Raw genomic sequence first — 272,500 nt, 5'->3', positions numbered from 1 at the left:
ATCATCAATGGCGCGACATCTTGTGTTTGGAAGGTTTTTGTTATCCAACCTGTTGTTCTGACGGCAAATTTGTTGTGTTCTTTAACAGTAAGGTCTTCCAATATGTCTTATCCTCAATCTTTTACATATGCTTTTTCAGTCCATAGTGTGGAGTGACTGTGTTATATATGTGGCTTCTGCTTTGATGTTTTTGCTTTTCCACAGCGCAGTAACTGGAACTTATCCTCATTAACATCATGTTATTTTCTGTGACCCATTGACTTTATTAACATGGGGTTTGAGGTCTGCCGTGTCCTCTCTACTGTCTCTACTATACAATGTTACACCTAATGCTCTATAATTTTTGCATCAGCTTTGCTACCTCCTTTGTGAAGTGGCGCCATCTACGCTGTTGTATGTCAGGGAGGACGCCAGTATCTAGGATCTGTCTCCAGATTATGTTTAGGACTTATGATAGCAGGTTTTTTGTAATTCTTGATCAATATAGAATTCCAGGAGTGTGGGCCTGGGGCAGAGTGCATGGGTATGCTGTCAATGGCTACTTCTAAGGCCAGTGGGGTTAGGGTGACATCAGATGGGGTTTCATGCTGATGTCACATTCATGAAGACTGCATTTGGATCATTGATCTTCAATATGTTGAGAGTTTCAGTGAAGACAGAATGGTACTGAAGACTCGGTATTGCCGTCATTTATTTGTTTTCATCTGTGAAGGTTTCATCGTCCTTGTGCAAGGGCCCGATGCTGGATGACAGTTTTTGTTGTTGTTTTTGCATACGAGAAAAAGTATTTCGGGTTCCTCTCTCACTTATGGCCTTCTGCTCTCTTTGCTTCTCTTGGAGTTTATATGATTCTTGTAACGTTAGCTGATAGTGCTCTTACTATGACTATTTGCCTTCCTCCTGATAGGTACTCCTTCACCCACTTTAGTAACCTCCCCAACACACCACCAGCCTCCTCTTAGAGTTTACACAGGAGTCGCTTGTGAGAAATATTGTCGAAAGCATTCTGGCAATCTAGGAAAATACAGTCGGTCCAGGCTTATGTATCCTTAGTGTATGTGTCGGGGGGGGAGGAGGGGTTGGTACCTCCCCTCCCCCTGCACACCCCGCCTCGCCCACCCCACAACCTCTCAAGAAGTGATAGTGGGGTGACACTGAGGCCCCGGCCGCCCCACCCTCAACCCTTCTCTACCCGGCTGGCCGTTCACCCTCATAATTAAGGATTATTCTCACAGAAAAGGGAGGAGATTTATCTTGTGGAGCTTTACATAATATGTGGTGAGGATTTACATAATATTAAGCAGCATGAGGAGGTGGAGTAGTGAGGGAGAGTGCTCGCTAAGACACGTGTGTAGGGTAATAGTCAGAGGTCAAGGCCGGCACACTGAAAAATATCTCCGTAAATAAATAGGCCTACTAGAGTCTTCCTTTCATCTTGTGTTACATGGTGTGTTTGGAGCACCTGAGGGGTAATGTTCTCTGCGTCAGTGATCATTATCAGTTGTTATTAATCATGTTATACTTGTGGTTATAATCATTAAGTTGTTGAGAGTGTTTCTGTAGCTAAGTTATTATCAGGGAGCCGGTCGGCCGAGTGGACAGCACGCTGGACTTATGATCCTGTGGTCCTGGGTTCAATCCCAGGCGCCGGCGAGAAACAATGGGCAGATATTCTTTCACCCTATGCCCCTGTTACCTAGCAGTAAAATAGGTACCTGGGTGTTAGTCAGCTGTCACGGGCTGCTTCCTGGGGGTGGAGGCCTGGTGGAGGACCGGGCCGCGGGGACACTAAAGCCCCGAAATCATCTCAAGATAACCTCAAGGAGAGCGCTAGTGGTGTGTGACCACATAGTGCCAGCAAGACATGTCAGGACAAGGAGCTGGGATATGAGCCCGGAGGCCAGGAACGGTGCATAACCACTTGCACCCCTGGGGATCGAACGTCGACCTTGCTAGAAGCGATGGCTATGGGTTATGCTTGCAGTGGGGTCGCTGGCGCCTTCGTGTTGGAGTAAGAAGGTCTAGAATGTGTTAGAGAAATGTTGATCTTTAGTGTTGGTCACATGTTTACACTTTGCTAATGTTGGGTTTGTTTACCAGTTCTTCCCCAAAAGGTTCTCCTTCACCCACTTTGGTACACTTCCCGACACTCGAGCCTCTTTGTCGAGTTTACACACGAGTCGCTTGTGAGGAACACTGTCAAAACCTCTCTGGCACTCCAGGAAAATGCAGCCTGCCCAGCCCTCTCTATACTGTTTAACTTTTGTTATCTTGTCATACCTAATAAGTTGATCAAGTAAGATTTTCCTTCGGTAAATCCATGTTGATTATTGGAAACACTCACGCGCGCTCGCGCACGCTCGTGTGTGTGGTTATCATTCTCTTAATGGGCCGCGGGGCGGCGCTGATGACACGAGGTGCCGCCCGTAGGCCGCCCACTGAGCTACGACCACGCACAATAAGGGCGCCTCCAGAGACACCCACTGGTATCACCACTGGGACTTGACCCCCGAGGGCACCACTTGACCCCCGAGGGCACCACTTGACCCCCGTGGGCACCACTTGACCCCCGAGGGCACCACTTGACCCCCGTGGGCACCACTTGACCCCCGGGGGCACAACTTGACCCCCGGGGGCACCACTTGACCCCAGGGGCACCACCTGACCCCCGGGGGCACCACCTGACCCCAGGGGGCACCACCTGACCCCAGGGGGCACCACCTGACCCCAGGGGGCACCACCTGACCCCAGGGGAGCACCACCTGACCCCAGGGGGGCACCACCTGACCCCAGGGGGGCACCACCTGACCCCAGGGGGCACCACCTGACCCCAGGGGGCACCACCTGACCCCAGGGGGCACCACCTGACCCCAGGGGGGCAGCACCTGACCCCAGGGGGCACCACCTGACCCCAGGGGGGCACCACCTGACCCCAGGGGGCACCACCTGACCCCCGGGGGCACCACCTGACCCCAGGGGGCACCACCTGACCCCAGGGGGCACCACCTGACCCCAGGGGAGCACCACCTGACCCCAGGGGGCACCACCTGACCCCAGGGGAGCACCACCTGACCCCAGGGGGCACCACCTGACCCCAGGGGGCACCACCTGACCCCAGGGGGCACCACCTGACCCCAGGGGGGCACCACCTGACCCCAGGGGGGCACCACCTGACCCCAGGGGGGCACCACCTGACCCCAGGGGGGCACCACCTGACCCCAGGGGGCACCACCTGACCCCAGGGGGCACCACCTGACCCCAGGGGGGCACCACCTGACCCCAGGGGGGCACCACCTGACCCCAGGGGGGCACCACCTGACCCCAGGGGGGCACCACCTGACCCCAGGGGGGCACCACCTGACCCCAGGGGGCACCACCTGACCCCAGGGGGGCACCACCTGACCCCAGGGGGGCACCACCTGACCCCAGGGGGGCACCACCTGACCCCAGGGGGCACCACCTGACCCCAGGGGGCACCACCTGACCCCAGGGGGGCACCACCTGACCCCAGGGGGCACCACCTGACCCCAGGGGGGCACCACCTGACCCCAGGGGGCACCACCTGACCCCAGGGGGCACCACCTGACCCCAGGGGGGCACCACCTGACCCCAGGGGGCACCACCTGACCCCAGGGGGGCACCACCTGACCCCAGGGGGCACCACCTGACCCCAGGGGGCACCACCTGACCCCAGGGGGGCACCACCTGACCCCAGGGGGCACCACCTGACCCCAGGGGGGCACCACCTGACCCCAGGGGGCACCACCTGACCCCAGGGGGCACCACCTGACCCTAGGGGGGCACCACCTGACCCCAGGGGGGCACCACCTGACCCCAGGGGGCACCACCTGACCCCAGGGGGGCACCACCTGACCCCAGGGGGCACCACCTGACCCCAGGGGGGCACCACCTGACCCCAGGGGGCACCACCTGACCCCAGGGGGCACCACCTGACCCCCGGGGGCACCACCTGACCCCAGGGAGCACCACCTGACCCCAGGGGGCACCACCTGACCCCAGGGGGCACCACTGCTCACTCATATAAATAACAAACCGCAATGTTGTGGATAATAACGAATCCTAATCAAATAACAACTTGTTATTATCCAGGATCTTATAGCTGGCAGTTTATGTGTATATATATTCATGTAGGTGTGTCACGTATATATATACATAGTGCCAGCACCAACAGCTCCCCCTCACCCCGCCTCCATATCCCGAGCAAGTCTGCCAGAAAATAGTCATGATGAGGTGGATAAATTACATATTACCGAGGGAGGGGGGGGGGCAGGGAGGGAGAGACGCCCCCCCGCCCCCCACCTCACACATAAAATATTCAGCAAGCTCCACCAATATGTTTAAAATGTGACGTATTAGTCAAAGTTGGAGCAGCGTAACACTGACGCTATTTATAGCATGGGTTTTCATGGAGGGGGGTGGGGGGGGGCGGGGGATGTTCACTTTCACTGCTTTTCATGTGTGGGGTTGTGTTAGGGTTGGTGAACATGTGTGGAGGAGGAGAAGGGTAAACATGCGTTGGTGTCATGTTCGCCAGCAGTATAGTGCGTTGGTGTCATGTTCGCTAGCAGTATAGTGCGTTGGTGTCATGTTCGCTAGCAGTATAGTGCGTTGGTGTCATGTTCGCTAGCAGTATAGTGCGTTGGTGTCATGTTCACCAGCAGTATAGTGCGTTGGTGTCATGTTCGCTAGCAGTATAGTGCGTTGGTGTCATGTTCGCTAGCAGTATAGTGCGTTGGTGTCATGTTCGCTAGCAGTATAGTGCGTTGGTGTCATGTTCACCAGCAGTATAGTGCGTTGGTGTCATGTTCGCTAGCAGTATAGTGCGTTGGTGTCATGTTCGCTAGCAGTATAGTGCGTTGGTGTCATGTTCACCAGCAGTATAGTGCGTTGGTGTCATGTTCGCTAGCAGTATAGTGCGTTGGTGTCATGTTCGCTAGCAGTATAGTGCGTTGGTGTCATGTTCGCTAGCAGTATAGTGCGTTGGTGTCATGTTCACCAGCAGTATAGTGCGTTGGTGTCATGTTCGCTAGCAGTATAGTGCGTTGGTGTCATGTTCGCTAGCAGTATAGTGCGTTGGTGTCATGTTCACCAGCAGTATAGTGCGTTGGTGTCATGTTCACCAGCAGTATAGTGCGTTGGTGTCATGTTCACCAGCAGTATAGTGCGTTGGTGTCATGTTCACCAGCAGTATAGTGCGTTGGTGGTCATGTTCACCAGCAGTATAGTGTGTTGGTGTCATGTTCTCTAGCAGTATAGTGCGTTAGTGTCATGTTCACCAGCAGTATAGTGCGTTGATGTCATGTTCACCAGCAGTATAGTGCGTTGGTGTCATGTTCGCTAGCAGTATAGTGCGTTGGTGTCATGTTCACCAGCAGTATAGTGCGTTGGTGTCATGTTCACCAGCAGTATAGTGCGTTGGTGTCATGTTCGCTAGCAGTATAGTGCGTTGGTGTCATGTTCGCCAGCAGTATAGTGCGTTGGTGTCATGTTCGCTAGCAGTATAGTGCGTTGGTGTCATGTTCGCTAGCAGATGAACGGTGCTTCACCGTGCTTCACTATCACGGTGAAGCAGGTTGGGAAGCTGTGGGCCAGACAGATACTGTGAGGGGCCTCAATAATGTGTCCAGTGTGGAGACATGAGATGTGAAGAGAGACGGAGGCCGGTGCTGGTGAGGGCAGCGGCCTGCCTCACATCCTCACGGTAACACCTTAACATTTCATAACATCAGAGTGGAGAGTTATATGGGTAAGAGAGAGGGGGGGGGATTTAAAAGGGACTCGCCTAGTGTGGGCCAACAGGCCTGCCTTCGGTACTAATATAGATGGGGCTTAGGAGCTGAAGCCCAGCCTGTAAACACACAAGGCAAGGTCTCCAACACAAACCTTAGCAAGGTAACCGTCAGAACAATTACCAGCAAGCGCTCTACCTCTACGAGCGACGGTCTGGCGTCATGCAGGTCGGCGTTCAATCCCCGACCGTCCAAGTGGTTGGACACCATTCCTTTCCCCCCGTCCCATCCCAAGTCCTTATCCTGATCCCTTCCAAGTGCTATATAGTCGTAATGGCTTGGCGCTTTCTCCCTGATAGTTAACAACAACATTGACTGATCTTACAAAATAATAACATCAGATGATTAGGCAAAACAGCAATAATATCAGACTATCAATAGTCAATTGATAGTCAATAAATTGATTATTGTTAATGTCTTGGTCAATAATATATAGTTATCAGCTGGTTATCTTAACTGATTGTCTCCACGAGTTCATCATCAGCTGATGGTCCCAATAACCAAGTTAGTATCATCTTAATTCAATTTATATTACCGGCGCTTAATGGGTTGCTCACTTAATTGGTCATTACAGTGAGCAACTACCCAACCATTAGTCTATTACACCTAATAGCCAATCAGCCCCCTCGGACCAGTAGTGTTCGTGTCAGGTCTCGACCAATTGATCTGGAGGTCACCATGTTGACCCCAGCAGCTGACCCCTGAGAGGTCAACGACCGTAATTAGCCCATTTACCTCGCTAATGGGAACGTTGGCAGATGATAAGATAATAGAGCGGCTTGACCACCTTATATACCTTGTATATACATAAAACAGATTGCCCGTCTATCTGTCTGTCTGTTCGAGGTTAGAGGCCAGATGCTTACGGCTAGTCGCACTAAACTTTGGACAGGATTATTGATGAGTTTACCAAGAGTGTCATATGGGGGTCGAGGTCGCCCCAGTGTCCCTCTGATGGGCGGTCACGAACATCGAGGTTCGTGGATGTGAAATGTTCAGCTCCAGGTCCATAGACTTTAGCATTAGTCTAATGAATTCAGATATTAATTTTCAAACATATTCAAATGAGAGATTTGCACTCTGAGCACAAAGTTATGGTTGCGGCGAGCGGGGGGACGGAAGCGTGTTGGGAGGGAGAACAGAGATGGGGGCAGAGCATGTGTGGGCAGGGAGGGAGGGAGGGAGGGAGGAGACAAGGAGGGAGAGGCCAGCTGTGTAATGGGAAGGAGAAGATGTAGGAGAACATGGCGAGGGTTGGCGGAGTGATATGGAGAAGTTATGTTGTGGGACGCTCAGGGTGTCTTGTGATGTGTTGTGATGGGTGTGTTGTGATGTGTTGTGATGGGTGTGTTGTGATGTGTTGTGATGGGTGTGTTGTGATGTGTTGTGATGGGTGTGTTGTGATGTGTTGTGATGGGTGTGTTGTGATGTGTTGTGATGGGTGTGCGGTGTAGATGGTGTGAACATGTTTACATTGATGAAGATGCCACTGAAGATTGTTACAGCAAGGTGGGAAGGATGGGGCAGGTGTGAGTGAATGTGAAGATGAGGAGGATGTGTGGGGGAGCCCTCACTACCATGTCTACCCGGGCACCGCTGGCTACCCCCATCTAGTATATATGTACACACACACACACACACACACACACACACACACACACACACACACACACACACACACACACACACACACACACACACACACACACACATCTCCCGGAGGGTACAGATTCATCCCAAAATTATGAGAAGGATTAGGACAGAGGAGGACTGCTTGAGACTTCAAGAAGACCTAGACAAGCTGAAGGAATGGTCAAACAAATGGTTGTTAGAATTTAACCCAAGCAAATGTAATGTAATGAAGATAGGTGTAGGGAGCAGAAGACCAGATACAAGGTATCATCTGGGAGATGAAATACTTCAAGAGACAGAGAAGGAAAAAGACTTGGGGGTTGATATCACGCCAGACCTGTCTCCTGCAGCACATATCAAGAGGATAACATCAGCGGTATATGCCAGGCTGGCCAACATAAGAACGGCATTCAGAAACTTGTGTAAGGAATCATTCAGAACTTTGTATACCACATATGTCAGGCCAATCCTGGAGTATGCAGCCCCAGCATGGAGTCCATATCTAGTCAAGGATAAGACTAAACTGGAAAAGGCTCAAAGGTTTGCCACCAGACTAGTACCCGAGCTGAGAGGTATGAGCTACGAGGAGAGACTATGGGAATTAAACCTCACTTCGCTGGAAGACAGAAGAGTTAGGGGGGACATGATCACCACATTCAAGATTCTCAAGGGAATTGATAGGGTAGATAAAGACAGTCTATTTAACACAAGGGGCACACGCACTAGGGGACACAGGTGGAAACTGAGTGTCCAAATGAGCCACAGAGATATTAGAAAGAACTTTTTTTTAGTGTCAGAGTGGTTGACAAATGGAATGCATTAGGCAGTGATGTGGTGGAGGCTGACTCCATACACAGCTTCAAGTGTAGATATGATAGAGCCCAATAGGCTCAGGAATCTGTACACCTGTTGATTGACGGTTGAGAGGCGGGACCAAAGAGCCAGAGCTCAACCCCATATACTCAACCCATAGCTCATATATATATATATATATATATATATATATATATATATATATATATATATATATATATATATATATATATATATATATATATATATATATATATGAAGAATGCAAATCTTCAATAAACAGTGAAGACACAACTGGCTACCTCACACTGCCAGTGTTGCCAACCTCAGAGGCCGCCACAAGACACCCCCCCCCCCCCCCCCGCCTTCACTAGACACGAGGGCAGGTCGCCCCATCACGAGCACCTTACACCTTAATGCAACAAGTGCGCAGACAAACATGTGTATGGACACACCTGTTGATACCTGCACACACAAGTGAGTTACCTTCATAACTTAATCTTGAGGCACGCGAACTTGCACCTCTAATTCAAAGCCCACACTTGCCCTAAACGCTGTGTGTTAGTGGCTCTCCACGAATGTAAAAATACCTATTTTATGTAATCTTACTAACCCATTGTACCTTCTTGTGAATAACTTATTATTATTATTACATAAGTACATACGCCCCCTCATTTTACCTATTAAATGCTCCATACATGACTACCTCACGACCCCACATGTCTACCTCACGACCCTCCTTCCCCATGTCCACCTCAGGCCTACCTCACAAACCCCATCATCATTCCCTTCAAGCAGGGCGCCAAAGGGTGATACTTTGATATCTGACTAAATTATCATTCTTTGGCGTCCGGCTTGGAGAATGGATGTGAGCTGCGCCCGGCTTGGAGAGTGGCTCTGAGGTGCGTCAGGCGGGCAGTGTGGATGTGAGCTGAGTCTGGAGGGAAGAGTGGATGTGAGCTGTGTCCGGCGGGGAGAGTGGATGTGAGCCGTGTCCGGCGGGGAGAGTGGATGTGAGCTATGTCTGGCGGGGAGAGTGGATGTGAGCTGTGTCCGGCAGGGAGAGTGGATGTGAGCTGCGTCCGGCGGGGAGAGTGGATGTGAGCTGTGTCTGGCGGGGAGAGTGGATGTGAGCTGTGTCCGGCGGGGAGAGTGGATGTGAGCTGTGTCTGGCGGGGAGAGTGGATGTGAGCTGCGTCCGGCGGGGAGAGTGGATGTGAGCTGTGTCTGGCGGGGAGAGTGGATGTGAGCTGCGTCCGGCGGGGAGAGTGGATGTGAGCTGTGTCTGGCGGGGAGAGTGGATGTGAGCTGTGTCTGGCGGGGAGAGTGGATGTGAGCTGTGTCTGGCGGGGAGAGTGGATGTGAGCTGCGTCCGGCGGGGAGAGTGGATGTGAGCTGTGTCCGGCGGGGAGAGTGGATGTGAGCTGTGTCTGGCGGGGAGAGTGGATGTGAGCTGCGTCCGGCGGGGAGAGTGGATGTGAGCTGCGTCCGGCGGGGAGAGTGGATGTGAGCTGTGTCTGGCGGGGAGAGTGGATGTGAGCCGTGTCCGGCGGGGAGAGTGGATGTGAGCTGTGTCTGGCGGGGAGAGTGGATGTGAGATGTGTCTGGCGGGGAGAGTGGATGTGAGCTGCGTCCGGCGGGGAGAGTGGATGTGAGCTGTGTCCGGCGGGGAGAGTGGATGTGAGCTGTGTCTGGCGGGGAGAGTGGATGTGAGCTGTGTCTGGCGGGGAGAGTGGATGTGAGCTGTGTCTGGCGGGGAGAGTGGATGTGAGCTGCGTCCGGCGGGGAGAGTGGGTGTGAGCTGCGTCCGGCGGGGAGAGTGGATGTGAGCTGTGTCTGGCGGGGAGAGTGGATGTGAGCTGCGTCCGGCGGGGAGAGTGGGTGTGAGCTGCGTCCGGCGGGGAGAGTGGATGTGAGCTGCGTCCGGCGGGGAGAGTGGATGTGAGCTGCGTCCGGCGGGGAGAGTGGATGTGAGCTGCGTCCGGTGGGGAGAGTGGATGTGAGCTGCGTCCGGCGGGGAGAGTGGATGTGAGCTGCGTCCGGCGGGGAGAGTGGATGTGAGCTGTGTCTGGCGGGGAGAGTGGATGTGAGCTGTGTCTGGCGGGGAGAGTGGATGTGAGCTGCGTCCGGCGGGGAGAGTGGATGTGAGCTGTGTCTGGCGGGGAGAGTGGATGTGAGCTGTGTCTGGCGGGGAGAGTGGATGTGAGCTGTGTCCGGCGGGGAGAGTGGATGTGAGCTGTGTCCGGCGGGGAGAGTGGATGTGAGCTGTGTCCGGCGGGGAGAGTGGAGTCATTATCTTGCTTTACCACAACATTCAAAATAGGGGGTACTAAAATACGTTAGTACTTTGGATACTAAAGTAACCTAACTACTCACAGAACCTAACTAACATATGCATAGGAAATGTGGATATTTGAGCCACTGCTTTGATAGTGCACCTCATTTTGTACGTCTGGGACAATAGCATACAAAATGAGTTGCATACAATAGCATACAATTATTGGGTAGTTTATTAAGACAACCGGCGCCATTACCAGTGTGGCCGCACCACTGTGGCGGGGAGGTGCTCTTTCCACTCATATATTGGTACAGTGTGCTATACGTAGCTTAGGATCTTATGGAATTACAAACACGTACGCGCGCGCGCATACACACACACACGCACAAAAGGTACCATTTGGGAGATGAAATTCTTCAAGAGTCGGAGAGAGAGAAAGACTTGGGGTTGATATCACGCCAGACCTGTCCCCTGCAGCCCACAGTATCCTACTACAACAAGGTGAGTACAGAGACATGTCCTCGCGGCCGAGTGGACGGCGCTCACAGTTGGTAGTCCTAAATGGCTGGGTTCAGAGCTGATGCCCCTGTTCACCTAGCAGCAAATGGGTACCTGGGAGTTAGACAGCCGGTACGGGCATCTTCCTGCTGATGTGTATAAATGTGACAGAAAAATATGTAGTAGACGTGAAAATTAGGTCCGAAGTCATTATACCAGACAGCCGATTGTTAGTAAGGCGGGGCCCAAGAGCTAACAGCTCCACTCTGCAGGCACAAATAGTACATACACATAGTGAAACAAATAATAAATACAAACACAGAGCTCGGTGTCTTGCTCTATGACAATAGGGAGGTCAAAGTTAGGTGGTGGAGAGAGGCGCCTCGGCCACCATCCCTCACTGTGTGTGTGTGTGTGTGTGTGTGTGTGTGTGTGTGTGTGTGTGTGTGTGTGTGTGTGTGTGTGTGTGCGTGCTCCCAGCGTGGACACCCGCCGTCTGAGTGCCTGCACTCACCTAGTGCCACTCGGCTAGTTGTGCTGCACGCTTCACCATGTGCTCTCAAGCCTCGCCTTTCCACCATCATTACTTCAACCCAGTGGCTCTTTTCACACTTTATTTTTCACATTATTTTTATTTATTTTATTCATTTTTGTATTTATTATTATATATGTCGTACCTAGTAGCCAGAACGCACTTTTTGGACTACTATACAAGGCCCGATTTGCCTAATAAGCCAAGTTTTCCTGAATTAATATGTTTTCTCTAATTTTTTTCTTATGAAATGATAAAGCTAACCATTTCATTATGTATGAGGTCAATTTTTTTTTATTGGAGTTAAAATTAACGTAGATATATGACCGAACCTAACCAACCCTACCTAACCTAACCTAACCTATCTTTATAGGTTAGGTTAGGTTAGGTAGCCAAAAAAGTTAGGTTAGGTTAGGTTAGGTAGGTTAGGTCGTCGAAAAACAATTAATTTATGAAAAGTTGGCTTATTAGGCAAATCGGGCCTTGCATAGTAGGCTGAGAAGTGCGTTCTGGCTACTAGGTACGACATATATATATATATATATATATATATATATATATATATATATATATATATATATATATATATATATATATATATATATATATATGTGCGGAAAATCCACAGAGAAATATGAAATGAGGTGAACGTTTCGGCTTTGTTAAAGCCTTTGTCAACACCAGACTGACTCACAGACTGACTGACTGACTGACTGATATATATATATATATATATATATATATATATATATATATATATATATATATATATATATATATATATATATATATATATATATATATATATTATATTTATTTATTTATTTTACTTTTTGTACAATTTACTTACAATAAAACTTGTGTATGGAATTGGCTTCGACAACTTGCCCAACCGTTCCTCATATTTATGACTCTTAGACTGAAAAGTTCTTTCTGGCATCACTGTGACTCATCTGTGTCTCCAGTTTTCAATCGTGTTCTCTCGTTCCTTAATTTGGACATTGTTTTTATATCTGCTTTGTCAATCCTCCTTTAATATCTTATATGTCGTTATCATGTCTGCTCTATTTCATTCTTTCTTCCAGTGTAGCGAGGTCCAGTTTCCTCGGTCTTTCCTCATAGCTCAGTCCCCTCACCTCAGGGACGAGTCCGGTGCAGCATACCCTGGTTGATAGCTGGTTGACCCGATAACAGCTCTGACAAAGGCTGTATACAGCGCTCGGAAGGGAACTGTCTCCAAGTTGGTGAAGGATAACAGGACGTTAGTCAGTATGGCATTTACCGCCCTCGTTATCCTGCTGATGTCTGCCTCTGGTGTTATCCTGCTGATGTGTGCCGCTGGTGTTATCCTGCTGATGTCTGCCGCTGGAGTTATCCTGCTGATGTGTGCCGCTGGTGTTATCCTGCTGATGTCTGCCACTGGTGTTATCCTGCTGATGTCTGCCGCTGGTGTTATCCTGCTGATGTCTGCCTCTGGTGTTATCCTGCTGATGTCTGCCACTGGTGTTATCCTGCTGATGTCTGCCACTGGTGTTATCCTGCTGATGTCTGCCACTGGTGTTATCCTGCTGATGTCTGCCACTGGTGTTATCCTGCTGATGTCTGTCGCTGATATTATCCTGCTGATGTCTGCCACTGGTGTTATCCTGCTGATGTCTGCCTCTGGTGTTATCCTGCTGATGTCTGCCGCTGGTGTTATCCTGCTGATGTGTGCCGCTGGTGTTATCCTGCTGATGTCTGCCACTGGTGTTATCCTGCTGATGTCTGCCGCTGGTGTTATCCTGCTGATGTCTGCCTCTGGTGTTATCCTGCTGATGTCTGCCACTGGTGTTATCCTGCTGATGTCTGCCACTGGTGTTATCCTGCTGATGTCTGCCACTGGTGTTATCCTGCTGATGTGTGCCGCTGATGTTATCCTGCTGATGTCTGCCGCTGGTGTTATCCTGCTGATGTCTGCCTCTGGTGTTATCCTGCTGATGTCTGCCACTGGTGTTATCCTGCTGATGTCTGCCACTGGTGTTATCCTGCTGATGTCTGCCACTGGTGTTATCCTGCTGATGTCTGCCTCTGGTGTTATCCTGCTGATGTCTGCCGCTGGTGTTATCCTGCTGATGTCTGCCTCTGGTGTTATCCTGCTGATGTCTGCCACTGGTGTTATCCTGCTGATGTCTGCCGCTGGTGTTATCCAGCTGATGTCTGCCTCTGGTGTTATCCTGCTGATGTGTGCCGCTGGTGTTATCCTGCTGATGTCTGCCGCTGGTGTTATCCAGCTGATGTCTGCCTCTGGTGTTATCCTGCTGATGTCTGCCGCTGATGTTATCCTGCTGATGTCTGCCGCTGGTGTTATCCTGCTGATGTCTGCCGCTGATGTTATCCTGATGTCTGCCGCTGGTGTTATCCTGCTGATGTCTGCCACTGGTGTTATCCTGCTGATGTCTGCCGCTGGTGTTATCCTGCTGATGTCTGCCTCTGGTGTTATCCTGCTGATGTCTGCCTCTGGTGTTATCCTGCTGATGTCTGCCTCTGGTGTTATCCTGCTGATGTCTGCCGCTGGTGTTATCCTGATGTCTGCCGCTGATGTTATCCTGATGTCTGCCACTGGTGTTATCCTGCTGATGTCTGCCACTGGTGTTATCCTGCTGATGTCTGCCGCTGGTGTTATCCTGCTGATGTCTGCCTCTGGTGTTATCCTGCTGATGTCTGCCGCTGATGTTATCCTGATGTCTGCCGCTGGTGTTATCCTGCTGATGTCTGCCGCTGGTGTTATCCTGCTGATGTCTGCCTCTGGTGTTATCCTGCTGATGTCTGCCGCTGATGTTATCCTGATGTCTGCCACTGGTGTTATCCTGCTGATGTCTGCCACTGGTGTTATCCTGCTGATGTCTGCCTCTGGTGTTATCCTGCTGATGTCTGCCGCTGGTGTTATCCTGCTGATGTCTGCCTCTGGTGTTATCCTGCTGATGTCTGCCACTGGTGTTATCCTGCTGATGTCTGCCGCTGGTGTTATCCAGCTGATGTCTGCCTCTGGTGTTATCCTGCTGATGTGTGCCGCTGGTGTTATCCTGCTGATGTCTGCCGCTGGTGTTATCCAGCTGATGTCTGCCTCTGGTGTTATCCTGCTGATGTCTGCCGCTGATGTTATCCTGCTGATGTCTGCCGCTGGTGTTATCCTGCTGATGTCTGCCGCTGATGTTATCCTGATGTCTGCCGCTGGTGTTATCCTGCTGATGTCTGCCACTGGTGTTATCCTGCTGATGTCTGCCGCTGGTGTTATCCTGCTGATGTCTGCCTCTGGTGTTATCCTGCTGATGTCTGCCCCTGGTGTTATCCTGCTGATGTCTGCCTCTGGTGTTATCCTGCTGATGTCTGCCGCTGGTGTTATCCTGATGTCTGCCGCTGATGTTATCCTGATGTCTGCCACTGGTGTTATCCTGCTGATGTCTGCCACTGGTGTTATCCTGCTGATGTCTGCCGCTGGTGTTATCCTGCTGATGTCTGCCTCTGGTGTTATCCTGCTGATGTCTGCCGCTGATGTTATCCTGATGTCTGCCGCTGGTGTTATCCTGCTGATGTCTGCCGCTGGTGTTATCCTGCTGATGTCTGCCTCTGGTGTTATCCTGCAGATGTCTGCCGCTGATGTTATCCTGATGTCTGTCACTGGTGTTATCCTGCTGATGTCTGCCGCTGATGTTATCCTGATGTCTGCCACTGGTGTTATCCTGCTGATGTCTGCCGCTGATGTTATCCTGATGTCTGCCACTGGTGTTATCCTGCTGATGTCTGCCGCTGATGTTATCCTGATGTCTGCCGCTGGTGTTATCCTGCTGATGTCTGCCTCTGGTGTTATCCTGCTGATGTCTGCCTCTGGTGTTATCCTGCTGATGTCTGCCGCTGGTGTTATCCTGCTGATGTCTGCCGCTGGTGTTATCCTGCTGATGTCTGCCGCTGGTGTTATCCTGCTGATGTCTGCCTCTGGTGTTATCCTGCTGATGTCTGCCGCTGATGTTATCCTGATGTCTGCCACTGGTGTTATCCTGCTGATGTCTGCCGCTGGTGTTATCCTGCTGATGTCTGCCGCTGGTGTTATCCTGCTGATGTCTGCCTCTGGTGTTATCCTGCTGATGTCTGCCGCTGATGTTATCCTGATGTCTGCCACTGGTGTTATCCTGCTGATGTCTGCCGCTGGTGTTATCCTGCTGATGTCTGCCGCTGGTGTTATCCTGCTGATGTCTGCCTCTGGTGTTATCCTGCTGATGTCTGCCGCTGGTGTTATCCTGCTGATGTCTGCCTCTGGTGTTAGGTCTCCAGTTATGTCCACTCATAAGTCTTCCTGTTTTTCACAAGTTGTAAGTTATCTTCCCTTCATTCTGTACTGTATTTGAAGTCTTCTTGCCCCAACGCCTATCCTTATAACCTTGCATTTGTCAGAGTTAAAGTCTAGAAGCCATTTTTTCAGAACATCTCTGGCGATTGTCTAGTTCATCTTGTAATATATTTCAGTCTTCCTCAGTTGTGATTCGCCAGATTAGTTTAACTTCGTCAGCAAACATGGAAAAGAGTGAGCTTCCGTCCTCTATTGTATCGTTTATATATATATTAGGAGCATACTTGTAGCGACCCTTGAGGTACTCCACTCGTTACCTCTCTCCATCCTGATAGTTAGCTTGTTACTATGACTATTGGGCTTCCCCCTGATGGGTACTCCTCCACCCGCTGTAGTGCTGCTCCCAACACGCCTCCACCAGCCTCCTCTTTGACATAGAGGAGGCTGTAACTTTTTAAAGTTACAGGAGGCTTTTACTCCCGTAACAGCTGGCTAACTCCCAGATACCTATTTACTACTAGGTAACAGGGACAGCAGGGTGAAAGAAACTCTGCCCATTTGTTTCCGCCATCGCTGGGGATCAATCCCCGGTCGAGAGGACTACGTATCCCGAGTGCTGTCCACTCAGCCATCAGGCGCCCAGGTGTGTCACAATAACATCGGGAAGCAGAAGGTTTTCAGGGAAAACTAAATATGAGGAACATTAACAAAGCGGAGATAGATGAAGGAGGAGGAGGAGGGAGAGGGAAGGAGAGGCAGGTGGAGGAAGGGAGGTAAGAAGGGAGGGAGGGCACATTGTGCTGTGTGGGGGAACAACAAGGAGCCAGGCTAACACTATTCCCTTAGGCACGGACAGTGTAGACACTGTAGACAGACAGTGTAGACAGTGTAGAGAGTGTAGACAGACAGTGTAGAGAGGTTAGGGTACATGAGCGCCAACAAGTGGAGGAAGAGAGCCGGCACTGAGGAAGGAGTAGCGAGGGTGCCACACTACCCACCACAGTCACCCTGGCCGCCGTGGCCGCACACACACAACAGGACATCCGCAGTGCGACGGTTTAGTATGACTGTTGCTTTATTACCTCCCGTGTTGTTGAGGCTATCATCATAACGCTCCCAGAGTGTGTCAGTCCTCACTACTGATCACGTGGCCCTGGGTGTCTCACCCTCCCCTCTGGTGGCGACATGAGCATCACGTAGATAGTTCTTGACACACTCTGTACTCCCTTCATATTGTCCAGGGTAGATAGTTCTTGACACACTCTGTACTTCCTTCATATTGTCCAGGGTAGATAGTTCTTGACACACACTGTACTTCCTTCATATGGTCCAGGGTAGATAGTTCTTGACACACTCTGTACTTCCTTCATATGGTCCAGGGTAGATAGTTCTTGACACACACTGTACTTCCTTCATATGGTCCAGGGTAGATAGTTCTTGACACACTCTGTACTTCCTTCATATGGTCCAGGGTAGATAGTTCTTGACACACACTGTACTTCCTTCATATGATCCAGGGTAGATAGTTCTTGACACACTCTATACTTCCTTCATATGGTCCTGGGTAGATAGTTCTTGACACACTCTGTACTCCCTTCATATGGTCCAGGGAGGCTGAACAATGTACATGTACCTAAATGTGCTAAAAGCTGCATAATGTCCTCATGTTTTCACCACCGTCACCACCACCACCACCAGCACCCACCAACACCACCACCACCCCCAACACCACCACCAGCCCCCACCACCACCACCACCACCACCAGCCCCCACCACCACCACCACCACCACCCAGGGTCCACCCTCCATCAGCAGGCATGACAGCCACCACCACCACCACCACCAGCCCCCAACACCACCACCAGCCCCCAACACCACCACCAGCCCCCAACACCACCAGCCACCACCAACCACCACCAGCCCCCAACACCACCACCACCCCCACCACCAACCACCACCAGCCCCCAACACCACCACCACCCCCACCACCAACCACCACCACCACCCCCAACACCACCACCACCACCACCACCACCACCACCCCCAACACCACCACCACCACCACCACCACCACCACCACCACCACCCAGGGTCCACCCTCCATCACCGAGCATGACAGCCACCACCCTCGCTGACAGCAAGATATACAACATTCACCGTCTTTCTAACACATTTCCAGGTTGCTATTGCAAAACGATATTGCACAGCAGAGCATCAAAGACGGTTTGGATTTACATATTCAGTGGGCTCTTGTATCATGTGTGTACTTCATAGCTGCCTTGGCTCTTGTATCAGGTGTGTACTTCATAGCTGCCTTGGCTCTTGTATCATGTGTGTACTTCATAGCTGCCTTGGCTCTTGTATCAGGTGTGTACTTCATAGCTGCCTTGGCTCTTGTATCAGGTGTGTACTTCATAGCTGCCTTGGCTCTTGTATCAGGTGTGTACTTCATAGCTGCCTTGGCTCTTGTATCAGGTGTGTACTTCATAGCTGCCTTGGCTCTTGTATCAGGTGTGTACTTCATAGCTGCCTTGGCTCTTGTATCAGGTGTGTACTTCATAGCTGCCTTGGCTCTTGTATCATGTGTGTGCTTCATAGCTGCCATGGCGCTTGTATCAGGTGTATACTTCATAGCTGCCATGGCTCTTGTATCATGTGTGTACTTCATAGCTGCCTTGGCTCTTGTATCATGTGTGTACTTCATAGCTGCCATGGCTCTTGTATCATGTGTGTACTTCATAGCTGCCTTGGCTCTTGTATCATGTGTGTGCTTCATAGCTGCCATGGCGCTTGTATCAGGTGTATACTTCATAGCTGCCTTGGTTCTTGTATCAGGTGTGTACTTCATCGCTGACATAGTTCTTGTATCAGGTGTGTACTTCATCGCTGACATAGTTCTTGTATCAGGTGTGTACTTCATCGCTGACATAGTTCTTGTATCAGGTGTGTAGTTCATAGCTGTGTTTCTCTTATCAACGACTGTTGGACTAAAGAAGTTCTTACTGACATCTCTGTGGTCCATCTGTGTTACCTGGCACAGATATAATGAAAGAAACAGCCCCGCTCCTGTGCCAGGTAAGTCCACTACGGGCTCACCATAGCCCGTGCTACTTGCCCCGCTCCTGTGCCAGGTAAGTCCACTACGGGCTCACCATAGCCCGTGCTACTTGCCCCCGCTCCTGTGCCAGGTAAGTCCACTACGGGCTCACCATAGCCCGTGCTACTTGCAACTTTTCTTCCGTGTAGCTGAATCTAAAACAACAACAACTAGCGAAGGAAGTATCGATGGGATCAACTCCTGTGGATTCCTTCCCATATTGGTCTCCGAAGGCATGACAGGACTGACGAGTTGGCCATTTGCTCGTAAAGATTGTATTTATGTCTTTGAGCAGCGTGAGGGAGCAGCAATGTTCCGGTAATAGCAACAAAATCTAGTAAACTTCAGCTAATTGAAAATCACGCCACTCTATCATCATTCTTTAATGCAGGAAGAACCGCGCGTCTATGGGTGCTTCAGCAGGGGTTAGCAGACTTGTAGATGTTACCACTGCTGGGCTCAGACTCGGCTACAAGTACCTCTGGGAGTCTGCACCACCTGCTGGCCTACAGCAGACTAAATGTTACCTCCGTCAACACAACTAGTCATACACTTCGCATCACTATGTACTTGAATGCGAAAAAAAATGGCTGAATTCAGAGCTAATTCTATCGATGGTTTTCACGAAATGTGTATAAGTACTTCATGATAATGTACTACCAGAGATCTTAGCGAAGTACCCATGTAATGGCACCATCTTAGGCCTACTCGTCCTTGCTAAAGGAGGGGGAGGGGGGGGGGCAAATAATATAGCCTCACAAAACAAAGGTAAACTCTGAGGCTCCACTTATATATACTTTAATCTGGTACACTTGAAGAGTATTCTTACTGGCTCTAGTCCACACTTATCTCTGCCTTACACTAGTAATTATACAGCGTGAATGAACAACATTTAAGAAGCCATGTGACCCAGAATGCCAAAGATAAGGTCAAGACAGTCAACACAACCACTGAGAATCACACAACTGTCAGCCGCCGCCGCCACCTCTGGCACATATAACTAAACAATCCTATACCTAATTAGTCCATATGACAGCACCACCACAAATACAATACGTTCGTCACTGCCTTAGTTACCACGTGGGATAATCCTCCAACCTGAGCTAACGTGTGGGATGAACATCGGAAGGGTTGGCCAGCCTACAGTGGTGGCCGAGCGCTCTGTTTACACTCCTTCACTTGGCGTTCCAATGTTTTCTGCTTCCACATCTTATTACTTTTCATTTCTCATTTTGTCTAAACTGGTTTTCAACATTTAACAGTTATATTTTTCAACATGCTTTCCAGCTACAGAACATACTTGGAATAGTCTCTTTTATCGATATTAAGTAGTTGTTTACATCTTTTGAGAGAGGTTCGTTCTCCCACTGTAGTTATGCCCCTGCACATGTGCAGAAGAGCTGCTGAAGTGGCGGGAATTTTGAAATTTAACTTTTCCCACCCCCAACAATTATTACATATATTCACCATAAAACATTCCCAGAGGTCCCTTCCTACCATCCAGTGTGTTGACTGTGGGTAATGTATACTTATGAGTGTAAAGCTGCCGTCCAGTTGGGTGGGGTGCGGAGCTCGGTTACCAACTGTTTAACTGACAACCGCCAGATGTAAATTGTCTTTTATAGCGAATAATGTGGAACACTTTTTGAACCACTTTTGATATATTAAAACAAAAGGCTGTTGATTTCTGTATATATATTTGTGTATATATGTAAGTATGTGTGTACTCACCTAGTTGTGCTTGTGGGGGCTGAGCTCTGGCTCTTTGGTCCCGCCTCGTAACTGTCAATCAACTGATGTACAGGTTCCTGAGCCTACTGGGCTCTATCATATATATATGTTTAAAACTGTTTATGGAGTCAGCCTCCACCATAACACTGCCTAGTTCATTCCATTTACTAACTACTCTGATACTGAAAAAGTTATTTCTAATGGCTCATTTGGGTACTCTGCTTCCACCTGTGTCCCCTTGTTCGTGTGCCACCCGTGTTAAATAATAAATTCTTGTCTTCCCTCCCAATTCCCTCGAGAATTTTGTATGTGGTGATCATGTCTCCCCTAGCTCTACTGTCTTCCAGCGACGTGAGGTGCGTATGTGTAAGCATGTAAGAATAGGGAGCAATAGCGCACTAAACAGTGAAATAATGACCTACTATTTTGAAAAAGCAAGAAAAGTAGATTGAATATTTCTGTCCCAAATTTGGACCCTCTTCAGCAGTGAGCGAGAATTACAGCTGAAGCTGCTTTCATGGCGTCACGTTATTTGTCATAGGAGGAAGTGTACCACCTGTGTCCCCTCTCTCTGGGTCCTGTGATGGCACCTGCCCTTCCTCGTGTCTCTCCTTCTATTCATACCTTGTACTCGTACTTTGGCTGAGTGGACAGCGCTCGGGATTCGTAGTCCTAAGGTCCCGGGTTCGATCCCCGGCAGAGGCAGAAACAATTGGGCATAGTTTCTTTCACCCTGATGTCCCTGTTCACCTAGCAGTAAATAGGTACTTGGTAGTTAGACAGCTGCTACGGGCTGCTTCCTGGGGGTGTGTAACAAAAAGGCCTGGTCGAGGACCGGGCCGCGGGAAAGCTAAGCCCCGAAATCATCTCAAGATAAGAAGATATACCGTGCGGGTATGTCTTTCAACCCTTCCAACTTTTGCTAGCTTCTTTATGCGTTGCACATGCATACATTAGTCTGACATACGTGATGTCCAGAGTTCTTATTGGATACTTGATCAAATTCCTTAAGACAATGTGTAACTCATGCCAAGAGTGATCAGTGTTCCTCGTATCTCTCTCACTCTGATCCTAACTTGTCCAGTAACTCCCCTCTAAGACTTTATTATAGAAAACTGTTTTAACTAAATAACGTCTTCTGGATTTCCCCAAATAATAAGTATGTACTCACCTAATTGTGGTTGCAAGGTTTGAGCTCTGGCTCTTTGGTCCCGCCTCTCAACCGTCAATGAACAGGTGTACAGGTTCCTGAGCCTACTGGGCTCTATCATATCTACACTTGAAACTGTGTATGGAGTCAGCCTCCACCACATCACTTCCTAATGCATTCCATTTGTCAACCACTCTGACACTAAAAAAGTTCTTTCTAATATCTCTGTGGCTCATTTGGGCACTCAGTTTCCACCTGTGTCCCCTAGTGCGTGTGCCCCTTGTGTTAAATAGCCCGTCTTTATCTACCCTGTCGAGACAGGCTATTTAACACAAGGGGCACACGCACAAGGGGACACAGGTGGAAACTGAGCGCCCAAATGAGCCACAGAGATATTAGAAAGAACTTTTTTAGTGTCAGAGTGGTTGACAAATGTGTGTGTGTGTGTGTGTGTGTGTGTGTGTGTGTGTGTGTGTGTGTGTGTGTGTGTGTGTGTGTGTGTGTGTGTGTGTGTGTGTGTGTGTTTGTTTTACAGGAATCTGATAGATTAACATTTGTATGTATATGTGTGTCGGCGTGCTTGGTAGGGCTTATCTAACTTATCTTATCTTAGTTGCTAGTTATATGGATACACACACACACGTTATCTGCGTATATGGTTATATAAACTTGTCGAAAAGTGACATTATTGAAATGTTTATTCTTTCTTTACAGAAGCGGCCGCGGTGGGGGTGCGGTACGACACCTCCCTCACCTGGAGCATGGATGCCACAACTTCCCAGACGTAGGAGGTGAGAAATAAACCATTTGCCTGAATTTACCTGAAGCCCACTATCTAGTAGCCTCGATGGGGACAGGAAACCAACGGCTTGTCAAAGGTCCCACCATTCTTGTACAGCCATTAGGACGCACAGCGTATCCCACAAGACTAATTACACACACCCCAGGAAGCAGCCCGTAGCAGCTGTCTAACTCCCAGGTACCTATTTACTGCTAGGTGTACGTTTCCCTTCACCTGATGACACTGTTCACCTAGCAGTTGTTGCCCTCGGGGGGGTGGGGGGGGAGGCCTCGGTACAAGCCTAACGTATATACATACATATGCCGTATATATATATATATTATATATATATTATATATATATATATATATATATATATATATATATATATATATATATATATATATATATATATATATATATGTCGTACCTAGTAGCCAGAACGCACTTCTCAGCCTACTATGCAAGGCCCGATTTGCCAAATAAGCCTAGTTTTCATGAATTAATGTTTTTTCGACTACCTAACCTACCTAACCTAACCTAACCTAACGTTTTCGGCTACCTAACCTAACCTAACCTATAAAGATAGGTTAGGTTAGGTTAGGTAGGGTTGGTTAGGTTCGGTCACATATCTACGTTAATTTTAACTCCAATAAAAAAAAATTGACCTCATACATAATGAAATGGGTAGCTTTATCATTCCATAAGAAAAAAATTAGAGAAAATATATTAATTCAGTAAAACTTGGCTTATTAGGCAAATCGGGCCTTGAATAGTAGGCTGAGAAGTGAGTTCTGGCTACTAGGTACGACATATATATATATATATATATATATATATATATATATATATATATATATATATATATATATATATGAGGCGTGTGTGTGGGTCCCGCACACTGAGTGTTGACTGTCGGCTCCTCCTCCCCCCAGCCCCCCCCCCCCGGCACTTAGGCTTATCCAGGCCCCCTACGTCAACAACTGGCCCTCTCCTGCATGCCACCCACAACAGTTGTCTACCTCCCGGCCACCTTTTTACTGCTGGGTGAACAGAGGCGTTAGGTGATAGCAAGTGAGCCACTTTGATATACCTATATAAGGCTCTAGTTGGGCCGCATCTAGAGTATCCCCCAGTACCACTACACACCATAAAGAAACTAACATGCAGAAACTGCAAGCAGTACAAAATAAGGCGCTAAGGAGAGCAGCAAAACACCGTCCACCATATGATCAGACAGTCCAGGAGCTCCAGGAACTCCTGAACACACAGTCACTAAACATCAGACTACAGCACCAAGCCTCCAGGGTGTGGAACACCATCCCAATGTTAGAAAGATTACTCCAAGATGAGACGCCCCACTCCCACAGTTGGTGACCCAAGATGAGACGCCCCACTCCCACAGCTGGTGGCCCAAGATGAGACGCCCCACTCCCACAGCTGGTGGCCCAAGATGAGACGCCCCACTCCCACAGCTGGTGGCCCAAGATGAGACGCCCCACTCCCACAGCTGGTGACCCAAGATGAGACGCCCCCACTCCCACAGCTGGTGGCCCAAGATGAGACGCCCCACTCCCACAGCTGGTGGCCCAAGATGAGACGCCCCACTCCCACAGCTGGTGGTCCAAGATGAGACGCCCCACTCCCACAGCTGGTGGCACAAGATGAGACGCCCCACTCCCACAGCTGGTGGTCCAAGATGAGACGCCCCCACTCCCACAGCTGGTGGCCCAAGATGAGACGCCCCACTCCCACAGCTGGTGGCCCAAGATGAGACGCCCCACTCTTACAGCTGGTGGCCCAAGATGAGACGCCCCACTCCCACAGCTGGTGGTCCAAGATGAGACGCCCCACTCCCACAGCTGGTGGCCCAAGATGAGACGCCCCACTCCCACAGCTGGTGGCCCAAGATGAGACGCCCCACTCCCACAGCTGGTGGTCCAAGATGAGACGCCCCACTCCCACAGCTGGTGGCCCAAGATGAGACGCCCCACTCCCACAGCTGGTGGCCCAAGATGAGACGCCCCACTCCCACAGCTGGTGGCCCAAGATGAGACGCCCCACTCCCACAGCTGGTGGTCCAAGATGAGACGCCCCACTCCCACAGCTGGTGGTCCAAGATGAGACGCCCCACTCCCACAGCTGGTGGTCCAAGATGAGACGCCCCCACTCCCACAGCTGGTGGCCCAAGATGAGACGCCCCACTCCCACAGCTGGTGGCCCAAGATGAGACGCCCCACTCCCACAGCTGGTGACCCAAGATGAGACGCCCCACTCCCACAGCTGGTGGCCCAAGATGAGACGCCCCACTCCCACAGCTGGTGGCCCAAGATGAGACGCCCCACTCCCACAGCTGGTGGCCCAAGATGAGACGCCCCACTCCCTCAGCTGGTGGCCCAAGATGAGACGCCCCACTGCCACAGCTGGTGGCCCAAGATGAGACGCCCCACTCCCACAGCTGGTGGCCCAAGATAAGACGCCCCACTCCCACAGCTGGTGGCCCAAGATGAGACGCCCCACTCCCACAGCTGGTGGCCCAAGATGAGACGCCCCACTCCCTCAGCTGGTGGCCCAAGATGAGACGCCCCACTCCCACAGCTGGTGGCCCAAGATGAGACGCCCCACTCCCACAGCTGGTGGCCCAAGATGAGACGCCCCACTCCCTCAGCTGGTGGCCCAAGATGAGACGCCCCACTCCCTCAGCTGGTGGCCCAAGATGAGACGCCCCACTCCCACAGCTGGTGGCCCAAGATGAGACGCCCCACTCCCACAGCTGGTGACCCAAGATGAGACGCCCCACTCCCACAGCTGGTGGTCCAAGATGAGACGCCCCACTGCCACAGCTGGTGGTCCAAGATGAGACGCCCCCACTCCCACAGCTGGTGGTCCAAGATGAGACGCCCCACTGCCACAGCTGGTGACCCAAGATGAGACGCCCCACTGCCACAGCTGGTGACCCAAGATGAGACGCCCCACTCCCACAGCTGGTGGCCCAAGATGAGACGCCCCACTCCCTCAGCTGGTGGCCCAAGATGAGACGCCCCGCTCCCACAGCTGGTGACCCAAGATGAGACGCCCCACTCCCACAGCTGGTGGCCCAAGATGAGACGCCCCACTGCCACAGCTGGTGGCCCAAGATGAGACGCCCCACTCCCACAGCTGGTGGCCCAAGATGAGACGCCCCACTCCCACAGCTGGTGGCCCAAGATGAGACGCCCCACTCCCACAGCTGGTGGCCCAAGATGAGACGCCCCACTGCCACAGCTGGTGGCCCAAGATGAGACGCCCCACTCCCACAGCTGGTGGCCCAAGATGAGACGCCCCACTGCCACAGCTGGTGGCCCAAGATGAGACGCCCCACTGCCACAGCTGGTGGCCCAAGATGAGACGCCCCACTCCCACAGCTGGTGGCCCAAGATGAGACGCCCCACTCCCACAGCTGGTGGCCCAAGATGAGACGCCCCGCTCCCACAGCTGGTGGCCCAAGATGAGACGCACCGCTCCCACAGCTGGTGACCCAAGATGAGACGCCCCACTCCCACAGCTGGTGGCCCAAGATGAGACGCCCCACTGCCACAGCTGGTGGCCCAAGATGAGACGCCCCACTGCCACAGCTGGTGGCCCAAGATGAGACGCCCCACTCCCACAGCTGGTGGCCCAAGATGAGACGCCCCACTGCCACAGCTGGTGGCCCAAGATGAGACGCCCCACTCCCACAGCTGGTGGCCCAAGATGAGACGCCCCACTCCCACAGCTGGTGGCCCAAGATGAGACGCCCCACTGCCACAGCTGGTGGCCCAAGATGAGACGCCCCGCTCCCACAGCTGGTGGCCCAAGATGAGACGCCCCACTCCCACAGCTGGTGGCCCAAGATGAGACGCCCCACTCCCACAGCTGGTGGCCCAAGATGAGACGCCCCACTCCCACAGCTGGTAGCCCAAGATGAGACGCCCCACTCCCACAGCTGGTGGCCCAAGATGAGACGCCCCACTGCCACAGCTGGTGGCCCAAGATGAGACGCCCCACTGCCACAGCTGGTGGCCCAAGATGAGACGCCCCACTCCCACAGCTGGTGGCCCAAGATGAGACGCCCCACTGCCACAGCTGGTGGCCCAAGATGAGACGCCCCACTCCCACAGCTGGTGGCCCAAGATGAGACGCCCCACTTCCACAGCTGGTGGCCCAAGATGAGACGCCCCACTCCCACAGCTGGTGGCCCAAGATGAGACGCCCCACTCCCACAGCTGGTGGCCCAAGATGAGACGCCCCACTTCCACAGCTGGTGGCCCAAGATGAGACGCCCCACTGCCACAGCTGGTGGTCCAAGATGAGACGCCCCACTGCCACAGCTGGTGGCCCAAGATGAGACGCCCCACTCCCACAGCTGGTGGCCCAAGATGAGACGCCCCACTTCCACAGCTGGTGGCCCAAGATGAGACGCCCCACTCCCACAGCTGGTGGCCCAAGATGAGACGCCCCACTGCCACAGCTGGTGGCCCAAGATGAGACGCCCCACTCCCACAGCTGGTGGCCCAAGATGAGACGCCCCACTGCCACAGCTGGTGGCCCAAGATGAGACGCCCCACTGCCACAGCTGGTGGCCCAAGATGAGACGCCCCCACTGCCACAGCTGGTGGCCCAAGATGAGACGCCCCACTGCCACAGCTGGTGGCCCAAGATGAGACGCCCCACTGCCACAGCTGGTGGCCCAAGATGAGACGCCCCCACTGCCACAGCTGGTGGCCCAAGATGAGACGCCCCACTGCCACAGCTGGTGGCCCAAGATGAGACGCCCCACTGCCACAGCTGGTGGCCCAAGATGAGACGCCCCACTGCCACAGCTGGTGGCCCAAGATGAGACGCCCCACTGCCACAGCTGGTGGCCCAAGATGAGACGCCCCACTGCCACAGCTGGTGGCCCAAGATGAGACGCCCCACTCCCACAGCTGGTGGCCCAAGATGAGACGCCCCACTCCCACAGCTGGTGGCCCAAGATGAGACGCCCCACTGCCACAGCTGGTGACCCAAGATGAGACGCCCCACTGCCACAGCTGGTGGTCCAAGATGAGACGCCCCACTGCCACAGCTGGTGGTCCAAGATGAGACGCCCCACTGCCACAGCTGGTGGCCCAAGATGAGACGCCCCACTCCCACAGCTGGTGGCCCAAGATGAGACGCCCCACTGCCACAGCTGGTGACCCAAGATGAGACGCCCCACTGCCACAGCTGGTGGTCCAAGATGAGACGCCCCACTCCCACAGCTGGTGGCCCAAGATGAGACGCCCCACTGCCACAGCTGGTGGCCCAAGATGAGACGCCCCACTCCCACAGCTGGTGACACAAGATGAGACGCCCCACTCCCACAGCTGGTGACACAAGATGAGACGCCCCACTGCCACAGCTGGTGACCCAAGATGAGACGCCCCACTGCCACAGCTGGTGGTACAAGATGAGACGCCCCACTGCCACAGCTGGTGGCCCAAGATGAGACGCCCCACTCCCACAGCTGGTGGCCCAAGATGAGACGCCCCACTGCCACAGCTGGTGACCCAAGATGAGACGCCCCACTGCCACAGCTGGTGGTCCAAGATGAGACGCCCCACTGCCACAGCTGGTGGTCCAAGATGAGACGCCCCACTCCCACAGCTGGTGGTCCAAGATGAGACGCCCCACTGCCACAGCTGGTGGTCCAAGATGAGACGCCCCACTCCCACAGCTGGTGGTCCAAGATGAGACGCCCCACTGCCACAGCTGGTGGTCCAAGATGAGACGCCCCACTGCCACAGCTGGTGGTCCAAGATGAGACGCCCCACTCCCACAGCTGGTGGCCCAAGATGAGACGCCCCACTCCCACAGCTGGTGGCCCAAGATGAGACGCCCCACTCCCACAGCTGGTGGCCCAAGATGAGACGCCGCACTGCCACAGCTGGTGGTCCAAGATGAGACGCCCCACTGCCACAGCTGGTGGTCCAAGATGAGACGCCCCACTGCCACAGCTGGTGGTCCAAGATGAGACGCCCCACTCCCACAGCTGGTGGCCCAAGATGAGACGCCCCACTCCCACAGCTGGTGGCCCAAGATGAGACGCCCCACTCCCACAGCTGGTGGTCCAAGATGAGACGCCCCACTGCCACAGCTGGTGGCCCAAGATGAGACGCCCCACTGCCACAGCTGGTGGCCCAAGATGAGACGCCCCACTCCCACAGCTGGTGACACAAGATGAGACGCCCCACTCCCACAGCTGGTGACACAAGATGAGACGCCCCACTGCCACAGCTGGTGACCCAAGATGAGACGCCCCACTGCCACAGCTGGTGGTCCAAGATGAGACGCCCCACTGCCACAGCTGGTGGCCCAAGATGAGACGCCCCACTCCCACAGCTGGTGGCCCAAGATGAGACGCCCCACTGCCACAGCTGGTGACCCAAGATGAGACGCGCCACTGCCACAGCTGGTGGTCCAAGATGAGACGCCCCACTCCCACAGCTGGTGGTCCAAGATGAGACGCCCCACTGCCACAGCTGGTGGTCCAAGATGAGACGCCCCACTCCCACAGCTCGTGGTCCAAGATGAGACGCCCCACTGCCACAGCTGGTGGTCCAAGATGAGACGCCCCACTGCCACAGCTGGTGGTCCAAGATGAGACGCCCCACTCCCACAGCTGGTGGCCCAAGATGAGACGCCCCACTCCCACAGCTGGTGGCCCAAGATGAGACGCCCCACTCCCACAGCTGGTGGTCCAAGATGAGACGCCCCACTGCCACAGCTGGTGACCCAAGATGAGACGCCCCACTGCCACAGCTGGTGGTCCAAGATGAGACGCCCCACTGCCACAGCTGGTGGTCCAAGATGAGACGCCCCACTGCCACAGCTGGTGGCCCAAGATGAGACGCCCCACTGCCACAGCTGGTGGTCCAAGATGAGACGCCCCACTGCCACAGCTGGTGGTCCAAGATGAGACGCCCCACTCCCACAGCTGGTGGTCCAAGATGAGACGCCCCACTCCCACAGCTGGTGGTCCAAGATGAGACGCCCCACTGCCACAGCTGGTGGTCCAAGATGAGACGCCCCACTCCCACAGCTGGTGGTCCAAGATGAGACGCCCCACTCCCACAGCTGGTGGTCCAAGATGAGACGCCCCACTCCCACAGCTGGTGGTCCAAGATGAGACGCCCCACTCCCACAGCTGGTGGGAGCCCCACAGCCCCACAGAACATAATTCCTAGATGAAATACTGATCATAAATTCCTCCCCCAATAATGAATTAATAAACAAAATATATAGACAAATAATACTAAAATAAAGAGCCTTAAAGAGAACAACATAACATGTGTGGAAGCATCAGGGAGTGTGTATATATGAATGCTACACACTATTCATCTATACACATCCATATGTGGTGAAACACATGTGAAGAACCTCTCACACTCTCACAGCTCCCTGACACGAGGGAGCCAGCTTAGCTTACCTGCCAACACCCACACATCGTGTCAGCAAGGCGGACAGTCCGCCTGCTTTCATACCTCTCACTGTATTTCCCATTTCTAAACTTTCCCTCCACCTGTGCCTCTCCATCCTCATTACTCCCCAAAAATGTTCTCTGTCTATCCCATTCTCCAGAGTGGTGTGTCCTGAGACAGGGAGCAGCGTGGAGCGAGGACAGGCGGGGGACGCAGGAGAGGCAGGCCACACCCCCCCCCCCCCCCTGGATGGAACTGTGGGCAGGTTGCTTCTCTCCCTCAGCCTCTCACCTCAGCGGGAGCCATGAAGGCCAGACACTTCGGCAGGCGCTTCTCCCTCCAGGTATGTGGGCACCTGGGGGGGGGGGAGGGGGAGGGAGGGAGGGAGGGAGGGAGGGAGGAAGAGAACCTAGGCAATTATGATAAAAAATGTATGACATTGCATATCAGACAGACTAATAAATGTTTAGCCTAACCCTATATAGTGCCTTGTGATAGTCGACATATTGGGAACGAAGTCTGACCCTTCAGTGAGCATGAAAAGCCACTGATTCACCCAAGGCAGCCAGGAAACCTACGGCACAATGCACACCTTCTTGACAGCAGTAGCTGCAACACCTTACATGAAGCACAAGTCCACTCCCATCTTGAGCATGCACCCTCTCCTGCACTCTCTCGCCCCTCATCACTCATCACAATTTTATACAAAATCGAGAATCGAGCATGAAGGCTCATCTCTAGTCTTGACCAAGTCTGGTGGGAACGGTCTGAACATCAGAGCCTGCAACACCGTCGTGACGTTGGTGGTCTTACTGTTATGTACAAGGCCAACATTCTCAAAGTTCCGCACCTGGCCAAACTCCGTGGACATCCAGTAGTTCTCACTTGTAGTACTAGGCTCTCAACCTTAAACAGTCTCCGAGGCTGACTGGCATCAGGAACTTGTTGGCCCAACAGGTTGATACACGGGAGATCAGGTCAAGTGATCACATGAAGGCTCTGGCACACAGTTGGCTACACGCTCATCCTCTTCCTTATATCATTGATACTTAACATTACAATTAGTTTATTCTTGAAATCAATAATAAACTCATCAGGTGAGCTGTTGCAGTATTTGAGAGAGAGAGAGAAAGAGAGAAAGAGAGAGAGAGAGAGGGAGAGAGAGAGAGAGAGAGAGAGAGAGAGAGAGAGAGAGAGAGAGAGAGAGAGAGAGAGAGAGAGAGAGAGAGAGAGAGAGAGAGAGAGAAAGAGAGAGAGAGAGAGAGAATGTGTATTTTGTTTACTCACCTATTTGTGCCTGCAGGGTCGAGCATTGACTCTTGGATCCCGCCTTTCGAGCATCGGTTGTTTACAGCAATGACTCCTGTCCCATTTTCCTATCATATCTAGTCTTAAAATTATGAATAGTATTTGCTTCCGCAACCTGTTCCTTGAGTGCATTCCATTTTCCCACTACTCTCACGCTAAAAGAAAACTTCCTAACATCTCTGTGACTCATCTGAGTTTTCAGTTCCCACCCATGTCCCCTCGTTCTGTTATTATTACGTGTGAACATTTCATCTATTTCCACTCTGTCAATCCCTCTGAGTATTTTATACGTTCCTATCATATCCCCCTCTCTCTCTTTTTTTTCTACTGTCGTCAGGTTCAATTCCTTCAGGCGATCTTTGTACCCCATCCCTCGTAATTTTCCGACAAGCCTCGTCGCAAACTTCTGAACCTTTTCCAGTTTCCTTATGTGCTTCTTCAGGTGGGGGCTCCATGATGGCGCGGCATACTCTAAGACTGGCCTCACATAGGCAGTGTAAAGCGCCCTAAATGCCTCCTTACTTTGGTTTCTGAATGTTGTTCTAACTTTCGCCAGTGTAGAGTACGCTGCTGTCGTTATCCTATTTATATGTGCCTCAGGAGTTAGATTAGGTGTCACATCCACTCCCAGGTCTCTTTCTCGAGTCGTCACAGGTAGGCAGTTCCCCTTCATTGTGTACTGTCCTTTTGGTCTCCTATCTCCTAGTCCCATTTCATTAACTTTACATTTGCTGGTGTTGAACTCCAGTAGCCATTTCTCTGACCATCTCTACAACCTGTCGAAGTCCTCTTGGAGGATCCTACAATCCTCATCTGTCACAACTCTTCTCATTAATTTCGCGTCATCCGCGAACATCAACATGTAGGACCCGACTCCTGTAGACATGTCGTTAACGTATATTAGAAATAGAGCTGGTCCCAGCCCAGATCCTTGAGGTACTCCACTCGTTACTGTCTCGCCCTTGACTGTTACTCTCTGGCTCCTGCCTGTTAGGTAGTTCCTTACACAAGGTAAGGCCTTTCCGCTTACTTCCGCCTGCCTCTCAAGTGTGAATAGCAGTCTCATGTGCGGCACTGTGTCAAAGGCTAGATACAGTACCACACAGGAGACTGTGTGTACTCACCTAATTGTGCTTGCTGGGGTTGAGCTCTGGCTCTTTGGTCCCGCCTCTTAACCATCAATCAACTGGTGTACAGGTTCCTGAGCCTACTAAACTCTATCATATCTACACTTGAAACTGTGTATGGAGTCAGCCTCCACCACATTACTTCCTTATGCATTCCATTTGTCAACCACTCTGACACTAAAAAAGTTCTTTCTAATATCTCTGTGACTCATTTGGGCACTCAGTTTCCACCTGTGTCCCCTAGTGCGTGTGCCCCTTGTGTTAAATAGACTGTCTTTATCTACCCTATCAATTCCCTTGAGAATCTTGAATGTGGTGATCATGTCCCCCTAACTGTTCTTTCTTCCAGAGAAGTGAGGTTTAATTCCCGTAGTCTCTCCTCGTAGCTCATACCTCTCAGCTCGGGTACTAGTCTGGTGGCAAACCTTTGAACCTTTTCCAGTTTAGTCTTATCCTTGCCTAGATATGGACTCCATGCTGGGGCTGCATACTCCAGGATTGGCCTGACATATGTGGTATACAAAGTTCTGAATGATTCCTCACACAAGTTTCTGAATGCCGTTCTTATGTTGGCCAGCCTGGCATATGCCGCTGATGTTATCCTCTTGATATGGGCTGCAGGAGACAGGTCTGGCGTGATGTCAACCCCCAAGTCTTTTTCTCTCTCTGACTCTTGAAGAATTTCATCTCCCAGATGATACCTTGTGTCTGGTCCCCTGCTCCCTACACCTATCTTCATTACATTACATTTGGTTGGGTTAAACTCTAACAACCATTTTTTCGACCATTCCTGCAGCTTGTCTAGGTCTTCTTGAAGCCTCAAGCAGTCCTTCTCTGTCTTAATCCTTCTCATAATTTTGGCATCGTCAGCAAACATTGAGAGGAATGAGTCTATACCCTTTGGGAGATCATCCACTGCACACCCTGGACCCTGATAAACACACATAGAACGTGTGTGTGTGTGTGGGTGTGTGTGTGTGTGTGTGTGTGTGTGTGTGTGTGTGTGTGTGTGTGTGTGTGTGTGTGTGTGTGTGTGTGTGTGTGTGTGTGTATTCACCCTAGTTGTATTCACCTAGTTGTGTTTGCGGGGGTTGAGCTTTGCTCTTTCGGCTCGCCTCTCAACTGTCAATCAACTGTTTACTCTTTTGTTTATCCACGTGACAGCTGACTAACTCCCAGGTACCTATTTACTGCTAGGTAACAGGGGCATTCAGGGTGAAAGAAACTTTGCCCATTTGTTTCTGCCTTGTGCGGGAATCGAACCCACGCCGCAGAATTACGAGTCCTGCGCGCTATCCACCAGGCTATCAGGGGCCCCAGTGTGTGTGTGCGTGCGTGCGTGCGCGTGTGTGTGAGTGCCTATATATTGAGAAACAATCAGTTCCCCCCCTCCCCTCCCCCCCCCCAGGGATCCAAGACATTCCAACAACAACCCGCAGCCTTAACTGCCCCTAATTACCCAGATAGATTCAAACGACCCCAACTCTCATAAGCAACAATCTACCCCCTGCAAGTCCTAATTACCACACTACTGCCAATTTAATGCACCAAATAACCAATTACGTCTGCCAGTTACAGACGTATGTGACCCCGTGACATTACCACCTGTTGGTGAGGTGACCACCTGTTGGTGAGGTGACCACCTGTTGGTGAGGTGACCACCTGTTGGTGAGGTGACCACCTGTTGGTGAGGTGACCACCTGTTGGTGAGGTGACCACCTGTTGGTGAGGTGACCACCTGTTGGTGAGGTGACCACCTGTTGGTGAAGTGACCACCTGTTACTTTATTATTTATGGTGTATTTCGTTTGATTAAATAATCAGAATGTTTACTATATATAAATCATGCTCTCTGAGTGGCCAGGAAGACATGCTCTCTGAGTGGCCAGGAAGTCATGCTCTCTGAGTGGTCAGGAAGACATGCTCTCTGAGTGGTCAGGAAGACATGCTGTCTGAGTGGACAGGAAGACATGCTCTCTGAGTGGTCAGGAAGACATGCTCTCTGAGTGGTCAGGAAGACATGCTCTCTGAGTGGTCAGGAAGACATGCTCTCTGAGTGGCCAGGAAGACATGCTCTCTGAGTGGTCAGGAAGTCATGCTCTCTGAGTGGCCAGGAAGACATGCTCTCTGAGTGGCCAGGAAGACCTGCTGTCTGAGTGGTCAGGAAGACATGCTCTCTGAGTGGCCAGGAAGACCTGCTGTCTGAATGGCCAGGAAGACATGCTCTCTGAGTGGCCAGGAAGACATGCTCTCTGAATGGTCAGGAAGTCATGCTCTCTGAGTGGCCAGGAAGACATGCTCTCTGAGTGGCCAGGAAGTCATGCTCTCTGAGTGGTCAGGAAGACATGCTCTCTGAGTGGTCAGGAAGACATGCTGTCTGAGTGGACAGGAAGACATGCTCTCTGAGTGGTCAGGAAGACATGCTCTCTGAGTGGTCAGGAAGTCATGCTCTCTGAGTGGCCAGGAAGACCTGCTGTCTGAGTGGTCAGGAAGACATGCTCTCTGAGTGGCCAGGAAGACATGCTCTCTGAGTGGTCAGGAAGTCATGCTCTCTGAGTGGCCAGGAAGACATGCTCTCTGAGTGGCCAGGAAGACCTGCTGTCTGAGTGGTCAGGAAGACATGCTCTCTGAGTGGCCAGGAAGACCTGCTGTCTGAATGGCCAGGAAGACATGCTCTCTGAGTGGCCAGGAAGACATGCTCTCTGAGTGGTCAGGAAGTCATGCTCTCTGAGTGGCCAGGAAGACATGCTCTCTGAGTGGCCAGGAAGTCATGCTCTCTGAGTGGTCAGGAAGACATGCTCTCTGAGTGGTCAGGAAGACATGCTCTCTGAGTGGTCAGGAAGTCATGCTCTCTGAGTGGCCAGGAAGACATGCTCTCTGAGTGGCCAGGAAGTCATGCTCTCTGAGTGGCCAGGAAGACATGCTCTCTGAGTGGCCAGGAAGTCATGCTCTCTGAGTGGTCAGGAAGACATGCTCTCTGAGTGGTCAGGAAGACATGCTGTCTGAGTGGTCAGGAAGACATGCTCTCTGAGTGGCCAGGAAGACCTGCTCTCTGAGTGGCCAGGAAGACATGCTCTCTGAGTGGTCAGGAAGACATGCTCTCTGAGTGGTCAGGAAGACATGCTCTCTGAGTGGTCAGGAAGACATGCTCTCTGAGTGGTCAGGAAGACATGCTCTCTGAGTGGCCAGGAAGACCTGCTCTCTGAGTGGCCAGGAAGACATGCTCTCTGAGTGGCCAGGAAGACATGCTCTCTGAGTGGCCAGGAAGACATGCTCTCTGAGTGGTCAGGAAGTCATGCTCTCTGAGTGGTCAGGAAGTCATGCTCTCTGAGTGGCCAGGAAGACATGCTCTCTGAGTGGCCAGGAAGACATGCTCTCTGAGTGGCCAGGAAGTCATGCTCTCTGAGTGGTCAGGAAATCATGCTCTCTGAGTGGCTTTAGACACGACTATACCCACTCAGGTGAGGTACTATGGAAGACTACTCAGAGATCACCATTTCTTAATTAAAATAGGTAGTGACTTTTGAGAAGCCAAAAACAGACTTCATTTATGTTATTCCATAAGTAAATCTTATTTATAATATAATCACTTAGAATATATGAATATTAAATTAGATTACAAAATTAATAACAGAGTTAAGAATGACAAAACTGTGTGGATTGTTTACTGAAAATATGAAATATATAATTAATGAGTTCGTCATTTTTCTCTTGTGCCTGCGACACTTGCCGCCAGCCGGCGCTGTATGAGGAGGACCCGGTGAGTCAATACTCATGCTCTGTGTACTCTCCTAGTGGTCCTGGCCGCGGTTGAGTCTCGGCTCTTGGGTCCCGCCTCTCAACTGTCAATCAACTGATGTATAGATTCCTGAGCCTACTGGGCTCTATCATATCTACACTTGAAACTGTGTATGGAGTCAGCCTCCACCACATCACTGCCTAATGCATTCCATCCGTTAACTATTCTGACACTGAAAAAGTTCTTTCTAACGTCTCTGTGGCTCATGTGGGTACTCAGTTTCCACCTGTGTCCCCGTATTCGCGTCCCACCAGTGTTAAATAGTCCATCCCTGTCCATCCCTGTCCATCCTTGTCTACCCTGTCAATTTCCCTGAGTATTTTGTAGGTGGTGATCATGTCTCCCCTTACTCTTCTGTCTTCCAGTGTCGTAAGGTGCATTTCCCGCAGCCTTTCCTCGTAACTCATGCCTCATAGTTCTGGGACTAGTCTAGTGGCATACCTCATAACTTTTTCCAGCTTCGTCTTGTGCTTGACAAGGTACGGGCTCCATGCTGGGGCTGCATACTCCAGGATTGGTCTTACATATGTAGTATAAAAGATTCTCAATGATTCCTTACACAGGTTCCTGAACGCTGTTCTGATGTTAGCCAGCCTCGCATATGCCGCAGACGTTGTTCTTTTTATGAGGGCTTCAGGAGACAGGTTTGGTGTGGTATCAACTCCTAGATCTTTCTCTCAGTCCGTTTTTTTTTATTTATTTATTTTTATTTATTTATTTATATACAAGAAGGTACATTGGGTTTGTGAGAATACATAGCATAATATTTACAATCTTGTAAAGCCACTAGTACGCGCAGCGTTTCGGGCAGGTCCTTAACCTAACAGATAATTTTAAGTACGTAAATTCTAGCAGAATTAATAAAATAGTAACAGATACATTGCAAGAAAAAAATGAGATTAGAGAGATTAGTAAGTATATTAAAGCACATTGGTATATTAAAGCTCTAATTGATTACATTGACAGCTTGATTGGTAATTTAAACAAGATTAATAGACACCATACAGCAGATTGATAGCACATATAAGAAGACAGCAATGATCACAATGGTAAAGATGTTCGGATTGGGTACATAAAGATTGGGTGATTGGGTTTCATGAAGTACTTCATCTCCTATTCTGTATCGTGTGTCTGGCCTCCTGTTTCCACCGCCTAGTTTCATTACTTTACATTTACTCAGGTTAAACTTCAGCAGCCATTTGTTGGACCATTCATTCAGTCTATCTAGGTCGTCTTGTAGCCTCTTACTATCATCCTCTGTTTCAATCCTCCTCATAATTTTTGCGTCATCAGCAAACATTGAGAGAAACGAGTCTATACCCTCTGGGAGATCATTTACATATATCAGAAACAGAATAGGTCCAAGGACTGACCCCTGCGGGACTCCAATTGTGACGTCACGCCAATCTGAGACCTCACCCCTCACAGTGACTCACTGTCTTCTGTTGCTTAGGTACTCCCTTATCCAGTGGAGTACCTTCCCTGTCACTCCAGCCTGCATCTCGAGCTTTTTCTCTAGCCTCTTGGGTGGTACTGTATCAAAAGCTTTCTGGGAATTCAAAAATATGCAGTCTGCCCACCCTTCTCTTTCTTGCCTGATTTTTGTTGCCTGGTCGTAGAATTCAAGTAACCCTGTGAGGCAGGACTGTGTGTGTGTATATACTCACCTAATTGTGCTTATGGGGGTTGAGCTTTGTCTCTTTGGTCCCGCCTCTCAACTGTCAATCAACTGGTGTACAGATTCCTGAGCCTACTGGGCTCTATTATATCTACATTTGAAACTGTGTATGGAGTCAGCCTCCACCACATCACTGCCTAATGCATTCCATTTTTTAACTACTCTGACACTGAAAAAAATTTTCTGGCGTCTCTGTGGCTCATCTGGGTACTAAGTTTGCACCTGTGTCCCCTTGTTCGTGTCCCTCCCGTGCTGAAGAGTTTGTCTTTGTCCACCCTGTCAATTCCCCTGAGAATTTTGTAGGTGGTTATCATGTCTCCCCTTACTCTTCTGCTTTACAGGAATGTGAGGTTCAGCTCCTTTAGCCTTTCCTCGTAGCTCATTCCTCGTGTGTGTGTGTGTGTGTGTGTGTGTGTGTGTGTGTGTGTGTGTGTGTGTGTGTGTGTGTGTGTGTGTGTGTGTGTGTTCACTGTCAACATTTACCGAGGCAGAAGTGTAGTGATACAAATGGTGGCGTTACTCCGTCTCTGTGAGTGTTACACCCGGGGCTCCCCACTGCACCTCTGTCTTCCTCAACCCTCACACAAGCCGCCACTCACCTCACCTCACCTCACCTCACCTCACGCTCACATCAGCTTAACATCATATAATACTGTGCCACGAACACTCTCACATTACGTTTACGGGCTATTCACGCCCGTACCACCTCTTGGGTGGCTTAATCTTTATCAATCAATCACTTTCACATGTTCATTATGAAATGAACATGTGAAACTGTATGAAAGAAGTTTAGGAATTAACTGTAGAGTTAACTTTTAAACTTCTTTCATGCATTTATAGAAAGTGATATTCAAGTGGTTTTTGTACTTGAGAAAACATTATTTTGTGCATGTTAAACAAAACATAATAATGTTTTTTGTGCATGTTAAACAATATATATATTGGGCTGTCGGCGGCCAAAAACATTACTAAAGAAACTAATTCGCTCATTCAGACCAAAATAATGACAAAACTGACATAACTAAATATTCTCACAACAAAAAAATTAAATAATGATAAAAATTGTTAATAAGTGCTCTCTCTTCCCCCCCCCCCCCCCCCCGGGGCGTGAAGCCATCAGCCAGGAGCAGCCAGCATGACCCGCCGGCAGCAGCAGCAGCAGGCAGACGAGCAACAGCAGCAGTAGCAGCAGCAGGAGGAGCGGGGCCCTCAGGGGCGTGCCCGGGCGTGGGGGCGGCCACTCCTGAGGGCTGTGAGGGCCAGACCAGGAGGTACAGAGTGGTGGTGATGGGCGCCGCCAAGGTTGGTAAGACCGCCATCATCAACCAGTTCCTTTACGACTCCTTCACGCCCAAGTACACCAGGACGGTGGAGGAGATGCATCATGGCGAGTACGAGGTGGGTACCAGGTAGATGGACAGGGGTAGGGGGTAGATGGGCAGGGGGTAGGGGTAGATGGGCAGGGGTAAGCCATGGGGGGGGGTTAAGAGAGATTAAGAAAAGGGACATTTAGGAGTGAGAGAGAGCGCGAGGGAGCCTTCAACACCACGGAGATGTCTCTAGACTTACTATTCTGTACAAGACAAATGTTCTCAAGATTCCCTATTTGTCCCAACTCTGTGGACAACCAGTAGATGGCACCCGTGACACAAGACGCTCAGCCATCAACAGCCAGACGCTGACTGGACCTTTCTCAATAACCTCACTCCATCAGCGATCATTCATTCCTAACCTCACTGCCATCTGGAAGACGTTTACTGAACATGTCAATACTTCCCCAACACTTTCCACCAACTCTAAGAAAGCTTCAACTCACAGCTGGCTCCTGACTCTTCCTGTTTCCTACTTCATAATTACTTAGTATTACGTTTGAGTTTACTGGTAATTGTTACAATAATAAGCTTATAAAATGCGTGTTTCTAGGGTTAGGGTTGAGATGAGCTGACGCAAGATAACAGCTCTAAGCTTACAGTTGAGCTGGTATCGTCACCATAATGTGTAGATAGTTGCAGACTCTCAAACCGGTGTTCAACTTTACAAACAGAGATGCTAGCCATTCAAAAGGCTTTGGAACATGTTCTTGATGAACACCGACAACATGTTATCATACATATAGATTCGAGAACCGCCATTGAAACCTTGCAACAAGAACACATACGTGATAACATACATCTGATCACAAATGTCATATCATTAATGCAAACACTCAAACGAAAAGGCCGACGGGTACTTATCAACTGGGTGCCAAGTCACGTGGGAATAATAGGAAATGACATTGCAGACGAAGCTGCAAAACTTGCAACTAAGAGAAGAAATGTAGACATTTACATACCACAGAGTCTATCACAGATTAAGAAAGTAATTAGAAACAGAACAATGCAGGAGATGTACAGTGACCACAACACAGCAGTTGCAACATCAGGATCTGCGGGTTGGTACAAGAATTCAACCAACTACGAACCACTTAGTTTGATGAAAGGGAGCAGTAGAGCAACAGAAGTACACTTACATCGCATCAGGCTTGGATACCCATGTGCATGGGAAGTAGTCTTAAAGGTTCCGGAAGATGAGAGGAAATGTCAGCACTGTGGAGAAATGCCCGACAGACCACTGGAACATTATCTAACACAGTGCACAGCTACAAATTCAGCAACATGTCACCTAAGATTCAACAGAGCAGAAGAAGTTGTTAAACACACGGGGCAATATCTTACTGAAGCGACCATACGAGTCATCAATACTCATACTCCGCCCAAGTAAAACAGAAACAAGCAACACTTAGTGGGCCAGCCAGAGGCTTAGGGCCCGCACAGTGGGCCAGCCAGAGGCTTAGGGCCCGCGCAGTGGGCCAGCCAGAGGCTTAGGGCCCGCGCAGTGGGCCAGCCAGAGGCTTAGGGCCCGCGCAGTGGGCCAGCCAGAGGCTTAGGGCCCGCGCAGTGGGCCAGCCAGAGGCTTAGGGCCCGCGCAGGAATATCACTGCAAAAAAAAAATCACTATACTTCCTAGAGAAGCCCAGTGTGTGTGTGTGTGTGTGTGTGTGTGAGAGAGAGAGAGAGAGAGAGAGAGAGAGAGAGAGAGAGAGAGAGAGAGAGAGAGAGAGAGAGAGAGAGAGAGAGAGAGAGAGAGAGAGAGAGGGAGAGAGAGAGGGAGAGAGAGAGAGAGAGAGAGAGAGAGAGAGAGAGAGAGAGAGAGAGAGAGAGAGAGAGAGAGAGAGAGAGAGAGAGAGAGAGAGAGAGAGAGAGAGAGAGAGAGAGAGAGAGAGAGAGAGAGAGAGAGAGAGGGAGAGAGAGAGGGAGAGAGAGAGAGAGAGAGAGAGAGGGAAAGAGAGAGAGAGAGAGAGAGAGACAGAGAGAGAGAGAGAGAGAGAGAGAGAGAGAGAGAGAGAGAGGGAGAGAGAGAGAGAGAGAGAGAGAGAGAGAGAGAGAGAGAGAGAGAGAGAGAGAGAGAGAATACACTACACTCATATAGCCTATATAGCCTCAGTAACTCCAGGCGTGATATCCACGGTGCATGTCCTAAGGTTACCGTGTCCCCGTGTCCCCAGGTCTCGGGCATGTCCCTCACGCTGGACATCCTGGACACGTCTGGCTCCTACGAGTTCCCGGCGATGAGGGAACTCTCTGTCAACACGGCCGACGCCTTCATCCTCGTCTACTCCATCACTGATGATGAGTCCTTCCAGGAGGTACGTGTCCTTACCCGTGTCCCAGTGTCCTCACCCGTGTCCCAGTGTCCTCACCCGTGCCCCAGTGTCCTCACTCGTGTCCCAGTGTCCTCACCCGTGTCCCAAAGTCCTCACCCGTGTCCCAGTGTCCTCACCCGTGTCCCAAAGTCCTCACCCGTGTCCCAGTGTCCTCACCCGTGTCCCAGTGTCCTCACCCGTGTCCCAGTGTCCTCACCCGTGTCCCAGTGTCCTCACCCGTGTCCCAGTGTCCTCACTCGTGTCCCAGTGTCCTCACCCGTGTCCCAAAGTCCTCACCCGTGTCCCAGTGTCCTCACCCGTGTCCCAGTGTCCTCACCCGTGTCCCAGTGTCCTCACCCGTGTCCCAGTGTCCTCACCCGTGTCCCAAAGTCCTCACCCGTGTCCCAGTGTCCTCACCCGTGTCCCAGTGTCCTCACCCGTGTCCCTGTGTCCTCACCCGTGTCCCAGTGTCCTCACCCGTGTCCCAGTGTCCTCACTCGTGTCCCAGTGTCCTCACCCGTGTCCCAGTGTCCTCACCCGTGTCCCTGTGTCCTCACCCGTGTCCCAGTGTCCTCACTCGTGTCCCAGTGTCCTCACCCGTGACCCAGTGTCCTCACCCGTGTCCCAAAGTCCTCACCCGTGTCCCAGTGTCCTCACCCGTGTCCCAGTGTCCTCACCCGTGTCCCAAAGTCCTCACCCGTGTCCCAAAGTCCTCACCCGTGTCACAGTGTCCTCACCCGTGTCACAGTGTCCTCACCCGTGTCCAAAAGTCCTCACCCGTGTCCCAGTGTCCTCACCCGTGTCCCAGTGTCCTCACCCGTGTCCCAGTGTCCTCACCCGTGTCCCAGTGTCCTCACCCGTGACCCAGGCCGCAGGTGGCCGCAGGTGAGAGTAGCGTTAGTGTGCGGGGGTGTGAGAGTAATGGTCCCAACTAACCTCCGCCTCCTGCCACAGGTGCGACACCTTCGGGACTTCATCCTGCAGACGAAGAAGGAGACGGTGCCCATCGTGGTGGTGGGGAACAAGGCAGACCTGGAGGAGCAGCGAGCGGTGCCTCAGGAGACGGCAGAAACCATCGTTTTGGTCAAATGGGAAAATGGTTTCCTGGAAGCCAGCGCTAAGGACAATCTTAATGTCCTCCACATCTTCAAGGAGCTCTTGAACCAGGCCAAGATTAGGTTTGTGCAGAGAATTAACCACAAGAGCTTGGCTGAACACAAGTAACCCAACCTGACAGGACATGAGAGGGGCGACGTCCCGGCGGGCCTTCCTGGAGGCCTTGTCACGTGGTGCAGTAGCCAGAGTGGGAGTGAGCAGCTCACCTTGCCGGGCGCCGGGTACCCTCGCTCTCTCCCACTCTGGCTTAGTCCCACCTCACAAGGCTGTACAACCCGCCCACACGTCCTCACCCGCACTCCATTACACGCGCGCGTGTCTGTGTGTGTGTGTGTGTGTGTGTGTGTGTGTGTGTGTGTGTGTGTGTGTGTGTGTGTGTGTGTGTGTGTGTGTGTGTGTGTACTCACCTAGTTGTGTCTGCAGGATCGAGCATTGATTCTTGGATCCCGCCTTTCGAGCATCGGTTGTTTACAGCAATGACTCCTGTCCCATTTCCCTTTCATACCTGGTTTTCAAATTATGAATAGTATTTGCTTCCACAACCTGTTCCCCAAGTGCATTCCATTTTCCCACTACTCTCACGCTAAAAGAAAACTTCCTAACATCTCTGTGACTCATCTGAGTTTCAAGCTTCCATCCATGTCCTCTCGTTCTGTTACTATTCCGTGTGAACATTTCGTCTATGTCCACTCTGTCAATCCCTCTGAGTATCTTATACGTTCCTATCATGTCCCCCCTCTCCCTTCTTCTTTCTAGTGTCGTAAGGCACAGTTCCCTCAGGCGCTCCTCATACCCCAACCCTCGTAGCTCTGGGACGAGTCTCGTTGCAAACCTCTGAACCTTTTCCAGTTTCATTATATGCTTCTTCAGATGGGGACTCCATGATGAGGCGGCATACTCTAAGACTGGCCTCACGTAGGCAGTGTAAAGCGCCCTAAATGCCTCCTTACTTAGGTTTCTGAATGATGTTCTAACTTTTGCCAGTGTAGAGTACGCTGCTGTCGTTATCCTATTTATATGTGCCTCAGGAGATAGATTAGGTGTTACGTCCACGCCCAGGTCTCTTTCGCGCGTCGTCACAGGTAGGCTGTTCCCCTTCATTGTGTACTGTCCCTTTGGTCTCCTATCTCCTAGTCCCATTTCCATAACTTTACATTTGCTCGTGTTGAATTCTAGTAGCCATTTCTCTGACCATCTCTGCAACCTGTTCAGGTCCTCTTGGAGGATCCTGCAATCCTCATCTGTCACAACTCTTCTCATCAACTTTGCATCATCCGCAAACATCGACATGTAGGACTCTACGCCTGTAAACACGTCGTTAACATATACAAGAAATAGTGGTCCCAGCACCGATCCTTGTGGTACTCCACTTGTTACTGTTCGCCAGTCCGACTTCTCGCCCCTTACCGTAACTCTTTGGCTCCTTCCTGTTAGGTAGTTCCTTATCCATTCTAGGACCTTTCCCCCCACCCCCGCCTGCCTCTCGAGCTTGAACAGCAGTCTCATGTGCGGTACTGCATCAAAGGCTTTTTGGCAGTCCAGAAATATGCAGTCTGCCCAACCATCTGTGTCCTGTCTTATCCTCGTTATTTTATCATAGAATTCCAGAAGGTTTGTTAGGCACGATTTCCCTGTCCAGAACCCATGTTGATGTTTGTTCACAAACCTAATGTTCTCCAGGTGTGCAACCAGTCGTAGCCTAATTGTTCTTTCCAGTATTTTACAGGGGATGCTTGTCAGTGATACAGGTCTATAGTTAAGTGCCTCCTCCCTATCACCTTTATTGAAGATCGGCACGACATTTGCCTTCTTCCAGCAACTGGGCAATTCTCCTGACATAAGTGACTCATTAAAGATCATTGCCAGAGGCACACTGAGGGCCTGTGCTGCTTCTTTTAGTATCCACGGTGCTACTTTGTCTGGTCCAACTGCTTTAGTTGCCTCCAGTCTTGTCAACTGTTTCATTACCTCCTCTGCTGTCACCTCTATATCTGATAGTCTTTCATCTAGGGTAATCTCTTCCAACAATGGGAGCTGCTCAGGCTCGGTAGTGAACACTCCATGGAAACTGGCATTCAGTGCCTCGCAGATTTCCTTGTCACTTTCAGTATATGCCCCCTCTGTCTTCCTTAGTCTTGTCACTTGGTCGTTCACCGACATTTTTCTTCTTATATGACTGTGTAGTAACTTAGGTTGTTTTTTCGCTTTGATTGCAATATCGTTCTCATAGTCCCTTTCCGATGTTCGTCTTATGTTAATGTAATCTATGTAATGTAATATAATAATGCAGTGTGTGTGTGTGTGTGTGTGTGTGTGTGTGTGTGTGTGTGTGTGTGTGTGTGTGTGTGTGTGTGTGTGTGTGTGTGTGCTCACCTAGTTGTGCTTGCGGGGGTTGAGCTCTGGCTCTTTGGTCCCGCCTCTCAACCGTCAATCAACAGGTGTACAGATTCCTGAGCCTACTGGGCTCTATCATATCTACATTTGAAACTGTGTATGGAGTCAGCCTCCACCACATCACTTCCTAATGCATTCCATTTAGTAACTACTCTGACACTGAAAAAGTTCTTTCTAACGTCTCTGTGGCTCATTTGGGTACTCAGTTTCCACCTGTGTCCCCTTGTTCGCGTCCCACCAGTGTTGAATAGTTCATCCTTGTTTACCCGGTCGATTCCCTGTGTGTGTGTGTGTGTGTGTGTGTGTGTGTGTGTGTGTGTGTGTGTGTGTGTGTGTGTGTGTGTGTGTGTGTGTGTGTGTGTGAGAGCCAGTGGTTGTCCGCCTCTGACTGACACTCAAGCACTTAAACATCAAAACATTCTACATATTCCTTTCATGAAAGTAGTTTTAGAGTTGAAGAGGAATGAATATTAAGTTATGTGTTATTTTAGGCATAATGCTGCATCTGCCGCCTTGCTCTGAGTGCCTCTGGACTCCATGTTTGCAAATGTTGATTAAATCAAAGACAATGTTTCCTTTGGCCTTTTACAAATTGATGTTTACGTCTGCCAAAAGACATCCCCCAGTAGTTCCCTCTAGTTAATACCTGTGTCTGTTACGGTTGTTAACTATTACTAGATGCTGGCGAGTGGCGGACGTTAACTTACGGACTGATAACAGGGAAATATTAATGTGTTAGATAGGTGATTAACCCAAGCCGTCGTGTATGCTGTATGCTGATTGGTGATTAACCCAAGCCGTCGTGTATGCTGTATGCTGATTGGTGATTAACCCAAGCCGTCGTGTATGCTGTATGCTGATTGGTGATTAACCCAAGCCGTCGTGTATGCTGTATGCTGATTGGTGATTAACCCAAGCCGTCGTGTATGCTGTATGCTGATTGGTGATTAACCCAAGCCATCCTGTATGCTGACGGCCAGGTGGTTGGCGGCGTGTGGGGGCCAGTCTTGTCTTGACTGTTGACCACCCCCCCCCCCCACGAGGTCACTGGTCAATGTGGAGCAACACGACATGCAACATGTCCTCGGGAACGAAATCCACTCGTGGGAATGGACTCAGAACGACTACATAATTAGTGCTGTTATCTACTCTCTATCTATGGTTAGAGGGGCCTGATGGCTGAGTGGACAGCGCTCGGGATTCGTAGTCTTAAAGTTTCGGGTTTGATCCTCGGCGGAGGCAGAAACAAATGTGCAGAGTTTCTTCCACCCTGATGCCCCTGTTCACCTAGCAGTAAATAGGTAACTGGGAGTTAGACAGTTGCTACGGGCTGCTTCCTGGGTGTGTATATCAAAAAGGAAGCCTGGTCGAGGACCGGGCCGCAGGGACGGTAAGTCCCGAAATCATCTCAACATAACCTCAAGAAGGTCAGATTAAGGTTACTTTAGGTTAAGGTTAGGCTAAGTTAAGTTAGGTTCGATTTCGTTTGATTACATTAATATGGTTAATACGGTGTATTATTGCCGATGTGAAATATGTAATTCAAAAACTATTTGAGTGTACCCAAGAATTCTTTTTACAGAAATCCAAATTCTTCAAACAAACCGTTTTGAGCATATATGTTTTATATTTTAAATCATCGATTTATAATACAATAAAGTTATAACTTGAGAATAATCTGTGTTTAAGACAAAGGTTCACTTCCCAGTTTACATGAAGACTATTAGTGGACCCACAATAATCTTTCTGATCATCACACACATAACTAGTTAACGATTCAGGTGGTTTGAAGTGGAGTGTGGTATCTGTTGGTAATTTAGTTAGGTTATTGTTAGTTAGGTCATGTAGTTAATGTAGTTAGGTAATGTTAGTTAGGTCAGCATCTAGTTATTGTAGGACGGCCTCTGCCAGGAGGCCAGTGTTGCCTGGCCTCCTGGGTGCTAGGTGTTACACCCTAATGTACTGAAGATGATGTTCTCGTACACAGGTATGCTCTGAGTCCCGCCGTGAAGAGGAGGAGACAGTCCATGCCGAACGTGGGCATGCAGATCACCCCGGCCCAGCTCTCCCACCTCCACCACATCAGGCAGAAGAGCAGCGGCAAGCGCAACTCCTGCGTCATCTCCTAAGCCATGTTGGATATATTCTTGTTGGGGGGGAGGGGAGAGAGAGAGAGGTTCTATTTTTTAAATGGTAAGATAGAATTTTACCACATTATAAGAGGTTAAACATGACTGAATGACCTGTAGATGTATCCAACACGGTCGACTCGATAAGATGTCGCTTTAGCTTATACAAAGTCTTAACAGGAATCTTGTGATTGTATTTGTTATATATATATATATATATATATATATATATATATATATATATATATATATATATATATATATATATATATATATATATATTTAGTTTGTGAGGAAACACGAAAATGGACGATGAAAAAATTATTTGTTCAGCATTGTTAAAAGGCGAATATAAAATGTAATGTTAATATGAGAGCTAACAGGTGGAACACGTGCTGACAGGTTCACCACACACCTGTGGCAGGACTCATGACAGGTGTGGCAGCTATGGAACAATGCTGGATGCAGTAACTACAGACAATGAACATTGATGTGACACTCTCAGAAAATGGATATAAACATTGCACAGAAAATGGACACCTTGGAAAATGGACATTTATGTGACACTTTTGGCCAATATCGCCTCAATATAAAGCCTTTGATTACCGGAGCGTTACGGGCGCAGTGGCCACACCGCCAGTCAGTCGAGGGTGTAGGTGTTACTGTGTAGTGCTGGGTGTTACTGGGAGGGTGTAGGTGTTACTGTGTGTGGTGCTGGGTGTTACTGGGAGGGTGTAGGTGTTACTGTGTGGTGCTGGGTGTTACTGGGAGGGTGTAGGTGTTACTGTGGGAGCGGCGACGGTCAGTGAGCGCAGCCTACTCACGTCCAAGCCCCTCGAGGTAAACAAACACCCGCCCTCAACACATTCATGATGGTTCCCCATTCATCGTCCAGGAAATAAATTTTGGTACAGTCCTTGTGTTCACTTGTCAGCCTCACCATCCCACAAGCACAAGTATCTGACGTATAAATGATATAACACGAACAAAACTAACCATGTTTACATTTCTATTAAGCATGTAGGAATAAAGGTGGATGCAATGTAGCTTTGTTAAAGTATTTCTGCCAGATTTGTTTTAAAGCTATTAATAATTCTTAACCTTCACTGTAATTCTATATAGTCCTTGTTAGTAGTAAGTAAGAGCGCTCTCGAAAGGCCAAACCAAAAATACCCAACTCCCCGAAGGCAAACAGCCAGTGTATATATATCATCGGTGAAGGAGCTTATCCCAATTGGGGCAATATTGGAGGACTACAGTGGGAGGGAAGTGAGACCCGTCGCCTCCCCCACACTCCTACACCACCGTGTCTGGGCAGAAGTTTGTGAGCTCTTTACCAATATATTACTCCAAAAGGTTTGCTTGATGCGTCACACCAGTATGGGTGAGGGTTGCCTGCTGCACCAGTACCCACCGCAGGCCCGGGCACACCACCCCACACACCACAATACACTCCTTCTTGCTGTTGTTTTAGATTCAGCTACTGGGAAGAAAAAGTTGCAAGTAGCACGGACTATGGTGAGCCCGTAGTGGACCTACCTGGCACAGGAGCGGGGCTGTAACTTGAGAACGTACTCTTAATGCACTCTATATTCTCCACAAAGTAATACTGAAATTGCCTCCTCTATTCATTTTAATCACTCCTTTAATAAGGCTTTTCAGTGGCTGTAAATGTACTTATCCAGGCTTTACGGTGGCTCAAGTCGCTCTCAGGTTTCCAGCCACTTTATCAAATCCTTTTCCAGGGTTTCCAATAGCTTGAATAAGTCCTTATCCAGGCTTTCCAGCGACTAGTAAGTCCTTATCCAGGCTTTCCGGTGGCTTTTTATTCAGTCAATATCCAGGCTTTCCAATGGCTTCAACAATCCCTAATCAGCATTCTCCAATCCATTTAATAAGTCTATATGTCTAATCTCCGGTGGCTATTAAGTCTTCGTCTTGTCTTGTGAGTAAGTTAATTTAATATAAGTTTTTATATTGGAGTAGAGGACACAGTAGAGGGGCAGGGAGGTCATGGCAGCCGGCGACACCTAGCACAGTCCAGGGACGACGGTTCGATCCCATTGTATGGCCTTAATATTTTCTCACAGATATATAACGTTTTCTGTTCTCACTCTGCGCATACTTTTCATACTGAAGTGAGTATGCGTCAAGGTTCGTATGACGTTTAGTGCTAGAGTTAACCATAATTTAATACATTTATCTTCTCAACTTGGTACTTTCTGAAATGCAAGTTGCACCAACGTGATGCAGTGTACAGTAATTATTTATTTATTATAGTTATTATATAGTTATTATTATAGTTATAGTTATTCGCAAACAATGAGAATTTTTACAAGAGTCGCCAGTGGAATGCACACACTCCCTTGCCTACACCTTCATGTTGGCATCAGTGTGGTCGCTCCCACCACACACACATGACTCTTGAGTCACCCCACAGGTGGCACGGGCATGAATAGCCCGTAAGTGGTAGATTTCTTTGAGTGAATGTGACCTATGATGGAGAAAACACACAGAGAGAGTGCCTCTTTAGTATATATGTGCTCTGAGGTCATGACCTAGTTCTCATTCACCTGCTTTTCCACCTTCCGATATTCCCGCTTCGTAAGTTCCCGCTTCGTAAGTTTCCGCTTCTAAAGTTCCCGCTTCTAAAGTTCCCGCTTTTAAAGTTCCCGCTTCTAAAGTTCCCGCTTCTAAAGTTTCCGCTTCTAAAGTTCCCGCTTCTAAAGTTCCCGCTTCTAAAGTTTCCGCTTCTAAAGTTCCCGCTTCTAAAGTTCCCGTTTCTAAAGTTTCCGCTTCTAAAGTTCCCGCTTCTAAAGTTCCCGCTTCTAAAGTTTCCGCTTCTAAAGTTTCCGCTTCTAAAGTTTCCGCTTCTAAAGTTCCCGTTTTTAAAGTTCCCGCTTCTAAAGTTTCCGCTTCTAAAGTTCCCGCTTCTAAAGTTCCCGTTTCTAAAGTTTCCGCTTCTAAAGTTCCCGCTTCTAAAGTTCCCGCTTCTAAAGTTTCCGCTTCTAAAGTTTCCGCTTCTAAAGTTTCCGCTTCTAAAGTTCCCGCTTCTAAAGTTCCCGTTTCTAAAGTTTCCGCTTCTAAAGTTCCCGCTTCTAAAGTTCCCGCTTCTGAAGTTCCCGCTTCTAAAGTTCCCGCTTCTAAAGTTCCCGCTTCTAAAGTTCCCGCTTCTGAAGTTCCCGCTTCTAAAGTTCCCGCTTCTAAAGTTCCCGCTTCTAAAGTTCCCGCTTCCAGTGTTGCCGGGCAAGTCATGTCACTGTTACCAATCCTCACTTCTGTCTTTAGCTTTGAACTTAAAATGCTTATACAGAAAAATATATATAGTATTTCTCTCTCTCACATTTATACATCTTGTCAGCCCATCTCACCATCAAGTACTGGTGATGTTGACTAAATGATAAAACACACACACACACACACGGCACACATGTTATGGTAATCAAATAGAGCTCCTCCCGTTCCTCCCACAACCAATCACAATCCAGAAATGAAAATAAACACACTTTGATTCGCTGAAGCGGAGGCCTTTTTGACACTCCCGGCGCCTGCAGACCTTCGCGCCATTTATTGAGCGAAGAAAACGGAGATGTTATGCATATTCAGTGCGCGGATTTCCCGCGTAAACTGGACCTTCCGCGCCAAGTCTTGTGTAAACACAATAAAAAACTATTGTATAAGAACCCAATAAAAGCTTATTAACACTTATTTAGAGTTTTAATTGTATATTTGTGATAAATATTTAAAACTTTATGTTTCAGTGGATTTGTGTCCATATCTTCCAAGTCTCAAGAGCCACAATTGTTTATCCCCTTCACCCCCACAACCACAACCATACCTCTCCACGACCCCCCCACAACCCCACCTCACCACGACCCTCCACAACCACAACCATACCTCTCCACGACCCCCCCACAACCCCACCTCACCACGACCCTCCACAACCACAACCATACCTCTCCACGACCCCCCCACAACCACAACCATACCTCACCACGACCCGCACCCCCACAACCCCTACTTCCACAACACCTGCCCTTCACCACAACACAACATAGAGCTACACCAACAGTTCAATGATACTAAGGTTTCCAACTCAGTTTTTAGTTTTATATAAAAAAAAACATTGAACATTTTAAAAACATCTTGATCTTGCAGATATACATCTAAAAAAAAAATAATTTTAAAAACATTTATGCGTATTACTAATCCTCTAGCACAGTTTATGGAAAATAAATAATAACACTAAAAGTTAATGAAATAATTAAGTCAAATAATGCAAGTTACCTTGCTATTTCTATATTAAGTAAAACCAAACTCATACTCTTCACCTCAATCACTAGAAGGTCGTGCTCGAGAAGAAACTTACAAATATGTTCAGTGTGCAGTAATTGTTGCCAGGTCGTTCAAGACCTTGAGCGGTAAGTTCGTAAGAGTTGAAACATTTCTCTAATCTGCAAGAACTGAATTACACCATAAAAAAATGGCATATAGCAGCTATATTTCATTTCATTTCTCACTTTGGATATATGTAGTTCATATAAGCTGAAAACTCATATAAGCTGAAACTCTCTATTTCAGCATTTGAATTTGAATGTATTAACGCAGAGACGGCGACACATGAGCTAATTTATTCCAACGGATGTGAACCGCCACCATCTTAATACTGAAGGACATATTAGCAGGAGTCTGTTTCTCTTTTATTATTCTAATCAACTAAACTTATCGTTGGTAAATGGAAGTTCAGCCTTGGTCATTGTTTGACGTGAAGCCCGCCAGCACCTGGTGGCCGCCAGCACCTGGTGGCCGCCAGCACCTGGTGGTCGCCAGCACCTGGTGGCCGCCAGCACCTGGTGGCCGCCAGCACCTGGTGGCCGCCAGCACCTGGTGGCCGCCAGCACCTGGTGGTCTCTCACACGCTGGGGACACGGCCATGTCTGGCCCCAACCTTACTGCTGAGAAGAGAGAGGTTGTCATAACGATTATAGCTTCAGGCAGCCAATACTTCAGGCAGCCTATACTTCAGGCAGCCTATACTTCAGGCAGCCTATACTTCAGGCAGTCTATACTTCAGGCAGCCAATACTTCAGGCAGCCTATACTTCAGGCAGCCTATACTTCAGGCAGCCTATACTTCAGGCAGTCTATACTTCAGGCAGCCAATACTTCAGGCAGCCTATACTTCAGGCAGTCTATACTTCAGGCAGCCTATACTTCAGGCAGTCTATACTTCAGGCAGTCTATACTTCAGGCAGTCTATACTTCAGGCAGCCTATACTTCAGGCAGTCTATACTTCAGGCAGTCTATACTTCAGGCAGCCTATACTTCAGGCAGCCTATACTTCAGGCAGCCTATACTTCAGGCAGTCTATACTTCAGGCAGCCTATACTTCAGGCAGCCTATACTTCAGGCAGCCTATACTTCAGGCAGCCTATACTTCAGGCAGCCTATACTTCAGGCAGCCTATACTTCAGGCAGCCTATACTTCAGGCAGTCTATACTTCAGGCAGCCAATACTTCAGGCAGCCTATACTTCAGGCAGTCTATACTTCAGGCAGTCTATACTTCAGGCAGCCTATACTTCAGGCAGTCTATACTTCAGGCAGCCAATACTTCAGGCAGCCTATACTTCAGGCAGCCTATACTTCAGGCAGTCTATACTTCAGGCAGCCTATACTTCAGGCAGCCTATACTTCAGGCAGCCTATACTTCAGGCAGCCTATACTTCAGGCAGTCTATACTTCAGGCAGCCTATACTTCAGGCAGCCTATACTTCAGGCAGCCTATACTTCAGGCAGTCTATACTTCAGGCAGCCTATACTTCAGGCAGTCTATACTTCAGGCAGCCTATACTTCAGGCAGCCTCTGCTTCAGGCAGCCTATACTTCAGGCAGCCTATACTTCAGGCAGCCTATACTTCAGGCAGCCTATACTTCAGGCAGTCTATACTTCAGGCAGCCTATACTTCAGGCAGCCTATACTTCAGGCAGCCTATACTTCAGGCAGTCTATACTTCAGGCAGTCTATACTTCAGGCAGCCTATACTTCAGGCAGCCTATACTTCAGGCAGCCTCTGCTTCAGGCAGCCTCTGCTTCAGGCAGCCTATACTTCAGGCAGCCTCTGCTTCAGGCAGCCTATACTTCAGGCAGCCTCTGCTTCAGGCAGCCTCTGCTTCAGGCAGCCTCTGCTTCAGGCAGCCTCTGCTTCAGGCAGCCTATACTTCAGGCAGCCTATACTTCAGGCAGCCTCTGCTTCAGGCAGCCTCTGCTTCAGGCAGCCTATACTTCAGGCAGCCTATACTTCAGGCAGCCTATACTTCAGGCAGCCTATACTTCAGGCAGCCTCTGCTTCAGGCAGCCTATACTTCAGGCAGCCTCTGCTTCAGGCAGCCTCTGCTTCAGGCAGCCTCTGCTTCAGGCAGCCTCTGCTTCAGGCAGCCTATACTTCAGGCAGCCTCTACTTCAGGCAGCCTCTGCTTCAGGCAGCCTCTGCTTCAGGCAGCCTATACTTCAGGCAGCCTATACTTCAGGCAGCCTCTGCTTCAGGCAGCCTCTGCTTCAGGCAGCCTATACTTCAGGCAGCCTATACTTCAGGCAGCCTCTGCTTCAGGCAGCCTCTGCTTCAGGCAGCCTCTGCTTCAGGCAGCCTCTACTTCAGGCAGCCTCTGCTTCAGGCAGCCTCTGCTTCAGGCAGCCTCTGCTTCAGGCAGCCTCTGCTTCAGGCAGCCTATACTTCAGGCAGCCTCTACTTCAGGCAGCCTCTGCTTCAGGCAGCCTCTGCTTCAGGCAGCCTCTGCTTCAGGCAGCCTATACTTCAGGCAGCCTCTGCTTCAGGCAGCCTCTGCTTCAGGCAGCCTCTGCTTCAGGCAGCCTATACTTCAGGCAGCCTATACTTCAGGCAGCCTCTGCTTCAGGCAGCCTCTGCTTCAGGCAGCCTATACTTCAGGCAGCCTATACTTCAGGCAGCCTATACTTCAGGCAGCCTATACTTCAGGCAGCCTCTGCTTCAGGCAGCCTATACTTCAGGCAGCCTCTGCTTCAGGCAGCCTCTGCTTCAGGCAGCCTCTGCTTCAGGCAGCCTCTGCTTCAGGCAGCCTATACTTCAGGCAGCCTCTACTTCAGGCAGCCTCTGCTTCAGGCAGCCTCTGCTTCAGGCAGCCTATACTTCAGGCAGCCTATACTTCAGGCAGCCTCTGCTTCAGGCAGCCTCTGCTTCAGGCAGCCTATACTTCAGGCAGCCTATACTTCAGGCAGCCTCTGCTTCAGGCAGCCTCTGCTTCAGGCAGCCTCTGCTTCAGGCAGCCTCTACTTCAGGCAGCCTCTGCTTCAGGCAGCCTCTGCTTCAGGCAGCCTCTGCTTCAGGCAGCCTCTGCTTCAGGCAGCCTATACTTCAGGCAGCCTCTACTTCAGGCAGCCTCTGCTTCAGGCAGCCTCTGCTTCAGGCAGCCTCTGCTTCAGGCAGCCTATACTTCAGGCAGCCTCTGCTTCAGGCAGCCTCTGCTTCAGGCAGCCTCTACTTCAGGCAGCCTATACTTCAGGCAGCCTATACTTCAGGCAGCCTATACTTCAGGCAGCCTATACTTCAGGCAGCCTATACTTCAGGCAGCCTATACTTCAGGCAGCCTCTGCTTCAGGCAGCCTATACTTCAGGCAGCCTATGCTTCAGGCAGCCTATACTTCAGGCAGCCTATACTTCAGGCAGCCTATACTTCAGGCAGTCTATACTTCAGGCAGCCTATACTTCAGGCAGCCTCTGCTTCAGGCAGCCTCTGCTTCAGGCAGCCTCTGCTTCAGGCAGCCTATACTTCAGGCAGCCTCTGCTTCAGGCAGCCTCTGCTTCAGGCAGCCTCTGCTTCAGGCAGCCTATACTTCAGGCAGTCTATACTTCAGGCAGCCTATACTTCAGGCAGTCTATACTTCAGGCAGCCTATACTTCATGCAGCCTATACTTCAGGCAGCCTATACTTCAGGCAGCCTATACTTCAGGCAGCCTATACTTCAGGCAGCCTATACTTCAGGCAGCCTCTGCTTCAGGCAGCCTATACTTCAGGCAGCCTCTGCTTCAGGCAGCCTCTGCTTCAGGCAGCCTCTGCTTCAGGCAGCCTCTGCTTCAGGCAGCCTCTGCTTCAGGCAGCCTATACTTCAGGCAGCCTCTACTTCAGGCAGCCTCTGCTTCAGGCAGCCTATACTTCAGGCAGCCTCTGCTTCAGGCAGCCTCTGCTTCAGGCAGCCTATACTTCAGGCAGCCTCTGCTTCAGGCAGCCTCTGCTTCAGGCAGCCTCTGCTTCAGGCAGCCTCTGCTTCAGGCAGCCTATACTTCAGGCAGCCTCTGCTTCAGGCAGCCTCTGCTTCAGGCAGCCTCTGCTTCAGGCAGCCTCTGCTTCAGGCAGCCTCTGCTTCAGCCGTTGAAAAACACACAAGATAAAAAAAATTCATGTGTGTTTCATAATATATTCTTCATTTCTTGTAATTTACTGAGTCTTAATTCTTCGACAAGTGTTTCAAGGCGGGAGCCTGGGTATGGATTTGTGGTCAAATATTCCTTAATACTGCAAGTGAGCGGGTCAAGTTCAAGTACGTGTATTGAGACAATAAGATACATCTCAAGAGGATAGAACAGCTTAGGCAATTTCTGCCCTCAAGTGAGAAGGTCAACATTTATTGGAGTAAACACAACCTTCTTTACAATTGGTCTAACTAAAGTTGCATCAAGCAACTTTACTTTATCAATTATTTGGAGTCAAATAATTTGTTGACTCTATGTTCTTCACTAAGTATGGGTGGCATAACAAGCAGACATACATTTCTTTTTTATCGGAATACATGTCAAAAAATATGTGGGGCGTGGAGCACCTCTCACGTTGTTAGAGCAGCCTTCACGTCTGACCATAGTTGAGGTGTTGACCAGACCACACACTAGAAGGTGAAGGGACGACGACGTTTCGGTCCGTTCTGGACCATTCTCAAGTCGATTGTGAGAATGGTCCAGGACGGACCGAAACGTCGTCGTCCCTTCACTTTCTAGTGTGTGGTTTGGTCAACATATTTCAGCCACGTTATTGTGACTCCTCGTCTGCATTGTTGAGGTAGTTGACCCACAGCTGGTTAAGAGATAACTATCTTGTTTTACAGTCAAGAGGTATTTGTAGTGGACTTGTGCCTTCACTGAAAGTTATATATAACATTTATATTCAACTTGTTTAACAGAGGAGATAGAGAACCATGTATGGGTTTCTGCAATGAGAAACTCCACATTTCAAGGTCGCCCTTCAGACGATGTGCAAGATACTGTCAGTTGTATGGCGTGACACACAGTACACATCTTAACGACAGGGGTGACAGAACTTCCTCTTTTTAATCTTGCGTAAACTCCATTATTATTTCCTATCATAACAATCATATTATCTGGTCCTATTCCAACGAGGTTCTTCAAGTCCAACTTTATATTCGAAAATAATGATTTTATTTCCTCTACATACTCTCGGCATCACAGTGTCAGACAGAACCAGTCCAAGATGTGTTGACACAAACTTATAACGGAGTTTACTAAAGTACAAAAAGGACACTGATGACACCTCCTGAACGTCACTGTCATCAGACACATCAAACACCACACTCTACTGACTATACTTATGTCATATGAACAAACTCCTGCTCAGAATGGCTGCACAAAACATTATAAAAATGACTGCACTTTGTGTGATACATCTTCAACTGTGACACAATATTACTGTCATCAACATTGTTCTTGCACACATCACCAAGATGGTCGCAGTTCCTTGAAGCAGAGTGACAACACAAGAGTATCGTAATTGCTCCTTCCAGCTTTGATCAATTATGTTCAGCAGTTGTAAACACTGAAGTGAGAGAGTGAGGTACAACACGAGGTATTGGAGACTGCGCCCCGTCCCAGGGAGGAGTGAGCACACTCTGGGGCTGGTGGCTCAGTGGACAGCCCTCTAGACTCGTCAACCTAGGGACCGGGGTTCGGGCAAAGTTTCCTTCACTCTGATGTACCTATTACCTAACAGTAAATAGGTACCTGGGAGTTAGACAGCTGCTATGCTCCTGGGTGTATGTGTGTGAAAAAAGTTAGTTGGTACTTAGTAACAGTTGATTGATTGAGAGTTGAGAGGCGGGCCGAAAGAGCCGAGCTCAACCCTTTCAAGTACAACTAGGTGAGTACATTGATGGTGGTAGTGGAGGCAGGAGGCTCGCTCCTGCACCTTCATGTGCTGCTGGTGGTCGTATACCCCAGCGTCCGGTGAGTCTTGGGTCTCCCTCCCTCTCTTACACTCTCCATCCCTCCCTCCCTCCCTTCCCTGCCTCCCTCTCTCCCTTCCCTCCCTCCGTACATATATGTTGTTTGTTGTTTGACATTATGCTACTCAGAACGAGATATCCATGTAGCAGGGGCTATAATGAGCCCATAACCTTTACATATAGATTGAGTGATAAAGATTAAGCCACCCAAGAGGTGACACGGGCATGAATAGCCCGTAAGTGGTACAATTTTTTTTCAGTAATTCTTTTCAGTATTCTGAGGTTGCATTTAACCATCAAGCTGTTATCGCGGGGGAGGATACTGCTTCACAGTCTTTATGAGGGTGTCCAGCTGCTGGACACCTTTGTTGACCAGGAGAGTGGCTGTGTTGATGGCTTCAGGGAGGCCACTGCAAGATTCAGGAACTCTTAAAGCTCTTCTAAGGTCATTGGTTGCTTTACATTCCAAAAGATAGTGAAGTAATGGCTTTTCTGTGACAGTTTGGCAGAAGATGCACTCTCTCTGTCGGGGTTCACCAATCTCCCAGTTGCATCTGTAACCTAGACGTAGTCTATATAACCTAACTGCTATTTCTCTGTGGATTCCTTTTGGGATATTTAACCTTTCTAATTTGGTTGCCTGAAGATACCATGTTGCAGATGGGGAGCTACTCTCTGGTGTAGGTAGGCTCTTACATATACCCTTCCTTCTCTTTATATTCCAATCCTTCCTTCCTTCGCCTCACTGTCTGCTATCCTCATAATGTAGCATTTACTGACGTTGAATGGGAGGTCCGGAGCTAATGTGGACGGATCTTGTTACTTGTTACTGACGTTGAACTCTATACAACGTTGCGGTACACGTTGTGCGTGTACCACCTGTCTTAAATACTCTGTCTTTAACCTATCAATTCTTCTTAGAATCTTGTATGTTGTGATCATGTCTCCCCTAACTTTTCTCTTCCAGGGACGTGAGGTTCCCGTAGTCTTTCTTCTTAACTCATACCTCTCAGCTTGGGTACTCACCCTGCTCCACACACCTATCTTCATTACTTTACATTTGCTCGAGTTAAACTCTAGTAGCCATTTGTTGGGCCATTCTTCGAGTTTGTACAGATCATCTTTTTGTCCCCCACCGCGTTATTGTTTTACATTCAGCTACTGGGAACACAAAGTTGCAAGCAGCACGGGGTATGGCGAGCCCGTAGTGGACTTACCTGGTACAGCAGATGTGCCCATCCCCACTCCTCGCTCAGAATTTTGGGCTAAGGACTGTGTGTGTGCGTGTATCTAATGTGTGTATGAGAGAGAGAGAGAGAGAGAGAGAGAGAGAGAGAGAGAGAGAGAGAGAGAGAGAGAAAGAGAGAGAGAGAGAGAGAGAGAGAGAGGGGGGGGGAACGTCCGGCCAGCAGACGGATAGTACACCACCACAGGCACCACCGGTGCAGTAGTCCCCGTGGAGTGAGTGGCCGAGACAGGTGTTGTTGTGGTACTTGCCGCCACAGTGAGACACCTGTTGCCACACCTTGTTATCGCCACACCTTCCTACGCCCCGAGCGCAGCGCTCTTAACACCTGAGCCACCAGCTGCGTCACCCACACACAGTTTCCAACATCTGTAAACCTCATACCTGCCTTGTCGAGCAAGAACACCCGAGTAAACCTTTGCAACAGCACCTGTCTTCACACACAGCTTCACCTGCACCCGTGCACAACTCGTGGACCTGCACAGGACCAGGTAAGGTGCGAATCTTTTATTTGTTAGGCTATATTAGGTCTATCGAGGTCCCTCTAGGATACGGGCCCCTCACAACAGGCCCGCAAACCTATATGCGGTCCGTGGGCCACATGCGACCAGTGGGCCACATGCGGCCCGTGGGCCACATGCAGCCCGTGGGCCACATGCAGCCCGTGGGCCACATGCGGCCCGTGGGCCACATGCGGCCCGTGGGCCACATGCGGCCCGTGGGCCACATGCGGCCCGTGGGCCACATGCGGCCCGTGGGCCACATGCGACCAGTGGGCCACATGCAGCCCGTGGGCCACATGCAGCCCGTGGGCCACATGCGACCAATGGGCCACATGCAGCCCGTGGGCCACATGCAGCCCGTGGGCCACATGCAGCCCGTGGGCCACATGCAGCCCGTGGGCCACATGCGGCCCGTTACTCTTCTAAATGTGGCCCACCACCCTTTCATATGCGGCCCGCGAGCCGCTCGCTGATTCAATCTCACAGTTTAAATTAAAGTAATCTATATTTTTACATATTTGTGTCTGTGTGTCCATGGAGAGAAACTAGATTGTTTCCTTCAAGGAGTGCCGGACCAACCGGGCTGTGGTGGGTATGTGGGCCTGCGGGCCGCTCCAAGCAACAGCCTGGTGGACCAAACTCTCACAAGTCGAGCCTGGCCTCGGGCCGGGCTTGGGGAGTAGAAGAACTGCCAGAACCCCATCAACCAGGTAACAACCAGGAGAGAGAGAGTAAGGTGGAGCAACTGCCACACTGAAGGCTGTCCTCAGGAAGACTACACCAGCACACAGTGTTGACCACAGTGTTGACCCTCACCGACTCCCTCTCACACCCACGGTCCAGGCTCAGGTCACACACCTGGCTGTCCAACTGTAATAAACTGTTCGCTCATATAGGACTTTTATGAATCTGAAGTGAAGCAATATGTACGAACTGAAAGATCATTTCTTCAGCTAGAAATCATTTAATGACACTGTGAGTTTGCTCTGAATAAAGAGTTGTTGAGTGTTTGTGTTAGGAGAGTTGACGAGTGTGTGGGAGTATGTGCATTTGTGGAGGTACACACCTGACTCTTAACACCTTTGATCTGTGATGAACACCAGCCTGTGGTGCACACACCTTAGTCCATTACGGACATTGGTGAGCCCGTAATGGACTTACCTGACACAGGACCAGGGCTGTAACTTGCATTTACCTCAGTAATCCCTTATTAACATCCCTTATCTCATTAAAGACATTGCTTCTCACCTCACCTCATTCCTGCCATATATATATACATATCCACACCACTGAACTGGACAAACCCTAGTTACAGCCCCGCTCCTGTGTAAGGTAAGACCACTATGGGCTCGCCATAGCCCGTGCTACTTGGAACGTTTTGTTCCCAGTAGCTGAATCTTAAACAACAACAACAACACTGAACTGTAAGTCACGGGAGACATCTCCCGTCACGCAGGGTGCAGTCGCACCTCCACAGATCTCCAGTATCAGCTCTTGATACTGGTAATGGCTCAAAAGGTCCACCACTTACGGGCTATTCATGCCCGTGCCACCTTTAGGATGGCTTAATCTTTATCGATCTGTAAATCCCAGGATACTAAGAGACATTGCAGTAGGCATAAACAGACTCAGACTTGGTTACAAGTGCTGCTGGGAGGTAATAAACCCAATAGTTAAAGTGTCACATCTGTGGAACAGAAGCAGAGGCGCCACTATTGCATTACTTACTTACTGGACTGTGAACCACTGAGGCCCTATACATCATACTCAACATTAATTTAACGACAGCAGCTGCATTAGAGGCACATTCCACAGCGACTACAATGATTAGAAAAGCCGTTGAAGGGACGACGACGTTTCGGTCCGTCCTGGACCATTCTCAAGTCGATTGTGAGAATGTCTCACAATCGACTTGAGGATGGTCCAGGACGGACCGAAACGTCGTCGTCCCTTCACCTTCTAGTGTGTGGTCTGGTCAACATACTTCAGCCACGTTATTGTGACTCATCTCCTGCAAGCCGTTGAAGAATGGGACTCACTTGTGAACATCCGCCACCAAGATAATGTTATTAAAACAAGACTAAAACCAGTGTACTAAAACAGAAGTGAAAAAGAAACGGGTAAAAAGGAGTAAACGCTCCACCTCCATTTGAAACTTTGATCCACATATCCCAGTAACAAGGTTATCGTGAATAACCGAACTCAATTACGGGCTCACCATAGCCCGTGCTACATGGAACTTTTTGTTCTGAGTAACGGAATCTATACACAACAACAAAAACTGTAAATCCATCCTTCTGAAGATGTATTATTAAATACGAAACTACTTAAGGAAATTCCTGTCTTAATCTCTCCTTCGTGGTCTGACATTGTTCATCACCTGTTAATTTCTTCATAATTTACACACACACACACACACACACACACACACACACACACACGCACGCACGCACGCACACACACACGCACGCACGCACGCACGCACGCACGCACACACACACACACACACACACACACACACATATGAATATATACTTAGTATAGTATAGGGGATATTAGCACCTGGGGGGAGCCCTTCCCCCGGGTGCTCATATAGTATATATATATATATATATATATATATATATATATATATATATATATATATATATATATATATATATATATATATCACCTATTTGTGCTTGCAGGGGTTGAACTCTGGCTCTTTGGTCCCGCCAGAATCGCCTTGGTGTGTGTGTGTGTGTGTATGTCTGTATAACTGTTTCATTTGAAAATTTATTACACAAAAATGGTTATAATATTGGTTACATACAAGGTACAAAGATGGTTGTCACAGACTGTCCAGCTCCTCAGATGACAGGCAGGAACCATGAATGCCGTGTGCATTTCCCCTTTGTATCGTCACGCTGAGGCGCAGGAAAAGGAATCTGGCAGCTCTAGGGTCTCTTGTTCTGATTAGCTTAGAATCCTTCATAAAACCAGATCTTTTATAAAGTTAGTAGCACTGTTATGCCAGGCGCCAAGTGTCTCGGAAGCAATGGGGACAAAATAGAGGTGGGTGATCCAGATCTCTGTACTTACAAGACTTGACTGATTCCCTGTGGGTGGCAGCACCAGCCACAGGCAACACCCAAGTCAATATAGGTGTGTGCCAGGGTTGATACACACGTGTAGTCCCACACCGAGTCCTAACGCTCTTCCAGTTGACTGTGATCCCAGCTGGGCGACCAACAGGCTGACCATTGTTAAGGACATTAGGTTACATTAGGACATTGTTAAGGACATTAGGTTGATGGCAACCAGGAGGCCTGGTCGACGACCGGGCCGCGGGGACGCTAAGCCCCGGAAGCACCTCAAGGTAACCTCAAGGTAAGGTACAGGGTGTCTCTCTCTCTCTCTCTCTCCTGGACATTGGGCTGTGGTCAGACTCCTCTTAAAGATGTCACAAGGGATAAGGTATGATAATAAGGTGGCGGAGCGGGGGATTACCACAAGAACCGTCACCAACACACCAGGGGAAGCTGACAACCACAATACCGGATGTTCTTTAACCCACAATACAGTGGTCGCCTGAGGTAGCTACTCTGTTCTCGGCATCTTCACTACCACCAGAGTAAGCGTGGACGTCTGGCTCATGTGTGTCCACTTATGGCTAGGACTAGGAGACCAGAACCCCTCTACAGTCTGTACCTGTACACACCTGTGCTCATAACTACTGTAAAGTAGTAGCGTCTGTAGTAGCAGCAGTATCAGCAGTAGCAGTAGTAGTAGTAGCAACAGCAGTAGCAGGAGCATCAGTAGCAGTAGCAGCAGTAGCAGGAGCAGCAGTAGTAGTAGTACATACTATGGGCGTGAACACCATGACAGGATCTAAAGTAGTATTCAGGTGAAGGTAAAGACAAGGTAACTTCGTCTCCTATTTGATATAAAATCTACTATACTAAAAAATTTATGTACATAAGCTAATGGTCTATTAAAGTGCTATATAGTCGTAATGGCTTGGCACTCTCTCCTGATACTTCTCTTCCTGGTCTATTAAAAGCAATTCTTTCATCCAGACCACCTCCATATATGACACCAGGGAGCTGATCCATTGGGCACTGGTGAGCTGACCCGCTGGGCACCAGAGAGCTGACCCACTGGGTACCGGGGAACTGTCCCGCTGGGCACCGGAGAGCTGACCCGCTGGGCACCGGGGAGCTGTCCCGCTGGGCACCAGAGAGCTGACCCGCTGGGCACCGGGAAACTGTCCCGCTGGGCACCAGAGAGCTGACCCGCTGGGCACCGGGGAACTGTCCCGCTGGGCACCGGAGAGCTGACCCGCTGGGCACCGGGGAACTGTCCCGCTGGGCACCGGAGAGCTGACCCGCTGGGCACCGGAGAGCTGACCCGCTGGGCACCGGAGAGCTGACCCGCTGGGCACCGGAGAGCTGACCCGCTGGGCACCGGAGAGCTGACCCGCTGGGCACCGGAGAGCTGACCCGCTGGGCACCGGAGAGCTGACCCGCTGGGCACCGGGGAACTGTCCCGCTGGGCACCGGAGAGCTGACCCGCTGGGCACCGGGGAACTGTCCCGCTGGGCACTGGAGAGCTGACCCGCTGGGCACCGGGGAACTGTCCCGCTGGGCACCGAAGAGCTGACCCGCTGGGCACCGGGGAACTGTCCCGCTGGGCACCGGAGAGCTGACCCGCTGGGCACCGGGGAGCTGTCCCGCTGGGCACCAGAGAGCTGACCCGCTGGGCACCGTGGAGCTGTCCCGCTGGGCACCAGAGAGCTGACCCGCTGGGCACCGGGGAACTGTCCCGCTGGGCACCGGAGAGCTGACCCGCTGGGCACCGGGAATCTGTCCCGCTGGGCACCAGAGAGCTGACCCGCTGGGCACCGGGGAGCTGTTCCGCTGGGCACCGGGGAGCCGTCCCGCTGGGCACCGGGGAGCTGTCCGTTGGGCACCAGAGAGCTGACCCGCTGGGCACCAGAGAACTGATCCACTGGACGCCAGGAAGCCAAGCGGGGGTGGCTTGACTCACTCCACCAATGGTCACCAGGGGAGGTGACCGCTTGCTGAATCACCAGGCAGGGGGTGGTGACTTCACTCGCTCCACCACCGGTCAGTAGGTGGGGTGACTGCTGGTGCCGCCACCGTCAAGAGGGTATCATTAGCGTTATCGGGACCAGAGGTCGCAAAAGTGCTAGAGTACAAGGGAGCATGAGGCCAGGTACCTTCCGTACTATGGTATAGGCACATGAACGTCCTGCTCTGAAGCTTTGAACTACCCATGATGTGATGGCATGGTATGTGCGTATATCTGCTGGTATTGAAGAGGACGTCAATAGTGTTCAAGGCTACGATTGCGTATGCCGGTAAAGTTGCAGGTGATGTTCATTGGGTATGTCAAAGCGATGTCAGTGTATCTTAGTGATGTAAATATTATCCTGGATTGCAATGGTCGCATTAACGAAGTCTAGGATTCAAAGATGTTAAACGTGGCCATTTACTGGGCTCTATCCTTCAGCATCACGTATGACATAACCAAGCACGCCACTCGCAGCAAACTCCTGGGAATCAATCACCTTCTAAGACTACAACGAGGACATGGATAGGGCTCTTCATCTCAACCGAGCTCCAGTCATCGAGGACGCCACAGAAAACAGCAGGAGACTCTCAGATTCCACCAGGACCGCCCGAGAAGGCCCTCACATGATAAACATCAGCGGTGCTTTAGACTTCGACTCGCTGGTCATAGGAGCTGCCAAGGAAGACGACATGTCCTGGGTACAGATTGTGTCGTACGAGGTGCTGCTTCCCATACTGTTGCTGCTGGGGCTGGTCATCAACGGCTTCGGTATCTTCCTCCTCACAAGGCGCAAGCTCAGAACAAAACCTTCAAATCCGTGAGATAAATAATTTGTTTACACAATTAAAATTGCAATGTCGTGATAAATCTAGGAATAAAAATTGGAGCTGTATGACAGACTGGAACCCTTCGTCTGTGATTACCTCAGGCAAACGTAGTATCCATAGTGGGTGTGCCTAAGGTGACCAGGGTCGAGGGTTTGATTCCCCTCATGCAGCCTCAATATTTATTTAGCATTTGTTGATTTTGTCTGATTCAGTACACAGCAATAGGACAGGTCAGGATTTTAATGCACTGTTTAAATTATTAAAACCATCCAAATGACTGGATCAATTCTCTCTATATTGATATTATTAAATAAAGTCTTGAAATATTTTTGAATCATGAATTAAAAGTATTGAGCAACGAAAATTAAATATCAACTGAGGACTATAAATTTGACAGCTATATTTCTTTCAACCTGCTCAAGGCAGGTTCATATATGTTGATCGTCACGTTTTACCGAGTAGACATTCCTTTTCTTTCCCTATGATTAGTCTCTCACGTGTGAGCTTGTGATGGGTACACTTAATGCCGTCTGTCGTCTCCTCCCGCAGTTACTACCTGCTGCTGCTCTCCTCAGACGTGGTCATCCTGGTTGTCAGTGTTTCCACCGTCATCACGCTCAACGGATGCCGCCTTTTCTCCTACTCCGCTGCCATCTACTTCGCCCATTTTTTCTTCACTCTCTTCTACATCCTGCAGACCTTCACACTCTACATCATCCTCTGGATCTCCTACGACAGGTTCCTCGCACTCTGGAACTTCAAGAGGTTCCACGATGTTCAGAATCGTCGAGTGTTTCGCATTAGAGTTATAGTCACGGCACTCTTGTGTGTTGTTATCCACCTGAAGCACCTGTTCGAAGTGCAGGTGACGTGTTCGGAATCCCGGGAGTGGAATGGCGGGACCGAGGACCCTAGTGAGGGGTGTGAGGGGGGGATTTGGGTCATCAACGACGACCTCCACTACCTGAGTAGGAAGAGTTCGTGGCGGGTGGTGTTATGGGTACTTCGAGGACTGTTGGTGTTGGTAGCGCCTATCATCCTGGTGCTGGTGTTCAACGGCGGCATCGTGGCCGGGCTGGTGCACCGCCGCCTTCACAACGCTGCCTCCACCATCAGGACCCGCGGCCAGGCCTACTCCAGCATCTACATCGCCCTCGCCATCTCCGCCACCTTCATCCTCTGTACCGTACCTGCTACCGTCCACGCCACCTTCTACGCTGATAACATTAATAACTGCAGGGGTCCCTACTCCGAGGAGGTGTTTCGTGCAGTGGCAAACCTTCTCCTGATAGGGGAGCACCTCACACACTTTTTATTCCTCTCATTCAACGAAACTTTCCGCATCGAACTCAGGACTCTCCTCCGAGCGATGCGGCTCAGTATCTTGAAGGTCTATAGACAGTCTCGATGTTGCAGTTGCTACGGTCTGCCCCGACGGAAGTCTCCCCCAGCCCCAGCAGCGCTTCCTTCACAACACTCGCCCCCCGTGTTCATCATCTCCTCTCCAGATGCCATCCTCCAGGGCCCAGAGGGAGGCTCCAGCATCGCTCTCGAAGTCATATCCTCCAGCGACTCCTCACTCCCACCAGCGTCTTCCATCCATCTAAATGATGACCTTATACCAGTCTCTTCCATCAATCCCACCCACTCCCAAAACCTTCCATCTAGTGTATCTATTCATCTCTCAGATTCATTAGTTCTACCCTCCAGTTACACCCTTTTTCCTGACTCCGAGGACCCTCCCTCAAGGTCCTCCTTGTCAACAATTGAGGAGGTCATCTGAGCCCTACAGGACTAGTCTGGCTGAGACCTGCTGCTGGGAGTGGAAGCTGCATCTCCCGCACATTAATAATAATAATTTATTTGCAAGAAGGTACAATGGGTTGGTGAGCTTACATATGATTGGTATTTTCACATTCATGTACAGCTACTAACACGCATAGCGTTTCGGGCACAGCATTATATGTGTGTTACACATTATATGTGTTACACATTATGTGTGTTACACATCTATGTTACACATTGTGTTACACATGTGTGTTACACATTGTTACACATGTGTGTTACTCATTGTGTTACACATTGTTACACATTGTGTTACACATTGTGTGTGTTACACATTATGTGTGTAATTTGGACATTCTGTGCACCGACAATTTGGACAATTTGTAAACTATGAATAAATATTGAGGCCATACAATGGGATCGAACCTGCATCCATGGGACTCCCCAGGCACATTTATTAGTGAGATTCGTTACGTTCTTGTGATTGAATTATGCACTTTGTAAACTGTTTAAATACTGAAGGATTGTGATTGATATATATATATATATAATTTTAATTTTAAACTATACATAATGTGAGCATCCTGCGCTTGCTTTAAATATTTTGTACCAGATCTGAACAGTCTAAATGAAATTTTGAAAATTTATCGACATTTCATACACATGTATTCTGAAAAAGGGTTAAAATGTTGTTCTGATTGAATTCATTTAAGACGGGATCACCATAGCCCGTGCTACTTGGAACTTTTTCTTCCAGGTAGCTAATCTTTAACAACAAAAACTACAACAATTCATTTAATTTGTAATTGTAAACATTAATAAACAGTACCAGACAAACTTCTCAGCATGTGAGAAAATATTAAGGGAATACAAGGGATCGAACCCGCGTCCCTGCACTCCCCGGGCACAATAATAATTCCAGAGAACACCATGGAGCACAGACGAGTCTAAAGACGAAGTGTAAAAAATGCTCAAGGAGCAAAGTAAGAATACAGCAGTTGATCCAGATGGAGTTTCACCATAGGTTCTGTGCACCTGAGCTCAGCATTCCACTTCAACTGATTTTTCAGGCATCCCTGTGTACAGGAGGTTCCACACACACGTTATTATTTGTCCACACATAGCTGATGTGTGGAAAAAGGCTAACATAGTTTCAATCAACAAACCTAGTAGCAGGGAAGACCCCCTCAATTATAGACCTGTATCGTTGACAAGTGTAATAGTAAAAATATTGGAAAATAAAACTAAATGGGTAGAACACCTGGAGAAAAATTATATAACAGAATGGTTTTCGATCTGGAAGATCCTGTGTAACGAATTTACTGTTTCTATGATAGAGCCACAGGGAATTTACAAGAAAGAGATGGTTGGGTTGACTGCATCTATCTGGACCTAAAAAAAAGGGCTTTCGACAGAGTTCCACATAAGAGGTTGTTCTGGAAACTATAACATACTGGAGGAGTGACAGAGAGGATTCTAACAAGGATGAATTTTTTTCTGACAGAAAAATTAGTGCAGTAATCAGAGGCAATGTTTCGGACTGGATAAATGTCACGAGTGGAGTGCCACATGGTTCAGTTCTTGCACCGGTAATGTTCATTGTTTACATAAATGATCTACTAGATGGAATACACAATTATACCAGTAGTCCCCGTGGTGCAGTGGTAAAACAGTTACAGCCCCGCTCCTGTGCCAGGTAAGTCCACTACGGGCTCACCATAGCCCGTGCTACTTGGAACTTTTGTTCCGAGTAGCTGAATCTAAAACAACAACAACAGTGGTAAAACACTCGCCCGGGATTTCGTGAGCGCTTTGGCCTGGGTTCCTGACCGGGAAGGATTGACTGGGCGCCAATCCTTAACTGTAACTTAACTCTGTTCACGCAGCAGTGAATGGGTACCTTCTTGTTAAACGATTTGGCGGGTCGTATTCCGGGGAAAATTAGGATAAATGACCTGCCCGAAACACTACGCGTGTTAGTGGCTGTGCAAGAATGTAAGAACAAATTCAACAGGAGCCTTGATGAGGGTTCGAACCTATGCGCTGCGTGTTCTCAGGCGCGTGCTAGTCGACTGCACCAGGGCATGGTAAACATCCCGGGTAAATACACACGGTAAACACACGAACAAATCCACAAGGGCAGTGACGAGAATTCGAATCTGCGTCTGGGAGCATCCCAGACGCTGCCTTAATCGACTGAGCTACGACATGGTCAAAAAGAGTTGAAACCGAAGTTCTACTGAACTTACTGGATCCTGCAGCCTCTCCGAGGCACAAACCAGGGTTTTACACAACTCCCCCCATGCACTCGAGCTATGTCAATAGGCCGTTCTCCCTCTTCGCCCTTACTTCATTACACAAAGAAATCACAATAACGTGATGCATCAAATGAACAAATCCACAAGGGCTGTGACGAGGATTCGAACCTGCGTCCGGGAGCATCCCAGACGCTGCCTTAATCGACTGAGCTGAACAAATCCACGACCTTGTGGATTTGTTCATTTGATGCATCACGTTATTGTGATTTCTGTGTGTAATGTAAGAACTCTTGTATATATAAATTTACAAATAAAAAAATATGAACATGTTTGCTAATGATGCTAAGATACTTGGGAAGCTAAGAAACATTCGTCACACTCTTCAAGAAGACAAAATAAGTATATGGAGCAACACTTGGCAAATTAAATTTAATGTGAATAAATGCCATGTTATGGAACGTAAAATAGGAGAACATAGACCCCACACAATCTGCAAATTATGTGAAAAATCTTAAAAAAAAATATGATAAAGAAAGAAATCTAGGGGTGGTTCTAGATAGAAAACTATCACCTGAGGACCACATAAAGAACATCGCGTGAGGACCTTACGATGATTTCGGGGCTCAACGTCCCCGCGGCCCGGTCCTTGACCAGGCCTCCTGGTTGCTGGACTGGTCAACCAGGTCAACCTATGATACACTTTCCAATTTCAGAATTGCTTTTAAATACATTGATAGTGAAATGCTTAAGAAATTGTTCACGACTTTTGTTAGGCCAAAGCTAGAATATGCAGTGGTTCTGTGGACTCCATATCTTAAGAAGCACATCAACAAACTAGAAAAGGTGCAAAGACATGCTACTAAGTGGCTCCCAGAACTGAAGGATAAGAGCTACGAGGATGATTGATTGATGAAGATTAAGCCACCCAAAAGGTAGCACGGGCATGAATAGCCCGTAAGTGGTGGACCTTTTGAGCCATTACCAGTATCAAGAGCTGATACTGGAGATCTGTGGAGGTGCGACTGCACCCTGCGTGACGGGAGATGTCTCCCGTGAGCTACGAGGAGAGGTTAGAGACATTAAATATGCCAAAAAGTAGAAGACAGAAGGAAGAGAGGTGATATGATCACTACGTACAAAATAGTAACGGGAATTGATAAAATTGATAGGAAAGAATTCCTAAGACCCGGAACTTCAAGAATAAAGAGATCGCAGATTTAAACTAAACAAAACTATCGAAGAAATATAAGAACACTGTTTTTCCCAAAAACGGTGGGTTTTCTGAGGGAAGAGAACGTATGTCTGGAAGCTGACTTTAACCGCCCCAAGCTGCGCGCGCAACGAGCCGAGGTTATATAAACCCGGCCTGCAGACTGCGTGGCCCCTCTTCCCGACAAGCCAGCAGCTGCTCTCTTACAAAACGCCCACCCTCCTCCCGGGATCCTTTGCATCCTCTGTTTTATTTTTGAAAGGGAGGGCCCACAGACGTGCTCAAGGGGCACTTGTTCTAGCATGCTAAGCATTTGCTGTATCTTTGGGGGTGCTCCGCCGGAACCCCCAAAGTGATAAGCCTGCAGATAGCTAAGAAATATTCCCATGAATTGTAATTAGTGTAATTAAATTAATGCAACTTTCATTTACTACCTATGGATGTAGTTATTAATTGTAATTGATTTCTACTTTATCATTAAGGATTATTCATTATAATTATTCCTTAATACTTTATTGTTATGCACTAGTCAATAATTATTTATCATTCATCCTAATTAGCTATTTGATTCATTAAAAATAATTGCTTATCATTATACTATTTGTTATTATTATTTATTATATAATAATAATTATTAATTTATTATTTATTAATTTATTATTTACTAATTTATTATATATTAATTTATTATTTACCATTATAAAATAAACAAGTCCCCAATCTGAGCACGTTTTCTTCCAACCTCAGAAAAAGAAAATTCACTTTCGCAAACAGAGTGGTAGACGGTTGGAACAAGTTAAGTGAGAAGGTGGTGGAGGCCAAGACCGTCAGTAGTTTCAAAGCGTTATATGACAAAGAGTGCTGGGAAGACGGGACACCACGCAGCCCGTCCTCCTAAGGTCCCCAACGTCAAGAAACTGTCGTACTAGTGTTCTTATCCATAACCTACCAGAGGACCCAAAACAGAAAACGGGACAATATGTCAATTTCTCGAGCTGCTTCCATTTTCTAGTACGACAATTTTTGGCCTCAGGTAAAGTATTGGTCAAAACGTGAGGCTCTAATATGAGGACGGGTTGTGCCCCAGGCACAGTTCTCATCCTTAACTACACGTAGGTAATTACAGTATATGGCACTCTATCATACACAAATATATTCCCAAGTATAATAATTATCTCTATAATCTATAAAGGAAGTCCTCCTGCAGCCCGTTCTCTATATTTACCTCTTCGTAAATAATGCAACTGTTTTGCCTAGCCAGAGACGTACGAACCTACACAACCCACCTAACCTATCGCGACCCGTCCATATACAACACACAGACGTTTCTTACAGATTGGTCCATTCTGAGACAAACTAATTCACTTACCTTTGGTGTAGAGGTAAAGGTGGGCGTCGCCATAGTTCCTCCCGTACACGGGGTTCACCTGCAGTGTTGCACTCTGGCGATATTCCTTTATCTGTTCCATTGATCACTTTGTAAAATAAAGTTTAGCAAGGCGTGTATTAGCGGCACAAATATAAGGGAGGTGGAGGCGCGGGTGGCCAGCGTGGCCATGTTGTGGTCGCTCACTTGCCGACTGAACTCACTTGCCTCCTAATATTGGCTCACTTTCCCAAGTCTTCACTTAAACCTTAAATAAACCAAATATTAATTATATTATTCGGTTCTGAACAAATTGTTAGTTGTAAATTTCCATTGTGTTTTAATTATATAAATTTACGGGTTGTAGTCAAAAAATTAATTTAATATGACCAAAACTTCTCTATTTTCCTTACATTTTCTTCACTTGAGAAGGAAATTAAAAAATTAACTCTCCAAAGTTAATTTTTACAGTTTTATTTGACCTTACTCTAAGAGTCGCGTTTTGTTAACTCTTGTTAACATTGTCAAAGGCAGAGTTCTAATAATTATAAAGTTTCTTGTTGCAAGATATGTACCGAGGATGAGATATCCTCACAAATAACACCAAAATAATCGACAATAGAAGACTGGACATGGGCGAGGCACTATACAACAAGTAAACCAAGCCATGCATCAATAGCCAACCACCACCATATTACACACTGCCAGCCTCCACAACACACTGCACCAGCCATTATGGTGACAGGAGTTGTTGTTATAGATTCAGCTACTCGGAACACGTTCCAAGTAGCACGGGCTATGGTGAGCCCGTAACTTACCTGGCACAGGAGCGGGGCAAGAAGCACGGGCTATGGTTAGCCTCTGTGGTGTGTGTGGTGACAGGAGTGTGACAATGGACCTATAAGTGAAATGCCTTGCCTTCACCTCATACTTGGATACATATTATGCTGCAAGAAATTTTGTAATCTCTATTGATACTGGTAATGGCTCAAAAGGGCCACCACTTACGGGCTATTCATGCATGTGCCACCTTTTGTGTGGCTTAATCTTTATCAATCAATCAATCACTTTGTAATCAAGTTACAGCCCTGCTGCACCTGTGCCACGTAAGTGCACCACGGGCTCACCGTAGCCAGTGCTACTTGAAACTTTTTTTGTTCCCCGTAACTGATTCTAAAACAACTTTGTAATCTTACAGGATATTTGTGCCCGTGCCACCTCTTGGGTGGCTTAATGTTCATGAATCAATCATCACATTGTAATCATTCGGACTTGTCTGAACAAGAGTTTACGAAACACTTGTCTTAGCATCAAACCAAATAAAACTAAAAATGAACTTTGGTGAGAAATTTTTTAAATTTCCTTCTCAAGTGAAGAATAGTGTAAAGAAAATATAAATATGTTGTACCTAATAGGCCAAGTTGCCTAACAAGCCGAATTTTCCTGAAATATTATATTTTCCACTTTTTTATTATTATGGAATGATAAAACTTTCCATTGCATTACATATCACATGATTTTTTTAGTTAAAACAGAAATTTCATCTAATCTAACTTACTTGGTCAACTATGCAGGCCTCGATTTGCTTAATAAGCCAAGTTTTCCCTAAATTATATATTTTTCAAATCTTTTCTTATGGTGTTATTTTTTTATAAAGCGCTCCACTACATTATATATGAGTTCAGTTTCTTAAAGTTAGTTAAAACTAACGTTGAAATATGATCAAACCTACCTAACCTAACCTAACCTAAACTAACATAATTTAGTCAGTAATTCATGTTCTTAATAAAATATTAATTCAAATAAATAAATTTTATTTTTATATTTTTTAAATAACAAAAATCCCTTTGCTTATTAGGCAAATTGGGCCCTGCATACTAGTGTGTTCTGGCTATTAGGTACAACATATACTGTGTGTGTACAGGTATGTATGTATGTATGTATGTATGTATGTATGTATGTATGTATATATTATATATATATATATATATATATATATGTCGTACCTAGTAGCCAGAACTCACTTTTCAGCCTACTATTCAAGGCCCGATTTGCCTAATAAGCCAAGTTTTCCTGAATTAATATATTTACTATAATTTTTTTCTTATGAAATGATAAAGCAACCCTTTTCTCTATGTATGAGGTCAATTTTTTTTTATTGGAGTTAAAATTAACGTAGATATATGACCGAACCTAACCAACCCTACCTAACCTAACCTAACCTATATTTATAGGTAAGGTTAGGTTAGGTAGCCAAAAAAAGCTAGGTTAGGTTAGGTTAGGTAGGTTAGGTAGACGAAAAAACATTAATTCATGAAAACTTGGCTTATTAGGCAAATCGGGCCTTGAATAGTAGGCTGAGAAGTGCGTTCTGGCTATTAGGTACGACATATATATATATATATATATATATATATATATATATATATATATATATATATATATATATATATATATATATATATATATATATATATATATATATATATATATATATATATATATATATATATATATATATATATATATATAATATAATATATATATATATATATATATATATCTATCTCTCACTTTTACACACTAACTGCAAACATGATAAAAAAAAGATCTGCCATGTAGAAGTGCTTATAAATCAAACTCAATGGCACCTCACACACTAGACACACATTCATGCAAATTTTGTTTGTGCTTGTACTCCAAAACATTAATTTTCAAACAATAATACTAAAATCAATGCTTTAAGTCTATAGAGTTTCATGCCAAAAACAAGTATAACCATTTTAAATGTTTCCAATTGACTGACTTAAAAAGATTGTCAGCTCTGCACTGAATTTACCCAGGTTTTATAATGTAGGTCTCCTCATTGCTCGATTGTTTCGGTTTTTGCAGCCAACCATAAATTTTTGATAATCAGGAGTAAACATATTAAGAACATCCTTATAGAGCACAACATAGAACAATGTATTATCGTTACCCTACTTGGAGGACTATATCAGTTTCTATTGCTGGATATTCAAAACAGGTTCTAAATATCACTAAAGGTGCCAATATTAGAGCAAAACAACAGAAGACAGGCAACGAAAAAGGCATCGGGTTCACAGAGGATCATATCGAGGAACGAGTTTCTCAAAAGGGACAACGGAAAATGTCTTACATAAATTACAGAGGCTTCTGAAAGAAAAAGAAAAATAGCAGTTCTTATAAAGCACTAACAAAAATTGCTTCCTTACTATTGATACTCCTATAGTCACATAAAAACAAAAATTAACTAAAGTGATTTTACCCAACCCTACAGGAGTAAAATGTATTTTCTATACGGTAGTTTTGTTTCAACAAAATTCAATAAAACAGTTGCAGTCATTAGGAGAATCATACAACACGGTTATGTATTTAAATTCTTTTTTTCTTTTTTATTTGTTTTATGACCTTATAATTGACTTAGGTTACAGTAGTAAGCTATGGGACAGGAAAGATGATCATAGCGAATATCCTACACTCAAATTGCCAGGATTCCAATGAGAAACACAATGACCCAAAAATGTAACAAAGTGCTATCCCTAAACCTTATGATACATGAGCGTTAATAGATTACAATGAACAAATAAATGTAATGCATCTAACGACACACACACAAACTCTGGGATTTAATTTGGGTGTCAAGTAATTTAATTAAAAACTTTTTTGTACTTTTTTATGGGCCAATCAAAATCAAAATAACATATAATATTAAATGCAACCATATATTAAAATTAGCCAACAGAAGTGGTAAGAAGCTACACCATTTTACGTAACTAAATCAAATTAAATTATCAAAAATTTAACACAGAATATAACCACTATAGTTCCTTTAATGTCAATTATAAATTATTTAAATGAATTCACAAGCAGACAATTTATTAGCTGAATAACATAGCAAAACACTTGATACCAGTGCATTTTAAGTAATTTTTACATTTACTAGCTTATGAAATTTCCAGTAAATGGTGGCACCATTTGAATATTATCACATACCACAAAGCTGCAATATATACACCTGGCACATCCACAAAAATGGTGCATCCTCTATACACACAAGCCCTTGTCCCCCTCCCCCCTGCCAAAAGCATTTCTTAACTGTAGATTGCATAGCAACCTCATTGCTACCTGACAGATAATTACCAAACAACTATGTACAACTGGGAAGGAAAACATTCGACCACTTCCCACACAAGAGACCACAGCCAAAAATAACAACTATGGCATCAGAAGCATTATGTATCATGAAGAACCACTGCAGATAAAAAGGCAAATCAAATCTATTAGAAAATTTGCCAAATAGACACATAACGCCTACAAACATTAGAAAAATAAACCTAGGAAGTAATCAACCTCTTGGAACATGATGGAAAACATTCCATACCATACAAATGTCACTTGTGATATCTGGTGAAAAATGAGCACCTGTCATCATTACTTCTCAGTACATCATGATGAATTGGGTTAAATACACCAATGCATTAGCCTCCAGGCAACACACTCGCATGCAGGAGATACAGATACGTAGACAAGCCCAAACAGTTTAGAATTGGATCAGGAATTGTGCTCCTAAGAAAGTACTTCAATAAGGCTGATTTTGCTTTAAAAACTAAACAGAAAACTGAGCTTTGCTGAGGTACTAATTAAGGCACAAACCATCTCACAGTCAAATTATCCAAATTTCCAGCAAAGGAACTGCCCCTACAACTGTCAAATGGATCTTAAAATATCTTCAAGATGCAATTGTAACTATTGTAAGGGAACATGAAGGCATTAAAAAGCTGCAAATCATTGACCATGGTGGTCCCAGCTGTAATGAATAAAGTCAATACCTGCTGGCAACATCTAATACAATATTCAACTATATCAACAAAAAGTATGCCACTAAGCCTTCTGAAAATTAAGGGTACTGCTTGTCCAATTTACCTAGTCAACCTTTAGTACAATGATATTGTACAGCATTCCTTACCAGGTTCCTACAGGCGATCTTGAGAAATCTCATTTTGTTGGACTGTTATCTGTTGAGTTGTTGAGCTGCACATTTTGTAGTGAATGGTGGCAACTTTAATTTACTGGTGAAAATGTGTATACTGTATTTTATATATATAATATATACATAATCAAAGAAATCTGATGTATAACTTACCCAGTTAATTCATACTTCTTAAATATCTGGTGCAATAATCAATACTGATTATGAGTAAACAATCCACTATTTACAAATATATATATATGTATATATATATGTGTGTGTATATATACTGTATATACATATACATACATACTTCATCTTTTCTTAGTCTAAGTTTTAAACATCTCTCTCTTTAAGTGCAAAGAGAAGAAGAGAGGCAAGTCATGTAGTTACTGATAAGTTTGATAAGAGTGAGCAGAACCTCCTCAAATACACAACAGAATCATTCAACATTTAGCAAAACAGTTGGCATCACTGATTTGGAATTATACTTAAAAAGTACATTTTTCTACTCCTTAAACCACTAAAAAAATAAACATTTACTAAGTTTGTGAAATATTATCTTGAAGTCAAAGCCAATAGACTAAACGAACACTATTAACAAATATTAACCCTTCTCATGCAAACATAAGAAGTTCCTAACATACAGTATCTCACTTTGTGTCGCAACAATGAGCCTTTGCATACATGCATTTTATAGTTTACATACATTCCTTGACACAGGAACCTGAGGTGACTCATCATCCTTAAATACAAACATGTCTTTCAGCTATTAAACCCTAACTAGATGTGCTTGGCGATTGTGGAACAGGAACTGGAGCCGTTTTGGGAATTGTCTTTGGGGTAGCAACGGTCCCCGATGATTTTGTCACTCCTGACGGCACTTTTGATACACTAACTGATTTAACTGTTTCCAACTTTATGTTATGATTTACTTTGTTGATTTTAGATACGTTTGGTTTTGAGGACTCAGTCTTTATTGCGATCTCCAGTTTTTGAGCTTCTGACTTCATCTTTGTGTGGCTGTTGGTTTTACTGTTGTCTATGGTTTCCTGTTGTTTCTGGGCCTCTACTTTACTTTTTGCTTGACTGAAAGTTTTACTGTTTTCTGTCGTCTTCTGCTGAGATTGTGCTTGCTGGGTCTTGGCTGCAGAAGGGTTTGTCTTATATTGCACTGACTTTGGTTTCCTGTAACTACTACTATTGTCTGCTCTTTGCCACTGCATCTGCCCACTTGAGTGCCGACTTCTGGACCCACTTCCCTATAAATGGATAGAAAAAGTAATGTACATAAGTGCATGGTGAGTTTAAATAGACAAGATAATAATGGGAACCAAGAACAGGAAAGAAAATGGCTGAAGCATAAAGTGTGTAGTAACTTATCACACAAAGTCCCTGAGTGGTGAATACACTCCCAAATATACATGATATGATATCATACAAACCACATCTATAGGATGTAAAACATTAAACCAATAATTGGTTTAATGGTGTCAGTGATGGGCTGTTTTATACAACAGCATTTGAAAATGTGTATTGTTGGTATCATTTATTATATAGTATATTCTATAAACTCACGTATTAAAAATACAGTACTCACTAAAATGCATACCTATTGATTTATATTCAAAAATTCTAACCCGGAAATATATTTTCTTATAGAAAATGAAACAGCATTCATAAAGGAGCCTGAATCCAGATTCACAAAGAAGTTATGCAAAGTACATCTTTTCTCAATCTTTTGTGGCTCTCTTTACAATTATTAAACAGTTAATGAGCTTCAAAGCACCAGGAGGCTGTTTATAACAATAACAACAGTTGAGTGGGAAGTTTTCATGTTTGTAAACTGTTTAATAAATGTAACCAAAGCCATCAAAGATAGAGGAAAGATGTACACATTCGTAAGTACTTGAGTAACTGCTTCGTGAATCTGGCCCCTGGACAACCTATCCTCCTGTTTAGATAGAACTTTTTGTACCTATGTTCACTATAGTACAAGCATTGACATACTAAGCAATTAGATGGCAGAATTTTGTCCAAAAATCCCCCCCCCCCCCAAAATAAAGCTAAAAAACTAAATTATTCCTAGGCCTAGTATAGCACACATATGTACTATATTAGGCCTCAGATGGCATGTATTAGGCCTAGGAAGGCTGGGTTAAGTTTGTCTTTGTTTAGTTGTCTTTGCAACACAAGTAGAAAATCATTTTCCCGGTTTGTCCAAATTCAATAGTGCCACTTCTACTTTCTAATTGCACTGTACTTCGGACTATGTACTATGGTCCTCCTCGTTACTTTAAGTACTATCAGAGAAGGAGGATGGGCTGGCCTGGAAGACTTCTGTTTCAAAGCTGCCATCCAATCATAATGCATTAGCAGGTCCAATACCCTCATATGTCTTCAATATTCTCTCATAAGATATATCATACTCGTGTGATTTCAAGGTGCAAGCATTAGCGGTGTTTTAAGCTGATACGGGCACTCAATGATAACCATATTGCATTCACTGACATTGTGTAAATGTTTCATACATAAAGCCTCCCAAACATCAAATTTAGATGGCAACAGGCTGGTAACACACAACCACATCTAATACCTAGGTTAAGCTGGCACATACCAAGAAGGGTGAGAGCAACTCCGTCTTTGCTAGCCCGCTCCACTTCTGCTGTCAATACCACCAATATACATAAACAAGCAATTAGGAAGACCATAACTTAGTATTAGTACAAGAATGTGAACTTAGTACAAGAATGTAACAACTCTTGTATATATCTATAAAAAAAGAAAAAGAAAAAAAGAAAAGTTAAATGGTGGGTTGATGCACCGATGACTATGTTACAAACAGGAAACCTAAACATACTGTTGCTCTATGTTGCAAGCAGTACACACAACACCCAGAATCTTTCTAGACAAAATTGGTATAAACAAACCATAAAATTAAATTTGAATTTATATACTAAACAGCATGCATTTTTTCATTAATAAGCCTTAAAATTTGACTGTACAGCATAAGTAATGGATTACTACATTACACACAGAGATCACACTAATGTGATGCATCAAATGAACAAATCCACAAGGGCCGTGACGAGGATTCGAACCTGCGTCTGGGAGCATCCCAGACACTGCCTTAATCGACTGAGCTATGACAGGGTTAACAGAGTTGAAACCGAAGTTCTACTGAACTTACTGGATCCCATAGCCTCTCCGAGGCACAAACCAGGGTTTTACACAACTCCCCCTGCACCTGAGCTATGTCAATAGGCCATTCTCCCTCTTCGCCCTTACATCATTACACACAGAGATCACACTAACGTGATGCATCAAATGAACAAATTTGTTCATAGCACCCAATAGCACCCGAGCTATTGACATAGCTCGGATGCAGGGGGGAGTTGTGTAAAACCCTGGTTTGTGCCTCGGAGAGGCTACGGGATCCAGTAAGTTCAGTAGAACTTCGGTTTCAATTCTTTTAACCCTGTCATAGCTCAGTCGATTAAGGCAGTGTCTGAGATGCTCCCGGACGCAGGTTCGAATCCTCGTCACGGCCCTTGTGTATTTGTTCATTTAATGGATTACTATTTGATAAATGTTTCAACCAGCCAAATTTAAATTAACCAAGTAATAATTTGCTAAAGCAAAAGACAATCACTATTTAAAGAAATTTAATATCATCAAGAAAATGCAAATATAATCTTATTTACAACTAACCCTCGTATAGAAATATTCTCCGGAGCTATTCCGTACTCTGGTGTGGTGGTGTGGATAGTAGTCCACCTGGCTTGGGGTTCCATCACCCTCAGAAGCACGGCGCTGACGTCGCTTAGGCCCGGAGCAGTTGTAGCCATACCTCTGATAACCCTCGTGGCCTGCCACCATCATGCCCTCGTTCTCTGATCTGGTGCGAATGCGAGCTTTTCTGGCCTCTCGTGCTGCATCATATTCTTCGGGCTGAGAAAACAGAAGAAGCATGTTTTAATTACATGCTATTAAAATTCTTGAATCATAATAAATTCAATCATTTATGCAAAAATGAGAAATGCTAAAAATGGCTGCCATTTTTGTTTAGTCTGTGCTGTCTCATTCCATTAATACAATTACAGTGTAACCTTGATAGAAAGGACTAATTGGGTCTGAACCATTCACAACTTGTAAGGTTTCCACTCTATCAAGAATTTTGCTAGATTATAATACTGTACTTATTGTTATTTATGGTTCTTATTGCTAATGATAAATCCCAGATTTGCACATATTTACACACATAAATAACATATATGAACAAGAACTTTAAAATATACTATACCCTACAGGAAGCAAAATGTTACTTCTATTTGCTTATTAAAAAAGCAGCCCCTTTATTTTAAACAAAATTGGGTACAGTAAATTACAACTTCCGACTCTATTCATAGACTTAGTGACCTCCTGTCCCACTGAACTACAGGCCAGTGTCCCTTAACTTGTATACCTTGCAAGGTGATGGAAAATATCGCTCAAAATAAGCTAGTAGTACATCTGGAGAGAAAGAACTTTGTAATACAACACCATCACAGGTTCAGGGAAGGTTATCTGGAGATGATTTCAGGGCTTTTAGTGTCCCCGCGGCCCGGTCCTCGACCAGGCCTCCACCCCCAGGAAGCAGCCAGTGACAGCTGACTAACACCCAGGTACCTATTTTATTGCTAGGTAACAGGGGCATAGGGTGAAAGAAACTCTGCCCATTGTTTCTCGCCGGCACCTGGGATCGAACCCAGGACCACAGGATCACAAGTCCAGCGTGCTGTCCGCTCGGCCGACCAGCTCCAGGAAAGTAACTTGTGCCTCACAGGTTTAATAAAATTCAATGACCAGGTGAGAAAACACCAGCGTTGAATGTAATGAAACGCCATTTTCTGGGTGAAACCAGGCTTCCCGGAGCTATCCAGGCTGATATGAATGTATTAGACCCTGGCATCAAAGTGAATGGAGTTCTAGGTCTACCAGGGACCACGAGTTACAACCTGGACCCCTCAGAAAGGCGCAAGGAGCAATGGCCTATAGAAACCCCCATGTGGTTAGAAGCATTCTATATCTGCCATCGACCTGGACAGGCACCCAGAAAGGTAGGCACCCCAAAACAAACCCTATATGGTTAAAAAAAAACTTGTCTGCCTTGTGGTGTGGTCCTGTCCTAGTGGTGGTGTGCGAGCTAGGAGAAGTTTCACCTGTACTTGGGCTACATGCGCCTAGTTACCTTCCCTAGGTGCCTCCTACCCAGAGAGGCACATTTTTGTTTGCACCTCGGGAAGGTAATTCTAGGTGCATGCAGCCCGAGTACAGGTGAAACTACTACTGGCTCGGACACCACCACTAGGACAGGACCACACCAAAAGGTCATAGCACTGGAACAAATTCAGAGCCAGAGTCCACGATCGCCAGGTCTTATCACATTTAACCATTTAACGGTTACTATGTTGAGGGGTAGTGGCTAGGTGGACAGCGCTCTAGACTTGTGGATTTAGGACCTGGGATTCGATGCCCTAGCACTGCTGGAAAAACAAATGGGCAGTTTCCTTCACCCTGATGCTTCTGTTACCTAGCAGTAAATAGGTATCTGGAAGTTAGATAGCTGCTATGGGCTGCTTCCTGGGGAGGGGGGGGGGGGAATAATAGTAGTTAGTAACAGTTGATTAAGTTGAGAGGTGGGCCGAAAGAGCAGAGCTCAACCCCCGAAAACACAACTAGGTGAATACATCAGCCACAGAACAAGGGATGAGGATAGCCAACACTGGGGTCTTGGGCTCTCCCTTCCCCTTCTCAGGGAGGGGGAAGCTGCGTAGACGACAGTGCAATAAAAGTTATGACATCATGCTCGTTTGCTCGTTTTTCGTTTGGGGAGTTCTGTCCAACAGTTCAGCTTTCTGTAGCAATTTTTTTTTAACCAGATAAGGTTTGTTTTGGGGTGCCTACCTTTCTGGGTGCCTGACCTGGTCGATGGTAGAAATAGAATGCTTCCAACAACACGGGAGTTTCTATAGGCAAATGCTCCTCGTCTCTCTAAGGGGGGCCAGGTTCTGGCTCGTGGTCCCCGGTAGACCTAGAACTTCATTCACTTTGACCGATGCCAGGATCTACATTCATATTAGACAAGATAGCTCTGGGGAACCGAAGGGGCTCCCCCCAGAAAATAGGCAAGAAAGAGAAGGGTGCGCAGACTGCATTTTCCTGGACCTCTGACAGTCTCCCTTAAGAGGCTAGTACAAAAGTTGGGGCATCAGGTAAGGTATGCCAGTGGATAAAAAGAGTATCAAAGCAACAGAAAACAGCAAGTTACTGTGCAAGTTAAAACAGCAAGCAATAAATTGCAAGATGACCTGGATAAACTGAAGGAATGGTCCAACAAATGATTACAACTGTTTAACTTAGCCACCTCACGCCCGAGTCTAATTTCTTTCCATTAGTTTTAGCCCTTTCTTTCATATTAACACATTCCCGTCCACACCACGCTCTCCCTAGACTACCTCAAGGTGTGTTGAGCATTGGCTGTGAGTGCGTGGCCAGACTCAAATATGTATATTCTTTTAAGTTTTCTCAACTCAATTTTCATCTTATGGCGTTAATTTTAGTAACTTTTTGTTCGCAATAGGGATATATATATATGTATATGTATGAAGTCCAAAAGCACGTCGATCGGATAAAAAATGTAATTTTAACAAACATATTAATACTATCACGCGCGCCACGTGAGCACCACAGACTGACGTCATGGGGCTAATGGTGCAAGCGAGCATGCGGCGATGCCTAAATGTGTATACTCGTTTCAGTTTTCTCACCTTAATTCTCGTGCTACGTCGTTCATTTTGGTATCATTGTGTTCGCAATTAAATTCCCTGCAGATGTATATGCATATAATATCCAAAAGCCTGGTGAGAGTCCATGCAGCAAAGCCTAAAATTACCCGTGAACGAGCACCAATTTGCCCACCACAACCTAATATGTATACTCGTTCAGTTTGATAACATCAATTTTCATGTTACATCGCTCGTTTTGGTATAAAATTGTTGGCAATAAAAAGACGCACATTTTAAAACTAGTCCCATAATAATAGCAAAGTAAATATAATTTTAACAAATATTTTAAAATTTCAAATTTAGACCCAAATTTTGTTTATAATCTTTCAAGTGTTTTGACATCAAGTTTCGTGTTACATCTTTCATTTTGGTATCAAATTGTGCGCATTCTAAAGGCGCTTATTTTGAAACTATCCTGAGGTTGATCGGATAAAGAAATGCATTTTATACAAATATTTTTGTAGTGGACGCGAGTCCTGTCCACGGCTAGAACTCAAGAGAAAAAAAAAATGGATGTGATCGGTGTCCAAAGCGAGCGATACTGTTAAAATCTGATGTAACAGACGTCCCTCCCGAACATCCGCAGAATTAATTATGGATGTCGTATACGTCCCTTCCGAACAACAGTGTTAAGATGTCGTGGATGTAAATCATGATGAAATGTACCAAGTAGAAGAGGCAAGCAACAAATATTTTTCCAAAGCACCGTAGAAATTTAAAATGTTTGTACACTTTCATTGTCAAATGTTGCTGTATTCAAATATGAAAACCAAAGGGTCTTATTGTGAAGAAATATGTTGCTACGTGCTAGGTAATTATCCAAAAAATGCACCAAGCAAAAAAAAAAAAAAGACATTTTAGTACCTTTTATGTGGGGTTTTCAAAAGGTACAAAATAATTTGGGAAGAGGTGACTACTAATTAGTGATTGGGTGGCACTGGTGGTAGAGGTCTAAGGTCTAGACCCTGTGTAAAACTTTTCATGAGCTTTCCATGCTACTGTTAGTTGCATCACGAATTTAATAACAAGAATTACTTGATAAGAATTAAACACTTTATAGCTGGTAAGGTCGGTTCAGCAAACATATAATGCATTTATTTATAAACCATGCATCAGAATATATAAGCAAAAAATGTTGCAACTTTTGATATCATTACCACAGACCTAGTTGCAGATAAATCTTTTATTCATCTCTAAACCCCAAAAATGATACTGTAATAACTACCACAGTTATGCAAAAAGAAGTTTGTGCAAGAAATGTGAGCGTACCGGTGTTGGGTGGCGATGCTGCAAGTACTCAGCATAATGAATTTACGTATCCTATCACAAGACATAATTCACTTAATTGTATCAAACTAACATGTAAATACTATCTAAATATGCTATTGTACAAAAGTTAAATGAAAAAACACCTACCATTTCTACTCTAAAATCCTCAATGCTTTTATACTTTGCAAGACGCTCTTTGAGTTTATCTTGCACTGCAAGATTGACACTATTTTTATAATACTTCCTAAATGCCCAGAATTTCTCGAGTCCATACAGCTGACCACAGTCAATATCTCGTAAAGTCTCTTCTTGGAAGTCATTGTAAATTTCATCTCGGAAATGTTTCTCCAGTCCATAACTATAGAACCTGAAGAGACACTCCAAGCCATATCTGTGGGGGGAAAAAATGATGATATTATACAAAATATGATACCTGGTACTTATCAATGTGTGTATTGCTTTCAAAACAATAACAATAAATAAATAAAGTGAACTTCCATAAAATTGTAATTTGAAGGAAAATCAAGCTAGCTTCAAGAGCAACCATGAACATAATAATTAAATTCTATATGCTAGCAAAGTGAGATATAGCTAGAAAAAGAAATACCGTATTCAATTTGCCATTAAATATGAAGACAAGAATATTATCACCCGGATAATCCAACACACAACTTGAAGGTCCAGAACGGACGGAAACCATCACTTTCATGTCATATATTTATTTTCAGCAGCATTATTGTGACTTATTCACAGCTCATAACATGCACCGCACTCATCACTAGGCTTAGAAAGCCCACTTGCACCTCACCACATGTATCCTAACATGCAACATCATCAATAGACAGACATTACATCATCACTATAAAAACTTTAGTGAACATCAACAATCCAGAAACTCAATAATGATTGATTATAATCATTATTTAATTCACATTTATAAATGGATCTGGTAGATAAACCAAATTGAAGTAACTATAAGCTAACCTGTATCCAACTTTGGCATCTTCATTGGCTAATCTTCTGAATTCTTCGTACATTTTGCGGTTGAAGTGTTCTCGGAGGAAGAAGGACCAGAAGCGATACAAAGTGTTCATCTCGGCACTCTGTCCAATGCCTAGTCTTTTGCGTTCTACAATTGATAAACAAAACTACTTTCAATATTATGAATGGAAAAACAAATTGAAAGTAAATGCCATTTGTTGAAGAAATAAAAACTCATATTAAGTAACTGGTTAAATTTGTAATTTATCAACCCCACTGCACATTATTTTATATTTCTTTCTTTAACAGTATTTATAACACACACACTCACTACTCACCCAGTTGTGCTTGCAGGTTGAGCTCCAGCTCTTTGCTCCTGCCTCTCAACTGTCAATCATCTGGTGTTCAGATTCCTGACCTTATTGGGTTCTATCTTATCTACATTTGTTTGAAACTGTGTATGGAGTCAGCCTCCACCACATCCCTGCCTAGTGCATTCCATTTGTTAACTACCCTGCTGCTTGATACCTACTTGATGGAGTTCTGGGAGTTCTTCTACTCCCCAAGCCCGGCCCAAGGCCAGGCTTGACTTGTGAGAGTTTGGTTCACTAGGCCAACACTGAAAACACACATTCTAATATCTCTGTGGCTCATCTGAATATTATGTTTCCACCCTATCCATGTTCTGTCTCTGCTAAATAGTTTGTTTTTGTCCACCTTGTTATATGCTATTCTGATAGCTTAGTGTCATAGACATGATTTCAGTTGACACTTGTGTTTGATGTTAATTTTCTACCATTTTGGAAAATTTAACACATAATTCAATTTTTTTCTCCCTTCCTATTTATGCTACGATGCTGAAACTTGGACCAGTTGATCCAAATTTCATATACAACTAGTCAAAAAAGTTTGATTGAAATCGAACCAGTTTTCATTTATTGCATTTTTACGTAATGTGCCCCCTTAAATTACTAAGAGCATGAAAACCTTGCCTTTTAAACATCTAGCTCGATATTTGTGGTAGACTTGTTGAGTGAAGCCATTTTCCTTGAGAAGAGAATGTGACGGGTGTTGGAAGGTCGGTAAAGAGCCTGGTAAAGACCCAAAGGATCCATAACTGCTGCCAAAACTATTTGAAAGCTGATTCTCATTTGGGCTCGCATTTAAGTCACTGTAAATAAGAAATATAACTATTAATATTAAAAAGTTAAAATTAATGGTACTAGCAACAAAATACTGTATACTGTATTGTGTTGCTTGCTTTTACAATATATATGATGCCGATAAAAAACTTGCATTGAGTGTAATGAAATGCCAGTTCTGGGTGAGCCCGGGAGGCTCCCTCAAGACTTACTGATTACGTGCCACACTACTTGGAATCATCAGTTGCAGAGTTCTTTTATGCCTACCGGGGACCGCAACCCAGAACCTGGCTCCCTCTCACAGAGGAGCAGGGAGCAATGGTTCATGAATGCTTTACATTTAAAGTTTATCATCTTGCCATCGACCAGGAAAGGCACCCAGAAAGGTAGGGGAATAAAAACAGACTACTGCCTGGTTGAAAATGTGACCTATGCCCCTCAAAATATCAAAAGAACACCCCCAACAAGAAAAAAGAAAAAAGCAAATCTTCATCCAAATAAACCCCCCCACCCTGGTAGGTGGGAGGGAGGGCATCAGGGAGCCTCCGGGGCTCCTTACCTTGAGGTTAGCTTGAGAGGTTTTAGGGCTTAGCATCTCCGTGGCCCGGTCCTTGACCAGGCCTCCTCATTGCTGCACTGGTCAACCAGGCTGTTAGATGCAGCTGCTTGCAGCCTGACACGAGTCATAGCCTGGTTGATTGGGTATCCTTTGTAGGCGTTTATTGAGTTTTCTCTTGAATATTGTGAGGGGTCAGCCAGATTCAACACTGATTTTCTGTGTGGAGCCCTGTTGGCTCTCTGAAACTAGCTACCCATAGTGAAGGAAAAATGAACTTAACAGGGAAGTGGTTGTACCGCAGCACCCAGCTCTTCTCAATCCGAGGAAGAGACTGTCGGATGCGACAGATGCCACAAAACAACAAGGCCACAGAAGGCCCAGAGATGTCCACCTTATACCTGGTGGCCAGGACCCTGTTAGAGCTCCAAAACCCCAGTGAGTCCGAATATCATCCCAAGACATGTTCCCACACTACCAGGAGAGCATGTGGGAACTTATGTACATCATGGGCACGAGGGTAGACCGTAAGTTGGCTAGACTTAATGACACTGCAGACAACCTGAGGCACACGAGCCTTGAACAGGGAACTAGGGAAACCGGATCACAATGCATCCATCGACACAAAACCCACAAGTAATACGCCCACAAGTAATGGCGCAGAGCCGCTACTGGGCCTAACACATGATGCAACACCCCGGCTGAACCAACCAAACATCAACAACTAAAGGACTCTTCCGGAAGCCAGCCGTCACATTCTTCACCAGAAAGGAAGGAGCAGACTGCAACCGAACAAAACGACCCCCAGGACCAAGAGAAGAAAACCTCCAGAGCCGGAGTAGAGCATGAAGCTCCCCAACCCAACCAACCAGTGGCCAATGCTAACAAAAATAAGGCCTGCCAAAAACAATCTTGAACCAAAAGGGCCACCACAAACCGAGGTGAAGATAAGAAAGAACCCGGTCCAAAGACGAAGCAGGCACAGGAGACACACGAGTTGGCGGGAGGTGAAAAAATGCATGAAAAAGCTTGCGGAACGAGGCGGAAGTAACATCCAACCCAAACACAAGCTGAAGTGGCTCTGTCAGCGCCACACAATAGAAGTGACAGTATTCAGCAGAAGATGCTGATTTAGAAAAAGCCAAGAGAGAAAGGACAATACAACCATATCTGACACAGACAAAATCCTATGAAGAGAAAGGAGGAAAGCCAGCCAAGAAACCTCATACCGATGCTAAGACGACTACAGGTAGGACACCATCAAATTAGCTACCTGATCACCATACAAATGGTGATACACACTTGTCAGAAACACCAGATGCGAATTACGGAGAAGGTTGAACCTGCAAGGTACCTCACCTGTCCAACCCACTGATTAAGGCGAAGCTGGGGAAACTGCCTGGGTTCGGGCACCGAGCAGGCAGCACCTGAAACCAAGGGTGGGCCGGCCACAATAGGGCCAGGAGAACCACTCCCTCAGTATGATTCGAGCCGACCCAGAACCCGAAGCAACAGCTGGACTGAGGAGAAAAAGGTACAGGTACCCCTTCCCTCCTTGACCAGTCCTGCAGAAAAGTGACTACTGCCAGTGTCTCGCAGTCGAGGCACGACACCACGTAACGAGGAAGACCCTGTGACCAAGCCAACGCGAAGAGGTCCACCTCTGGGTGCCCATACGTCCGGTAGAGGCATAGGAAGGAAGCGGCATCAACTGTTCACTGTGCAAGAGAAATGTTGCGATACAGACCATTCTCTAGTCATGCATCAGTCAAGAACTGACTGGAGGCAGTCCAGCTCACCCAGGCTGGCTCCCCTCCACCCTCCCCAACAGAGGGGGAGGGGGGGGGGGGGGGCTGGAGCTAACAAGTGGGGGTGGTTAGTTGGATAAAGTTTTGCTTGTTTGTTTCCTTGTTGGGAGAACTGCAACTGATGACTCCAAGTAGTGTGGCACTTAAGCAAACTATATTCAAGATACATTAGCAGTTAAATGCAGTACCAAAACATGGGATCTCTTACCTTATTGAGTTTGTGCGGGGCTTGTGTTCTATGGAATCCATAACCCACCCAACATGACTCTCCACAGGTGGATTGTGAGAGTGGCGAGTCTTCTTTTTGCGTGGAGTTCGCTGATCAACATTTGCTTTATCTTTAACAACTGCGTAGAAACGTGCAGCTTTTCGTGATCTTGGCGTTTTTGGTGTAGGTGAAACCTTGTCTTCAAAAGGATCCTCTGCACCCTGGCAACAAAATAAACAGAATATTAGGTCTTTTCAAATTTGTCTAAGAGCATATAAAACTTGTGCTTTGTGCTAATTAAAATATTAAAACTTCCACTAATTCATTAGTTTCATAAAATTATTCTACATATCTATTGCATAAAAAAATAAGACATTACATGTATTAATGAATACTGCAACTAAGAAGTGACAATATATTTAATATTTACTAACAGAAAATAAAAAACAGAAAACTCCCCATAAACACAGCAACTGGATATGAAATGAACACTACTTGAACAAGGGTCTTGGCATCTATTGTTTACAGTATATCTTGGAACACTCGAGGCATACATACATACACACACTGACATGGTCAACCTTGGTCATTACATTAGCCATTAGTAATTAGTGACATTAGCAATGTCTCATTAAGAACAATATGACTAGCATCTACTGGTAAAGGTTATTGAAGGGGTTAAGCATGTGGAATGTTGGCAAGAGTGTTCTTGACTGCCATAGTAGTACAGATGGAAAGTTAAGAGCAGCATGTTAGCATACCTGGAGGAGGTGTAGGGGAGGGGGAGGGGGAGGGACCTCTTGGTTAACTGGGACAGGAGGGTGGTTGGGTTGCAGGGTCTCCATCACCTCTTGACTGATCATTGTAACCTGCTGCGTCACGGCCGTTTGCTTTCTCTCTGTTGACTGCGGGAACTGTAGAGAAAATAATTCCCTTGAATGTAAATTTCACATTTTGTTTGTAACATTATGAACAAGATAATAATGATGGCAATTACTGAAAAACTAGAAGAGTAACTAATACTTCATATAGTATGAAAAGTATTGTACTGTACAGTACAGTATATGGAATAAGAATAATGGAAAATTTGATGGAAAGAGTCCAGGTATAGAAGTACCAAATAAATTAAAATTTACAAAGATGAAAGCAGAAAAAAACATTTTCCATCAATTACCTTGCTAGCAAGCACAAAGTGAAATCATATAATCGGATATTAAAAACACACCTACTTTTATCTTATATTTGTTAAGTCTTAATAGATCGAAGACTCGCTAATGAATTTTTTTTATATCAAGGTTGGAATGTAACATAAATCAATAAGTAAACTTATTGCCACAAAATAAACATTTCAATACAAAATAATTATAACTCACCCATTCGCTGTCCTCCCACAGATCCTGCTCATAATAGTAGAGTCCATCATTAATAACCTTGGCCAATTCTTGTGTCATTTTAGTACGGGAAGTCCAGTCCCCAGTGCGATCAAATCCGCCATGCTTAGGAGGCCGGGTGGCAGTACTGGATGATGAAGAACTAGTCGATGTTCCTGGAGCTGCAGCAGTAGCAGATGGTGGAGACTGTGTCACAATCAGAAGCTTATTTACATCCTGATCACTAATTTCGTAGTCACTTTCATCATCCGACCTGTGGAATAAAAGGCTCTTAGATCCAGTCATCACAAGACAACCTTGGCCCAGGATGGACTTGGGGAGTAAAACTCTCGAGACTTACTTCATGTAAACTATGGGTAAATGTGTACAATTACAGTGCTGCAATGAGTAGAAGGGTATAATGAGTTTAGGGAGTATAATGAGTACCTTACTTTCATCATACCTTGATGGGGTTCTGGGAGTTCTTCTACTCTGCAAGCCCAGCCCAGGGCCAGGCTTGACTTGTGAGAGCTTGGTCCAACAGGTTGTTGCTTGGAGTGGCCCGCAGGCCCACATACCCACCACAGCCCAGTTGGTCTGGCACTTCTTGAAGAAAACTATCCAGTTTTCTCTGAGAGATGTCCACTTTTATTCGAGCAATATTTCTTATGCTCACTGGGAGGATATTGAACAATCGTAGACTTTTGATGTTCATACTGTGTTCTCTGAATTCTGCATTTCCTTTCATATTGTTCACTCCAGTATGTTGTTATCTTACATTTTGGGACCTGGCCCTCCATTATTTTCCATGTATTGTATATATAATTCGATACCTCTCTCATCTCCTTTCTAAAGAGAACATTTGAAGAACCTTGAAACGATCTAAATACTTTAGGTGCTTTATCATGTCTGATAGGTAAGTACACTATAAGCGTAGCACTCATCCTGTAACTACATTTAATTATACACACACATGCTACAGCATTAATAAAGTATGAGACCCAACTTAGACACACGGTTTCAAATAAGAAACATCACTTAACTTGGAATCCACTTCTTGGCCAGCCACAATGACTAACCTGAGAGACCCTGTCAGAAGATTATCAAGCTGGGAGGCCTAAGGAACCTTGTTGTGGTGCTGTACTTGGTAGCAGTTGGGGGAAGTAGCTAATTGGGCTAGTAGCTAGCAGTCAGCAGAGTGCTACTCTGGAGTTCAATTTATTTAAAGTAACACTTGAAGGGGATTTTGAGTATCTTCTCCTGTTACAAGCAGGATTCAAGAGAAGCAGGTTGTGTTTGAGCAGAAGTACATAGTACAGACAACTATTCAGGCAAGTGCCTCAACACTTAGTAGATTGAATAATGTTATATTCTTTAATCAAGTGCTTCTTAAACTAGTGAATGGTTCATCTAAATGTGAATAAAAGTAAGAGGTAATTCGTTTTCCTTGTACAGGGAAATTTAGTTGCCTGCGACTGAAATTTTGTGATATAAACGTGAGGGGTGAAAGACACAGAAATGAAATAGTTTAAAAAGCACTTCATATTCTTGAATATGGCACATACAGAATTTGGCACATACCATTCACTAAAATCATGCTGTCGCCCAGTCTTTGGCAGAACCTCAAGCTCTTCGTCAAACTGAAAATCAAGCTCCTCTCTTGTGTCTTTGCAGAAGCCAAGTGGTTCCTGAGACATTCCTCGACTTTTCTTAACATTTGACTTGTCCAACACAGTGTCAGCTGGCTGCTTCAGGTCTTTTTCCTTGCTCTCATTATCTCTTCTTAGACGTCCCTTACGTTTCACCTAAGGTAAAATCTCTTCCAATTAACTGCATGATTTTTTCATACTGTAATTTGTAAATCTTTATCTAGATTATAATTTGTTGAAAATTATTTTGTATATTTACAATTAGGTACAGTACCGTAACACAGACGAAATTAATGTGAGAGAGACAAGTGTCAGAACAAAATCAACCTCTGGCCTAAGGGCTAACAGTAACAGACTTAAATTATCAGATGGAGAAAATTAGTCAATATCTGTTGTAAAGAATGTGGCACTGTATACCTCTCTGCAATGATGATTGCTTTATAAACTACCACTCACTGAACACACACACACAAAAAAAAAAGCAATGAATGTAATGAAACGCCATTTTCTGTGCGAAACCCAGAGGCTTCCCAGAGCTATCCAGGCTGATATGGATATATTAGACTTTGGCATCAGTCAATGTGCATGGAGTTCTAGGCCTACCAGGGACCACGAGCCAGAACCTGGCCCCCCCCAGAGAAGCATGATGAGCAATGGCCTATAGAAACCCCCCGTGTGGTTGGAAGCATTCTATGTCTGCTATCGACCTGGTCAAGCACCCAGATAGGTAAGCACCCCAAGACAAACCCCCTATTCTGGTTAACATTGCTACTGGAAGCCGAACGAGTGGACAGAACTCCCCAAATGAAAACTAGCAAAAGAGCATGACGTCACCAAGTTGCCGCGCTGCTGTCTGTGCAACACTCCCCCCTCCCCAGAAGGGGGAAGGGGAAGCCCCAGACCCCCGTGCCAGCTACCCACACCCCAGTTCTCAGGCTGGATGTCAAAACACATGAAAAACTGCCGACCGGGTGGAGGGAGGAGGGTTGCCGGGGAGCTTCCGGGTCTCACCCAGAAAATGGCGTTTCATTACATTCAACGCTGGGTTTTTTGGGGGAGCCCCTGCAGCTCTCCAGAGCTACTTATCCAAAGACAAAACAAAACAAAAGTAACTTACCCAGGAGGCAGTCGGCTCTCACTTCTCAACTCAAAATCAAGACAACTGGTTGCAACCAACAACCCAATGCGACGCAGGCCCAACTGGGCCCCAGGAACATTAACAAGGTAGCAAGTGGCCAGGACCCTGTTCTTCCTCCAAAAACCCTGTGCCCGAATGTCAGCCCAAGACATGTTACTGAAGACAGCAGCCAACGCAGCAATCCGACAAACATCGTGGGCACGAGAATAAACCACAGGCTGGCTGGAATGAATAACCTCGCGGACAACCAGAAAGACCCAAGCCCTGGGAACAGGGAAGACGGGAAACCGGATCAACCAAAGCGCAACCTCGGCCACCGAAGCCATGGCGCGCAAATAACCGAGGAGATATCAATATGAGATCTTGAGGTTATCTTGAGATGATTTCAGAGCTTAGCATCCCTGCGGCCTGGTCCTCGACCATACCTCCTTTTTGTTACACATTCCCAGGAAGCAGCCCGTAGCAGCTGTCTCAACTCCCAGGTACCTATTTACTGCTAGGTGAACATGAGCATCAGGGTGAAAGAAATTTGTTTCTTTCCTTTGTTTCCGCCTCCACCGAGGATCGAACCCGTAACCTTAGGACTACGAATCCGAGGCGCTGTCTACTCAGTTGTCACACCCCGGCAGCGTCTGGGATTATCCCAGGCATAAGTTCGAACCCTCATCACAGCCCTTGTGGATTTGTTCATTTGATGCATCACGCTATTGTGATTTCTGTAGGTACAGCTGTAGTTTGTTTTGGGATTCCTACCTTTCTGGGTGCCAGACCTGGTAGATGACAGACATAGACTGCTTCCAACCACACGGGGTGTGTCTATAGGGCCACTGCTTCTCGTGCCTCTCTGAAAGGGGCCCAGGTTGTGGCTTGTGGTCCCCGGTAGGCCTATTACTCCATTGACTGACTGTTGCCACAGTCTAAGATATATACACATCAGCCCGGTATAGCTCTGGGGAGCCGAAGGGGCGACCCACAAAAAACAGTGAATGTACTCCATCTCATAACTAATATACATGTAGTTACTTTTATATTGTACTATATTTCTTCTGGGTTATTTAATTTTGAAACCTTACAATGAGTATATCAATAATAAATGATACTGTAATTTTTATGTTTTTTATTTGTCGCTATACATAAATATTTAACATACAAGAGATTAAAAATATGATGGGTATGGATTACAATTACAAAAAAAGAACAAAGGTACATACATTACAAATGTTAATACACAATGAACATAAGCACATACAATGCAAATGCTTATGTACAATAAACACACATGCATACCATCCAAAAGCTAATGTACAGTGAACATACAGTGGTACCTTTGTTTACGATCCTAATCCATTCCCAGAGATGCGCCGTACACCAAAAATTTGTAAACCAAAACTAAATTTTCCATAAGAAATAATGTAAATTAAATATTTTTGTGGGTGTGGAACGGATTAACTTAAAAATACATTTTATACCGAATACCACTCATTTTGTACTACAATACAGTATGTATATCTTACCTTTACTGAGGACTCTTGTTGGCGTATGGAAGGAGTGGAGGAGGAAAGGTGTTAGTATTTGGAAGGTGAGGCCCCTTCCATTATAACTTCAGGCAGTGATGACTTTTCTGGGGAACTCTCTCTCCTATGTTTTACAGGCATACCACTAGGACCTGGTTGTGGCTCATTGCTTGTTTTTCACTAAAAACCTGTCTATTGACACTTGTTTTCCTTACGTGTTAACACTTGTTTGCAGTGAGACATCACATTGTCATTAAATGGTTAATGCAATGGCCTGTTATAGCTTTATCTAGGTGACACTTTTCAGTAAAAACTTTGCAGATCTTTCCATACTGCACACATTTTCTTAATTAATGAGGAAGGGACATCAACAACCCACATACCATTTTTATGTTTACGAATGATCTATTGTTTTTCCTCTACTGTTATTCTCACAACTATTTTCTTAGGCTGAACCTTACCACTGACTTTCTTGGGACCCATGGCATGATATTTAATATCATATTTAATATCAATAATATTTAATAATGAGTAGAGGCAGTAGAGGATGTCCCTTCCTTGTTCAAAAAATGTGTGAAGTATGGGAAGAACTGCAAAGTTTTGTTGAAAAAACTCGTCCGGATAAAGTTGTAACAGGCCGTTGCATTGACCTTTTTAATGACAATGTGATGTCTCACTACAGACAAGTGTCAAAATGTAGGAAAAATAAGTGTCTTTAGACAGAATGTTAGGAAGACAAGCAAGCAGTGAGCCACAACCAGATCCTAGTGGTATGCCTGCAAAACATAGGAGAGAGAGTAGACCAGAAAAGTCATCACTGCCTGATGCTATAATGGAAGGGGACTCTCCTTCCAAACACTAATACCTTTCCTCCTCCCCTCTCCTCACTGTCTTCTAATGCCAACAAGAGTCATCAATAAAGGTAAGCTATAACTTGTACATACTATAGTATAAAATGTGTATGTGTATTATGTATGAAATGTATTTTGAAGTTAATATTTTTGGGAATGTGGAACAGTTTAAATTAAATTTACATTATTTCTTATGGAAAAATTTGTTTAGAGTTAAAAAATTTTGAGTTATGACCCGTCTCTGGGAACAGACTAAATTCGTAAATGAAGATACCACACTATGAACATTGTGAGTGAAGAGTTTAATATTAGGGTGTATGCTGACGGGCAACGCCAGGCCAACCTTGTGGTGCGATGTGGGTGGCCTGCCGGGTCAGGCAAAGCGTTAATAAAAATTACTTCCAGCAAACTGATGAAATTTTGAATTTAGTTAATTGAAAGAATGTTTAATTTCTTATGTTATGGAAAAAGCTCAACCAAGAAAAAGCTTATTAATTTCCAAGTGTGTCTGACATAAGGCCTGCATACAGCAATTAGGTGTAAAATTATGAGTGGTGCAAAACTCACTGTATGGGTACATGCAACTGCTAAAGGTGTAACATTCATTCAGTGAATATGTCTAAGACCTGGAAGCAAGTACTGTACTAAGGTTCAGTGCAATGTTGCAATATGTGGAAGACCTGGAGGCAAGTGCAAAGATTTAATACATTTAATTGTATTTTAATAGAGTTTAGAATAGTACCTAGCATCAATTACTTAAGTGTTTCCATCACCTAAAGAAATTTAATTTGTTCCAAATTGATGAATACAATTATTTTTTTTTAATTTTAAATGAATATAGTACATCATATGCATCCCTAAATGAAGGCACATCAAAACTAATGCAATTTATTAAGAATATTGGTGAGATAAATAACATAAATTCTCATCCTTAACAAGTGTAACTGGATCTCAAGACTATGACCACAAGATACAAAACTCAAAATTTATACATCACATAAAGTGATGTATAAAGTTACAAAGTTACTCCAAAGTGTGCTAAAAAAAAAAGGCAAGTCTGAGGAGATTCTCTTCAGCTTTTCTTGACATTCAAGAGGTAGCAAAATATAAATATGACACAAAACTGATACTGCACCTTACAAAATCAATATGACAAAGTCTAAGGAACCCACCAAGGGGGCAATGAAGTAATTGCAACAGGAGCTTTCACATCAGGAATATTCACAAGTGATATAACTTAAAAGTTATTCACAAGATTTTAAGAAAACGGCTGACAAACTGCCAGAAGAATAAAAATGGAAAACCCATAAGGAATCACCATAATGAAGATATCTAATAAAATATCTTGAAATGTTTTATTTGAGGATAGAGCATTAAATTACTTTGTTATTGCACATTCTTGCTTCATGCAAGACTTAATTCGTGATCTTTAACATCACTGATTTCAATGGATAATGACAAAAAAAGCTCACCTCCTTCCAGTCATCATCCTTTTCACTGGAACTGGCTTCATCCTCTTGTCCTGCAATAAAATGTATTTGCATTAGCACGCAATAGGTAAAAGTACAAATAAAACTCAATATCATCCTCACTCAACACACGCACATTAACCCTCATCACGGCCCTTGTGGATTTCTTCATCCTCGCTCATGTCCATCTATTCAAAAGGGAATAGTATAAGGAAAATGGATATAGAAAAAGAAAAATGCCTTATTCATTTATTATCTCATCCACATTATATAACATAATGGATAAATAAGCTTTGATACTATCCACCATAAAATGCTGGAATATAAGATGAAAAAGGCAAGCTGGGATAAATGTGAAGACATCAGTAACAGAGGGTTGAAGTGAGACGAAGGGTGAGGATTGATGCAAGTGGCAAGCAGGCTCATGTAAGACTTGCTATGTCAACTACTACGGCTCCTATTAGTTCCTATAGTACCGTAGTGCGTATCCTCGGCTCACAATTGAGGATCCCGGGTTTGATCCCCAACTGGGAAAGAAATTATTTCTGACAGGCATGTTTCCTGTCTCCTGATGGAAATACTGGTATACATTAAGACTGGTAACAAATGAAATGGACCTGAAAGTAGTGATGGTGGTGGAAGCAACAAACATTCACAGCTTCAAGAGAAAATATGAGTGCTAAAACATGAGGAGGTATAAACAAACAAGGTACAGTATATTACCAATGAAGCAGGACTGGATCTCTCTGTCCCTGCGGATGCAACAACTAAGGAAGCACCACAGACAATAGTGACAGACAGACAGTATGGTTTTCTATCATGAAGATCCTGTGTAACAAATTTACTTAGTTTCTATGATAGAGCCACACAGTTTTACAGGAAAGACATAGTTGGGTTGACTGCATTTATCTAGACCTAAAAAAATGCTTTTGATGGAGTCCCCCCCCCAAAAAAATGATTGTTCTGGAAATTTTAACATGTTGGAGAAGTGACAGGGAGACTTCTGACATCAAAGAAAAATTTCCAGACACAAAAATGAGAGCAGTACTCCAAGGAAATATATCAGACTGGAGAAGTGTTACCTGTGGAAACATCAGCAAAACTGATGATTGTACTGGCATCAGCAAATACAAGCACAATATACAAGGGAGTCCCAACATCAGCAAGTACAAGCACAATATACAAGGGAGTCCTGACATCAGCAAGTACAAGCACAATATACAAGGGAGTCCTGACATCAGCACACATGTTCTCATAATGAGAACTACAAAAGGCAATGTAGAAAGACTGCATGACAAAAAGATTGAGATATAAGATATATTGGAAAAGGGTCACATGAAAGTGAAGAAAGTGGAAAAGACCACCAAATATCACTGCACCGAGTAGCCTGGGAACACAAAAGGCAGGCTGGCACCGTTTTATTGTTTACCCCCATGACAGTAAGTACATGAAGTTCAAATGCTTATTTCTTATTTCCCATATTTGTGTTGATGCTAACATTTGCTTAACCCTTATACTGCTCCAATTGCTATCTGCAATTTCCTCCTGTTCTTCAATCAAGAAAGGCAATTTTCCCTATTTGATTTGTTAACTATTTTTAGTCATGTGCACCTCCATAAAGGATTTTTCAATAGCTGCTCCATTTAAAGGTTAAAGAAGAAAACAAGAAAAACTAAATTATTTTAAAATTCCAATAAATACATTGATACATTTGGTAAAAATTTCAAATATACATCAACCTGGATTTTTTTGCCTACCTTCTTTGGCAGTGGCATCAGTGACTGATGGAATGAATTCTGGTTGAGCAGGGTCAAGTTCAGCGTGATGTGGGGTGAACTCTGCCACCTCTGGGTTCATGACAGTTGGCGGTGATGGAGCAGATGGGGTATCACTGTTAACAATAGTGTCTATGATTGGGATGGGTGTGGCTGGGGTAGCACCGGCAGGTGTCATGCTTGGAGAAACTTTGGTTAACAGAGCTTGGAGAGCTCCAGCAGCGGCATCCTCCAGCGGCCATTTTGTGGGGTTGTGTTTCGTCCGCAACTGTTGTAAATAAGAGTACCGTACTGTATATCCAAATTCAAAAAAATATTACTCATATTTGTACATATATAACCCAGTTAGTTTACACAGAATTACAGTAGTGTACATTACTTACCTAAGAGTTATAATAACAGCATAACATGCAATCATTACAAACTCTTTAACCTATACATATTTAGATTTAGAAGCTACATTTATCAGTGATTTAAAAAATCATTACAGTTGTAGCTGGAGTGAACAGATATTACAAAGAAAACTTATAGATTACCACTATGCATGATGAAAACAAAGATAAAAGAATAATACAAATAAATGACTGAATAAGAAATATTAGAAAAGAGGCAGCAGACAGTGATGCAAACATAATACTTTGCCACCTGCCATTGTTCTCTATTTAGGAAATATACAGCACACAGCCACTTTCTCCTATATTTCTGTACTTCCTTCTACATAAATCTTGAAACTAGTAGATTATAAAAACTGAAAATTCAGTAAATAAAAAATAAAACAAAAAGAAACTGAAGCTAATTCATGGATAAAAATTATATAAACTCTTACCCAGACTTCATCTTTAACTTCCAGATTCTCTGAAGTTTTGCAAACATCAACGATTAACTTGACATCTTGTGTGAGCTGCTTCATACGATTGAATGAGGCAATGAGAGACACTGGAATATAGCCGTCCTTAGACATCTTCCTCCTCATAAAGATGTCATTAGCCAAGTTATCATCACTAAAATAGTACTCCCTGGGAAAGAAAAAATTTAAATATAAATAATTTGATTGATTAAACAATTATTTATCTGGTGCTGAAACGAGACCATTGCTTTGGGTTACATCTACAATCAGATTGTAGAGATCAAGAATTCCTATATTTGTCAAGAACTCTTTAGTATTCAACAAGAACAGAGACAGAATTGGCGTGGGGTGGAGGGTGTTTGTAGCTCCGGGAAAGACATCGTCTCAAGGTCACGTGGAACGACTGGTATAGTAAGTACGGCTCTCTCGTAACTAGCACCTTGTCATTCCATTATCTTTGCCTCTGGTAGGGAACATAATTAGGAAGTGTCTTAAATTAATGTGCTAAATAAGGTCTACTTACGAACCTGTACATCTTTTCTCAATCTTTGGCAGCTTTGTTTATAATTATTAAGCAGTTAATGAGCACTGAAGTACCAGGAGGCTGTTTATAACAATAACAACAGTTGATTGGGAAGTTTTCATGCGTGTAAACTGTTTAATAAATGTAACCAAAGCCATCAAAGATTGAGGAAAGATGTACACGTTCATAAGTACTTGCGTAACTGCTTCGCGAATCTGGCCCCTTGTGGCTACCTTGTGGTAAGTACTGTAGTTTTAAATATTATGCAGTGTCTTAAAACATCCTAGAATGTGTTGTGCACTTTAACCACTGTGCTGCGCAGTCTTAAAACATTCTTGATTGTGTTGTGCACTTTAACCACTGTGATGTGCGGTCTTAAAATATGACATTCCAGTGGTGCACCGAAAATAAATTTAGAAAAAATAATTTTCTCTTCTTATTTTAGTAAAATGCAGTCTCTTATCACGGGAAACTAAAATAAAATATTGTATATGACATACTTTAGCTGTGATGGAGCTGGGAAGTTGAGCAAATTATGAGTGATGAAGCGCTCGGGCCCACTCGACTGCCCCCCCTCCCCCCAGTGGGGTGGCAGTTGCCGTGAATATAAAATTTCACAATTATTTTGATGTTTCTCATTTGCTTCTTCTCTGGCTTTTTGCTGTAATATTATTCAAAAGTGTGTAATTTATGAAATTGATATAGTTTAATGTGTGAAGCGTCGCTATGCTCAAAATTATGGGGCTCATATATGTTCTACGTATATTATATTCTACAATCAATCAGTGTGCTTGCTGTCATTACACTATATACACACGTTGTATATACTTAGCTACATGTTTTGTTCACCATAACCGCACAACTAAGCTGGTATGGTGAGTTCAGACAATAACAGTGGGTATAGACTCATTCCTCTCAATGTTTGCTGACGACGCCAAAATTATGCGACGGCTTAAGACAGAAGAGGACAGCTTGAGGCTTCAAGAAGATCTGGACAAGGTGCAATGGTCGAACAAATGGTTGTTAGAGTTTAACCCAAGCAAATGCAATGTAATGAAGATAGGTGTAGGGAGCAGGAGACCAGATACAAGGTATCATTTGGGGGATGAAATACTTTAAGAGTCAGAGAGAGAGAAAGACCTGGGGGTTGATGTCACGTCAGACCTGTCCCCTGCAGCTCATATCAAGAGGATAACATCAGCAGCATATCTTGAGGTTATCTCGAGATGATTTCGGGGATTTTTAGTGTCCCGCGGCCCGGTCCTCGACCAGGCCTCCACCCCCAGGAAGCAGCCCGTGACAGCTGACTAACACCCAGGTACCTATTTTACTGCTAGGTAACAGGGCATAGGGTGAAAGAAACTCTGCCCATTGTTCTCGCCAGCGCCTGGGATTGAACCCAGGACCACAGGATTAAAAGTCCAGCATGCTGTCCACTCGGCCGACTGGCTCCCATCCCATCCCATCCAATATGCCAGGTTGGCTAACATAAGAACAGCCTTCAGAAACTTCTGTAAGGAATCTTTCAGAACTTTGTATACCACATATGTCAGACCAATCCTAGAGTATGTGGCTACAGCATGGAGTTCATATCTAGTCAAACATAAGATTAAACCGGAAAAGGTTCAAAGGTTTGCCCCAGACTAGTACTCGAGCTGAGAGGTATGAGCTACGAGGAGAGACTACGGGAATTAAACCTCACGTCACTGGGAGACAGAAGAGTTAGAAGGGACATGATCACCACATACAAGATTCTCTGAGGAATTAATAGGGTAGATAACGACAGACTATTTACCACAAGGGGCACATGTACTAGGGGACACAGGTGGAAATCGAGTACCCAAATGAGCCATAGAGACATTAGAAAGAATTTTTTCAGTGTGAGAGTTGTAGACAAATGGAATGCATTAGGAAGTGATGTGGTGGAGGCTGACTCCATACACAGCTTCAAGTGTATATATGATAGAGCTCAGTAGGCTCAGGAAGCTGTACATTAGTTGATTGACAGTTGAGAGGTGGGACCAGAGCCAGAGCTCAACCCTGCAAGCACAATTAGGCAAGTACACAGTCAGCAGATGCTCCTCCCCCCTCCCTCCCTCACCAACATTCATCCTCCCATCATAATGTTTCTGTTGTTATTACACTATATACACACATTATATATAGGTATCTGCATGTTTCGTTCACCATAACTGTACAACAAAGCTGGTATTGTGTCCAAACAGCATAGTGGCCCACCCTACACAGCGTAACAAATAACACACCAGCCAGCAGACGACGCCACCTCCCTCACCAAAATGGCTCCTCCCAACCTACTCCTTTTGCTGTTATTACACTATATACACACACATTATATATACCTGGTTGATACCTGGTTGATGGGGTTCTGGGAGTTGTTCTACTCCCCAAGCCTGGCCCGAGGCCAGGCTTGACTTGTGAGTTTGGTCCACTAGGCTGTTGCTTGGAGCGGCCCGCAGGCCCACATACCCATCACAGCCCGGTTGGTCCGGCACTCCTTGAAGGAATAAATTTAGTTTCCTCTTGAATATGTCCACGGTTGTTCCGGCAATATTTCTTATGCTTGCTGGGAGGGTATATAAGTATGTACATTTGTGTTCATCATAGCAAACCACTAAGCTGGTATGATGAGTCCAGACAATAACAAGTTGCCACACAGAGTCAGCAGACAACACTACCTCCCCTCCTTCACCAAGATTACTCCTCCCACTATACTATGCACAGTGCTAATTATCACCACAATTCTGCTATTATCAGAATCCTGGTCATTTTTATCACATTCAGGGATCTTCTGTAATACAGTACTATCATCGCTAAATAACAGCAGTTTACCTGCTTGATGGGGTTCTGGGAGTTCTTCTACTCCCCAAGCCTGACCAGGCTTGACTTGTGAGAGGTACATACATATGTAACCTATACAGTTACATATATATTTCGACATTTTTAGGCGATGCTGTGGTCACAAGCTGAACAGCAGTGCTGTTAGCTCATGCTGCGTGCACCAGCCTTGGTGGCTCACTTTGTACTGAGGCTCTCACACCCGAGAATGTTACCCACGAGTTTTTTTTAATGGTGTCCGTTCACAGGAATACTGAGGCACAGGATGTGAGCCCCGTGTACCTGTGGGAGTTTTGAATCGCTCCCTATACCTAAAAATGCTACATGGCACTCTGTGCACCCTTAATCTAGTGCCACAAGGCACTCTGTGTAGTGTGTGGTTAACGATATTTGTGAAGTACATTCCTCGTGTGCGTTACACAGTGGAAGGGTTAAGGCATTTTTAATAAATGTTGAGATATTTAAACATAATCAACCAACCCAGAGACAAAAGCACAATATGTGGACAGTAGAATTAACAACAAATGTATTCCCATTAACATACTCACACTTGTTTCATAATCTTCTCTTTAATAGCAATTTCATTCTGAGGAGCAAAATCGGGGAAGATGAACCCCACAGATGGAACGAAGAACTGCATCAAATTTGGATCCCGTAGCAGATAATCTGGAATCTATAAAAAAAAATCCTAATATAAACCAGTAAAATGTATATGGTTATGCAAATTAGAGAACTGCTTGAGGAAACTACACATGAAACACGTTGCTGGATAGAAATGAGTGAAATCTCGTCACAGTATTTGACAAACTTTTGTTCCAAGAAGATGAACATGTTCTATATATTTTTGAAGTGATATATAGGGTTAGTCTTGAGGGTTACTTTATATTTTGAGAGATACTTTGAAGCTAAGAATTATTAGAAGTGTCAAAACATGAAACACAATTGTGATTTAAATTCAGAGAATAATTCACAATTACATAGATCAAATAACCCAACCCACACACACACAAAATGAAATGAAAGTGTTAACTTTTCGGCCAACCTGGAAGTGGAAGACTCCTGGAATTCTATATTCATCAAGAAGTGAGAAGCACGTCTATCACAGGCCCTAAACGTCTTTTGGATTTGAAGAGCCTAAATACTGGTGTCATCCCTGACATACTTAAAACTGCAAACATCGTGCCACTGCACAAAGGAGGTAGTAAAACAAATGCAAAAAATTATAGATCAGTAGCTCTAACTTCACAAATCATAATCTTTGAAAGAATGCTAAGAAGTAAGATTATAAATCACATGGAATCACAACACCTACATAACCCTGGGCAACACAGGTTCAGAACAGGGCACTCCTGCCTCTCAACTGCTAGACCACTATGACAGCTTTAGGTGCCATGGAAGGCAAGCAAAATGCAGATGTTAAAACTTTCAAAAGCTCTCTACAAATTTGACCATGGTGTTATTGCGTGCAAAATATGTTCAAAGTGAATTACTGGCAAAGGAGGGAGATGGATCTTAAACTTCCTAATGAGCAGAACCCAGAGTGTAATAGTCAACAAAGTAAAATCTGGATTATCCACTGTGAAACACTTAGTCCCTCAAGGAACCGTACTTGCTCTGGTACGTTTTCTCATCCTCATATTAGACATAGACATGGAAATAAACTATATTACTGTATCATCATTTGCAAATGATACTAGGATTTTCATGCAAGTAGACAATACAGAGGACACAGCAATCCTTCAATCTGATGTTAATTAGGTCTTTCAATGGGCCATAGATAACAATATCATATTTAATGATGATATGTTCCAGCTCCTGCATTTTGGAAACCCAAACATATTAAAATGGGAACCATATATAAAACACAATCAAATCCCACTATAGAATGAAAAGCAATGTAAAGGATTTAGGACTAATCATGTCGAAAGACCTTACCTATAAAGAACACAATAAAATAGCTGTCATGACTGCAAGAAAAATGACAGGCTGGATAACAAGGGCCTTACAAATTCGTAAAGCCATACCACAGATGATTGTTATTAAGACACTAGTGCTTTCTTGGTGGGAATATTGTTGCACACAAACTGCCCCATTCAGAATTGGAGAAATTGCTGACATGGAGTGTGCAGAGATCCTTAACACTATCACACTCTTCGAATGCCCCCGGGAGTCCACAATTCTTCTCTTGAGTCACAGTCGTGGACACGAGTGGCATCATATTAAAATATTTGTTAAAAGTTTAAATTTTATCCGATCAATCTGGGAGTGGTTTTAAAATGAGTGCCTTTAGATTGCGCACAATTTGATACCAAAATGAAAGATGTAACAAGAAAATTGATGTCAGAACACTTGAAAGATTATAAATATTTTTGTTCCAAATTTTAAAATATTTTTTAAAATTCTATTTATTGTGCTATTATTATGGGACTAGTTTTAAAATGCACGCCTTTAGATTGCGAACAATTTGATACCAAAATGAAAGATGTAACACGAAACTTGATGTCAGAACACTGCAAAGATATAAATAATTATGTGATGATGAGCATCCAAAATTTTAAATATTTGTTAAAATTCCACTTATTGCTTTATTATGGGACTAGTTTTAAAATACGCGCCTTTATATAGCAAACAATTTTATACCAAAATGAAAGACGTAACACGAAAAATGATGTTATCAAACTGAACGAGAATAAACATTAGGTTGCGGTGTGCCAATTGGTGCTCGTTTATGGGTAAATTTAGGCCTTTCTGCAGGGAGTCACGCCAGGCTACTGGACATCATATGTATATACACCTGCAGGGAATTTAATTGCAAACACAATGATACCAAAATGAACGACGTAGCATGAGAATTAAGGTGAGAAAACTGAAACGAGAGATACACATTTTACTGATTTTGAAGCTCACGGGTAACTTTTGCCGAATTTAGGCTTTGCTGTGGGAAGTCACATGGGCTTTTGGACATTATATGCATATACACCTGTAGGGAATTCTATTGCGAACGTAATGGTACCAAAACGAACGACGTAGCACGAGAAATAAGGTGAGAAAACTGAAACGAGTATATGCATTTCGGTGGCGCCGCACACTTGACCGCACCGCCTGTAGTAGTCTGTGCATATCTGCTCCGCACACGATAGTGTTAACTGCTAGAATCCACTCAATAAAACACAGAATAAATTATCGACTAAAAGTTCTAAATCTGTATTCTCTAAAGGACAGGCAAGAGAGAGAGAGAGAGAGAGAGAGATAATAATTTCCACATGGCAAATATTAGCGGGACTGATTCAAAATCTGCACACAGATATAATATCAAATGAAACCAGTAGAAAGGATGTGCAAAATACCACCACTGAAATACAGAGGAACAATAGGCGCACTGAAAGAGAACTCAATCAACATCAAAGGCCCACAACTTTTCAACATTCTCCCGCTACACATAAGGGGCATAACTAATTGACCTCTCACACTGTTCAACAGAGAACTCGATAAACACCTCCAAAGGATACGTGATCAACCAGGTTGTGATTCAAACATCAGGCTGCAAGCAGCAGCATCCATGGTTGATCAGACGACCAACTCGCAGGCCTGGTCGGAGACCGGGCTGTGAGGACGTTGATCTCCAGAACTTCCACAATTTAGTCAAGGTAGGTATCCTCGTCTGTATTTGATACGGTCAAGGAAGGACAAAATTGTTGTCACTTCCATTTAATTTCACGCGTGTGTAGGTTGGACTATTTGTATAACTTAAATATTCCAATGTTAATTTTCTCTTTGGATTCAAGAAGAAATTCATGAATCATTAGGAATGCTAATAAAAACATTAAATTTACAGTATTGTATTTATAATTAACTCAATAAACAAATAATGTTAATACACTGTAGAGTATTCTCACTTCGGAATATTCGGAGAAGTTTTCAAAGAGTTCAGCAGAGGAGCTTCTGAATCCTCCTCTCATGCCACCTGGACCTATACCAATTCCTCGACCCCCTCCTCTTCCTCTACCTCTCCCTCTAAGGGCATTGCCACGGAAAATTCCTCGTCCTCTCAAGGCATTGTTTGTTGACCGTGCATCAGCTCTCCAGTCAATTGAGTCTGATCCATGACCTTCTGGGCGTCTAAATCCTTTCTCTCTTTTTGGAGGAGGGATGTCTAATCTTTTCCAGTTCTGCTTCTTAACTGCAATAAATGAAATTTTAGAAGACACTCAATGAGGAAGTATAATCCTCATAATAAATGGAAACTACAAAATATAGATACACTGTACTTCACATGCTAGAGAAAGTGTAAGAATACTGATATCTAATTACACCTGTTCTCTCATAATGTCAAGAATGCTTGTCATCAATGAAACCAAACTTGTGACACTAGTGTATCAGTCTGGATAATTGTGGGCAATGAGAATACATACACAAATGTATATGAAGTAGGGTATACCCAACTTTGCATATACATTTATTATGAGCATATTTATTATTACAGATCTATTATCTTCATATACTGTACATAAAAAAAATCACAGTAAAAAAGTAAGCAAGTAAAATTAATAAAATCACAAGTAAAATTACTAAAACCTGCAGTATAGGAATCGTGATGAAAATTTTAGGATGAGAATTTTTTGGGGTAGGTGAACACTGAATATAAAAAATTAAATAAAATACTACTTACTTTTGTTTTTCTTATTTTTTGCTGCCTTGGAAGGTGCATTGTGTGTTTGTTGAATCTTGTTGTTGGTGAGCGGGGCCGAGGCTTCTCGGTTCTCTTTAAGCGAGTCGTCATCGTGAGAACCGGAGTCTTCTGACTTTTCATTCTCTTTTAGGACATCTTCCTTCTCAACCTCTTTTAGTTTTCTTTCTTCGCTTTTTCTCCATTCTGACCGTGATGTCTATAACAAAAGCAGGGAGATAAACTCAACGAGACTTACTTTTATAGATATAGTAAATACAAGAGAAAATATCGAGCCCATACAATGGGATCGATCTGGGATCCTTTCGGACGTAGGTTCGAACCCTCATCACAGCCCTTGTGGATTTGTTCATCGAACCTTCATCCCCGGACTCCCCAGGTACATGCACTACTGACTGAATTACGATGATGATGAATTACTGAAAATGATGGTTCAGTTGGTAGTGTATGTGCCCTGGATGTCTAGGAATACAGATTCGATCCCATTGTACAGTCTCAATATTTTCTCATTGATACAACACGTTCATGTGATTTCACTATACAAACTATGCATACATACATACAAAAAAAAGTTTACATACAAACTATGTATAAAACTACTTTTATTTGCAAGCCATTCCTATATGGAATATTGTGATGGAGTTCCAGTGGGATTCATCACATGCTTGTCCACAAGTACAAAGTTTACATTTCTCAAAATCAAATTCTTTTCAATATTTTACATTGACTTGGAACATTTTATTTAGTTTAAAAAAAATTGTGCCCTTGTATAACAACTTACTGTACAGTTTACAAATTAGCCAATGCTGCTATCATTAATTATACAACCCTGTTTAATACTTGTCATTAACTATACAGTGGAACCTCGAGTGACGAGCACCTCAATCTACGAGCATTTCGAATAACGAGCGTGCCACTCTGCAAAAGTTTGTCTCGATTGACGAGCTTTCGCTTGATTAAAGAGAAAAGCACATGGTGCTTCCTAGCGTTCCCGCTGGTTCTTGATTCGCTGGTTTGTAGGAAATTCTTGGACACCTCCGACGATACAAATAACTTTTTTTTTTTTTAAAGATGCTAATGATGCTGGGATGTAAAGGGGTGACTGCTGTAATGTTGCAAAGCGCTGATTTTAGTTTTTAGACAAAATTAGAATAAAAAATAAAAAAAATCTGAAAAAAGAACAAATGTCAAAAAGGTTCGTTCAGCGAATGTCAGGTAGGCTGCTACATTTTCTAAAAAAAAAAAAAAATGAGAAATAAAAAAAATTGAAAGAATTTGAAAAAAAAGTCATAAAAGTTTGTTCAGTGTATGTCAGGTAGGCTGCTCCATTATTTAAAAAACTGAATATCATATTGATGTTCTTCGGCGGTGGAATGGATTAATTTTATTTCCATTATTTTAAATGGGGAAATTTGTTTTGAAAGACGAGCGTTTCACATGACGAGCTTGGTGCCGGAACGAATTAAATTCGTTAATCGAGGTTCCACTGTACAAAGTTATCAATGATTTATCATTAATTTATACAAACTGTTCACAAATTCAAATATTAATTCAATAACGTTTGCAGTATAATTGTATACACACTTTTCATGCTTCTTCATACTGTACTCTTATTTAACTCACATTTTTACATTTAAATTAATTTACAATTACATGAATCTCTTAATTAAAATACATAATTGCACTGGGCAGTGCAAGTGATAAAACTATAATCCCAAACATTCTAGGCATACAGTAAAATAAGTCTTAAGATAAAGCTCATCTAATTCTTACATGATAATACCAGTCAAGTTGTTGAGTGTCGCATCGCCTGGGTTGTCACACGAGCCGGTACACGACAATAAACACTGACAGTTACGTGCTCTTGTTAAACTGACATATGTGCAGTATCAAACTGAACAAAACACATCTCTACAGCTAAGAATCAAATGGCTGACGATACCGAGCATAGAACCGTCTTGTACGCAATAAACATAATAAATTAGTGGCATTCAATATTATACGACTAAAGAAGGGACACAAAATAAGATGGTAAATGAAGAAAAAGCCTTATGGATACAAGCACCGTAAAGAGAGCACACAAAAGTGAAACCAAACTTGTAAAGGATGGCTGGTGAACAACCAACGTGAAGGATAAAGAACATGGAAGAGTACATATATCAAAGAGAGATGTTCCACGAAAGTAAAAGATGAACACGACAAGATAAGATCAATGGGGAGAACAATTATTTGAACTTGAAGAACTATATGCACAATGAAGTCACAAGAAAGAAATGATTCTATGAGAAAATAAAGAGGCCATGCCTGTGCAGTTTAGGCAAGATGCACAGGCAAGCCCATTGTACGGCCTCAATATTTTCTCACTAAAGAACTACCTTTGCCTCTTAATAATAATTCAAATCTACAGATGCATTATATTTCTCAAACAATTACTATCATTTTTAATTTGAGAGTTGTCTGTTTCATATGCTTGTGAATCACCTTACAGGTTTACCACCATCTAGGCTATGGAACTGTTCATTTAGTGTTTCGTATATTTCTTTTTCATTCTTTATGAATTTGTTCCCCATTCTCAATCTCTGTATTTTATCCTTTACATGCAGTTTGCTTTTAATGAATTTATAGAAAAGGCCTGGGTCAGGTTTACATTTGTCCACACACACACACAAATATATAACATATATATAGTATAGACTGAGGTGAGGGAAATCACACTAAAAGTAGGGCTATTAATAATTTTTACATTATTTCACTGTAATCTGCAATATCCATACCAAAGAGAGGATTTCCGGAGTTCTTCTACTCCCTGAGCTCAGCCTGAGGCCAGGCTCCATATGTATGTATATATTTATCTGTAACTTTGTAGGAAAACGGTTCATTTAAACTTTACTGTATATTATTTTGTTGGTGGGCTGTGGGGCCCAATTTCCATTCCACCATACAAATTATGGGAAGTTCTACAATTGTTAATATTTCTCAGTCTACTATAGACAAACTATAGCACTCGTCTTAATTAACTTTACATTTTCTTTAATTTTGTAAGAACTAATTAATTTGTTTAATTTTGTAAAAAATTCTACTCTGGGAGGGAGGATCACCATGAAAATTATGCAGCAGAATTGTCAGTAAAAGTTTTTCTCGTGCTTGCTTGAATATGCAACCATACTTGTGCATTTACTCACCCTAAATGTAATTTTACAGCTAAAATGACTTTGCATAGTCTAGCACTGCTCCTTGCATAACCAAACCTACCTGGAGTAAATGAATAGCTTCTTGTGCCTGCTGCACCTCAACCAGAGTTGGCCAGTCCGCTACATCATTGATGCCATTACCCTGAAAATATTACACTATGCAATTTTTTTCTTTTAAATAGTTGCCAAGACCTACAGAAAATCGAGACAGCAAAAAGAGAAACAAAATTAATAACATAAAACTAAGAACAACGGCTACATAACTCACATACAGGAACCTGCCATAAGAAACAAAGACAAGCATCTGCACGTATTCTCTCGATTCCATTATTACTCTGCTTATGTTTCATCACAGATATGATTAGTAAAGATGAGTAACAGAGAATATTCCAATGAATTAAAATTATTTAACCTGCCCTCATCACACATTAAAAAATGCAAACATGTAAAGTGTAAGCACAGTCTTGTACATGGTAATATTGCAGATTTACAGAACTGTTCTGAATTTAACACTATTGTAATTATACCTTACACAGCTTCAAAGTGTTTAACAAGTTTTTGGAATAAATGTACAATATGAAGTTAGCGCAGGTTTAGTTAAAATTAATTGCAGGCAGGAAGGATTGAAACAGAAAACCTTATACATTTTTTAACATGTTAAAATACTGACCATGACATACAGGTCTTTGCTTGTCAGCATTCAGGGAAGGTGAAGCCTCCATAGAAGCTGCAATTGAAATAAGTGCAAGTTCCATATCCCATGCTGCACGGGGTTTTGCCCCCAAGCAGCTGAATCTAAAACAACAACTAAGTGCAATTTTACACTAGGTGGTATGTCCAAATATGTCTTTGGTGTCACAAACTTAACAAAATTAGGATGGGCTCATTATACAATACAGTATTACTTAGGTGAAACAAATACTGTACCATAAATAAAAATGATTGCTACAAATCTGACATTTACAATACACTTCAGGCAAAGCTTTGTTTTTCTGCTTGCCAACAATCTGGCAGGCAGCCAGCCAGCCAGGCAGCCAGCCAACCTGGTAGTCAGCGTACTAGCCTAATATTCACCAAACCAGCAAAGGGGTGGAGGCAAGGGGGAGTTGTAAAACTATCATGTGTGGAAGAAAAAGTGAAGGATTCAATAAAGAAATTAAGAACAGAAATGGTGAAGGAGAAGGAGTCAATCATGACAAAGGTGGTGGTGAAGGAAGCACCCTCTTCTTCCTCGCAGTACTGTCCAAAGCCTAGAAATAGAATACTAGCATTCAGCAACTCATCCCTTGGGAATCTTCAACTATTAAGGTCTGAAAAATAATATGCAATGTAGCATGTTATTTTAACATGTGTTGGTGGCATTTTTAATGAAGACACTTAGTTTTTGTGTCCGAAGACTGTAAATGGAGCAGATTTCAGTACTAGTCTCTGGACAGTTTATTACCTATAATGCACCTTTCTAGGTGTCTACCCATGTCATCCTACAGTTTAGGACAATACATCTGCCTGCAAACAAAAAGAGAACAAATTAAAGATAACCCCTTAAATTTGATGGTAAAAATAAGTTTTTTATGACTTTCCTAAGAACTGTGCACCGATTTATAGAAAAATTAATATCCTAATATTTATTCTGACATGTTTTCATTAGATACCTTTTACGTTTCAATATACATTTGAAGTAAGTACAGTACTGTATGTATATTCATAATTTTTTTGTTTTTCCAATGAACTGGTGCAGGAACCATACACAGGATCATAAAAATTTTAAACCTCAATACTGTATAACAAATCCCCGTAAAGTCTAAACCTGATAAAATCTGCATATCAGAGTTCTCATCCAAAATTTAAATTTCTCTGAAAATGATGTTAAGAAACTCCTGTTCATCAGCTCATCACAAAGTAATTTCCATCAAATCAGATCGTTTTCCTATTTTTGCTAATCTTTCTTTTTTATTTGCAAGTATTACTCAAAATAATGACATTTTAGTGTGAATCCTTGTTCTGCATCACAAATTGTACAAAAGTTTGATTGTAATGTTTATTTTTGTGGCAGACAGATGTACTGTGTGGGCATACATATTCACCATATGTTTTTCTTGTACGAGTAGCTTGGTCTCACCTCTCATTACTCAAACAGTACTGCTAGCTTATCTCTGTATATTTCATTACTGTATTTGAGGTGAAGCCATGTTGTTAGGCAAGAGTAGAATGGGTACATCAAGCAAGGTTACGAGAAACTTCCAAACCATGGATAAGAAGGCCAACTTATTAGATACAAAATTGTGACTGGGAAGGCAATTGGCCGGCAGAGAAGTATGATATACCTGCTTGATGGGGTTCTGGGAGTTCTTCTACTGACCAAGCCCGGCCCGAGGGCCAGGCTCGACTTGTGAGAGCATGGTCCAACAGACTGTTGCTCGGAGCAGCCCGCAGGCCCACATACCCAACACAGCCCGGATGATCAGGATTTTTTGAATAAATCTATCTAGTTTTATCTTTAAGATGTCCATGGTTGATCCGGAAATATTTCTTATACTGTACTTGCTGGGAGGATGTTGAACAATCACGGACCTCTGATGTTTATACAGTGTTTTCTGATTGTGCGTATGGCACGCCTGCTCTTCACTGGTTCTATTCTGCATTTTCTTCCATATTATTCACTCCAGTATGTTGTTGTTTTACTGTGTATATTTGGTACCTGGCCTTCCAGTATTTTCAACGTGTATATTATTTTATATCTCTCTCATGTCCTTTCTAGTGAGTACATTTGGAGAGCTTTGAGATGATCCCAGTAATTTAGGTGCTTTATTGCGTCTATGTATGCCGTATATGTTCTTTGTACTCACTCTATTTCAACAATCTCTCCTGCTCTGAAGGGGCAAGTGAGTACTGAGCAGTACTCAAGATGGAACAGCATAAAAGTGATTTGAATAGTCACACCATTGTGATGGGATCCCTGGATTTGAAAGTTCTCGTAAACCATCCTATCAGTTTTCTGGCTGACACATATTTGCTTTGTCAATATACTACCACTATTCCCAACATAAAAATACAAAGAAAGTAAATCATGGAGTTTGTCCATAAAGGGAAGAGCAGTGATTGTAAAAGAAGTGACAGAAAAACAATGACAACTTTTAAGTACTGTACAAGATTTGGATGACAACAGTGATTTAGACAGCTCTATGGGTTGTAGCTGGCTTCAGGTGAAGAGCTAAATGGCAATATTAAAGATAGATATAGGAGAATGTTAAATGGTGAAGATAATACTTTGAAAAGTCTAATAGGTGATAATAGTGGTACTAATTTTTTAACATTATTGGATTTATTGGTGTGAGAAGAGTAAACAATGCTATGGAGGTTGAAATATCTATGTGGGAGGCAAATATGTCAGTGTGAATGTTGAAATGTGGGAAAGGTGCCAGTGTTATTCAAATATATTCAGAAGTTAATAAATGTTATGGGAAATTGGAATAGAGTAGGTATCGAGAATGTGTGAGGTGTGGGCTACAGTAGTAGCAGTGTGTCACAGGATTGGAAAAAAGCAAATCACTGTTCCCCTTATGAACAAATCCACAAGGTCCGTGATGAGGGTTCGAACCTACGTCCGAGAGGATCCCAGACGCGCCTTAATCGACTGTGCTAAGACATGGTAAAAATACTTGCAATCAGGAGTTCAACTGACCTCACACGGATCCTGCAGTCTCTACGAGATACAAACCAGGGTTTTACACAATTCCCCCATGCACTCGAGCTCTGTCAATAAGTTATTCTACCTCTTCGCACTTACTTCATTACACTTATGAAGTATGCGAGTGTAATTGAACTTACACATTACACTTCATTTACCCTTATGTATAAATAAAGGAAAAAGTGTACACAAATTATAGAAGCATTTGTTTAATATATGTTGTGGTAAAGTGTATGGAAGGAGTGTGATCAGACGAGTTGTAAATCAACGAGAAATTCATCAGTGATGAACTCGGCAAGTTCTATGGTGGAAGACACTGTGTAAATGAGGTACATTACAACGTCCAATTCACACATCTAAAAATAAAGACAAGTGACAATCTTTACTCTCAGATGAGTGGGTTGGTTGTGTTATTTCCACCCTTGTTATTGTGACTGTGTCTACGGATACATTGGAACCTCGGTTCTTGTATGCCACTGTTCTCGTACTTTTCAGTACTCGTACTCAACTTCTCCGAAAAATTTGATTCTGTGCTCGTTGTTTGCCTCAGTGCTCTGAGTTTGTTCATATACGTACAGGTCCACCGCGAGCGTGGCACTTCAGTTTACCAGTGTCTCCCAACTAGTGATGATCGCGCTTGAATTCTTTGTTAAGAATTTCATTGTTTCTGTGCTTTTTTTGGCTTCTGAACATAAAAGTTCTTATTATATATCACACCATGGGTTCCAAGAAAGTCAGTGGTAATGTTCAACCTAAGAAAATAGTTGTGAGGATGACAATAGAGGAAAAACAAGAGATCATTCACAGTGAGAATGTGATGTCTCACTACAGACAAGTGTTAAAATGTAGGGAAAAACAACTGTCTAAAGACAGATTCTTAGTAAGACACAGTGAGCCACAACCACATCTTAGTGGTATGCCTGCTAAACGTAAGAGAGAGAGTACCCCAGAAATGACATCACTGCTGTTATAATGGAATTGGACCCCTTTCCAAACACTAAGACCTCTCCTCCTCCCCCCACCCCTTCCTCACTGTCTTCCATATGCCAACATGAGTCCTCAATAAAGGTAGGGTACCTTAGAGTATTATTCTGTATAAAATGTATTTTTAGTTAATATATTTGGAGGTGTGGAACGGATTAATTCAATTTACATTCAATTTATTTCTTGTGGAAAAATTTGTTTCGGTTTTCGTACCGTCTCTGGAAAAGGATTAACTACGAAAACTGAGGTACCCCTGTATAGTATTTGCACTGAGACGGCTTGAAGAAAAGGCCTGTGAGAAGGATTATAAGAGTGTCATTTATGGACTAAGAAAAAGCATATGACAATGTTAATAGAGAAGAGCGGAGGCGAGTTGTGTTCTGGGGAAATCAAGTTGGGTAAGGCTCACAATGAGCTATGGGGAGGGAAAATGCAAACCTAATAATAACAAGGACACAAGTCATCTGTTCCACCAAGTCCCACCTGAGGCAATGAGAGCAATGAGAATGTGTGGTTTTTGCAGTGCACTCTTTGGTGCTGTGAAAAGTTAAATTAATATGTAGGTAGCAGCGAATATGTAATTGTTTATGTCCTAATGTGTAACAATTATGATACTGTATTAATGTAATTGTATTGGCATACCCAAGGATTGTGATAATGTCACCACGATTATTCAATACTGCACATTCATGGATGGGGTTATGAAGAATTTCAAGATAAAAATGCTAGAAATGTAAACCTAGTATATAGGCCTAGGCTAATATGAACAATTTGAGAATGGCATATAAAAAATAAGAGAAAATACTGAAATCATACATTGGAATTGAACCCATCCCAGAACTCCCATTACACACAATGCCGATTGGACCACGATGACTACAATAGTTAGTACATCTCGACCAGAAACATTACTTGACTTACATGGAGCTTGCAAGACACTGTCCAAGTACCACAATACATCGAGTGGCTTCAATATTTCCTCATAGATATATCACATTTGTGATTTCATTGTGCATCATACATACAGATAATGGCATTCTTTTAATTAAGAGTACAAGTGACATGAAGACTACTTTAAGATTTGACTGAGGTGTGCAAGAGACAACTGTTAACATGGACAAAAGTAAACATGTGTGAAGAGAAAGGAGACACCTCTAAACACATATTTGAGTAAAGGCATCAACTGCTGCATGACAGGAGTATCTGGAGTACAGTATTATAGAAAAAACCAACGTTGAATGTAATGAAACGCCATTTTCTGGGCGAGTCTCGAAGGCTCCCCAGAGCTATCCAGGCTAAATGGATATGTATATTTTTCTGGCATCAGTCACTGCATGGAGTTCTTGCCTACCTACCTACCTACCAGGGACCACGAGCCAGAACCTTGGTCCCCCTCTAGAGAGGCACGAAGAGCAATAGCCTAGAGAGACACCCCCCCCTTCCTGTGGTTGGGAGCATTCTATGTCTGCCATCGACCGGGACAGGCACCCAGAAAGGTAGGCGCCCCAAACCAAACCCCTATTCTGGTAAAAGTATTGTGACCGAAAGCCGAATAGGTTAACAGAAATCCCCAGACGAAAATTAGCAAACTAGCATGACGTTATCATGTCGCTGCACTCCTGTCTGCGCAACACCCCCCCTCCCCGGGAGGGGGAAGAGGGAGCCCCAAACCCAACCTACAGTTCTTAGGCTGGATGTCCAAAAACGCAAAAAACAACACTGACCGGAGGGAGGGAGGGGTTCCGGGAGCCCCGTCGGCTCCCGGAACTAACTACCCAGAAGATAAGGAAAAATAGGGACTTACTTACCCCGGGAGGCGGTTCGTCCTCACTCCTCAACACAAAGTCGAGACAACTGGCTGCAACCGCTGACCCAAGGCAACGCAGCCTGGTCCTGGAATATTCACCAGGTAGCGAGCAGCCAGGACCCTGCTCGACCTCCAAAAACCCCAAGCCTGAATGTCAACCCAAGACATGTTGCCAAAGATGGCAGCCAAAGCAGCAAACTTATGCACGTCGTGGGCACAAGGATAAACCCCAGGCTGGCTAGACTTAATAATCCTGCAGACAACCTGAGAGACCCGAGCCCGGGAACAGGGAAGAAGGGAAACCGGGTCAACCCAAAGCGCATCTCTGGCCACCGAAGATGTGGCGCGCAAATAACAGCGGAAAGCCACAACCGGACACAACAAATGATGCACCCCAGCCTAACCAACAAAGCATCAACAACCCAAGGCCCCCTCCAAAATGCAACCGTTTCATTCTTTGCCAGAAAAGGAGACGGCTGCAATCGAACAAAACGACCACCATGACCAAAGGAGCAGAAACCCCTGCCCTGGAGGAGAGCATGAACCTCCCCGACCCGACCCCCAGAGGTCAATGCCCACAGGAAAAGAGCTTTAAAAAAACAATCCCGAATGGAAGGGGCCACAACAAACCGAGGAGAAGAGAGAAATGAGAGCACCCGGTTCAAAGACCAGGGGCCAGATTCACGAAGGTACTTACAAATGTTTTTCTTCTTAGCGCCTTCGTAGCGGCTACGTCGGTATTTAGGTAGGCATACTAGGAAGGAAAATCTTCGTAAGTTTGCTCCGTCGGCTAAGGTTGCTGCTGACCACTCGTAACTAAACAGATGGGACTTCCTCCAGTTCACTAAGAACCCGAACCTGGCGAGCTGGGAAAGAACCAAATCCCTGGCGAGCAGACATGCGGACTGGCTGGGAACTCAAACCAGCAAGTCGTCGAGGTAGGCAAGAACCCAAACACCTAACAGATGCAGGCGGGACACCATGACCCGAGTAAGGCGTGTGAAAACGCGAGGTGCCAGATTCAACCTGAAGGGAAGACAACGAAAGCGGTTGACGCCCCACAACAAGCCCAAGCCAATCCCTAAACCTCAGATGAACCGGGATGTGCCATTACATGTCCTTGTGGTCCAGGGACACCAACCAAGCACCCGGCTCCAACAGAAGATGAACCTGGGACGTAGTAGTCATCCGGAAGGAAGGGCAATAAACCCACGGGTTCAGATGGGACAAGTCCAGAATGAACAGAAGGTCCGCGCAGTCCCGTTCCGGGACTGGAAATAGGCGGGAAACCCACCCGAGAGACGTCGTCGTTTCGACCATGCCCAGGTGAGCCCACTCCAAGATGACCCGACAAAGAGCAGGAGAAGAGGCCTGCCTTGCCAGCCCCGAACCCCCTAAGGGAGGAGGAGCCACCCAACACCACCACAGGCCGCATGAAACGACTCGAAAAGCCCACGAATCATGGGACCAGGCATGAGCAAACAGTTAGAGCCCCCCCCCATCGTCCCCGTTAATGGGGCGAACCACAAAAGGACCGACGTGCCTTGCGAGAACCTAAACAGCGAACTGGGCGATCCCCGCGCCAATCAAAAACAGACGGAACCGGAGGCTGCGCCTGCCCTGAATCTGGCATCAATGGCCTACCACGACGAAAAGAACCCCGAGCCCTGGCACGACCTTTCCAGGGATGGCCCCCCACGAGACCCCCGGAGCAACAACAACTCAGACATAGGCCGACAACTAACCGAGGCCGCCTGCAGGTACTGCACCACAGCAGACTCAGCAAACAGCAACAGACAAAAAGGAGAAGACAACCGAAGAGCCAGGGCCCAAGCGGATTCTAAAGAAGAAGCCAGCACCGCCTGCCGACATGCGAGGCGAGAAGCATAGAACAGCGAAACCGCATCACGCAGTAGCGGTGCAAAGAGCTTCAACAAAAGCAGACGACGCCCGCACTGCGGAGGGCAGCGCACCAAACCCGGCAGCGGCCCCAAGCGCCCCCACATCCAACTCAAGCCAGTCCGAGGACAGCTCAAGGAGGAAAAAGAAACGCAGGGCCAAAGCAAGCAGGCCACGAGTACGCAAATCCTCCACCACCAAGGCAGCCGGAAGGGAAGGAACCTGCACGTGAAGCTACATGACACCAACATCCCGCGTTTTGGGCAAGGGCGAACAAAGAAGCATCGAGATGCTCGAAGGCGCCCCCCCCTTCCCCCAGGAAAACCTGAAACGCTGACCGAGTCTCTCGCCACTCAAGCGGGCAGGACCGACGGAACGCGTGCCAAGCCTCCAAGGAAAAAAAAAGAGGTCAATCTGACAACCAGCACGACTCTGGAACTTCATAACCAACCCAGTACGAACCAGCAAAGCTGTACACGAAGGAACGGGGATCCATCACGAAGGCATAATCCGGGTCGTGCACCTCAGAAGCAGAGACTCCATGCATTGACTGATGCCAGAAAGAAATACATATCCATTCAGCTTGGATAGCTCCGGGAAGCCGACGGGGCTCTTCCCAGAAAAAGCAGTTTGTGGACGTATTATATAATCTGCGGTTATTATCAAATTTACATCTGTGTTATAAACATCCTGCTATACCAGGCTTGTCTTTTAGGCTAAAGATAAAAAAAAGATAAAAAATTTGCCTTATTACTGCTTGGATGGCTAGGAAAATGTTCTAAAATCTTCTCCAATTCTTTAACAATTCTAATTCTAATTAACAATTCTTGTTAACAGTCGTGACTCAAAACTGAGTGTTCACATACGAAGCACAGGGATACAATAAAAAGGATTTAATGACCATAAAGACCGACATTCTTACCATTAGAGGTGACTAGAAAGATTCAAAGTTCATGCAAGAAATATGAACTCAAAGAGACTTCATGCAACTTTTTGTTAGCCTTATTCTTGCCACTTGTCTTGGTGCTAAAAAGGAACTGTTAGATGCAATAGACATTCATAAAAATCTTCCACTAACCTTTAAATTTGCCTTATTCTTATCGTTGGTGTTAACATGAGTGATGTTTTGCTGGTGGAGTGATTCTGCTGGGGTAGGATCGCTCACAACAGTGCTACTAACACTGGAGTTGACAGGCATGGATTCAACTAAAGGAGTGGTAGGTTGAGAGAGAACAGGAATGAGCGGCTGATTTGGTTGAGGAGTGGCAGGCTGACACACTAACGGTGGTGTAGGTCGACACACTAGCGGTGGTGCAGGCTGACACACTAGCGGTGGTGCAGGCTGACACACTAGCGGTGGTGCAGGCTGACACACTAGCGGTGGTGCAGGCTGACACACTAGCGGTGATGCAGGCTGACACACTAGCGGTGATGCAGGCTGACACACTAGTGGAGGTGCAGGCTGACACACTAGCGGAGGTGCAGGCTGACACACTAGCGGAGGTGCAGGCTGACACACTAGCGGAGGTGCAGGCTGACACAGTAGAGAAGGGGCCTCTTCAGTCACTACCCCAGGAACCACAATTATGGATGGTGTGGTTGAGACGCTGGCTAATATGGCTGCCGGTACAACTGCTGCTGCTGCTGCTGCTCTTACTTTAGGTGTTTTTGGCTCTTCCACACACTTGCCTGCTGCACAAAAATATTATTATAATAATGCAGTGCATGAAACATAATAGTACATCTATTCAAATCATTGATCAAAATAATACAGAAGCACACTGCTACACCAAAATAATTGAGGAGCATGCAGCTACTGGTACTTTAACTTGATCCATGGAGAAAATTATGCATGTTGAAGGGTGTAAACAGTAAAGGCAATGAATTTATACCAAATGAAATTGACAAATCAAGTCATCATATTTCACAATCAGGTGAAGTGGGAAGATAAGGGACATGATGCACCATATCAAGAAAAGGCATTGTAGGTACAGTACTAGTACTGTATATTCAGGGCAGAGGTATGTCTCCTGATGGCCTAATTATGCTTCGTAAGAAGTAGAAACTCCAATATAGTACATCTGGAGCATACCTGGATAGGGTTTCAGTAGTTCTACTTTCCGAGCCCAGCCTGGGGCCAGGATCGACTTATGACTGGGTCCAACAGGCTGTTGCTCGGAGCGGCCTGCAGGACCACACATGCACTACAACCCGGTTGGTTCGGCACTTCTTGCAAGAACTTAAACAAATGCTTCTTGAAGACATCCGCTTTTGTTCCAATATTTCTAATGCTTGCTGGGAGAGTATTTAACAGCTATGGACCTCTGATGACAGTGCTCTCTGATTGTGCCTAAGGCACCTCTACTCTTCACTGGTTCTATTCTGCATTTCCTTCAATACCTTTTGCTCCAGTATGTTGTTATTCTACTGTGCAAATTTGGACCTGGCCCTCCAGTCTCTTCCATGTGTGTATTATTTGATACTTTTTTCGTCACCTTTCCAGAGACCACATTTTGAGAGCTTAGAAATAGTTCCAATAATTTAGATATTTTATTGCATTTATGCATACCATATAGTGATTTAAATAGTATTAGTGTTACTGTGGAATCTCTGAATTTGAACATTCACATAATCCATTCTATCATCTTACTCAAATACAGCGGCAGGCAAGAAAATGATAGGATGGATTACAAGAACGTTCAAATCCAGAGATCCCACAGCATTGCTAATACTGTACTACTGTATTTAAATCACTGGTGCTGTCCCATCTTGAGTACAGTACTGCTCTGTACTCGCTTCTCCTTTCAAAGCAGGAGAGCTCTCTGAATTAGAAGGAATACAGAGAACCTATACAACATGCATAGAAATGATAAAACATCTAAATTATTGGGACTGTCTCAATGTTCTCAAAATGTATTCTCTGGAAAGGAGACAAGAAAGGTATCAATTACACTTAACATATACCTGGATCTTACCTGGAGAGGGTCTTGGGAGTTCTTCAACTCCATGAGGCTAGACTCGACTTGTGATAACTTGGTCCAACACGCTGTTGCATGTAACTGCTCGTAGGCACACATAGCCACTACAACTCAGCAGGTCCGTTACTTCTTGCAAGAACTTATCTAATTGGTATTTGAAAAAATCCCCCTTTGTTCAGACAATATTTCTAATGCTTGCTGGGAGAGTATTGAACAGCTGAGGCCCTCTGTTATTCAGTGTTCTCTTATTGTGCTTATAGCACCTCTACTCCTCACTTTTTCTAGTCTACATTTCCTTCCATAATTTTCGCTCCGGTACGTTGTTATTATACGGTGCAAATTTGGAAGTTGACCTTCCAGTATCTTCCGTGTATGTATTATTTGATACCTCTCTCATATCCTTTCCAGAGTACATCTGAAAAGCTTTGAGACGGTCCCAGTAGTTTGATTGTTTATTGTGTCTATGCGTGCCGTGTATGTTCTCTGTATTACCACTTATTTCAGCAATCTCTCCTGCTCTGAAAAGGGAAGTAATTACTGAACAATACTCTAGACGGGACAGCACCAGTGATTTAAATAGTATTTACGTTGCTTTGGGATCCCTTATAAACATCGAAGATACTGGAGGGCCAGGTTCCAAATTTGCACAGTAGAACAACATACTGGAGCAAAAGATATGGAAGGAAGTGCAGAATAGAACAGCCTATCCTCCTGTTTTCATAGTACTTATAAGAAGGATGAGGATCATAGTATATACACTGATGAACAACGCAATTAGAAAGCAGAAATCGGTACTATTGAATTTAAACAAACCGGAAAACTATTTTCTACTCATGTTGCAATGACAAATTAAACTGAACTAAAATAACCTTCATAGGTCTAATACACACTATCTGCGGCCTATAGTGTGTGATCTGAGTAACACAAATTTGTAATAATTATGTTCCTGATCAATTCATCATTATTAGTGAAAATGAAGTCAAATGTGTTTTCTTTTCCAGTTGGTTCTACTATTTGCTGGTTAAGGCAAATCTGTCGCACATCCATATCAGGTCATTTGCATGTGACTGTTTGTTTAGGCTACTTCCTGGTATTCTCTCAGCTATTACTGTATAAGCTAGGTACTACTTCCATTTCAGGTTTCATAGGTTGAAGTCCCCAATCACAAGTCAGCAACCAATCAGCAAATAAAACAACTAGCCAACCACATTTGTTTGCCACTCTCCATAATGTATAGTAGGTCACTGGAAACGGTAGACCTACCAGAAATATGGAAGACGGCTAATGTAGTCCCAATATACAAAAAGGGCGACAGACAAGAGGCCAGTGTCCTTAACTTGTATACCATGCAAGGTGATGGAGAAGATCGTGAGAAAAACCTAGTAACACATCTGGAGAGAAGGGACTTCGTGGCAACCCATCAACATGGGTTCAGGGAGGGTAAATCTTGCCTTACAGGCTTAATAGAATTCTACAATCAGGTGACAAAGATTAAGCAAGAAAGAGAAGGATGCGCGGACTGCATTTTTTTGGACTGTCAGAAAGCCTTTGACACAGTACCCCATAAAAGGCTGATACATAAGCTGGAGAAACAGGCAGGAGTAACTGGTAGGGCGCTCCAGTGGATAAGGGAGTACCTAAGCAATAGGAAGCAGAGAGTTACAGTGAGGGGGTGAGACCTCAGATTGGCGTGAAGTCACCAGTGAAGTCCCACAGGGCTCTGTACTCGGACCTATCCTGTTTCTGATATACGTAAATGATCTCCCAGAGGGTATAGACTCATTCCTCTCAATGTTTGCTTACAACGCCAAATTTTTGAGAAGGATTAAGACAGAGGAGGACAGCTTGAGGCTTCAAGAAGACCTGGACAAGCTGCAGGAATGGTCGAACAAATGGTTGTTAGAGTTTAACCCAAGCAAATGTAATGTAATGAAGATAGGTGTAGGGAGCAGGAGACCAGATACAAGGTATCATTTGGGAGATGAAATACTTCAAGAGTCAGAAAGAGAGAAAGACCTGGGGGTTGATATCACGCCAGACCTGTCCCCTGAAGCTCATATCACGAGGATAACATCAGCGGCATATGCCAGGTTGGCTAACATAAGAACGGCCTTTAGAAACTTGTGCAAGGCATCTTTCGGAACATTATATACCACATATGTCAGACCAATCCTGGAGTATGCGGCTCCAGCATGGAGTCCATATTTAGTCAAACATAAGACTAAACTGGAAAAGGTTCAATGGTTTGCCACCAGACTAGTACCCGAACTAAGGGGTATGAGCTACGAGGAGAGACTACGGGAATTAAACCTCACGTCACTGGGAGACAGAAGAGTTAGGGGGGGGACATGATCACCACATACAAGATTCTCAGAGGAATTGATAGGGTAGATAAAGACAGACTTTTTAACACAAGGGGCACACGCACTAGGGTTGGGGGGGACAGGTGGAAATTACGTGCCCAAATGAACCATAGAGACGTTAGAAAGAATTTTTTCAGTGTCAGAGTAGTACTGTAGACAAATGGAATGCATTAGGAAGTGATGTGGTGGAGGCTGACTCCATACACAGCTTCAAGTGTAGATATGATAGAGCCCAGTATGCTCAGGAACCTGTACGTTAGTTGATAGACAGTTGAGAGGTGGGACCAAAGAGCCAGAGCTCAACCCCCACAAGCACAACTAGGTAAGTACATGATTACACCAATCAACAAATAACCAACCACAAACCAACAACCAAAAGCCACCAATCAACAAATACATAATAACCAACCAACCACAACCCACCACGTAGGTAAACACTGCCATGGGAGTAAGACGGGAGAACCCACACCAGCTGACTATAATTACACCACCACCTGACCCCCTCTGCCAAGTACTCTAAATTCTGACCTATATGGAACAGACACCCCCACCCTTCACGTCTAGGCTTTAACATGTCAAAACAATAAAGATATACATATGTGGTCATTTTCTTCCTTCTAGGGCTTTAACCTGAGGTTACACTGAAACTGAAGATCAATGGCCCCAGAGCCCAGTCTCTTGGTTGGTTCTCCATTAGGCTGTCAGACACCGCTGCATGCAGTCCAACATACGAATTTTTAACTATTTATTATGCATTTCTACCTATCAATGGCTTAAACACTCTTCCAGGTTTGTTTCTTTGTATCATTTTAATCTTACAAATTATTTAATGATATTGAACAAATCCACAAGGCCGTGATGAGGGTTCAAACCTATGCACGGGATATTGCCAGAAGCACTTTAGTCAACTGTACCACGACATGGTTAAAAGAATTGCAACCTGGAGTACCACTGCCTTCACTACGATCCTGAAGCTACTCCGAAGCCCAATTGGGGTTTCACACAATTTTCCCGTGCACCCGGGCTCTGTCAACCAAATGTTCTATCTCTATGCCCTTACTTCAATACACACAACCCCCAAACATACCAGCGATACAAAGATGCGAGAAACAACTATACAGCAAAAAGGAGAGAGGCAGAAAGAAATTTTGAAAAAGGGATTGCAGACAAATGTAAAACAGAACCGGGCCTATTCTACAAATTCATAAACAACAAATTGCAGGTAAAGGATAATATCCAGAGGTTGAAAATGGGAAACAGATTCACGGAAAATGAAAAGGAAATGTGTGAAACATTAAATGAAAAGTTCCAAAGTGTGTTTGTACAAAATGAAATCTTCAGAGAACCAGACACAATAAGAATTCCAGAGAACAACATAGAGCGGATAGAGGTGTCTAGAGATGAAGTGGAAAATATGCTAAAGGAGCTCGGGAAGAACAAAGCAGCTGGCCCAGATGGAGTTTCACCATGGGTTCTGAGAGAATGTGCATCTGAACTCAGCATTCCACTTCACCTGATCTTTCAGGCATCCCTGTGTACAGGAATCGTAGCAGACGTGTGGAAACAGGCTAACATAGTTCCAATCTACAAAAGTGGCAGCAGGGAAGACCCCCTCAATTATAGACCTGTATCATTGACAAGTGTAATAGTGAAAGTATTGGAAAAGCTAATCAAAACTAAATGGGTAGAACACCTGGAGAGAAATGATATAATATCAGACAGACAGTATGGTTTTCGATCTGGAAGATCCTGTGTATCGAATTTACTCAGTTTCTATGATCGAGCCACAGAGATATTACAGGAAAGAGATGGTTGGGTTGACTGCATCTATCTGGACCTAAAAAAGGCTTTCGACAGAGTTCCACATAAGAGGTTGTTCTGGAAACTGGAAAATATTGGAGGGGTGACAGGTAAGCTTCTATCATGGATGAAAAATTTTCTGACTGATAGAAAAATGAGGGCAGTAATCAGAGGCAATGTATCGGAATGGAGAAATGTCACAAGTGGAGTACCACAGGGTTCAGTTCTTGCACCAGTGATGTTTATTGTGTACATAAATGATCTACCAGTTGGTATACAGAATTATATGAACATGTTTGCTGATGATGCTAAGATAATAGGAAGGATAAGAAATTTAGATGATTGTCATGCCCTTCAAGAAGACCTGGACAAAATAAGTATATGGAGCACCACTTGGCAAATGGAATTTAATGTTAATAAATGTCATGTTATGGAATGTGGAATAGGAGAACATAGACCCCACACAACCTATATATTATGTGAGAAATCTTTAAAGAATTCTGATAAAGAAAGAGATCTAGGAGTGGTTCTAGATAGAAAACTATCACCTGAGGACCACATAAAGAATATTGTGCAAGGAGCCTATGCAATGCTTTCTAACTTCAGAATTGCATTTAAATACATGGATGGCGATATACTAAAGAAATTGTTCATGACTTTTGTTAGGCCAAAGCTAGAATATGCAGCTGTTGTGTGGTGCCCATATCTTAAGAAGCACATCAACAAACTGGAAAAGGTGCAAAGACATGCTACTAAGTGGCTCCCAGAACTGAAGGGCAAGAGCTACTAGGAGAGGTTAGAAGCATTAAATATGCCAAAACTAGAAGACAGAAGAAAAAGAGGTGATATGATCACTACGTACAAAATAGTAACAGGAATTGATAAAATCGACAGGGAAGACTTCCTGAGACCTGGAACTTCAAGAACAAGAGGTCATAGATTTAAACTAGCTAAACACAGATGCCGAAAAAATATAAGAAAATTCACCTTCGCAAATAGAGTGGTAGACGGTTGGAACAAGTTAAGTGAGAAGGTGGTGGAGGCCAAGACCGTCAGTAGTTTCAAAGCGTTATATGACAAAGAGTGCTGGGAAGACGGGACACCACGAGCGTAGCTCTCATCCTGTAACTACACTTAGGTAATTACACTTAGGTAATTACACAGAAATCACAACAGCATGATATATCAAATGAACAAATCCACAAGGGTCGTGATGAGTCCATATCGGTTCGATGTGTGTGTGATGTGTAAAACCCCGATTGGACTTCGGAGAAGCTTTGGGATCCTAGTGAGGGCAATGGCAATCCAGGTTGCAATTCTTTTAACCATGTCGTGGTACAGTTGACTAAGGCGCTTCTGGGAACATCCCGTGCATAGGTTCGAACCCTCATCACGGCCCTTGTGGATTTGTTCATTTGATATATCACGCTATTGTGTATTTAATGATAACCTTGTGGTTACCGTGGGATGATTTCGGGGCTCAACATCCCCGCGGCACAGTTCTCGACCAGGCCTTGTTACTGGACTGGTCAACTAGGCTGTTGGACACAGATGCTTGCAACCTGATGTATGACTCACAGCCTGGTTGATCAGGTATCCTTTGGAGGTGTTTATCAAGTTCTCTCTTGAACACTGCGAGGGGACAGCCAGTTATGCCCCTTATTTGTAGTGGAAGCATGTTGAACAGTCTCGGGCCTCTGATGTTCATAGAGTTCTCTCTCGGAGTATCTATTGCACCTCTGTTTTCCATTGAGGGTATGCTACACATCCTGCCATGCCTTCTGGTCTAATGTGGTGTTATTTCTGTGTGCAGAATCAAGACCAGCCCCTCTAATATTTTCCCATGTGTGTAAATTATGTATCTCTCCAGCCTGCTCACTAAAGAATAAAGAATTAAGCATTAAATCCAATAATTTAGATGTTTTATTGAGTGGATTCTAGCAGCAAAAGCTCTTATCACTGATCATTGATCAGTGATAAAATTTTATCACTGATGTCTAAGGAGTTGCAAAATATTGATCTATATCCAATAATTGCTGCATAATAACTGCTTCTCTTAATTCTTAGCTACTGTATTAATAAATAATAGCTACAGAATAGCTGCTTATTTAATATCTATTAATAAACAAAGAACTATAAAAAAAATTAATTCATAAGACTTGTAAATTAAATGCACTATCTTAAACATCAAGGCCTTGACAGGTTAACATAACATGGATTCATAAAATTTTAATCTGACTGCGGAAGAACTACTATGGCAACAGCAACAACTTAAATGCCAAGTGGACAGTTTCCCTTGCCTTAAACTTCTTGACAGACCCGGTACCCACATGCTTATCCCACAAACGGCCAAGGTTAAGAAGTTATCATTCCAATATCGGCAAAATTTTTGAAAAGTATAATAATCTATTAGTTAAAGATACGTATTAATAAGAGCTTATGGTTTAGGCAACGGCCAGATTAGGAAAAACTTCTCTCCTTTTTGGCTTGTATAAATAGGTGACCGCTGGTAATGATCCACTAGCTGGTCGAAAGGTTTGGAATTTTCGTTGACCAAAAGCTCAAAAGTCAGTAATTTCTCCAGCTTTGAAAGGGGGGCTGTTATTATGCAACAGTATTCCACTTTAGAGAGTACTAGCATACCTGGAGAGAGGGTTTCAGGAGTTCTTTTACTCCCCAAGCCCAGCCTGGGGCCAGGCTCAACCAACTGTCTTGAAAAATATCATCATCGGTATGGCATCTCTTGTTTAAAAGGTTTTTGTTTTCTAAGCTGTCATTTTTCTTGCAGTTGAGACGGCTATTTTATTACTGTATGTTCTTTAAAGGAAAGGTGTGTAAAGAACATTCGGTTGTACATCAGTGGGTCAAATATGTACAAATGTGAGTCAAGAATGCCTGGTTGAATGCCAGTGGGTCAATAATATCAGGATGAACAGCAGTGGGTAAAGTATGTCTAGATGTACACAATTGGGTCAGGCACGTCTGGATGTTCAGTACTGAGACAAGTATGTCTGGATGTACACAAGCGTTAGGGTTAGGTATGTTTGGATGTACAGCAGTGGATCAATTATGTCTGGATGTACAACAATGGTCAAGAATGTCTGAATGTACAGCAGTGGATCAGGTATGTGTGGATGTCCAGCGGTGTGACGGGTACGTGTGGATGTTCAGCGGTGTGACGGGTACGTGTGGATGTCCCGCGGTGTCTCGGGTACGTGTGGATGTCCAGCAGTGTCTCGGGTACGTGTGGATGTCCAGCAGTGTCTCGGGTACGTGTGGATGTCCAGCGGTGTCTCGGGTACGTGTGGATGTCCAGCAGTGTCTCGGGTACGTGTGGATGTCCAGCGGTGTCTCGGGTACGTGTGGATGTCCAGCAGTGTCTCGGGTACGTGTGGATGTCCAGCGGTGTCTCGGGTACGTGTGGATGTCCAGCGGTGTCTCGGGTACGTGTGGATGTCCAGCGGTGTCTCGGGTACGTGTGGATGTCCAGCGGTGTCTCGGGTACGTGTGGATGTCCAGCGGTGTCTCGGGTACGTGTGGATGTCCAGCGGTGTGACGGGTAGGAGTGGATGTCCAGCAGTGGGTCAGGTATGTGTGGATGTCCAGCAGTGTGACGGGTACGAGTGGATGTCCAGCGGTGGGTCGGGTACGTGTGGATGTCCAGCAGTGTGACGGGTACAAGTGGATGTCCAGTGGTGGGTCGGGTACGTGTGGATGTCCAAGGGTGTGAGGGGTACGAATGGATGTCCAGCGGTGGGTCGGTTACGTGTGGAAGTCCAGCAGTGTGACGGGTACGAGTGGATGTCCAGCAGTGGGTCGGGTACGTGTGGATATCCAACGGTGGGTCGGGTACATCTCGATGTACAGCGGTGGGTCGGTTACGTATGGATGTACGGCGGTGGGTTGGGTACATGAGGATGTACTGTGGTAGGTCGGCTACGTGTGGATGTACAGCAGTGGGTCGAATACATTTAGTCACAATAAAGTGGCTGAAAATTAGGACGCCCAACTCACATATCTGAAAGTAAGGAAGCGACGACATGTGGGTCCATCGTAGTCCATCATAGGACGTGATAAGGGTTCACCACGGACCCAAACATTGTCACATCCTTTATTCTCACATGTCTCAGCTGGATGTTTAAGTTCGTTATGTTTGCCTTTCAGTAGATGTTTAACCCTATCTTCATTTTTGTCTAGCAACTTAAGACTATAGACAGTTACCACCACTAATCTGGGTTTCCTGTCCATATTCTTACCTCAAGTTGATAGGCAAAACTCAAGACTGAACATTTGGTGGGATGCCAGAGCATCTAGGTAAAGCGCCACCACTTGGTTTGATGTAAAGTTTTTTGTGCATTTGCCTACAAGTTTACTTTCGTTTTGTAAAGGACTTTCATCAATTTCCTCTGCCATTATTGTAACTGATGGGTAGTAAACCAGTGTTTTCGTATGGAGTCTTAGGACAGGAGGATGTGTGTTGGTGCCTCCGTGAGATGGCTGTCAGCTGGGTTGTATCTGGGGCAGTAATCGCTTACCACCCTTGTTCCCATCACAACATTCGCCCCTATTATTTATGTGATTACATCTTTCTTGTCTCCTGTGTTAAAAAGTGAACTTGATAAATACCTAAATGATATTTGATTAACTGGGTTGTGACTCTCACATCAGACTCCGTGCAGCGGTGTCAAAACAGCCTGGTTGACCAGACCACCATCCATGACCATCTGAGACCGGGCTGCGGATACATTGATCCTAGGAGCAGACTCAAGGTAATTTCAAGGTGAGGGTAGCCTTAACCCAGCCACTATCCACCACATCACCTATTGGTGGAGGCAGACTCCACACACAGTTTCAAATGTAGAAATGATATTTTCAGTGTCAGAGTAGTTAACGGATGGAATGCATTAGGCAGTGATGTGGTGGAGGCTGACTCCATACACAGTTTCAAATGTAGATATGATAGAGCCCAGTAGGCTCAGGAACCTGTACACCAGTTGATTGACAGTTGAGAGGCGGGACCAAAGAGCCAGAGCTCAACCTCGGCAAGCACAACTAGGCGAGTACACCAGCCCACTCTCGTGACCATTCCCAACCTCAAAAAACTGTTATACTAGAGTGTCTTATCCTAACCTACCAGAAGACCCCCTAATAGAAAACAGGGCACTGTATAAATGTTGCTAGCCCCACTACCACTGTCTAGTACGACAGTTTTGGCCTTATATAAGTTTACGTCAAAATGCAACGTGCTATTAGGAGGACGGGTTCCCCATACAGCCTGCCTCACCCCCGTCCCACACACACACCTTTATTTTTGTGTGTATTTTATATTTATTTGTATGTATTGTGTATTTTTTTGGCTTGCACACACACACCTTATTTTTGCATCAGCAAATAATGAGAGGAATGATTCTATATCATCTGGAAGATCATTTACATATACAGTATAAGAAACAGTATGGGTCCAAGGACTGAACCCCGAGAGACTCCACTTGTGACGTCTCGCCAATCTGAGACCTCACCCCTCACAATGACTCGCTACCTTCTGTTACTTAGGTACTCCCTTATCCAATGGAGTACCTTCCCGTTCACTCCTGCCTGCATCTCCAGCTTTCGTACTAGTCTCTGGTGTGGTACTGTGTCAAAAGCTTTCTGGCAATACACAAATATGCAGTGTGTTTGTGTGTGGAAAAAAAATCAGTTGACTGACAGTTGAGAGGCGGGCCCAAAGAGCCAGAGCCCCCGCAAGCACAACTAGGCGAGTAGAGACCAGCACACAGCCAGCCTCACCACCGCCAGTCATGTCACACCCTCCGCAAGGTGACGCAACGAATCCATGTTCTTTCTCGCCGGTTCTCTGAGTCAACTCTAAAGAAGGGGGTGCGGATGGGGGGGGGGGAGAGAGAGAGGAAGAGGGCGAGAGAGAGAGGAAGAGGGAGAGAGAGGAAGAGAGAGGGAGAGAGAGAGGGGGGGGAGAGTGGGGGGAGAGGGGAGGGAGGGGGGGAGAGGGGAGGGAGGGGGGAGAGGGGGGGAGAGGGGGGGAGAGGGGGGAGAGAGGGGGGAGAGAGGGGGGAGAGAGGGGGGAGAGAGGGGGGAGAGAGGGGGGGAGAGAGGGGGGAGAGAGGGGGGGAGGGGGGAGAGAGGGGGGGAGGGGGGAGAGAGGGGGGAGAGAGGGGGGGAGAGAGGGGGGAGAGAGGGGAAGGAGAGAGGGGAGGGAGAGAGGGGGAGAGAGAGAGAGAGAGAGAGAGAGAGAGAGAGAGAGAGAGAGAGAGAGAGAGAGAGAGAGAGAGAGAGAGAGAGGGGGGGGAGAGGGGGGGGAGAGGGGGGGAGAGGGGGGGGAGGGGGGGAGAGAGGGGGGGGAGAGAGGGGGGGAGAGAGGGGGGGAGAGAGGGGGGGAGAGAGGGGGGGGAGAGAGGGGGGGAGAGAGGGGGGGAGAGAGGGGGGGGGGAGAGAGGGGGGGAGAGAGGGGGGAGAGAGTGGGGGGGGAGAGTGGGGGGGGAGAGTGGGGGGGGAGAGTGGGGGGGGGAGAGTGGGGGGGGAGAGAGGGGGGAGAGAGAGGGGGGAGAGAGAGGGGGGAGAGAGAGGGGGGAGAGAGAGGGGGGGAGAGAGGGGGGGAGAGAGGGGGGGAGAGAGGGGGGAGAGAGGGGGGAGAGAGAGAGGGGGGAGAGAGAGAGGGGGGGAGAGAGAGAGGGGGGGAGAGAGGGAGGGGGGGAGAGAGGGAGGGGGGAGAGAGGGAGGGGGGAGAGAGGGAGGGGGGGAGAGAGGGAGGGGGGGAGGAGAGAGGGAGAGGGAGAGGGAGGGAGGGAGGGAGAGGGAGAGGGAGGGAGGGACGGAGGGAGAGAGGGAGGGAGGGAGAGGGGGAGAGGGGGAGAGGGGGAGAGGGAGAGAGGGAGGGAGGGAGAGGGAAGGAGGGAGGGAGAGGGAGGGATGTATGCACTAATGTATGCACATTCGTACCTGGAGTTGCTTGGTGATTTCAACTCGTGACATATAAAATAGGACAATGTGACCATACTAATATAGCAGAGATACTCCCAGGAAGCAGTCTGAATGAAGTCACACACAAATGACCTCTTGCAGACGTGTGACACATTTGCTTTAAACCAGCAAATAGTAGAGCCAACTACGAAAGCAAACATCCTAGACCTTATTTTTACGAACAACGATGAGCTGATTAAGAGACAATGATTACAACTATTTGTTACGTAGATCACAACCTGATCAAAGTTCAGACACTCATGGGCAATAGACCTGTGCACAACCAGTCTCAAATCCCAGAGGAGGAGAATTCACCAAATTCAATTTTAATATCGAACTGATTAACTGGGAAGGAATAAAGCAAGACTTCGCTGAACTATGCTGGGAAGAACAACTACATAATGCAGACTCAGACCAGTGCTACGAGAAAACAGTCACTGTACCACTAGAAACATGGAGACGGCACACACCACTAACACAAAACAAGAGACATCAAATCCAAGAGAAGCAAAGAGAGCAGAAGGCCATAAAAGAGAGAGAGAGAGAGAGAGAGAGGAACCCGAAATACTTTTTCTCGTATGCAAAAACAACAACAAAAACTGTCATCCAGCATCGGGCCCTTGCACAAGGACGATGAAACGTCCCAAAAGGGAAGAAAGCACAAAGGGAAGGGAAGAAAGCACAAAGGGAAGGGAAGAAAGCACAAAGGGAAGGGAAGAAAGAACAAGGGGAAGGGAAGAAACGGAATGAGAGCCAAAGGAAGGGGAAGCAGGAGCAAAGGAAAAAAGGAGGGGAACCTTAATTAAACCAGCTCCCTATTTCACTTTATTAAACCAGTTTCCTAAGACATCCTATTAAGCTAGCGTCCTATTTCACCTTATTACCACAGTTCCTTATTACATGTTATTCAACTAGCTCCCTATTGCACCCTATTAAAACAATTTCCTATTGAAACCTATTAGCAGGTGTCAAACAATAAGGCCTTCCCAGACCGCCGCCGTGACGACAGACAATACAGACACGCCAAGACAAAGAACAGAGAAGCAAAACTCCAGCTGACTGTACCATTGTCTTAATGCGCAACTGACAACAATGTCTTGGAGCGCCTCCCCCGACCCCCCCCCCCCCCCCACCCTCGGGCGGAATGCCTTACAAACAACAATTTAATTTCCCCATTGAACTTGCTATTATCACACCTCTGTATACATATAATTAAACCATCTCGTCTACCGCCTTGTAAGTGTAAGTATCATACCATCCAAGTATCCAGTATATCAGCTTCATCATCTACTCATCTACCGCCTTATTTATGTCTACCATGAACAAATCCACAAGGGCCGTGACGAGGATTCGAACCTGCGTCCAGGAGACCCAGGTATGTCTCCCCTTGTTAAAGTCAAGGTACACAACATCACACGCCTTACCACTATCAACTGCCTCAACTATGCTGGAATAAAAAGATAGCAAATTTGTTAAACATGAACGACCATTTGTAAAACCATGTTGCGACTATTTACGTTTTTAAATATATTTAATTTATTAATTTATGTTTTTCACGATGAAGGCGAATTGTATTTGCAATTATCGATTCAAGTAACTTTCCCACAATAGACGTTAGGCTAATTGGCCGATAGTTTGACGCAAGTGATCTATCTCTTCTTTCTTAAAAATTGGTACCACATTAGCAACCTTCCACGACTCTGGCACTGTCCGACTCTATTGATTTATTAAATATGGAAGACAGTGGGTCACAAAGCTCCTCTTTGCATTCTTTAAGCACCCTGGCAAACACTTCATCCGGCCCTGGGGATTTGTTTGGTGTGAGTTTTACTATTTGTTTAATTACATCCTCCCTGGTAACTGATAAACTACCTAAGAAGAACATAAGAACAAATGTAACTGCAGAAGGCCTATTGGCCCATACGAGGCAGTTCCTATTTATAACCACCCAATCCCACTCACATACATGGTTCAACCCGTGCTTGAAACAATCGAGGGACCCCACCTCCACCACGGTACGCGGTAATTGGTTCCACAAATCTAGGACTAGAAGGACTAGTCAACCTGTCCTCGTCCCCACCCATATAGACTTGTTCAGCTGAAGGCATGTTGTTAAGTTCCTCTTTAGTAAATACAGATATAAAATATTTATCAAAAATACTACTCCTCTCTTCGTCATTATCCGTTATTTGACCTGTCTCAGTTTTTAATGGACCTATCCTTTCCCTAATCTTTGTTCGATATAACTAAAAAAAAACTTTAAGATTTGTCTTTGCTTGCCTTTTGTGCCCTCTGTAATGCTTTAAGAACATAAGAACAAGGGCAACTGCAGAAGGCCTATTGGCCCATACGAGGCAGCTCCTATCTATAACCACCCAATCCCACTCATATACATGCCCAACCCGCGCTTGAAACAATCGAGGGACTCCACCTCCACCACGTTACGCGGAAATTGGTTCCACAAATCAACCACCCTGTTACCGAACCATTATTTACCCAAGTCTTTCCTAAATCTAAATTTATCCAATTTATACTTTTGCGCTACCGCTCACAGGATGAGTATGGGGTGCACAATAAACTAGCCGCCTTTGGCGGCAACAATCAAATCAATTGCCCTACTATGAGAACTTCATAGTTTCTTCCTTATCTCTTTTTTTTAACATTTCTAACCAGTTGTACAAATTCCTGTTCTAAACTGACTTCCCCATTCTTAATCCTTTTCTACCACGCTCTCTTTTTTTCCTACAAGGTTCTTCAGATCCTTTGTTATCCACTTTGGGTCATTAGTATTCGATCTATTCAATTTGTACTACGTTCCTGTGCTTTGCTTCCTTTCAAATGTGAAGCGACTGTACATCATACTCAACATTAATCCAACGACAGCAGCGGCATTAGATGCAAATTTCACAGCGACTACAATGATTAGAAAAGCAGTTGAAGAATGGGACACACTAGAGAATATTCGCCAAGATAATAAGAACAAATGTAACTGCAGAAGGCCTATTGGCCCATACGAGGCAGCTCCTATTTAAAACCACCCAATCCCACTCATATGCATGTCCAACCCACCCTTGAAACAATAGAGGGACCCCACCTCCACCACGTTACGCGGCAATTGGTTCCACAAATCAACAACCCTGTTACTGAACCAGTATTTACCCAAGTCTTTCCTAAATCTAAACTTATCCAATTTACACCATAATGTTATTAAAACAAGACTAAAACCAGTGCGCTAAAAACAGAAGCAAAAAAGAAACGGGGAAAAGGAGGAAACCCCACCTCCATTTAAACCTTTGGCCCAAATATTACAGTAACAAGGTTATTGCGAATAACCGAACTCAATCACGGACTCACTATAGCCTGTGCTATATGAACATTTCGTTCCCAGTAGCTAAATCTAAAAACAATAAACCTTGTGTTCTTGCTTCTACTGTCTCTGCGTTGGTATGAGATCTTGAGGTGGGCAGGTTATCTTGAGGTTATCATGAGATGATTTCGGGGCTTTAGTGTCCCCGCGGCCCGGTCCTCGACCAGGCCTCCACCCCCAGGAAGTAGCCCGTGACAGCTGACTAACACCCAGGTACCTATTTTACTGCTAGGTAACAGGGGCATAGGGTGAAAGAAACTCTGCCCATTGTTTCTCGCCGGCGCCATGGGATGCGAACCCAGGATCCACAAGTCCCAGCGTGCTGTCCGCTCGGCCGACCGGCTCCCTTGCTCGTTAAGATTTCTTAACATTCATCCCCGGAAGCTTCACAAGGTAGGTACAAGGTAGGTAGAGATGGAATGCATTAGTCATTGATGTGGTGGAGACTGACTCCATACACAGTTTCCAAATGTAGATATGACAGAGTCCAATAAGCTCAGGAATCTGTACACCAGTTGATTGACGGCTAAGAGGCGGGACCAAAGAGCCGAAGATCAACGCCCGCAAGCACAACTAGGTGAAGCTATGCGGGATAAGGTCATGAGCCAGCCGGCGCCTTTAACCACTACCGGTATTGACTGCTACACACGGCACTCTAACCTAACACCCAAGACGCTCTGGCAACACTCAAAGACAATAGTATATACCAGAGAGCAAGGAAGAGGTTTGGGAGGAAGAGGTAGGAGAAAGGAGATGGAATGGGGATAGAGGGGGAGAGGGAATGTGTTAGATAAGAAGGGATGGATGAGGGTGAAGTATAACAAACACAAGACCTTGCCAACTAACCCACCACAAGCATCACCAGTCACTCCACCAAGTGTAGTCGACAAGTGTAATGCACTCAAGGAAGAGGCAGTTGACGTCCTGTTCCATCCACAACTTTAAAAAAAATATGATGAAAACCTTAATGTGAGAGAGGTACTTACTGCGCCGGACGGCTAGAAGGCGGGGCATAAAGAGATCAATTGTACTCCCCGGTAGTTACTCTCAGGTAAGCACCTTAAGCGGGCCAAGATTCGTCAAGCATATATGCAACCAATTACGAAATCTGTACATCTATCCTTAATCCTGGCGGCTTTGTTTATATTTATTAAACAGTTTACGAGCTTAGAAACTTCACAAAACTAAGGTTGTTATTGTTATAAACAGACCAATTTTGGTCCAGTCTATTGGAGCAAGTCTATCAAAGCTCTTGAATCACAAGATTCGAGAACTATTCCACAAACGTGGAAGCTTGCAACCGTAGTACTATAAATTATACAAAATGAGGACGATAACTCACTAAAGATGCCATCCACAAGAACTATTGTGGCATTGTGAGCGGCCCGCAGGCCCACATATCCACCACAGCCAGGTTGGTCCGGCACTCCTTGAAGAAAACAATCTAGTTTCCTCTTGAAGATGTCCACGGTTGTTCCGGCAATATTTCTGATGCTCGCTGGGAGGACGTTGAACAACCGTGGACCTCTGATGTTTATACAGTGTTCTCTGATTGTGCCTATGGCACCTCTGCTCTTCACTGGTTCTATTATGCCTTTTTTCCATATCGTTCACTCCAGTATGTTGTTATTTTACTGTGTAGATTTGGGACCTGGCCCTCCAGTATGTTCCACGTGTATATTATTTGGTATCTATTTCGTCTTTCTAGTGAGTACATTTAGAGAGCTTTGAGACGATCCCAATAATTTAAGTGATTTACCGTATATGTTTTCTGTACTCCCTCTATTTTAGCAATCTCTCCTGCTCTGAAGCGGGAAGTGAGTACTGAGCAGTACTCAAGACGGGATAACACAAGTGATTTGAATAGTACAACCATTGTGATGGGATCTCTGGATTTGAAAGTTCTCGTAATTCATCTTATCATTTTTGTTGCTGGTGCAATATTTGCTTGGTTTAGCTCTGGCCTACTGGTCCATGCCGCTCTTCACCTCACTCTCAGTTATATAGTCCCATGCTTCAGCTATATTGTTTGCACCATCACGGGAAGACATCTCCCGTCACGCAGGGTGCAGTTCCACCTCCACAGATCTCCAGTATCAGCTCTTGATACTGGTAATGGCTCAGAAGGGCCACCACTTACGGGCTATTCATGCCCTGTGCCACCTTTTGAGTGGCTTAATCTTCATCAATCAATCAATCAATCAATCTATATTGCGTAACTCTGGTTTCCCTTCAAAACACACAAATCATAAGCAACACATATATTGTATTGTGTTACGCATATTCTGCCTTGGAAAATGTCGATAGGGTCAACGAACTCCTCTAAGCGCCAAGCCCTACAAAATAAACTTTGGAGAGTTAATTTTTCTAAAGTGAAGATGGTCATAAGAAATAAAGGAGATCCTGGGATCCTTTATACGTAGGTTCCCACTATAAGCAGACCTGATTGTTTTGTACCATGTATTTCGCTGAAGTTCTTCATTTTTACCACACCCATGTTCAGGCCATTGCTGTTAAAACTGTTATTTTCTACTGCCCAATCGAAAAACGGTTTTAGTTAATAATCAGCTTGTAGTTTACTAATGTACCTCGGTTGGGGTTCTATCAGGTTCTGTTTTTCTACTCCGCAAGCCCGGGCGAGGCCAGGCTCGACTTACACAACTTGGTCCAACACACTATTGCTTGGAGCGGCCCACAGGCCCACACGTCCACCACAGCCCGGCACTTCTTGCCGGACCAACATCAATAAATTTATTTGCATAAAAGTATCCAGCTTTTTCTTGAAGGCTTTCAATTTTGTTCCGGCAATATATCTTATACTTGCTGGGAGAGTATTGAACAGCCGTGGACCTCTGATGTTCAGTGTTCTCTGATCGTGCCTCTGATACCTCTACTCTTCACTGACTCTAATCTACACAAGTCATTTTCATGCTGATTTTTGCATCATCTACAAGGGCTGACAAGAAGCCGTCACTTGTATGTTTCTCTATACCCGAGATTAGAATGAGAGAGCTGTGGTGCAAGGACTGGGCCCTGGGGCATGCAGCTTTTCAATGCACTTGGTTTTGATCTTATTTAATTGTCTGTTACTCTTCGCATTCTGTTTGAAAGTTGAAAATCCAACGCTCCACTTTAGCCGTTATTCCTGTGGATCTCAGTTTATAGGCTATCACTCCATTATTATGAGATACAACATGTATACAAAGCACAGCTCAAACCTGCTTACCTCTTCCTGGTCCAATTTCTCACAAGAAAACTATAAGGACTATTTGTTGTTGTTGTTAAGATTCACCTACTGGGAACAAAACATTCCAAGTAGCACGGGCTATGGTGAGCCCGTAGCGGACTTACCTGGCACAGGAGCGGGGCTATAACTTGAGGGTCCTAAAGGACTAGTAAGCAAGACATTAATCAACTCTAATAAATACATCACGACAAGCAGACAACACTGTCAGACACTATGACCACCTGTGACAACACTGTCAGACACTATGACCACCTGTGACAACATTGTCAGACACTATGACCACCTGTGACAACACTGTCAGACACTATGACCACCTGTGACAACACTGTCAGACACTATGACCACCTGTGACAACAGTGTCAGACACTACGACCACCTGTGACAACACTGCCAGACAGTATGACCACCTGTGACAACAGTGTCAGACACTACGACCACCTGTGACAACAGTGCCAGACACTATGACCACCTGTGACAACAGTGCCAGACACTACGACCACCTGTGACAACAGTGCCAGACACTACGACCACCTGTGACAACAGTGCCAGACACTATGACCCACCTGTGACAACATTGCCAGACAGTGACCCACCTGTGACAACATTGCCAGACACTATGACCACCTGTGACAACATTGTCAGACACTACGACCACCTGTGACAACAGTGTCAGACACTACGACCACCTGTGACAACACTGCCAGACACTATGACCACCTGTGACAACATTGTCAGACACTACGACCACCTGTGACAACAGTGTCAGACACTACGACCACCTGTGACAACAGTGCCAGACACTATGACCACCTGTGACAACATTGTCAGACACTACGACCACCTGTGACAACAGTGTCAGACACTACGACCACCTGTGACAACAGTGCCAGACACTATGACCACCTGTGACAACATTGCCGGACAGTGACCCACCTGTGACAACAGTGCCAGACAGTGACCCACCTGTGACAACATTGCCAGACAGTGACCCACCTGTGACAACATTGCCAGACAGTGACCCACCTGTGACAACACTGCCAGACACTATGACCCACCTGTGACAACATTGCCAGACAGTGACCCACCTGTGACAACAGTGCCAGACACTATGACCACCTGTGACAACACTGCCAGACACTACGACCACCTGTGACAACACTGTCAGACAGTGACCCACCTGTGACAACATTGCCAGACAGTGACCCACCTGTGACAACAGTGCCAGACACTATGACCACCTGTGACAACACTGCCAGACACTACGACCACCTGTGACAACAGTGCCAGACAGTGACCCACCTGTGACAACAGTGCCAGACACTATGACCACCCGTGACAACATTGCCAGACAGTGACCCACCTGTGACAACAGTGCCAGACACTATGACCCACCTGTGACAACATTGCCAGACAGTGACCCACCTGTGACAACATTGCCAGACAGTGACCCACCTGTGACAACATTGCCAGACAGTGACCCACCTGTGACAACAGTGCCAGACACTACGACCACCTGTGACAACATTGTCAGACACTACGACCACCTGTGACAACATTGCCAGACAGTGACCCACCTGTGACAACAGTGCCAGACACTACGACCACCTGTGACAACACTGCCAGACACTACGACCACCTGTGACAACACTGTCAGACACTATGACCACCTGTGACAACACTGTCAGACACTACGACCACCTGTGACAACACTGTCAGACACTATGACCACCTGTGACAACAGTGCCAGACACTACCTGGTTGATACCTGGTTGATGGGGTTCTGGGAGTTCTTCTACTCCCCAAGCCCGGCCCGAGGCCAGGCTCGACTTGTGAGAGTTTGGTCCACCAGGCTGTTGCTTGGAGCGGCCCGCAGGGCCACGTACCCACCACAGCCCGGCTGATCCGGAACTTCTCTTAGAAAACCGTCCAGTTTTCTCTTGAAGATGTCCACGGTTGTTCCGGCAATATTTCTTATGCTCGCTGGGAGGACGTTGAACAACCGCGGACCCCTGATGTTTATACAGTGCTCTCTGATTGTGCCTATGACACCTCTGCTCTTCACAGGTTCAATCTTGCATTTTCTTCCATATCGTTCACTCCAGTACGTTGTTATTTTACTGTGTAGATTTGGGACCTGACCCTCCAGTATTTTCCAGGTGTATATTATTTGGTATCTCTCTCGTCTCCTTTCTAGAGAGTACATTTGGAGAGCTTTGAGACGATCCCAATAATTTAGGTGTTTTATCTCGTCTATGCGTGCCGTATATGTTCTCTGTATTCCCTCTATTTCAGCAATCTCTCCTGCTCTGAAGGGGGAAGTGAGTACTGAGCAGTACTCGAGACGGGACAGCACAAGTGACTTGAAGAGTACAACCATTGTGATGGGATCCCTGGATTTGAAAGTTCTCGTAATCCATCCGATCATTTTTCTGGCTGACGCGATATTTGCTTGGTTATGCTCCCTAAACGTTAGATCGTCGGACATCATTATTCCCAAATCCTTGACATGCTGTTTTCCTACTATGGGAAGATTCGATTGTGTTTTGTACCCTGTATTATGTTTCAGATCCTCATTTTTGCCGTACCTGAGTACCTGAAATTTATCACTGTTAAACATCATGTTATTTTCTGCTGCCCAATCAAAAACTTTGTTGACATCTGCTTGTAGTTTTTCAATGTCTTCAGCAGAGGTAATTTTCATGCTGATTTTTGTGTCATCTGCAAAGGACGACACGAAGCTGTGGCGTGTATTTTTGTCTATATCAGATATGAGAATAAGGAACAGTAGCGGTGCAAGGACTGTACCTTGAGGTACAGAGCTTTTAACATCGCTTGGACTCGATTTTATCTGATTGACTGTTACTCTTTGTGTTCTGTTCGACAGGAAATTGAGTATCCAGCGTCCTACTTTTCCAGTTATTCCCATTGACCTCATTTTGTGAGCTATCACCCCATGGTCACATTTGTCGAACGCCTTTGCAAAGTCTGTGTATACAACATCTGCATTTTGCTTTTCTTCTAGGGCTTCTGTGATTTTGTCATAGTGGTTGAGTAACTGTGACAGACAGGATCTTCCCGCTCTAAATCCATGTTGTCCTGGATTGTGCAATTCATTGTTTTCCATAAAACTAGAAATTTGATTCCTAATCACTCTTTCAAACACTTTTATTATGTGTGATGTTAGTGCAACTGGCCTATAATTTTTTGCCAAGGCTTTACTCCCCCCCTTGTGCAACGGAGCTATATCTGCAGATTTAAGTGCTGCTGGTATCTCCCCGGTATCCAGGCTCTTTCTCCATATTACGCTGAGTGCTCTCGCTACTGGTACTTTACATTTCTTTATGAATATTGAATTCCATGAGTCAGGCCCAGGAGCTGAGTGCATAGGCATATTATCAATTTCTCTTTCAAAGTCTTCCGAGTTTGTGGTAATATCCGTTATATTATCTGCAGCTTGAATGTCATTCATAAAGAAGCTGTCTGGGTCATCAACTTTCATGTTGTTTATTGGTGTGCTAAACATAGCCTCATACTGGCTTCTTAGAATTTCACTAATCTCTTTGGTGTCCTCTGTGTACGTACCTTCATTTGTAATTAACGGTCCAATACTGGTCGAGGTTTTGGATTTTGATTTTGCGTATGTGAAAAAATATTTCGGATTTTTCCTTATCTCTTGTATAGCTTTCTGTTCCAATTCCATTTCCTCAGACTCATATGATCGCTTCAACGTTTGTTCTATTTCCTCAATCTCCCTGCTTAGGCTTGTTTTCCTTGCTTGTGATAGTTGTGTCTGCCGAAGCATTTCCGTTATTTTTTTCCTTCTCCTGTACAGTCGTCTCCGTTCTCTTTCTAGAGTGGTCCTCTTTCTGCCCCTCCTCACAGGTACGTGCTTCAAGCAGACCTTGTAAGCTTCAGCTGTCAGTTGAGCTATTCCCTGTGTGGGAGTTTTGTCGCTTAAGACCGTCTCCCATTGAATGGTTGCAAGGTCTACATTTATTTTTTCCCAGTCAATCCTCTTATTGTTGAAATTGAATTGATTGAATATTCCTTCTCGCTTGTTAGGTCTCTTAGACCTACTACCGTTATTTATGCTAGTTCGCACTTCAATGAGCTTATGGTCTGAGTATGAAGTATCTGAGATTGTGATATCCCTGATTAGTTCATCATTGTTTGTGAATAACAAGTCTAGTGTGTTTTCGTTCCTAGTTGGTTCTGTAATCTGTTGATTGAGCGAGAATTTGTCACAGAATCTACGACCACCTGTGACAACACTGTCAGACACTACGACCACCTGTGACAACACTGCCAGACACTACGACCACCTGTGACAACACTGTCAGACACTATGACCACCTGTGACAACACTGTCAGACACTACGACCACCTGTGACAACACTGTCAGACACTACGACCACCTGTGAAAACACTGTCAGACACTACGACCACCTGTGACAACAGTGCCACAAACACTATGACCCACCTGTGACAACACTGTCAGACACTATGACCACCTGTGACAACACTGTCAGACACTATGACCACCTGTGACAACATTGCCAGACACTATGACCACCTGTGACAACACTGTCAGACACTACGACCACCTGTGACAACACTGTCAGACACTATGACCCACCTGTGACAACACTGCCAGACACTATGACCACCTGTGACAACACTGTCAGACACTATGACCCACCTGTGACAACACTGCCAGACACTATGACCACCTGTGACAACACTGCCAGACACTATGACCCACCTGTGACAACAGTGCCAGACACTATGACCCACCTGTGACAACAGTGCCAGACACTATGACCCACCTGTGACAACACTGTCAGACACTATGACCACCTGTGACAACACTGTCAGACACTATGACCACCTGTGACAACACTGTCAGACACTATGACCACCTGTGACAACACTGTCAGACACTATGACCACCTGTGACAACACTGTCAGACACTACGACCACCTGTGACAACACTGTCAGACACTACGACCACCTGTGAAAACACTGTCAGACACTACGACCACCTGTGACAACAGTGCCAGACACTATGACCCACCTGTGACAACACTGTCAGACACTATGACCACCTGTGACAACACTGTCAGACACTATGACCCACCTGTGACAACATTGTCAGACACTATGACCACCTGTGACAACACTGTCAGACACTATGACCCACCTGTGACAACACTGTCAGACACTATGACCCACCTGCGAGTATTAGAGCCCCACCAAGAGTGCCAGGGCCTCGGCGTGAAGACAGTATGCCAGGCCAGCAGCTGGGGTGCCAGGCAGCTCGGGGCCTGGTGTACACCACACTCTCCTCCTCACTACCCTTCAACCCAACTACGTACAGCAAATTAGGTAGTTACACAGGAAAGTATGTAGAGTGTAAGGCCGTAAGTGGAAATGTAAGCATTAGGTGGGTAGGTAGGGAGGGGGAAGAGTGGGTAGAGGGGGAGGTGGTGTGGCTAAGTGTGGCTGTGGGAGCACGGAGAGAGAGAGAGAGAGAGAGAGAGGAGAGTGGCAGCCAGCCACTTACTACACTGTCTAAGGCTCTACTGAAGCCCAGATGTGGCCGCCACCAACACTGGTGCCCCCGCCCCCCCCCCTACACACTCATCACTAACCTCTCCACCTCCGCCCATCTCCGCCTCTTTCCTGCTCCCCTCCCCCCACTTTCCTTATTCACTAACCTCTCACACACTCACGGCTCCCTGACAAGGGAGAGCAAGCTTACCTTTGCTGCCAACACCCACACATCGTGTCAGCAAGGCGGACAGTCCGCCTGCTTTCAGAACTCTCACTATATTTCTCATTTCTAAACTTCCCTTCACCTACGCCTCTCTATGCTCTTTACCCCCCCCCCTCCTCCCAAACAAAAAAAAATCACATGATCCAAGACAAGGTGTGACATCAGCACTAATCTTGTTGCAAACCTTTGCACATTTTCAATTTTAAAGATATGCATTCCAAGCAGGTGCTGCATATTCCAGTACGGGTCTAACAAAAGCTGTGTAGATTATTTGGAATGTGTCATGATTTAGGTTTCTAAATGACCTAATGTTTGCCAGCGTCCCATATGCTGTCGATGTTAACCTGTCTATGTGTGCGCCTCGGGTGTTAGTGATGGAATTATATCCACTCCCAAATGTGTGTCTCAGACTCCTTCAGTTGCCTTCCATTAATAGTGTAGACACCCGCGGATCTTCTTTCTGCCTTCCCCATCTTCATCACCTTACACTTATTAGGACTGAACTCCTGCAACCATCTGTTCGTCCACTGCTGGAGTTTGTTAAGGTCATTCTGTAACACACTGCAGTCCTCCTGTGTTTACATTGCTCATTATTTTAGCATCGTCCGTAAACATTAAGATGTAAGAGCTGACTCCCTCGGGTAGATCATCAACAGTGTTAGTGCCAGGACCGACCCTTAGGGAACCCCACTTGTTACATTTCTCCAGCTGGAGACCTCGCCTCTCACCTGCTCTTCTCTCCTTCACCTATTCCCTTACCTGGTTGGTGGAGTAATCAACCAAGCTGCAGGACTCTTGATACTTGCAGCCTGGCGTATGAACCTCCAGCCCGGCCTCCTAAGGTTTCCCAACGTCAAAAACACGGTCAACGTGAAGTGTCCTCTCCTAACCTTCCAGAGGACCCAAAACAGAAAACGGGCCAGTACGTCACTTTCGCCAGCCTCTTCCATTTTCTAGTACAACTTTAGGCCTTAGGTAACGCATACGAGCGAAAAGCGACCTTCTTCGTAGGACAGGTTGGAATCACAGCCTGGTTGATCAGGTATAACTTGGAGATGTTTATCAAGTTCTCTTTTGAACACCATTAGAGCATTCGAAATTTTGTTGGCAAGCTCTCCCTTGTCGCGGGCCTCTGATGTTGATAGTTCTCTCTCAGAGTACCTGTTGCACCTCCTGCCATGCCTCCTGGTCTCACGTGGTGTTATTTCTGTGTGCAGGTTTGGGACCAGCCCCTCTACTTTTCTTTTGTTTTTGTTTGCTGTCTGGTTGGGGGTCTGCCCCTTGTGTTAGGTTGTTACCATTGTCTATTGGTGCTACCTCCACTAGGTCCTGTGGGTGGACACGTCCCGCGGGTGCAGCCGTTTGGCGTAAGTCAGTTATAAGGTAAGAGGCAGAATGCGGCTGGGCATACAGAGGCAGCTGTAGCGAGTGTGAGGGAAACACACAGAGGCAGCCGTTGTCACTGTTAGGAAAACACACAGAGGCAGCCATTGTCACTGTTAGGAAAGCATTACCATCACCACCGCTGCCACTCTTAGTCTGTCGCGAAATGAAAATGTGCATGAAAATACTCTTGCTTGCTCCCTGTGCTCTCCCTTGTTATCAGCAATCATTACAGATACTGCCAGTGGCCTTCTTCAAGAACCAATTAAATAAATTCTTGCAAGAAGTACCGGACCAACCAGGCTGTAGTGGATACGTGCTTGTAGCTACGGGCAGCTGCCCTGTTGGACCAAGTTATATCACAAGTCGAACCTGGCCTCAGGCCGGGCTCTGGGAGTAGAGTAACTCTCAAGAGCCTCTCCAGGTAAGATCCAGGTAAGAGAGAGAGAGAGAGAGGGGGAGGGGCGGCGGGGTGATAACCGGCCTGTGTGCTGAGGGAGAATGTTGACAATGATGGAGCCCTTCAAGTTGGGGGTAGTTGTCGTTGTTGTTGTTATAGATTCAGCTACACGGAACAAGTTCCAAGTAGCACGGGCTATGGTGAGCCCGTTGGGGGTAGTTGTCTGCGAGCGCACTTATTACACCTCACCTTGTTAACGAGGTCACTCTACACATCCTGGCGTGTCTCCTGGTCCTATGTCCAGGTATTTCCCTCCAAACATTCCCAACCAATCCCTCAAATATTTTGAACGTGTAAATTATTATGAATCTCGCCTACGCTCTACGGAATACTGTATAGGTTTACATATGTTATTTACACGAGATATTCCTACCATGCAGGCACTTGGTTGTCTCCTCACTGGATGTGGGTTGTGGTTGCCCGCTCTCTCAACGAGCACATGTCAACCACATCTTCAATAACGTCCAACTCTCTATCAATATCTCCACCTAAACAAACAATAAAAGGTTGAGCTGTGTGCTTCTTCAAGTCCGTACTGCCAGAGAGGTGAGTGTGTGTGTGGTTCAAGTGATTACTACAGTAAGGTGGGTGGAAATGTGACCCCTGGTGATGGGAGCCCCGCGCGCGGTGCCTGCCCTCCCCAGCCTCCCTCTGATGGCCACCTAACCTACACGCAGTAAGGAACCCACCTTGTGGCTACCTTGCGTACCTTCCGGGGATCAACGGCCCGGCGACCCGGTCTCCCACCAGGCCTCCCGGTTGGTGGTCCGGTCCAGCAATACACATTCACATAACTCTCAGTATAACTTTTCCCCGCAGCAATGACACGAGGTTTTCTTATAGATATCATTTCCGGGCGTTGGTGCCAGTTTCACATGTGGGTGTACTGTGACGCAGCACGTTGGCACCGCTGGTGTCACGTGTTGGTGGTTAATACACACTGTACTGTGACGCAGCACGTTGGCACCGCTGGTGTCACGTGTTGGTGGTTAATACACACTGTACTGTGACGCAGCACGTTGGCACCGCTGGTGTCACGTGTTGGTGGTTAATACACACTGTACTGTGACGCAGCACGTTGGCACCGCTGGTGTCACGTGTTGGTGGTTAATACACACTGTACTGTGACGCAGCACGTTGGCACCGCTGGTGTCACGTGTTGGTGGTTAATACACACTGTACTGTGACGCAGCACGTTGGCACCGCTGGTGTCACGTGTTGGTGGTTAATACACACTGTACTGTGACGCAGCACGTTGGCACCGCTGGTGTCACGTGTTGGTGGTTAATACACACTGTACTGTGACGCAGCACGTTGGCACCGCTGGTGTCACGTGTTGGTGGTTAATACACACTGTACTGTGACGCAGCACGTTGGCACCGCTGGTGTCACGTGTTGGTGGTTAATACACACTGTACTGTGACGCAGCACGTTGGCACCGCTGGTGTCACGTGTTGGTGGTTAATACACACTCACACTGCTCAATATTGTCATTATTGTCCACATGAGCTCCTTACTGACCAGAGGGGAGGGGGGGCGGTGAGGTGACGGACTAGTACTCCACATGGACGGCTCCTTATTCCCGTGTAATCGTCAACACTATTGTTATTAGTGTTGTCAACACATACTCTTATTCCATTAACCATTTTTCTCTGGTGCTAATTTTCGTTAAATATGAACGTTCGAATTTGCTTCGACCCTATAGTTGAATACAAATACAATACAAATTAATATTACTTCCCCCAAATGTGTAGAGATAAACTGCCATCCACCACACCAGGTGTGTGGTGTGTATGTACCCTCCAGCAGGTGTGTACAGGCCAACCATCACGTCCCAAATCTACACAGTAAAATAACATCGTACTGGAGTGAACGACATGGAAGAAAATGCAGAATAGAACCAGTGAAGAGCAGAGGTGCCATAGACACAATCAGAGAACACTGTATAAACATCAGAGGTCCGCTGTTGTTCAACATCCTCCCAGCGACAATAAGAAATATTGCCGGAACAACCGTGGACATCTTCAAGAGAAAACTTGATACTTTTCTTCAAGGAGTGCCGGACCAACCGGGCTGTGGTGGGTATGTGGGTCTGCGGGCCGCTCCAAGCAACAGCCTGGTGGACCAAACTCTCACAAGTCGAGCCTGGCCTCGGGCCGGGCTTGGGGAGTAGCAGAACTCCCAGAACCCCATCAACCAGGTGTGTACAGGCCATCCACCAGGTGTAAAGTGAATAGACTAGATCTGTCAAACAGCTGACAGAAGCAGTAGGGACAGGTGAAGCAGCAGGAGCAGGGACAGGTGAAGCAGGAGCAGGGACAGGTGAAGCAGGAGCAGGGACAGGTGAAGCAGCAGGAGCAGGGACAGGTGAAGCAGCAGCAGGAGCAGGGATAGGTGAAGCAGGAGCAGGGATAGGTGAAGCAGGAGCAGGGATAGGTGAAGCAGGAGCAGGGATAGGTGAAGCAGCAGGAGCAGGGACAGGTGAAGCAGCAGGAGCAGGGACAGGTGAAGCAGGAGCAGGGACAGGTGAAGCAGCAGGAGCAGGGACAGGTGAAGCAGCAGGAGCAGGGACAGGTGAAGCAGCAGCAGGGACAGGTGAAGCAGGAGCAGGTGAAGCAGCAGCAGGGACAGGTGAAGCAACAGGGACAGGTGAAGCAGGAGCAGGGACAGGTGAAGCAGCAGCAGCAGGGACAGGTGAAGCAGCAGCAGGAGCAGGGACAGGTGAAGCAGCAGGAGCAGGGACAGGTGAAGCAGGAGCAGGGACAGGTGAAGCAGCAGGAGCAGGGACAGGTGAAGCAGGAGCAGGGACAGGTGAAGCAGCAGCAGGAGCAGGGACAGGTGAAGCAGGCGCAGGGACAGGTGAAGCAGCAGCAGGCGCGGGCCACAGTGTCGTGGGAAGAGCCATATGCTCCCAGATTACCTGCTTGCTATCTGTGTTTTTCCCACTTAAAATAAGGTCATGTTGACGGGAAGGGAGATGATGAGAGAGAAGATTTACCTTTGTATACCCCTAGTTTACCTTGGAAACCACTGGCAGCTTCATTGGTCAAAGGTGGATTGGTAAGGCTGTTGTTGGCGGCGGTCCGCACGCCAACATATCCACCACAATCTGCCAGATACGACACTTCCTGCCCGAATCTCTAATTTCTTCTCTTAAATATTTAAACCCTTCCGCTGGCAGGGGATTGAACAGTTGTGGTGGTGTTGTGAGAGGTTGTGATGGCACCTATGGAACCTCCGTCTCCCACTGAGGGGAGGATGAACTTCACAACACATTGTTCAATCCACTAAGTTATTGTACCGTGCCGACCTGATGGTCGAATATCTTGTCTGCACAGATTATGTGATACTGTATCTCCCCCTCCGTCGCACACGGTACCGCTGGCAGCAGTGATGTGCCCACTAATACTGTGCACGGTCACGGTAATGTTTGTCCTACTGTGTAGGGTGACGGGTGACCGTAATGATGGTCTTACTGTGGAAGGTGACGGGTGACGTTCGGGGAAAGGGGGGGGGGGAAGGGAAGGAGAGGGGAATGGATGGGTGACAAGAAGGAGCCAACAGACAATGAAGAATTGTCAGATCAGTAGACAGTAATTATGGCCACAATTTGTGAGCAACTAGGAATAATGAAGAGTAATTAAATCCGCAGCTGGGATAATTAGGAAGATACTAAACTGAGAAAAGGAATAGGTGAAGGAGAGAAGAGCAAGTGAGAGGCGAGGTCTCCAGCTGGAGAAATGTAACAAGTGGGGTTCCCTAAGGGTCGGTCCTGGCACTAACACTGTTAATGATCTACCCGAGGGAGTCAGCTCTTACATCTTAATGTTTACGGACGATGCTAAAATAATGAACAATGTAAACACAGAGGACGACTGCAGTGTGTTACAGAATGACCTTAACAAACTCCAGGAGTGGACAGATGGTTGTAGGAGTTCAGTCCTAATAAGTGTAAGGTCATGAAGATGGGGAACGCAGAAAGAAGATCCGAGGGTGTCTACACTATTAATGGAAGGCAATTGCAGCCATCTGAGACACACACATTTGGGATTGGATATAATTCCATCACTAACACCCGAGGCGCACACATAGACAGGTTAACATCGACAGCATATGGGACGCTGGCAAACATTAGAAGGTCATTTAGAAACCTAAATCATGACACATTCCAAGTAATCTACACAGCTTTTGTTAGACCCGGACTGGAATATGCAGCACCTGCTTGGAATGCATATCTTGTGAAACAAAAAAAAATTGAAAATGCGCAAAGGTTTGAAACTAGATTAGTGACAGAGCCTAGAGGGTTAAGATATGAGGATAAGCAAAAGGAACTGAATCTCACAACCTTGGAGAACAGGAGAAGTAGAGGAGATATGATAGCAATGTATAGGATTCTAGTGGGAATAGACAAGGTAGTCAATTACAGACTCTAAATGGAGAGAAAGTATGACAAGAGGACACAAGTGGAAGCTGGATTCGCAAATGAGTCGAAGGACTATAAGGAAATACTGGACCCTGTACAGGTGGTCAACAAGTGGAATGCCCTAAAATCAGTTATGGAGGCCAAACTGGGGTGGGCCACCTCCTTCCACAACTTAAGGGAAAGAGCCAACAAAGATATTGAAAGAAGCTTTAAGGCAACGGGTACCACAAGGGTAGTAGGCGGGGTATAAAGAGCTAGGTATCAATTCCCCGTCGTCAGTGATAGGTAAGTAACACATCCTGTGGTCCCCCCCCCCTTCCTCTGCTCATCACGAGAAGACCTGCTCCTGTGTGTCACACACACACTCTTAATAATGGTCCACGACACACCCAAACGTTGACGTTTCTTCATCTTGTGTGAGGTTTGGTCATCGTGTCTTCAGCCACGTTATTGTGACTCCTCGTCCGCATAAGGACACACCAAACCTCCACATTGATATAAACCAGGTCACTGAATAGTCAGTGAATAACAATCCAGCGGCAGCGATATGCTTGAACCCTCGGGTATAAAAGGTTAACCGTGACAATTCTAGCAACATTAAGGGCCAAAGACTTTTCAATACTCTCCCTCTAAACTTAAGTTACTATATTGGCCGACCCTCTCATGGTGACCAAAGGAGAACATTATAAACACCTCCAAAGGATACCTGATCAACCAGGTTGTGCTTCGTATGGCAGACTGCGAGCAGATACGTCTAACAGCCTAGATGACCAAACCAGACCAACTAAGAGGCCTGGTCAGTGACTGGGCCGCAGGTATGTCGATCCCTGGTATCAACGCAAGGTAACCACAACGTTTGATAAACCGAAAATCTTAAAGCGGAAGCCACAAAACAGTCAAATCCCACTAGGGAGAAATATAACACTGTATATACACATTATAGAGTAATCATGTGGGATGACCTTACTTTGTAAACAACAAAGCAGCCGTCACAACTGCAACAAAAATCACAGATGAATATCAAGATCATTTTAAATATCACCAGTGATGATATTTTTTAAGACACAAGTTCGTTATAAGGTGGAATATTGTTACACATTATTAGTCCCATTCAAACCAACGAGCAGGCCTAGTCGACGACCGGGCCGCGGGGTCGCTAAGCCCCGAAATCACCTCAAGGTAACCACCTCACCTTAACTGGATTAAGCTGGAGAAACTGCTGACGTGGAGAATGTCCAAAGGACTTTATGGATATCCTAATTAAACTCCATAAACACTAATGGCCCAACACTTTTCCTCTATATATAAGGAGCATAAACAGCTGAACTCTCACGGCGTTCACAAGAGAACTTGATAAACACCTCCAAATGATACCCGATTAACCCAGCTGTGATTGACACGTCAGACTGCGACCAGAGGCGTCTAACAGCTTAGTTGACAAGACCACCAACTAGTAACCGAGCCGCGGGGACACTGATCCCCGGATTCAGCGGACGGTAAGTTGTGTTCTCACATTATGTGGAGGTTAAGGGTACTAGAGAATGCAGGAGCGGCCGCCTGTAGCGTACACTACACAGCAGCTTTAGTAAGTGATCTAGCCAGGAGTGACCTTCCTCTCCGCTGACCTCCCGCCGCCGTGTGTGATAAACGTCTGCAACCTCTCATCCAACACATTCACCAAACAAGTGAAGAACAGGTACACAGCTTGCCCTTGTTGCCACACCCGCACACGCACGCACGCACGCCTATATTCTTCACACACACACACACACACACACACACACACACACACACACACACACACACACACACACACACACACACACACACACACACACAGAACGGCGTTCAGGAACCTGTGTAAGGAATCATTCAGAATCTTGTACACCACATATGTAAGACCAATCCTGGAGTATGCGGCCCCAGCATGGAGCCCGTACCTTGTCAAGCACAAGACGAAGCTGGAAAAAGTCCAAAGGTATGCTACTAGACTAGTCCCAGAACTAAGAGGCATGAGTTATGAGGAAAGGCTGCGGGAAATGCACCTTACGACACTGGAAGACAGAAGAGTAAGGGGGGACATGATCACAACCTACAAAATCCTCAGGGGATCGACCGGGTAAACAAGGATGAACTATTCAACACTGGTGGGACGCGAACAAGGGGACACAGGTGGAAGCTGAGTACCCAAATGAGCCACAGAGACGTTAGAAAGAACTTTTTCAGTGTCAGAGTAGTTAGTAAATGGAATGCATTAGGAAGTGATGTGGTGGAGGCTGACTCCATACACAGTTTCAAATGTAGATATGATAGAGCCCAATAGGCTCAGGAATCTGTACACCAGTTGATTGACGGTTGAGAGGCGGGACCAAAGAGCCAGAGCTCAACCCCCGCAAGCACAATTAGGTGAGTACAATTAGGTGAGTACACACACACACACACACACACACACACACACACACACACACACACACACACACAGTACACACACACACACAGTACACACACACACACACACACACAGTACACACACACACATCGCCAACATGGATTCAGGGAGGGTAAATCTTGCCTTACAGGCTTGATAGAATTCTACGATCAGGTGACACAGATTAAGCAAGAAAGAGAGGGCTGGGCGGACTGCATTTTCTTGGATTGTCGGAAAGCCTTTGACACAGTACCGCATAAGAGGCTGGTACATAAGCTGGAGAGACAGGCAGGTGTAGCTGGTAAGGTGCTCCAGTGGATAAGGGAGTATCTAAGCAATAGCAAGCAGAGAGTTACGGTGAGGGGTGAGACCTCCGATTGGCGTGAAGTCACCAGTGGAGTCCCACAGGGCTCTGTACTCGGTCCTATCTTGTTTCTGATATATGTAAATGATCTCCCGGAGGGTATCGATTCATTTCTCTCAATGTTTGCGGACGATGCTAAAATTATGAGAAGGATTAAAACAGAAGAGGACTGTTTGAGGCTTCAAGAAGACCTAGACAAGCTGAAGGAATGGTCGAACAAATGGTTGTTAGAGTTTAACCCAACCAAATGTAATGTAATGAAGATAGGTGTAGGGAGCAGGAGGCCAGATACAAGGTATCATCTGGAGAGGAAATTCTTCAGGAGTCAGAGAAGGAAAAAGACTTGGGGGTTGATATCACGCCAGACCTGTCTCCTGCAGCACATATCAAGCGGATAACATCAGCGGCATATGCCAGGCTGGCCAACATACGAACGGCATTCAGAAACTTGTGTAAAGAATCATTCAGAACTTTGTATACCACATATGTCAGGCCAATCCTGGAGTATGCAGCCCCAGCATGGAGTCCATATCTAATCAAGGATAAGACTAAACTGGAAAAGGTTCAAAGGTTTGCCACCAGACTAGTACCCGAGCTGAGGGGTATGAGCTACGAGGAGAGACTACGGGAATTAAACCTCACTTCGCTGGAAGACAGAAGAGTTAGGGGGGACATGATCACCACATTCAAGATTCTGAAGGGGATTGATAGGGTAGATAAAGACAGTCTATTTAACACAAGGGGAACACGCACAAGGGGACACAGGTGGAAACTGAGTGCCCAAATGAGCCACAGAGATATTAGAAAGAACTTTTTTAGTGTCAGAGTGGTTGACAAATGGAATGCATTAGGGGGTGATGTGGTGGAGGCTGGCTCCATACACAGTTTCAAGTGTAGATATGACAGAGCCCGATAGGCTCAGGAATCTGTACAACTGTTGATTGACGGTTGAGAGGCGGGACCAAAGAGCCAGAGCTCAACCCCCGCAAACACAACTAGGTGAGTACACACACACACACACACACACACTAACATATATCACATATGAAGCCTCGAGCATTAGAGGTGCTACCTTAAGAGGTGAAGATCAGGGTAAAGGGAGGAAAGGGAAGCAGGAGAGGAGAGGGGAGAGGGAACAGATGAATCAAGTTAACTGCAGAAGGTATATTGGTACACACGTGGCAGCTCCTACTTATATCCACACAAACTTATTTATATATATGTCTAACCTACGCTTGAAACAATCTATATCTATTATGTTACCCGGTAATCTGTTTCACAAGTCCGCAGCCTGTTGCTAAACCAGTGTTTACCCAGGTCTTTCCTAAATCTAAATATATTTAATGTATACGATAATTATCAGTAATAACTGATAATGACGACGAGATGAGAAGTATTTTAAATAAATATTTAATATCTGTATTTACTAAAGATGAACTTAACATTATGCCTTCAGCCAAACAAGTCTATTTGGGTAGAGAAGAGGACAGGTGGCCTAGTTTAGCAGTTACCAGGGACGCTGTTATTAAACAAAATAGTGAAACTCAAACCACACAAATCCCCAGGGCCGGACCAAGTGTTTGCCAGGGTGCTTAAAGAATGCAATGAGAAGCTTTGCGAGCCGTTGTCTACCATACTTAATAAAATATTAAGAGTCAGGCAGAGTGCCAGAGTCGCGGAAGGTTGCTAGTGTACAATCTATTTGAACAAATAGACAAATAGGTGTGTGTACTCACCTAGTTGTGCTTGTGGGGGTTTGAGCTCTGGCTCTTTGGTCCCGCCTCTCAACTGACAATTAACTGGTAATTACCTAAGTAATTACCTAAGTGTAGTTACAGGATGAGAGCTATGCTCGTGGTGTCCCGTCTTCCCAGCACTCTGTCATATAACGCTTTGAAACTACTGACGGTCTTGGCCTCCACCACTTTCTCACCTAACTTGTTCCAACCGTCTACCACGCTGTTTGCGGTAGACGGTTGGAACAAGTTAGGTGAGAAGGTGGTGGAGGCCAAGACCGTCAGTAGTTTCAAAGCGTTATATGACAAGAGTGCTGGGAAGACGGGACACCACGAACATAACTCTCATCCTGTAAAGATGTATTACGGAACCAGGTGTACAGGTTCCTGAGCCTACTGCGCTGTATCTTATCTACACTTGAAACTGTGTATGGAGTCAGCCTCCACCACATCACTGCCTAATGTATTCCACCTGTTAACTACTCTGACACTGAAAGAGTTCTGTCTAATGTCTCTGTGGCTCATCTGGGTACCTGTATCCCCTTGTTCGTGTTCCACCCGTGCTGAAGACTTCGTCTCTGTTCACCCAGTCAAGTCCCCTTAGAATTTTATAGGTGGTTATGATGTCTCCCCTTACTCTTCTGTTATCCAGGGTTGTGAGATTCAGCTCCCTTAGCCTTTCCTCGTAACTCATTCCTCTCAATTCCAGGACGAGTCTGGTGGCATACCTCTCAATCTTCTTTAACTTCGTCTTGTGTTTAACTAGGTATGGACTCCAGGCTGGAGCTGCATACTCCAGGATTGGTCTTACATAAGTGGTATACAGGGTCCTGAACGATTCCTTACACAAGTTTCTAAAGACAGTTCTTATGTTGGCCAAGCTAGCATATGCTGCTGCTGATATCCTTTTGATGTGAGCCTCTGGGAACAGGTTCGGTGTGATATCAACCCCCAGATCTTTCTCTCTATTTGACTCTTGCAGGATTTCACCTCCCAGATGGTACCTTGTGTTCAGCCTTCTGCTCCCTTCGCCTAATTTCATTACTTTACACTTTCCTGAGTTGAACTTTAGTAACCATTTTCTAGACCATTCCTCTAGTTTGTCCAGGTCGTCCTGTAGTCTCTGTCTATCTTCACTGTCTTGATTTTTCTCATAATTTTTGCATGGAGAGTGGAATTTTGCATACGCTATGGAGAGTGGCAGGCAGAGTACTTCTGCTCCTTCCTTTAGTATCCAAGAGGAGATTCCATCTGGGCCTATAGCCTTTGTCACATCCAACTCTAGTAAACATTTCTTTACTTCCCACTGGTAATCTCAAACTCTTCTAGTGGTTCCTGGATAACTATTCCCTCTCTTATCTCTGGAATATCTCCTTGCTCTAAGGTGAAGACCTCCTGGAATTTCTTATTCAGTTCCTCACACACTTGTCATTTGTAGTGAATCCTTCCGCCCCTATCCTTATATTCATTACCTGTTCCTTTACTATTGTTTTTCTCCTAATGTGACTATGCAGCAATTTGGGTTGTGTGTGTGTGTTTGTGTGTGTGTGTGTGTGTGTGTGTGTGTGTGTGTGTGTGTGTGTGTGTGTGTGTGTGTGTGTGTGTGTGTGTGTGTGTGTGTGTGTGTGTGCGCGCGCGCGCGCGCCTGAGCGCGTGTGCATGTGAGGCAGTGTGAGCGAGTGAGCGCGTAAGTATACACATTGTCCTGACCAGAGGGTGTTGGGACTTATGGAACTTAAACCTCCAAAGAGAGTGCTGGTTGCTGGACCACTGTTACTTGCGTACAGGTGGACAACATGCCCCAACCACACTCTGTCGGAACAGACAACCGACCCTCGGCAGCCACACTCCCGCTATCACGGTCGACCAACAATGAACTTAGAGTGCTTGAAGTTTTCTCAGATCACCCTGTACGCCTCTTGATCTTGGAGAGAGGTTCAGCGTCCACATATCTAGGGGTGCGGCTCTAACACTGGCCTCGTTGTCCTGTGCACACACACCCTACTTGAGCCGCCGTGACTCCCCACTCTCTCCTTGTTTCGAATGATCTCCTCAATTCCCTTTTTTGTAAATTAGAATTCTCTGTCACCATGTCCGCAGCTGTGATCCATTCTCTCTCTTCTATCTCTCTCTCTCTCTCTCTCTCTCTCTCTCTCTCTCTCTCTCTCTCTCTCTCTCTCTCTCTCTTCTTCTGCTTTCTGGGAAGCTTCACCAGGACAAGAGCAAAAACTAGTTGACAATACACATTTAATAAACGAAAGAACATATACAGTGCACGAAATAAGAATAATAAAACATTAGCATACAACACTCTAAGCAACTTGGTAGCAATCCAATATGCTATCCTGGCTTCACTAACCATCCATATCAAGTGGGTGCTCAACTCTTGGCTCGCCACTTACTACTCCCTCCCAAAGAGGGGTTAAATCTTGTCGTAACAATATTGTACAATCAGCCCTAATATATATTAGGGCTGCAGTAAATATATATATATATATATATATATATATATATATATATATATATATATATATATATATATATATTCCCCAACACAAGTCAATCTCTCACCTTCGACGCCAATAAACATTCAAGCACTGCCCTTATACATCATGTGTGATCACCATGAAGCTCTGGTCTGCTCCTAGAGGTTCACTACCATGTATAACTCTAGGTTCTCCAAAATAGTCAACAAGGCTCTTCTGCATCCTCCTAAACTGCTACACAATGAAGCTCTCCTCAAACACCAGTGATGCTTCACCACTGATCCCACAGACACGTGAAACTCCTCTTCCCTGCTCCTCTACACAACTTGAGGTCCGCTCCTCACTATGGGGTTCTGCTCTCCCACAGAGTTCAGCATTCACTTCTACAGCCTCACACAGTTTCCTCCACTAACTTCTTCCCTGGTCTTTAAGTTCTTCCATTAACTCCTGCCCCCAAACAAACCTGCAATTTCCATTGTCATGCCAATAAAAATATTTCCCTACTAAAACATATTTAAATGTATTCACAGAACATAAATATCTGACATCTCTAAACTGTCACAGGTCGCAAGGGTCCTCCCCCGCCCGATCAGTCCATGCTCCAAATATAAAAATGTTGTGGATTCCTTATTACATTGGCGTGCAGGAACATGACAAAGTTGACGCCCTTGCTAAGGCTGCAGTAAATACAGACAGTATTGAACGGAATCTTGAGTTATCAAAATAGGTCCCTTAAAAGTGTCATTAGACGAGAACTCCTGGATGGATTTGAAGAAAGTAGAACAGTGCAAACTGGAACTAGCAGGTCCATTGTTTATCATAATGAAATGTGTGAAGTAAAACATGTGTATGGGGCAAGTAACAAAGTCAGTAGACTAACAGATGTTGTCACAGCTCGTATAAGACTTGGCTACAAGTATCTCTGGCAGTTCGGCTTGTATATAGGATCTAGATGAAATAAAGTGTAAAGTGTGTGGACAAAGACAGGGACACACACTCGAACACTATATCTTGTATTGTAGTAAAATTGAGCCGTTTAAAGATAGATCTAAGCTCGCTCTGTATGATATGGCAACCTATCTTATTACCATGGATAAATTACCTGAAATCCTTGCACTGTATCCACATTTCGCTTCCAGTAGATGAACGACATATGAGATTCAGAAACAAGTAGTGTATTGTGAGGACTAATAATAAACAGAAGCTCCTCTATGACTGTAATATCTCCCATTGGTCAAACTATTATGTATTAGCGATAAGACCTACCATTAATGTATGATACTTACTGTAAATATGTAGCTCTTGTAAATAGCACTTTACTCTGTAACTAGCTGACATTGTAACTATAAGGTGTGAAGGATAGACGAAATTGTTTATGTAATAATCTAAGATGAGGTCTGATAAGACCTTTTGTGTCCCTCTGTAATGCTTTTGCGCTACCGCTCACAGGATGAGTATGGGGTGCACAATAAACTAAGCCGCCTTCGGCGGCAACAATAAAAAAAACCACCTAGCTGGGAGCCGCCCTCAGTCACCCACTGACACTCGGTGAGGGCGGATGCGCCGCCGCCTCCTCCAGCTGGTTCCCTCATCTTTACTCTCTTATTTAAGCTTACTGCCTTAATACAACACATATACTATATTATAACGCTGGACACACGATCAGTCACTAAACAACTGGTTAAATAGGCTTACCACAAAAATTATCTGATGCGGGGCGTTCAGGTCCCGGTTTTCGACATTGGCGCTCATCGGCCGCCCATGAAAATCGCTATAGAACTGCCTCACCAGGCTTCTAGTCCTGACACAAGCACCAAGTCGTCCTCAGGCTTCATACATAGACGCCTGACTGGTTCTCTCCTCTTGACGGGGCACACAATTAGGAGTTCCTCCTTTACTGCCGGGAGCACAAACACAGTACAACCTCCTCTCGCGACCTCTGCTGCTCGAGTGAGGTCAACACATCCACAGTGAGCCTCATACCTTATCAGCCTAAATATCGACATCTCATATCATGTCCTTATTTACATGTTAATCCTCATCCCATGCTTTTAAACTATTCATTAACATTTCCCAAGTATTTAATACATATTCACATACTACATTTCCTTTGACCTCTCAATTAGGTCTACTAGGTCAAATAATTCAGTAAAACATCTAAACTACTGGGACCGACTAAAGAGCCTAAATCAGTATTCTCTGAGCGCAGGCGGGAGAGATACATAATAATCTATACGTGAAAAATAGTAGAGGGGCTGGTCCCAAACCTGCACACAGAAATAATATCACATAAGACCAGAAGGCATGGCAGGATGTGCAGAATACCCCCGTTGAAGAGCAGAGGTGCAACAGGTACTCTGAGAGAGAACTCTATCAACATCAGAGGCCCGAGACTGTTCAACACGCTTCCACTACACATAAGGGGCATAACTGGCAAACCCCTCACAGTGTTCAAGAGAGAACTGGATAAGCACCTCCAAATGATACCTGATCAACCAGGCTGTGATCATACGCTTTGCGTAATAGTGGCTTTAGTTATTGTATGTACCAGCTCTATCTACAAATCCATCAATGTTTGATTCTCACCTTGTATGTAAGTACTTTACCTGAATAAACATTTGATTTGATTTTGATTTGATACGTCAGGCTGCGAGCAGCCGCGTCAAACAGCCTAGTTGACCAGTCCAGCAACGAGGAGGCCTGGTCGACGACCGGGCCGCGGGGACGCTAAGCCCCGGAAAAACTCAGAGGTAAGGTAGGTTAGACTCGGGTTTTCAGACTACCTGGGGTCATAACGTGCAATTTTAAATGTAAATATGATAAAAGCGTGAGACACGAATCATTGCATTAATCTGTGAACATTCGGAAGGCGGGGCTCGACCCTGGCATGATGTTACAACCCAAATCAGTGTCGACACTGACACCGACCCTGCAAGCACATCTAGGTGAGCACAAAGGTTTGCCACCAGACTAGTACCCGAGCTGAGAGGTATGAGCTACGAGGAGAGACTACGGGAATTAAACCTCACTTCGTTGGAAGACAGAAGAGCTAGGGGGGGGACATGATCACCACATATCGATTCTGAAGGGAATTGACAGGGTAGATAAAGACAGTCTATTTAACACAAGGGGCACACGCACTAGGGGACACAGGTGGAAACTGAGTGCCCAAAGAGTAGTTAACAGGTGGAATGCATTAGGCAGTGATGTGGTGGAGGCTGACTCCATACACAGTTTCAAATGTAGATATGATAGGAGCCCAGTAGGCTCAGGAACCTGTACACCTGTTGATTGACAGTTGAGAGGCGGGACCAAAGAGCCAAAGCTCAACCCCCGCAAGTACAACTAGGGGAGTACACACACTGACAAAGGCAAGATGTTACAACACAAGCCAACGTGATGCAATACAAACCGATTGTCATTGTTCAACTCTCAAGTCAAGCTTTGTCACATCAGTTTAGACTACAGCAAATGTATGCACAGTTATCTCCCTTCAAATTAACTCACACCTACACGTCTTATTATGTAGCGTCACACACCTTATTATGTAGCGTCACACACCTTATTGTGTAGCGTCACACACCTTATTGTGTAGCGTCACACACCTTATTATGTAGCGTCACACACCTTATTATGTAGCGTCACACACCTTATTATGTAGCGTCACACACCTTATTAGTGTAGCGTCACACACCTTATTGTGTAGCGTCACACACCTTATTGTGTAGCGTCACACACCTTATTAGTGTAGCGTCACACACCTTATTATGTAGCGTCACACACCTTATTGTGTAGCGTCACACACCTTATTAGTGTAGCGTCACACACCTTATTGTGTAGCGTCACACACCTTATTGTGTAGCGTCACACACCTTATTGTGTAGCGTCACACACCTTATTGTGTAGCGTCACACACCTTATTGTGTAGCGTCACACACCTTATTGTGTAGCGTCACACACCTTATTGTGTAGCGTCACACACCCCTCAAGACAGAACAAACAGGTCAACAACCCCTCAAGACAGAACAAACATGGTCAACACCCCTCAAGACAGAACAAACTGGCCAACACCCCCTCAAGACAGAACAAACTGGTCAACAACCACCTCAAGACAGAACAAACTGGTCAACAACCCCCTCAAGACAGAACAAACTGGTCAACAACCCCTCAAGACAGAACAAACTGGTCAACAACCACCTCAAGACAGAACAAACTGGTCAACACCCCCTCAAGACAGAACAAACTGGTCAACAACCCCTCAAGACAGAACAAACTGGTCAACACCCCCTCAAGACAGAACAAACTGGTCAACAACCACCTCAAGACAGAACAAACTGGTCAACAACCCCTCAAGACAGAACAAACTGGTCAACACCCCTCAAGACAGAACAAACTGGTCAACAACCCCTCAAGACAGAACAAACTGGTCAACACCCCCTCAAGACAGAACAAACTGGTCAACAACCCCTCAAGACAGAACAAACTGGTCAACACCCCCTCAAGACAGAACAACGGTCAACAACCCCTCAAGACAGAACAAACTGGGTCAACACCCCTCAAGACAGAACAAACTGGTCAACACCCCTCAAGACAGAACAAACTGGTCAACACCCCTCAAGACAGACAAACTGGTCACAACCCCTCAAGACAGAACAAACTGGTCAACAACCACCTCAAGACAGAACCAAAACTGGCCAACAACCACCTCAAGACAGAACAAACTGGCCAACACCCCCTCAAGACAGAACAAACTGGTCAACACCCCCTCAAGACAGAACAAACTGGCCAACAACCCCTCAAGACTGAACAAACTGGTCAACACCCCCTCAAGACAGAACAAACTGGTCAACAACCCCTCAAGACAGAACAAACTGGCCAACAACCACCTCAAGACAGAACAAACTGGTCAACACCCCCCTCAAGACAGAACAAACTGGTCAACACCCCCCTCAAGACAGAACAAACTGGTCAACAACCCCTCAAGGACAGAACAAACTGGTCAACACCCCCTCAAGACAGAACAAACTGGTCAACACCCCCCTCAAGACAGAACAAACTGGCCAAGCGTTAGGTCTGGTTCACCCTCCTGATGATAACACAAACAGTTCTGCCGTTAAAGAAGGATGATCTGCCACTTCCCATCAAGATATGTACACATATTGAAGTAAAGGACAGAACCACCAAATCATTTGAGACACTGCTAATAAAATGCACAAATGTTTCACACAGTTCCTCGTCTCATGTTCAAGACTTCTAAGCCAACTTAGAGTTGCTTTTATTATGGCCTTGTTCAGTTTTCCGACTCCCAATCTTAATTGATATTAGGGTTTAAATGTCTTATCGTTCACCGTGCCGAAGAGACGCCGTGTCAACATGATAGAGCGAGAACCAACAGCTGGAGCTGATACTAGAGCAACTGTCTCGCCCCCACAATGTTCCACCTAATGTGTTTCCTCATACCTGGAGCATACCTGGAAAGGGTTTCGAGGGTTTTACTCCCAGAGTCCGGCATCCCTTGTTTGAAAGTAAGTAATTATCAAAAGAAGGCAACAACTTATTTGTAAATTTCTTGTTATCCATCCAGTTTTTTTTCTTGCAGTTGTGAGCCACTTTAAGGTGTTCTTTAAAAGGTGAGGACTTCCGACATGATTACTTCCACATCCTTTGCATTATGTTCGTGCTTGTGTGATTCGACTGTGTTTGTTATGTGGACTGTCGGAAAACCCGACACCATTTAATAATATTACATGCAACATGCAGATAATATTGCTGTTGTTGTATACACAATTTAACCCATAGAAAATGTAGCTTGTAGTAGAATTTTCCGTCAATAGAAAACGGGATATCATTGCCAATAAATTCACCAGCTATTCTGTTGGGAATAATTCTTAAATACAGTAGTCATTGAACTTTTACCATCATAAAGCCATCTCATTTGAATTAACTTAATAGTATCATAATAGAGTAAATGTGACCCTTCTACCACATACTGACATCTGGACAAAGAGTCAAGGCGTCAGTGGTGGCGGAGGTCGGCCATTGTTAAGACCAGAGGCGCTGGGGAACAAATTCATCTCCTATAATTTCTCTTGGAGGAAGTGTTATGGAGATCAAATTAGTGCTCTACCATCATCAACCCGCAGTCAACATAAACAAGGGAAGTGTCTTACCGAAACCCGTTTATCTAATCATTTCTGGCCAGTTAATGTTAGGTAGATATAGGACGAGCCGGTCATCTGATATAGCTGTCATATATTAGGATTCCGGCTTACAGCTACTGAGTGCTCTTTGACAGGAACAAGAAGAGGAAGCAAGAATTAATCTTGGTACATCAGTTACTTGGGTGCTGGAAGCTAGCCTCTCACCAGGATTATTTGGTGTCTACATCCTAGTTATACCTGGTGGACTAGGCCTACCATACAATAAGATAAGGCTCCTCTTTAATGTATTTACTAATATATGTAGTTTAATACTATAGTTTGATCGGCTGCATATACAGTATATATATAAATTTAATATAACCCCCCCTAATGTGTAAGGATCGATTTGTGAGAAATATTGCAGAAATAGTCCACTTAACATCATACCAATTGCTATCGAAATATATAAATTAACGTAAATATAAATTCTATATACATTCATATGAATTAAATAAATATAAATCTCACGGGTCGGTTCCCACATAGACCTCGTTTTTATATTTTCTATTTTTCCATAAAACTCGATAAACAGCCTCCAAAGGATACCTGATCAACCAGTGGCAGATTCATACGTCAGGCTGCACGCAGCCGCGTCCAACAGTCTGGTTGACCAGTCCAGCCACCAGGAGGTCTTGTTGGGAACCGGGTCGCGGGGACGTTTAACCCCGGAAATCATCGCAAGGTATAGTGCAGTATCTGGAAATGATCTTCATTAATCATCACATTTTCTCTGGTCCATTGAAAAACCTGATTTACATCAACTTGGAGGCTTGCCGTGTCCTGTATGATGTCTGCTCGTAAAAATCATAGTGTCATCTGCAAAGGATGATACGGTACTATACTTTGTGTCCTTGTGTATGTCAGAGATGCTATAACACCATGACCACGTTTGTGTAAATGTTTTGTAAAGTCTGTGTATACCTGGCCATTTTCCATGGCCATGTCAGTGCTCTAGCAATTGTGAGAGGCAAGAGCGCCCTCTAAGAGCCGACGCTGTCTAGCGGTATTTACATGTTATGATTCCATGTGTTTTGTGATCTTAACACGCTCTTAATGTTTTTGTGTGTGATGTTAGAGGTATTGGTGCATAATTTGCTCTACTACCGCCTTCGTGCAGGTGGTGTGATCTGCGCTGTGTTAAGTATGTCGGGGATAACACCGGTATCTAGGCTCCGTCTCCTAAAGATATTTAGGGCTTTGATAGTTGTCAACAATCTTACACTTCTTGATGATGAATATAGAATTCCAGGAATTTAGGCCTGGTGCAGAGTGCATGCTGTTATGGCCATTCACAGTCCAGTGGGGTTACACTACCATCTGGGATATGCTTCCATAGTGACGGAACATTTATGAAGAATTCGTTTTGATCACTGATTTTCAACGTGTCCAAGAGTTCACTGAAAGCAGAATCGCACTGAAGCCTAATTTCACTCATTTCGTTGTGGTCATCTCTGAGAGTTCCATCACCCTTGTGCAACGGCCCTATGCTGGATGCCTGGTGGATGGGGATTCTGGGAGTAGTTCTGCTCCCCAAGCCCGGCCCGAGGCCAGGCTCGACTTGTGAGAGTTTGGTCCACCAGGCTGTTGCTTGGAGCGGCCCGCAGGCCCACATACCCACCACAGCCCGGTTGGTCCGGCACTCCTTGGAGGAAACAATCTAGGTGCCTTTTGAAGATGTCCACGATTGTTCCGGCAATATTTCTTATGCTCGCTGGGAGGACGTTGAACAACCTCTGATGTTCATACAGTGTTCTCTGTGCCTCTCGCACCTCTGCTCTTCACTGGTCCTATTCTGCATTTTCTTCCATGTCGTTCACTCCAGTATGTTATTTTACTGTGTAGACTCGGGACCTGGCCCTCCAGTATTTTTCATGTGTATATTATTTGGTATCTCTCTCGACTCCTTTCTAGTGAGTACATTTGGAGGGCTTTGAGACGATCCCAATAATTTAGGTGCTTTTCTCGTCTATGCGTGCCGTATATGTTCTCCGTATTCCCTCTATTTCAGCAATCTCTCCCGCTCTGAAGGGGGAAGTGAGTACTGAGCAGTACTCAAGACGGGACACCACAAGTGACTTGAAGAGTACAACAATTGTGATGGAATCTCTGGATTTGAAAGTTCTCGTAATCCATCCTATCATTTTTCTGGCTGACGCAATATTTGCTTGGTTATGCTCCCTAAACGTTAGGTCGTCGGACATCATTATTCCCAAATCCTTGACATGCTGTTTTCCTACTATGGGCAGATTCGATTGTGTTTTGTACCCTGTATTATGTTTCAGATCCTCATTTTTGCCGTATCTGAGTACCTGGAATTTATCACTGTTAAAACATCATGTTATTTTCTGCTGCCCAGTAGAAAACTTTGTTAATATCTGTTTGTAGTTTTTTAAAGTCTTCAGCAGAGGTAATTTTCATGCTGATTTTTTTATTATCTGCAAAGAATGACACGAAGCTGTGACTTGTATTTTTTTCTATATCTGATATGAGAATAAGGAACAGCAGTAGTGCAAGGACTGCACCTTGAGGTACAGAGCTTTTAACTGCACTCGGACTCGATTTTATTTGATTGACTGTTACCTTGTGTTCTGTTCGACAAGAAATTGAGTATACAGCGTCCCACTTTACCAGTTATACCCATTAACCTCGTCTTGTGTGCTATCACTCCATGGTCACATTTGTCGAACGCCTTTGCAAAGTCTGTGTATACAACATCTGCATTCTGTTTTTCTTCTAATGCCTCAATGATTTTGTCGTGGTCAAGTAGCTGTGAGAGGCATGATCTTCCTGCTCTAAATCCATGTTGGCCTGAATTGTAGAGATCATTGGTTTCCATGAATCTAGTGACCTGACTCCTGATCACTCTCTCAAATACTTTTATTATGTGGGACGTTAGTGCAACTGGTCTATAATGCTTTGTACTTTTTATTCTAGATTTTGCATAGGAGAACAAGTATTTGGGATTTTCCTCTCTCTCACTTATGACCTTAGCCCCAGCTCGGGCCTAAGGACTAGAAGAAGAGATCGTACTCGAGATGGACCTCGCCCGCTGACTCTTGTGTCGAGCTCGCCCATCCGTCATGTCACATTTTGGCTAGTATTCACAGTGACAATCTACCCCGGCCTCCTAAGGTGCCCCAACGTCAAGAAACTGTCGTACTAAAGTGTTCTTATCCTAACCTACCAGAGGACCCAAAACAGAAAACGGGACAGTATGTCAATTTCGCGAGCTGCTTCAATTTTCTAGTACAAATTTTGGCCTTAGGTAAATTATACGTCAAAATGCGACGCTCTATTAGGAGGACGGGTGAATAATCTGTATAAAGGGGGGGGGGGGAGTTCATGCCTTCTTCACCAGCTTATTTACGTATTTACTCTGCCATTTTCTTAACAATTATGTATAAATGGCTTAGTACCTGAATGAACCACACAAACAAATATAACATTTCCCAAAATGCCGGACACTATACATCGCTCGATTCATGTTGACAGGGACCCAAGAACTGAAATTTGACCTCAAGAATCAAGAATAATTAGCGGAGTACAATGAGGCGAATATTAGACCATGTGCGTCCATACGGAGCCTGCGTGGGTGTCTCAATTACATGAGAAATGTATTACCACAATCACAATAACTCCTGCACCCCCAAAGGACCTGGACAAACCAAAGGAATGGATCAACAAATGGCTATCAGAGTTTAACTGAAGTAAGTGTACAGTAATGACGATAGGTATAGGGAGCAGGCGGCCAGATACACGGTATCATTTGGGTGATAAACTCTTTCAAGAACCCTGGAAAAAGATTTGTGGGGTTATATATCACGCCGGACCTGTCCCCTGAAGCCCACATCAATAGAATATCAGCGGCATATGCTAGGTTGTCCAACATAACTTTTTACAAACTTTTGTAAGGAATAATTTAGAACACTGTATATTACATATGCAAACCACTCCTGGAATATGCAGCGCCAGCATGGAGTCTGTATCAAGTCAAGCAAAAGACATTATTTAGCACGAGTGGGGCACACGCAAGAGGATACAGGTGGAAACTGAGTAGCCAAATGAGCTAGACACGCATTAGAAAGAACTTTCTGTGCGAGAAAAGTTAAATGGATTTCACTCGGCACTCATGTAGTGGAAGCAGTCTCCATACTAGTTTCAAATGTAGATATGATAAGAGCCCAATAGTACTTACCTAAATGTATTTGCGGGGGTTGAGCTTCGGCTGTTTGGTATCACCTGTCAACCCTCAATCAACTGGTGTACAAGATTCCCGAGCCAATTTGACTATCATATCTACATTTGAAACTGTAAATGGAGTCAGCCTCCACCACATTTGTGACAAGTGTATTCCATTTAACTACTCTGACACTGAAAAAGTTCTTTCTAACGTCTCTGGTTCATTTGGGTATCAGTTTGCAACTGTGTCCCCTTTGCATGTATCATCTGTGTTAAATAATGTCTATCTACTTTATTAATTCCTAATTCTTGTATGGGGTGATCATGTGTCTTCTGTCTTGCAGCGACGCGAGGCTTAGTTCCCGTAGTCTCCTCGTAGGTCATACTCCTCAAGTACTAGTTTGGTGGCATACCTCTGAGCCCTTTCCAATTTTAGTCTTGTGTTGACTAGATGTGGAGGTGGGCGTGCGTGAATGAGTGGAGGCGCGCACGTGTTCCAGCACACAAACACAAGAGGGGACAGGCTAGGCCGAGGCAGGCGGGTACAGCCACCACCGTCCACCTGGGGAACAAGACAGTGTTGGGAGAAGTGTGGGAAGCGGCCACCTCCGTCAGTTAGCTGCAGGGAACGGTTGCAATAATAAGAGGCACCACGCGCATCATTTCAGTAGTTCGTGGAGTCACCACGCTGGAAAAGCATCTCTCCACGACCAGGATTCGTCAAACATTAAAGTGTTCACTTATGAAGTCTGTATCTAGTTACTTAGCAGTTTACATGCTTGGTAACTTGGCATATTAACAAGGACCTTCCAAACAAGGGACGCCATACCAATTATGATACTTTTTCAAGACACCAGCACTCTCTAGGATGGAATATTGTTGCACACTAACAGCCCCATTCAGAGCTGGAGAAATTGCACTTTTCTAGTAGAAAATGAAGTACCTAGAGAAACTAGGTACTTATATTGACTGCATTATGAACACTAATCTTAGTTAAAAAAAAAAGATAACTGAAGAGAGAATGAGAGATGTGGTAGAGATTGACGGAAGGGCGGGCGGGGTTTCCTGGCCGACCTTGACCAAGGCAAAAGAGAGAGAGGAGTGTCTGGAGGGAGGTGAAAGGAGGAGAGGGAGGCAAGGGAGGGAAGGGTCTTGAACTCCAACGGTCAGTCTCAGTGACTGACAGTGTCACTTGGGAACTCAGTCTCGAACAAAGACTGAATGAAGCGTTCATATCAGATTGAAGAAAAGCAACTAGAACAGAAAGCAATTAAAGAAATTAAACCCAAAACATTTCTTCACATATGCGAAATCAAAAGCAAAAACCAACTGCCAGTATTGGACCTATTCGTACATGTGAAGGTTCATATACGGAGGATGACAAGGAAATCAATGAAATCCTAAAAAAGCCGTATGAGGACATGTTTAGCACTCCAAAAAAACATCATGAAAGTGGAAGATCCGGACAAGTTCTTTATGCGTGATATTCAAACCCCTGTAAATATAACTGATATCAAGACGAGCGTGGCACATTTTGAAAGGGAAATTGACAACATGCCCATGCATTGGGCACTTACAAATCACATGGAAACACATCTACATAACCCTGGACAACACGGGTTCAAAACGGCGCTCCTGCCTCTCACAGTTGCTACATCAATATGTCATGGCCCTAGGTGCCATGGCCCCAGGTGCCATGGCCCCAGGTGCCATGGAAGACAAGCAAAACGCAGATGCAATATACACAGACTTTGCAAAAGGTTTCGACAAATGTGTAAGGGAGCCGGTCGGCCGAGCGGACAGCACGCTGGACTTGTGATCCTGTGGTCCTGGGTTCGATCCCAGGCGCCGGCGAGAAACAATGGGCAGAGTTTCTTTCACCCTATGCCTCTGTTACCAAGCAGTAAAATAGGTACCTGGGTGTTAGTCAGCTGTCACGGGCTGCTTCCTGAGGGTGGAGGCCTGGTCGAGGACCGGGCCTCCACCCTCACTAAAAGCACTAACACTAAAAGCGGGGACACTAAAGCCCCGAAATCATCTCCAGATAACCTCAAGAAGATGGTGTTATTGCGCACAAAATTACTGGCAAAGTAGGGGGATGAATCTTCAACTTGCTAACCAACAGCATGCAGAGTGTAATAGTCAACACAGTCAAATCCAGATCATCTACTGTGAAAAGCTCAGTCCCCCCCCCCCCCCCCCCCAAGGTACCGTGCTTGCTCCGGTAGTTTTCCTCATCTTAATACTAGACACAGACAAAGAAACAAACTGCAGTACTGTACCGACATTAACAGATGACACCAGGATTTTCATGCAAGTCGACAATATAGACGACACGACAAACCTCCAATCTAATGTTAATCAGGTCATTCAATGGGTCACAGATAATAATATGTTCAATGAAAATAAATTAAACGAAAATAAGTTCTTCATGCACTAAGGAAAAAACGAATATATATAAACGGAAACCATGTATAAAACAGTCAAATGACCCTATAGAACGAGAGAGCAAAGTAAAGGACGTAGGAGTGATCATGTCAGTTCATTTATTATGCACCCCATACCCATCTTGTGGGCGGTAGTGGAAAGGGTTACAGAGGCACATAATGGGCTTAGAGACTGAACCCCACAATTCATTTAGCTAAGCAAGTTACAATCTTGATGAGCTGGTTACAAAGGACGTAGGAGTGATCATGTCAGAAGACCTTAACCTGGTTGATGGACTTCTGGGAGTTGTTACCTTTACACAACACAATAAAGCAATCAGAATGGCACAAACACCAAATTGAAACAACAATATTAGTTCACAAACAACCTATCACAATTCCATTCACCTGGGCTCCAGGGGACTGTCAGCCCCAAGCTTTGTTGACCCAGCATTAGTCTTGTAGTTTTCCTTATTAACAGTAGTCTTAATAACGAAAATTTGCAGTGTTTTTTAATATCCCGAATGACACAACTTATCGGAGCGATACGACCTATCAGAACGATACGACCTATCGGAACGATACGACCTATCGGAACGATACAACCTAACGGAACGATACAACCTAACGGAACGATACAACCTATCGGAACAATACAACCTATCATTCCTATCCTATTGTATCATTCCTATCGGAATGATACAACCTATCGGAATGATACAACCTATCGGAATGATACAACCTATCGGAATGATACAACCTATCGGAATGATACAACCTATCGGAATAATACAACCTATCGGAATGACACAACCTGTCGGAATGATACAACCTATCGGAATGATACAACCTATCGGAATGATACAACCTATCGGAATGATACAACCTATCGGAATGACACAACCTGTCGGAATGATACAACCTATCGGAATGATACAACCTATCGGAATGATACAACCTATCGGAATGACACAACCTATCGGAATGATACAACCTATCGGAATGACACAACCTATCGGAATGATACAACCTATCGGAATGACACAACCTGTCGGAATGATACAACCTATCGGAATGACACAACCTGTCGGAATGACACAACCTATCGGAATGATACAACCTATCGGAATGATACAACCTATCGGAATGATACAACCTATCGGAATGATACAACCTATCGGAATGACACAACCTATCGGAATGACACAACCTATCGGAATGACACAACCTATCGGAATGACACAACCTATCGGAATGACACAACCTATCGGAATGACACAACCTATCGGAATGATACAACCTATCGGAATGATACAACCTATCGGAATGATACAACCTATCGGAATGATACAACCTATCGGAATGATACAACCTATCGGAATGATACAACTTATCAGAATGATAGCCGACCACCTATCAGATTGGTACATTACCAACCAAAGGCTACAACAACCTAGTTAATCAACTTGTCCTCTTACAAATGACGTCTGAATTTGGCCATTTGCCCGTATGGCCGAAAATGGACTTTATTTGAAAATGAAAAAACATTGAAAATAAAGCTGGGATTTGTTTTTGTTTTTTTCCAAAACAGTAAGTTAAGGTTCCTCTGGTTGGTTAGGAGGGCAGGAAATTCTCCTAACGTTTCAAAACGTCATGAAAAACGTTAATTGAAAGTTTCCTCTCCTAACCAAACCTAACGTCTCCTAACCTAACAGAAAAACGGACAGCACATCACTTTTGTGAGCCGATTTCATTTCAAATTACGTCGATTTTTGGCCATAGCGCGCATATAAGCGAAAAGCAACGTTATGTGTAAAAGGACGGGTTGAGTTAATAGTACCTGGTTGATACCTGGTTGATGGGGTTCTGGGAGTTCGTCTACTCCCCAAGCCCGGCCCGAGGCCAGGCTCGACTTGAGTGTGTTTGGTCCACCAGGCTGTTGCTTGGAGCGGCCCGCAGGCCCACATACCCACCACAGCCCGGCTGATCCGGAACTTCTCTTAGAAAACAGTCCAGTTTCCTCTTGAAGATGTCCACGGTTGTTCCGGCAATATTGCTTATAGTCGCTGGGAGGACGTTGAACAGCCGCAGCCGATAAGTACACTTGCTTATCAACCTCACCATAAACTGGGGAGGTACCTCGCCATAAACTGGGGAGGTACACCACCATAAACTGGCGAGGTACCTCACCATAAACTGGGGAGGTACACCACCATAAACTGGGGAGGTACCTCACCATAAACTGGGGAGGTACCTCACCATAAACTGGGGAGGTACCACACCATAAACTGGGGAGGTACCTCGCCATAAACTGGGGAGGTACCTCGCCATAAACTGGGGAGGTACCACACCATAAACTGGGGAGGTACCTCACCATAAACTGGGGAGGTACCTCGCCATAAACTGGGGAGGTACCTCGCCATAAACTGGGGAGGTACCTCGCCATAAACTGGGGAGGTACCTCGCCATAAACTGGGGAGGTACCACACCATAAACTGGGGAGGTACCACACCATAAACTGGGGAGGTACCACACCATAAACTGGGGAGGTACACCACCATAAACTGGGGAGGTACCTCACCATAAACTGGGGAGGTACCTCACCATAAACTGGGGAGGTACACCACCATAAACTGGGGAGGTACCTCACCATAAACTGGGGAGGTACCACACCATAAACTGGGGAGGTACCACACCATAAACTGGGGAGGTACCACACCATAAACTGGGGAGGTACCTCACCATAAACTGGGGAGGTACCACACCATAAACTGGGGAGGTACCTCACCATAAACTGGGGAGGTACCACACCATAAACTGGGGAGGTACCTCACCATAAACTGGGGAGGTACACCACCATAAACTGGGGAGGTACACCACCATAAACTGGGGAGGTACCTCACCATAAACTGGGGAGGTACCACACCATAAACTGGGGAGGTACCACACCATAAACTGGGGAGGTACCTCACCATAAACTGGGGAGGTACCACACCATAAACTGGGGAGGTACCACACCATAAACTGGGGAGGTACCACACCATAAACTGGGGAGGTACACCACCATAAACTGGGGAGGTACCTCACCATAAACTGGGGAGGTACCTCACCATAAACTGGGGAGGTACCACACCATAAACTGGGGAGGTACCACACCATAAACTGGGGAGGTACACCACTATAAACTGGGGAGGTACCACACCATAAACTGGGGAGGTACACCACCATAAACTGGGGAGGTACCTCACCATAAACTGGGGAGGTACCTCACCATAAACTGGGGAGGTACCTCGCCATAAACTGGGGAGGTACACCACCATAAACTGGGGAGGTACACCACCATAAACTGGGGAGGTACACCACCAACCACACACTTACCAAAGCTTTACTGACCACCGGTTTAAAGATTCCCACAGTTCGGCCAGGGTAGGAATGTTCATAACCCAATTGGTAAGGCTGTTGCCGCCAGCGGCTGGCACGCACCCCCGTCTATCCATCACAACCTGGCCGATCCGCAACTTCCCGCAGGAACCTACCTTGAAGTTACCTTGAAGTGCTTCCGGGGCTTAGCGTCCCCGCGGCCCGGTCGTCCACCAGGCCTCCTGGTTGCTGGGCTGATCAACCAGGCTGACCTAACTCCCTCGTGACAATATAAACTTTGTTCCTGCAGTATTTTTGTGTTATTTTCCAGAAGAGCATCAACAGTATTGGGCCTCTGAAGTGTATACACCTTTATATACCAACCAGACAATAGTCACCAGAATGGTGCGCTCCTAAACAATCAGAGGTGTGCATTATTAAACAATCAGAATAGTGCACTGCCGAATAATCGCAATGGTGTACTGCCAATCAGAATGGTTCATTGTTAAACAATCAGAATGGTACACGACCATTCAGAATGGTACATGACCATTCAGAAAGGTACACGACCATTCAGACGAGTACACAGCCAACTAATCAGAAGGGTACGCAACCAATCAGAAAAATACACACCCAATCAGAAGGGTACACAGTCAAACAATCTGAAGTGTACACGAACAATCTGAAGTGTACACGAACAATCTGAAGTGTACACGAACAATCTGAAGTGTACACGAACAATCTGAAGTGTACACGAACAATCTGAAGTGTACACGAACAATCTGAAGTGTACACGAACAATCTGAAGTGTACACGAACAATCTGAAGTGTACACGAACAATCTGAAGTGTACACAAACAATCTGAAGTGTACACGAACAATCAGAAGGGTATACGAACAATCAGAGGGGTACAATATCAAGGGTAAAAAAAATGGTACACAATCAGAAGGGAAAACAAGACAGAGACGTTAGAAAGAACTTTTTCAGTGTCAGAGTAGTTAATTTAACAGGTGGAATGCATTAGGCAGTGATGTGGTGGAGGCTGACTCCATACACAGTTTACAATGTAGATATGATAAGAGCCCAGTACGCTCAGGAACCTGTACATCAGTTGATTGACAGTTGAGAGGCGGGACCAACGAGCCAGAGCTCAACCCCTCAAGCACAACTAGGTGAGTACAATCAGAAGGGCACACAACTAACAGACAATAAACAGCTCACCAGACAGCGTTCTGAAAACCGTTGCTTTCATACCGCATTCCGCGCCCAAGGGAAAGTGGGCGGAAATCAGTGCACGCCAAGAATGAAATGGGGGTCTGGAAGGGGGGAGGGGGTGGATGACGAGGGGGGAATGACGAAGGGGGAGAGGGGAGGGAAGGCGAAGGATGGGAGAGGGGAGAGACGGGGGACGGAAGGAAGGTGGGAGAGCGAAGGGGAAAGAGTGGGGAGGAGAGGGAAGGGGAAAGAGTGGGGAGGAGAGGGAAGGGGAAAGAGTGGGGAGGAGAGGGAAGGGGAAAGAGTGGGGAGGAGAGGGAAGGGGAAAGAGTGGGGAGGAGAGGGAAGGGGAAAGAGTGGGGAGGAGAGGGAAGGGGAAAGAGTGGGGAGGAGAGGGAAGGGGAAAGAGTGGGGAGGAGAGGGAAGGGGAAAGAGTGGGGAGGAGAGGGAAGGGGAAAGAGTGGGGAGGAGAGGGAAGGGGAAAGAGTGGGGAGGAGAGGGAAGGGGAAAGAGTGGGGAGGAGAGGGAAGGGGAAAGAGTGGGGAGGAGAGGGAAGGGGAAAGAGTGGGGAGGAGAGGGAAGGGGAAAGAGTGGGGAGGAGAGGGAAGGGGAAAGAGTGGGGAGGAGAGGGAAGGGGAAAGAGTGGGGAGGAGAGGGAAGGGGAAAGAGTGGGGAGGAGAGGGAAGGGGAAAGAGTGGGGAGGAGAGGGAAGGGGAAAGAGTGGGGAGGAGAGGGAAGGGGAAAGAGTGGGGAGGAGAGGGAACGGGAAGAGTGGGGAGGAGAGGGAACGGGAAGAGTGGGGAGGAGAGGGAACGGGAAGAGTGGGGAGGAGAGGGAAGGGGAAGAGTGGGGAGGAGAGGGAAGGGGAAGAGTGGGGAGGAGAGGGAAGGGGAAGAGTGGGGAGGAGAGGGAAGGGGAAGAGTGGGGAGGAGAGGGAAGGGGAAGAGTGGGGAGGAGAGGGAAGGGGAAGAGTGGGGAGGAGAGGGAAGGGGAAGAGTGGGGAGGAGAGGGAAGGGGAAGAGTGGGGAGGAGAGGGAAGGGGAAGAGTGGGGAGGAGAGGGAAGGGGAAGAGTGGGGAGGAGAGGGGAGGGGAAGAGTGGGGAGGAGAGGGGAGGGGAAAGAGTGGGGAAGAGAGGGGAGGGGAAAGAGTGGGGAAGAGAGGGAAGGGGAAAGAGTGGGGAGGAGAGGGAAGGGGAAAGAGTGGGGAGGAGAGGGAAGGGGAAGAGTAAGGAGGAGAGGGAAGGGGAAGAGTGGGGAGGAGAGGGAAGGGGAAGAGTGGGGAGGAGAGGGAAGGGGAAGAGTGGGGAGGAGAGGGAAGGGGAAGAGTGGGGAGGAGAGGGAAGGGGAAGAGTGGGGAGGAGAGGGAAGGGGAAGAGTGGGGAGGAGAGGGAAGGGGAAGAGTGGGGAGGAGAGGGGAGGGGAAGAGTGGGGAGGAGAGGGGAGGGGAAGAGTGGGGAGGAGAGGGGAGGGGAAGAGAGGGGAGGGGAAGAGTGGGGAGGAGAGGGAAGGGGGAGAGTGGGGAGGAGAGGGAAGGGGAAGAGTGGGGAGGAGAGGGAAGGGGAAGAGTGGGGAGGAGAGGGAAGGGGAAGAGAGGAAGGAAGGAAGGAAAGAGTTGGAGCAGGGTGCTGGGGGTGGGATGGAGGGAGGCAGGGAGGGGGGGGGGGAAGGGCAGTGTGGGATTTAGAAGGTGGTAGTAGGGAAGGTCCTTATCTACGCACTGTATTTCCCACTTCTATACTTACTTCCCTTCACCAATGCCTCTCCTTCCTCTTTACTCCCCCCCCCCCAAAAAAGGAAGGGCCTCATGACCTGTGCTTCCCCCCCCTCCCCCCACCCAACGCTGTCCCCCCCCCCTCTCCCACACCCACGCTGTCCCCCCCTCTCCCCACCCACGCTGCCCTCCCCCTCTCCCCCACCCACGCTGCCCCCCCCTCTCCCCCACCCACGCTGCCCCCCCCTCTCCCCCACCCACGCTGCCCCCCCTCTCCCCCACCCACGCTGCCCCCCCCTCTCCCCCACCCACGCTGGCCCCCCCCTCTCCCCCACCCACGCTGCCCCCCCCTCTCCCCCACCCACGCTGCCCCCCCTCTCCCCCACCCACGCTGCCCCCCCTCTCCCCCACCCACCGCTGCCCCCCCTCTCCCCCCCCCACGCTGCCCCCCCTCTCCCCCACCCACGCTGCCCCCCCCTCTCCCCCTCCCACGCTGCCCCCCCCCCTCTCCCCCACCCACGCTGTCCCCCCCCTCTCCCCCACCCACGCTGTCCCCCCCCTCTCCCCCACCCACGCTGTCCCCCCCCTCTCCCCCACCCACGCTGTCCCCCCCCTCTCCCCCACCCACGCTGTCCCCCCCTCTCCCCCACCCACGCTGTCCCCCCCTCTCCCCCACCCACGCTGTCCCCCCCTCTCCCCCACCCACGCTGCCCCCCCCCTCTCCCCCACCCACGTTGTCCCCCCCCTCTCCCCCACCCACGCTGTCCCCCCCCCCTCTCCCCCACCCACGCTGTCCCCCCCCTCTCCCCCACCCACGCTGCCCCCCCCTCTCCCCCACCCACGCTGCCCCCCCTCTCCCCCCACCCACACTGTGCCCCCACCCTCCCCCACCCACACTGTGTCCCCCCCCCTCCCCCACCCACACTGTGTGCCCCCCTCCCCCACTCACACTGTGTGCCCCCCTCCCCCACTCACACTGTGCCCCCCCTTCCCCACCCACACTGTGCCCCCCCTCCCCCACCCACACTGTGTCCCCCCCTCCCCCACCCACACCCACTAGGTGACTACACCGCCCACAACCGTGCCTCAATATTTTCACTCCGCTTTAGCAGCACTCGCCGCTGGTGAGTTCAATGACCTTAAACTATTCACTCATTCTACCTTCACTCTGGGGGGACGAGGGGGAGGCGGTTATGGGGGGAGGAGGGGGGAGGCGGTTATGGGGGGAGGAGGGGGGAGGCGGTTATGGGGGGAGGAGGGGGGAGGCGGTTATGGGGGAGGAGGGGGAGGCGGTTATGGGGGGAGGAGGGGGTAGGTGGTTATGGGGGGAGGAGGGGGTAGGCGGTTATGGGGGGAGGAGGGGGGAGGCGGTTATGGGGGGAGGAGGGGGGAGGCGGTTATGGGGGAGGAGGGGGAGGCGGTTATGGGGGGAGGAGGGGGTAGGTGGTTATGGGGGGAGGAGGGGGTAGGCGGTTATGGGGGGAGGAGGGGGTAGGCGGTTATGGGGGGAGGAGGGGGTAGGCGGTTATGGGGGGAGGAGGGGGTAGGCGGTTATGGGGGGAGGAGGTGGAGGCGGTTATAGGGGGATGAGGGGGGAGGCGGTTATAGGGGGATGAGGGGGAAGGCGCTTATAGGGGGATGAGGGGGGAGGCGGTTATGGGGGGAGGCGGTTATAGAGGGATGAGGGGGATGCGGTTATGGGGGGATGAGGGGGGAGGCGGTTATGGGGGGTAGTGATGAGGGAGAGATAAGAGGTACACGGGAGATAAGTGGGACGAGGGAGATGATGAGAAAACACACACACACACACACACACACACACACACACACACACACACACACACACACACACACACACACACACACTCACACATACAGGCCAGGTTCCAGTGTCTGCCATATCGACTGCTGTTGTTATTACTTGCTTTTTTGCATGCCATTTGGCGTTGAGGCTCTATTTAGTCTTTTTCTGGTAATGGTTCTTATTTGGTTACAGAGGCTCCTCTGGCTTTAAGGGGTTATTTATTTTGGTTTTGTGAACTATTTCATACTCTTGTAGATTGGGGTTCTTTTAGTTTCGGTGACTATATTATCAATCTTGTCCTGGGCATTAACACAGCACTTCAAACTTTGTAGCCCAGTAAGAGAATATTCCCACAACAAATCTTGCAGGAAACAGAGCAAAGAATTTGGCATTGGATATTTCCTGGGAATGTCTGATGCACCCTAGTTAGCACAGTCTACAGTCTACAGGTATTTGCTGCTAATTTTCCCACAATAACACACAACACACACATTCCTAAAGTAGTAGGCAGCAATAACAGTAATATCATAATCAAGGCACTGCAGGTTGCAAGGAGAATGCAAGCTACTAAAACTATCATACTAAAAGTGACCAATTAAAATAGATTTCTATGCAGTAAGTAGCCTCTAGGGTCAGAAGAATGATCATGTCCATGTAAAAAGATTACCAGAGTTATACCAGAGTACATACTATGATAAAGATATGAGATGAGAAAGATAAGCAATATCAAGAGACGAAAGAGAAATGTATAAGACAAGAAGGGAGAGGAGGTAGAGGGAAATGGGGGGTGTAGAAAGAAAAGGAAGGGGAGAGGCAGAATAGAGAAGATGGAAGTAGTGACATTAGTGGGAGAGAGAAGGCTACTTGAAGCCTGTAAGTCTAGGACAGTGACTGGTCGGTCATCACACACTGACCGAGGCAACTGTAATCTCGTCTAACATTCAAACTCCAACGCCCTTAACAATCTTCATCTAAGTTTACCTATTTTTGCTTGCATTTTAATCAAGACAGTAATTGGAACTAGTTAGGTTATTCAGCAGCATGCTTTCCCTAGAACACAATTCACTATATATTTTACACCCAGGCCCATAATAACTGCTAGATATACAGGGATAAATGAAGCAGTGCTCAGAAAGGGAGAGTGCCAGGGTGGGTAGGCACTCGCTTGGCTTCGGTACATGGCCTTGAGCCTTAATTCTTTCATATGTATCCATATGCAGCTGTGAAACATGTGCTTCATTGAACATTATCAATCATTAGGCTAGTCATTAGTCATTATGTTTGCTATACAGTATTTACATTAAATGAGATTATAACATACTTGGAGTGAGAGATATGATAGGAAGTAGAAAATGAATTAAAAGAAGTCGGTGCAACGAAGACATATTATCACAGAGCAGGTATCGCCAAGAAATCTGCATGATGCTGCGAAGTAGAACAATTCAAAATCATCAACAGGTCATCAACGGGCATTCCAGGCACAATAAGAGAACAGTGTAAACATCAGAGGCCCATGGATCTTCAACCTTATAACAACATAAATAAGAAATATCACTGGAACAGTAGAAGCTTTATGGGGCCGGAGCTCAAAAATATTTGTCCAAATACGAAATACTGTACAGTGAAAACTGCTAAACCAATCTCTCATTATTTGACATCAGCATCGTGACAATTTCATCCCAATATGTTAAGAAATGGATTTTATACAAATTAAAAAAAAAAAAAAGTGCGCGCAACAAGTAGTGATGATAACAATATTACATCTTGGGAAAACTCATGGATAATGCAGTGATTAAGAGAAGCAAGCACCTGCCCAATGCACAAAGAAGAAGAAGAGTAGTAAGAAGGGTCCACAAAGTGGACATGCAGCTGGTGCCTTCTACGATTGCTCATTGCCACCTGGAGGGCAAAATTTCACACAAATAATAATGAGTATATATGTTATGTTATTGTATTTTATTATATATCATATAAATACATTGCACTTTGCCAATATTTGTGTCCACCAATTTTTTGTTTAAGGGGGGGATTTTTTTTCTCATTTGTTTCTCATCTGATTTTGTTGTGGCTTCTACATCTTGGAGAATGCATACTTGTCACTAAGTATGTAAAATTGGAATGAAATTGGTCAACATGTAATTCAGACACAGGCAGCAGAACTTTACTTAATTTTTTTTTGTTTGCAGTTATTCACAGATTTCAAACTAAAGCCCAACATGTCTGGATTTACAGTTTTTATTCAAATATAACAATAAGAAACAGGATTTTTTAAAAGTAATACAGCACAATTAAAAAACTTTAAATAAAATTTAAATAAAAATAGCCTCGGCCTGCTAAATGACAAGCCTAGTTAGTTACGGACAACCCAACATCCATGATCCTAAACCTGCCACCAAGTTCCTGCCTCTTCTTTAGCAACGTACTGTACTTAGCAGTCCACAAAATTCCTGCCTGTTCTTTAACAACATACTAAGCCATCCACCATGGTTCTTACTGTTCTTTAACAGTATATGAATCTGTCCACCCAGTTCAGCTTAAACTGAACAAGTCATCTCCACTCTTGGACGTGTTTGGTCCAAGCCGAGAAAAAGAGTGGCCATGAACAATAACCAAGTTAGTAAAGATACACCAGGAAGTTCACTTGTTAATGCCTTATGGATTTCATGATTTGGAGCTAATGCCTGTACAGCATTTACACTAGTTAATAGTATATGAATTATTAGCACTTTTATTTATTTTGTAGCCAATTTACAGATGAACACACGTTATAACAGGCCCCAGAAGTATCTGTGGTGGACACACACACACATTATAATGGGTCCGAGAAGTATCTGTGGTGGATGCAAATGTTATACGGGTCCCAGAAGTATCTGTGGTGGATGCATATGCTATAACGAGTCCCAGAACTATCTCTGGTGGATGCACATGTTATAACGGATCACAGAAGTATCTGTGGTGGATGCACATGTTATAACGGGTCCCAGAAGTATCTGTGGTGGATGCACATGTTATAACGGGTCTCAGAACTATCTGTGGTAGATGCACATGTTATAACGGGTTCCAGAAGTATCTGTGGTGGATGCACATGTTATAACGGGTTCCAGAAGTATCTGTGGTGGATGCACATGTTATAACGGGTTCCAGAAGTATCTGTGGTGGATGCACATGTTATAACGGGTTCCAGAATTATCTGTTGTGAACACACGTTATAACGAGTCCGAGAAGTATCCATGGTGGACACATGTTATAATGGGTCCGAGAAGTATCTGTGGTGGATGCACATGTTGTAACGGGTCCCAGGGTCTTCAATCTGTACACTACAATAATATACAATCTCTACTATGTCATGTTGGGTTCAAATGTCAAGGGTGGATACTGGAGGAAGGCAATTGTGCAACTTGTCTTTTTGCTAATGCTTTTACTTTTTAATCTGATTCAATATACTGTATTAAATTATCATGTACACTGATTGGGCTGAGGGGCCCCTCTCTTGCCTGGGGTCCACAGTACACACACATACATCTGGGCATCCACCTCTGGGTGCCCCATCCTCATTTGTGTCCATAACCTGGTATCGATTTGTATTACTTCTGTAAATAGGAAATTTAAGCATTTAATTTTTAAGTAATAAGTATTATATTATAAGTTGTTATTGCTATTTATAATATTTGAATAAAAGTTAATTTTGTTTAGTGCTATCTTTTAACCAAGCCACAAAGACTCAAGGAACAGGCATCTGTAATGGAGTCAAAACACAAAATAAAAGTACAGGTACTCGATATTTACTGGGCATTTTTTATTTTTGCTTTTGTTTCTTAACTTATTAAAGACTTTAGAATCATATTCCAGGGAAAGTTTAGTGTTAAAATTTGCTAGCTATTTTGTTAATAATTTTAATTTCACTAATGATGCCAATTGCTCTATCTGAATTAGGCAACAGCATTCTTATGCTTTACATATTTTATTCAGTAAATGTTATGTTATAAAGAACGCTTACATTACTGTGCTTAGAACTATGTACTGTACAGTAGAACCTCGAGTGAAGAGCGGCTCCAGTTACGAGCACTTTGAGTAACGAGCAAGCCACTCGCAGAACTTATGTCTCGACTGACGAGCTTTCGCTAGCTTAACGAGCATTCCCGCTGATTCTCGGACACCTCCGACGACAGTTTTGTTGTTGTTTCACAAGACGAGCTCGGTGCCGGAATGAATTAAACTCGTTAATTGAGGCGCCATTGTGCTTCATTACAACAGCCGAAGGATAGGCCTAGCCTGGTCAAGAAACTGGGCCGTGGGGACGTTGACCCTCGAAATCAACACAAGGTAATGCAAAGTAGCTTAGCTTACTCCTAGTATTAAAGTGCTGTTAGATAAGCATAAACACCTTGTGTCACATCACACCCTAAAGTGAACATAAAACTGTAGATGAATAAAACTGAGAAGAGCCTAACCTAAGGCAACACACACATGTGCAAGGCCACATGTGTTATGGAAATTTACAAAATTTATCATTAGTCAAAATTTATAAAGCAATACAGCAAAAGAAATTTATATACTGTACCATATGAATACAGTAATGTGAGTACATGACCTAGATGCCCTACCAGGCAGTCACTACAGGAGGCTGGCCACAGGTCAGGCTGCACCAGTATAACTCAAAACCATCAAGTAAAAAAACTATTCAAGCCAAGGAGTTAAAACATGAACACGAATCCTTGAGGAAAACTTGCAGCGAGAGGCTGATTATGGAACACCAACGACAACTTGCAGCACGAGGCTGATTATGGAACACCAACGACAACTTGCAGCGAGAGGCTGATTATGGAACACCAACGACAACTTGCAGCACGAGGCTGATTATGGAACATCAACGACAACTTGCAGCATGAGGCTGATTATGGAACATCAACGACAACTTGCAGCACGAGGCTGATTATGGAACACCAACGACAACTTGCAGCACGAGGCTGATTATGGAACACCAACGACAACTTGCAGCATGAGGGTGATTATGGAACACTAATGTATCACAATTTATTAAATAAGCACCGAACATGTCATTCACATTCACAAATTCACTATCTTCCTTGTGGAGGTTCCGGGGGTCAACAACCCTGCGGTTGACCAACGGCCCCACGGTTGATCTGTGGGGCTGGATCTCTGACCTCTGATGCTTAGACAGTGTTCTCTGATTGTGCATATGGCACTTCTACTCCTTACTAGTTCTATTCTGCATTTCCTTCCAAATCATTCACTCTAATACAGTATGTTGTTATTCTACTGTGCAAATTTGGGACCTGGCCTTCAAGTATCTTCCATGTGTGTGTGCGCATGTGTATGTATATATATATATATATATATATATAATATATATATATAATATATATATATATACTGTATATATAAAATGTCATACCTAGCAGCCAGAACGCACTTCTCGGACTACTGTGCAAGGCCCGATTTGCCTAATAAGCCAAGTTTTCCTGAATTTATATATTTTTCTATAATTTTTCTTATGAAATGATAAAGCTACCCATTTCACTATGTATGAGTTAATTTTTTAAAATTTGAGTCAAAACTAACATAGATATATGATGTGACCATTGAGTGGTGTGTGTAAACAACATCTGCATTTTGCTTTTCTTATAGTGGTTGAGTAACTGTGACAGACATGGGTTGTGAAGTTCATTATTTTCCATAAAACTGGAAATCCGATTCCTAATCACTCTTTCAAAATCTTTTGTTGCGTGTGATGTTAGTTTAATTGGTCTATAATTATTTGCCAAAGCTTTACTAACCCCCTTGTGCAAAGAAACAATATCTGCCAATTTATCTTCCCTGTATCCAGGGAAGTCTTTCTCAATTTTACATGGAGGGCTCGTGCTACTGATACTTTACATTTCTTTGTAAATATTGAATTCCATGAGTCAGGACCAGGGGTTGAGTGCATGAGCATGTTGTCAATTTCTCTTTCAGGTTGTGAGTTGTGTTAATATCTGTTATATTATCTGCAGCTTGGATGTCATTCATAAAATAGCTGGATCTTCAACTTTCTTGTTGTTTATTGGGGGGTGCTAAATATAGCCTTATACTGGCCTTTTAAAATTTCACTAATTTCTTAGTTGTTCTCTGTGTATGAACCTTCAGTTGTGAGTAAAGGTCCAATACTGTTGGAGGTTTTTGAATTTGGTTTTACATATGTGAAAAAATATTTTGAATTTTTCTCTCTTGTGTAGCTTTCTGTTCCAATTCCTTTTCTTCAGACTTGAATGATTGCTTCAGCGTCTGCTCTATTTCTTCGATCTCCCTGTTTAGATTTTTCCTTTCTTGTGGATGTTGTGTCTGTTAAAACATTTCCATGCTTTTTTCCCATTGCTAAACCGTTGTATCTGGCAGTTTATATATTAGAATAATAATTAGGTTTATTTTTCCTACCTTGATTCCAAGTACCTCTTCCACCTCATTGGTTGAGTTTAGTAGCTCTGTGCATACCAGTTCCTCTTTAATATACAGATCTACTCCTCCTGTTTGATACCTGCTTGATGAGGTTCTGGGAGTTCTACTCCCCAAGCCCGGCCCGAGGCCAGGCTCGACTTGTGAGAGTTTGGTCCACCAGGCTGTTGCTTGGAGCAGCCCGGCTGATCCGGAACTTCCAGTCCAGTTTTCTCTTGAAGATGTCCACGGTTATTTCGGCAATATTTCTTATAGTTGCTGGGAGGACATTGAACAACTGCAGACCTCTGATGTTTATACAGTGTTCTCTGATTGCACCTATGATCTTCACTGGTTCAATCCTGCATTTTCTTCCATATCATTAACTCCAGTATGTTGATATTTTACTGTGTAGATTTGGGACCTGGCCCTCTAGTATTTTTCACGTGTATATTTGATATCTCTCATCTTCTTTCTAGTGAGTACATTTGGAGAGCTTAATAGCTGCGCCGCCCAGAGGTTATTAAACTTTATTATCTGTGGCCCATTGAAAAACCTAATTAACATCAAATTAGAGGTTTCCTGTCCTCTATATTATCTACTTCCATGAAAATTCTAATGCCATTTACAAGGATGATAGGACACTATTGTTTGTATCCTTGTTTATACCTGTATCTGATATTAGGATGAGAAAGTACAAGAGCAAGCACAGTACCATGTGCCTGCCTTGCCTTGTGGCTACCGTGTGGGGCTGAACTTTTCACAATGGATGATCTGATTTTTCGTTTGTTGACTATTACATTATGGGTTCTGTTCATTAGGAAATTAAAGATCTATCTGCCTACTTTGCCAGTACAGTACACGTAATCCCTTTTGTTGCCCATCCTTCTGTGGTCCAATTCCTTTTGTGACCCATCTTGATGGGCCACAGAAAATATGTTTAATAAAGTTCCAGCTACTGCACTATGCAAAAAAAAAAAAAAAAAAAATCTAATAATGGAAATCCCATATAAAATGCAGTCAAATCATACTATAGAAAGAAAAGGCAATGTAAAGGATCTGGGAGCAATCATGTTGGAAGACCTTACTTTCAAAGAACATAAACAGCTGTCACAACTGCAAGAAAAATGACAGGTTGAATAACAAGAACCTTTCAAACAAATGATATCATACCAATGATACTTTTCAAGACACTAGTGCTCTCTAGGGTGGGATATTGTTGCACAAAAACAACCATATTCAAAGCTGGTGAAATTGTTGACCTGGAGAGCATGCAAAAGTTCTTCACTACTAGAATCCACTCAATAACTCTACCCACTCTACCATTGACAGTAGGGGTGTTACAGGGCAGCATCTTGGTACCTCTCCTATTTCTTATATACAACAATGATTTGCCAAATTTTTCTAACATTCTTAAAACATATACAATTTGCTGATGCTACTACCTTCATCTATTCTGACCCCAACCCCCACAAACTAAATAATAAAATACTGTAGTGTCAACAGTGAATTAAAAAATACACTTATGCAAGTCAACCAACAAACTTACACTAAACATAACAAACACCTACATTTTATCGGGTAGTAAATCATCAAAACAGATTTAACTTCAGATAGACAATGTTAGCATTACCCAAAAAAATGAGGGAATAGTTTCTTGGCTTATACATAGGCAAGAGACTGAACTTCACCACCCACCTACAACACAGCCAAAACATTCTCAAAAACAGTCTGTATACTTTCTAAAATCAGATGGGCAGTCTCCGTGGTGTAGTGGTAAGACACTCGCCTGGCGTTCCGCGAGCGCTATGTCATGGGTTCGTATCCTGGCCGGGGAGGATTTACTGGGCGCAATTCCTTAACTGTAGCCTCTGTTTAACGCAACAGTAAAATGTGTACTTGGATGAAAAAACGATTCTTCACGGCAGGGGATCGTATTCCAGGGACCGTAGGATTAAGGACTTGCCCGAAACGCTACGCGTACTAGTGGCTGTACAAGAATGTAACAACTCTTGTATATATATATATATATAAAAAAAAAAAAAAAAAAAAAAAAAAAAAAAAAAAAAAAGTCAGGTATTATATTCCCCACTCTGCTCTCCTCTTATTATACTATATGATAATCAATACCTGGGGGCATAACTGGCCGACCCCTCACAGTGTTCAAGTGAGAACTTGACAAGCACCTCCAAAGGATACCTGATTAACTGGGCTGTGACTCATACATCAGGCTGCGAGCAGCCGCGTCCAACAGCCTGGTTGATCAGTCCAGCAACCAGGAAGCCTGGTTGACGACCGGGCCACGGGGACGCTAAGCCCCGGAAGCACCTCAAGGTAACCTCAAGGTAAGGTATACCTATCTTACATACAGTATCTGTGCATGGGGTTCAACCACTGCAAATTACTTCAAGCCTATTATCACTCAGCAAAAATCTGGTATCAGAATTATAACACACACTATCTTTAGACAACACACAGCCCCTCTGTTTAAGTCCCTTAACATGCTAAACATACACTCATTCCACACATTCTTTTGTGCTATCTACATGTACAAAACCTTGTTTGTAAATGTTAATCTTGATCTGAAACTTTTCCTTGATAGGTGTAATAGAACCCAGGAGCACTACACCAGAAATAAATACTGTATCTCTTTGATATCCCCATTCGGACTAAATCCATGCAAACACTATGCAAATAACATGACCCGGTCTTTGGAACTCACTCCCTGATGAATTAAAAAACTGTCCAACCCATGCCCTGTTCAAAAATAAAACCAAAAGTACCAAATTTCCTCATCCTAATCCTCATAGTTTCCTACCATGTGTTTCAAACTCACACTATCTTGTACTACCCACTTCCCCAATATTAGAACTGTACAGTGGTACCCTCGTTTTCAAATTTAATCCATTCCCAGAGACGGTTCGTAAACTGAAACGAAGTTTCCGATAAGAAATTATGTAAATTTAATTCATCCGTTCAACACCCTCAAAAATATTAACTTAAAAATACATTTTATACATACAACAACAACAGTGACACCTTGGCTTACGAATGCCCCTCTTTACGAACTTTTCGGGTTACTAGCCCAATTTCTTTGTAAAATCCGAATCGGGTTACGAACTTTGCCCCTGAAGACGCAACTGAGGCACGGTGCCTCAGTTTACCAGTGCCTCCCACCTAGTGACAATCGTGCCTGAATTCTTTGTAAAGAATTTCAGTGTTTTTCAGATTTTTGGGTATTTGAACCTAAAAGTTATTATTATATATCTTGCCATGGGTCCCAAGAAAGCCAGTGGTAAGGTTCTAGCCAAGAAAACACATGTGAGAATGACCACATTGAGCAGTAACAAAAGGCAGCTGAGGAAATGTCTTCAGGGGAAGAGAAAGAGGGAGTGCAGAATGTACCTTCCTCAACAATTAAGAAGTGATGTAGACTGTGGGAAGAAATGCAAACTTTTGTTGAAACTACTCGCCCAGAGCAAGGTGTAGTAGGCCGTTGCATTAACCTTTTAAATGACACTGATGCCTCACTACAGACAAGTGTTACAATGTAGGAAAACAATCCTCTATAGATTTTTAGTGAGAAAACCAAGCAGTGAGCCACAAGCAGGTCCAAGTGGTATGCAGGCAAAACAGGCCAGAGAGAGTACCCCAGAAAAGTCATCACTGCCTGATGTAATAATGGAGTTACCTTGGAGTTGTTCCGGGGCTTAGCATCCCCGCGGCCCGGTCATCAACCAGGCCTCCTCATTGCTGGACTCGTCAACCAGGCTGTTTGACGCGGCTGCTTGCAGCCTGACGTATGAATAAAAGCCTGGTTGATCAGATATCCTTTGGAGGTGCTTATCCAGTTCTCTCTTGAACACTGCGGGGGGTCTGCCAGTTATGCCCCTTATGTGTAGTGGAAGCGTGTTGAACAGTCTCAGACCTCTGATGTTGATAGTTCTCTCTCAGAGTACCTGTTGCACCTCTGCTTTTCAATGCGAGTATTCTGCACATTCTGCCATGCCTTCTGGTCTCATGTGGTGTTATTTCTGTGTGCAGGTTTGGGACCAGCCTCTCCAATATTTTCCACGTATAGATTATTATGTATCTCTCCCGCCTGTACTCAAGAGAATACAAATTTAGGCTTTTTAGTTGGTCCCAGTAGTTTAGATGTTTTACTGAGTGGATTTTAGCAGGGGAAGGGTACTCCCAAACAGTAACACCTCTTCCCCCCCCCCTCCTCACCGTCTTCCATACGCCAACAAGAGTTATCAATAAAGGTAAGCAATAACTTGTACAGAACATACTTTAGTACTAAGGATTTGGGCAAATTAGGTATTAAATTTACTTTGAAGTTAATTTTTTGGGGAGTGTGGAACGGATTAATTCAATTTACATTATTTCTAATGGGAAAATTCACTTCAGTTTACGAATTTTTGGCTTACACACTGTCTGTGGGAACAGATTAAATTCATAAGCTGAGGTACCACTGTATTTGTATTCTGTACTACAGTATGTATAAGTGTATCTTGCCTTTAATGAGGACTCTCCTTAGTGTATGGAAGATGATGAGGGGGGGGAGGAGGTGTTGGTAGTAGTGTTTGGAAGGGGAGTCCCCTTCCATTATAATGTCAGGTAGTGATGACATTTCTGGGGTACTCTCTCTCCTGTTTTGCAGGCATACCACTAGGACGTGGTTGTGACTCACTGCTTGCTTATCTTACTAAGAGTCTGTCTAATTACACTTGTTTTCCCTACATTTTAACACTTGTGATGTCTGTCAGATGTCTCTGTAGGGAGACATCACATTCTCATTAAAAAGGTCAATGCAGCAGCCTGTTACAGCTTGATCTGGGCGAGTCTTTTCAGCAAAACTTTACAGTTCTTCCCATACTGCACACATTTTTCTTAATGAGGACAGGACATCCTCTACTACCTCTACTCAACTATTTTCTTAGGTTGACCCTTACCACTGACTTTCTTGGGACCTATGGCTTGATATATAATACAGTAATTACTTTTATGTTCAGAAACCAAAAAAGCACAAATACAATTAAATTCTTCACAAAGAATTCAACGCAATCATCACTAGGCGGGAGACACTGGTAAACTGAAGAGCGCCTCGTTCGTACCACCAGGAACCACATGCTCGGTCGACCCATATATGTATCAACAAGCAAGCCAAGCGAGGCAAAGCTCGTATACCGAATCAAATTTTATTAAGAAATTGAGCTCCTAAACCAAAAAATTCATAAAGAGGAGCATTCGTCAATTGAGGTTCCACAATACTTAAGACATATATCCTTACCAGTGTAATCACCTCTCTCACCTTATATTGTAGTTACAGTATTTGTCAATATAAAAACCTTGCTACAATGTACCCTTTCATCTTACCTGATATGTTAGTTTAAGGACCTGCCCAAAATGTGGTGCTTTGCAAGAATGTAAAAATACCAATCTTATGTAATCTCACCAACCTATTGTACCTTCTTGCAAATAAATTATTATTATTATAAAGTATAAATTATTAGAACTGATTAAAATGTTTAAATCTGTATTCGCTAGAGTGTATGAGGGGAAAGACATAATAATTTACAACTGGAAAATATTAGGGGGACTGGTTCCAAATCTACCCACAAAAAAAATCACACGAGACCAGAAGACATGGCAAGATGTGCAGAATATCCCCGTTGAAAAGCAAAGGTGCAATAGGTACAACGAGAGATCTCTATGAACATCAAGGGCCCAAGACTGTTCAACAAAATTCTCCAAGTATTAATGAAAAGGCACTAAGCATGTCCACTATGATGTGCACTGCATCCTGCCTACATCTCTAGTTAAGATGCACGTTACTTTTAGGTCTGGCAGTGTTAGGTCAAGACAGAATAAGGTCAAATTGGATTGGGTTACATCTGGATACACAAAAAAGCAAAAAAACAAAAACACCCATACAAAGTCAAGAGTAGAAAACGAAGTATCTCTGACTCGCAAACAACGACCACTCGCTAAACAAGACATTCGTCTGTACTCACCTCCGCCAGCTGGATCCGAAGCATCAACCCCAACAAGTACGGGGCCACTCTGGCGTTTCTCCCATATGTTAACACTAGGCGCGGGCGCCGGCACATACTGAACTTTTTCTTCTTCGGTCTCCGGTTCGGCACCGCGTTCCGCCTCTTCGACAACCTCTTCGTCCGCCTCGAGGGGCCCGTTCATCAGCTTGGGCGTCATCTCTTTCACCTGTCTCTTTCCCCGGCCCCTAGAGCTGCCTTCACTTCTGTCAACATGTCTGGGGTCCCAGTCTGCATACTCCTTGCGTCCCCCCCGCCTCTCCCTCCTCCAGCCACGCACACCATCCCTCTTCTTGGAGCGATCCTTCTTGGTGCGGATTTCTGTGAACTGTGCCAGCTCCTCGGGGTCGAGGTCGTGGGCGCCGGTAATGTTGGGCGTCCCACCACCACCAGCAGGTGTAGCCTCCCCGGGACCAGCTGCCACCTCCTTACCTTCACTAGTCACCTGCTTCTCCTCTACAGGCACCTTCCCATTATCCCCAACAAGGTCACTCTTGCCTCCACCAACAATGCCAGCCCACGATGAGGTGGCAGTCTTGTCTTTAGCAACACTAGGAGCGGGAGCACAAGTGTGTGTGTGCGTCGCCATATTCTCCCCCTCACACCCGACAATATTTACACTCAACTCCCACCTCTCACGCGCTGATCCAACGATCTTCTCACCTAACTCCGTACACTAGTCACTGACCTCTCTCATAAAGTCATTTTTAAGGCCATAAAGCCAAAATCGCAGATAAAATATAGTGAAATCCATCAAGCATCCCACATGCGTACTAGGGACAACATTTACGAAAGCATGGTGGAGGTGTGACGGGGGCGGCGGGAGGCGAGACCTCTCCCTCCTCTCCAACAACTATCACTCCTCACGCCCGCCTCCACAACGCTATAAAACACACCACTAACACTCCTACCCAACTCTACTTTACTATTAACTGCAACACGTTATACCCTCTTATTAAAGTTATGTATATTACAATACATAAACGTGTGAGGAAGGTGGAGTTGGGAGACCTTCGCAGCTCTCGTAGTGGGGGTTGTTTGTATTGGTGAAGTGGGATCCGGTTCTCCTCCTGGGCATCTTGGGGGCTTAATCCTCCCCGCCGGCACCTGACCCTCCTTCTCTCCTCCTCTCCTTTCATAAACGAATCAAACATTAAACAAACCTCGTTTTAACGAACTTGATTAATATATTTTTCTCATACTCCTATACTAAAATTGGTTTGAGTCAAAATAATAAACGGTTACCTTATATTTACTAATATTTTGCCATATCTTTGTGAGAGTTATTGTAAAGAATGTTTCATTTTATCCAAATTTTCTGACAGGTTCCACTTCTACTCCCTCGTAAAATTCAACTTACAAAGTCCCTGTCAGTCAGTTTCGGTACTCCGAAAAAAAAGGTACCAACGATGCAATTATTAGTCTGCTTAATATAATTTACACAGCCCTTGGCACTAATGAGTTTCCGATTGGACTCTTCATTGACCTGAGAAAGGCCTCTGATACTGTTAACCATAACTACCTCTTACTTAAACTTCACCACTATGGTATCCGAGGCCTTGACCTGAAATATATCTGATCCTATCTTAGTGACAGACACCAATATGTAGCTATCAATAATATAACATCTCCGATTCTACCATTAACCGTAGGAGTGCCACAGGGCAGTCCTAGGACCTCTCCTATTTCTTATATACATCAGTGATCTGCCTATTGTCTCTAATATTCTTTAAACCTATATTATTTGCTGATAATACTACCCTTATCTACTCACACCCCAACCCACACACATTAAATAATGTTGTAAATAATGAATTATAAAAAAAAAAAGACTCGTTGCCGGCGGCCGCACACAGATTTGTTCCCGGAAAAACTTACGATACTGAGCACCCATCAGCTCAAATCATCGCAGTTTTATGAGGAAGAATACATCAATACTCCAAGACCCAGACAATATCTTGTTTAGAAGGAAACAATTCCGATTTCGTCTATAATTGATGGATAAACAACGTTGTTGATTACCTGCTATCCAGCTGACTGGTAGTCTATGCAACCCAGTATGCAGGCGACCCAAACTCTGGTAACGCATTCTCGTCACCCATGACCGTGTTTTTTTTTTTTTGTGTGAGGACCGTATCATTGACTAGGTCACTTGGTCCTGAGAGTCCTTCAGGAAGTCCTTCCCTGAAGGGCGAGGTAATACTCTGTGGGCATCGCCACAAGGGGGCAGTACACTTTAGAAGGTGTACTGAGCCTTTTCAGAGAAAGGTAGACCAAACAGCTCATTTAGGTGTTAGGTGTCCCTGATTCCACCTGGGGGAATCATTCTACGACCTCCGTTAGAGGGGAATGAATTTCTCCAGGTCTAGGAATGTCTCGGGTATTAGGTAGGGCAGTGAATTGGTCCTCACTACGTGGAGAGTCAAGGGGAAGTCACAGAGAAAGAGGCAATGGAGGCAGCTTTCAGACGAGGAGGGACAGTCGACCGAGGTGCAGCAGGCACCGATTAAAGCTGCTATCGAAGCTTCACCACGTGCTTCTACCAGCAAGACAACAGACATAATGGACCTAGAGAGGACAGCATCAGTCACACACCAGCCAGTGTCAGGCAATGCTTCTGTCCACAACCCAGCCACAGGCCAACAGTATAAGTCAGGAGAGGACACCACCATTCACACACCAGACAGTGTCAGACAATGTACCTCTCTTCACAGCCCAGCCACAGGACAACAGTATGAGACAGGAGAGGACACCACCAGTCTCACACCAGACATCGCCACACTGTACATTTTCCAAAATTCAAGATAATGCAGACAGACCACTTTCCTACAGCATATGGAGTAGTAACGACAATGGAAAAGGAACAACCAGAACTCAAACTTTCCATCACAGTCAACCTGAAAGAAGAAATAATAATAACACCACGAGCCCCAACAGACTGCAAATTACTTAGAAAAGGTAAGAGTCCTGCAAGGGAAACCTGTATGCTTGGAAAAGCTGGACTCCTTCAGAAAGACGCACACGAGCCGTGCTTTTGGAATACCCAACCGACTTTCCCCATACTAGAACCAGATCCAGTACTATAACACAAGCAAATCCTGAATGCGGAACGATGCCTCACAAAAGTAGACAAAGCACCGACACGTCAGGTTCTGGTGACCGTCACGGGACATGTGCCAGAAACATTTAATCTTGGAAATTGAGGAATAAACCGCCAGAGACCATACATCCCGGAACCCCTGCGCTGCTTCAGGTGTCAGAAATACGGCCACCATCAATCACGCTGCACCAGACAGGAGAGATGCGGAGTGTGCAGCCAACCAAAGACTGTATAGCCAAGCACAAGGCAAACCAGACCACAACAGCCATAATGTCCAAATTGTGGAGGCAAACATCATGCCTGGAGCACAACCTGCTCTGCACGGAAAGAAAAAGTGCAGACAGCTCAGGCCAGGATAAACACACAGACCAGCACCACATACACTAACACCAACGTCTGGAACACCCGTGCACAGCCACAACAGAGACCCACACTCACATAACAAAATTTCCCGAATCTATCAACTCCAAACCAGAAAATACACAAATAATGCTGCAGAAATACAACAAATGCAAAAAAAGCAATTACTTTCGGAAATAACACAACAAATTTACAGTTTTACTGAGGTCCAGCTGTAACCATTTCCACTACCGCCCACAAGATGGGTATGGGGTACATAATAAATGAACTAAACTAACTCCAACTGAAAAACATTATAAAGATCATGGCAGACACCATTATCAATTATCTACAGATGATGCAGAACGCCTCACAACAACAGACTCAAGTTAGTTTAGTTCATTTATTATGCACCTCCTGGCCTGCTGGACTGGCCTCCAGTCCAGCAACCAGGAGGCCTGGTCGACGACCGGCCGCGGGGACGCTAAGCCCCGGAAGCACCTCAAGGTAACCTCAAGGTAACCTCATACCCATCTTGTGGGCGGTAGTGGAAAGGGTTACAGAGGCACATAATGGGCTCAGGGACTGAACCCCACAATTCATTTAGCTAAACAGACTCAAGACATCACTTATGTGATAATGGACAAGATCGTGCAGCAGACCACAGTTACACAAGACACAGACAGTCTGAGACAAGATAAAGCACAAGAGAACAAACAACGCAACATGGACATAAGGATTACCAACAACAGTCGGGTAGTCAAGACACCAGACCATCAACATTCACAAAAGCAACTGCAAGAAGCAGTGACCACCCAAGATCAACAGAATCTTACAACACAAGAGACAGACAACAACAGCCAATGTAGTCTGATATGCAACAACACCAACAAAGAAGTATTGAACAGCAGAGATGCACAGGTCCCAACAACACAAGAGCCAGCCACGAACAATCAATGCAGTCCGATGTGCAACAATACCAACAGCAAAGCGATGGACCCAGTTATGCAAATTCAAAAAAATGCAGGGGGATAACCATGAGCAATCAGTGCAGTCCGATTTGCAGCGACACGACTTGCGAGGTGGAGAATATAGAGGTCGATTCCGAAGAGTTTTAGTAGAACAGGCAACACCAACCGAGACCGTCGTCTGGCCATTACGAATACTACAGTGGAACATACAAGGTCTTGGACATAAAAATCACACTCTTCAGGAAGCTGCAACCAGTATGAAAGCAGATATAATCGTTTTGGAAGCAACTGGGTTTTTTTCCAGCCACGAAGTCCTTCAGATTAGCTGGATATCAGCACTAAATTATACCGTATGAGCAGGACAGAGGGGGTTAATGACCCTAGTCAAAAACACCATACCCAGCAAGAAAATAGACCCAGTTTCATGTATTCACCTGGTTGTGCTTGCGGGGGTTGAGCTCTGCTGTTTCGGCCCGCCTCTCAACTGTCAATCAACTGTTTCTACTACTATTTTTTTCCACACACCCCCCAGGAAGCAGCCCGTGACAGCCGACTAACTCCCAGGTACCCATTTACTGCTAGGTAATGGGGACGTAGGGTGAAAGAAACTCTGTCCATCATTTCTCGCCGGCGCCCGGGATCGAACCCGGGACCACAGGATCTAGTGTCCAGCATGCTGTCCGCTCGACCGGCCGGCTCCCTCTACTCCACGTGGGGATGGAGTAGAGGTATTAGCAGTAAGTGAATATGGCTAATATTGAGCTCCTCATATACAACGTCTACAAGCCCCCTAGACGTAAATTAGAAGCAGAGGAGGGGATTGCCTTGGCCACACATGTAAATGTAATAATTGCTGGGGATTTTAATGCTCATCACCAAGAGTTAGGTGCGACTGGGCCAGCCAATGCAGATCGGGCACCATTTTGCTGCAGCTCTGCAAGAAGTACCTGAAATTACACTTCTCATCACTGGGGAACCCACTCATATTTAAGGAGGTTCCCTTGATTTTACATTAATTGCAACAGGACTCGAGTATCGGACGAAGTGGGAGGTAGACCCAGTGATCACCAGTGACCACTATGCTACTGTCACAACACTAAACATAGAACGACCTCCTACACCACCTGCACAACCTAGGTGGGATTTAGAAAAAAAAAACTGGAATATATACAAAGAGGCATTTGAAAAATGGAATACACCATACACGCCACCTGAAGATTTGAACATTCACGAGACAAATCTGCAGGAAGCCATTGCAGCTGCTGCAAACAAAGCTATTCCAATCATTATCACAGGGAACACAAAATGAAAGAACTATTGGTTCTATAGTAATGAAGGTAAAGAACAAAATCACAGAGTTAACATCTTCAGAAAACATCTAAAGAGAAACCCCACACCAGAAGGAAGAACTCTGCTAAGAGCAGTGATATCTGAAGCAAGGCGAGTTTCTAGAAGTAAAGGAGTCAAGATGGTTTGAGTGGTGTCAAACTCTAAATGAACATAGTAGTCTTGGCAAGATATGGGGTCAGATTAAAACCATATCAGGACGACCAGGCCGACCACAGGCATGTATTCAACCATTGCAGGAGGCTGAAAGACTTGCTCTCCAATTTGCAGAAAGAGAGGCTTCATATCAGCTTCCTGTAATGGTCAGAAGGCAGCAAGAAAAATTAAAACAAGAGATTGACAGCCATTTGGTAAGGACCCTGCACCAGGTGCTGATAACATTACATACTCAATGATCACACATGCAGGTCCTGCTGGAGAACAAGAAATATTGGATGTCATCAATGCATCTTGGCAGCAAGGCATACTACCGACCTCTTGGAAGAAAGCAGACATCATTCCAATTCCTAAGCCGAAAGAACCTGGCAATTACAGACCCATTTCATTAACATCATGCATTAGTAAAACTGCAGAATGGATGGTCTTAAATAGGCTACTGTGGAAGACTGGAGACCTTCATAAACACATATTTAGCTTCACTAGATACTGCCAACTGCATAGCAACATTACTAGGAACATCCTTATGGAAAACCTCGTTACCATGACATTTGCAGAAGGGGTTAAATTGCTAAGCTATGCTGATTATATAGCATTAGTCATTACAGGTCCTCCACTTCTAAATAAAGCACAAGGGGCGTTAGATAAAGTAATATCTGAATGCAGCATTTTAGGGCTAAAAATATCTGCACAGAAGTCTAAGGCAATGAGACTAGGCGGGCAACACTCCAGACAGGCAACTACGCATTCAAGACATTAACCATCAGTGGGTTACACAATATCAATATCTCGGAGTATGGATCGATTCTAAAATGACATTCAACAAGCAAATTCAATATCTGAAGGAGAAAGCAAAATCACGACTGAATAATTAATGAGAGCAGTCACAGGGCCCCGTCTAGGAGCGGGACACAAAGTGTTAAGAATGTTTTACATACACTCCGCTCGTTCCTTAGTTGATTATGCAGTGCCTGCCTTACTCACTCTTTTTCCTAGTCAGTTGGCAAACGTTGAGGTTATGCAAAATGATGCAGTGCGAGTCATAACAGGGGCTCCCAGATGAACTAAAATACTGAACCTAAGAATAGAAACCAAGCTAACGTCTTTTGAAATAAGGGTAAGAGATTGCTGCGTGCATGCTGACCAAGATATTGACTAGACCTAGAATCAGTTCACTTAAAAGATATAATCACTAGAGCACTAACTCGGGACAAAAGAGCCTCCATTAACAACAGGTGGACCCATTGTGCGATAAACACCATCAATACATTCGATACAACATACACAATCACTGAGGGGTGTCGATGAAATACATGCAGACTTTATTATGCAAGCCCCTTGGGAATCTCCGCCAGCAGACTAAGATTATGACTCTCGAAGGAAAAAAAACCCGGACTAATCGTCATCTGCTACGTAATATTGCACAGATGCATATAGAAGCAAACTTGGCATCTGACAGCTTCACATACTTCACAGATGTATCAGTAGACCAGCAGGGACAAGAAACGGGGCGCAAATCCTTAACTGTAGCCTCTGTTTAACTCAACAGTAAAATGGGTACTTGGTTGTAAAAACGATTCTATGCGGCGGGGGTCGTATTCCAGGGACCTGCCCGAAATGCTACGTGTACTGGTGGCTGTACAAGAATGTAACAACTCGTTTGTATATATCTATTGAAACCTTGCAACAAGAACACATGTGATAACATCCATCTGATTACAAATGTCATATCATTAATGCAAACACTCAAATGTCAAGGACGATGAGTACTTATCATCTGGGTGCCAAGTAACGTGGGAATAATAGGAAATGACATTGCAGAAACCTCCATAGCAGGAACAGGGGGCGCAACCACCGAAACGGGAGGGGATGGAGCAATAGAGTCAGAGGTAGGGGGCGAGGAAGAAAGCGAAGCCTTCTTACCCTCCGGGGAGGAGGGAGAGGAGCCAGCTAAGATCTCTGATCTTAGCTATGATTGCTATGATCATTGTGTAACCCACTTTTGTAGCATTAACCATCTACCTGCTTGATGGGCTTCTCAATTCTTCTAACTGTAAATAATGTTGCTTATAAAATACACGGTTCAAATTTATCAAAATTATTTGATAAACAATGAGACTGCCATCTGTGATATATGGTAAAATAAACTGATTTGACTTGTTACAAATATATTAACATTTTGCAGTAACACATTTAAGCTTATTACTGAATTGAAAATAGAATAATAAAACATTAAAACACACACAGTTAATGACTAACTCAGCTATGAAATTTATTTCCAAACATTAAAAATGTATATGAATTTGGTTCTAACATGCTTATAATTAAAAATAAAAACTATTTTGGCTTAACAAATCTGGTCATGATCATAAACCATTACCTAAGATCTATTTAACTTCACAAGTCATTATACAATATTTTTTATAACTAATTATTTGTACATAGCAATCCACATTTACACTTTTCACGTACAGTACTGTTCGGCATAAAGAAATTACAAATGTACTGCCTGAACACTTGGTGTTGAAGGTACAACGGTAAAAGATTACACTTGGCAGAGGCAGCACAATGTGTCAGAGTTGAAGGTTGATAGGGCAATACAGGTCAAGTATTATTTCAGATGAGGGTTATTCTAAGGGATGAGCATTGAGGGGTTATCTTTGGAGATGGGGGGAGGTCAAGGGTTCTCTAGTGAGAAAAAACTGAAGATAACCACAAGAAAAATGTTGAGGTTACCTTGACAGACAAGGTCCATTACTGTACTTAAAGCAGCACTTCAAAGGTTATCTCGGGGAATGTTACTCGGAGAATTATTTTAGTTAATCAACTTTGAAGACTTTTGTGTGATATGTTAAAGTAGAGATGATAGTTATGTTTGCAATCACTTTAGATTTGACTATTTTGTGATTACACTTTCCCTCACTCTACAACACATGGTGATGTAAGACCAAGTTGCATCCCGCAAGCTTAGCCTATGAATTACCTTTCTCAGGTGGGAATGAATAAAAGGAAAACAGAAGATGCAAATACATTATACAGTACTACAGTATATTTTATATATTTATATATATATATATACACACACACAGTATATATATTTTTTAATGACTAAATACTTATTTATATACTGTACATACAAAATTCATCCGTAGATAAACTTGCATATTACAAGCGTACATGGCTTTTGCATAATTTAAGGTTATCATACATAACAAATTTGTCAAACTTTTGATGCTTTTATCGCTTGTAATATTTGATCTTGTTTTTTAAGTATTTCACATTGAGTTTTTGCTATTGTTTGAAGTTCTTTCCCAATCTTTCTTAAGGCCCGAATTTTCAATCTTTCTCTTCTTTCTTTTCTTTTCCTGTAGTCTTCATCAAAACTCTCCTTCTCTCTTAACTGTTCTATGTACTGCTCCATTACTGCCTGTCGTTTTACCCCGCGTTCAATCTCCTTATTCATAGAGGGAGACGGAACGTGCACAGTTACTGAGGGCTGAAGTATGATAGATGATGCAGATGGTGTGGCCTCTCTATGATTTTGAGTGGATAAAGCTGGAGCAATTTTTGCAAAAGTAGTCGATAACTGAGTGGGTGTAGTACAGGTTTCTGGTGGAAGGAATTCGCTGAGTATCTGTTTAAATAACAATCATGATAAACATAATTGAAAATAATACATTTTATTAACATGAACTGACAATAAAATCACCATGACTTTTAAAAGAGTATAGAATTAAAGAGGTAAGAAATAATCATTTACAGTACAGTACTTATATAATGTACTCGACATTTAAAATGCAAGACACTTCTGAAATACTGCACTGTTCAGTGGAACCTCGAGTGATGAGCGCCTCAATTGGCGAGCAATTTGGGTAATGAGCACCCCAATCGTCAACAATTGGTCTCGTTTGGCGAGCACTCGTTTGAATAACGACAACACTACATGGTGGGGTCGCGCTGCTTCTTGCACATTCTCGGACACCTCTGACGATGCAAATAAATTATCTTTTTTTTGTTTAAAGATGCTAATGATGCTGTGATGTTGCAAAGCATCGACTTTTTTGTAGAAAAAAGAAATTAAAATAAAAAGAACAAATGTCAAAAAGGTTTGTTCGGTGTTTGTCAAGTAGGCTGCTCCATGTTTCTTAACAAAAAAATAAAATAAAAAAAAACAGTTGAAACAATTTGAAAAACAGACAAATGCCATATAGGTTAGTTCAGTGTTTGTCGGGTAGGCTGCTCCATTATTGAGAAATAAATGAAAAATACAAAACAAATGAAACATGTTTGAAACAAAGAAAGATTGTCATAATGGAGCAGCCTACCCGACAAACACTGAAGAAACCTATATGGTATTTGTCCGTTTTCCAAATTGTTTCATTTTTTTTTTGAAGAAACATGGAGCTACCTACCAGCCAAACACCGAACAAACCTTTTTAACATTTGTTCTATTTTTCAATTTTTTTTATATTATTTTTTTATTTTTAAGAAACATGGAGCAGCCTACCTGACAAACACCAAACAAACCTTTTGCTATACAAAAAATGAAAAAAAAAAAAAATATTTAATAAATTTAAAGAAAAATGTCAAAGGTTTGTTCGGTGTATGTAAGGTAGGCTATTATTTAAAACATCAAATATCATATTGATGTTTTTGGTGGTAGAATGGATCAATTTGATTTCCATTATTTTAAATGGGGAAATTAATTTTGAAAAACGAGCGTTTCACATAACGAGCTCGGTGCCGGAACAGATTAAATTTGTTATTTGACGTTCCACTGTACTATAATTACTGTATTAAATAAATTATAATTACCATATTTTCTGGCAAATAAATATCCTTTTTATCAAGGATATTTTGTGGATTCTTTTTATTGTGTTTCGTCATATATTTATTGAAAGTAACTTTCAAGTGGTTTTGTAGGGAAAAAACATATGACTTTGTGCATGTAAATACAATATATATTGGGCTGGTGGTTAACAAAAAGTATCTTATCTGCCTAGAAATATGGTAAATTTTGGTATTTTAGCAGAACACCATTTCTCACCTATACAGAGCTTTCATTAATATATAAGCTTAACTGGAAGTACTGTAATTATTAAATACTGTGTGTGTGTGTATGTGTGCACTCCTGGAAGTTAACTGTCAGCACTGTAACTGTGGCCAAAAATTGATCATTCAACAGGCCTCAAAGACCGGTGGTACACTCACTCGAAAGACCTCTTCCAGTGCCCCAGACAAGCTCAGTGAAACAACAATCTCTTATCACAGTCCCACACTGTAATGTCAGGTGACGTTAGCAGGTTCTTCACAAGAGGAATAAAAGAGGTTCTTCACAAAGGGGAATAAACTCATGGATGAATCTGACAGAATCCAAGACCCTCCTCAGATATCACCAAAGCCCTGGAATCCCTCAACACAGACGCAGAAGACTAGGGTCAGAACATCACTCCAAACCAGAGTTAAAAATCTGTGATCTAGGAGGAGGTGTGTTATTCAAAGAAACCATTTTTACCACTCTTCCTAAAGACTGAACCAATTAAATACCCCATAAATTTAAAAGTGGAACAACTGAGGGAGAAGCAGACTCTGGCACTCCAGGCAACTACTTTGCAAGGGTAGCCCCCAAAACTGACACCAACAATATGGCCTCTTAGGGTACCTGTAAGCCATTGAGCCCAAGCAACTTTGAAGCCTTAACCAGCAACTAGAGCTGCGAGGCCAAACATGAAGTAGACTTATGAGTGTCAAGTCCAATGGGCTTATTGAGAGTATATGGAAAGGAACACTAAGACTTAGCACATGTGCCTAATGCCAACACCAAAATCTTGAAATCCTCCTAAAAACTAAAGGATAATCTTCAAACTCTACACCGGCATCAGTCAACTCTACACCAGCAACTCTACAGTCAAGGACTGTAACAGCCAAAACATAAGGTAAAGCTTGCAAATGAATCTCTGCCTGAATAGTTGTCACCCAAGAGGATGGTTAATCCAATATGCAAGATCAGTGATGACACATACAGTATTGCACTCCTAAGGATTAAAAAGCCCTTGACCTCAACAGGTGGAATGTTGGAAGCAGCTCGAGTGATAATGCGAGTCGAAAAACATGGAACACAACTTGGGAAGCTGGAAGCAGTCAGGCTGTGGACTGGGTAGGAAATTCAACACCCAACCAGCAGATACAAAGGTAAGCAACTTCCTTAAAGTACAGGAACCAGAATGTTTAGATTGACCAAGTTTTGGGTGACCTTGCAAGGTGTAAGAGTATGCATTTATAGCTGGCAAGCTCAACCTGTTATACAATCAATGAGTGAGAGCATAAGTAGCCCCAGAAAGAATGGAAAATTATTTCCATAGAGGTGACTAACAAGCACAAACCCAGATAATGATAGAAAACTTTAGTTCTTGCATCAGCTGGTTCTGAACACAAAACACTAACAAATTACAGTACTTCATCTCCCACTCTCAATAAGTCTTCTCCTTTGGAAGCCAAGTATCAAAGCATTACTCGGGACAAGGGCCATTTAACGTAAGTCTTAATGAAAGAAAGTACCAGGAACGAGGAAAAAAAAATGAAGCAATGTAGATAGCAAAGGACACTGAAAATAGCACACACACTCACACTTGACAAATGTTTTAGGCATGTACCCTTAATGCTAGGTCACAAGTAAAAAAAGCCAGCACTAAAAATAATGAAATGCCAATTTCTGAGCATGCTCCGGTGGCTCCCTGAAGCTACCATGCTGATCTAGTGCCAAATTATAGGTGCCGTCAGTCGCGGAGTTCTGTTAAGCCTACCCGGGGCCACAAACCAGAACCTGGTCCCCTCTAAAGAAGTACAGAGGGCAGTGGCACTATGCTAAAAATGTCAGTGAATTTTAATGATGTCTGCCACCACTGGGGAAGCACTGACCAAGTCAGTGAAACAAAACAGACCACTGCTCGTTATAAGGAAGATTGATGCCTCAACATTTCCAAGAGAACTCCTGCACAACAATGTAAACAAACAATTGAAAATTCACTGCATTTTGTACCCTCTATTTTGTTTAAGGTCTTCATTTTTACCAAACCCAAGGACCTGAAATTTATCACTGTTTAACATTGTTATTTTCTGCTGCCCAATCAAAACTATTATTATCAGCTTGTAGTTTTTCAATATCTTCTACAGAAGAAATTTTCATGCTGATTTTTGTGCCACCTGCAAAAGATGACACGAAGCTGTGACTTACTGTACACTCACAGCACCTCTACCACCTTATCTGTAGAGTTAAGGAGCTCCAAGCATGCAAGGTCCTCTTTAATATACAAACCTACTCTTCCACGTGACCCATTTACTCTCACACCTACAGTACAGTATATAGATTATATTCTGGTACAGATACTCGGATCTCACTGTCCGTGAATTATCTTGCATGGGTTTCTGTGAAAGCTCCAAATACTGTACTGCATTTGCCTCTGAGGAGGTCATTTATGAATGGTACTTTGTTTCTAGTCCTTGTATGTTGGCAAAGATGAATGAAATTACTCTATCTGGTGTATTTTGACTGGGAAATTTTTCAGGCAGGTCTTATGCATGGGCACATTGGATTTGTTCTGACCAGCACTAGTTGTTCCACTGCTGATGCCTGTAATAATTGTAGTTCTGTCGTGGGATGTAATTGTACCTATGACTGGTATGCAAATGATCTTTCAGCAAGTTCCAATTAACAAGGGTCCCATGGAAAAGGGTGTTTCATTACATTCAATACCTTATTTCTGGGAGGCCCCCTCCCAGTAGCTCCTTGTTAACACACAGTGGTGTCTCATCAGAGAATACCAGCATTTCTAAAAAAATGAAACTGGTAAACAGAAAAACAAAAAGTATCAGAAGAATATCAGCTGTGTTCGAAGTGCCAAAGCATAACATCCAATAAATTACTTGAGGCCAACTCACAGTGGATGGTATGCTGCACCGTGGATGGCGCGCCACACCGTGGATGGCATAAAATACAACTCTGGTGGAGGAATTGAAGAACAACATTGCAATGCAACCAGTCAAAGATAAAGTTACACAGTCAACATTTCTTTCTTTAAGCATAAAGGTGAGACTGGGCCTTGTCAGAGGTTGTGTGGTCGCTATGCTGTGACCAGGAAGGCGAGTGAGAAGTCAGCTGACAAACTCCCATGTGCGAGCCCCTGACACCGAGTCGCATCACAAGGCGTTCACTCTGCAGCAATGATTATTTGACTTTTGGGTACCTAATTTTCTTCAGACAGTTCCTTTTTGGTTGCATTTATGGCTTCTGGTGAGTTTTCTCTTGGTTTTGGGGTGATCTGTGATCCCCAAGCACTCCTAGCCTCAGAGCCAGACTCGTCCTGACTTCCAGTGGGCAAGAGTGGGGTTTGGAGGCCTGCTGGCTCCCCCTAAAGCATGGCTGGACCCCACTTAACTCGGAGTAGGTATAAACAACAAAATACTTAATTGTTTAGTGACAAAGTATAGCTCAGCAAATTATTTAACACAGTAAAAAACATTGAACTAAAAAATATTTTAAAGAAAAATAAAACAGGATTGTACCTGGTTCCAATGTCATTTAAATAATTAATAAATAATACAATTAATATGTAATAAATTATGTAATAAATTATAATTAATAATAAATAGTATAATAATAACAACTGATAATACAGTAAATAATAATGGAAAATAAATAATTGGCAAGACAATGCCACTTACTTATTATTGTTATAGAATTGTTGAGCCCGAGGTCCAATACTTAAACATTAGGTAAAGGTTATCGAGCGCTGGTTTTATCAAAAATGTTGACCGAGGAGCTGTGCACAATGGTCTACAGCCTCATCTCACTACAGAGGGAAAGGGATTTACTCCCTGGGCAAAACACAAACAGTTGGGAATGTTTCCTTTCACTTGGTGCCTCTGTTCACCTAGCAGTAAAATAGGTACCTGGGAGCTAGGCAACTGTTATGGGTTACATCCTGGAGGTCAGTAGAAGGCCTAGGAAGAACTTGATAAGCCTAACTGGCTTCCTGTCCATGACAATGGGAATTAGTCTGCCTTTATTGTGGTAAAAATCCAAAACAATGACTTAAGATACATTTAGCTGTATATATACCTGCTATGATTTATGCTGGATGGTCTTATCTTATCAAAGACCTCCTAATGACTATTCCACCATTCCTCAAAACTTGCCAGTAACCTGCCCCAGTTCTGGTATTTTGGATATTCCAGCACACGGGACTACAGTTACGGCACAACTGCCTATCACAGAATATCAAATCTGAGAGGCCCCAAAATGTTGTGTGTACAGCATCTAGTGGCTTTTTATAATAACAAATGACTTTACTCACTATGTAACCCTGTACTTATCCAATGTATTATATATTTATGAATAAATTAATTACTATTATTCTTATTCTCTGCATACTAACACTGTTCTGCATACAATACCTGGTAATATTCCCAAGGAGGTTTCTTTGGGGAAAATTCTTTTTTGACCCTCTTATATGTTCCAAGCAAATTGTTCCATTTGCGGCGTATTCTTTCTTGAGAGAAGTTGTACCCATGCATTGTCAGCTCTTCGTGTAACTCTTTGTATACCTGGGGCCTCGACCGGTTATTGGAAGCTAATTCTGAGTAACGTTTCCTGATGCCTTCAATGAGAAGTAAAGTAGCTTCATTGCTAAACTCTACATCCTCTGTAGGAAAAATATGGAACATGAAAAATTGACAAATTAATGACAATGTATTACTGTACTTAATGTACCAGTTTCACAATAACAAATATGTTCAAGCTACAATTGCTGCTAATGTTAAAATGCACAAAAGACTGTGCCTGCAGACATGCCATCCCCACACTAGTACCAGAACTGATACAAAGGTCAACACATTTAAATTATATAACCATGAATTATTTCAAAACTGGCCTAATAACCACAATACTCTTCCACTGTAAAATAAATCCAAATAACCAATAGGATAATACAGTCATTGCCTGTCAATTTTTTCCATTTCTTAATCTATGTGACGAGTTAATGAGCAACGGTATCAGTCGTTAGCCAAGAAATTCCAGTACAGTACTTGCAAAATAATAAACTAACAAATATTAACCAGGCACTTTCCTTCTAAATCATACTGTCAATATCACTTGCAGCCATTCATCTTTTATAAAACCTTTCAGGTATTCAAATTGGTCAAGCACTACTTTCACCCACTAATTAAATACATATACGTTCCTTCTCTCTCCACAAATACAACTTTACATTTGTCCACATTCACTTTTTGCAGTCTTGCCTCAAACATTAATAAAACTTTGATCACATAAATCTTTCTAATTCTTTGCTATAAAACTTGTATCACCCACATATATAAAATTAAACACACAGTAACTGCATCTATCACAGGCAACAGAAGTTCACACATTTCTCTACTACAGGGATTCTTACCGTGACCCGTCCCCCCCTTCCCACTCCTGACCCTCATCCCCACTTTTTTTTTTTTTGGGGGGGGGGGGGCCGGGGGCGGGGGGCCATTGTTAGGGATGGAAAGCCTGTTGCACAAACTACCGACTTTCCCCAGGGTACAACCCCCCCTCCCAACAGTTAGCTCCCAGGTACCTATTTACTGCTAGGTGAACAAGGAGAATTTGTGTGGAACTTGAACCATTTAGAGATGGACACTGGCTAATCATTTCATTATAAATTATAAAATATATGAAATTCTTGTAATGTATTTTACACTAGTTGATAAAGAAAGTATATACGATGAAAGTAAAACATGTGTACACTACCAACAGCATCTCTATTACTCTGTAATATTCAACAATGAAAATTTTATGTACAGTATTAACAAAATGACTTGCCTCCTCCAATGTATAATATATTTTAAATATAGTAAAGTACATAGAAGGTGTAGTGCAAGATGTTTATTACTACTATTATAATTAATTATAAGGTGAGCAGATAAAATGTAAAAGGTAATTAAAATATCTAGAGCTGATTAAGATATTTTGTGCCCTCTGTAATCCATTTGTGCTTCCACTCGTAGGATGAGTATTGGGTGCACAATAAACTAGCAACTCAACACCATGATTATCTGTGAACAAATAAACTTGTGAACTTGTGGTTTGGATATCATGATTACAGAGTATGATATCCAAACCACAGAACAGAGAATGAAGAAACAAGATGGTTTCAGTTCGTCCTGAACCTTCATCAAGTCGCCCCATTACACAACTTGATAAGAGTCCAGGACAGACCAAAATGTCATTTCTTTATTTTCTGGTGTGTGTGGTTTGGATGTCGTATCTTCGGCCACATTATTGTGACTCATCGACTGTATGATACAGAGAATTCATAAGTACACGTTGTAATTTACATAAAGCCACAAATATTCAAAGGGTTTTCAAAATGGGTTATAAATCACGCTGAGAAGACCTGTAGGTAGGAAGCAGCAGCAGCAACACTGGATGTGTGAAATGTTCCAGTGCCTTTAAAAGACCAACTCCAGTGTGAGGGGGATAAGACTGCTCCTCTGAGGGCTGACAAACTCGCCTGTCCATCTCAAAAATCATGCAATTGGCACCATGCTGCACATCTCGATCAGCTCCATACAGGAACAATACTCTTCCATCCCTCTTTTTTTTTACCTTCGTCATACTGTATGCTTTCTCCAAGGCCACAAACCAATAATTAGTTTTTAATTTTGTCAGGGACACAAAACCTGTATATATATCTGTGTATGTATATGTGTATGCATGTTAAAAATGTTAAAAATAGAGAATGCTTAACGCATTTTCGGCTAATTCGCCTTCATCAGAGCAAAGTAGAATGAAGTACTTTGCTCTGATGAAGGCGAATTAGCCGAAAATTCGTTAGGCACTCTATTTTTCACATGTTATTCTGCATATATGAATATGCATATATACACTTTACTATACTTTAGGCTTGCATCAAAGTTCCAGTAATGCTGAATTACTAACCCTCCTTAGGATGCAAACTTACAACAGTTGCCTAACTGCTGGGAACCTATTTACTGCTAGGCAACACATGTATTAGGTGAAAATAAACATGTCCAACCATTTCTGACCTGCCAGGAATCAAACCCGAGATCCCCGATTGAGAGTTGAGGGGGAAGCCAATTATACTACGAGCACCATATTCAATATGCAGTATTGTATCCCACTTAATAAACATGGAAAATTAAACAAAATGACAAATTTAATAATTAACTTTGGTATGGGTTTATAACCTCATGGGTGAAAAAGCATCTCCTGTTTTGCCCTGCATTGTGACTTGTTGAGCTTGAAACCATTGTTCATTGTCCGAGTTACATCAGACTTTTTAAAGAAGTTGTCTGGATTAATATCCTTCAAATTTTCAGCATTTTAAAAGTTTCAACGAGATCAGCCCTATCATGCGTGGTCTACAGTGTTAGCCCGGTGGCCCTCAACAGTCCCTGAAATGAGTCAAATTAGTTCTGGTAGATTTTGTCCCCTTGTGTTAAACTTTTTCCAAAGTAGCTATGTCTTCCTGAAGAAGGCTCCATACTGATACAAAAATCAAAGTTGGAAAGTACCAGAGATTTATACATTTGAATAACTACCTTCTGTTCCTTGAGCTGGGTTAGTGTAGCAATGACTTACAGGTCAATAAATTCTCAGGTCTTAGAACTTATTCAGGGATACAGAAATTTAACCGAATTTACCAGAATGCCACTAACACATTAGTTGCCTCGACGAGGGCAGGAAGTCGGCGGCTCGTCAAAGGTCTCATTTCTCCCGATGCTTTTTCAAGTTGGAAACTAAACTCTGGAAGGTATGCCAGGTTACCGAGGCTAATCAACTTGCGTAATTAAGTAAACCCGGAGTGTCAGACCCATACCTTAACCAAATAATCAAAAGAACCAACAATAAACATACTCCGATGTAAGTCAATTACTTCAAAAGACTGTTTAGTAAGATTTTTTTATAATTACAATTGTTGCTCAAGTTTGTAAAAAATTAATAACGACACAAAACACCATTGCCAGAAAGATCTTCCCTTCTCGAGCCAGTAGACGATCAGCTTCTCGTCGAGTTAACACGTATACGCGTAACTGTGGCACAGGAACGGTCGAGGGCCAACACCGCCACAAGCCAGGCAGGTCTAGGGGGGGGGGGGGGGGGGGGGCGGATCTCATTGATACTCTTAAAATACTGAACATGTTAAAGGATGTTGAACCGGACAATTTCTTCTTCAGGTCAGATGTAACACCAACAAGGAGCAACGGTGTCAAGCTCTACAAGCCACAGTGTACCACTGACAACAGTGACAAGCCGCTTGCATCCTGTCCTCTTCCAGGCCACTAGACACACTGGCCCTCACGTCAATTCAGGAATGGTTTCGTGGGAGTAGTGATGGTGAGAGGAGTGATGGTGAGAGGAGTGATGGTGAGGGAGGAGTGATAGTGAGGGAGTAGTGATGGTGTGGGAGGAGTGATGGTGAGAGAGTAGTGATGGTGAGAGAGTAGTGATGGTGAGAGAGTAGTGATGGTGAGAGAGTAGTGATGGTGAGAGTAGTGATGGTAAGGGAGTGATAGTGAGGGAGGAGAGTGAGGCAACACGAGCTAAAGGCCTCACTCACCTTTCCTGCCTTGCTCGTCCACAGGGAAGGCGATGGCGTGGTTGCCGTCGCTCGACACCTCAATGGTCTGGAAGGCAGCTATCTCCCCAGTTTGAAAGGCCGCCATTCCCTCACCATCCTCCAGATTGGTGTTGATCAAATCCGACTCGAGTCGTTCCTGGAGCAGCCAAGGCCGCCGCCGCCGCCAGGGGCTCGAGGTCTCGGAGCGCCTGCCCTGCTTCACTCTCCGAGACCACGCTTCACCACCTCACTATATTAACTCCAAAATCATTGTAATTATATTTATTTATACGTAAGTCAATAATACTGTGTTATGATGGGTAATTATGAGTGTCTATGACCATGATATATTTATATATCGCTCTTCACTTGACATACTAAAGGTTCGGGACCAGTGAGCTAAGTTTCGAGACTTCATAAATGAAACAAATGCGCATTTGTCATCAAATTACATCAAAATCCTCATGAAATATTTACAACTGTTTTGATATACTATTATTTTCACATTAAAAAAATTGATATAAGAATTTTCTAATCATGGTTATAATAATTATTTATATATATAAACTTATATTTGACATGCCTCCGATAACCGTTCGCAAAATCCATAGTTATGACCAAATCCTTAACAATCTACAAGCGTAAATGAAAATGATAATGATTAGAATTATCATAATGATAATGATTAGAATTATCATAATGATAATGTTTATTTAGGAAAAAGTACACACACATTCAAAATTAGTCACAAGAAGAATGTTGGGTGTCAAGCTAGAGCAAGAATATACTATTTCTTTCTTGTCTCAATAAACATACTTAAACTTGAACTTGAACCTAAAGTCACTAATACGTTGCCCTGTTATGAGTGACTTCATACCAAATGGTATGAGGTAGTGTGAGCTCCGTAATTACTTCACACACTCAGTAATATTGGAAGGTATTCTTGTGCTGGACCCAGATTTTGCTAATGGAGGCAAATAGATCAGCCTTATATTTCTTGTTCTCTCCTGAAGATTTTTAGTCAGAGTTGATTTGTTTTTGTATTGAGGCTGATATTTGCTCCCCCTGCTGATTCCATGTATGACTAACCATCTTATGGGAATATTGGATTACCTTATAGCTAATTTAAGCTAACAGTAGTTTAGTTCATTTATTATGCACCCCATACCCATCTTGTGGGCGGTAGTGGAAAGGGTTACAGAGGCATATAATGGGCTCAGGGACTGAACACCACAATTCATTTAGCTAAGCAAGTTACAAGCTTTAGCTAACACACCTACTAACTAAGGTTTTTTTCCTCCCCCAGGAAGCAGCTCCGTAACAGCTGTCTAACTCCCAGGTACTTATTTACTGCTAGGTAACAGGGGCATCAGAGTGAAAGAAACTTTGCCCATTTGTTTCTGCCTGGTCCGGGAATCGAACCCAGGCCACAGAATTACGAGTCCTGCACACTGTCCGCTCAGCTACCAGACCCCCCTAGGATCTGTCTATGTAGGGGTGTATGTGCATGTGTATGTAGCTCCTGTGTGCGTGTGTATGCAGCTCCTGTGTGCGTGTGTATGTAGCTCCTGTGTGCGTGTGTATGTAGCTCCTGTGTGCATGTGTATGTAGCTCCTGTGTGCGTGTGTATGTAGCTCCTGTGTGCGTGTGTATGTAGCTCCTGTGTGCGTGTGTATGTAGCTCCTGTGTGCGTGTGTATGTAGCTCCTGTGTGCGTGTGTATGTAGCTCCTGTGTGCGTGTGTATGTAGCTCCTGTGTGGGTGTGTATGTAGCTCCTGTGTGCGTGTGTATGTAGCTCCTGTGTGGGTGTGTATGTAGCTCCTGTGTGCGTGTGTATGTAGCTCCTGTGTGCGTGTGTATGTAGCTCCTGTGTGCGTGTGTATGTAGCTCCTGTGTGCGTGTGTTTATGTAGCTCCTGTGTGTGTGTGTATGTAGCTTCTGTGTGCGTGTGTATGTAGCTCCTGTGTGCGTGTGTATGTAGCTCCTGTGTGAGTGTGTATGTAGCTCCTGTGTGAGTGTGTATGTAGCTCCTGTGTGCGTGTGTATGTAGCTCCTGTGCGCGTGTGTATGTAAGGGCGTGTGTGGGTGTGGAGGCGGTACACAGCCGTGAGAGTGTATGAGGGAGTGAGGGAGTGACAGTCACCTGAAGCCTCTGGGCCTGGCAGGTTGTGTATACACCTCCGTATAACACTATAGCCCTCAGTAACCCGTATAGTCTCGTATACTCCGTATATCCTTGTATAAACCAGTCGTTTATACCTGTATACACGCGAGCAGCTGCCCGCACCTCCACGACTCCTGGTCACATGGTCCCAGTAAGTGAAGCCTTTCTTGTTTGTGGTAGTGTGTGTAGTGTGGTAGTGTGTGTACTGTGGTAGTGTGTGTACTGTGGTAGTGTGTGTACTGTGGTAGTGTGTGTACTGTGGTAGTGTGTGTACTGTGGTAGTGTGTGTACTGTGGTAGTGTGTGTACTGTGGTAGTGTGTGTACTGTGGTAGTGTGTGTACTGTGGTAGTGTGTGTACTGTGGTAGTGTGTGTACTGTGGTAGTGTGTGTACTGTGGTAGTGTGTACTGTGGTAGTGTGTGTACTGTGGTAGTGTGTGTACTGTGGTAGTGTGTGTACTGTGGTAGTGTGTGTACTGTGGTAGTGTGTGTACTGTGGTAGTGTGTGTACTGTGGTAGTGTGTGTACTGTGGTAGTGTGTGTACTGTGGTAGTGTGTGTACTGTGGTAGTGTGTGTACTGTGGTAGTGTGTGTACTGTGGTAGTGTGTGTAGTGTGGTAGTGTGTGTACTGTGGTAGTGTGTGTACTGTGGTAGTGTGTACTGTGGTAGTGTGTGTACTGTGGTAGTGTGTGTACTGTGGTAGTGTGTGTACTGTGGTAGTGTGTGTACTGTGGTAGTGTGTGTACTGTGGTAGTGTGTGTACTGTGGTAGTGTGTGTACTGTGGTAGTGTGTGTACTGTGGTAGTATGTAGTGTGGTAGTGTGTGTACTGTGGTAGTGTGTGTACTGTGGTAGTGTGTGTAGTGTGGTAGTGTGTGTACTGTGGTAGTGTGTGTACTGTGGTAGTATGTGTACTGTGGTAGTGTGAACTGTGGTAGTGTGTGTACTGTGGTAGTGTGTGTACTGTGGTAGTGTGTGTACTGTGGTAGTATGTGTACTGTGGTAGTGTGTGTACTGTGGTAGTATGTGTACTGTGGTAGTGTGTGTACTGTGGTAGTGTGTGTACTGTGGTAGTATGTGTACTGTGGTAGTGTGAACTGTGGTAGTGTGTGTACTGTGGTAGTGTGTGAACTGTGGTAGTGTGTGTACTGTGGTAGTGTGTGTACTGTGGTAGTGTGTGTACTGTGGTAGTGTGTGTAGTGTGGTAGTGTGTGTAGTGTGGTAGTGTGTGTACTGTGGTAGTGTGTGTACTGTGGTAGTATGTAGTGTGGTAGTGTGTGTACTGTGGTAGTGTGTGTACTGTGGTAGTGTGTACTGTGGTAGTGTGTGTACTGTGGTAGTGTGTGTAGTGTGGTAGTGTGTGTACTGTGGTAGTATGTGTACTGTGGTAGTGTGTGTAGTGTGGTAGTGTGTGAACTGTGGTAGTGTGTGTACTGTGGTAGTGTGTGAACTGTGGTAGTGTGTGTACTGTGGTAGTGTGTGTACTGTGGTAGTATGTGTACTGTGGTAGTGTGTGTACTGTGGTAGTGTGTGTACTGTGGTAGTGTGTGTACTGTGGTAGTGTGTGTACTGTGGTAGTGTGTGTACTGTGGTAGTGTGTGTACTGTGGTAGTGTGTGTAGTGTGGTAGTGTGTGTACTGTGGTAGTGTGTGTACTGTGGTAGTGTGTGTACTGTGGTAGTGTGTGTACTGTGGTAGTGTGTGTACTGTGGTAGTGTGTGTAGTGTGGTAGTGTGTGTACTGTGGTAGTATGTGTACTGTGGTAGTGTGAACTGTGGTAGTGTGTGTACTGTGGTAGTATGTGTACTGTGGTAGTGTGTGTACTGTGGTAGTGTGTGTAGTGTGGTAGTGTGTGTACTGTGGTAGTATGTGTACTGTGGTAGTGTGTGTACTGTGGTAGTGTGTGTACTGTGGTAGTGTGTGTAGTGTGGTAGTGTGTGTAGTGTGGTAGTGTGTGTACTGTGGTAGTGTGTGTAGTGTGGTAGTGTGTGTACTGTGGTAGTGTGTGTACTGTGGTAGTATGTGTACTGTGGTAGTGTGAACTGTGGTAGTGTGTGTAGTGTGGTAGTGTGTGTAGTGTGGTAGTGTGTGTAGTGTGGTAGTGTGTGTAGTGTGGTAGTGTGTGTACTGTGGTAGTGTGTGTAGTGTGGTAGTGTGTGTACTGTGGTAGTGTGAACTGTGGTAGTGTGTGTACTGTGGTAGTGTGTGAACTGTGGTAGTGTGTGAACTGTGGTAGTGTGTGTACTGTGGTAGTGTGTGTACTGTGGTAGTATGTGTACTGTGGTAGTGTGTAGTGTGGTAGTGTGTGTACTGTGGTAGTGTGTGTACTGTGGTAGTGTGTGTACTGTGGTAGTGTGTGTGTACTGTGGTAGTGTGTACTGTGGTAGTGTGTGTACTGTGGTAGTGTGTGTAGTGTGGTAGTGTGTGTACTGTGGTAGTGTGTGTAGTGTGGTAGTGTGTGTAGTGTGGTAGTGTGTGTACTGTGGTAGTATGTGTACTGTGGTAGTATGTGTACTGTGGTAGTGTGAACTGTGGTAGTGTGTGTACTGTGGTAGTGTGTGTAGTGTGGTAGTGTGTGTACTGTGGTAGTATGTGTACTGTGGTAGTGTGTGTACTGTGGTAGTATGTGTACTGTGGTAGTGTGTGTAGTGTGGTAGTGTGTGTACTGTGGTAGTATGTGTACTGTGGTAGTATGTGTACTGTGGTAGTGTGAACTGTGGTAGTGTGTGTACTGTGGTAGTGTGTGTACTGTGGTAGTATGTGCACTGTGGTAGTGTGAACTGTGGTAGTGTGTGTACTGTGGTAGTGTGTGTAGTGTGGTAGTGTGTGTACTGTGGTAGTGTGTGTAGTGTGGTAGTATGTGTAGTGTGGTAGTGTGTGTAGTGTGGTAGTGTGTGTACTGTGGTAGTGTGAACTGTGGTAGTGTGTGTACTGTGGTAGTGTGTGTAGTGTGGTAGTGTGTGTACTGTGGTAGTGTGTGTAGTGTGGTAGTATGTGTAGTGTGGTAGTGTGTGTACTGTGGTAGTGTGTGTACTGTGGTAGTGTGTGTAGTGTGGTAGTGTGTGTAGTGTGGTAGTGTGTGTACTGTGGTAGTGTGTGTAGTGTGGTAGTGTGTGTACTGTGGTAGTATGTGTACTGTGGTAGTGTGTGTAGTGTGGTAGTGTGTGTACTGTGGTAGTGTGTGTACTGTGGTAGTGTGTGTACTGTGGTAGTGTGTGTACTGTGGTAGTATGTGTACTGTGGTAGTGTGTGTAGTGTGGTAGTGTGTGTAGTGTGGTAGTGTGTGTACTGTGGTAGTGTGTGTACTGTGGTAGTGTGTGTACTGTGGTAGTGTGTGTAGTGGGGTAGTGTGTGTACTGTGGTAGTGTGTGTACTGTGGTAGTGTGTGTACTGTGGTAGTGTGTGTACTGTGGTAGTGTGTGTAGTGTGGTAGTGTGTGTACTGTGGTAGTATGTGTACTGTGGTAGTGTGTGTACTGTGGTAGTGTGTGTACTGTGGTAGTGTGTGTACTGTGGTAGTGTGTGTACTGTGGTAGTGTGTGTACTGTGGTAGTGTGTGTACTGTGGTAGTGTGTGTACTGTGGTAGTGTGTGTACTGTGGTAGTGTGTGTACTGTGGTAGTGTGTGTACTGTGGTAGTGTGTGTAGTGTGGTAGTGTGTGTACTGTGGTAGTGTGTGTAGTGTGGTAGTGTGTGTACTGTGGTAGTATGTGTACTGTGGTAGTGTGTGTACTGTGGTAGTGTGTGTACTGTGGTAGTATGTGTACTGTGGTAGTGTGTGTACTGTGGTAGTGTGTGTACTGTGGTAGTATGTGTACTGTGGTAGTGTGTGTACTGTGGTAGTGTGTGTACTGTGGTAGTATGTGTACTGTGGTAGTGTGTGTACTGTGGTAGTGTGGTAGTGTGTACTTACAGTCACTTACGTGATAAATTCTTTATATCCAGGCATTGTCACAACTACTTATATTGAACAATAAAATCTCGGCCATGTTTCTTCGTTATTCTGTGGACCATAACACGCCGTTATCATGACTAACGGCGCCACTGTGGACCATAACACGCCGTTATCATGACTAACGGCGCCACTGTGGACCATAACACGCCGTTATCATGACTAACGGCGCCACTGTGGACCATAACACGCCGTTATCATGACTAACGGCGCCACTGTGGACCATAACACGCCGTTATCATGACTAACGGCGCCACTGTGGACCATAACACGCCGTTATCATGACTAACGGCGCCACTGTGGACCATAACACGCCGTTATCATGACTAACGGCGCCACTGTGGACCATAACACGCCGTTATCATGACTAACGGCACCACTGGGGACCATAACACGCCGTTATCATGACTAACGGCACCACTGGGGACCATAACACGCCGTTATCATGACTAACGGCACCACTGTCGAACATAACACAGTGTTCACCACACACAGTGTTCACCACACACAGTGTTCACCACACACAGTGTTCACCACACACAGTGTTCACCACTTCCCACAGCAGCAGCCGTAACTATAGTCTAGTGTATTTCAGCAGAGCCAGTTACAGCACCGCTCCTGAGCCAGGTAAATCCACTACGGGCTTACCATAGCCCGTGCTACTTGCAACTTTTTGTTCCCAGTAGGTGAATCTGAGAGAACAACAACAACAACAAGATCAGCAGAGGGAGCAGTATGGGCGGGGCGGCGGCGGCGGTTGTGGTGGTGGCGGCGGTGGCGGCGGTGATGGCGGGGACGGCCCGGGCCGACACCTGTGACCGGCGGGACCGGCGGACACACACAACAGCCTGGAAGGGTGACATAGGAGACCTTGAAGTGTTCCCAGGAGGCACGGTCAAGGACGGACTCCAGGTACGTGGCCCGGCTCTGTACAAGGCACTACGGGCTCACCATAGCCCGTGCTACTTGGAACTTTGTTCCAGGTAGCGAATCTTTAACAACAACTGCTCCCCCGCGTGTGTGACGTCCCCCCCCCCCCCCCACACACTAGGCACTCAACACAAAGCTTCTATTAGGACAATACCTAACTCTGGCCCCAGACAGCACTCGGTACCCTTACTCAAATCTCTGAATATGTTAGATATTAAGTCACTGCACTTCCTCTCATGTGTACTCTATATATATAAAACTCTGAATTGTAATGTCAATCATGACCTTAGAAGCTTCTTAGAAGGTTGTAACAGAACCCATGGGCACCACATCAGAAACAAATACCTATTTGATATTCCAAGAGTACGACTTAATCAAACTAGAAATGCTTTACAAATCAAGGGATCCAGAATGGGGAATGACCTTCCCAATCATGTTAAAGGCTGTACCTCTCTTAACCAGTTTAAGATGAAAACTAAGCACTACCTAATTAACTCCCTGTAACCTACCTTACCCCCCTAAATGTCAACGCATGTCTTAATATTTTTAAACAATGCTGTTTGTTGACCAACTTGTATAACTACTGATTTCAGCCATATATATAAACTTGAAGAAAATTGTAGTCTTCTGTTTATTTAGGTAAAATTACTTCTGCTGTTCTGTTTCAATTTCTGCTGTTACATTCATCATGTAATTATCATAACTTTTTTTCCCCTTTTTCAATTCAATTTATGCTCTGATCTTAATTAGTTTTAAGTTTTAGTCTCAGTGTTTCCCCCACACCTTGACCTGCACGCTGTGAGTATTAGTGGGTTTAGGCATTGTATGTACAGTACTAACTCTCTCTGTACATCCAACATTATGTTTGTAACTCATCTTGTATGTATGTACTTTTACCTGAATAAACATTTGTATATGTACAAGGTACGTAGCCAGGTCACCCCCCCCCCCACACCAGGTCCGAAGTGGAGGTGTACAGGTTCACACTGTGTGGGGGTGTACAGGTTCACACTGTGTGGGGGTGTACAGGTTCACACTGTGTGGAGGTGTACAGGTTCACACAGTGTGGGGGTGTACAGGTTCACACTGTGTGGGGGTGTACAGGTTCACACTGTGTGGGGGTGTACAGGTTCACACTGTGTGGAGGTGTACAGGTTCACACAGTGTGGAGGTGTACAGGTTCACACTGTGTGGAGGTGTACACACAGTGTGGAGGTGTACACACAGTGTGGAGGTGTACAGGTTCACACAGTGTGGAGGTGTACACACAGTGTGGAGGTGTACAGGTTCACACAGTGTGGAGGTGTACACACAGTGTGGAGGTGTACACACAGTGTGGAGGTGTACACACAGTGTGGAGGTGTACACACAGTGTGGAGGTGTACACACAGTGTGGAGGTGTACAGGTTCACACAGTGTGGTGGTGTACAGGTTCACACAGTGTGGAGGTGTACACACAGTGTGGAGGTGTACACACAGTGTGGAGGTGTACACACAGTGTGGAGGTGTACAGGTTCACACAGTGTGGAGGTGTACAGGTTCACACAGTGTGGAGGTGTACAGGTTCACACAGTGTGGTGGTGTACAGGTTCACACAGTGTGGAGGTGTACACACAGTGTGGAGGTGTACACACAGTGTGGAGATGTACACACAGTGTGGAGGTGTACAGGTTCACACAGTGTAGTGGTCCACAGGTTCGACACCCTCGGGTGCGGAGGTTCATCAGCTTCCCGACGGGCTCAGTGTTCAGCGTCATCCCCAAGTTCATCATACCGTTCTACAGCAGGTTCGATGGTTATATTGGTACGTGGCGCCAGCAGTGTCGTCTGTCGCACCTGCACCTTGCATGCCCTTGTTTTACACCCACCTACACCCACTCTACGGGATCACCATAGCCCGTGTTACTTGCAACTTTTTGTTCCAGGTAGCGAATCTTTAACAACACCCACCTACACCCACTGTGCAACTCTCTATACGTGCTACACCACTTAAACATATAACACAACCTTCCTAAACTCACTTGTATACGCTCCCATCCGTAAAGTAATGTAAAGTATGAAGCATAAAGTATATTAGTAAAGTTAGCCCCCCATATACACCTATACTTAAGCCTCGCTCTCTTATATGTTTAACTCATAACTGCTTAACCGCTCACACCCACACCGCAGAAGATTCAGCGGTATGCCACGAGGCTCGTCCCGGAACTGAGAGGTATGAGCTAAGAGGAAAGGCTAAAGGAGCTGAACCTCACATCCCTGGAAAACAGAAGAGTAAGGGGAGAAATGATAACCACCTACAAAATTCTCAGGGGAATTGACAGGGTGAACAAAGACAAACTCTTCAGCACGGGTGGGACACGAACAAGGGGACACAGGTGGAAACTGCATTAGGAAGTGATGTGGTGGAGGCTGACTCCATACACAGTTTCTGAGTATGATAGGGTCCAGTAGGCTCAAGAATTTGTACACAAGTCGATTGACGGTTGAGAGGTGGGACTAAAGAGCCAGAGCTCAACCCCAGCAAGCACAACTAGGTGAGTACAGTTAGGTAGGTGAGCACACACACACACACACACACACACACACACACACACACACACACACACACACACACACACACACACACACACACACACACACACACACACACACACACACAGGCAGTAAGGTAGTGTGGTGACACAGGCCGCCACCACTCCCACACCTCACAGGAACACGCACTGAATACTTTCATTAACTCAAAATACATATACAAAATACATCCCCGGAGGCTGATGTATTTCTGGTCATTGTGGCAGTAGTGTGGAACCCCCCACCCCCTCCACTCACTGGACTCTTAAGCTCATCATGGTGCAGTCGGTGGTGCGTGTGCCTGGGAAGGCAAGAGATGGGGGTTCGATCCCATTGTACAGTCTAAGACATAAATTCCAAAACACTGTTGAATTTTATAATCCACCTCATGTAAACATCTGCCCAAAATTTTAGGTACCTTTGACAAGCCGACGGCTTCCCGTCCTCGTCGAGGCCACTAGAGAGATAGCGGCTCTCAGATAAACTCAGGTAAAATTCAGGTACGGCCTCAATTACTTGATTACAACTTCATGGAACTAAAATAAGGACATTTTCCGCAATAGTGGGAAGCCAACTGTACTCGGTGGTGCTGGACCTGAGGCTCCCTAACTCTACCCTGATGCTGAGGCCGCGGCGCCCTGAGGGCCAGGTGGCGGGCGCGACCTGGGGCGCCCCGCACTACGCCGCCCACGCCACCTACCGCGCCGCCCACGCCACCACTGGCGCCGCTCTCGACCACAACAGGATGGCGGGCTTCACCTTCCTGCAGCAAATGATGGACAGGTGAGTTGGTTTTTGGAAGGTATGATGGGAGTGTAGTCATGAGGCGGGGCGCCGGGGAGTGATGGGAGGAGGTGGGGGAAGGGGTGAGCTGAGAGGCATGAGTGACACTGTAAGAATGTTGTCGTTTGTTGAAGATCTCTTGTTCCATGCCAGGCATCTGTCCAGCCACTCCCAGTCATGGGCTCATCCAACCATTAACAGTCATGGACTCATCCAACCATTAACAGTCATGGACTCATCCAACCATTAACAGTCATGGACTCATCCAACCATTAACAGTCATGGACTCAACCAACCATTAACAGTCATGGACTCATTCAACCATTAACAGTCATGGACTCATCCAACCATTAACAGTCATGGACTCATCCAACCATTAACAGTCATGGACTCATCCAACCATTAACAGTCATGGACTCATCCAACCATTAACAGTCATGGACTCATCCAACCATTAACAGTCATGGACTCATCCAACCATTAACAGTCATGGACTCATCCAACCATTAACAGTCATGGACTCATTCAACCATTAACAGTCATGGACTCATCCAACCATTAACAGTCATGGACTCATCCAACCATTAACAGTCATGGACTCATCCAACCATTAACAGTCATGGACTCATCCAACAATTCATCCAGTTGTATACTTATGTCCCTCTTACTCTGTCTTTCTAAAGAATATAAACAAAGATATCTTAGGAGTTAGTGAGACGTCTGTTGTGGTGTACTGTATCTAAGACATTCTGGCAGTTAGGAAAAGGAACACCACCCATCGTTCTCTCGTGTCTGGATTTGATTACTGTTGCAATGTTCTGTTTCCTGAGACACCACCATCAACCTGTAATGTAAATTTTTAAATTTGTTCATTTAACCTGTAATGTCTTAGTTTCCTAGTATATTCTTGCAGGTCGGCGTTCAATCCCCGACCGTCCAAGTGGTTGGACACCATTCCTTTCCCTCGTCCTATCCTAAATCCTTATCCTGACCCCTTCCCAGTGCTATATAGTGGTAATGGCTTGACGCTTTCCCCTGATAATTCCCTCCCTCTCTCCTGTCCTACTTCTCTATAATACCCAGTTTTAAAGCTATGAATAGTGTTTGCTTCCACAATGTGCTCATTTAGTTCATTCCATTTCCCCACTACTCTCACGCTAAAAGATAACTTCCTAACATCTCTGTGACTCATCATAGAGATGAAGCAGAACGAGGGGACACCCATGTCCCCTCGTTCTGCTGGTATTCCGTGTGAACATTTCGTCTATTTCCACTCTGTCAATTCCCCCAAGTATTTTATATGCTGCTATTATAGCTCCCCGCTCCCTCCTTTTTTTCTAATGTCGTCAGTTTCAGTTCCTTCAGTCACTCTTCATATCCCATCCCATGCAACTCCGGGACTAGTCTCGTCGCAAATGTTTTATCCTTTTCCAGTTTCCTAATGTGTTTCACGATGGGGCTGCATACTCTAAGACTGGTCTCACGTAGGCAGTGTAAAGCGCTCTGAATGCCTCCTTACTTAGGTTTTGAATGACGTTCTAACTTTTGCCAGTGTTACGCTGCTGTCGATATCCTATTTATATGTGACTCAGGAGTTAGATTGCTGTTACGTCCACCCCCAGGTCTCTTTCTCGAACCGTCACAGGTAGGCAGTTCCCCTTCATTGTGTACTGTCCCTTTGGTCTCCTGTTACCTGGTCCATTTCCATAACTTTACAATTGCTCGTGTTGAACTTCAGTAGCCATTTCTCTGACCATCTCTGCAAGCTGTTCAGGTCCTCTGGAAGGATCCTACAATCCTCATCTGTCACAACTCGTCTCATTAATTTCGCGTCATCTGCGAACATCGACATGTAGGACGCTACTCCTGTAGACTTATCGTTCACGTATAATAGAAATAGAACTGGTCCCAGCACCGATCCTTGAGGTACTCCACTCGATACTGTTCGCCAGCCTGACTTCTTGCCCCTGACTGTTACTCTCTGGCTCCTTCCTGGTAGGTAGTACCTTACCCAAGCTAGGGCTTTTCCGCTTACTCCCGCCTGCCTCTCAAGTTTGAATCGCAGTCTCCAGTGCGGCACTGTGTCAAAGGCTTTTTGGCAGTTCAGAAATATGCAGTCAGCCCCTCCTTCCCTCTCCTACCTTATTCTTGTTGCTTTATCATAGAATTCCAGGTTTGTTAGGCACGATTTTCCTTCTCTGAACCCATGTTGGTGTTTGTTTACATACCTAATGTTCTCTAGGTGTGTAACCAGTCTTGACCTGAATATTCTTTCAAGTATTTTGCAGGGAAAGCTTGTCAGTGATTCGGGTCTGTAGTTAAGTGCCTCCTCCCTATCTTCTTTCTTGGAGATCGGTAATTTTGCAACTGGGTAATTCTCCCGACTAAAGTGACTCATTAAAGATCATTGCCAGAGGCACGCTGAGAGCCTGTGCTGCCTCTTTTAGTATCCACGGTGATACTTTGTCTGATCCAACTGCTTTAGTTGCCTCCAGTGTTGTCAACTGTTTCATCACCTCCTCTGCTGTCACCTCTATATCTGATAGTCTTTCATCTAGGGTAATCTCTTCCAACAATGGGAGCAGCTCAGGCTCGGTTGTGAACACTCCATGGAAACTGGCATTCAGTGCCTCACAGATTTCCTTATCACTTTCTGTATATGCCCCCTCTGTCTTCCTTAGTCTAGTCACTTGGTCATTTACCGACATCTTCCTGCTTATATGGCTATGTAGTAATTTAGGTTGTTTTTTCGCTTTCATCACAATAGCATTCTCATAATTTCTTTCCGATACTCTTCATATGTTAATGTAATCATTCCTAGCTCTGTTGCACCTGATCCTGTTGTCCTCTGTCCTTTGTCTTCTGTACTTCCTCCACTCCCGCCTGCTGGCCACTTTTCCTTCCTGACACTGTCTATTAAACCATGGATATTCCCTCTTATTTTTTCCCTTTACTGTTGACATAAATCTCTCTTCGGCCTCCTGGCATTTCCGTATGACTAGGTCCATCATATCTTGCACTGTTTTTCCTCTAATTTCTTCCTCCCACTGCACTTCTCCCAGATAGTCCCTTATCCTTCTGTAGTCCCCTTTCCTGTAATCAACTCTCCTTTCCTAGACCTCTTATCCCTTGATCACAATTTTAAGCTCCATCATGTAGTCAAAGACTAGGACACAATGGTCACTGGCTCCTAGTGGTATTTCATGTTCCAAATTCTCGATGTCTTCTACATTCTGGGTGAAAATCAGGTCTAATAGGCTCGGTGCATCTCCTCCTCTTTCCCTTGTGTCTTCCTTCACATGTTGCGTTAGGAAATTCCTGTCTATAACGTCTACTATCTTTGCTGCCCACGTTTCGTCTCCTCCATGGGGATTCCTTGACTCCCAATTTACCTCTCCATGATTTAGGTCCCCCATGACCAGCAGCTTCGCTCTCATTCTGTGAGGTAATGTTGCTGCCTTCTGCTGTTCATCATACTCCTGCCTCTGTGTGTGTACTCACCTAGTTGTGCTTGCGGGGGTTGAGCTCTGGCTCTTTCGGCCCGCCTCTCAATTGTCAATCAACTGGTGTACAGATTCCTGAGCCTATTGGGCTCTATCATATCTACATTTGAAACTGTGTATGGAGTCAGCCTCCACCACATCACTGCCTAATGCATTCCACCCATGTGTGTGTGTGTGTGTGTGTGTGTGTGTGTGTGTGTGTGTGTGTGTGTGTGTGTGTGTGTGTGTGTGTGTGTGTGTGTGTAATTACCTAAGTGTAGTTACAGGATGAGAGCTACGCTCGTGGTGTCCCGTCTTCCCAGCATTCTTTGTCATATAACGCTTTGAAACTACTGACGGTCTTGGCCTCCACCACCTTCTCACCTAACTTGTTCCAACCGTCTACCACTCTATTTGCGAAAGTGAATTTTCTTATATTTCTTCGGCATCTGTGTTTAGCTAGTTTATATCTATGACCTCTTGTTCTTAAAGTTCCAGGTCTCAGGAAATCTTCCCTATCGATTTTATCAATTCCTGTTACTATTTTGTATGTAGTGATCATATCACCTCTTTTTCTTCTGTCTTCTAGTTTTGGCATATTTAATGCCTCTAACCTCTCCTCGTAGCTCTTGCCCTTCAGTTCTGGGAGCCACTTAGTAGCATGTCTTTGCACCTTTTCCAGTTTGTTGATGTGCTTCTTAAGATATGGGCACCACACAACCGCTCCATATTCTAGCTTTGGCCTAACAAAAGTCGTGAACAATTTCTTTAGTATATTGCCATCCATGTATTTAAAAGCAATTCTGAGGTTAGAAAGCGTGGCATAGGCTCCTCGCACAATATTCTTTATGTGGTCCTCAGGTGATAGTTTTCTATCTAGAACCACTAGAGAGTGTGTGTGTGTGTGTGTGTGTGTATGTGTGTGTGTGTGTGTGTGTGTGTGTGTGTGTGTGTGTGTGTGTGTGTGCTAGCATGTGTGTACTGACCTGTAGTGTTGGTGCAGTGTTGGACTGGAGGGTCGAGCCTGCGTGCTGAGGGCGGTGTGTGAGGTGGCCGAGGACCCCGTCACCGACCTGGGCCTCATGGGCGAGATTGTCAACATGTTCTTCAGGTGAGTCCTCCCTCACGCCTCACGCCTCACACCTCACGCCTCACGCCTCACACCTCACACCTCACACCTCACACCTCACACCTCACGCCTCACGCCTCACACCTCACACCTCACTACACGAAGATAACTCATCTCACACTTTTATATAAAGAGACCGACCCTTTAAAATCGAGATAGACTAGGAGAAGTACTCATAAATGTATGAGGATAACAGCAAGTGTCTTATGTTACCAATAATAATAATTAATTACAATACTAATACTAATAATAATTATATAAAAGTTATTAATGTTGTTTAGTTGATTGTAGACATTCACGTAATGTTTCAGAAACCTTTCACTGAAGTGTAGTTCTAACCAGCATTATTATTATTAATATTACCTTTATTTCTATTGTCTTACTGATGGGTGAGCAGTGCAGGGTACGGGAGCCGGGCCCGGGAGCTAGAGGACTACATCGCGGCGGAGGAGTCTGGTCGGAGGGAAGGGGGTTGTGAGGCTCAGTACCCGGCGTGCCCCTGCTCCCTGCTGGACGTGTTCACCTCCGTCTCCTCCTTCTTCCACCGCGGCCTGGCTGGTGCTGGCGAGGCCGCCGCCCAGCACCTCTGACACACTCTCTCGCCCTCACAACCACACTCCACCTCTTATTATATACCATCTCTACCCTACCCTGAGCGACCTACGACAAGCCGCCGGCTTCTTGCTCTCGTCGAGGCCACTAGTGCTAGTGGACCTCGGGTAAAGCCCGTCTCGGTGGTACAGTGGCTGTCGTCTCAGGGTGCTTCTTGGGATGTGTATTCACCTAGTTGTGTTTGCTGGGCTTGAGCTTTGCTCTTTCGGCCCGCCTCTCAACTGTCAATCAACTGTTACTAATTACTACTAACAAATTGTTTTTCTGACACACACACACACACACACACACACACCCAGGAAGCAGCCCGTAACAGCTGTCTAAGTCCCAGGTACCTATTTACTGCTAGTTAACAGGGGCATCAGGGTGAAAGAAACTCTGCGCATTTTTGTTTCCGCCGGCGCCGGGAATCGAACCCCAGACCACAGGACTAAGTATTCAGCGTGCTGTCCACTCAGCCACCAGCGCCCCTGAACGATGTCTGTATGTCTGTTGACGTCATCATATACAAGAGTGTTTTGCAAACACCAATGATATTGAATTTTTGATTTATTAATTATTGAATTTTTGATTCATTGGCCAATTATTATCTTAGTCCTGAATACTACATTTTGTTAAAAATATTTAAATATATATTTATAGAGTTAAAAAAATTGTATTTTTAACCTAATACATGGGAGTATAAGGCTAGACTAGTATAAGACTAGTATAGGGAGTATAAGACAGACTACATTATTCTTCTAGTAAATGATGACACACGGGGGAGACATCTCCAGTCACGCAGGATGCAGTTGCACCTCAACAGATCTCCAGTATCAGCTAATGATATTGGTAATGGCTCAAAAGGGCCACCACTTACGGGCTATTCATGCCCGTGCCACCTTTTGGGTGGCTTAATTTTTATCAATCAATCAATTTGATAATGCCAATATGTACTCTGCACTGTGGGGTAGAGAGGAGGAGAGTACAGCCCAGGGCTGTCTCCTCACTCTCTCACACTACACCGGGAGAGCAGAGAGCTGAGAACAACACCACCATTTGGTCACCACTTGGTCCGGGAGACATCTCCCGTCACGCAGGGTGCAGTTGCGCCTCTACAGATCTCCAGTATCATCTTTTGATACTGGTAATGGCTCAAAAGGGCCACCACTTACGGGCTATCCATGCCCGTGCCACCTCTTGGGTGGCTTAATCTTCATCATTCAATCTGAGAACAAGCACCAAGGCGCGGTGGATCAACATGGAGGGTTGACAGGAAAGGCACGAATAATTAGCCAGCTTAACTGTTGCAGTTGCTCATGTAATGGCTACGACGACAGTTGCTGTTGACGGCACTAGGACACACGCACTACAAGAACCACTACGACACAATTGACTGTGTATGAGTATAGCAACATTAATATTCCCAGATTACCTATCCAGCTGTTCCTTGATTTGTGCCGACGATATCGTGGCCAGGAGTGGCCTCCCACTGTGTAAACATTGTGGCCAGCAGTGACCTCCCACTGTGTAAACATTGTGGCCAGGAGTGGCCTCCCACTGTGTAAACATTGTGGCCAGCAGTGACCTCCCACTGTGTAAACATTGTGGCCAGGAGTGGCCTCCCACTGTGTAAACATTGTGGCCAGCAGTGACCTCCCACTGTGTAAACATCGTGGCCAGCAGTGACCTCCCACTGTGTAAACATCGTGGCCAGGAGTGACCTCCCACTGTGTAAACATTGTGGCCAGCAGTGACCTCCCACTGTGTAAACATCGTGGCCAGCAGTGACCTCCCACTGTGTAAACATCGTGGCCAGGAGTGACCTCCCACTGTGTAAACATCGTGGCCAGGAGTGACCTCCCACTGTGTAAACATCGTGGCCAGGAGTGACCTCCCACTGTGTAAACATCGTGGCCAGGAGTGACCTCCCACTGTGTAAACATTGTGGCCAGCAGTGACCTCCCACTGTGTAAACATCGTGGCCAGCAGTGACCTCCCACTGTGTAAACATCGTGGCCAGGAGTGACCTCCCACTGTGTAAACATCGTGGCCAGGAGTGACCTCCCACTGTGTAAACATCGTGGCCAGCAGTGACCTCCCACTGTGTAAACATCGTGGCCAGCAGTGACCTCCCACTGTGTAAACATCGTGGCCAGCAGTGACCTCTGTTATGATCTCAGCCTGCAGGAGAAACGAGTCTCCCTCCTTGAGAGTTATTCGTCAAGCCTGACCTGATTAGAAGGTCTAAGGAATATAGAGGTGATAACCCATATGTAAAAATAGTTGCTTGGATATGTGTAACAGTTTGAGATTATGGGCAATGCAGAAGAAAATAGATAAATGACTGGCTAGGAGATGTGGACATTTTGCTGGAGGCTTGAGGCTCGCTTCTGGAGGACCTTGACCTCACTTGAGTGCCAGACATCGCAGGGGGAAGCCGCGCTCCGTTGAGCTCCCGTCAGAAGGGAACCCCTAGTGATATATCTCTAAGAGAAGAGAAGTGTGCAGACGTGCCAGCTGTGGAATCGAGCTGGGGACGTGTGGTCTCAAGTCGTGGACGATAATTAGTGAATATTAAGCCGCCCGGAGGCATTATTGTGGGCTGTGTGGAGCGCCCTGACCAGACGCCGTCAGAGGAAAAGCGCCCTCGACCAGTTAATCTGTGGTAAGCACGATATACGCCAGTTCATAGTGATTGTTTGTAGTTGGTCGTGTGCCCAGCGACAGTAGCGATGTTTATTTATAGGTTAGACATGTTTTAATAAGGCAGAAGGCCTGAAATAGGAGAGTGAAGAGGGAGGAGCACGGAGCGACGTCCATCCCCTCTGAGCTCTGACGGACGACTGAGGGAGCCCGGCTCTGGATAGAGGAAGACCCTCCCAGCGAGTGAGGACCGCCGCCAGGCGAGGTGGAGTATGGACCCGCCCAAAAACGGGGGAGTCCACTCTCACTGTATGTAGAGGACAGATAGAGGTTTGAGGCAAGCATATTGTGTGGTTATTTTTGTTTATGTGTTAAAGGGGAACATTTTATTGGAGTGTCGATGGGTTGCAGGTTTGTTCTTTGGGGAAGAAGTTGCTGAGAACTTCGAAGCCAGCAGATGAAGTAGCTGATGAGACTCCAAGGTAGCGGAGCAGAGGACCTCGAGCTGTGAGGAGAAGCAGCAGTGAAGAGGAGTGTCACGTGCTTCTGCAGAGGTGGAGAAGCACCATAGTTGCTCGGGGAAACTTCATGGTGCAGCAGCCAAGAGAGCTGTGGAAGAACCTAACAGAAGGGTGAAGCACCGTAGTTGCACAAGGAAACTTCATGATAGCAGCCTGGAGGAGCTGCAGAGGTTCCTGGTAGTGAAGCCCGGAAGAACCTAAGGATATTAGGGTAGTGAACTTCCAGAGGTGGAAGGGGAAGTTCTGGTGGATTACTAGTAGGGAGTTGATAATGTTTGGTTGTCATTAGCGTGCAAGACGCAGTGAGAGGTGAGTGACTGTTGGCATCCTTATGTCAAGGAGTTTTTATGTTGAAGTATCAATGAACATTTATACTGGTATATGTTATTGCATTCAAATGCTGGTTTTCTATATATATATGTTATCTTGCTGATGGTGCAACAGTGTGTAGGCTTGACCAACTTGAGGAAGTTAATAGTATCAGGTGGTGAACCAGGAGGTAGGATACCACTTGATAAGCTGATAATAGAGTTCTGATGGTGTTGGAGTGCAACCTGATTGTGATATTATAGAGTATAGGATTCATTATTATTATATGTGTGTATGTATCGTGTATGTGCTTTGTTCAGTAAATGTGTCACAATTTGCTGGTGTTTGCCCTTGTCCTAGTGAGGCTTCCCAGGAGGTAGTAAAGAAGGAGAGAGAGAGAGAGAAAGAACCATGAACCACTGCTGTGGACAGGGTAGGAGGTAATACTAGTAAGTCATAGGGGGATTGAGGAGATCATATCTCATAAGGAGAGAGTGGGGAGTCACAGCGGCTCGAGTGGGTGTGTGCACGTGACAACGAGGCTAAGTGTTGGAGCCGCATCCCCTAAACGTGTGACGTTGAGCCCCTCTCCAAGAGCCAGAAGCGCCAAGGGTGATCTCCTAGTATAAGCACTCTACCGAGTTGTGGGTTGGGTTGTCCGTAGAGGAGGATCAACGACGACAACACCAACCAACCCACGAGTCTATGATAAATTGGGGGCCTGTCCGGGAGAGTGAACTGACACACCCACACCCTGTCCAAGAGTGGATTTGTACACCCTTGCTGAAATAGATAAACTGTGTGAACGCAGGTGTATATTCTCTCTCTTGGGAAGACTCGCAGGACAAAGATGGATAAGGTGCAAGCGTTTGTGGAGTCAGGCAAGCCTGAGGACTTGGAAGGTTGCACGAGGGATCAATTGAAACAAATAGCAGAAAAATGTGGCATCAGGTTGAAAACATCTAAAGTAGCTGGGATGAAGGATGAGATCCTGAGGCAATTAAGAGCCAAAAATGAAGCGGCAGAACAAGGAGCCCAGAAAGGAGCTGAAAGTGGAAAGGAGGATGATGGACAGGATGAAGTGAGATCCCAGGGATCGAGTAGGAGCAGTAAGAGTAGCCGCAGTAGCAGGAGTAGCCGAAATAGGAGCTTGGAGAGATTCCAGTTAGAGCTCCAGATGCAGCGTGAGGAGAGACAGTTCCAGCTGGAAAAGATGAAATTAGAACTCCAGATGAAAAATGAAGCCGAGAAAGAAAAAGAGAAAACCAGACTGGAAATAGAAAAAGAAAAAGCCCAGGTCGAAAAAGAAAAAGCCCAGGTCGAAAAAGAAAAAGAGAGAACAAAACAAATGCAGATAGAAGCGAATAGAACCTTGGCTGAGCAAAGGATCGAACATGGGTTGCCAGAGAGCACCACCCAGGTATCACACCCACCAGATGTTAGGGTTAGGGAGAAGGACATTCCCTTGTTTGTTCCCGAAGAGGCAGAAAGCTTTTTCGAGCATTTTGAAAAGTAGCCAGTATCAAAGAGTGGCCACAGGAGGAATGGGCCCAGCTGGTCCAGTTAAGATTGACCGGTGCAGCCAGGGAGGCATACACCCAATTGTCACTGGAAGAGTGCCAAGATTACGCCACGGTAAAGAGCAGCATATTGCGCTCGTTTCAGTTAACCCCAGAAGCTTATAGGAAGCGCTTCAGAGAAATGATCAAAGTTGGAGCATGTACGTTTGCTGAGACAGCAAGAGATCTGGAAAGACGATTCCAGAAGTGGATTGAGGCTGCTGGAGTTGGATCTTACGCTGACCTGAAGCAACTGATGGTCATGGAGAAGTTCTTGGAGATGATGCATCCCGAAACAAAGTTCAAGATCCAAGAAGCAGGGATAATGGAGGTGAAAGATGCCGCAGATAGGGCGGATATGATTACTGAAGCATACAAGAGCTTGAGGGAGAACAGAGTGAGAAACGAGGCGAGACGCAGCAATGGCAGACCCAGTGGAGTCTGGGGAGGAAGAAATTATGAGAAACCCAGAAGAGTCTGGGGTGAGAAAAATTTTGATAAATGGGCAGATAAAAGTAAGTACCCTAAAACTCAGAAGAGTAGGTCGCACACTTCATCTGAAAGTGAGGATGGAGGAGCCAAACGAGAAACTAATCGTTATCCGGGAAATCAAGAGCCCAGTAAAGCTCCACAGAGTGCGAGTAGTACGTCTGGCCCGAGGAACTCCAATACGAGTGGGCAGAGTCAGAGCTACTCTGGTACATATAGAAGAGACTTTTCCCAGATGAGATGTTACCAATGTAACGGATTGGGTCACGTGATGCGAGATTGTCGGCAGGGCAAAAGAGTTGTGACCCTGGCCATGTGTGACCCCCGAGGTAAATATGCCAATGTGTTCCGAGACAAACCACAGAGATCAAACTTAGTGAACGAGAGGTATAGGCCGTTCATGAGCAAAGGTTGGATCAGTGTAGGAGGCCAACCTGAGGTAGAAGTTGGTATCTTAAGAGATACCGGAGCTAATCAGAGCTTGATTACGAGAAGCCTGATTGGGAATGATCGACGGTTAGCTGGCAGTGGGAAGATGAAAGTATATGGGTTATTGTCGGAGAGTGACATGCCCGTATGTGCTGCCCAGCTAAGGTCGGAATATGTGTCGGCAGAGGTGATGTTGGGAGTGTGCCCCGACATACCTATTCCAGGAGTCCAAGTGATCCTGGGAAATGACTTGTGCGGGACAAAGGTGTTGACAAGAGTCATGGCGGAGACTGTGCCAGAGGAGTGCCCAGAAGGCCACGGCACGGGTGGGACACCTGAGAGTGTGAACCTGACTGACATCCGAGGAGATGAGTCAGGAGACCGCCAAGCCATTGAGTACCCTGTCTCGGTAGTGATGAAGGCAGAGGTGGCCGACGAGGGAGACGCTGGAGAAGATGAGACAGTGTCGATTCAGCCGGTGGAAAATATCGACGTAGATATAGCGTGGCTGTTTGATGAAGGTCCAGCCCAGGAGAATGAAGTCTCGGTGAGGTCGAAAGTGAAGATGGCCCAGCCGAAGAAGAATCATGTGAAGAGAGCGGACCTGAGTAGAGCCCAGACTGCTGAAATTGAGAGTCGGAAGGCGAATGCAACTGTGCTGAGTAGGAATGAGGAAGGATGTGGACATACTGAGGACGGGAGTAGAGCGTCACGTTGTGCACAAGCACAGAGACATAGGGATAGTGGAGTTAAGATGTTTGAGATGTCAAGAGTTGGCATGTTTCACAGACAACGTGGAGGAGAAATAATGAAGAAGAGTAATAGCCGAGAAAATGAGAGGAGGTACAGACAGTAGATGTCTGACTCTGGACGAGAAGAGAAGAAGACGAGGAAACGGAGGGTGGAGACAACAAGTAGAGTGGACCGATGGAGTGCAGGCGTCCAAGGAGGACAGCCTAGCTAAGAGGTGTCAGAGAGGTCAGATCATTTGTGAGAAGAACATGTTCCTGGAGAGAGGTGAGCCAGATGTTGCAAGGAGCAACGAACTAATTGTAGACTCCTAAGAGAGTATATCGGGTGAAGAACGAGACAGTGTGGTGGCGGATGTATTATCCCGAGCTTTGCCACTGGAATAACTCTCAAAAATAAGGGGAGGGGAGTGTTATGATCTCAGCCTGCAGGAGAAACGAGTCTCCCTCCTTGAGAGTTATTCGTCAAGCCTGACCTGATTAGAAGGTCTAAGGAATATAGAGGTGATAACCCATATGTAAAAATAGTTGCTTGGATATGTGTAACAGTTTGAGATTATGGGCAATGCAGAAGAAAATAGATAAATGACTGGCTAGGAGATGTGGACATTTTGCTGGAGGCTTGAGGCTCGCTTCTGGAGGACCTTGACCTCACTTGAGTGCCAGACATCGCAGGGGGAAGCCGCGCTCCGTTGAGCTCCCGTCAGAAGGGAACCCCTAGTGATATATCTCTAAGAGAAGAGAAGTGTGCAGACGTGCCAGCTGTGGAATCGAGCTGGGGACGTGTGGTCTCAAGTCGTGGACGATAATTAGTGAATATTAAGCCGCCCGGAGGCATTATTGTGGGCTGTGTGGAGCGCCCTGACCAGACGCCGTCAGAGGAAAAGCGCCCTCGACCAGTTAATCTGTGGTAAGCACGATATACGCCAGTTCATAGTGATTGTTTGTAGTTGGTCGTGTGCCCAGCGACAGTAGCGATGTTTATTTATAGGTTAGACATGTTTTAATAAGGCAGAAGGCCTGAAATAGGAGAGTGAAGAGGGAGGAGCACGGAGCGACGTCCATCCCCTCTGAGCTCTGACGGACGACTGAGGGAGCCCGGCTCTGGATAGAGGAAGACCCTCCCAGCGAGTGAGGACCGCCGCCAGGCGAGGTGGAGTATGGACCCGCCCAAAAACGGGGGAGTCCACTCTCACTGTATGTAGAGGACAGATAGAGGTTTGAGGCAAGCATATTGTGTGGTTATTTTTGTTTATGTGTTAAAGGGGAACATTTTATTGGAGTGTCGATGGGTTGCAGGTTTGTTCTTTGGGGAAGAAGTTGCTGAGAACTTCGAAGCCAGCAGATGAAGTAGCTGATGAGACTCCAAGGTAGCGGAGCAGAGGACCTCGAGCTGTGAGGAGAAGCAGCAGTGAAGAGGAGTGTCACGTGCTTCTGCAGAGGTGGAGAAGCACCATAGTTGCTCGGGGAAACTTCATGGTGCAGCAGCCAAGAGAGCTGTGGAAGAACCTAACAGAAGGGTGAAGCACCGTAGTTGCACAAGGAAACTTCATGATAGCAGCCTGGAGGAGCTGCAGAGGTTCCTGGTAGTGAAGCCCGGAAGAACCTAAGGATATTAGGGTAGTGAACTTCCAGAGGTGGAAGGGGAAGTTCTGGTGGATTACTAGTAGGGAGTTGATAATGTTTGGTTGTCATTAGCGTGCAAGACGCAGTGAGAGGTGAGTGACTGTTGGCATCCTTATGTCAAGGAGTTTTTATGTTGAAGTATCAATGAACATTTATACTGGTATATGTTATTGCATTCAAATGCTGGTTTTCTATATATATATGTTATCTTGCTGATGGTGCAACAGTGTGTAGGCTTGACCAACTTGAGGAAGTTAATAGTATCAGGTGGTGAACCAGGAGGTAGGATACCACTTGATAAGCTGATAATAGAGTTCTGATGGTGTTGGAGTGCAACCTGATTGTGATATTATAGAGTATAGGATTCATTATTATTATATGTGTGTATGTATCGTGTATGTGCTTTGTTCAGTAAATGTGTCACAATTTGCTGGTGTTTGCCCTTGTCCTAGTGAGGCTTCCCAGGAGGTAGTAAAGAAGGAGAGAGAGAGAGAGAAAGAACCATGAACCACTGCTGTGGACAGGGTAGGAGGTAATACTAGTAAGTCATAGGGGGATTGAGGAGATCATATCTCATAAGGAGAGAGTGGGGAGTCACAGCGGCTCGAGTGGGTGTGTGCACGTGACAACGAGGCTAAGTGTTGGAGCCGCATCCCCTAAACGTGTGACGTTGAGCCCCTCTCCAAGAGCCAGAAGCGCCAAGGGTGATCTCCTAGTATAAGCACTCTACCGAGTTGTGGGTTGGGTTGTCCGTAGAGGAGGATCAACGACGACAACACCAACCAACCCACGAGTCTATGATACCTCCCACTGTGTAAACATCGTGGCCAGCAGTGACCTCCCACTGTGTAAACATCGTGGCCAGGAGTGACCTCCCACTGTGTAAACATCGTGGCCAGCAGTGACCTCCCACTGTGTAAACATCGTGGCCAGCAGTGACCTCCCACTGTGTAAACATCGTGGCCAGGAGTGACCTCCCACTGTGTAAACATCGTGGCCAGCAGTGACCTCCCACTGTGTAAACATCGTGGCCAGCAGTGACCTCCCACTGTGTAAACATCGTGGCCAGCAGTGACCTCCCACTGTGTAAACATCGTGGCCAGCAGTGACCTCCCACTGTGTAAACATCGTGGCCAGCAGTGACCTCCCACTGTGTAAACATCGTGGCCAGCAGTGACCTCCCACTGTGTAAACATCGTGGCCAGCAGTGACCTCCCACTGTGTAAACATCGTGGCCAGCAGTGACCTCCCACTGTGTAAACATCGTGGCCAGCAGTGACCTCCCACTGTGTAAACATCGTGGCCAGCAGTGACCTCCCACTGTGTAAACATCGTGGCCAGCAGTGACCTCCCACTGTGTAAACATCGTGGCCAGCAGTGACCTCCCACTGTGTAAACATCGTGGCCAGCAGTGACCTCCCACTGTGTAAACATCGTGGCCAGCAGTGACCTCCCACTGTGTAAACATCGTGGCCAGCAGTGGCCTCCCACTGTGTAAACATCGTGGCCAGCAGTGACCTCCCACGGTGTAAACATCGTGGCCAGCAGTGACCTCCCACGGTGTAAACATCGTGGCCAGCAGTGACCTCCCACTGTGTAAACATCGTGGCCAGCAGTGACCTCCCACTGTGTAAACATCGTGGCCAGCAGTGGCCTCCCACTGTGTAAACATCGTGGCCAGCAGTGACCTCCCACTGTGTAAACATCGTGGCCAGCAGTGACCTCCCACTGTGTAAACATCGTGGCCAGCAGTGACCTCCCACTGTGTAAACATCGTGGCCAGCAGTGACCTCCCACTGTGTAAACATCGTGGCCAGCAGTGACCTCCCACTGTGTAAACATCGTGGCCAGCAGTGGCCTCCCACTGTGTAAACATCGTGGCCAGCAGTGACCTCCCACTGTGTAAACATCGTGGCCAGCAGTGGCCTCCCACTGTGTAAACATCGTGGCCAGCAGTGACCTCCCACTGTGTAAACATCGTGGCCAGCAGTGACCTCCCACTGTGTAAACATCGTGGCCAGCAGTGACCTCCCACTGTGTAAACATCGTGGCCAGCAGTGACCTCCCACTGTGTAAACATCGTGGCCAGCAGTGACCTCCCACTGTGTAAACATCGTGGCCAGCAGTGACCTCCCACTGTGTAAACATCGTGGCCAGCAGTGACCTCCCACTGTGTAAACATCGTAGCCAGCAGTGGCCTCCCACTGTGTAAACATCGTGGCCAGCAGTGACCTCCCACTGTGTAAACATCGTGGCCAGCAGTGACCTCCCACTGTGTAAACATCGTGGCCAGCAGTGACCTCCCACTGTGTAAACATCGTGGCCAGCAGTGACCTCCCACTGTGTAAACATCGTGGCCAGCAGTGACCTCCCACTGTGTAAACATCGTGGCCAGCAGTGACCTCCCACTGTGTAAACATCGTGGCCAGCAGTGACCTCCCACTGTGTAAACATCGTGGCCAGCAGTGACCTCCCACTGTGTAAACATCGTGGCCAGCAGTGACCTCCCACTGTGTAAACATCGTGGCCAGCAGTGACCTCCCACTGTGTAAACATCGTGGCCAGCAGTGACCTCCCACTGTGTAAACATCGTGGCCAGCAGTGACCTCCCACTGTGTAAACATCGTGGCCAGCAGTGACCTCCCACTGTGTAAACATCGTGGCCAGCAGTGACCTCCCACGGTGTAAACAAAACAATGGTGGTCTCACATGCGTGTGGCATCTCCCGCCCTCAACTTTCATGCCCTTGTGTATTGGTGTTAACTCTTCCCGCTTCTCATTTAGTGTAGTTTGGGTGTATCCAAGTTCTTCAGTGTAATTCGCTTTGCGAGGGGACAGGAAGCCTGTGTGTGTATCTGTACTAAGTTTAGGCATGTTGTTGTTGTTGTTGATTTAGGGGCGACGACGATCGTGGGATCGGATGCGCCCCGGCGTACCCATTAAGGGCGAATCGCGAAGCCAGGAAAGGTGGAACGCCAAGCCAAATCGCAAAACGAGTGACGCCAATCACTGGAAACTAATATGCCATACGGCAAATAAACGCACAGTCAGGCAGATGATTGGGGAGTCCCAGGAGTCCCTCAGGGTGACAAGCACTGGCCCCGCCCCACACAGAGAACACTGGGTAGCAAAACCAAAACTTTGCCCCTAACCAAAACGCAAAAGTCATCCAGCATCCCCCGGCCTAGCAGAAGCCGCCCACCACGGCTGAGGGCACACCAGGAGCCCATCAAGACCCGCCAACCCCCGGCACCTCTCGGCCAAGCCGGCCCCCGAACACCGTCACCCCGCCGGGAGAACAAGCCAGAACACGTAAAAAAAAGAAAATCTATCAACAATCCCGTGACCCAAGGCGAGATGTGCGCCAGGCGTCGAACAATCGGACCGTTGAAAAGGGATGCCAAACGGCAGTAGTAAAGCCAAAACGCGAAAACTAGACGTGATCAGGCGGCTTCCAGGCGGAGGAGGTGTCCAGACGTCCGCTCGGCGTCAAGGTTGAACCAGGAGTTATTTAGGCGTGTGTTTACACTCAAATTGTATGAGGGATGGGTCATACCCAATCACAGGCGAGTAGGCCTCTGACGTCATTCCCTTCAGAGCCAGCACTTGCCTCTCTCAAGGCAGGCCTCAGTATCTTACGAGACCAGAGTTAGGTAGGACCTCGGTAGGCCAGATATATAACTTGTTACCTTACTCAATAAACGGCTGAAGTGATCTACTGTGTATTCTCTACAATCCAGCAACAACCATACATCCAAGAAGGTAACGAATACGTGTATGAAGATCGTGCCAATGTCGACCTACTGACCCTCCCCAGGATGCCACCCACAACAGTTGCCATGTACTACAAATACAAATAATCACCAACAGAACCTAAACACCTAACCTAACCGGTGCCTAAATATGCACAATATGCTAAAATATAATATTAATTTATATCTGAGAAAATTCCTGTTTTGAATGAACAGAATATTAAAATTTATGAATGCGTCTTTAGGGTCGACCGCTGGACGGAATGGACTTGGTCTGAGGACGCATTCTTCATCACATCAATCGTTGCTGGAGCGAGGTGAACGGACGCAGCAGCTCCTTCACTCACTCCACGCCCATTCCAGAATCCACTGCGACCCGCTGAGGGGGTGGTACTGGCACACAGCAACGCTACCATGCGCCCCAAGCGCCATAAAATAAAGATCAGGGTCCTCTTCCTGACTGCCCGAAAATACACTGCGACCGAACTTCTTAAGGCCATTAAGACCTTCTCCAACACAACGCCAGACGACATCCGTCAAGCAGGTGACGAACTGGTGCTCTATTACACTGACGAAAATGACGTGGACACACTACACAATGCAACAAGATTGCTCAACAAGGAGTACATCTCACTCCGCTACCCAAAAAGATACCAGGCCGAACGAACAGTATATGTGAGCTACACCAGCCGCTGGATTTTAGACCACGGAATCGACGACATTGCACCTAACATCGAAATGGAAAACCCTCATCTTCGATTGGCACGTGTCACGTTCATCGGCGACGACGGTTCTCGCCCACCAACCATGAAACTGTAGTTCACAACACTAGCTGCGACGAACCTGGCAATCAAGCACGGAATCAACTGCTATGGCGTTAAGATACAGCCGCACAACATCAAGAAGGAACGGATATACGACATCCAGCAATGCTTTCGATGCTATGACTATTCTCATCCCACCAGCAAATGTCAACACCCAACCCAGAAGTGCAGCCTATGCGCCCAACATCACCACTTCACAAGCTGTGATTCAGACACCGTGTGTTGCCTGCTTTGCCAAGGTGACCATCCGGCAATCTCTCCTCGATGCCCGCGAAGGCAAGAGGTGATGGAACAAATGACCAAGGTGAAGAAAGCTGAATCAGCTGCGTCCGCCGTCGGCACCACCAGCATCGAAACACCTACCAGCCATCTGGAGGCCTTCCCTGTCCTACCAGGAGGCTCCACCCATCAAACACTCCAACCCTTCCACTGGGGCAGTATGGGCCAGACGGCCCCTGCCCCAAGAACACCCTCAGCCAGAGAAGGAATCGTTCCAGGCCTCATCAAGCTCGAAGAGCGACTTGCTGGGGACGACCATCACCGGCTCTTCATGATCCTTAAGCAACTGTATGCCACCAACGGCCTCGACACCATCATCGCCCCGGAAGAGCTATTCTCTGTCTCTACAAGAACGTCGTCTACCCAGACTCCAACAACACCCATTGTATCGGCAGCATAAGCTGAGACTGGTGCTACCAACCCACCGGCTACCAACGCAACTGTGGGAACGACAACCGAGGCTTCTCAACCTGGTCGTCCAATCCCACACACAGGCTGCACCCGGCTTACCCGTAAACAGGACTCCAGCGGCACCCAAGCCCAAGCCACCTCCCTCTGACGAGACCTTAGACTCGAATGAGGAAATCCACGTCGGTGGTACACCTCCATACAAACGAAACGACATCCACAACCCACCAGCCTCTTCGACGACCACGACCGACAGATCTGCCGTGTCAACACGCAGTACAGCACACACCAAGAAGAAACACAAGACGAAGAACTAGCATCCACTCTTGCTAAAGGAGTGGAAACTACAATCCCCTCTTTAGGGGGTAGGGACCTAATTATGCCCGTTTAGAACATCCACCAAGAATCAAGACCATTTCCAGCACCAGATAAAACGCCTCAAGCCGCCCCTGAAGACCCTCCTCTCGCCTCGCCGCCATGGAGTTGTTAGCATCGGCATCCCCTGGTATGCAGCGGGGTTAAGCCCTGGCTCTTTCTCCTTTCCACGACTTCAGCGCTTCCTCTCACCGGCTTCTCTTCAGCTTTACCCACTTCAATGCTTGCCTGAATGGTTGTCTTGTCCTGTATATATTCGGATTCGGATTCTGAGGACGGGTTGCCCACGTACTTCAAATACAAATAATCGCCAACAGAACTTAAATCTAACTTACGTCTACCTATACATATAATTGTTATGTATAATATTATTAATTTATATATTAGAACAAACCATTTTTTAATACCCAGTATGTTAAAATTTATGAATGCGTCTGGTGAGGACGGCCGCTGCTTCACGTAGCCTAGTGTGAGGACGGCCGCTGCTTCACGTAGCCTAGTGTGAGGACGGCCGCTGCTTCACGTAGCCTAGTGTGAGGACGGCCGCTGCTTCACGTAGCCTAGTGTGAGGACGGCCGCTGCTTCACGTAGCCTAGTGTGAGGACGGCCGCTGCTTCACGTAGCCTAGTGTGAGGACGGCCGCTGCTTCACGTAGCCTAGTGTGAGGACGGCCGCTGCTTCACGTAGCCTAGTGTGAGGACGGCCGCTGCTTCACGTAGCCTAGTGTGAGGACGGCCGAGACTGTATACTACAAATACAAATATTCGCCAACAAAACCTAAACACATAACCTAACTTAACCTACGCCTAACTATACATAAAACTTTAATATATAATAATATTAATTTATATATGAGAACAAACCTATTTTAATACACAATACGTTAAAAATTGATTAATGCGTCTCGCTGGGAGGGGGAGACGGCCGCCACTTTAACGAGCTTGACTGGAGACAGGTTGTAATGCAAATAATTGCCAACAGAACCTCAGCTAATTTAACCCAACCAATATATAACAATACGTAGAATTTTAATATATAATATTAATTTATATATGAGAAACCACCCATCATGAATGCACAGTGATAAAATAACGACTGCATCTTCGGGGTTGGCCGCCGCTTGGAGGAGCCGAGCCCGGGGGTCGTAGTGGAGGGTAAGCGTAACAGAAGAAAACAGACAAATCCTCCTTGGGGGTTATGAAGGAGAGAGAGAGAGAGAGAGAGAGAGAGAGAGAGAGAGAGAGAGAGAGAGAGAGAGAGAGAGAGAGAGAGAGAGAGAGAGAGAGAGAGTGTGTGTGTGTGTGTGTGTGTGTGTGTGTGTGTGTGTGTGTGTGTGTGTGTGTGTGTGTGTGTGTGTGTGTGTGTGTGTGTGTGTGTGTGTGTGTGTGTGTGTGTGTGTGTGTGTGTGTGTGTGTTACAGACTCGTCACCTTCGTCAGTGTGTAGAGTGGTAGTTTCAGCGCCATCTATGAGTCTGCACTCAAACTCCCCTGGAATGAACGCTACGTAGACAACGCCATCTATTGGTGGTGGCGTGACAGTGGCAAATGGCTCCATGGTTTCCTGCCTTGGCTAGACAAAGAGGTCATTGTGGATGACCTCCGGTGAGGCGGCGGATTAAGATCAGCGCCACCTAGAATGTGCTACGTGCATAATGTCAACTCCCCAGTGAGTAAGTGTTACCGCCTGGTCTCCCCAGTGTACCGTCCTGTTAACTGATGACGTATCATGTCTACAGAAGTGACGTGTGGAGGCAGCAGTACTGGAGAGGGCAGTTTACCTTGGGCAGTCTACGTTCTCTCGACTTAGTCCTGAAAGACGAATAAGTAAGATGCCGTCGTTCTGAGTCAGTGTGTTGACTGCTGTTTACGAAGTATTGGAAGAGATCGGCATAAATAAATAAATAAATAAATAAATAAATAAATAAATGTTTATTCAGGTAAGGTACATACATGCAAGAGATTTTTACAAAAATTGCTAGGTTTATAGATAGAGCTAGTACATACAATGCCTAAAGCCACTATTACGCAAAGCGTTTCGGGCAGGAAAAACATTAAAGACCAAATCTTAATACTAATTGAGTTTAAAGTATAAAATGTGTTGAGAACAAATAAAAGTAAAAATAAGAAAGGGGGGAACATGGCTGAAAAAGCAGCACAAATATAATTGGGTCGACAAACAGCAGTGTTTAAAAAAAAAAAAAAAAAAAAATAAAAAGATATGGGTTGACAATACAGGGGTAAGGTAGGTTACAGGGAATTTATTAGGTAGTGCTTCGTTTTTATCTTAAACTGGTTGAGAGAGGTACAGTCTTTAACATGGTTGGGAAGGTCATTCCACATTCTGGGTCCCTTGATTTGTAGAGCATTTCTAGTTTGATTAAGTCGTACTCTTGGAATATCAAAACTGTATTTGTTTCTGGTGTGGTGCTCATGGGTTCTGTTACAACCTTCAATGAAGCTTTTGAGGTCAGGATTGGCATTACAGTTCAGCGTTTTATATATGTATAATACACATGAGAGAATGTGCAGTGACTTAATATCTAACATATTCAGAGATTTGAGTAAAGGTACCGAGTGCAGTCTGGGGCCAGAGTTGGATATTGTCCTAACAGCAGCTTTGTGTTGCGTAATTAGAGGACGTAAATGATTTTGGGTAGTAGAACCCCAAGCACAAATACCATAGTTGAGATATGGATAGATGAGGGAGTAATAGAGCGTCACCAGGGCAGCATACCCCGGGACTGGCTTAGGGGAGAAACGGAAGACAGTGAGGTTCCTGTTGGGAAGCGCTGCTAGCCGGTCGCTATAGAGGCTTCTGCTAGGAGTTCGCGACCCTTGTATTGGTTGGTTTGTGGCCCTGATCAGCGAGTGGCTGAGGTCCTCTGACAGTTATCGTGGGGTATGTGCACCTCATGATATGGTCAGTGGGCTGGCCCACATAAAAGGTGAACTCGCCAGTGTTTCCCAGTACGGGTGGAAAAGGTACCGAGTGGGGAGAAATGCTCGGGTTGGCGAACACTGCATGTGAACGCCAGGTGCCCTGAGAGAGAGAGACCATGTATTTAAGTATAGTAAGTCTATTATATTTAAGGGTAAATAAATTGGTGAAGGGAATATAGTTTTGTTCACACTCCCCTTTATTTATTCATTGCACTATATAACCAAATCTTGAAAGCGTACTAGCAACTTGGGGGTCGGATACAACAAACAAGGTTCATCCCTCGAGAACCCGGTTACTGGCCCATAGTGACCGTAACAGAGAGAGCGAGCTTCTAAGTAAGAGCAACAGGATATCGGCCGTCCGTCAAGATACATAAGACAGCCTAGTTTAGCAGAGCGAGATAATTGAGGAGTGATGGTGGGAAGAAGTGGACCACAGTGTCTTGGGGCCATACAACTGTATGGGACTCTCTCTTCACTCTAATACTTCACTTGATTTGTCTGCCTTTTTGGTCCATCTTTCTGTAGCTGTCTATCTCACTGTTTATCTGTTTATCTGTTTATCTACCTGGTTCATGTATCTGTGTATGTGTTAGAATGTCGGCGTGTTTGCTCGTCTGTGTCTTTTTCTCCTTATCTCTTTATATTTATATTTGTCTTTCAATTAGTCTGTCTATTCTTTTTCCCCCTTGTGTCGGTCTGCCTGTCTATTTTACAGTCTGTCTGTCAGCTGCTTGCCCGTGTGTGTGTGTCCGTAGCTTTCTGCGGTAACCCGACGTGAACATTGGGGACGCGGAGACCCCGGCATTATGGTCACACAGATCACCCCCGTCTTCACTACACCCTCCCACGCCTCCACACTCTCTTATTGTCTTGAAGGATGGCACTCTGTGTGTGTGTGTGTGTGTGTGTGTGTGTGTGTGTGTGTGTGTGTGTGTGTGTGTGTGTGTGTGTGTGTGTGTGTGTGTGTGTGTATTCACCTATTTGTATTCACCTAGTTGTGTTTGCGGGGGTTGAACTTTGCTCTTTCGGCCCGCCTCTCAACTGTCAATCAACTATTTACTACTTTTTTTTTCCTCTCCACACCACACACACACACACACCCTCGTGTGTGTGTGTGTGTGTGTGTGTGTAGAAGTAGAGACAGACGAAGAGAGAGCAGAGAGAGGGGTAGAGACAGACGTAGAGAGAGATAGAGAGCGGCTAAGCGAGGGAGTATATATATTGCAGTACAGAGTAAAGAATGGGTAGGGAGGATATAGAGAAGACAGTAGTGTAGAGATGATACAGAGGAAATAGACTAGGGAAAAGATAGAGATATTAATTAAAGATATTAGAAATAACATAGAGTAGAGGACACTTTGAAAGTTGAACAAATCTATATTAAGTTAATTAAGAAACAACTGAATATATACAATTCGCAAATAAATCCCATTAACATCATATATATCAATGAGAAGTACTACAGGTACCAGAGTAGCTTGGGGATTACAGGTACCAGAGTAGCTTGGGGATTACAGGTACCAGAGTAGCTTGGGGATTACAGGTACCAGAGTAGCTTGGGGATTACAGGTACCAGAGTAGCTTGGGGATTACGGGTAGACCAGAGCAGCTTGGGGATTACGGGTAGACCAGAGCAGCTTGGAGATTACGGGTAGACCAGAGTAGCTTGGGGATTACGGGTAGACCAGATTAGCTTGGGGATTACGGGTAGACCAGAGTAGCTTGGGGATTACAGGTATAACTTGGACCGGCATCAGTAGAAGCCTCCGGACTTCCTGTGGATTCAGTGGAATCTCGGGTTGTGTAACTTATATTAAGTGGTTGTACAGGGGCGAGGTGCGCGACAGGGACTGCCTTCATCGCAGGTTCGAGTCACCTCGGTGCTCCGGTTGGTTTTGCTCAATAAATACAATGTATTAATGTTCATCCCTAACGCCCTAGAACGACGCGCTAATTGTTACTTTATGTACACGTTAACAGTGGACATGTAGGAGTGGAAGCTGGCAGACCCGCTGGCTGGTAATGATGGCATACCAGGTAGTGGTGGTAGTGGTGGTGGTGGTGGTGGTAGTGGTAATGGTGGTGGTAATGGTGGAGGTAGTGGGGGTGGTAATTTTAGTGGTGGTAGTGATAGTGGTTGTCTTTTCCTTATGAAGTAGATACTTTCTAGTCTCCTTTCTTCCTTTCCCAGCCTCATTACCTTGCACTTATTGGGGTCGAATTTTAGCAACCATTTGTCTTCCCACTCCTAGAGTTTATCAAGGTCTTCGTGTAACTTTCCGAAGTCTTCTGAGTCTTCTACATTCCTCGTCAGCTCTGCGTCGCCTGCAAACATTGACATGTACGAGCTCACTCCCTCCGGCAGGTCCTTCACATAAATTAGGAACAAAAGTGGTGTCAGGTCGCAGCCTTGGGGACCCCACTTGTCTCAGTCCTCCAGCTCCACGCTTCTCTGAGACTCTTGTTTGCTCACCTTCGGTTGTAGTTGGTAATACTTCGCTATTATTTTCTTCAAATGTAAAGGAGCTTAGATGTGGTGGTAAAATATCCCTGATTGGCCAAGGGAACCTAACTAGACGAGACAGTACCCAGGACTTATATTAGATGGACATTGACTGGCTGATGAGAGTCCACAACTGCAATGGCAAATAAACGGTGATTTGCTGACAGGAGTAGCCCAAGAGAAATGATAGATGGACTTTGACTGGCTGAGGAAACTAGCCCGGGAGTAAGAGTAGAGGATCGCTGGTTGGCTGAGAGAGGGAAGGTGTGTGATGGTAGGTGAGCAAGCAGCCTGGAGGGCCTGCCAGTCTAGCCTCAGCTGGCAGCAACAGCTGGAGTGGTGGTGGCAGCTCTGACGCACTCTTCCCGCAGTTTAACGCACTCAACACAAGTGTGAGCCAGTGTTACACTAGTGTGAGTAAATGTAGTGAAGTAGGTGACCTGATGCGGGTGTGTGCAGTGAGAGCACACAACACGTGTGCTCTCACTCCTCTAACACACCCATGTCACTTTATTCTACCCGCAACCTGCACTTATTTACACTAATTTATTATTGAGATTATTATTGCTCTATTACATTTATTATTGTAACTATTATTCTAATTCTTATTCTTATTATTTGTATAATTAGTCATTGCCATTCCTTAGTGAAGTATGAGCGATCTGAACTCAAAATAGACCTGAATGTTTTTATATGAGAAGTGAGTGTGAATGTGTTACCAAGATCATGACCCGTCATGACTCGCCCTCTCCCCCAGAGATCACCCAGCATGACTCGAGCCAGCCCGTGGGCGGTGTGGGCGTGTGTGTGGGTGATGACCACCACCCTGGCCGCCCAGGTCCAGGGCCAGGCCCTAAAGGGTGACCCCGGGGAGCCTGGTGACCTCGGGGTGGACCTGTCCCGCTACGGGGCGACGCGGGAAGGCAGGTCGAGGGCCAAGAGGTACTACCTCACCCTACCCTACCCAACTACACTCATTATGAACAACAAGATCAAGATACCCGTCTTCAGCAAGTTTAAAAATAACATTTGTGAGTGATGTTGTGTATTGTGTTATGCTGACCGGATCTCTCTCTCTCTCTCCGCATGTGTCTTACAGGGTCGAGGTCCTCTACTTCAAAATCAAATCAAAAATCAAAATGTTTATTCAGGTAAACGTACATACATAGAAAATGAGTTATAAACATAATGTTGGGTTTATAGATAGATCAAGTACATACAATACCTAAAGCCACTAATACGCACAGCGTTTCGGACAAGTCTATATACTTGGTCTATCTACCAGCGTCTATGAGCGTATGTACCAGTAGTTGGCAGTCTGTGTACGCGTAAATGTTAATCTCACATTCTATGAGCTCATATCTCAATGATATTATATACACGAGTCTATGTCAATCTATATGTAGTTATATATGTATTTATTTACCCCATGAGTACATATGGTCCCTTGAGTCTAGTACTGTGGCTATGTACATCTGTCAAGTTTTCTGTCTATACATGTTTGCCCCCCCCTCCTGCTCCACTTCCAGTTCCTCTGGTCATCCCCCCGTCTCCCCCCACCCCATGGGCCCCATCCCCCATACTCCCCCCCCCCAACAACCACTTACAGGTGAATGAGGTGATCAGTTCGAGCTGGTCCCCCCCCCCCGACCCACATCCGGAGCCGTGTTACTGTACAGTCGTCACCGTAGGGAGGCCCACGCCCCCCTACACCCTCCCACACGCCCCCTACACCCTCCTTGACCCCCCTACACCCCCTTGACCCCCCTGCACCCTCCTTGACCCCCTACATCCACCCTCACTCTCCTGTACCCCACCCAGAGTCTGTGTACCTTGAGCTGACGTCATGTGTGTGTGTGTGTACCTTGAGCTGACGTCATGTGTGTGTGTACACCTTGAGCTGACGTCATGTGTGTGTACCTTGAGCTGACGTCGTGTATGTGTACCTTGAGCTGACGTCATGTGTGTGTGTGTGTACCTTGAGTTGACGTCGTGTATGTGTACCTTGAGCTGACGTCATGTGTGTGTGTGTGTACCTTGAGCTGACGTCGTGTATGTGTACCTTGAGCTGACGTCATGTGTGTGTACCTTGAGCTGACGTCGTGTGTGTGTGTGTGTGTACCTTGAGCTGACGTCGTGTGTGTGTACCTTGAGCTGACGTCATGTGTGTGTGTGTGTACACCTTGAGCTGACGTCATGTGTGTGTGTACACCTTGAGCTGACGTCATGTGTGTGTACCTTGAGCTGACGTCGTGTATGTGTACCTTGAGCTGACGTCATGTGTGTGTGTGTGTACCTTGAGCTGACGTCGTGTGTGTGTGTGTGTGTGTACCTTGAGCTGACGTCGTGTGTGTGTACCTTGAGCTGACGTCATGTGTGTGTGTGTGTGTACCTTGAGCTGACGTCATGTGTGTGTGTGTACCTTGAGCTGACGTCGTGTGTGTGTACCTTGAGCTGACGTCATGTGTGTGTGTGTACCTTGAGCTGACGTCATGTGTGTGTACCTTGAGCTGACGTCATGTGTGTGTGTGTACCTTGAGCTGACGTCATGTGTGTGTACCTTGAGCTGACGTCATGTGTGTGTGTGTACCTTGAGCTGACGTCATGTGTGTGTACCTTGAGCTGACGTCATGTGTGTGTGTGTACCTTGAGCTGACGTCATGTGTGTGTACCTTGAGCTGACGTCATGTGTGTGTACCTTGAGCTGACGTCATGTGTGTGTGTACACCTTGAGCTGACGTCATGTGTGTATGTGTTCCTTGAGCTGACGTCATGTGTGTGTACCTTGAGCTGACGTCATGTGTGTGTGTACACCTTGAGCTGACGTCATGTGTGTGTGTACACCTTGAGCTGACGTCATGTGTGTATGTGTTCCTTGAGCTGACGTCATGTGTGTGTACCTTGCAGCTGGAGCGTTCAAGGGGTTCGTGCGCGTGGTGTACACACTGCCCAGCGACATAGTGTCAGCGGGCAGGAGCAACATTGACAGCGACCGCCTCATGGCTTATAATTCCATCGAATCTATATTTTCCAAGTATGACTATTTTCATTATTGTATGTTCATAGTGCAGTTTTTCCTAATTAATTTTATTGTCTAAATTATTGTTATTCATGTTTTACTTATATTTGTGTTTTTAAGTAAAATCGTTATTTTCGGATAGGATTTTGATTTTCAAACTGTAAGAAATTGTTTTTTGGCGTTTTCTGTTTGAAGCTAAATAGTAAAGAGTATTATTTTACTATTCAGGGCATTTATGGGCGTAGTTATTTGTTATGTGAAGTGACGTCTTCCGCTCCTTCTGTGACACAACTGCTGCTACACTTACTACGACACTTACCGCTACAACCTCTACTCCCACCACCACTATAACTACCGTCAACACTTCTGCTATAAATACTACCACTAACCACCACCACTAACTACCTCCACCACTAGCTACCACCACCACTAACTACCACTAACTACCACCAACAGTCTCGGCATCAACGGAAGAGAGTGCTTACTGAAGGCCATTTGCGAAGTGGCTGAAGAACCAGTTGACAATTACGGCATCGTTGGGGAGCTGCTTGCCCTCATTCTGTCGTAAGTACTCTCCTTGCCCAAGTTTTCTCTTAAGTTCTCTCCTTGCCCCCGTGAACCAGAATTTGCTTAAATGTCAACAACCATGCATTGAGTACGTACTTACTAGTGTTTTAGTGCCCTAATATCTACCAGACAAGGGTTAAGCAAACTCAAGTCTGATCCACACATATATATTCTAAAACTGTACAAACCTATGGAGAGTGAGAGAGCGTGTCTGGTCTCATGTTCGTTGTTCTTCCGCTGGTCGGTTGCCTCACTTCTGCTCCTCTGCCGTTTTCTCTAAACTCCGCCGTGTTGTAGGGGGAACTTAAGCTCCTGCTTAAGGTTGTTGGACGCCACCTCTGCCTCTGGCACTGCATTGGAGAACGCTACTCCTTAGTACGTAACGCTGAGGTACCCTACCCTACGCTACCCTGGGGTACCCTAGAGTACACTACCCTGGGGTAACTTATAAGGCGTGTTCGCAGGAGGAATAATTGTTGAAATATTTAATGATTTAAATAGAGATGAGAGGGAGAGAACCGGCATCCATCATCCCCAGGCAGCGTATACACACACACACACACGTGTGGGGCCTCGTGGCTGAGTGGACAGCGCTCTGGGGTTGTAGTCTTACGGATTCCCGGCAGAGGCAAAAACAAATGGGTAGAGTTTCTTTCACCCTGGTGCACCTGTTCACCTAGCAGTAAATAGGTACCTGGGAGTTAGACAGCTGCTACGGGCTGCTTCCTAGGGATGTGTGTGTGTGTTAGAAATATATGTAGTAGACATAATAGAGGAAAAATAAATTGGTTAGAAAGGCGGGGTCCAAGAGCTAACAGCTCGATTCTGCAGACACAAATAGTAAATCAAAACAGTAAATACACACACCCACACACACACAATTACTAATATTTTTAGCTTTAATTATTTGTATTACTATTTTTAAGTGTTCCTGCTTTTATTATTATTATTATTATTATTATTATTATTATTATTATACAACGTTATTTAATTTATTAATAACTATGTACAAATTTGTATCCCCTGGGCAGCAAGTGTTATTTTGTAATTATGACTCCAGAGTCTAGAAGATGGCTGTTATTCCCCTCAAACTTTGCTTGGACCCCTTGTCTGAGACACCTTAGGGAGGACGTCTTGAAGGCACCTGAAGGTTGCCGACTTTATCTAAACCATTGTCACAACCTTCAGGTGCCTTCAAGACGTCCTCCCTAAGGTGTCTCAGACAAGGGGTCCAAGCAAAGTTTGAGGGGAATAACAGCCATCTTCTAGACTCTGGAGTCATAATTACAAAATAACACTTGCTGCTTAGGGACAAAAAAAAAATAGTTTGAGTGTATTAACGCCTTGTGAACCACGCTGCCAACCTCCCCTCACACTGCTTGCCTTCCTCGCCTGTCTGCCTCTCCCACCTGCCTGCCTCTCCCGCCTGCCTGCCTCTCCCGCCTGCCTGCCTCTCCCGCCTGCCTGCCTCTCCCGCCTGCCTGCCTCTCCCGCCTGCCTGCCTCTCCCGCCTGCCTGCCTCTCCCGCCTGCCTGCCTCTCCCGCCTGTCTGCCTCTCCCGCCTGCCTGCCTCTCCCGCCTGTCTGCCTCTCCCGCCTGCCTGCCTCTCCCGCCTGTCTGCCTCTCCCGCCTTTCTGCCTCTCCCGCCTGCCTGCCTCTCCCGCCTGCCTGCCTCTCCCGCCTGTCTGCCTCTCCCGCCTGTCTGCCTCTCCCGCCTGCCTGCCTCTCCCGCCTGTCTGCCTCTCCCGCCTGCCTGCCTCTCCCGCCTGTCTGCCTCTCCCGCCTGCCTGCCTCTCCCGCCTGTCTGCCTCTCCCGCCTGTCTGCCTCTCCCGCCTGCCTGCCTCTCCCGCCTGTCTGCCTCTCCCGCCTGTCTGCCTCTCCCGCCTGTCTGCCTCTCCCGCCTGTCTGCCTCTCCCGCCTGTCTGCCTCTCCCACCTGCCTGCCTCTCCCACCTGCCTGCCTCTCCCACCTGCCTGCCTCTCCCGCCTGCCTGCCTCTCCCGCCTGCCTGCCTCTCCCGCCTGCCTGCCTGCCTCTCCCGCCTGCCTGTCTCTCCCACCTGCCTGCCTCTCCCGCATAATCCTACCTTTCGTGCCGTCGTCCACGCAGGCCCAGCCACGGCCTGACCACGGCCCAGGAGGAGCTGAAGGAGCACTGTGAGGCTGAGCGCTACGGCAGGAGTGCGGGCAACTGTAACCTCGCCTACTCCTCCTGCCCCTTCAACCTGCCAGACCTCCTCACCTCAGGACTCTCACTCCTCGATGGCTCTCTCTCCGGATTTTCCAAGCTCTGAGGTATCCTAGGCTGCTGAACGACTTTCACTCAGGGCTCGAACCAAGGTCCTCTGCTCTGAAAAAGTTTATACGGCCCATTCTCATGTCAGGCTTGTCCAAGCGGTGACAGACCCCAAAAATGCATTTTATCGTTCTATTGGATGAATGTTATCCAAAATTATTGTGTATTTATCTTTGAAATTCTGTTATTGCTACTTGATATGTAACTGAAAGCACTATTCTCAACAAAGACAATATTTCAAGTAAGAAAATGACGAATAAACGGAAGTATATGTAAAACGAAGTCAAATTACACTATAGAATGAAAAAGCAGTGTAAAGGATGCAGGAGTAATCTGTTGTTGTTTAAGATTCGCTACTAGGAACAAAAAGTTCCAGTTGCACGGGCTATGGCGAGCCCGTAGTTATAGGAGTAATATCGGAAGATCTTACTAACAAATTCCATATATAGGCAAAACAACACCATCCCTTTCAAGAAGCTTAACAATGCACAAGCAACAAGGCAATTAAGGAACATGTAGTCTCTACACATAACTAGACCATCACCAGAGATGGTCTGGTGATGAACCCGTCTGTGGTGTTGAAAGAGATGATTACTATGGAACCGCCTACCCGCCGTTCCTTAGGTTTATAACCCTGTAGGTAACAAAGCATCTCCTGTTTTCTGTCCTGTATTATAGCTTTAAGTTGCTGTTCCTTCTGTGTGTTACAGTATGGCTTGTTGAGCTTAAACCTGTTGGCCTTGTATGTGTTGCAGTGTGGCTTGAGCATACAGCTGTTGTATGCGTTACATCTGTCATTTTAAAGAAGTGGTCTGTTGTGTAAAATATAATCTTTATTATCGATCAAAGTGAGAGATTAATCGCCTTCTTACCAAATGTAAACTGTGTCAACAAAATTATTCGCACACCCTCCGTCACTATGTGATGGAGTGCGAAAAGATACGTGAATTCAGAGACAATTCTATAACCAATGTATTAACGATGTGTCAATATTTCGTTCAAAATGATCTGCTACCAAAAATTTTAGCCAAATATCCCCAGTTTGCTAACTGTAGGTAGTAACTAAGAGTGATTGTAAGCTATCCACCGCTGCCCACTGGATGGGGGGGCGGTGTGCAGGACAAACATATCAATTGTGACACTAGGCTCTCCACATATGTCAGTTGCTTAACTTAGAAACTGTACTTGTGGTCGATCTCGAACCCATTGTTCATGTGACGACTTATACTGAATTTTGTAACTAGCTCATCAAGATTGTAACTTGCTTAGCTAAATGAATTGTGGGGTTCAGTCCCTGAGCCCATTATGTGCCTCTGTAACCCTTTCCACTACCGCCCACAAGATGGGTATGGGGTGCATAATAAATGAACTAAACTAACTTCTTTATCAAATGTGTTGCAAATGTAAATGATCTTTAATAAACTTTAAGTATAAGGTGCACACAATTGACTTTATTCAATGCAAATTAATAACTATCTAAAATATCATATTTCCACATCTTGAGATAATAAAAACGAATTACTTATTGTTAATCGTTTACTTGTATAAAGTAATCAATATAAAAGTTACAAAATCATTCTTACAAAAATACATTTTACTTGTGTAGTGAGAAGATAATTGAGGTAATTATGGTGATAGCAATGGTGGTGATAGTGTTGATGGTGATGGTAATAGTGATGGTAATGGTGACAGTCACAGCGGTGCTAGTTACCGGGGGTGATGGTAGTGATTGTGTTGATGGTGATGGTAATAGTGATGGTAATGGTGACAATCATGGCGGTGCTAGTGACTGGGATGATAGTGATGGTGGTGAGTGAAATACTGACTGTCGCACGCATATAGTGGTTGTGGTGACGAAAGCGGCGGCGGTGATGAAGGTGATGATGGTGATTGAAGCAATGAGAATAAACATATATAATTGAGTTTTAGTTTGACTGCAAAGCGCTCAGACTGATAGCAGTTTGGTGATAAAATAGTGAAATAACTCTAGACATGAGAAGATATTCAGGTACCAGTCCACCAGTCACCAGCTGGCTCTCTCAGATCTCTCTCCCAGCTGCTTGAGTTGGAGCTTCACTGTAACTTTACGTGAGTTCTGAGAGCTGTGACGAGGTTGGCAGCAACTTTCTTGCTGGTGCGCACCAGGAGACGCATGAGGGCTCTGAGGGCTGACCACAGCAGCAGGAGCAGCAGAACAGCGACGGTCACCAGGACACCTGCCACATCGAGCAGCAGGTATTGGTAGAGTGGCATGTCGACCGCCGCCGACCTCAGGTGTTGACCGCCTCCGAACCGCAAGATGTGCTCGGTCCAGTAGACAGCTCTGTCCAGGGGTAGTGAGTCTTGGTGACGGAGCAGCTGTGACCTCTCCTCCACCCTCCTGCGGTAGTCTTCCTTCTCCACAACGCTCCTGATGGCCTGGTAAACTGCTTTCTCTGTCAGTGTCTCCAGCGTCAGCCCAACGCCCAAGCCCAAAGTCACTGCCTGACGCACGTTGAGAGGCTGGTCACTCATGAGGGGCAGTCCCACTATGGGCACGTTATGGTAGACGGCTTCCTGCAGGGACAGCAGACCTCCATGCGTCAGGAAGGCGCGCACGCGTTCGTGTCCCAGCACGTCCTGCTGTGGCAGCCATGCCCGGGTCATGACATTAGACGGCAGGTCAGCAATGGCGCCGCCCTCCCACTTCCACACTATCCGGTAGGGAAGGCGGCCAAACGCTGCCACCAGCGAGTGAAGAACTGCGGTAGGAAGTTGTTCACTGCGGATGTGAGAGCCAAGACTGAAGAGCACCACTGGCACTGGTGACGAGTCCAGGAAGTGACGCAGCTGGGCATCCTGTAGTGGACGAGCTGGGCGGCAGTGCATGGCACCCACCTCTACCACGTTGGGCATGAGGGGGCGCGGATGCCCCAGAGAGTAATGAGAGTTAACCATCACCAGCGACACGTTCTTCTCCACCTCCGTCAGCGACACCGTCGGGTCTCCCAGAAACCTCTGTACAACACCGTCCAGTCTGTTCAACACCAGTTGTCTCCGCAGGTAAGGACTCGCCAACCTGTTAACGACAAGAGAACACGTGTTAGTCTTAATTGTGTCGGAGCTTTGTGTATATTACTATATTGTATAGCACTTGTATATATCACTGTATGGTATAGCACTGTTGTATGGTCATTGTGGAGTGTATGATGGAGAATTGCGTGTATAACTGTGGTGTGTATGCGTAATGGAGGTGTATGGGTGTATGGAGGATGACTGTGGAGTGTATGATAAATTAGTATGTGCAGGAGACAGGAGCCACAACTCACCTGACGATGGTGTTGAAGGTTCGCTCCCAGAGACTCATGTGGGCGCCGTAGCTGAGGTACTGGTTGGGGATGTAGGCAGGATTCTCCGGGTTTCCCAGCAGGTCTGCTGTCCATGGTGTCAGGCCGGACGTGGTCACGTAGATGAACGGCGCCTTGAACTTGTGTACCAGGGCCAGTCCGCACTCGTTCATGAATGCCGGCAGGAGGATTAGGTCTGGCTTGGTGGCCCATGCGCTCTGTACGCCAGAATCACGCAGAAAGGCGTCGCAGTACTCCGGCAGGTTACGCACAATCTTCTTCATCACTTCGGAGTTCACATCTCTGCCACCACTGGCTTCCCGCATCTTGAAGACATCGAAGCCGCCCGTCACTTTACGGATGGTTTCCCAGGCGTCTGCGGCCACCAGGTCGGTGTAAGAGCGTGAAGAATTAGCGGCGGAAGAAGCGTGAAGAGACGCAATGACGACATCGTGGCCTCGGGCGCCGAGAGCCTCAGCCAGCGGTGTTAATATGTTCTTGTGGGAAGCAGAGCCCAAGGGCAGCACCATCAGCACCCGCGACCCTTCACACACACCCGTCAGGGCAATGATCAGTAGCAAGAGCTTCATCGCTAACTTCTCACTAGCAATCTAGTTTTGAAGTGTGACCTCGATATCAGCACGCGGCCACTAAATTGTTGGCTGTAATTACAGCAGCTTGTGAAGTGTAGGACAGGACAGTTGGCACGGTTATGTTTGAGTGAGCTAACATTTTCTCTTACATACTCGGGCTGGGAGGAGGCGGCCCAGCTGCTTATTGGCTGCCAGGTTCGTCTCGCCACTTCTTATCACCTACCAATAACAGAATAATTTCCCTCTTTTCCTGTTTATGGCCAAGCTCGCATAGCTCGTGATAACTTGAGAGAAAGTTACAAACAAGGAAAGTATGTCTCAAAACCCTTTATCAGGACAGCAAACCCACGAGTCAGGTGGACGCAAGAGTAGCAGCGGTTCCCTCAACTGGTACACCCCCATGTGGCCACAGCTGCGACATGTTCAATATGCACCACCCATCACCCAAGTATAACAATGCCATTGTCTAACTTACAAACCAGCCTGTGCTTAGACTGTTGTACCATGATGCTCAGAGTACTTCTTCTGTTGTATAATGATGCTCAGAGTACTTCTTCTGTTGTATAATGATGCTCAGAGTACTTCTTCTGTTGTATAATGATGCTCAGAGTACTTCTGTTGTATTATGATGCTCAGAGTACTTCTTCTGTTGTATAATGATGCTCAGAGTACTTCTGTTGTATTATGATGCTCAGAGTACTTCTTCTGTTGTATTATGATGCTCAGAGTACTTCTTCTGTTGTATTATGATGCTCAGAGTACTTCTTCTGTTGTATTATGATGCTCAGAGTACTTCTTCTGTTGTATTATGATGCTCAGAGTACTTCAACTGTTGTATTATGATGCTCAGAGTACTTCAACTGTTGTATTATGATGCTCAGAGTACTTCTTCTGTTGTATTATGATGCTCAGAGTACTTAAACTGTTGTACCATGATGCTCAGAGTACTTCAACTGTTGTATTATGATGCTCAGAGTACTTCTTCTGTTGTATTATGATGCTCAGAGTACTTCTTCTGTTGTATTATGATGCTCAGAGTACTTCTTCTGTTGTATTATGATGCTCAGAGTACTTAAACTGTTGTACCATGATGCTCAGAGTACTTAAACTGTTGTACCATGATGCTCAGAGTAAATTGCTTGAATGAATAATTGCAAAAGCCATTCGTCTTCATCTTGAAAATATGGATTAATAAATGATTCATAACATGGTTTTACTAACGGTCGTTCATGTTTCACAAATTATACTATAATTATCCAGCATAATTGAGTTAGTTGATAGTGGTAAGGTTTGTGATGTTGTGTACCTTGACTTTAGCAAAGCTTTCGATACAGTGCCACATGAAAGACTGAGTAAAAAGATAGAGGCTCACGGTATTGGAGGATGCTATATTAAGTTGGACTAGTGCATGGTTATAACAAATGAAACGAAGAGTTAGTAAAAATGGAGTTGTCAGAGTGGGAAAATGTTGTAAGTAGGGTGTCCCAAGGCTCTGTCCTGGGACCTCTGTTATTTACAATATATATCAATTATTTAGATTAAGGATTGAGCAGAAATATTTGTAAATTTGCAGACGATAAGAAAATTCGGCAGGAAATAATCTCAGACGATTATAAATCACTTCAATGCGATCTAAATAGGCTTTTGAAATAGTTGAAAGATTGGTTGATGTAGTTTAATGCTGGCAAATGTAAGGTTCTGAGACTAGGTATTGATAGTTATAAGATATCAGGTGGATGTTGTTGAAATTGCGAAGTTGATTGCAAAAAAGATCGGGGGGTTACGATTAGTAAGAATTTAAAGTCAAATAATCTATGCATAAATGTTCGAAATAAGGCAAATGGGGCACTGGGATATATTTCTAGAAGCGTTAGCAATAAAGCACCTGGTGTTATTCTTCAGCTATATCTTGCTCTTATTAGGCCCATTAAAATTATGCACTTCAATTTTGGTCGGCATACTATAGATTGGATATAAATTCACTGGAATGCGTCCAGCGTAGGATGACAAAGTTATTCCGGCAAATTTGGAATCTTCGATATGAAGAGAGATTGATAAAGCTCAATTTACATTCTCTAGAAGAGAAGAGTCAGGGTGACAAGACTGGGACAGATTACCTGGTAACATAATACACGTAGGATCCCTTGATTGTTTCAGGCGTAGGTTAGACACATATATGAATGAGTTTGGGTGGATAGCAATAGAAGCTGCAACGTACAGGCCAATATTCCTTCTGCAGTTTCCTTGATTCTTATGTTCTTATATCTATTAGCTTTACGAGGAGAGGAGGGGGGGATAAGATCTTTAAAATGGATGTGGATCTTATCTTGAGGTTATCTTGAGATGATTTCGGGGCTTTACTGTCCCCGCGGACCGGTCCTCGACCAGGCCTCCACCCCCAGGAAGCAGCCCGTGACAGCTGACTAACTCCCAGGTACCTATTTTACTGCTAGGTAACAGGGGCATAGGGTGAAAGAAACTCTGCCCATTGTTTCTCGCCGGCGCCTGGGATCGAACCCAGGACCACAGGATCACAAGTCCAGCGTGCTGTCCGCTCGGCCGACCGGCTCCCTGATGGATGGGGGGGAGACAGACTATCCCGGGCACTGCCGGGTATCCTTCCTAGTTAGTTATCAATTAATTTCTTAGGCTGCAAGCTATAGGATAAATACAGCAATACAATGATTAATGGTTAAGATGGGCTCCAAGAACCGCAGCTCGTAGCGCACAAAGACACTGGTGAGTCCAGAAGAAACTATATGTGGATTATGGGTAGTACGATAGAACCTAAGTGGATAATATCCAACTATACAGATCGGTCGTGGGCTATGAGGCTGCCCATGAGCTGAAGCTCAACCGCCGCCACCAAAGGAATATACACGCACAAGACGAAACCGTATATTTTGTTTGGTCATAATACTGGTATGCTATACTGGTATATCATTATTGTAAAAAGGAAGGCTATAGTTTTTCGAGGTTACCCTAGCATTTGTTTAGTTAATGTTTTGACCACAGACATGGTCATACATCTATACAATACTACCGAGCAAATATAGTTTCTTCTGTCCTCCACTGAAAGGGTTAGAGGTCAGCTAGACATCATATACTAATGTCTAGTATATTGAACACTCAAGCACAGGAGGAGAATATTGTGTGTTTACAGTGCTAACCAGGATACATACAGTCTTGTCTGTCACACACAGTGCTGGGAGAGACAGTCTTGTCTGTCACACACAGTGCTGGGAGAGACATTCTTGACTGTCTTACACAGTGCTGGGAGAGACAGTCTTGTCTGTCTTACACAGTGCTGGGAGAGACATTCTTGACTGTCTTACACAGTGCTGGGAGAGACATTCTTGACTGTCTTACACAGTGCTGGGAGAGACAGTCTTGTCTGTCTTACACAGTGCTGGGAGAGACAGTCTTGTCTGTCTTACACAGTGCTGGGAGAGACATTCTTGTCTGTCTTACACAGTGCTGGGAGAGACAGTCTTGACTGTCTTACACAGTGCTGGGAGAGACAGTCTTGTCTGTCTTACACAGTGCTGGGAGAGACATTTTTGTCTCTCTTACACAGTGCTGGGAGAGACATTCTTGTCTGTCTTACACAGTGCTGGGAGAGACAGTCTTGTCTGTCTTACACAGTGCTGGGAGAGACATTTTTGTCTCTCTTACACAGTGCTGGGAGAGACATTCTTGTCTGTCTTACACAGTGCTGGGAGAGACAGTCTTGTCTGTCTTACACAGTGCTGGGAGAGACATTTTTGTCTCTCTTACACAGTGCTGGGAGAGACATTTTTGTCTCTCTTACACAGTGCTGGGAGAGACATTTTTGTCTCTCTTACACAGTGCTGGGAGAGACATTCTTGTCTGTCTTACACAGTGCTGGGAGAGACATTTTTGTCTCTCTTACACAGTGCTGGGAGAGACATTCTTGACTGTCTTACACAGTGCTGGGAGAGACAGTCTTGTCTGTCTTACACAGTGCTGGGAGAGACAGTCTTGTCTGTCTTACACAGTGCTGGGAGAGACATTTTTGTCTCTCTTACACAGTGCTGGGAGAGACATTCTTGTCTGTCTTACACAGTGCTGGGAGAGACAGTCTTGTCTGTCTTACACAGTGCTGGGAGAGACATTCTTGACTGTCTTACACAGTGCTGGGAGAGACATTCTTGTCTGTCTTACACAGTGCTGGGAGAGACAGTCTTGTCTGTCTTACACAGTGCTGGGAGAGACAGTCTTGTCTGTCTTACACAGTGCTGGGAGAGACATTCTTGACTGTCTTACACAGTGCTGGGAGAGACATTCTTGACTGTCTTACACAGTGCTGGGAGAGACATTCTTGTCTGTCTTACACAGTGCTGGGAGAGACATTCTTGTCTGTCTTACACAGTGCTGGGAGAGACAGTCTTGTCTGTCTTACACAGTGCTGGGAGAGACAGTCTTGTCTGTCTTACACAGTGCTGGGAGAGACAGTCTTGACTGTCTTACACAGTGCTGGGAGAGACAGTCTTGTCTGTCTTACACAGTGCTGGGAGAGACAGTCTTGACTGTCTTACACAGTGCTGGGAGAGACAGTCTTGACTGTCTTACACAGTGCTGGGAGAGACAGTCTTGACTGTCTTACACAGTGCTGGGAGAGACAGTCTTGACTGTCTTACACAGTGCCGGGAGAGACATTCTTGTCTCTCTTACACAGTGCCGGGAGAGACATTTTTGTCTCTCTTACACAGTGCTGGGAGAGACATTCTTGTCTGTCTTACACAGTGCTGGGAGAGACAGTCTTGTCTGTCTTACACAGTGCTGGGAGAGACATTTTTGTCTCTCTTACACAGTGCTGGGAGAGACATTCTTGACTGTCTTACACAGTGCTGGGAGAGACATTCTTGTCTGTCTTACACAGTGCTGGGAGAGACAGTCTTGTCTGTCTTACACAGTGCTGGGAGAGACATTTTTGTCTCTCTTACACAGTGCTGGGAGAGACATTCTTGACTGTCTTACACAGTGCTGGGAGAGACATTCTTGTCTGTCTTACACAGTGCTGGGAGAGACATTCTTGACTGTCTTACACAGTGCTGGGAGAGACAGTCTTGACTGTCTTACACAGTGCTGGGAGAGACAGTCTTGACTGTCTTACACAGTGCTGGGAGAGACATTCTTGACTGTCTTACACAGTGCTGGGAGAGACATTTTTGACTGTCTTACACAGTGCTGGGAGAGACATAAGAACATAACAATCAAGATAACTGCAGAAGGACTATTGAAACTGCAGAAATACGTGTCAGCTCCTACTAAGTCATTAGCCTCGGCAGGCCGGGTTCATGGGTGTGTCCCGTCAGGTTGGATAAAACAGTCGCATTTATTACGGAGTGGCGATTCGTGAGAACAAGCTGCTTTACCATCCCTCCAAATTAATATTAGGCCCACATTTCCTGGAGGAATCATCTTGGTTATCTGCTATCTCTGTGATATCACCTAGGGACGACGAGATAGCATCAGCCGGGAATTTCTGCTACCTCTCATACCGCCTTCCCTCACTGGTACTTACCTGTCAGGGACGACCTGTCAGGGACTACCTGTCAGGGACTACCTGTCAGGGACTACCTGTCAGGGACTACCTGCCAGGGACTACCTGCCAGGGACTACCTGTCAGGGACTACCTGTCAGGGACTACCTGCCAGGGACTACCTGCCAGGGACTACCGGTCAGGGACTACCGGTCAGGGACTACCGGTCAGGGACTACCTGTCAGGGACTACCTGTCAGGGACTACCGGTCAGGGACTACCTGTCAGGGACTACCGGTCAGGGACTACGGGAGAGTGACGTCCGGCACTTCATGTCCCGCCAACTAGCCCTGTTGGTCTGGAGGCAAATGTTTGTTGTAGTGGTTGTGAGATGCGTGTAGTGGTAGGGGACGGGATGTACTGTATGGTGTATTTAGTACCTGGTGTTGGTGGATGGTATCGGTGGTGGTAGGGGATGACAGGTGTACTCACCTATTTGTGCCTGCGGGATCGAGCTATAGCTCTTGGACCCCCGCTTGTCTAGCTGCTGGTTGCCTAACGCAATGATTCCTGACCTATTTCCCTATCATACTTGCTTTTAAAGTTGTGGATTGAGTTTGCTTCTACAACCTGCTTCTTCAAGTCATTCCATTTACTCGCTACCCTCTCGCTAAAACAAAACTTTCTAACATCTTTGACTCATCAGTTTCAAGCTTCCATTCGTGCCCCCCTTGTTCTATTGTTATTCAGTGTAAAAATTTCCTCTGTTTCCACTCTGTCAATCCCTCTAAGTATTTAATACGTCTGTATCATGTCCCCCCTCTCTCTCCTCCTTTCTAATATCATCAGGTTTAGTTCCTTCAGTCTCTCCTCGTACCTCATCTCTCGCAGCTCTGGGAATAGTCTCGTCGTTAACTTTTGAACCTTTTCGTGCTTTCTTATGTGTTTTTAGATGTGGGCTCCAGGATGGGTCGGCATTCTCTAAGACTGGCCTCACACAGGCGGTATACAGTGATCTAAAAGCCTCCTTATTCAAGTTCCTGAAGGATGTTCTGACTTTTTCTAGCGAAGAGTATGCGGCTGACGTTATTCTATTTATATGAGCCTCTGGAGCTAGATTTGCTATTATGTCCACTCACAGGTCCTTTTCTCTGGTCGTTATAGGGAGGTAGTTTTCCCTTCATCGTGCAATGGCCTTTCGGTCTCCTGATCCCATTTTCATCACCCTACACTTGCTGGCGTTGAACTCTAGCAGCCATTTCTCGGACCAGCTCGGCAACTTGTCCAAGTCATCCTGGAGAATCTTAAATCCTCATCTGTCTCAACCCTCCTCATTAGTTTCTCATCATCTGCAAACATCGACATATAAGATTCAACTCCTGCAGTCAAGACGTTTACATAAATAAGGAATAGTATGGGTGCCAGCACCGCTCCTTGAGGCACCCCGCTTGTTACCTTACGCTTGTCCGACTCCTCGCCCCTCACTGTCACTCTCTGACTCCTGTCTGTTAGGTAAGGTGTCCACCACCCCTATTACTACACACCTAGTGATTGAATGGTGAAGATTAAGCCACCCAATAGGAGGCACGGGCATGAATAGCCCGTAGCACACCTAGGCTGTTAGGTGTATAGTAATAATGATGATGGTGGTAGCTGTGTATTAATAGTGATGGTGGTAGTTGTTAAGCAATAGTGGTGATAACAGTGATGGATGGTAGTTGTGTAGTAACAGCAGTGATGGTAGACTGATAGATGGTAGAATTAGCTTAAATTCCTTTAAAAAATATCTTCTTGGAAACGTGTCTTATGAGAAGCGCCTGATATTGGACATTTGACTGATTTAATATTTAAGGCAAAATTACCGGGCAGACCATCTTCGCATATTTACAATAGTTTCCATGAAGGTGAAGACCCAATATATGTGTAAGTGTATTAAAAAACAAATTTACAGATGTAACCTACACCCTTTCTCAAGGTAGTGTGCGCAGTGTACAAAGCAGAACATTGACTATAGTTCCCTGAGAAAGACTGTAGGCTACATCCGAACATTTGGTTGTTAATACTCTTACACAGATATTGGGTCTTTCCTTTGTTACCTATCGTACGTTACGGCTCGTGATCCTACAGCAGCCAACTTTAATAAGTCTAGGGATACGACACAACTGCTGTTCTCAATAGCGAATCACCAGTATAACCCCTTAATGGGTAATGAGCATAAAATAGAATCTTCATAGGACTGAAGAATAAAGATACTAAGTATAGATATATACTATTATATTAAATAAATCTCAAAAGCAAACAGATGATTATATGGTCACAATATATCACATTAAAAAATATCACTAACTTCCAGACATTAAATCAATACTAAGAATAATTATATGGCTAGAACAAAAGAATGACTTAACTCCAAGATGATATCTCCCCGGCTCCCGTCCAGCTACTGAACTACAATATGCGAGTCAAAAAACACATTGCCTTGCCCCGCGAATAAATTGCCAAGTTACAATATTTATTATTTCAACAATGGAGCACTACATTGTGACAAGAGTAATCTTAAACTAACTTAATGAATAATTAGTACATATTGATATACACAAACAAAAGTAATAGTTCTTTACATAGTAATTAAAATATGCATACAGAATAGCATAATGGCATGCACACCCCAGCAACGGACGATCCCACGACAATTTGCCAGATACAGTTCACTCAATTATTATTTCACTGTTACCCACTTATGATCACATATAAATCATTAGTTCCCGTGGGAAAACTGATCACACAAAGAAATAAACAATCATTCTCACGATACGTTGGGCCTAACGCCAACACTGTAACATGAATGTGCATTTGCATAGAACATATAAGTATAACAATATACATGCTTGTAATTTACATACAATTATAAATGTACATATTAATATATTCACCTACGTATCTTATAAGGGTACGTAACATCCTTCACCTTCATTCAAGCACTAAGGCATTGTAGTTAAGTTTCTCCGTTGTTTTCATTAAACTGAAACACGTTTTCAAAGCTCCGTAGATTTTAATGTTAACATTGTTTACAAGTTGAATTCCTCACGTTGCTAGCTTTTTGACACTGTATTCCCTTTCATATAGTCTAGGGGTAGCTGCACAAATGCAGATGTTTATAATGTATTAATACAAAAACAAAAAACAAGTTGAATTAGACCTATGTATCCCCATCTCTAGAACAATATAGTTTTGACAGCAGAGATGGAGATACAAAGGTCTAATTCAACTTGTAAACATTTTGTGTTAACATTAAAATCTTCCGAGCTTGGAAAACGCGTTTCAGTTTAATGAAAACAGCGGAGAAACTTACTACAATGCCTTAGTGCTTGAATGAAGGTGAAGGAAAAACCCAATACATGTTTACGGGTATTAACAACAAAGTTTTCGGTTGTCACTCCTATCAGATCTGAGTGTTTGCAACAATATAGTTTTGACAGCAAACACTCAGGTCTGATAGAAGAGAAATTAGTGACTCCCAACGACCTAAAAAATCAGTATAAAAAGCTATGATTTGTTCAGATCTGAAACCTATGTTTCTGGGCAGCACAAAACATTCATCAGACTGTGCGACACAGTGGTTGCCAGGATCAGGTTGGGTCACCGTTACCTGTGGCAGGTGGCTACAGGTGACGGGTCTCCCAGTCCTGAGCACTCCAGGGGTAAACTCTGTGAGCAGGAACTACGGCATGATCTCCCACACTACATCACCGAATGCCAAGTTATTAGACCTTTCAGACCCGTTGGCATGAGGTACCTGGAGCTTTGTAATACTTTGTTCACTCTCGTGTTCATGATGATATCCTCATAATGCACCCAGAGTCTGCCAGTGGAGGCTATTGAACATATGGCCCTGTATGACTAACCATCCTGTGTGATGGGGATTTTTAGCATCACGTAGCTAGTTTTTTTGACACACTCTGTACTCCCCTTCATATAGTCTAGGGCAGCTCCACAAATGTAGATCTATCTAAATGTGTTAATAAAAAAATAACATCTGTGGTTTATTATTTTGTATATTCCAGACTGTGATGTGCCTAATATATTAGGGGCGGAGGTCTGAGGTTAATAACCCACCATTATGTACAGTTATCTTACTTTAGTAATGTAGATTACATGTTATTACAAGATGAGGCTTAACAATAAGACCAACCAATGCTCACTGTCACTGGTTATACGTGAATGCTTTTAACTTAATATGAATAACACTCGAGAAGCCTAAGAGCTTTCCTGACCCCGACAACCAGACACCAGCGCCTATTACAATATCATATATATTTAAAGATAAGTTTGGTACGTCTCTAAAAATACCACTGCCAGTCTATACTATGTTAGGTTAAGGTTTGGTTATGTTAAATAGCTAAAATGAACGCGTGGTGGATTCTCACTAGTATGTCTTGAGTGTATTTTTGGTAGGTGTTAAGATGTCAGACATTAGTGTTGCAACACACAGTGCAACCACAAGAACGTGACGTATGTAATGAAATATTGAGGCTGTACAATGGGATCGAACCTGCGCCCCTGAATTATTACCAGTTTTACAACTAATAATATCCATGGGAGGTGATTTTTTTGAAGTGTCAGTTTTGCTTATTAATGATTCTTTCTATTAACTACTATGTTATATTTTGTACTATTGTCTTTAATCCAATTTTGCACATAATACAATACAAACAGCCTAGCATGGAAAATGAACGCGTCATGCCATATATATATATTTTGCATACACTAGTAGTAAATCGTAATATAATTTACACAGCTCAAGAAATATGAATTACGCTATCAACATCTACTTGCATTCGTAATTAGTTTGTGTATACTAATAAATCCATCACGAATTGTAGTCTGCAACTCTAGCGAAAAACCGCTCAGAAGTTTGTGAAAGAGAAAGTTCTTAGCATGCAGCGGCATTCCTGATTCTCCCAAGAAGAACATGTGCAATACTGCAGGCAATACAAATACCTCGGTGTGATTATTAATAGTGACATTGTAAGTGAACTATACAGCTTAAGCTTCAAGAAAGGTTAAGTCCTCTTAAAACGCTTGCTGGAAAGCAAACAAATGTCAAATATGCCAGAATGTTCTACATGATGTTCATCAGGTCACTAGTCGACTACCATGCCCTGCACCTTATTAGTCTCCCTGGCAATAGGCTGGAAAGCTTTAGAGAAAATTCAAAATGGAGCCATGAGCATAATTCTTGGAGCCCCCAGATGCACAAGAATCATCGACATGAGAGAGGAGCTGAAACTCCCAACCATATGTGAAAGAACTGAGCAACTCAGTACTACCTTCTGTGTAAGGGTGATGAGAGACCCAACATCACCCTTACTACTTAAGAGGAAAACTAACTAGTGCTGTTTGTAGGCAAGAAAGTGTTGCCAACGCACCAGTGGGCAACCTATATGTAAGCTGGTTGAGTAGAAATGTTGCCAATATCATTAAACAGAATATTCCTATTGTATGCGACGTACTAGACAATGATATTCCATTATAGCTGTACCTTGAAATACAAGTGTCTTACACGCCCATCAGCCAAAAAAGCAAGGAAAACCCAGCACCCCCAGAAGGGCAGGGGGCCTGACTGCTGAATGGAAAGCGCTCGGGATTCGTAGTCCCAAGGTTGCGGGTTCGATCCCCGGCGAAGGCGGAAACAAGTGGGCAGAGTTTCTTTCACCGTGATGCCCCTGTTCACCTAGTAGTAAATAGGTACCTGGGAGTTAGACAGCTGCTACGGGCTATTTCCTGGGGATGTGTAACAAAAAGGAGGCCTGGACCCGTATTCATAAAGCAGTTACTCAAGTACTTACGAACGTGTATATCTTTCCTCAATCTTTTGACGGCTTTGGTTACATTTATTAAAAAGTTTACAAGCATGAAAACTTCCCAATCAACTGTTATTGATATAAACAGCCTCCTGGGGCTTCGGAGCTCATTGACTGTTTAATAATTGTAAACAAAGCCTCCAAAGACTGAGAAAAGATGAACAGGTTCGTAAGTGCTTGGGTAACTGCTTCGTGAATCTGGCCCCTGGTCGAGGACCAGGCCGCGGGGACGCTAAGCCCCGAAATCATCTCAAGATAACCTCAAGATAACCTCCTGCAAGCAACAACATTTGAAACCATTGATTCCTTTATAAATATGTTACGGCCTCACGAGCACTATGCTTACGCTGATGGGTCTGTTCAGATGTCAACAGGTCGCACTGCAGCAGCCTGTAGAATATACAAAGACAACATATGTACACAGACCACAAGTATGACTCAATACCTGGCTGAGCTCCACACATGCAGATTTAGCTGCACTACAACTGGCCACTAATGCACTGAAGAACAGTGGAGGAGTAATTTTCTGTGGTTCAAAGTCAGCTCTTCGTGCCCTTAAAACCCCGACATGGAAAATAGACACTAGGAGTGTTGTAACATCCATTATAAACAACATTATTAATGCAAAGAGCAAGAGTTTCAGAGTCTCATTTGTGTGGATACCATCTCTCACAGGTGTTGTCCAGCATGACGACACAGACAAGGCAGCTAAAACTGCATGTGGTAAGCTTGAAATTGATTTGGACATTGGCATTCCAATCTCTGCTGTAAAAGCCGCAATATTTCAGGATATTAGGGAAGGCAGAAGAGCAGTTACTGACACTCAAAGGCCAGAAAGCACGCGTATAAAGAGAGATATGACATGTTTAGAACCGAGAATTATATGTACGAGCAGCATAATATATCCACTAGACAACGTGACATTGTAATTGACAGTATTAGGCTGGGATATCGATATCTATTACAGGTGGCTGCAGGCAATGAATCTCCCAATGGTGAACATTCTAATAATAAACTATGTGAACAAGAGCTAAGACACACTCTCCAACACTATATCTGTGATTGCCCTATTATAAGTGACTTCAGATCAAATGGCATAAGATAGTTTGAGCTCTGTAATTATTTCATACACTCAGGAATATTGGAAGATATTCTTGTGCTGTACCCAGATTTTGCAAATGGAGGCTTATAAATCAGCCTTACATGTCTTGTTCTCTCCTGATTCCATGTATGATTGGCCGTCCTGTGAGGTGGGAATGTTGGATGAGCTTGTAGCTGGGTTTTGATCTACCGTGTGTGGTATTGCTCTGCATATTGTTTAAAAAAAGACATTATTAGAGAGAAATCTTATAGAAACTGGTAAAAATAATTATAATACAATATTTTCATGATTCAGTGCTTAGCAATTATGAAAATCGTAAAGTTAATATATTTTTGTATGGAGGCAGGTATTTCATCCATGTATGACTAACCATCCTATGAGATGGGAATATTAGATAAATTTATGGCTAGTATTTTATCTACACTGAGTAATCTTTCATATTGAATAGGGTAGCAGCACATTGTTGTGTATACCTAAGCTTGTTAATACAAAAGTAAGAACTCTTGTATAAAATAGCCAGCAAGACATACAATGTCACGAGGCTATCATCCACAGATTGATTGTTGACAACGGCAGCCTGGGCTCACGTTTTTTTTTTTTTATTATTATTATTTTCTACCACAGACGTGGCCACACATTTACAATGCTAACTAGCATATATACATTTTCTTCTGTCCTCCATGGACAGGGTGAGAGATGGGTGTATGGTGACCACTATACACCACCTTCACCAACACACCCAACATTCATCCCGGACTCTCACTTAATACGTCGCAGGTATTTAACGGAACCGACCAGTCCGTTAAAAATCCGACGTATCCAAAAAATTAAGCACCGTAATAATGACGTTTTCTATGCATTGACCTCGATAGGTTAGGTAGGTTGTTCGGATTTGCACGTTTCAAAACAGTTTAATTTTACGGAATGCTATATGGAGAGAGAAGAAGCCGTACAGACAACACCATTATACGATGAGGCTGAACACGTTCTGCCCACATCATCAAAGTTAATATTTCAATTTTATTAAATGTGCTTTTTAATGATAACGTTTCAAGTGGAATGTTAACCAAGACAAGATACTCAAAGCATCAATACTTACCATTATTGACTCTTGAAAATGAAGTAGGCAAAGGGCGCATGATCACTATGCTTACATGTTATAGAGTCGTTAACAGGTGGCACTGCAGCAGCCTGTGTGTTGTACAGAGAAGACATATACACACACACTACTAGTGTAAGACTTTACAACTGGCTTAACTCTGATCCACACACACACACACACACACAGCTGCAGCTGTGTGTGTGTGTGTGTGCAGCACAGCTGGGCTGCAGCTCCAGCCTGGAGTTCATACCTTGTTAAACACAAGACAAAGTTAGAGAAGATTCAGCGGTATGCCACCAGGCTCGTCCCGGAACTGAGAGGTATGAGCTACGAGGAAAGGCTAAATGAGCTGAACCTCACATCCCTGGAAAACAGAAGAGTAAGGGGAGACATGATAACCACCTACAAAATTCTGAGGGGAATTGACAGGGTGGACAAAGACAAACTTTTCAGCACGGGTGGGACACGAAGAAGGGGACACTAGTGGAAACTTAGTACCCAGATGAGCCACAGAGACGTTAGAAAGAATTTTTCTGTGTCAGAGTAGTTAATAAGTGGAATGCATTAGGCAGTAATGTAGTGGAGGCTGACTCCATAGACAGTTTCAAATGTAGATATGATAGAACCCAGTAGGCTCAGGAAACTGTACTCCAGTTGATTTACAGTTGAGAGGCGGGACCAAAGAGCCAGAGCTCAACCCCCGCAAGCACAACTATGTGAATACACACACACAATAGCCGCACTACAAGTAGTCAATAATACTGAAAAACACTAGGGGGGGGGGAGAATTTTATGTGTCTCAAACTAGTAAATATGTGCAAATGTGAATATGTGCAAATGTAAATATGTGCAAATGCAAACCTAATGAGTAAATAAGCATGATGAGTCCTATTTAGTGTTATTTATGTTAATTTCGTAGTGTTAAACTGATGCTCTGTTTTAATTAACCTTATGATTATAGCTAGAGTTTACACCGGTCGGGCGGCTGTTTGTCAGGTAAACAACCCAAGAACCAACTTATGTTCTTAGTCGACCCAAACCACAGGACTCGTGCAATCATCGGGGGAAGAAACCCTTCATGTAGACTGCATGTACTTTACCAAGAGGAAACCCTAAGTGTCTATCTACATTTCTCTGTTTCTTTTTTATCACCCCCCCCCCCCTATGGAATAGCCTAGCAATCATTAATATATTATCACACATGTATAAGCTGAATATTACGATATATTTCCTCATTGCCCAACACTGATTATATAAACTGAATACATATTTGTTGGCGTTTCAGTCTCAAATTTTCAGATGTATAAAACTCTGAGAGTTTAATATTATGTTCTTTTAACGAGGCTATATAGCTCATAAAGGTGTATTTCATTGATCGAAGTGATATATTGCATTGAAGAAAGATAATATATCGAGCCATACGCATATTACGTATGTTTGAAACTTCAGATAAGATTAATTTATCTACCGACGGTCTGTCTCCAGCTGATTAAGACGAGGAAA

General features: G+C 45.4%; 7 protein-coding genes across 17 annotated transcripts in view; 4 read left to right on the top strand and 3 right to left on the bottom strand.

The window, feature by feature from the left end:
* LOC123755860 (ras-related protein Rap-2b) overlaps positions 1–51,046 on the top strand; it is a 285,571-nt gene extending 234,525 nt beyond the window's left edge. For 3 of the 6 annotated variants that reach the window (XM_045738766.2, XM_045738767.2, XM_069300150.1), the window contains 7 exons: positions 22,580–22,656; positions 30,267–30,449; positions 36,277–36,300; positions 39,131–39,415; positions 41,562–41,702; positions 42,654–42,877; positions 47,197–51,046. In XM_045738766.2, the coding sequence (XP_045594722.1) occupies positions 30,411–30,449; positions 36,277–36,300; positions 39,131–39,415; positions 41,562–41,702; positions 42,654–42,877; positions 47,197–47,338 (855 nt within the window). In that variant the 5' untranslated portion in view covers positions 22,580–22,656; positions 30,267–30,410 and the 3' untranslated portion in view covers positions 47,339–51,046. Of the gene's footprint in view, positions 1–22,579; positions 22,657–22,696; positions 22,845–30,266; positions 30,450–36,276; positions 36,301–39,130; positions 39,416–41,561; positions 41,703–42,653; positions 42,878–47,196 lie in introns of those variants that run through there. The other 3 variants (XR_011221986.1, XM_069300151.1, XM_045738768.2) reach the window with 3 other exon arrangements.
* A 7,998-nt stretch (positions 51,047–59,044) lies between these two features.
* On the top strand, positions 59,045–67,312 carry LOC123755861 (uncharacterized). 2 transcript variants are annotated; one of them, XM_045738769.2, is made up of 3 exons: positions 59,045–59,338; positions 63,412–65,246; positions 65,806–67,312. In XM_045738769.2, the coding sequence occupies exons 2-3, from the start codon at positions 64,948–64,950 to the stop codon at positions 67,037–67,039; spliced, it is 1,533 nt and encodes a 510-aa protein (XP_045594725.2). In that variant the 5' UTR covers positions 59,045–59,338; positions 63,412–64,947; the 3' UTR covers positions 67,040–67,312. The 2 variants fall into 2 exon arrangements, with proteins under 2 accessions (XP_045594725.2, XP_045594726.2); XM_045738770.2 differs by having other exon boundaries at positions 59,045–59,343.
* A 7,948-nt stretch (positions 67,313–75,260) lies between these two features.
* Positions 75,261–193,947, bottom strand: larp (La related protein). 5 transcript variants are annotated; one of them, XM_045738774.2, is made up of 18 exons: positions 193,037–193,947; positions 120,983–121,596; positions 111,588–111,668; positions 108,318–108,534; positions 107,545–107,828; positions 104,197–104,321; positions 100,249–100,438; positions 99,405–99,690; positions 97,651–97,700; positions 92,608–92,831; positions 91,030–91,300; positions 90,505–90,570; positions 89,657–89,877; positions 86,935–87,113; positions 85,946–86,090; positions 85,109–85,352; positions 80,577–80,816; positions 75,261–78,127 (listed from the first exon to the last, which is right to left on the bottom strand). In XM_045738774.2, exons 1-18 carry the CDS (start codon positions 193,662–193,664, stop codon positions 77,645–77,647), a joined length of 4,548 nt encoding a protein of 1,515 aa, XP_045594730.2. In that variant the 5' UTR covers positions 193,665–193,947; the 3' UTR covers positions 75,261–77,644. The 5 variants fall into 5 exon arrangements, with proteins under 5 accessions (XP_045594730.2, XP_045594727.2, XP_045594728.2 ...); XM_045738771.2 differs by having other exon boundaries at positions 90,418–90,570; positions 193,037–193,945; XM_045738772.2 differs by having other exon boundaries at positions 90,418–90,570; positions 120,983–121,593; positions 193,037–193,945.
* A 7,192-nt stretch (positions 193,948–201,139) lies between these two features.
* On the bottom strand, positions 201,140–212,810 carry LOC123755864 (uncharacterized). Its single transcript, XM_045738777.2, has 3 exons — positions 212,614–212,810; positions 208,442–208,689; positions 201,140–202,622 (listed from the first exon to the last, which is right to left on the bottom strand). Exons 1-3 carry the CDS (start codon positions 212,717–212,719, stop codon positions 202,209–202,211), a joined length of 768 nt encoding a protein of 255 aa, XP_045594733.2. The 5' UTR covers positions 212,720–212,810; the 3' UTR covers positions 201,140–202,208.
* A 1,882-nt stretch (positions 212,811–214,692) lies between these two features.
* On the top strand, positions 214,693–228,885 carry LOC123756053 (uncharacterized). Its single transcript, XM_045739060.2, has 6 exons — positions 214,693–214,928; positions 219,409–219,637; positions 221,351–221,459; positions 222,790–223,009; positions 227,495–227,602; positions 228,018–228,885. The coding sequence occupies exons 2-6, from the start codon at positions 219,461–219,463 to the stop codon at positions 228,208–228,210; spliced, it is 807 nt and encodes a 268-aa protein (XP_045595016.2). The 5' UTR covers positions 214,693–214,928; positions 219,409–219,460; the 3' UTR covers positions 228,211–228,885.
* Positions 228,886–247,920: 19,035 nt separating this feature from the next.
* LOC123756054 (uncharacterized) lies at positions 247,921–254,950 on the top strand. The gene is made up of 5 exons (XM_045739061.2): positions 247,921–248,016; positions 248,382–248,655; positions 250,532–250,658; positions 251,100–251,207; positions 253,320–254,950. Exons 2-5 carry the CDS (start codon positions 248,394–248,396, stop codon positions 253,501–253,503), a joined length of 681 nt encoding a protein of 226 aa, XP_045595017.2. The 5' UTR covers positions 247,921–248,016; positions 248,382–248,393; the 3' UTR covers positions 253,504–254,950.
* Positions 254,951–255,027: 77 nt separating this feature from the next.
* On the bottom strand, positions 255,028–257,556 carry LOC123755865 (UDP-glucosyltransferase 2-like). Its single transcript, XM_045738779.2, has 2 exons — positions 256,814–257,556; positions 255,028–256,563 (listed from the first exon to the last, which is right to left on the bottom strand). The coding sequence occupies exons 1-2, from the start codon at positions 257,419–257,421 to the stop codon at positions 255,579–255,581; spliced, it is 1,593 nt and encodes a 530-aa protein (XP_045594735.1). The 5' UTR covers positions 257,422–257,556; the 3' UTR covers positions 255,028–255,578.
* Between the last annotated feature and the right edge of the window lie 14,944 nt (positions 257,557–272,500).

Source organism: Procambarus clarkii, chromosome 43 (genome assembly GCF_040958095.1).
Source record: "Procambarus clarkii isolate CNS0578487 chromosome 43, FALCON_Pclarkii_2.0, whole genome shotgun sequence".
Taxonomy (NCBI): domain Eukaryota; kingdom Metazoa; phylum Arthropoda; class Malacostraca; order Decapoda; family Cambaridae; genus Procambarus; species Procambarus clarkii.
Note: the sequence above shows the minus strand (reverse complement) of the source record. Positions and strands in the feature narration are given on the sequence as shown.

Coding starts and splice junctions, on each gene's coding strand:
- LOC123755861 (XM_045738769.2), top strand. CDS start 64,948: ATGGATAGGGCTCTTCATCTCAACCGAGCTCCAGTCATCGAGGACGCC. Junction 65,247..65,805: donor AGAACAAAACCTTCAAATCC/GTGAGATAAATA, acceptor CTCCTCCCGCAG/TTACTACCTGCTGCTGCTCT.
- larp (XM_045738771.2), bottom strand. CDS start 193,664: ATGGCGACGCACACACACACTTGTGCTCCCGCTCCTAGTGTTGCTAAA. Junction 108,535..111,587: donor AAGCTATTCATTTACTCCAG/GTAGGTTTGGTT, acceptor CTTTTGTTATAG/ACATCACGGTCAGAATGGAG. Junction 85,353..85,945: donor GATGCCAAAGTTGGATACAG/GTTAGCTTATAG, acceptor TTCCCCCCACAG/ATATGGCTTGGAGTGTCTCT.
- LOC123755864 (XM_045738777.2), bottom strand. CDS start 212,719: ATGGCGGCCTTTCAAACTGGGGAGATAGCTGCCTTCCAGACCATTGAG. Junction 208,690..212,613: donor GGACGAGCAAGGCAGGAAAG/GTGAGTGAGGCC, acceptor TTTTTCCTACAG/AGGATGTAGAGTTTAGCAAT. Junction 202,623..208,441: donor CTCCTTGGGAATATTACCAG/GTATTGTATGCA, acceptor TTATTTAAACAG/ATACTCAGCGAATTCCTTCC.
- LOC123756053 (XM_045739060.2), top strand. CDS start 219,461: ATGGGCGGGGCGGCGGCGGCGGTTGTGGTGGTGGCGGCGGTGGCGGCG. Junction 223,010..227,494: donor CTGCAGCAAATGATGGACAG/GTGAGTTGGTTT, acceptor GTGTTGGTGCAG/TGTTGGACTGGAGGGTCGAG. Junction 227,603..228,017: donor ATTGTCAACATGTTCTTCAG/GTGAGTCCTCCC, acceptor ATGGGTGAGCAG/TGCAGGGTACGGGAGCCGGG.
- LOC123756054 (XM_045739061.2), top strand. CDS start 248,394: ATGACTCGAGCCAGCCCGTGGGCGGTGTGGGCGTGTGTGTGGGTGATG. Junction 248,656..250,531: donor CAAGTTTAAAAATAACATTT/GTGAGTGATGTT, acceptor TGTACCTTGCAG/CTGGAGCGTTCAAGGGGTTC. Junction 251,208..253,319: donor CTGCTTGCCCTCATTCTGTC/GTAAGTACTCTC, acceptor TCGTCCACGCAG/GCCCAGCCACGGCCTGACCA.
- LOC123755865 (XM_045738779.2), bottom strand. CDS start 257,421: ATGAAGCTCTTGCTACTGATCATTGCCCTGACGGGTGTGTGTGAAGGG. Junction 256,564..256,813: donor ACCTTCAACACCATCGTCAG/GTGAGTTGTGGC, acceptor TGTCGTTAACAG/GTTGGCGAGTCCTTACCTGC.